Below are 288,358 nucleotides of genomic sequence, written 5' to 3' on the forward strand. Positions count from 1 at the left end.
CTTTCAGGTGTGCAATGCCATGCGCACTTTGGACTAACAAGCAAAGCAGACCTAACTTCACCTGCTTCATGGTCTGACTTAGATAACAATGTTAACAAATGAATATCTCAGAGACCTTTGAACAAAATCTGACATTTTCAGTGACTCTCCCACCATGAATCCATCACTCCCTTCAATGTAGATGTGTTAAAAATGTATAAAAGGCGTATTCAAAGACCAAAATCTTATAGTCTTTTGCCCAGGGTCCCTAATATGTGCATTACAGAGTCTATATACTTTTAGCTCCTTCCATCTTTTAGGAATACATGATCATATATATATGAACAGTTCCGGGTCTGATCTGAGCAGGTTGTCTCCGGTGTAAACCAGAGCTCCAGAGAAAGGAGGGTAGACATATTGGTTTGTTTGCTGGGGAACCAAATTGAGACAGACTCTACACAGATGTGATAGTGACAACACTTTTTGCCCGCCTAAGTGAGCCATAGAGTCGCCCCCAGAGCTGCCGGTGCCTTTAAGAAGACTCGGTCTTACGGGTCTTCTTTTTCCCCAGTGGGCTCCAGTGGTGCCCGCAGCAAAAGGCAAACTTGCCTGGCTCATGGGGTGGAAGGGAGGATTGAAGAATGCCGCGTTGGGTGGGTGCTGAGAGAGCGCCAGAGTGCGCTACGGGCTTCGCTCCCCTTCCCCTTTCCTTAACCCTTCCCAGAGCGGAGGAACCGGGTCGTGCTGCAGCGCCCAGGAGCCGGGGCGCTGACTGTCCTCGTCTCCCGAAACTTTGCGCTGAGAGTGGGCTTGACTGGGCAGGGCCGAGCCGAGTGATTGACCCGGGAAGGAACGGGGGAGGGCGGGTGAGGGAAGAAAGACCCTTAGCACCTCGGGTTTCTAGCTCAGGCGGCGGTGTGCAGCTGCAGGAGGGAGCTGTCCCTTCAGCATCACGGACCTTAAAGCCTAGGCGTTAGGACGGCGGAGGCGGGGCAACAGGCGGGGAGCTGTCCCTTCAGCACCACGGACCTTGGCGCCCCCAGGGAAACCAGCCGGCCCCCGCCCCAGGACTCTGTCTTTTCTCCAGTTTGAGCGGGGGTGTCGGGAGCAGGCGGAGAGCTTTCCTGCGAGGCTGTGGAAGCAGTGAACACTCTTCTCAGCGGCTCGCCTCCCAGCAGTGCTATTTTTTGCCATCCGCCCTCACCCCCAGCACACGCGCTCGCACACACACGCACGCACGCACACACACACACTCACACAGAGACCTCTCTGGGTTTCTTTGCCTTGAGTCTCCCGGGGCTGTGAGAAGCCAGGCGCATCTCAAACCGAGCTGGCAGCTCCAGGCTCCGGAGCCATGCCCTGCACGGACCCTCGTCTTTACCAAGCTCCTGAGGAATGAAAGGAACCCAGGGACCCTCAGAAGGCAGCAGTGATGCGGACCAACCCCCAGGAGCCTGCACCCTTCCGAGGGCCATAGGCGACCCAGGGAACTGGAGAGAGCTCCAGACAGGAAATCCCAGCTTTCCCAAAGTCCCTGTGGATACTGACAAAAGGAGACCTGAATTTTTGGAAGAGCCTGTGCTAGGTTACCCGGCTGCAGAGTGATTTTCCCCTCCGGCACTGACTCTCCCCCTCCAACCCCCAGCCGTCCAGAGTACCATGAAGAATTATGAGGATGTGTGACAGAGGTATCCAGATGTTGATCACCACTGTGGGAGCCTTTGCAGCTTTTAGTTTAATGACCATTGCAGTGGGCACGGACTACTGGTTATATTCCAGAGGTGTGTGCAGGACTAAATCTACAAGTGATAATGAAACCAGCAGGAAGAATGAAGAAGTAATGACCCATTCGGGGCTGTGGAGGACGTGCTGCCTAGAAGGTATTTACAATTTCGTCTCAATGGCTCTGAATAATCCAGTTCTGATATTTTGGTGGGTGTTTGGAGGAGATGGAAGTGGTAATGAGGAGAGAAGAGTAGTTCAAATTATTGCTGAGAATGTGCAGGTGCCCAGACTCTGTTAACAGCAAGACTGACGCCATGTGGGCTAAAGGGGTTGGGTCTTGTTGATTGTTTTTAGTATAAGCTTCATGAGATGAGATTTTGTCATACTCTAGGCAGCTTCTGCAGTTTAGAAAAGTCTTCAAATCCAAAATCCCTAGGCATATTGTCAATTGCTTGGATCTCTGGCTTGAGATGGGGTCTTTAACTCTGCTTAAATTGGATTTTGAAGGGAGGGGGAGGGAAGGGAGGAGAAGGGACAAGATGAAGGAAGTGAGGAGACAGAGAGAGGGAGAGGGAGAGACACACACAGAGAGAGATCCTGACCCGGTCTGGTACATTCTGAGCTATTTCCTTATTTCTCAACATAGACTTATCAGTTTCTCCTGAGTTTGCTGTAACTAGATATTGTCATGAACTTCCACTGCCAATCAGTAACAGGGTAACATATGTAAACCCCTACTCCCACCCACACCCTATGCACACATTTTAAGAAAAAGAAAATCCTTATTGATACATGTTTTATTAGTTTGCATCACAACAAAACTGAAGTCTTGGTATTTTGTATCCACCTGTCTTCATTCCTAAATCATTCCCAAACTCAAAACAAGGTATTTCCATGACATTTACAAAAGACTGATTCTCCAAGAATAGCAGTTCGTCACTTCTAGTTCTGAAAATTAGGGGAGTAGTTCTAAATTATAATGAGGAAGACAGAACAATTTTAAAATGTAAAGCCCTTTTGTAGCCTACCACACTATTAAACTTGCTTTTGCCACACCAGAAGTCACTCTCAGCACCAGTAGGCAATGCTTGGATATCATTGGGAGTAAATAGAAAGATAAGGAAGAAAATCAAGGCTCTTTGGAGCCTACATGCCTGAGGGAAGTCACTGGATTAGAGGGGCAGTAGGGGTTTTCTTAAGCTTCTGAGAAATCTGTGAAGCTTGTCACCGTCGTGGGCAAGGAAGTCTGGGTTTCCTGTATGGTCCCCTCCCCTGCTTGCCATTGGTTCTTCACACTGCATTTCCACTGGCTGGCATTTGTCAGGGCTTCTTGAGAACTTGCATTTATGTAAATCGCTTAGGAAATCATGCTATGACATCACTAGCCAGTGTAATATTGCATCATTATCTGGCCTTCTTCCCATGTCCTGACACTTTGAACAACTGCTCTCCTGACTGTAGCGCTACTACAATTGATTCTGTTTCTAAAACAAATTTGCAACTGGTGGGAAGCCCATGTAGGAAAGGGCTACCTTTAATGCAGCAAGGATCATGTGAAGTCAGAAGACCTGGGTAATGCTGCAAAGTATCGCTGTGACCTTGGCTAAGACATTTACCCTCTCCAACTCTCAGTTTATTCATCTGGGAAATGATACGTTTGGATTAGGTGGTCTTGAATTAACACTGTCTAAAGCTTATACTGTATTCAATGCATTGACAGAAATTCTAGATAATTATTTCCTAAACAATGACAAAAGTCAGATATTTGTGAGCATTTGTGATTGTGTATGGTGAAGTCATTTACCTCAGGGAAATTCCATATTTTCCCTTTCTTATATCGACTATAAGGAATTGAATTATCTTTTGTAAAACTGATTTGGTGGATGTTGCAATATCTACACGGTTCTAGAGATGGCATAAAAATTCTAAGGTTCCTCCAAGCCAAAAATGGCACATATGGGTACTGTGCTTTAGCAATTTCCAATTCTTCTGCCTCTGGGAATCAAACCTGAAAATGCACAATTAAAAATGAAGTTTGACTTGGCTCATTATGATCTATGAAAAAAAATATATCTATAATAGCAGAGGTAGGACCTAAAATTTCTGAACCCTTGCTAAGAATTTCTCAACTGATGGTTTCTCTTTTTTCCAACATCATGTCCTACACCCACAGTTTGTACAAGGAATTAAAACCCCACCCAGGCATTCTGTAGGCTTAGTGGGAGAAGTGAGAAACTGAATCAAGAAGAAATTGGATGAGTTGAAGACATATCCTTGGGCAGGTGAATTCTATTGAGAAACTGTGTTGCAGTCCCCATACAACTTGGCCTGACTTTTGTTGTTGTTGTTCACTTTTTTGAAGTATTAAATACAGTAAGATGCACAAATCACAGTGAATCACAATAAAATATTACCTATGGCTGCACCCATGTAATTAGCACCTAGATGGGTCCTGGCTGAAATTTGAAGACAAGATTTGTTGCAATGTACTAAACACATCAAGTGTTTGAGGAATTTGCAGAAGCCTCTGAATTCTGCATGGGAAGACACATGCAGTTGGTAGCATCCATTCCAGGCATTCCCGTCCTCTGGTAGAATGAAGATGGACAGTCCTTTCCCATTCAGTATTTCTTACCTACCCCTGAGCCTCAACATCCTCATTTTCTGGTCCTTTAAGTGTCAAGGGAAAACTGGGAGGTTTTTGTAGCTCCATTTTCTTAGAGGTCAAATTAGAAAAGTTCGTTCTTCTGTACTTTTTTAAAGAGCCATGAGACAATGTGATTATTTTATCCAAAAGAAGAGAACGCCAAGGAGAACATGACAGCTGTCTGCAAATATCTGAAGGGCTGTCATATGAAAGAGAGATTTGAAATGTTCTGTGTGGCCTCAAAGAGATAGAAGTAGGAGCTAGAGGAAAATAGGTTTTACCTCAATATAAATAACTATCCAATGTGGAATGGGAAGCTTTGGGAGGTGATGGGTCTTCCAACACCAAAGATATTCAAGTTTAAGCAAACTACATCAATTGTTTCCCAACTTGGCTGGTCATCAGATTCTCATGAGGAACTTTAAAAAATTAGATTATCAGGGGCTCCATAACTAGATTCCGTGCTTCCATAGGTCTGAGGTATACCACGAAAATCTGAGTTTTCTAAAGGTGCTCCAAGCAATTATGATGTTAAAGCCAACATGTATTGATATTTGCACTGGGCCTGAGGATGACTACGTGTTATAAGGATGATCACGTCACTCAAGGATGAGAAGGATGTTTCCAGTTTTCATTTCTGTAGGTAGGTTATATCCTTCTCCTTCTTGAGTGACATGATCAGCCAAACCAAGTTTACTTTGTAGCTGAATTTGGCCCATGGGCTGCCAGTTTTGAGCCTTGTAAATTACCTAAATGGCATTTTTAATCCAAATTTCTGATATTTTAATATTTGACTCCTGAATTACTCTTTAGTAGTCAATAATCACTTTTTCAACCCTCAAAAAATACCTAAGAAAAGATAAGCTAACCTACCAGAATATCCGTTACGTTTAGCACTTAATATGTGCTCACACTGTTCTAAGAATTTTGAAAAATTAACTCTTTCATCTTCAAAGAAGCTCAGTGGTGCAGATACTATTATTACCCTCATTTTACAGATGAGGAAACTGAGCCCTGGGGAATTTACATAACTTGCCCAAGGTCACACACCTAAACTCAGCAGGCAATACTTAACCTTAGTCATGCTGCCTTTCTGAGTATTTGCTAGAAAACATTAATTCATGCTTTGGTGGGTAGCCTGCTACTGGTACAAACATCAGCTTGTGAAAATGCCCAGGCACATGGGTTTTTCCATTCAGAAGTTTCAGATTTCAGAACACTCGGTGTGCCTGTGCAGCATCAGCAGGGACGCAGGAGCCACCAGACACACACAAACTCAGAGGCAGCAAAGGACATGCTTTGCATGGAGAGACAGTTGACCTGTGTAGAGACACTGGGAAACCAACACCAACACCTGACTCATTATCTGGAAAGCACGGGAGGCATTCACAAAGTAGAGCCCTAACCTGCTGCATGTTTTCAATAGTGGCCTGTGAATTTGAATGAGAACACGTTCAATATGTGACTGCCTCATTAGGAAAACCTCGTGAAGTCCTGGAGACAATCAAAGCGATGTATTCAGATAGCAGAAAGCCCACCAGACTAGTAGTGAGGAACCCTAAGTGTTCATCCCATTTCCATCACTAACAGTTATGTGAATTGTGAATGTTATTTTCCCTCTTTGGACCTTAGTTTACCCAATTCTAAAATGAGAACTTCAGATAAGATTAGGGAGTAACAAATCCAAATGTTTGTGTAGATGAGGCAGCTAATGTAAAGTATGAAACAAGAATTTCCCAATCCTTTTAGCTCAATTCTAAGCAGGTTGTAGGTGGGTAACAGTAGATTTGAGAAGATGTATGGTTACTGAAACTTGGTCTCAGTATGGGGCAATAGGGAGTGGTGAGGACTGTGGCAAACTGGAAAGCACAAGCCCCATCTGAAGGATGACTACTACTTGGCTTGAGTTGACATTTACCTTGGAGAAATGGACACCAAGTGTGGCCCAATATTCCAAGTAAAGAAAAGCCAGATGTAAAATCTCTTGATTTTTAAAATGCAGGCAACTCTTTGAACTTCTTAAGAATACGATACTAGCCAAACCAAATTTACCTTGTAGCTGAATTTGGCCCCTGGGTTGCCAGTTTTCAGCCTTGTGAATTACCTAAATGACACTTTTAATATAAATTTCTGATGTTTTTATATTTTATTCCTGAATTTTATTAGTCAATAATCACTTTTTCAATTCATTTAAAAAATACTAAGAAAAGAAAGACTACTTATTTAGGATTTTAAAACAGGGAACTTAAAGTTATGACGAAGAGGTACAATAACTGATATTTCTGCTACAGATGGACCAGGATGACATCAAACATCTGGCTGGAAAGCTGGGGGGAAAAATTAGCCAGTCATTAGAAGTTCTCCCATATTTCCAAATCTCCAGATGGTTGACTTTTTCAGCCAGATGGGGTTCCAGCTTTATTTATGTGTTTGGAAACCTTCAGGGAAGCTGCAAAGATGTGGTTGAGGATGGAGGTGAGGAAGAGACATAACATTTATTAAGTATTCTCTGTGTGCCAAGCCCTGTGCTAGGTGCTTTTGTACATGTTAGCTCATACTTTTCGTATCTCCTGTCTTCTCCCAAGTAGAATATAGAATCTGTAAGGACAGAGATTCTTGTCTGTTGGGGTACTGCTCTACCCCTAAAACTTAGAAACAGTACCCAGTCATCACTTCTGCACCTGCAGTCCTAGATTTAATGCTACATCCTCCCTTAGACATGGGTTCCGAATGTGCTGGAGTTCTCTTACTCTCTTCCCTACTCCTGACCTTCTCCCAGTTCCTTTTTCTGTATTCTTCCTCCTTGCCACTAAAGCCTGAGAGCCAGATGGAAGAGAGAAGTGGGCTGGCGTCTTAAGGCAGGATGGGTGTGAGTGACCCTGACTGTGTTTGAGGGTTGAGTCAGGATTGGGCAGGTGGTAGAGGTCGGAGTATGAACATGACTAATAGTCACGGCGCAATGTGTCCATAGCGCCATACTGGTTGTTAAAATGTTAAAATACTTTCCTATGTCTTGATAAACAACATCTGGCCCAAGTCTTCCACGAACTCCCCACCACCACTGCACCCACCCTAGGCCTTACTGGGGCCTCTCAGATCCATTAGGTAAAGGGTGAAGACCCAGCCCCACAGATGTCATTGTGACCTTGCTCTGGCCCTACAAAACCATTCATTCTGATTGTCTGGTCTTGTGTCCCATTGGTTGTTAAATATTTTAAATCTCATTCCTAGTCTTATCATCATTGTTGAAAAGAAACTCACTCCTCTTCTTTCTTCCTCAAACCCAGTCTTCTACCTGACTATGGGATTCCACCTATCTTAGGAAGTAGATGCCTTGAAAATACTTTCAGTTGTTTCATTCTCTGAAATTTTATCTTCTGGATTAGAATAAAGGCAAGTGACCTTCATTCCAAGGTTGGGTGACCAGTATAGGTTATTTGTATGGATAACTAGTGTGTGTCAAGAAAACAACAACAACAACAACAAGAAATTAGGCAAAAAGATGACTGTGTTCTTTTAATGTTCACATAGAGCACAGTGAAACAAGCTTACCCAAAGGGTCATCTGACCCTCTAGGGAAATGCAACTTTGATTGACTTAGCTTTTAGTACAGATTCAGGCCTGGTTGCTACATGGTTAGATATTTACTTGTAGAAAACTGAGAAAATGCGCATAATTTTTTGTTCAGTAGATGTGCATGTGATTTTCATTCATTAGAGGAGATAACCCCAAGTGTTGTGGATTTGTTCTCTCCTCTCTTGAATATTAATCAGTTTTATATTAATTTAGTGATCTTATTTCAAAATTTTTTTTCACTGAAAAAAATAGAACATCCCCTTTGAACTAGTTTTGTCATTCTGCTGGCTTCCTCATTGCTGAATTGAACAAAACTTGACATGAGCTCACTATGTATTTTAGGAGAATTATGTTTTTAATAATTTAAAATTTCTTTGACATATGGAGGCATCGCCCAATGAAAACAATGTTTCTGAGCTTAAACAGAAGTGTAGAAAACCACAGGTTGTTTTAATTTTCTCCCATCTCATAACCCTGCCACAGCACACTTTTTCAACGTAGGAACAAATAGGTGTTTACTAAGTTAATGAAAGACCACAGAGAATACGGGATATAGCAGGGGCTTTTGGAGCAGGTGGACCTGGGGGCTTATGTGGATCCTGTTGTTTACTGATTGTGAGACCATGAAAGTTGCCTACCCTCTGAGCATTAATTTACTTACCTGTGAAATGGGGAAATAAAAGTAGCAAGTGCCATCAACTGTTTCTGTTTTAGTTCTTGTGTTTCCTTCATTCCTTCTTACCTCTAAATAACATGTTGACCATTAGTTCTTGATTTATGCATTTCTACACAAGATCCATTTGCTAAGACAAACAATAAGTTAGCTTTCTTATACAAGTTCTCTCCTTCCTCCCAATACTTTTAGTTCCTGAGTGAGGTACCTGTGGCTCCAAGAAGAATCATTCATAATGATTGGGCGCTGGATTGGACACTTGCTTAAGCAGCATGGCTGCTCATGTGCCCACATAGCAAGGGACTTGGAGGGAACACAGAGCTAAGAGGGGGCATGGGAGTGGAGCAGCCTGCTTGGAATGGTGAAGCTCTGTGTGTGGACTGGATCTGGCAGTGGGTAGCTGAGCTGCCGCCATTGTGTTCATATCTCACCTGAGAGAGCAGCCCATTAACCAAGAAAACCCTAACCCGGCTGCACAATGTTTGTGAAGATGTTGCCCTATACGAGGCTGCCTGGCCAAGGGGTAGAGTAGGGGCTGAGTTAGCCCACACTCCGCTCACCAAACCATGCACCTTGGTTCAGAACTGAGTCTATCCAGAGCGGGGAGGGTCTATAATAAATGTTCACAGGGTACTGTATGGGTCAACTACAGTCTCAGCAACATGGGGCTGTACGTTTTCAGTGGAAGGAGCCAGGCAGGATGGAAAAGACTAGACCAGAGTCAGAGATTCCACACCAGGAAAGGAAGTTGCAGTGGGAAGGTACCATAGGATCCTCCAATAACCAATACATGTGACTCCGCAAGACAGTCAGCATGCAGATCCGTGCTACACAGAGTGCCTGGCCATTGATGTCAGCCAGAGAAGCAGTGGAGGCAAACAAGAAAGGTTTACAGTCTTGCCTGTCTAAGTGAAGTGGCATGTTGGCCTTTTCTTTTTTCCTGCTCTCTGCAGAAACATACATACAGAAGGTGCTAGTATCTAAAGGAGGAAGGAGCAGGGATAGTGATTTGAATTCAACATGCAATTTGAAATGTTAGACAAACTGGAAGTTTTAATAACCAAAAGTGACTGGGAAGTTATGAAATCTGCCTAAACTGTCATTAAAGAAATGAAGGATTTGATATAACACAGTTGAAAGCCAAACTAAAACTGGTGCATGTTTATATCCCACTAAATTGAGACCCATCAATAAACATAAATAATGTCATCATGCTTTATCTCAGAAATTTTAATAGTTGAAAACTCTGCAGGGCACAGTGGATCACATCTGTAATCCCCGAACTTTGAGAGGCCAAGGAGGGTGGATCACTTGAACCCCAAAGTTTGAGACCAGCGTGGGCAACATAGTGAGACCCCCATCTCTACAAAAAATACAAAAAAGTTATCCAGGTATGCTGGCATGCTCTTGTAATCCCAGCTACTCAGGAAGCTGAAGTGGGAGGATCACTAGAGCCCAGGAGATTGTAGTTGCAATGAGCTGAGATCATGCCACTACACTCCAGCCTGGTGATAGAGTGAGACTCTGTGAAAGAAAGAAAGAAAGAAAGAAAGAAAGAAAGAAAGAAAGAAAGAAAGAAAGAAAGAAAGAAAGAAAGAAAGAAAGAAAGAAAGAAAGAAGAGAGAGGGAGGGAGGAAGGAAGGAAGGAGAGAGAGAAAGAAAGAAAGGGAAGAGAAAAGAAAGAAGGAAGGAAGGGAGGGAGGGAGGGAAAGAAGGAAGGAAGGAAGGAAGGAAGGAAGGAAGGAAGGAAGGAAGGAAGGAAGGAAGGAAGGAAAGAAAAAGGGCCGGGCGCGGTGGCTCAAGCCTGTAATCCCAGCACTTTGGGAGGCCGAGACGGGCAGATCACGAGGTCAGGAGATCAAGACCATCCTGGCTAACATGGTGAAACCCCGTCTCTACTAAAAAATACAAAAAACTAGCCAAGTGAGGTGGCGGGCGCCTGTAGTCCCAGCTAATGTAGTCCCAGCTACTCGGGAGGCTGAGGCAGGAGAATGGCGTAAACCCGAGAGGTGGAGCTTGCAGTGAGCTGAGATCTGGCCACTGCACTCCAGCCTGGGCGACAGAGGGAGACTCCATCTAAAAAAAAAAAAAAGAAGAAAGAAAGAAAAAAGAAAGAAAAGAAAAAAAGAAAGAAAGAAAGAAAGAAAGAAAGAAAGAAAGAAAGAAAGAAAGAAAGAAAGAAAGAAAGAAAGAAAAGGAAAGAGAAAGAAAAGAAAGCAAACTAGCTCACTCAGTGATGTGTGTATATATATATATTATGATGTGTAGCTATATCTCAGGGCTTGACAAGCTACAACTAGGCCAACTTCAGCCCATTGCCTGCTTCTGGACTGCCCATAGCTAAAAATATTTTGTACATTTTAAAATGGTTGAAAAACTAAGTAATATGCAATATTTGTGACAAATAAAAAAGATATAAAATGCAAATTCCAGAATCCATAATCCTAAATGTTGTCAATAAAAAATTTATAGAAACTTGTTTTCCTTTTTGTCATTTATATTTCTATATAACATCCTCAGTTTTGCTGCTTGGCCTGCAAAGCCTGAAATATTTACTATCTTGCCTTTTCCAGAAAAAGTAAAGTTTGCCAAACCCTGCTATATCTCACTGCAGAGACATGTAGGAATCTATAATAACATTCTATTTCTAGAAGGATTATTTGTTTTTCCAAGAGTTTTGAATTGCTTTTCTTTTTTTTCACACCATCTGCCTTTATCACAGACCCTTCATGTGATTAGATATTCTTTCTTTCCCAGAGAACTCTCACATAGTTCTGATTTTTCCCTTCTCTCATGGTGTCTGGGAAAATGCAGCCCCTGTCCAGGTACACAGGGAACAGTATCTGCTAGGGCTGACAAAAGAAGAAAGCCTTGGGAGCCAGTGTTTCTACTGACAATGAAAAGAAAGGAACACTATAGATAAGTTTGATAGTAGACTCCGTAAGACACGGTTACTCGGTGGGTGACCCACAACAGGCAGCTGGTGTTGGGAGTCTAGGTACAAATACTGTGCCATTTAGCTCCATGGATGAGGTTCAGTATGCTTATGAAACTTCATGAAAGATACATGAATGGGCACCTCTATGAAAGAGTCTCATACTCCAAAATGTAACAAACTACAAAGAGAGAAGTTAGAACAGAAGTGAAACTGAGGGTGACACCTAGGGTCAAACATAGATGGTAATCAAAGGTATGACTGTACACAAGAAATGCCAGAGAAACACAAGGAAGACAAAGAAGGAAAATGATACCCTAAGTAGCACTAACATTTATGGACAAAGAACACATGAGCCAGTGAGATTCTGGAAAAGCAGAGATAAAGGAGGAGAAGGAGAATTCAGGATTTGACTATCGTTTTGTGGGTCTGCTGAAACTTTTTCCAAAATGGTACAGATGAATGACAATGTCTACTACTAAAAGCCCTCCAGCCTAAGAGAGCGCTCTGCAAGGCAGGAACCCCACCTGTGGCTTACCTCCTGGATTCGCATGAGGTGGCTCACTTCCAGGGCAAGTCTGCCCTTCTTCCTGGGATCAGTCAGCAGGTGAAATTGTGTTATGGATCCTGGGAGCTGTTTCTGAGGAAGCTGGAGAGGGAGAGGATGGGCCATGAGAACCCCAGAAACAGGTGCCAAGTAACTAGGGAAAATAATTATTTTTAATCTTTTAATTGTTACTTTTCAAAATCATTTTGAGACAGGGTCTTGCTTTATTGCCCAGGCTGAAGTTCGGTGGTGCAATCAGAGCTCACTGCAGCCTCGACCTCCTGGGCTCAAGGGATCCTCCCACCACAGTCCCATGAGTAGCTGAGACTACCAGCACATGCCACCATGCCCGGCTATTTTTAAAATTTTTTGTAGAGATGGGGTCTCACTATGTGGGCCAGGATGGTCATCAACTCCTTGGCTCAAGCAATTCCCCCACCTTGGCCTCCCAAAGTTCTGTGATTACAGGTTTGAACCACTGTGCCCCACCTAGAAAAAATAATTAATAGCTAATACTTCATGAATACTTTCTATGTGCCTAGCAATGATTATTGTGGCAGATTGGGCATTTATATGTTTGTTTTTGAGACAGAGTCTTGCTCTGTTGCCCAGGCTGGAGTGCAATGATGTGATCTCGGCTCACTGCAACCTCTGCCTCCCGAGATCAAGTGATTCTCCTGCTTCGGCTACCCAAGTAGCTGGGACTACAGACGTGCACCACCATGCTCAGCTAATTTTTTGTATTTTTAGTAGAGACAGGGTTTCTCCATGTTGACCAGGCTGGTCTCAAACTCCTGGCCTCAAGTAATCTGCCACCTCTGCCTCCCAAACTGCTGGGATTGCAGGCGTGAGCCACCATGCCAGGCCTCATATCTGGACCAGGCCCTAAGCATTTATTCATTTAACAGACACACGCTAGATGCCAGGCACTGTTCTAAGCATGCACTTTACAATTATTATTTAACCCTCTTGATTTCTTTGAGAGATAGATACTATTATTACCTCCATTTTACAAACTGCACATGATTAGTAAAGGCTGGGCTGGGATTTAAACTGTACCTTCTGTTTCTCATTAACTGTATTCTGGGCCCTTGGATAAACCCTTCACATAAACAGGCTCAATTGAGCCTCATCATAGCCCTGTCTACTACTTAGCTGTCCTGTTCTACCAGCAAGGAGATGGAGGCTCAGAGAGGTAAAGTAGCCTGCACAAGATCACTCTGCTAGGTGGTGGCAAGGTTGGGATATAAACCACAGTCCCACCCTAACCATCACACCACACTGCCTTAATTTAAGGACCCGGGTTGGTGGGTTGGGTCTCCTCCAACCTGCTCAATCCTGTGTCAAGGAGAGCTCAGTGTCAGTCAGAGGCTCTGAATCACTCAACCACTGGAGATATTGTGAAAAATAATTCACCCAACCTCTGCTAATTCTGATAGGTAATCCAGAAAGCAAGGTCAAGGAAAATAAAAGGTAAAGCCAATAAAATTGAAACGTCATAGCACTAGGCTGTGAAGAAATACCACCTCTGGAGATCAGATGTAAATTTTTCTTTAAAAAGGTAATACTAATGATTTGGAAGTGAGAAAAACAGGGAGCCTGATGGGATGCAGGTGAGCAAACGATTTGAGGTTCTCACATCTTCTACGTTGGAGTTGGGGTGTTTGCCAATGTGGGGATGGAATCAGGTCCGTGGCTATTCCACTTCCTGAGGAGTAAACTTGAGCACATTATTTATTTGACTTCTTTGGGCTTTAAACTCTGTGTTAGGCATGAGTAGACCCTACCCTTGCCCTCACCTCCAGGTTTTGGGCTTGAGTGACTCTGTAACATAGACAGTGAGAATCTGCAGCCAGGTTCTCATGCAGCACTCCGACATCAAAACTGTCTTTTGTACAAGTACAAAGTACAAGACTTGCAATAGACAAATGTACCACCAGGCCTGGTTCTTACTTGGTCTTGGGCTTGAGTGGGCCAGGAATGGGCAGTGAGGCTGAGATTTGGGCAGGCAAGGCCCAGCACCGTCTATCCACCTTTTAGCCTGCAGGCTGTAGGAAATGTTATTATGTATCTTATTGCCACCCAAAAAACTATCCGCCACATTTCCCTGAACCACCAGCCTAGAACCACAGTCTGGTGTCTAGTAGACCTTCAATAAATATACCTTGAATTTTTTTCCAGAAGGAAGATATTTCAATTACCTTAAGCTTCTCCTAGCGAACCTATACTAATCCCTAACAATGACTGTTTTACTCTCAAGTGCTTACAAATTACCCTATTAATAATATATCCTATAATTCCAGCCACAATTGTTTACAATTCAGCAGCCTGTAGTTTGAGAGAGTCTAGCTCTCCAGTCTTGAAAATCTCAGCTGAGTGCGGTGACTCACACCTGTGATCCCAGCTGTTTGGGAGGCCAAGACAGGTGGATCACTTCAGGAGTTTGAGACCAGCCTGGCCAACATGGTGAAACCCCACCTCTAGTAAAAATACAAAAATTAGCCAGGTGTGGTGGTGGGCACCTGTAATCCCAGCTATACGGGAGGCTGAGGTGGGAGAATAGCTTAAACCTGGGAGGCGGAGTTTTCAGGGAGCTAAGATAGCACCATTGCACTCCAGCCTAGGCAACAGAGAGAGACTCCATCTCAAAAAGAAAGAGAGAGAGAGAGGAAGGAAGGAAGGAAGGAAGGAAGGAAGGAAGGAAGGAAGGAAGGAAGGAAGGAAGGAAGGAAATCTCAATGTTATTTGTTCATTTGTTTTTTTTTTTTCCATTTTATCCACGAAGATCATCCAGAGTAGTTCAACAGTCGCATTTTAAAATTCCCTCAGTATCCTGGGTGCAAACTTGGGAAAAGAAAAAAGAAAATATATGTTGTATGGACATATTGTGCACAAATCCCACAGACACTGTTTCTATTCCTTGTGGCTAAGAGTCTATATGTACATTTGGTCACCTGCACATTTAGGAAGTGGAATTTCCACCACTCTGTATTGTGTACCATATGCTGTTTGACATCATGCATAGCTGCCCTGGAATACAATAACACCTACCTGTTAAATTAAAGTGATCCAAAAAACCATGTTGAGGTAACTGTTGAGGTGCCTTCCATCACCTCATTCATTACAAAAGTCTCCTGTCACCTGCAGAAACTGGTTTTGGCATAGAGCAGTTAATATAGATGTATATTTACAAATCATTTTGACCCTTTGCAAATTACAGGACAGCAGAACCAATTAGCTGTTTATTAGCTTAACGTGCCCTAAAATATGTATTACCAAGTAAGTCCTGATTTTTCAAAATGTTACTTCTCACCAAAGATGAATCTGGCAGGCAATCAAATTGCTCTAGGTGTTTGGAGAAAAATAGAAAGATCAAATCAAGAGGCAATGATGTTAATCTGAGCCAAAGGTCTGCTGTGCAGCATAATAATTGCTCTTTTCTGCTTTTTCACTCTTGGGTGAGTGATGGCTTAGCTCCTGAGCAGTTGGGAGATGACAGGGGTTGGGTTTCAGGAGATAATAAGGTCTGGACCAAGGAAATCAGTTCTGGACCACCCCAGGATGATTTTCCAGTTAGAGTCCCTGGGGCTCAGCTGCAGTGACTGCTCATTGGCTTCAGAAAGAGATAATCTTAGCATAGCACAATGGACTTCTTCCAAATTACTGTAAAGCAGAGAAGGTGTGTTGGGGTGGGTGGGGATGAAATTGTAAACGGTGTGGTCAAGGTAGGCTTCCCTGAGAAGGTGACATTTAACTGAAAATATGAAGGAGGTGAGAAGCAAATCCAAGTGGCTCACTGGGGGAAGGGCATTCCAGGCAGATGGATTAGCAAGCACAAAGACTTGGAGGAGGGAATGTGCCTGGAGTGTTCAAGGAAACCAATGTGACTGAAGTTGGGGAGCGAGGAGGAGAGAAGCAGATCAGTTTAGGATACTGCAGGCCGGGTCATGTAGAGCCCTGAAGGGAATTGTAAGGACTTTGACTCTTAATAAACTGGAAGCCTCTGAAGGATTTTGAGCCCAAGAACGGCTCTTGAGTTCGCCATGTCTGAGTCTTCTTCTCGACTGCACTATTTGCTGCTTGACAGGAAGAGTACTTTGTCCCACGACCTCCCTTGCTTCCCTCAGGCAAGTACTTTAGCTCTAGACTTTTAACACTTTTGCCTCGCCCTCTCTATGACTGGGTGCAGTGAAGTAGCACCTCATCAGCACTGTCTTCCTTCTTTCACTGAAGACACTGAAGTCCGTGGTCCCTTATTTTTAAGTATTTCATTTCTTGCTGTGGAAAAATTGTTTTTTTTTTTAAATGACGTTGATGTAGAAGTTTCTAGTCCTTACCAAATCTTGCAAAGCTCCTAGAATCATCATTCCGCCTGGGCAGCCCCTTCCCAACTCACAGATTCTCACCTTTCATTGGCTCAGGCTGGTGTTTCCTCCTGTGCAGCTTCCCCCTCTCAGCCTGGAGATCCAACAAGAGATGCAAAGTGAGTGATTTATATTTGGGGGGACCTCCAGCCTGGGTTCCCTGCACCAGATGTACTTATTGAGCAGCTACTATGTGCTAGGCCCTGTGTTGGGTCCTGAGGATTTAGCAGAAAATAAGGCAGACATGGTTCCTGTCTTTGGTAAGCTCACAACTGTGTAGGAAAGACGCTGATAGACTGCACTCAGGTGAGCAGGGCGTTGGGCTCCTGTAGCAGAGGGTATCGGTCCTAGATTAGTCATGGCAGGGGTGTCACAAAAGTGTTCTCTTAGGGCTTGTGAGTCCCCAAGGTGCCCGTGGCCCACAGTAGGTGTTCGAAACACATTTGCCAAACACACAAAAAGGCTTGTGCAGCATATACAGAGGAGAACTGACCTCTTCAAGTACTCGGGTCTGGAACAAAGCTCAGAGATCCTGATTTCTTATCCTTAAGCAGAAGAGAAAGAGAACATGAAAATAGCCTACTCCTAGAAATCCATGAAGACACACAGTGATAATACATTTTCTCTCTATCTCTCTTTTTTATCTTTAACTTTTTTTTTTTTTTTTTTTTGAGACGGAGTCTCGCTCTGTCGCCCAGGCTGGAGTGCAGTGGCGCGATCTCGGCTCACTGCAAGCTCCGCCTCCCGGGTTCACGCCATTCTCCTGCCTCAGCCTCCCGAGTAGCTGGGACTACAGGCGCCCACAACCGCGCCCGGCTAATTTTTTTGTATTTTTAGTAGAGACTGGGTTTCACCATGGTCTCGATCTCCTGACCTTGTGATCCGCCCGCCTCGGCCTCCCAAAGTGCTGGGATTACAGGCGTGAGCCACCGCGCCCGGCCTTTATCTTTAACTTAAAAAAAAAAAAATTCCTGGATATTTTATTGTTATATTCTTTCCAGTGTTATATTTTTCCTATTGTATTTTGTTAATTAAAACACTTTTCATAACATGAAAGTAGTGCAAAAACATGTTCTCAATATAAATGTTTAAAACAAATTAGCCAGGACAAAGCTTCCTTTGTACCCTCCCTATAAACTCATCTCCTTTCCCCAAAATGACAGCTACTTCTAGTTTGGTAAATAGCCAGTAAATCTCATTTTTTTTTTTTTTCCTTTACCAAATCAAAGAGATTAGGGACTATACATTTTTTTTCTCTTTCAGTTCAAATTCTTCATAAGTCACTCCACAACTTTTTAACAATTATCTTACAACTTATTAGACATTTAATCATGCACATTATTTTATATTATTTTGTTTTTATTTTTGTCATGTAAGTTGAATTTATTCAATTTTTTTCAACTTGCCATTTATTTTTCTGTTAATAAAGTGTCCTAGAGATCTTCCTACACTTATCTTACAATTTATTAAGACATTTAATCATGCACATGATTTTACATTATTTTGTTTATATTTTTTGTCATGTAAATTGAATTTATTAGATTTTTTCAACTTGCCATTTATTTTTCTTTTTTTCTCTTATTATTATTATTATTATTATTATACTTTAAACATCCTAGAGATCTTTCTACATCAGTAGAGAAGTCCACTTTATTCTTCTTGCTGCCTATTTAGTAATTTGAAATACTTCATCATGTAATTGCTTTTTTAAAATTTTATTTTAAGTTCAGGGGTACCTGTGCAGGTTTGTTATATAGGTAAATTTGTGTCATGGGGGATGTGTTATACAGATTATTTCATCACTCAGGTATTAAGCCTACTAGTCATTTAGTCATTTTTCCTGATCTTCTGCTTTCTCGCATCCTCCACTCTCCAGTAGGCCCCAGTGTGTGTTGTTCCCCTCTATGTGTCCATGTGTTCTCATCGTTTAGCTCCCACTTATCAGTGGTAACATGCGGTATTTGGTTTCCTGTTCCTCATGCACACTATTTTAAACATCAAATCATATGGAACGGCTTTTCATGAGAAGCATCCACGTCAGACATACTGCTATCTCCCCACTCTAAGTCCTATTGCCCAGAGCAAGCTTTTCTAAACCATTTTTTATTCAGTCCTTCTGGTGGTTACATCCTTATGCCTACAAAATATGTTCATCTCTCTATTTCTTGATTTATAATTTATTGACTTCCTGCCATGATAGGTGAGAATTTAGCTAACTCACTCCTCCCTTTGTATTGATTAGATATCTAATTTTTAAAAATAACATACATCTTCATTTCTTTTTTCATTCACCTTGCACACACTGTCTTAACTTCCCATTTTATAGAATGAGAAAGTTCACATTCCTCACTTCCACCTACCCATGCCTGTAGCTGTATTTTTACTTTTTCATCATCAGATTCACTCTGGTTGCACCCTATTCTATAACTAGACCAATGTCTTCCATGCTTGGGCTATGGATCGATTCTGAAGTTTGAAAACCAATGAACGTTATTCTGATTATGTAGATAATGTTCAATGTGAAGCTGAGTCATTTTCTGAGATTACATTTTTCTCTTTGTGGTTTCAATGTCACAATCTCTGAGTCACTCCAAGAAAAATGTCCAAATGGAGTTGCCTAATACTTAACCAGTCGATCAAAATCATGCCATGTATTTATTTGCATCACACTTGGGCTTTCTGCTACAGTTTTTCATTTTTCCTGGCATTTCTGATGGACTCAAGGATTTTTTTAACAGATCATTTAAGAGCAAAATTAGGCTTTTTTAAACACAAGCCCTGTACAGGAGGAAACACTTTTCTGGAAAAATAACTCCTTTCCCTTTTTTTCTGCCTCCTCAGTATAGTATAGCAGTTAAGAACTCAACCTCACCAGCTTGGCCAATATGGTACAAACTCTTCTCTACTAAAAATACAAAAATTAACCGGGCTTAGTGGTGCTTGCCTGTAGTCCCAGCTACTCTGAAGGCTGAGGCAAGAGAATCCCTTGAATCCTGGAGGCGGAGGTTGCAGTGAGCTGAGATCACATCATTGCACTCCAGCATGGGTGGCAGAGTGAAACTCCATTTCAAAAAAAAAAAAAAAAAACACCTCTACCACGAGATTGCTTGGGCTCAAATCTCAGATCAGCCACATATGGCTGTGCAACTTTGGCACATTACTTAACCTCTCTGTGTCTCTGTTTCCTCACCTATAAAATGGGGGGATTATCATTATACCTACTCAGAGGGTTGTTATGGGCACTTAATATTGGTTCAACCCAGAACAGTACCTGGCACATGTAAGTACTACTTTGGTGTTGGTTATTACCATTTTCCTGGGATAAATAGATTGAACAGAATCTACTCATCTGCATTGCTCCACCAACAGCAGGGAATCACTCGGGTCATGGTTACCACTGCTCTGTTAGACCCCCAGAATCTTCAGGAATCTTAGGAAGGACTGAGGCAAAGCCAGTGATGCAGTTAATGGAGCCTCTACCACGGAACAAGATTTGTGGCCTTTGATGACAAACCTTGGGCCTGACTTCCTACTGGTTGATGAAGGTAGTCAAAACCTTAAGGAATAGATGTTCTAGAATATCCCCAAGATGAGCCACATGGGGCAGCCATTAGCACTTAACAACAGCAAGCACCTACTGAGTGCTCACATACATAATCTCACTTTGTCCTCCCAAGAGCCTTGTGGGCTATTAGACTCATTTTACCAATGAGTAAATGGAACTCAGAGAAGTAATTGTCCCAAATTCTTGAACCAGTAAGTGGTAGAGGTAGAATTCAAACTTAGGTCTTTAAATCTGAAAACCAATGTCCTCAATCCTGATGTTATAGCTCAACATCCTCAAAGGGTGGTCTTTTAATTCCTAGGATAAGAAGGGGACTTCCTAAGATCCTTTAAGGGATTGGCAAGGTTGAAACTATTTCAGAACAATAATAAGATATGGCTGGGCATCGTGCTGCACATATGTAATCCCAGTTACTCAGGAAGCTGAAGTGGGAGGATTGCTTAAGCCCAGGAGTTTGAGACCAGCCTGGGCAATACAGCGAGACTCCATCTCAAAAAAAAAAAAAAAAAAAAAAAAGGATATGATTTGCTTTTTTCAATGTGTTGGAATTTGCACTTATGAGGCAAAAACAATGGTAGGTAAAACTGTTGGAGACTGACCACAAAGGAAGGCTGTAGCTCAGTACTCATTGTATTCATCACCACTCACTCACAGGGGAAGAAAATGCTAGCCTCGCTTAAAAATGTCCCTGATGAAGCCATAAAAAGCCATCAATTTTATTAAATCTCAAACCTTGAGTGCTAGGTTTATACAGTCTGTAACCAAGTGAGAACTATGCATTGAGTACCTCAACCAGAGTGTGCTGGTGGTCTCAAGCAAAGGCATTTGTGCGACTGAGTTGCGAGCTGAACTAGCTGCTTTTTTCCATGAAACACCATATTTACTTGAAAGAATGACAGGTAAATTACGGTTATTCAGGCTTGGGTATTTGGCAGACATTTTCTCAAAAATGAGCTAAGTGAGCCTGTCACTTCAAAGAAAGCAACTGACAGTATTTGTTGCCAAGGATAAAAATTCAAGGTTTCAAGTGATAATTATGATTTTGGAAAACTTGTGTCTGGCCCTGTGAGCCAATATGATTTGTTTTTATACTGTGTAATGAAATGTGCCAACTTTAGAAGACATGCGTAACTCAGTGAAACAATACTTTCCAAATGACCAATGAATGATGGTACAAAGTTATGCCTGGCTAAAAGACCCATTCAACATGTAGGATTAGAAAAATGGATTTTCATGTAGTAGAGCATGAAAAGTTAATACGGTTTCAGATTCCACATTGCAACTAGCCTTTAAGAAACTACCACGTGTCGAGTTTTGGTGTAGTATCAAAGAATATTCATGGTTATTTCAAAGGCTATTAAAATAGTACTCTATTTGTCAAACTTGTGTGAGGCTAGATTTTCATCATATACTTCAACTCTAACAACATTGGGCAACAGATTAAATGCAGAAGTAGATATAAAAATCTATCTCTCTTCTCTTGAGCCAGATATTGAAGAGACTTTCAAAAGTGTAAAAACAATTCTTCTCGCAATTTTTTCTTCTGGAAAATATAGTTACTTTTATATAAATTTTTATGTTAACATGAAATTAAGTTTATCATTACTTTCAAATGAATTTTAAAATAAATATTTTATGATTGGGGGGTTAATTTCTGATATACGAAATATTAAATAGATATAACTCACGTAAACAAAAGTTCAATAATTTGCAGAAGTGTAAAGGAGTCCTGAGACTAAAAAATTTGAGAGGCCTCTGCTACAGTTGTATTTTAATTCTGTTGACTAACTTCAGATGGTTGAGGAGAGAAACTAAGAGAGCTATTTCCATACTTTCATCAGAAGATTTCCTTCTAGTTCTGTCTTTTCTTCTCCAGTGAGAAATGAAACAGTCCCTTGGTGGCTTCTGGTATCGTTTCGACTTCTCTTTAGTTGCAGCTAAGATAAGTCATTGTTCCGTCATCACCGGGACGTAAGAGGCAACATGAGATTTCAGCAGGCACTGAAAGAGACGTCTCTGATTAAAATACAACCCTGCTGGCATAAAGTTGGACAGAGCCTGGAGGATTCATAGCATCTTGTGTCTTTGTTCATGAAAACTGACAAACCTTAGCTACCACTCCACAAAAAGTTGAGATCTGTGGTGATCTTCTTCATATGTGAGATGAAGCAAGTTGTCAAAAAACTGAGATTTTTGACCAAGTTTTTGGTGGATTGGAATTTAAATGTATAAATTATCCACCTTCTAACCTATAATTAAAGACACTGTGGGTAAGGATGGAGAATTTGGGGGAATGGAAGGGTCTAGTGGGCTATCACTGAACAAACATTTCTCTTGGCCATGCCAGGGCTTGGTTCTTGGATATGGAGACATGGGCACTTGAAGGGAGGTTGGGTTATGTGGCCATGAATGTTTTTTTGGGGGGGGGAAGTTGTCATGTCACCCTGTCCTAAGTCCATCTTGTTTGGGTGGAACTGACTTCAGCCTAGCAGGACCAGCAAGTGACCTAGGAATGACCTTGAAGATTATCATTAGGCATCTGGAGCTTAGACTAAGGCAGTGGTTCTTGACAGGAACATTTGGTGATGTCTGAGACATTTTTGGTCAGGAGATCAGGGAAGCACAACCAGATCTAACAGGTGATATCGGGAATGCTGCTAAATACCTTGCAATGCCCAGGACAGCCCCTACAACGCAGAATTACCCAGTCCCGAATGTCAAGAGTACCAAGGCTGAGAATTCCTGATCAAAAGGTAAAGGGGGCTGAGTGCGGTGGCTCACGCCTGTGACCCCAGCACTTTGGGAGGCCAAGGTGGGCAGATCACTTGAGGTCAGGAGTTTGAGACCAGCCTGGCCAAAATGGTGAAACCCCGTCTCTACCAAAAATACAAAAATTGGCCAGGCGTGGTGGCGCAAACCTGTAGTCCCAGCTACTCTACTCAGGAGGCTGAGGCAGGAGAATCGCTTGAACCCAGAAGGCAGAGGTTACAGTGAGCCGAGATTGCACCACTGCACTCCAGTCTGGGTGACAGAGCAAGACTCCAACTAAATAAATAAATAAAAGGGAAACTGCGGAAGAGTTTTAAGCAGAGGAGCAACAGGATCTAAACTGATGTACGTATGGTATTTTTGTTGTATGTATGGCTGTTGCTTACTTTTTATAAAATAGAGATGGGGATCTTACTATGTTGCCCAGGCTGGTCTTCAACTCCTTGGCTCAAGTGATCCTCCTGCCTTGGACTCCCAAAGTGCTGGGATTACAGACATGAGCCACAGCACCTAGCTAACTGATGACTTTAAAGTGTGGTCAGGTCCTAGGTAGAAACAGATTTTTAAGACATAAGAAGGGAGCAGGAGGTAAACCAGTGGGCTATTGCAATAACTTTAGAGAGAGAAGACTCTAGGAGTATGGAAGGAGGTATGGTCTGGGAAATGCACATTTGGAAATCATCAGTGGTAAGAGGCAGAATCTTGAATGTGAATAAGAGCTTCCAATAAGGCTGTAAAAAATAAGAAAATAGGACCAAAGACAGAGCCTTGGGGGAACATGCATGCATAATAAGTAAAATAATAATAATATCTAACACTGGGCCAGGCGCAGTGCCTCACACCTGTAATCCCAGCACTTTGGGAGGCTGAGGCGGACGGATCACAAGGTCAGGAGATTGAGACCAACCTGGCCAACATGGTGAAATCCCATCTCTATTGAAAACACAAAAATTAGCTGGGTGTGGTGGTGCACGCCTGTAGTCCCAGCTACTTGGGAGGCTGAGGCAGGAGAACCCCTTGAACCTGGGAGGTGAAGGTTGCAGCGAGCCGAGATTGCACCACTGCACTCCAGCCTGGCAACAGAGGGAGACTCTGTCTGAAAATAATAATAATAAATAAATAATATCTAACACTGTTTGAGAGTTGATGTGCCAGCTTCTATGCTAAATAACTTACATGATTACATCTGACCCTTTTTTAACAACCCTTAATATCTCCATTTTACCGATTAAAAACCTTAGGCACAGAGAGGTTAAGCAACTGGCCCAAGGTCACACATGGAGCTATTATCTGAGACAGAATTTGACCTCAAATGATATGACTCCATGGCTTTCCTTCTTATCTACCAAGCTGCCTTCTTGAATAGAGAAAAATCTTCCAAAAGGAAAATTACAACTCTTAAGAGTTGAAAGATGAACAAAAGTTAGAGAGATGAAGGGATGGGTTGGTGTTCCAGGAAAAGGGAACAGCAAGTACCAAGGTCTGGATACAGTAATGACTGGAGCAGGGGTGCGGTGAGTGGGGAGAATGTCAAGACTGGAGAAGTAGACAGGGCCCATGTCATGCAGATCTTTGGGAGGCACGGTAAGTAAGACTTTATTCTAGGGGAAACAGAAATTCTACAGAAAGATTAAAATAGAAAATTAAAGATCTGATGTAATCAGGTTTTCATTTTTGAGGCTCATTCTGGCGGAAGTGTGGGACATGGACTAGGGAACAGAAAAGGAATAGTTTTATTTTTATTTTTCTTGAGACAGGGTCTCACTCTGTTGACTGGCTGGAGTGCAGTGATGCAATCTTGGCTTACTGCAGCCTTGACTTCCTGGGCTTAGGCGATCCTCCCACCTCAGCCTCCTGAGTAGCTGGGACTACAGAGGTGCACCACCACACCTGGCTAATTTTATTATTATTATTATTATTACTTTGTAAAGACAGTATCTCACTATGCTGCCTAGGCTAGTCTTGAACTCCTGGGCTCAAGCAATCCTCCTGCCTCGGCCTCCCAGAGTGCTGGAATTACAAGGGTGACCCAGTTCTCCCAACTGAGGAATATTTGCAGACTGGTTAAGAGACATTAATGCAATAATCCCATAGCAATAATAGAATCCTATATGAGGGAGATGGCAGTAATAATGGACTCATTGGCCATCACTTTGGTAGATGCTTGAAAGCTGGAATCAACTAAATTTCCTGATTGTTGCATGTAAAGGTAAGAGAGAATGAGCTCAAGAGACATCTGGGTTTCTGCCTTTAACCTTTGGATGGACAGTGATCCCCTTTAGGATGAAAAGTTTAGTGATGAGGAGAGGGTGAGTCTGATTTTAAAAGTGTTGAGTTTGCAGCTTCCTTTGTAACACTCAACTGGGGGTGTTACAAGGGCCACTGAATGCACTGCCCTAGAACTCATGAGGGATATCTAGTCTAAATACTTCCATATATATGGATCTATACTTTTTTGATCAGGAAATAGTCAAACATGTACATTCCAACCACTGCTAACTCTAACAGAGGCAACCAGAGAAAGGCCATTAGCTAAGGTTCTGTGTGACAGATGAACTGATGTTAAAAGTCTGAATGCAACATCGGGAGGTCACTGCCAGTCTAATTAGGCACAGATAGAGTTTATTGGGTCGTGGAAAGCCAGTTGCGTGTAACCATCATTTCAACCCCCTCTCCTTCCGTTTCTGACTTGTCATCTGGTTTTGAGTGAACATTAAAGTATCCTTTCATAAATGGTGACCTTTAGAATTTGAAATGCTGGTTTCTGGCTAATTACCATTTCAGCCTTGGGGCTGCTGCTTGAAGCTCTTGACTAGTTTCTAGCCCTGTGCTCTGAACCATAATTTGGAAAAGGGCAATGTTGTTTTCGTCCTTAAAATGCCCATCATTCAGATGAAGGATCATCATTCGTAATTGTGCGACCACACACTGGGGATGAAAAATGTACTAGGTACTGAGCTTATTCTAATAACAAGACGAGACCCCGCCAGGCACAGTGGCTCATGCCTATAATCCCAGCACTTTGGGAGGCTGAGGTTGGTGGATCGCTTGAAGTCAGGAGTTTGAGACCAGCCTGGCCAATATGGTGAAACTCTGTCTCTATTAAAAATACAAAAATTAGCTGGGCATGGTGGTGCATGCCTATAATCCCAGCTACTTGGGAGGTTGAGGCATGAGAATCACTTTAACCTGGGAGGCGGAGGTTGTAGTGAACCGAGATCAAGACTGCACCACTGCACTCCGGCCCAGGTGACAGAGCAAGACTCTGTCAAAAAAACAAAACAAACAAACAAAAACAGATGCAGTTTGTTCTGGAGAATTTGGGAACATTTTGTCTGAGGTCACAACAGAACAGTAATATGGTTGTATAACCTAGAATTCATTCAGTTGGAAGTGACAGAAAACTAAATTCTAATTGACTTAAAAATGGGGAGACAGAAAGAGAGAAAAAGTCCTATAGGCTCATATACTGAAATAATAGAGGTATGGCTATATGCAGGAACCAAATTCACAAGGACACTATATCTCTCACCATTGTTTCCTCTGCTGCTTCTCTGTTGACTCCATTTCAGAGTAATGGATGGGATACTCGGGGATTCAAGATGGGGAACAGCAGCTCCCAGGGCTATATTCTGTTTTGTTGTTGTTTGTTTGTTTGTTTGTTTGTCTGAGACAGGGTCTCACTCTGTCACCCAGGCTGGAGTGCAGTAGTAGAGTCTCAGCTCTCTGTAATCTCCACCTCCTGAACTCAAGTGATCCTCCTGCCTCAGCCTCTAGAGTTGCCAGGGAACTACAGACAGGCACCACCATACCCAGCTAATTTTTTTTTACTTTCTTTTTTTTAGTAGAGACAGGGGTCTTGCTATGTTGCCCAGGCTGCTGTCCAACTCTTAAGCTCAAGTGATCTGCCCCCTACCTCAGCCTTCCAAAGTGCTAATATTACAGGCACGAGCCACTGTGAACAGGAGGGCTATATTCTTGAACCCAGCACAACAGCATGAGTTTCTTTCCCAGCAGGCAAAGGTCTCAGTGCATTTTATTGGCTGCAATTAGGTCACATGTCCGTTATTGAACCAATCACTGCAGACAAAGGCTGATTGGCTTAGGTCCCAGTCATGTGATTCAATCTTGGAGTGGGAGGGGCATAGATCCCCAAAGATAATTATGATGATAAATGGCAACCATTATTGATCAGTTGCTACATGTTCTAACCAGCGTGAATGCTTTTTTCATGTGCTTCTCACGACAACACGTTGAGATAGGTGCTATTGTCCTCACTCTTTTAATGATGAGGAAAACGAAACTATAACGAGATTAACTAACTTGCTCGGGACCCATAGCCAGTAAACAACAAAACCAAGGTGTAGACAGAGGTGACTGTCACCTTTCCAAAGACCCACAGATGGTAAACAATGGAGCCACTATGCAAATTCAGGCAGGCTTTCACCAGAGTGTAGGCTCTACACTACTACTCTAGGACACCATCCTAAGTTAGGGTAGGGTTACCAGGTGTCCACTGTAACTCAGCAGTTTTCAGTGACAGCAGGCTTTCGAACATGACTTTATTTTTCCTCACAACAACTTTAAAGGAGACCGGACCAGGAAGCATGATCTCCACTTTCCCGTGAGGAAATCGAGGTTCAGGTTGAGTGATTCGCTCTAGGTCAAACATGAATTAAACAGTGGAACAGGGACTAGACTCCTATGCCCGCCTTTTCTGGTCCTGCAGTAATATAGCCTGAGCGCTTAGTGAACGTTTAGGAGGCCACACAGCCTGAAGAGTCACCCTGGGCTTATTGCGGGCTAATCCTCCACCCACACTTATCCGCTTGTGCAGCTTCTTCATTGTTTCTTCTTCTTCTTCTTCTTCTTTTTTTTTTTTTTTTTTTTTTTGAGACGCAATCTTACACTCAGATAATTTTTGTATATTTAGTAGAAATGGGGTTTCACCATGTTGGCCAGGATAATCTCAATCTCTTGACCTCATGATCCGCCGGCCTCAGCCTCCCAAAGTGCTGGGATTACAGGCATGAGCCACCGCGCCCGGCCTCATTAACTTTCCTTCTGTGATTGTTACAGGTGGACATGACAGTCCCAAGAACGCGGACACCAAGTTGCTCTCAAAAATGTAAACTGTAAATTAAGTTGTTTATGAAACAATTTATCCACATTGAATTTACCTTTTATTAAACTCACACACACATGTATGTATGTGTGTTACATATTTATTTATGTACATATGAACAGATCTATTTCTGAACCTTCTATTCTTTCTTTTAATCTATATTTCTAATTTCTATTTCTGAGATACTACCACACTCATTTGAATTCATGTAGCTTCACAAGATTTTTTTTTTTTTTAAGACGGAGTCTCACTCTGTCGCCCACGCTGGGAGTGCAGTGGCCTGATCTCAGCTCACTGCAACCTCCACCTCCTGGGTTCAAGCAATTCTCCTGCCTCTGCCTTCCGAGTAGCTGGGACTACAGGCACGCACCGCCACTCCTGGCTAATTTTTTGTATTTTTAATAGAGACGAGGTTTCACCGTGTTAGCCGAGATGGTCTCGATCTCCTAACCTTGTGATCTGCTCCCTTTGGCCTCCCAAAGGACTCTTAATACTAGAAGAGCACCTTCTTCTCTGCTGTTCTTCTTTACCAAACATCTGAGTTCTTATCATTTGGTTTTGCTAGCAAATATTCTGACTATTCTGTCTCGTTGTAGGATATTGAGATATTAATTAAAAAATGTAATTAACAGGCTTATTTGGGGATGATCGACATCTTTAGGATATTAAGACTTCACATTTAACAACGTAATATATCTCCCATTTATTAAAATCTTCTTTTAGGTTGTTTAGAGAAATCTTAACATTTTCATCATTCAAGCCTATGCATCGATGTGTACATTATTTCTAGGTAGTGTTTAATGTTTTTTGTTTACTCACATTAATGGGTGGTGTTTTCCAGGATATTTTCTAAGAGCCTGGTATGACTGGTAGGTGAGAAAGCTATTATAGATCTATAGTTATTTATAAGCTGCTGAAACTTTCTTACATAGTTAATTTCATTTGCTTTTCCAGGTAAAACAATCATAACATCTGCAAATAATAGGCAGAATATTTTTGCCTCCACTTTTTTTTTCTTTGACTGAAGTTTAGAGAATACTGTTAAATAATGGTAGTGGTCAAAGACCACCTTGCTTTTAGCTGTAATGGATATCTCATGAACAGTGTTTCTCAAAGTGTGATCACAGATCTGGGTATACATCCCAGAATTTATACAAACCTGGTCATCTGCATTTTAGCAAACTCCTAGGGTGGTTCCTGTCTACACTTAAGTGAATAACTCCTCCAGGTTTTCGCCAAGAAGCATGGTATTCGTTATTGGTTTAGATAGGTTTATCTTTATCATACTATCAAGACTTCTGTCAATGTCTGCTTAACTAACAATTCCCATCAGGTATGGAGATTTACATTTTTTGATAATTATTGAGATTATAAGTTTTATCCTCTTTGGATTATTAACAGGATAAGTTATGTTAATGGCTTTCATATTAGCCTTTCTACCTTTCCCTCTTGTAATAATTCTTTTGGGGCAATTTTGTTTTTGATTGTATAATGCTGAAGTGGATTTGCTAACATACAATTTAGGATTTTTCTATATACTTGTCAATGAAATTTTCTTGTGGTTTGCCTTTTGTGTATTATCTTTGTTAAGGTTTGAAATTTGAGTTGTGGTAACTTGCTGAAATGATTTTCTATGCTCTGACGTAGACTAAATAGCCTGGGAATTTTCGTATAAAACCCTCTGGGCCTGGGGCCTTTTTGAAAGTAGTTCTTTGACAATTTCTCTCACATCTTATTTGCCTATTTCTTGCCTATTTCTCTCACATCTATTTGCCTTTTTCTAGAGTCATTTTTGTTCATAGAAATGTAAAAATGTTTTAGACTAGGGTTAAATAGTGTGATTGCTTATAATTCGTTGTATTCCAAATCTGTCTTTTTTCTTCTCTATTTTCTCAACTTGTCTCCAACTGCATTTATAATTGGTGTCATTTCCTCCAAGATGGTGCCATTAAGTTGTCTTTCAGTCTTTAACTTTTAGGCTTTGAATTTTCATCTTTTTCATGGGTTTCTTAACGCATTTTTTAAGAATCTTGGAAGAGCCGTTTGAAGGCAGCCAACGAAATGCCATTATGAGCAATACGTTTTTGCTCTTGGGATTTTTTTAACCTAGATTTAAAAATCTCATCTTGTTGAGGTTGGCATGCTTTAATGTGAAGAGGTCCTTCTGGAATCCTGACTACTATCTAGCAAAGTCACTAGACCTTGCAGATAAGTGTCATCTGCCAATGTGATTAACTAGCTTGCCATTTCAGTTCTCAGCAAGTCATTGATAAAATCATTGAAGGGGAAAGGTCGAAGGACATAGCAATGTGGTAAAGAATTAGCCAAACATCTAGTGGTCTTCCCTTACAAACACAGGAATTACAACTTGGTTTTGTGGGATTCCCATCAAAAAAAAAAAAAAAGGAAAAAAAAAAGAATTAGCTGAACATCATCACTATCAGAAGAGACATCAGAATGTGACCTCACCTCAGGTTCACTGAGCTCAATGGAAAACCACATTCCCTAACACAAGCTGAGTAAATGTTGTTCACTCCTGTGATTCACACTCATCAGGACTTACTCTGGGAAGGGCATTGTGCAGGTCTTGGACATGCAAAGCCAAAAAGATGTGGCCCCTCCCCTCAGGGACTTTGAGTATGAGGAAAATCCTTTCTTAGTTATGTGGTCACCAATATCACAAGATTACCAAAACCATTTTTTAAATAATTACAAACACAGATTGTTAAGGTCCCTCTTCAAAGACTATAAGAGTAACCTGTTTACTGCATCTAGTGAAACTATTCAAAAATAGAAAAATAAGTAATAATACCCCCTACTCTATTCTCACCCTGCCCCAACTCATGCCCTTCCAAAGTAACTATCATTAACTGCTAAATGTGCTTCCTCTTCTATCCTCAAAACATACACACATACATGCCCAGGAGAAGAGGCATCATTTGCTTTTGTTTAAATTGAATCAGAGCCAGACACAATGGCACACAGCTTTAGTCCCAGTTATTTAAGAAGCTGAGGCAGGAGGAGTTCAAGCCTAGCCTGGGTAACATGGTGAGACCCTGTTTCTAAAAATAATAGTAGTAATAAAAGTTTTTCGAAGTGTAAAATAATTATATATCAAATTGAAGATATGTGTATATATATGTGTATATACATGTGTATATATATATGCATATGTGTGTATATATATGTATATATACACATATTATCCTCAATTAGATATATAATTGTGTGTGTGTATATATATATACGTGTATATATATATAAAATTAAATTACACTGTCGATATTAGCCTGCCACTTGCTTTTCAATACACCATGGTTATCCTTCTGGTTCTATAGGTACTGAATTTTTTTTTTTTTTTTTTGAGACAGGGTCTCACTTTGTCCCCCAGGCTGGAGAGCAGTGGTGCGATCTCAGCTCAGTGCCACCTGCACCCACTAGGCTTAAGCAATCCTCTCACCTCACTTTCCCAGGTAGCTGGGACCACAGGCACATGCCACCATGCCCTGTATTTTTTTGTAGTTTTGGTAATGATGGGGTCTCCCCATGTTGCCCAGGCTGGTCTTGAACTCCTGAGCTCAAGCAATACCTAACTTGATTTTTTCAATAGCTACATAATGTTCCATAGAATAGAATTACTTCAGTTTATTCAACATGCCTTTGTTCATGGGCATTCATCTTGTTTCCAATTTTTATTGCTGTCATTGTCATTCTTGTCACATGTTCCATGACAACATATGTCCTTATACACTAATGCTTTTATTTTTCTGGCTAGACTACCAAAAGCAATATTGCTGGATCAATAAGGTTATGGGGTTATAATCTTAATAGATATTGACAGGTTATTATCCTAAAGGATTGTAGCAAGGGGAGTGATTATCAGACAAACGTCTTGATTATTAAATGAAGGAGATATATATATATATAATATATAAATTCAAAGATTTTGCTTTGAAAGGAGATCCCCTAGAGTGGATTGGAAGCACAAATAGCAGGCCCAAATTTCAGTCATTCCAAGTACGGTCCCCTGTTGCCATCGCCATGCTGGCCCCCAGAGGACACTGCTCTGAGAATGCTAAAAACAGCAGCAAAGCCATTTATCGAGTTCCACCCAGGTAATATACTAGTACCTTAGGTACATGTCTTCCATCTTACCCTCATGACTGTGTAAGACATAGATGCTATTATCATCCTCATTTTACAAAAGTGGAAACTGAGGCCTAGAACGTTTGTCACTTGCTCAACATGACACAACTAGCAGGTGGTATAGCTGGGATTTGATTCCAGTTCTGCCTGCCTCCAAGACCTACGCTCTTAACGACTGTGTGGGATTTCCCCCAAGGATACCGTCACTGAGACTTTCATTAGAGCCCCAGGTAGGGCCACACCGTGCCTCCTGCCATGAAGGAGGAAGGCTCCTGTGCAAGGTCCTTGCAGCCAGGCTGACCTCTAGGAAGTACCCTCCCTATTCAGAGATAACTGAGTGAGCACATGGGCACCCCAGAACACTATGCATGGCATGCGTGCTTGCTCCTGCTGACAACTCAGAAGCTAGCTTTCTTCTCTGTTTTCTCTCTCTCACTCTCTTTCTTTTGCTTTCTCAAAACAAACTGAAGCAATTAAGAGACACTGGGAACCCTTGGTTTGGCCTTTCCCCATTCTCTGGTGATAGGCAACAGATACGCATGATTAAAAGACTCTGGGCCATGCCTGGTGACTCACACTTGTAATCCGAGCACTTTGGGAGGCCGAGGTGGGTGGATCATTTGAGGCCAGGAATTCAAGACCAGCCTGGGCAGCATAGTGAAATCCCATATCTACTAAAAATACAAATATTAGACGGGCATGGTGGCGCTTACCTGTAGTCCCAGCTACTCAGGAGGCTGAGGCATGAGAATCACTTGAACCCAAGAGGCAGAGGTTGCACTGAGCCAAGATCAAGCCACTGCACTGCAGCCGGGGCAACAAAGCAAGACTCTCAAAAAAAAAAAAAAAAAAAAAAAAGAAAGAAAGAAAGAAAACGTGTAGATTCTGGAGTCAGAATGACCTGGGTAGGAAACCAACTTGTTAAACCCTGAGCAATTTTCCTGAGACTCTCCAAGCCTCATGGTCTCCCTGGCAACAGAACCATCCTACCCAGTGTCTTGTCTTACCTGTGAATGCATCATCATCTCCTTGGGGACAGGTCCATGTCTATGCCTCTTGCCTTACATGTCCTGAGGGAATCCCTGTAACACTAAGCAAAGGTTGATTCTCAATAATTAAATTCAATAGTGTTTTAAAGTAATTGAGGCCAGGTACAGTGGGGTTTTGCCTGTAATCCCAGTACTTTGAGAGGCCGAGGCGAGAGAATTACTTGAGACTAGGAGTTTGAGACCAGCCTGAGCAACATAGTGAACCTGAATCTTTTCAAAACATAATTAAATAAACAAAGTAAGTAAGTAAGGTTGAGACCTGAAAAGGGAAGAAAGAACATGAATTCACTTTTATTGAGGACCTACCGTGTTTTAGGCGGTATTCTGGAATTTAATAAACATTAACTCAACTCTTTGAAATAGGTATAATTATTCCCATTGTATAGAAGTGAAAAATGAAACTTGGCAGCATCAGGATAACTTTGCTAGGGTTGCAGAGCTAGAAATGATGGTGATGGCGATGGCGATGATGATGATGATGATGATGATGATGATGATGATGATGATGATGATAGCTTACTGTTTACTGAACATCTTCTATGAGTGGCACTATGCGAACAGCTTCACTCGCACTCTCTTATTTGATCCCAACCACAACCCAATAAGTAAGTCCCTTTTATAGATGAGAGACCTGAGGTCCCAAAAGGTTACAAGGGCAATCAGTTAGTAAGTATTAGACTTGGGAATTGAACCCAGATTTTTCTCCTTCCTTAGGAGTATCTCTCATCCTTGCTTTGGAAGTGAAGGCCTTGGTGGCAGTTATTCAAATTTAAACATTCAGCTTCCTGGCCCACTTCTAAATGTGGTGTCATGCAACTGTACAGAAGGCCAGGCCATTGGAAAAAGAAAACAGATTTTATATCTACTGTTTTTTCCCCTTCATCTTCTGGGCTCTGTGGGCAATAGTTTCATGGCAAGATTCTGCATCCTGTCTCATGGCCACACATACTGTCTGTGCTTGGCACAGCCTGCTGTCTCCATGGAACATCTGCGGCTCACTACTAGTGTGAGTGATTCTATTTTCCACACATCCCCAGCTCGTTAGAAAGCAAGGCTCCCATTTGTTGGTGGATGTTTGCAATCTGAAGCTGAAACACTGCAAAATGATGATTGAGCTGATTCACACTAGGAGAGAGTCTGTGACACATAAATACACACACACACACACACACACACACACACACACACACACACACACCAGACACTTAATTAGTGAGAATTGATCTCTTGCCTGACCCGAAGGGTATGGTGACTTTTTCCATCATGGGGCCATCAGGCTTCTGAGGACAGTTACCCAACCGGAAGCTTTGCATGCAGTGATGGTGGTCTTTCCTGACCAGGGATGCAGCTCAAATGTCCTCTGGGCCACCAATTGAAGTGTCAGCATCTTAAGGAAGCTGTGTTTCTACAAAGGTAGTGAGAAAGCAGAAGTAAACAGCATCCCTCCCAACCAACCCAGGGCTCTGCAGAAAGGAAAGAGCTTCCCCTCTCCTCCTTGATGAATTTGCCTTAGAACTTCCTCAACGTTCCTCTCAGATTTTCCACTTCTGGTCTTTGGCCAAATGCAATCTTTAAAAATACACATTTGGCAAGAATCTGCAAAAAAAAAAAAAGAAAAAAGAAAAAGAAAAAATCCCTTCAGATTGTTATGTGATGGTGGGGAAAAGACACATTTTTTTAAACTCTAAAAAAAGCACCTTAGCATTTTGTAGGCTTTTATAATTCTGAAACAGCTGAAATGCTAAAACTTTCAAGTTGGCAGGATTGAAACTGAAATCTGCAAAGCAGGTTCAATTTGACAGGAGTAGGAGCCTTGCATTTCAGAGGGTTTTGATGAGCTTGTGGGTCTGAGCCATCAACACAATGGGTGGCCACCCACTTGCAGAGAGCCCTTCATGCCTGGATTTCCATCCCCATTCTAGCTCCCTACGGAGTTCACTCTGAGATATGCTCCGGGGTAGTCCATGAAGGTATCCCATTTGCCCTCCTAGCTGTGGGTAGCACAGCACAGTCTGTGGCACCAGACTGCCTGGATTTGCAGATCCACTACCTATAGGACTTTATTCACTTAATTCCTGTGTGCCTCAGTTTCCTCATTTGTAAAATGGGGATAATCACTACCTGATACGATTGCTGTGAAGATCAAGTGAATTCATTCTTATAAAAGGCCCTGGAACAGTATTAAGAATATGAAAACATTCAGTAATGTTGGCTGTTACTTATTAGCAGAGAAAGCTCAGCTTGGAAGAAAGATTTGGGGCAGTGGCTAAGAACAGCGGGAAGCCCAGTCCTGGAGTATTATAGAGGCTTGGGCCCTAGCAGGGCAGGCATAAGGTTAAGACGAAGACCATCATAGACAGAGAAGACCTACTATATGTCAGAAACTCTACTGTAACACTCAAAGTCAACATTAGTAATTAACATTTTGAATCAACAAACATTTCATATATTTGTGGATTTATACCCATCTTTTATTTATTTGTTTGTTTATTTGTTTATATCCACCTAGTTCCAGAAAGAATTGGAGAGGGAGTCTAGTTATACAAAATAAGACAAAACAGGATAATTTCTAAATTGGACTAAGAAAGAAAACATGGGAACAGAGCAGAGCCAAGCATGATGCTGAACATGCATATCATAAAGAACTACATCCCTGATAAGGGTAGTTCATAAGGTTGACCGTAAACTGAGCTTCCTTGCAGCCCCTTCACGAAGAGAAGCTTGTTCAATTGCATATTTGCAGTGCTCAGAACACTGGAAAAGTTGGTGGCTAAGCGGACTTGCAGTCAGGCTGACCTGAGCTGGCAAGCAGGCTCCAAGATGTGTCCCTGGAGAAATAACTTAATGTCTCAGAGTTTGAGTGTCTTCACCTCTAATGGGGATAAAATTGTAGTCATGGGTTATATATTTATTTATTTATTTATTTATTTATTTATTTAGATAGATAGAGATGGGGTCTCGCTATGTTCCCCAGACTGGTCTTAAAGTCCTAGGCTCAAGTGTTGCACGTACCTTGGCCTCCCAAAGTGCCGGGATTACAAGTGTGAGCCACTACACCCAGCCTATGGGTTGCTTTTTAGAGTAAAGTGAAAGAATATACGTAAAGTGTTTATCACAGCCTACCTACTTAGCAAGAGTTTGATAAATACTAGATAAAATAAAATTTAGAACATGTAGATACAACTTTCCTTGATACCAAGATCAGATAGGGATGGCTTCCTTCCTAAGAGGATGATGTGTCACATAATAAAATATGGTGTCTCCAATGAAGACAGATGGCAAACTCCCCAAAGCAATAATGCACTGTTTTTGGGACCATGAAAGAAGGATGGGTTGCATCCTAGCTCTGCCACTTACTAGCCAGGTGACCTTGGGCATGCCACTTCACTCTCCTGGGATGCACATTCTTCTGCTGTAATGGGCAAAATAATAGTACCTCCCTTATAGGGTTCTTATGGAAATCAAATAAGGTTATGGCTGACAAAGCATTTAGCTTAGTTTTGGCATGTAGTTAGCCCTCAATGGCCATGTTGTTGTTGTTCGTTGTTGTTGATTACAACACAATTACATGAGTCATCACTGCTGGTCTAGCTTGATCCAGAGGGACACTCAGAATGCCTGGAAGAGCAGGGACCTGCACATCCCGCAACCCTCACTGGATATTGCTCTTCTCAACAATACTTCTGGCAACTACCATATGAAAATGCACTTAAAGACTGTGCGGTCCAACAAACTTTCAAGTGGAGCGATTTTATCCTGCCAATTGAATATGAACCACATAGGTTTAAAAACAAGACAGGGGTGGAAACAATATTATTGAGAGCAAGAAGACAGCAGGGCGGGGGGCATATAAGGACCTGGGGCTGAATGAAAGGCCACTTCAGGGTTCTTCTTAGAAAAATTTTGTTGGTGGAAGGCAGTTATTATGGGTTGAGTTATTATAGCCAAATGGTTAGAAGCATGATATAGTGAGTCAGGCAGTCCTGGGTTCAAGACCTGCTTCCCCCATTTACTGGCTGTGTGATGTAGGACAAGTTACTTAACTCCTCGTGCCTCAGTTTCCTCATCTGTTAAAGAAAGAGGAGAGAGAAAATAATGGCACCATCTGTGTATGGCTGGGATGAGGATTAAGTGAATTAGTACACGTGAGATGCATCCTACAGGGGCATACAGGAAAGCCAATCTAAGTGTTAGCTATTAATGTCAAGGTATGAATGGAAGATGAGAAACTGAAGAGAGTATGGGGGTGAAGGAAAGGGTTAAGGAGGATGGAAGTTTGAAGGAAGGCAGAGTGGAGCAAGTTTGTTTTAGGATGAGCCAGTGGGGAGAGACAGAGACTGAGGTAAGTGAGGGGTGGTTATTGACGAGGTAAGGACGTTAGGGTAACAGATGAGACTGGCTTCTGGGCACAGGTGGAGCGGATAACCGGGCAGGCGGAGGAGGAAGGCATTCAGGATGAGCAAGGTGGCAGCTAAGTTTAGCGCTGGAAGGGAGGGATTTGAATATGCATGTACTGTCCCACTGTGCCAAACAGCTCGATTTTTCAATCGTTCCTCAGGGGGAGTCATGAATGGAGAAACAGAGTCAGTAGGAATCCCTGTGTTGAGTGCAGTCTGCCTGTTCCTTCTGGGTTCAGGCCACTGGCTTCCCCAAAGGCCTCTTTAGGAACCCGGAGAAGGACCTTCCTTCCCTTTGTTAAGTGAAATTACATATTGAAGAACATTAGATCAGCAGGGTGCTGGACACTGATTCCTTTTTGACATAAAGACAGCCTAGTCTTCGATCATTGCTTGTAGATGGCCGGAATTGGAAAAAGGTCCATGCTAGTTTCCTTGTATCATCATCCCTGGAGCTCGAATTCCTTCCAGTCCTGCCTTCCTCGTCTCTTCTCTTCTCTTCTCTTTCTCCTCCTCTCTCTCCCATCCCCTCTACCCAGACTCTCTCCCTCTCCCCTTCTTCCTCTCTACTCCTCTTCTCCGGTTCCCTCTTTATCTCTCTCCCACAAATCTATATTCAGTTTCTGTCTTCCAAAAAGAAAAAGTGAGTAGGAGGGCAAATTGTTTAAAAGCAACGCAGCTATTTTAACAAAATGCTTTTTCCTTTGAGTCAGTCCTAAGAAATTTGGGTAAAATCAAAGCCGGAATGAACCAAAAAATTATTCTGAAAAATGACATGGATTAGGGAAAAGAGCCTAAACTCCCCCAGACAGAATGGGGAACAGGAAAGAACCAGAGAGGATGTGAACACCAGTGTGTTGGAAAGAAAACCAAAGGAAGGAATTTGATGAGATTGGAAAGGCAGCAGAGAGAAAATGAGAAGACATTTATCCAATCACTTGAGTCCATTCCGTCACAGACACCTGACTCTTGGGAATATCTGGATGAAAGTTTGTGTAGACATGGTCATTCAGATCTGAGCCACTGAGGACGTGAGCTCCCATCTAAGCCAATAAGTTATTGTCCCTTGAATTTCAAGGTCCTAAAGCTGTTAGGAAATTGTTTGAAATCTTATCTGTTGGAAGAGCCAGAAGCTTAGCTCTAGTCTCAGCTCTGCCCCTAACTTACTCCCCACCCTGAAATAAATCATTCCCTTTGCTGGGGAGTGGCACTGTTTTCTTCTTTCCAGAAGGAGAGGATGGGACTAGATGACCTCAACGGTCCTCCAACTCTGATGTTCATCCTCTAGTTCTCTTTAGCCTTGTCCCTCTACTTGGCAGCCAGTGAAGAGCATGGACTTGGGAGCCACACTGCCTACCTTTGAATCTTGCCTCTCCACACCTGGTGGCTGTAAATCTTTGAAGAAACTCCTTCGAGCTCTCAGGGCCCTCAGTTCTCTCATCTGAGAAATGGATAACAGTAAGGTTCTTCTCTTTTCCCCTTCTCATCTAAGAAAGTATGTCAGAATACAATTGAGTGACAATAGAACCTGCCCTCATTTATAAAACTCAAAAGCACATCACTTGCACACTTCAAAACCTACACTAGAAGATTCTTGGGATGCCTTCTACAATTAACAGTTAAATAGCCTGAAACTGAGATTTGATTGTTCTTCTGATCCAGTTCCATTTCAGTTTCAGCTTTCTCAAGCTGAGGACCAGAGAGGCAAATCTATCTGCCGAGCATCAGTCAGCAGATGTTCTCGAAAGAGCCAAGGGACACCCGGCAAGGGGAAATCCTCTCTTCCTCCAAGACCCTGCATCTGGTTTCGGGATTCATATTGGAAATATTATGGGTGAAAAAAAATAAACCTTGAGGCCGGGCGCGGTGGCTCAAGCCTGTAATCCCAGCACTTTGGGAGGCCGAGACGGGCGGATCACGAGGTCAGGAGATCGAGACCATCCTGGGTAACACAGTGAAACCCCGTCTCTACTAAAAATACAAAAACTTAGCCAGGCGAGGTGGCAGGCGCCTGTAGTCCCAGCTACTCGGGAGGCTGAGGCAGGAGAATGGCGTGAACCTGGGAGGCGGAGCTTGCAGTGAGCTGAGATCCGGCCACTGCACTCCAGCCTGGGTGACAGAGCGAGACTCCGTCTCAAAAAAAAAAAAAAAAAAAAAAAAACCTTGAATCTTCTAGACCCACGTATGAACTGTTTATCATTCCAATCCCCTTGCTTTTCGTCTCCATTCATCCTCTTCCTCCAGCCACTTCCTTGGCTGCAAGAAAGTGTTTTCGTAGGGAATTGCTCTCACCTTATCTCCCTTCTGAGAAAATCTGCTGCTTCTGAAATGACGTATTCTTCCCACAAACCTGGCGTTGTGCACCTGATCATAGGTGCAGGCGCAGGAAGGAAAATCTACACAGCAGCAAAATTGCTTCCCTTTGCTTATCTGCAAACTCTTAGCTTAGAGAGGATGCCGGAAGGAGGCACCAGAACGTCTCCCTCCAGGCAGCGAGGACAGTTTCCCCTTGGCTTGGGAATGAGAAATCCCCAAATCAGTCAGCACAAAAGGACACAACACCATTCCTGCTGGCAGCGGAGTCGCCTGTGCCAAGGCCTCAGGGTCCCCAGCCGCTGTTCATTAATGCTGCCCACGGGCTGAGGGAGAAATCTGTTGTTCTGATGGGCAGAAAGTCCAGGTTCCAGTGCAGTGGAGGAGATAATTGTCTTTATAGCCAGGGGATGCTTGGCAAGGAGGTCAAGCGACTTACACACTCCACAGAGTCTAGGTGGATGATGATGATGAAACCATATTGCCCTTAACTCCCGACAGGAACAAACAAAAGATAATTCAGGGTCTCACTATGTTGCTTAGGCTGGTCTCGAACTCCTGGCCTCAAGCAATCCTCCCACCTATGTCTTCCAAAGTGCTGGGATTACAGGCAAGAGCCACTGTACCCAGTACAAATAGGATATTTTAGAAGAAACATGTTATAGAAAGAACAGGGTTATAGGGGAATGAAATCTGGAACCTTGCCTGCCATGAGAATCTTGTGACAGTTTGTCTAGCAAAATTAGAAAAAGGATTTTTGGTCTGCCTATTTCATAGAGCTACTATGAGAATTAGATGTGATAGTAGGTGTAAAAGGACTTTGAGAATGATATTGCACTTCATTCATTCATTCCTCCTAATGATAGATAGTGAGTACCCACTAGATGTCAAGTACTGCGGATACAGTGGTGTTAGGTAGGCATGGTAACTGCCCTCACATGCATGTTGGGGAGGACTGCCTACAACTGCAGTCTGTGCTTTTAAAGGAATTTTCAGGAGTGTCCCTCAGAGACCAAGTCCCAGACCTCCACCTGCCAGTTGAGCAAGAAGTCCAATCTCTCTCACCTTGGGTCTCTTCCTAAGTCTCCAGGTCACTCTGGGCTCTAAGTGGTCAGTCCAGCTTTCTCCAGACTTGTAGCCTGAACTGGAACCCAGATGTGCTTCCTGGAGCTATGGTATGTCAAAACTAATACCGAGATGCTAGCTTCAGAATGGGATTTCATTCTACCAAGTACGTCCCACGTGTACCTACTGGGACAGGGAAACCCCAAATACATTCTCAACTTGCTACTCCTGGTGCTGATGGCAGCTAGATCTCAGTCTCTAGAGACGGTGCAATTTCTACCTAGGTTGTTGTTACTCTTCAATGTGTTAATAATAAAAGCAACTGACATTCAATTGTTATTGAGCGATTTTGCAATTTATGGACTAAGTATTATTCTGAGTATGTTTTATACATTAACTCATGTAATCCTTGAAACAACTTTAAGGCCAGGCATGGTGGCTCATGTCTGTAATCCAAGCACTTTGGGAGGCTGAGGAAGGAGGATAACTTGAGCCCAGGAGTTTGAGACCAGCCTGGGCAACATAGTGAGACCTCATCGCCACTAAAACTTTAAAAAATTAGCTGAGTGTGGTGGTGCGCACCTATAGTCCCAACTACTCTGGAGGCTGAGGTGGCAGGATTGCTTAGGCCTGGGAGATGGAGGCTGCAGTGAGCTATGTTGTGCCACTGCACTCCAGCCTTGGCTACAGAGGAAGACCCTGTCAAAACAAAACAAAACAAAACAAAACAAACAAACAAATCTCAAAGAGGTATTAGGGTTAGGATTGTCTCCATTTTACAGATGAAAAAACTGAGGTTTAGAGAGGTTAAGAAACCCTCCTGGGTCACAGCTAACAGGCAATAGACCAGGATTTGAACCAGAGCCCTCCCCTTTAGCTACCCTGCTCTACTGCCCATAAGGAGGAGGGCAATTTTGCACAAGGCACATCACACCAGAATAAGACATACAGATCTTTAGATTGAGGTCCAAGTCTGCCCCCAGGATGACAAGGTCAGAAGCCCCCCCAGTGTCCACAAGCTCACAGTTGTCATTCTCTTTCCGTGACCCGACTCCTGGTCCTTCCTCCTGCCTCCTTCCACCCTCAGGGTGCCCCCACCTAGGGATTTGCATTGCCTGCCCACACCATGAACTAAGTCAGTTTGCTCTGATAGTCTACAACTTTCCATCTTGTTCTCCTTCTGTAAACTTGTCCTCTGAACTTGCAGCTCTTCCAGACCTGCATAGCAACTGTCTTTCTTACAGAAAACAAAATTAAACTTCTTCCTTACCAGACACCCAGCTGTGCACAAAAAATTAATCAATTACAGTTGAGATTAGAGCTGCAAAGAAGCTGCTCACGGGGCTGTGGCAATACTACTGTTATCTCTGAAGACACTCCCGAACGATTCTCTGGAGAGGAAGGTCTGGGCTTGCTGGGATGTGTGCTCATCCTGCAGATATTTCAGGACTACAGACTCCCTCGTAATACTTTCTTCTCCCTCTTCTCTTAAGTAAAAGTATTAAAGAATTAACCCTCCTCATTCTTTGGCATACGTGACAACTACTACTATGTTTGAATAAGTGAATTAACTTTATATTATAAAACTAGGGTTCTCAAAATACCAGCAAAGGGAGGAGAGAGGGGCTGCTTGATGCCTATGTGAGTTACTGAAGTCACAAGAAGCTGATGCCCTGGGCCAGAAAGGGCTTCATTATCTATGTTGAACCTGCCAGTCATTTTGGGTCTGCAAGTGGAACTGACTTGTAATTGCCCCTCCAACAGGGACAGGAGCTGAGAGTGCAGCCACAAGCAATGAACCTCAGTCCTTGCTGCCCAGGAGGTTCCCTTGTGGGGGTGCTTAAAAATACTGACGTTAGTTGGGCACAGTGGCCTGCACCTGTAATCCCAGCACTTTGGGAGGCCAAGACAGGAGGATTGCTTGAGCCCAGGAGTTTGATACCAGCCTGGGCAACAAAGTGAGATCCTGTTTCCACAAAAAATAGAAACAAAAATTATCCGGGCATGGTGTCTCGAGACTCTGCTAGTTGGGAGGCTGAGGCAGGAGGATGGCTTGTGGCCAGGAGTCTGAGGCTGCAGTGAGCTATGATTGTACCACTGCACTCTAGCCTGGGCAGCAGAGCAAAATCCCGTCTCTTAAAAAAAAAAAAAAAAAAAAAAAAAAAGAACTGATGTCTGTCCACCTCCTCCAGACCAATTTAAACAAGAATTTTGAGCAGCAGCTTGTTTTGAAGCTGCTCTGGGGATCCTATTGGGCAACTGGGGTGGGAACTGGTGTGCTGCAAGAAGCAGAGCTTCCAAAAACTATAGCCAAACCCCTCTCACCTTAGAACTGCAAACAAGAGAGGACTTAGAACAAGCTGAACAGAGGATGCATCTACCCACCCACCCACCCACTTACTCACTCACCAAGTGTTTGTTGAGAACCTACTACCTGCCAGGCAGGTTGAAGTGTCCTCCAGACTCAACAGCCTGAGCAAACAGAGTTCTTCTGAGCTATAATTTAGGCAGCTTAGCTCTGACATGTTGCAGCCTCTGAAACTCAGACCTCTGAGAGTCATCTAAGAACAGAAGCAGGCTGGGCACGGTGGCTCAAGCCTGTAATCCCAGCACTTTGGGAGGCCGAGGCAGGTGGATCACAAGGTCAGGAGATCAAGACTATCCTGGCTAACACAGTGAAACAATGTCTCTACTAAAACTACAAAAAAAAAAAAAAAAAGCCGGGCATGGTGGCGGGCGCCTGTAGTCCCAGCTACTCGGGAGGCTGAGGCAGGAGAATGGTGTGAACCCTGGAGGCGGAGCTTGCACTGAGCCCAGATCGCGCCACTGCGCTCCAGCCTGGGCGACAGAACGAGACTTCGTATCAAAAAAAATAAAAAAAAAAAACAGCAGAAGCATAAGTGATGGATGGGGAGGAGTGCTGTGGGTAGAAGATCTCAGCAGTGTTTCAGAATCTCTCCACCCCATGTGAGCCATTTGTTCTGTTTCCTAGACGTGGTCAGCAAGAAAACCCGCACACTATAAAGGATTTTTCTGCATTTTTTTGGTAACCTTGAGACAGAGGGGAAGACTGGATCATTCCCCAAAATTGCTGTCACAGTGGCCTAAATGAGGGTCCGCAGCCTGGGCCTGGAGGCCTGTGTCTTCTTTTCTTTTTCAAAAGATCTCCGTGTGTGTGTGTGTGTGTGTGCGCGCGCGCACATGTGTGTGGGTGTGTGCATGTGTGTGTGTGTGTGTAATTGCTTTTTTTTTTTTTTTCTTTTTTGAGATGGAGTCTAGCTCTGTCGTCCAGGCTGGAGTGCAGTGGCACGATCTCGGCTCACTGCAAGCTCTGCCTCCCGGGTTCACGCCATTCTCCTGCCTCAGCCTCCCGAGCAGCTGGGACTGCAGACACCCGCTACCACACTTGGCTAATTTGGTTTTTTTTTGGTTTGTTTTTTTGTATTTTTAGTAGAGACGGGGTTTCACCGTGTTAGCCAGGATGGTCTCGATCTCCTGACCTTGTGATCCACTGGCCTCAGCCTCCCAAAGTGCTGGGATTACAGGCATGAGCCACCATGCCCAGCCATTTTTCTTTTTTATTACAGAAGCAATGCATTATTCACTATAGAAATTTTAGAAAATTTAAATTAGTTTGAAAGGTACAAGTAATAATTATCTTTATATTCTCTTATCCCAAAGACAAACCCCATCAAATATGTATATTTACATCTTCTATTCTAAGTGATTAGCCCTTGTTTTTAACCAAAATGGGGTGATATTCTACATTTTTGGTAATGTACTTTTTTCTTTACTAAAATACCATGATCATGCTTTCTATATGAGATATTTTACTTCATCACTTAATGATTGGATAATATTTCATGGTATAATTACCACAATTTATGTAGTTAATCCTCAGTTATTGGGTATTTAGTTTGCTCCCAATTAAAAACCACACACACACACACACACACACACACACACACACACATCATTGTAATTAAATCCTTGCCCACACTCATCATAGTTTTCTAAAACTGAAATTATTTAGTCAGAAGATTATAGTATATTTTAAAATAAACTTTTTATTCTAGAATAGTTTTAGATTTACAGAAAATCTGCAAAGATAATATAGAGTTCCTGCCCACATCCAGTTTCCCCTGTGATTAAGATCTTACATGAAAATGATACATTTGTTCCAACTAATGGACCAGTATTGACACGTTATTATTAACTATATGTCATAGTCTATTCTGATTTCCTGAGTTTCTCCCTAATATCCTTTTTCTGATCCAGGAACCTATATTATGTTTAGTCATCATGTCTCCTTGGGTTCCTCTAGACTGTGATGGTTTTTCAAATTTTCCTTGTTTGTGATGGCTTTGACAGTTTTGAGAAGTGCTAGCTAGATATTCTGTGGAACATCCCTCAATTTGCCTTGGGCTGTTTTGCTCATGATTACATGAGGGTCGATGGGTTTGGGGGAGGAAGTCCACCAAGGTAAAATGTCCTTCTCAACACATCAAATCAAGGACATGCTATCAACATGAGTCACCACTGATGACGTTAGCCTTGATCGCCTGTCTAAAGTTGTGTTTGCCAGGTCTCGCCACTGTAGAGTTACTTTCTTTTTCCCCCCCTTTCCCTATTGTACTCTTTGGAAGGTAGTCATTATGCACAGCCCATACTTAAGGAGTAGGAAATTAGGCTTCACTTCCTTGAGGGGGCTGGGTCTACATAAATTATTTGGGATTCTTCTGTACCAGAAATGTTCCAATTCTCCCCCATATGCTTATTTATGTATTCATTTATTTACATCAGTATGGACTCAGACATTTATTTTATACTTTCAGTTATAATCTAATAGTGCATTGTTTATTTTATTGCTCAAATTGTTCCACCTTTGGCACTGGGAATGCTTTCAGCTGCCTCCTGTGTCCCTTTGAAATAACCCCCATCAATTAGTATTTTGAATATATCCTTGCTTTCCAGCACCTCAAGATGCTCCAGGCACATCTTGTACATTCCCTGCCCCAGCCCTAAAAGAAGTCATTTCTGCAAGGATCCTTGGTTCCTTTGACTGGAGAATGATATTAGAAACCAAGATCTGAGTGCTAGGTGTGCTCATTGCTACTGGAATAATGTTGTTCCTGTCAATCAATGGAAAGAGCTTGGAAATCTGTGTACCTATACCAGCCCACACCTATAGACACATTCATAACTATTTCCATATTTATCTACCTGTATCTGTCTTAAGCTAAACATGATTTCATAGCGATGTGTCCAGTGTGAAGACATGTATGAGACTATTCATTCAGTCAAATCCCGTATGACATGGTTCATTCTAGCTTTCTCCCTCCTTGAAGATAGCCATATTTGAACGGTTTTTGAGTTATAGTAACATACTGCCTTCCATGAAATTTGGGAGAGGGGGTAGGGGAAGACAAGTGTGCCCTGAACCTATTTGCTGCCAATCAAGTTTTAATCAAGTTATCTGTGCATGCATGCACACACACATGCACGCACGCACACACACACACGATAGAATGATGTGTCCTAAGATAACATTTCTCATGTTATATGAGGGTCTTATCATCCCTTTTGCTTGAAGGGATCAAAACCTGAAAGTACTGTCTGTATACCTCACCCACTTTGATAACCGGAGACCACGAACATCAAAGAATTCCAGCTGGAAAGCTGTGGTTATTTCTATGTTTGTTTTTTACTTTGTAGCATCTTCTTTTGAACGATGACTAAGGCCTTTTGATCTGAACTGCTTCCAAACAGCTTTCACATCCCAGATAAAGAGTTAGTCTTTTGTTCCCGATTTATGGGACACAGACCTCATGGGGGAGACAGTGGGCTCTCGAATCTGTACACAGGGGCCCCGATAAGGTGGCTACAGAGGCCAGGCATGTTACACGTGTGAGAAGGGGCTGGGTGAGGACTCTGGCAAATGGGAAATCACATGGTCTGTTACAGAAATGCAGGCCCATTGTTGCCAGGTCTTCTGATTTTGGGGGGGAAACCAGAAATCTACATTTTTGTGTAAACACCTACAGTTTTGAAATGTTGGCTGATTGTCAGTCTTTCCAGAATACTGCAAGAGCCAACCAATATATGTACTCTGGCAGGATCACCAGTTTGGGGATCTTGGTATCTGAACTCTCTTGTTGTAAAAAAAAAAAAAAAAAAAAAAAAAGCATAGGCTGAGTGTGGTGGCTCATGCCCATAATCACAGCACTTTGAGAGGCCAAGGTAGGCAGGTCACTTGAGGTCAGGGTTTCAAGACCAGCCTGGCCAACATGGCAAAACCCCGTCTCTACTAAAAATACAAAAATTAGCTGGGTGGGCTGGGCGTGGTGGACCACACCTGTAATCCCAGCACTTTGGGAGGCCAAGGGGGGCAGATCACAAGGTCAGGAGTTTCAGACTAGCCTGGCCAACATGAAACCCCATCTCTACGAAAAATACAAAAATTAGCCAGATGTAGTGGCACACGCCTGTAGTCCCAGCTACTCGGGAGGCTGAGGTAGGAGAGTCGCTTGAACCTGAGAGGCCGAGATCATGCCATTGCACTCTAGCCTGGGTGACAAGAGCAAGGCTCCATCTCAAAACAAACAAACAAACAAACAAACAAACAAACAAATTAGCCGGGCATGGTGGCACACAACTGTAATCCCAGCTACTCGAGAGGCTGGGGCACGAGAATCACTTGAACCCAGGAGGTAGAGGTTGCTGTGAACCGAGATCGTGCCACTGCACTCTGACCTGGGCAACAGAGTGAGACTCTGTGAAAAAGAAAAAAAAAAAAAAAGAAAAAGCATAAGAGCTCAATTATATGGGGATCCATGAATATCTTTTTATATTAAAAAGGGGTCCCACATATTAGAAAATATGGGTAATATTGAGTCATTTTGTCTTGCAACAACATTCACTTTTATTTCTTTCCTGAGCTGGTAAGCTTCCAGACAACTTGGAATCTAGATTCTCTGGAGGTTGAAGAATTAACACTGGAACTGAACAAACCACTAAAGGCAAAAATGACCCAACTCAGTCAACTTGTCTGTGAGGCATATGTGGTGCAGGGAGAAGTGTGGTGTCCTGCAGCTCGCGACGGTCACAGAGAGTGTGTAGGCAGGAAAGGACTTCAGTCTGCCCAGTGATTATACATTTCTCATTCCCTAAGGTCATCATTGTTTCTTTCGCTTTTCTGACTCATGATTCTCCCTCTTGGGGCTATGGGGATTGCACAAGGCACAAGGGAATGGAGCTGGGGGAATTATTCTCCATCCAGCAGGGTCAGGCCTCTGAAAAACCATACTTCCTTCCTTCATCTTTGCATGCAGCATTCGTCTCTCACCCAAGAGAGCACTATTCTATTCATCAGCAACAAAAGAGTGGAGACATTAATGATCATTTTCTTACAGTTTAAAGCAACTGCCTATTCTGCTCCTCTGGACCTTTCCATAGCTGTATTTCCTTTCTGCTTTCTGAGATCTCTGTGGTTGGGGATAGATCTGGAATTGAAAATCATGATTTGACTGAGTGATTCATCCTGGGATAGTTCTGAGTATTTAATGAGATGACATAGGTGAAGGTTCTAGATCCAGGCCTTAGACACTGTTTCCAATCTCTCTCCTGCTATCCCCATGCCCAGAATCCCTAGGGCCTTCGGCAGCCTGGAAAGCAGCAAAAGTCACTCAGCCTCCTTCTAATTCCTCATCACTTGTCATCCGACTTCCACTCTTGTCTGCCTCCAATCCGTTTTCCACAATGTAGCCTGAGTAATCTTTTGAAAACATCTGTAAGGTAGTGCTATCCTTCTGCTTAATATTCTCCAACAGCTTCCCATGGGTCTGCAAAAATAAGCCTCCTTATCACAGCCAAAGCCTTGCTACTCAAAGAGTGGCCCTTGGACCAGGAGTATACAGCGTCACCTGGGAGTTTGTAAGAAATGCAGCTACAAAATACAAAATACAACCAACAGAGTCAGCATCTGCCATCAGGATGGGTTCCAGGTATTGATTTTTTGTTTTTAATTTTTTTATTTTTTAAGGTGGAGCCTTGCTCTGCTGCCCGTGCTGGAGTACAGTGGCATGATCATAGCTCACTGCAGCCTTGAACTCCTGGGCTCAAGCCATCCTCCCACCTCAGCCCCTAGAATAATGGAGACTAGAGGCATGCACCACTATGCCCAGCTAATTTTTTTGTTTTTGTTTTTGTTTTTGTTTCTGTTCTTTTTGAGACAGAGTCATGCTCTGCTGCCCAGGCTGGAGGACAATAGTGCAATCTCGGCTCACTGCGACCTCTGCCTCCCAGATTCAAACAATTCTCATGCCTCAGCTGCCCAAGTAGCTGGGATTACAGACACACACCACCACACCAGGTTAATTTTTGTATTTTTAGTAGATACGGAGTTTCACCATGTTGGCCGGGCTGGTTTTGAACTCCTGACCTCAAGTGATTCACCAGCCTCGACCATCCAAAGTGCTGGGATTATAGGCATGAGCCTCTGAACCTGACCTAATTTTTTTTTAAATAGAGATAAGGTCTTGCCGTGTTGCCAGGCTGGTTTTGAGCTCCTGGGCTCAAGCAATCCTCCTGCCTCAGCTTCCCAAACTGTTGGGATTACAAGCATGAACCACCGCACTTGGCCTAGTATTTTTTAACGCTCTCCTGGTGATTGTTAAGGTGCAACAGGGACTAAAAACAACTGCTTTGCTCCATTTTCCCTTTCCCTCTCCAGCCTCATTTCAGCCACATTCCTCGCTCTCTCCTCTACTCCAGCCTCACCTACCTTTCTGTCATACTCTAGGAAAGTCTTGGGTCCACAGTTACTGCATTCCCACTACCTAGAAAGGAATTCTCATGGTCGGCTTCACTCATCATTTAGAACTCTATGTATTTATTTATTTATTATTTAGTAGAGGTGGGGTCTCACTGTGTTGCCTAGGCTGGTCTTGAACTCCTGGCTTCACGTGATGCTCCTGCCTCAGACTCCTAAAGCGCTGGGACTGCAGGTATGAGCTACCGCGCCTGGCCTAGGACTCTATTTAAATGTCAACTTCTCAGGGAATCTTCCTTTGCTACTCCCACCCACCACCACCTCTCTATCTCTTTGCCTTGTTTTACTCCCTTCAGGATTCATTGCTCTCTGCAGTTACCTTGTTTCTGTATTTGCTTGCGAAGTGGCTGTATTCCTTCACTAGAACTTCCTTGTTTAGAATTAGGTTGGGAGGCGGAGACAGGTGGATCCTCTGAGCTCAGGAGTTTGAGACCAGCCTGGGCAACGTGGCAAAACCTCATCTCTACCAAAAATACAAAAAATTAGCTGGGCTTGGTGGTATGTGCCTGTGGTCCCAGCTACTCAGGAGGCTGAGGTGGGAGTGTAGCTTGAGTCTGGGAGGCAGAAGTTGCAGTGAGCTGACTGCACTCCAGCCTGGGTGACAGAGCAAGACCCCCTCTCAAAAATAAATGAACAAAAGAATTAGGTGGTGCACACCTGTGGTCCCAGCTACCCCATAGGCTGTGGTGGGATAAGCCCAGAAGTTCAAGTCCAGCCTTGACACAACACAGAGAGACCCCCATTTTTAAAAAGTAAATAAAATAAAAACAGTTTCAGTTCCAGGAAGATAGTGACCTTGTGGTTTTATCTATCAACAGGACTGGATTAATAGCAAACGAAAGCAGGTGTTTTGGACAAGAATATGTGGCGGCCGGGAGCGGGGAGTGGAAAAAGAAAAAGTCTTTTAAAATGAGATTTGCTATCTCAAAAACTTATTAAAGCAGTCATCATGGAAAAAAAATAGATTTTTTTGGACTTCCTTATACATTTTAAGGATAGGGTTTCCTTTTTAATTATGCATAGGAAAGAGTATTACCTTCTTAATGCCTAGAACATTCAAGTTCTTTTAGCTTTTTAAAAATGAAAGGGCACATACAGAGAAATGCACACAGTGTAGGTATACAACTCAATGAAATTTCATAAACTGAACACCCAGTTTCAGCACCCAGATCAAGGAATAGCACCTGATAAGCCCATAGAAGCTTCTCTCATGTTCCTTCTGGTCACTACCAGCCCTGGGAGTGCACTAACCTGACCTCCCACAGCATAGACTGGGGTATTTGGTTTTGTTTTGTTTTTATAGACAGTCTCACTCTGTTGCCCAAGCTGGAGTGCAGTAGCACAGTCTCAGCTCACTGCAACCTTAACCTCCTAGGCTCAAGTTAGCCTCTCCAGGACCTGGGCCTACAGGTACACGCCACCATGCCCAGATAATTTTTGTATTCATTTGTAGAGACAGGGTCTCACCATGTTGCCCAGGCTGGTCTCAAACTCCTGAGCTCAAGTAATCCACTCGCCTCATCCTCCCAAAGTGCTGGGATTACAGGCATGAGCCACCGCGCCCAGCATGATTCCTTTTTTTAAGTTTTAATCCAACGTTATTACCTCTGTGACCCAGTAACTGGAACAGTGCCTGGCAAAAACAAGATGTCAGTCAGTGTTTGTTGAATAAACTAATTGGTAATCAATTAATTACTTTCCTCCATTAGTCTCCACGCACATCCTTTGTGGAGAATCCAGAGAGTGTGGCTCTCAGGGGCTGAACTGTCAAATTTGAGTAACAAAAAAGTGATGGAACCCTAATATAATTGATGGATCCTGGGTGGTGATGAAGTATCAATATAGGTTCATCAGCTGTGTGTGACAAATGTGCCATTCTGGTGGGGGATGTTGATAATAGGGGATGCTATGCATGAATGGGGACGGGCGATATGGGAAATCTCTGTACCTTCTGCTCAGTTTTTCTGTGAGCCTAAAACTGCTCTAAAAACTAAAATGTGTATGTATAATATATATACTTATATACATAAATATATGTGTGTGTGTGTCTGTGTGTATGTATGTGTGTCTGTGTGTGTGCGTAGACAGGTTTAGAGACAGGTTTGCTCTGTCACCCAGGCTGGAGTGGAATAGGGTGATCATAGCTCACTGCAGCCTCCAACTCCTGGGCTCAAGTGATCCTCCACCTCAGCCTCCTGAGTAGCTGTTGCACCCAGCTAATATTTTTTTAAAATTATTTTACCATCACTATCGGAAAACTAACAGAGGAACAGAAAACCAAACACTCATTCATAAGTAGGAGCTGAACAATGAGAACACATGGGCACAGGGAGGAGAACATCACACACCGGGGCTTGTTGGGGGTAGGGGGCAAGGGGAGGGAGAGTGCTGGGACAAACACCTAATGCATGCGGGACCTATAACCTAGATAACAGGTTGATGGGTGCAGCAAACCACCATGGCGCATGTATACCTATGTAACAAACCTGCACATTCTGCACATGTATCCCAGAGCTTACAGTAAAATTTTAAAAAGAATTTTAAAAAGAAGGAAAAAAATTATTTTATAGAGATGAGGTCTTGCTTTGTTACCCATGCTGGGGTCTGGAACTCCTGGCCTTAAGCAATTCTCTGCCCTCTGCCTCCCAAAGTGCTGGGATTGCAGGTGTGAGCCACTGTGCCTGGCCTGTGTATATAATATAGACACATTTAAGTGATGGCCTCAGAGCTGACCTCAGCCTCCTTTAGATCCAAGGCAACTGACAGGTACATTTACCAGCTGTGGTTGGTCTGAGCGCCCTGATGGAAGCCACTTTGGAAGCACCTGGCAAGGCATCCAAGGTGTGAGCCACTGTGCCTAGCCTGTGTATATAATATAGACACATTTAAGTGATGGCCTCAGAGCTGACCTTAGCCTCCTTTAGATCCAAGGCAACTGACAGGTACATTTACCAGCTGTGGTTGGTCTGAGCGCCTGATGGAAGCACCTGATGGAGGTGAGCTTTCCTCCTGCGGTACCATTCACCCAGCTACACCACAACTCTCCACACATTAGTGAGACGTGTTACACCAGTGGGTTTTTCTTGAAGCCACCGTGTGGTTACTGCCCTTTGGATTTATTTGCATTTGACTGCAGCTTATATTTAGCCCATTGGAAGTTCAGGGTTTCTATTCTTCCTTCCGGGTTTTTCGTCTTTTCCTTCCTGGCTGTTGAAGTGACCATACTGAACGAGGTGAAAAGGCTGAACAGCGGCTTCAGGAGTAGAAAGCTGCTAAGCTATAGTTTCCTGTGCAAGAGTATGGGGTCACAAAGCAGGGAGCTCTGGCACTGACCCCAAAAGACGGGGAACCTGGCAGTTAGGGGCTCTTTCCCACCTCTGGACTAATAAAGATTCCTTCCATTCATTTGGTATCTTCCTCACCCACTTCTTTGCCTCTAACACCAGGTACCACAATTTCTTTAATGTACAGCTGTCCCCAGTTGAGAGAAGCCTTCTTGGACACTCTCTGCCCCACGCCAAATTCCTGCCCACCCTTATCCGAACACATACACACAACCCACAGTTTGCATCAGGCAGGATACTCTGCACTATCCCGGGCACAATAATAATAACCTCTGCCTGCACTGCCGTGCTAGAGATTCACTTACAGCCCCTCATTCAGCCCTCTCACTCCAGCCCATGAAGCCCCTCCTGACCTCACCCCCATTTTACAGATGGGGAAAGTGAGGATCCAGGAAGTTGACTGACCCCCGGTCTCTCAGCTTGTAAGAGACCAAGACTGGCCCCTTAGTCTGTTTGACACGGAGGGCAGATGTGGGGGCAACACCGCTCTTATCCGACACAACTGGTTCGCAGCTGAGCGCCGCTCCGGTAACTGTCTCGGCACAAAGGAGCTGCCTCAGCCAAGGTCGCACCTGCTTCCCAGAGGCCTCCCACATCCAATAGCTGGGCAATGTGGGGTATAGCGGTTCATCTAGCTTGCCTTCGTTCTGGACATCTCCAAATGCCATCTTTGTTGTTGTTCTTGTGTTGTTGTTTTGTTTTGAGACAGGCTGGAGTGCAGTGGTGCGATCTCAGCTCACTGCAACCTTTGCCTCCCAGGTTCAAGCGATTCTCCTGCCCCAGCCTCCCAAGTAGCTGGGATTACAGGCACGCACCACCATACCCAGCTAATTTTTGTACTTTTAGTAGAGATGGGGTTTCACCATGTTGGCCAGGTTGGTCTTGAACTCCTGACCTCAAGTGCTCCGCCCACCTCAGCCTCCCAAAATGCTGAGATTACAGACGTGAACCACTTCGCCCAGCTTCCAAATGCCTTCTTGACTCGAGTCCCCACAGGACTGGCTGAGTCCACTGTGACAACTGACAGCCGCATCACAGATCTTCCTCTCCCTCTGTCTGGTCCTGCTTCCCCCTGCCCACAACATGGGGGTTCTTCCCAAGAGTCCATCCCAAAAAACCTCTGGTACACAAATCTCTGTCCTAGAGTGTGTATTCTGGGGACACAATCTAAGACAACAGTCACCCACACACTAAAGTATGCTCCACTGTAAACTCTACCACGGCTCTCTCCATCATGCACCCAACAAACGGAGGACGAACAGAGCCACTCAAGCCCCTCCATTTCTCTGTGCACCCATGGAAGAACTGGAGGTCCCCACACATGACAGAATGGTGGCCTGAAACATGGGGCCAGGGAAGAAATCCTGCCTGGTGGGTAATTTCATTGCATTGTTGCATCCTTTGCATTTCTGATTCATAACTCTACTTCTTGGGGTTGGTGGTATCTCCCAAGATGAGGTGGGCGGGGGTGGCCATTGTCCCTCCGGCAGCCCAGGGCTTGCAATAGAAGAATCTCTCTTTTTTGGTCCATTGGTGCAAGATCTGTGCTCTCTCATCTGTATCCGAGTGAGCAATGGGTTTGCCCATATGGCTGACTCTCCCACGGCACTCTGAACTGTTGATGTGTGGAGCCAACACTTACTTGCATCCAAAACTCCTGGGCAAAAAACAGGATCTTTGACTGTGGATACTCAGAAAACATTGCTTGAATGAAGAGATGAGCGGGGACCTGGGAAAAAGTCTACTAACGGTGGAATGACCACGCTTGGTGGGTCACTCCTAGGTCACTCACCGTATCATTGAGGAGAGTTGTCTGTGCTCCTGGCGGAAGCACCCTGTCCAGTCCTCATTGCTTCCTGTTTCAGAAGCTGCCTGCTCTTCTAGTTCCTGCAGCAATCCGAGGTGTGGAGGGCACTCCCATTTCCCTCCCCTGTGCTTGAGAATCTGTAGAAATTGTGCAACTTTGTGCTGCTGGGTTCCATCCATCGCCTCTGCAAGCTGTCCTTGCAGCTGGACAGTATTTACCTGCTTCTATATTCCTACGTCTTCTTGTGCAGGCCTGAACCCATTGTAAGTACTTAATTAATATTATCAGGCCAGGTGCCGGGGCTCACACCTGTAATCCCAGCACTTCGGGAGGCCAAGGTGGGAGGATCGCTTGGCTCAGGAATTCAAAACCAGCCTGGGCAACCCCATCTCTACAAAAGATTTAAAAATTAGCCAGGCTTGTTGGCATGTGCCTCCCAGCTACTTAGGAGACTGAGGTGGGAGGACTGCTTGAGCCCAGGAGTTCAGAGCTGCAGTGAGTGCTGATCTCGTCACTGTGTCCAGCCTGGGTGATGATGGAGTGAGACCCTGTCTCAAAAAAAAAAAAAAAAAGAGATAATTAATTAATATTATCATTAGTAAAAGTGAACAATTTAACAATATTTACTATGTGCCACTGGCCTGGCTACATTTCTTAAATTGGCTCACTTAACCTTCACAGCAGCCCTACCGATAGTTATTCTCATTTTGCAGTTGTAGGAACTAAGACACAGATGTGTCAAACAACCTGCCTGAGGTTACACAGCTAAGAAAGCAGTGGCAGCTGGCTCTGAGTGCAGGCACTTAACTACTGCTCGATTATCTCTTCAATGCGCACAAAGTTAAGGCATTTGAACAGAGGTAAGGACTAATGATTATGCAGAGTAGAAAAAGAAGGCAGCAAATAAACGACATCTACTGCCTAATATGCACCAGGTGCATCCCATACTTTATGTCTTTTACTTCCAACAGCTGTGCTATGAGATAAGGGCGGCTCAGAGAGGTTAAGTAACTTGCCCAAGGTCATCACAGTAAGCACCAGAGCCAGGATTCTAATGCAGGCTTCCTGGCACCTGTCAGAGTCACTTCACTCTTTACAAAAAGCTATGAGCCACAGAATGTTTCCAGCATAACAGAACCACCACATAAGCTTCTAGCTCAGGTTGTGACCTCCTGGCAGGCTGCCTCATGACTCATTTGTCTTGGTTTTGCACGCAGTTCCAAGCACAATGCCTATTGAGTGAGCAGATGAATTACAATTCACGTACTTTCATGCAGGGGTGCCCAGTGCCTGGTGGGACTCGGTAGCAACAGTGCAAGGACATGCTGTGTAAGTGATGATTTCTCCACAAAGCAGTAAGAATAACCTTTTTACAGAGTAAATCAGATCATGTCCTGCCATGGGATGGCAGAGAGGGCCTCTCTGAAGAGGTGACATTTTGAACTGAGACCTGAGTGGGAATACAGAGGAGGAGATGGATTCCAGGCAGAGGGCATGGCACGTGCTAAGACCCTGGGATAGTAAGGAGCCTGAGTGTGACCAAGGGGATCCAGAGGAGGGCTGGACAGTGGACAGGAGCTGGATCACGGAGGGTGTCATGCTACATCGCGGGGACTTCAGACGTAATTTTAAATAGGACAAAAAGCCACTAGAGAGCTTTAAAGCCATGGAGTCATGTGAAGTGGCTTTGTGTGTGCAGGTATGAAATGTCACTATGAGAAAGAAATGAGCGAGACCAGAAGCGGAGTGATCACAAGGGAGATTGCTGGGGCCATCCAGGTAAGGGATGGTGATGGCTTGGACCAGCGTGAGGAAGGGAAGGATTCCAAAGAGAGACTATGTTTTGTAGATTGAGCTGACAGACTCTGTGGACAAATTCAGTGTTTGAAAGTCAGAGAAAAGATACCAAGAAAGCTCTTCGGAGTGAGTCAGCAATGAAAATAGCTCTTATTTAAACAGTGTTAGGCTGGGCACCGTGGCTCACGCCTGTAATCCCAGCACTTTGGGAGGCCAAGGTGGGCGTATCACTTGAGGTCAGGAGTTCAAGACCAGCCTGGCCAGCATGACAAAACCCTCTCTACTAAAAATACAAAAATTTTAGGTGTGGTGGTGGGCGCCTGTAATCCCAGCTACTTGGGAGGCTGAGGCAGGAGAATCTCTTGAGCCCAAGAGGTGGAGGTTGCAGTGAGTCGAGATTGCACCACTGCACTCCAGCCTGGGTGACAGAGTGAGACTCCATCTCAAAAACAAACAAACCAACACAAAATATTGTTTATGACATGCCTGACACTGTTCTAATCACTTAACCTATATTACTTCATTTAGTCCTCACAAAGCCCCTGGGAAATAGGTATTGTTGTTAACCCCATTTTACAGATTAGGGAAATTGAGGCACAGAGTGGTTAAGTGGCTCACCCAAGGTCGCATACCTGGTAGGGGGTGCTGCTGGGATTTGAATCTGGATAGTTTGCCTCTAGAGTCTATACACCAGAATTTCACCCTGTATTCTCCCCAAAGAGCAATGTTCATGAAACAGGAAGTTTTCCAGGCTCCCTGCATCCTTCCCTGAGCCTTTCAGTCAATATACACAAATTGGCTCTGGGGAGCTACTTGCTGAAGATGTTTGAGGTCCAATGGAGGCAAACATTCCTCCAGGACACAGTCTAGACAATGACCCTGCACCCGTTTCCATGTTGGGAAGCAGGAAACCAGCCCAGGGGCACTTGGGTTGCCTTCATTAGCCACAGCGTGAGGCAGAAGTTAAGAGCAAAAGCTCTGCAGATAGATCCAAGGCAATTTACAAGATCTGTGTGTGTCCCAATTTTCTCATCGGTGAAACGGGGACAGTGTTAATATCCCATGGGGTTATTATGAGTTAGTGTGTGTAAGGCGCCATTAAAAAGTACCAAGTGTGGTGGCTCGCACCTGTAATCCCAGCACTTTGGGAGGCCGAGGAGGGTGGATCACCTGAGGTGAGGAGTTCGAGACCAGCCTGGCCAACATGGTGAAACCCCATTTCTACTAAAAATACAAAAATTAGCCGGGCATGGCGGCGCTGCCTGTAGTCCTGGCTATTCGGGAGGCTGAGGCAGGAGAATCACTTGAACCTGGGAGGCAGAAGTTGTAGTGAACCGAGATTGTGCCACTGCACTGCAGCCTGGGTGACAGAACAAGACTCCATTTAAAAAAAAAAAAAAAAAACCAAGTACATTCTAAAAGCTTTTACAGTACGTGATAAAGAAATTAAATGGGCCTGGCATGTGGCTCACACTTGTAATCCCAACACTTTGGGAGGCCGAGGCAGGCAGATCACCTGAGGTCAGGAGTTCAAGACCAGCCTGGCCAACATGGTAAAACCCCATCTCTACTAGAAATACAAAAATTAGCTGGGCGTGGTGGCAGATGCCTGTAATCCCAGCTATTTGGGAAGCTGAGGCAGGAGAATCACTTGAACCCAGGAGGCAGAGGTGAGCCAATATTGTGCCACTGCACTCCAGCCTGGGCAACAGAGCAAGACTCCGTCTCAAAAACTAACTAACTAAATAAACAAAATTAAGTGATGGAGGGTAAGGGCACAAGGGAAAGAGATGGTGCTTCTCCAAGCCAGGACTATTGTCCATAGACCAGGGTATTTCTGGTCATGATCAGTCATCATGTCTGTCCCTATTTGATTTGAGAAAATGTTAAAGTCAGCCTGCACCAATCTGCTCTCAATATGGAGTCAGAGTCAATGAGCAGGAGTGGTGGAGCCAAACATTTGTGGCTGAGGCTGAACAGCACTAAGCAGTGAAGAAATGTGGTTTGTGCTTGGTTCGCAGTATGCTGGTGGGGAAGCTGCAGGTCTAATATGGATCTGAGTGAGAACCCAGACCACTGGATGTCTCCGCTCTGCTATTCCACAAGTCCCTCCAACTCTTCCTGTCATAACTGAGCCGAGCATCTCCTCCTGTCCCATCTATCCTCCCCATCTGTGCTCCTTTTCCTAATTTGGTGAATTGCATAATGAAAAGAAATACAAAGAGTATGAAGTCCAAAGTCAGATTACCTGGGTTCTAAACCCAGCTCTGTCACTTGTTAGCTATGCTTCCTAGCATAAGTTCCTTACCCTCTCTGTGCTTGTTTTCTCAACAGTAAAAAAAAAAAAAAAAAAAAAAAAATTGGGTGATAATAATAGTTATCTTCTGGAGCTGTTGTGAGGACTAAATGAAAGTATGCTTCTGACCGGGCATGGTGGCTCACACCTATAATCCCAGCACCCTGGGAGGTTAAAGCAGGAGGATAGCTTGAGGCCAGGAATTTGAGACCAGCCTGGTAAACATACCAAGACTCTGTCTCTTAAAAAAATTTTTTTTAATTAGCCAGACACTGTGGCACACACCTGCAGTTCCAGCTACTTGGGAGACTGAGGCAGAAGAATCACTTGAGCCCTGGAGTTCAAGGCTGCAGTGAGCTATGATCACACCACTGCACTCCAGCCCTGGACAACAGAGTGAGATCTTTTCTGAAAAAAGGCAGGGCAGGGTGAAAGAGAGAAAGAGGGAAAGAAAGAGAGAAAGACAGAAAGAAAGAAGAAACAGAGAGAAAGAAAGAAAGAAAGAAGAGAAAGAAGAGAAAGAAAAGAAAGAAAGAGAGAGAAAGAAAGAAAGAAAGAAAGAAAGAAAGAAAGAAAGAAAGAAAGAAAGAAAGAAAGAAAGAAAGAAAGAAAGAAAGGAAAGAAAAGGAAAGGAAAGGAAAGGAAAGGAAAGGAAAGGAAAGGAAAGGAAAAAGAAAGGAAGAAAGGAAAGAGAGAAAGGGACGGAGGGAGGAAGGAAGGAAGGAAGGAAGGAAGGAAGGAAGGAAGGAAGGAGAAAAGAAAAAGAAAGAAAAGAAAGAAGGAAGGAAGGAGAAAAGAAAAAGAAAGAAAAGAAAGAAGGAAGGAGAAAAGAAAAAAGTAAGAAAGAAAGAAAATAAAGAAAGCTTCTGTCATCCAGTAAGCACTGAATAAACAGCAATTAATGTGTATAGCCATTAGTCTTTTTAAAAAATAACAGTAGCTAGAACATATTCATTAAAACATTCACTATTCCAAGACCTTTTTATAGTGAACTCCTTTATTTCTCAAAACAACCCTCTGAGATAAATCCTATTATTAGCTCCAATTTACAGAAGAGCAAAATGAAACTCAGAAAGGCCAAACAACGTGCCGCAGGTCACACAGCTTGAAGTAATACAGTTGGGATTTAAACTTGGGCCCTCTGGCTCCAGAGTCAAAGCTCATAAATCCTACGCTAAGTTGTCTCAAGAGTTCCTTTTGGCACTTTTACATTTTTGATTTTTTGATTTTTTACTTACTTATTATTTGTTTTTAGAGACAGTATCTCACTCTGTGGCCCAGGCTGAACTGCAGTGGCACGATCATAGCTCAGTACATCCTCAACCTCCTCAAGTGATTCTCCTGCCTCAGCCTCCTGAGTAACTTCAGCCTCCTGAGTAACAAGAACTACAGGCACATGCCACCACACCCAGCTAACTTATGTACAGACAAGGTCTTATTATTTTGTCCAGGCTGGTCTCAAACTCCTGACTTCAAATGGTGCTCCTGCCTCAGCCTCCCAAAGTGACTTTTATGTTTGTTTGTTTGTTTGTTTGTTTATTGAGATGCAATCTGGTTCTGTTGCCCAGGCTGGAGTGCAGTGGTATGATTGCGGCTCACTGCAACCCCCATCTCCCAGGTTCAAGTGATTCTCCTGCCTCAGCCTCCCGAGTAGCTGGGATTACAGATGTGCGCCACCACGCCCAGCTAATTTTTGTATTTTTAGTAGAGATGGGGTTTCACCATGTTGGCCAGGGTGGTCTTGAACTCCTGGCCTCAAGTCATCCACCCGCCTCGGCTTCCCAAAGTGCTGGGATTCCCAAAGTGCTCACCACACCTGGCCTTATGTTTTTAAAAACATTTACTTTTCTACACCCTTCAGGATAAATGAACAAATGAAACTGGCCAAAAAGACAGATCTAGCAAGTTTTTCATGTGCCGAAACAGTTTTCCTCAAGGTATGCTTGTCATGGGTTACTGTTGTGCCGAGCAGGACCAGTACATAATTTATGGGCAAAATGAAAATGGGGAGCCCTTGGTTCAAACAAATATTAAGAATTTCAAGACAGTGACAGACAGTAGAGCACTAAATGAAGCAGAGACCCTTCTCAGTGTGGGACTTCGCGTGACTAGTCAGGCAGAAGTCACAGCTTCTTATGCAGAAGTAAGAATCCCCTTGGCCCTCAGGGCAGTCCAGCAGCCACAGGTGATCGAACTCCAGGTCAGGTGTCTAAGGGCTGTGAGCAGCCTTGACCTTTCGCCCAATGCACCTTGATATGAAAAAGGAAGGAAGACTTGTCCTCGTGGATGAATCTGGACAGCAGGCCCTTCCCTAGTCTCCAGCACAACTGAACCAAAGCCCAGTTCTTTTCCCTAAGATTTATTAACCATCAAAATGTTCTGCATGTGTGGGCTGCCACAGCCCTCACGGTATAGATATATATGTCCCTGTGTTTCCACCGACTCCCAGCAGACATTGTTTCCACCGACTCCCAGCAGACATGTGGCAGCTTCATTTTGAAGCCTGGCAAATTCTCCTAGGACTCTCGCCACCGCCGCCGCCTCCTCCTCCTCCTCCTCCTCCAACCTCCACCTACTCTCCTTCATTTTCATGCCTTCCAGGAGTCCCACACAATCAGGAAACCCAAGTGGGTGATGGGAGGATGGAAAATAGGGGCTGCAAGCTCTGAGCATTGTGATGATTGAAAAACCAGAGTCCCTGAGCTTGCAAGGCTGTGAGTCCCTTGGGCCATTGCATAAAGAAGCTGTGAGCTTGTGCAAGATAGTTTTATTCTCCACCTGGGTTCTTCAGGTGGCTCCTGGAACATGGAGGCGTCTTGCCCACCTGACAGTCAAAAGGACTTGGTTCTAGCAGGGAACAATGACCAGCCAGTGGCTGGTGCTGCCACTTCCCTGACATTGGCATCCCTGATGCCTTCGCAATGCCTCTCAGAATTGTTTTTGGAAATCTATTAAATCAACAGGTATTCATTGAGTGATGTATCTGGGAGGCGGACCAGATTGTTCTACTGCCGACTGGCTTTGCACCTTTCACCAAAGTTTACCCATCTCTGCATCTCACCCAGACATTCGGCAGGGGGAAAGGTCTTCTCCAAATCCCAGGAAGGGATGTTTGGACTCCTGGGGTTTACTTCCCAAGCTGCCAAAACACACCTATCACATCACTTCTTCCTACTCTAATTACCACCCTTACACTCACCATCATCGCCTGCCTGCCTGCCTGCCTGCCTTCCTCCCTCCCTCCCTCCCTTCCTCTTTCTTTCTTTCTTTCCTTCTTTCTTTCTTTCTTTCTTTTCTTTTCTTTCTCTTTCTTTCTCTTTCTTTCTTTCCTTTCTTTCTCTTTTTCTCTCTCTTCCTTTTTTCTCTCTTTCTCTCTCTCATTATCTCTTTCTTTCTCTTTTTCTTTTTTTTTTTTTTAACAGTCTCACCCTGTTGCTGAGGCTGGAATGCAGTGGCATGATCTCGGCTCACTGCAACCTTCACCTCTTCCCAGGTTCAAGCAATTCTCCTTCCTCAGTCTCCCAAGTAGCTGGGATTACAGGCATCCGCTACCATGCCCAGCTAATTTTGGTGGTTTTGGTAGAGATGGGGTTGCGCCAGGTTGATCTGGCTGGTCTTGAATTTCTGACCTCAGGTGATCCACCTGCCTTGGTCTCCCAAAGTGCTGGGATTACAAGTGTGAGCCACTGTGCCTGGCCCATCATCTTAATTAATAACATTTACTGAGCATGTACTGTGTGCCAGGTAGCATGCCAGGCACTTCCCAGACATTGTTTCGTTTAATGTTACAGCAAAAGTAGAGAGCTCATACTATTATTATCCCTGTTTCACAGAGGAGGAAGCTGAGGTTCAGAGAGTGTAAGCAAGCTGTCCAAGATCACACAGCCTGGGAGCCAGGCTATCGCCATCACTTTAACATCTCTGCTTTGGGAGGCTCTCAGGAACCGTCTGGACTTCATCCATCATGCAGGGCACCAAGAGCAGGCACAGCTATCCTTTTTCACCTCCTCTTCCAACCCGTGGCAGGAGCCCTCCCCATTGTCGGAGCTATGCCATCTCCTGAAACATGCCCCCATGCCTTCCCAGGGCAGCACCCTCACTGAGGACCAGCCTTGGCCTGTCCTTCAAGCCCCACCCAAATGCTTGGCACCCTGAGAGCATTCTCTGCCTGCTCTAACGTGGACTCTGTCTTTGTGAGTCCGTGTTCTCTCTCCCCAGCGAGACAAAGCTCCTGCGGGAAGGACACGGCCTGCTTTTCTGTGTCCCCCACAGAGCCAGCATGGCGTAGGCACCATGTTGCTTACTGGGGCATCAACTGATTGATTCATCTGTGGCTTCCCGGTGCTCTGGGCACCTTCCCAGTCCTCCTCACAGCAGCCCCAGCTAAGACGCCCCCAGACTCCACTGCACTCCCCAAAGACCTTAGGGCCTCTGACCAGACCCAGACTGACCCAGGCTGTTCCTTCCCAGCCCTGGGTTCCTGGGAGTGATTGACACAGCTCGGCCCAGTTAATCTGGCTTCCCCCCCGTTCCTGACATAGTGGCCCCATGTGGTGTGGAAACAAACAGACCTGGTGGAAATTCCAAACTAACAGCATATTTCAAAAAGACCTTTGTTCAAATTCCGGCCTCGCTGCTTGGCTGGGTCATCCTTAAATAATTTATCTTCCCTGAGTATTAGTGTCCTTGCCAGTGAAATATGGATTAGAATGCACAGGGACTCACATAGCATGGAGAAAGTCTAGTATAGTACCTGGGACAGAGGCATCATGACACCAGTTTCCTACATAGGGAACTCCTGTGAATGAAAGAGTCCCACGAGTGACCCGTCAGGCTACATAATAACCATCATCATCATTATTGCTCACACGTCGCATGTCTCAGGGACATGCTAGGTGCTTTATATTATCTCATATAATTGGCCATTCCAGTTTTGCAGTTGAGGAAACTGAAGCTTAGAGATGTTGAGAAATTCAAACAAGGTTACATGGGTAAGAAGGTGTAGAAGAAGGCCAGACTCAGTGGCTCCCACCTGTAATCCCAGCACTTTGAGAGGCCGACATGGGTGGATCACTTGAGGTCAGGAGTTCGAGACCAGCCTGGTTAACACGGTGAAACTCCATCTGTACTAAAAAATACAAAATTATCCAGGCGTGGTGGTGCATAACTGTAATCCCAGCTACTCGGGAGACTGAGGCACAAGAATTGCTTGAGCCCAGAAGGCAGAGGTTGCAGTGAGCTGAGGTCAAGCCACTGCCTCCAGCTTGGGTGACAGAGGGAGATTCTGTCTCCAGTACTCCAGTAAGAGAGAAAGAAGGAAGGAAGGAAGGAAGGAAGGAAGGAAGGAAGGAAGGAAGGAAGGAAGGAAGGAAGGGAGGGAGGGAGGGAGGGAGGGAGGGAGGGAGGGAGGGAGGGAGGGAGGGAGGGAGGGAGGGAGGGAGGAAAAAAGAAAAAAGAAAAGCTGAACCTCAGGCCCCACCCCAGACCTGTTGAATCAGAGCCTGTCCAGCTATAGCCCAGGAATCTTAAGCCAACCCCCCTCTGACCCCCACTCCCAGGGATTCTGGACCCCCTGAAGCTTGAGAAGTGCTTCCTTGAAGATGCTCTGGGCCTGTGGGCTTGCTGTTCACCCAGCCCGGATACTCTCCCGCTCATCTTAGTGTGGCTGCTCATGCTTGGCATTTGCTCTCAACCCAGATGCCCCTTCTCTGAGAGGCTTCCCTAACCTCTGGCTGTGACAGGCTATTCTGCCTCCTGGTTTATTTCCTTTGTGTGATCCTTCTCCATCTCTCGCATATCCACAAAGGCAGGAGCTTTGTCCCTCAGCATCCCTAGAGTCAGGTATGGTGCTTAGCACATAGGAGGCACTCAAAATATCCTTTTGCAAATTTTTTTTACTTTTCATTTTTCTTGAGATGGAGTCGCACTCTGTCACCCAGGCTGGAGTGCAGTGGCACAGTCTCAGCTCACTGCAACCTCTGCCTCCCAGGTTCAAGCCATTCTCCTACCTCAGCCTCCCAGGTAGCTGGGACTAAAGGCATACGCCGCCACACCTGGCTAATTTTTGTATTTTTAGTAGAAATGGGATTTCACCATGCTGGCCAGGCTGGTCTCAAACTCCTGACCTCAGGTGATCCTCCCACTTCAGCCTCCAAAAATGCTGAGATTACAGATATGAACTACCGCACCCAGCCAGTATATCCTTTTTCAAGTGAATGAATGAAAAAACAGCAGCTTCTTGCCTAGTGCCCAGACCCTGGGGTCTCACTTCCAGCCAAAACAAGCTACTAGCCTCATCACTCTCTGGTCATACTATGGCACCTTCTAGCAGTATTGGCTCAATGATAATAAATGTCATTGTGATCAGAGTTCATAAGGACATTTTCTGTTGCAGGTGGGTGCACATGTTACCGAGTGGCTTTGGGCATATTCCGGGTGCTCTAACCAGAGGAAGGGCAACTGTTAATGCTGTTCCTCGAGGCATGGAATATCCATGCTACCCACCTCAGGTTGAAGGGATCGGGGGCTAACTAGCCCCTTCCTTCTACCAGGAAGGCAACCCCACCAGTAGGAGGCTCCCTGGCTGCAGGTAGCATCTACCAAGGCTGCTATGTGGTATCTGGACAAGGCATTAAATAAGATCTCACCACATGGTGAGAAAGCTATTTCCTTTTCAATTCACGCTATCTAGCTGGAATTTAATAACATCATTTTGTTTTCATTGTGTTTATTTTTACAGTGGCCTTCTATTTACAGCCAGAAATACTCACTTTCCATTTACAGTTGGGTTATAAAGTTTCCTTTGAAAATAAATTTAAGTTAAAAAAAAAGCCAGGTTGATTTAAAGAGTGTCAACTTAAATGACAAATGGAGAGGAAAATGCTTCAAAAGAAAATGACGTTTATTAGGGAATAGGCATTGCAATGGGAATACAGGTGCCATAGTGAACTATGCGCATATTTAGGCAGGGAGGTAAAGGAAGACGAAGGTTTTTGAAGGAAAAATCAGGAGGATTCTGTAATTGTTTTGAGATAATTATCCTTGGCTACAAGGATGAATAACAAGGGTGGTACCAGTTCAAGGTTGGACAGGCAGTTGCTGGGAAGATGTCCTTGTAGAAGTATTTTTTTGTGTAAGGTTGCAATGGTCTTTGCGCAAAGTTATGGTTTTTGCAAAAGAAGAGGTCTTGCTTTGTCTCCCAGGCTGGAGTGCAGTGGTGTGATCATGGCTTACTGCACACTTGACCTCCTGGCCTCAATCAATAGCAGAGACTACAGGCATGCGTCATGCCTGGCTTTTTTTTTTTTTTTTTTTTTTTTTTTTTTTTCAGGTAGAGATAGAGTCTTGCTGTGTTGCCCAGGCTGATCTTGAACTCTCGGCCTCAAGCAATCCTTCTGCCTCAATCTCCCAAAATTCTGGGATTACAGGCATGAGTCATCATGCCCAGACTTGTCAGGGTTTTTTGTTTGTTTTGTTTTGCTTTTAAGCAGAGTCTCACTCTGTTGCCCCAGGCTGGAGTGCAGTGGCGCAATCTCTGCTTATTGCAACCTCCGCCTCCTGGGTTCAAGGAATTCTCCTGCCTCAGCCTCCCAAGGAGCTGGGACTACAGGTGCCCGCCACCACGCCCCGCTAATTTTTGTATTTTTAATAGAGATGGGGTTTCACCATGTTGGCCAGGCTGGTCTTGAACTCCTAACCTCAAGTGATCTGCCTGCCTTGGCCTCTGAAAGTGCTGGGATTGTCAGGGTTTGTAACACAAGTGACTCCATTTTTATTCTGACAACTTTCACAAGAGAAATGTGACATAAATATTAAAGCATGTGACATAAATATATGGAGAAAGCATAAACACTGGGGAAGGTGTGGTCTGCTGTACCCATTATGGAATAGGCCCACAGTCTCGTACTCAGATGCGTTTCAGAAATTCAAATGTTTAGGATTTTACAAAGGTATGAGGGTTCATTTACCACTGATAACTTAACACCCCCGAGGCAGCACCCTGCTGTCAGATGCATTCATTGCTCTGCAGCAAAACTTAGAAATAATCATAGCAAGTGAAATAAATGAAGACCATGAATACTTTTCCAAGTCAGTTCAGGTCAGATTTTGCTCCCAAGTAAGTCCATGTGACGACCTCACAGTTTGCTGCTGTATAAACTCCAAAGAACTTTAATTTTTTCAGAGATTTTTGGATTTCAGGAGCTTGGATAAGGGATTGTGGGTCTTAGAAATAATGCTAATAGTAATATACTAATACTATATTATTATTATAGTATTAGGACGAATACTAATCCTAGCTGAAAGTGAATGAGTATTTTACTGTGTTCTGTGCTTCACTTTCCTTGTTTTAGGTTCGAAAATATTAAATGGAAAATTCCAGAAAGAAACAATTCATATGTTTTTCTTATTTTATTTTTTAGGGATGCAGTCTTGCTCTGTAACCCAGGCTGGAATGCAGTGGCATGATCACACCTCACTGAAGGCTCAACCTCTTAGGCATGAGCAATCCTCCTGCCTCAGTCTCCCGAGTAGCTGGGACCACAGGCAGGCACCACTATGCCCAACTAATTTCTTTTTCATTTTGGGTAGAAAAAGGGTCTCACTATGTTGCCCAGGTTGGTCTCAAACTCCTGGCCTTGAGTGATCCTCCCACCTGAGCCTCCCAAAGTGCTGAGATTACAGGTGCGAGCCAATGCACCTGGCCCAATTCATGAGTTTTAAACTGCACACTGTTCTGAGTAGCGTGATGAAATATTGCTCTGTCCCACCCGGGGTGTGAATCCTCCCTTGTCCCAGGTATCCACACTGTAGATGCTAACTGCCTGTTAGTCCCTTAGCTATTGGCTTGGTTATCAGGCCCGGCGCAGTGGCTCACGCCTGTAATCCCAGCACTTTGGGCACAGTGGCTCACGCCTGTAATCCCAGCACTTTGGGAGGCTGAGTGGGGAGGATCACTTGAGGCCAAAATGGTGAAATCCCGTTTCTACTAAAAATACAAAAATTAGCTGGATGTGGTGGCATGTGCCTGTAATCCCAGCTCCTCAGGAGGCTGAGGCAGGAGAATTGCTTGAACCTGGGAGGCAGAGGTTGCAGTGAGCTGAGATCTCACCACTGCACTCCAGTCTGAGCAACAGAGTGAGACTCTGTCTGAAAAATAAATAAATAAATAAATAAATAAATAAATACGAAATAAAAATAAAAAGAATTGTCTCGGTGATCAGCACTGTCTCGGTTACTAATTGTGTTAGTATTACAGTGCTTGTGTTTAAGTAACCCTAGTTTTACTTAATAGTATCCCCAGCACACAAAAGTAGTGATGCTTGCCATTCGAATATGCCAAAGAGAAGCTGTCAAGTGCTTCCTTTAAGTGTAAAGGTAAAAGTCCTCGACTTAGGAACGAAAAGAAAATCATCTATTGAGGTTGCTAAGATCTAGGGAAGGAATCTCCTATCCATGAAACCGTGAAAAGTAAATCCAGGCAAGTTTTGCTGTCACATCTCAAACTGCAAGAGTTATGGCCACAGTGAGTGATAACTTGTATGATGATATACTGTTATAATTGTGCTGTTTTATTAGTTACTGTTGGTACTTTCTTACTGTGCCAAATTGATAAATTAATATTATCATAGGTAGGTATGTAGAGGAAAAATCAGTAAAAATAGGATTTGGTACTATTTGCAGTTTCAGACATCCACTGGGGGTCTTGGAATGTATCCCGTGTGGATGAGAAGGGACTACTGTATACCCATTTACCAGACGAGGAAACTGAGGCCTCAAGCAGTTAAGTCACTTGCCAAAGTTATACAGCTAATTCAATGGAGGAACCTGAATTGGAAACCAGACAGGCGAGAGGAGAGCAGTGAAGAGCTCGGAACTCAGACATAGCCACCCTCACCCCCACCCTGTGCCCCGCTGATGACTCTCACTCTCCTATTTGGACTGACATGCTCACATCAGCACCATTCCTTCTGTTAGGTGAGGAAGGAGCACCGTCTCCAGATGCCCCAGAGAACACCGCCCAGCCAGTGCCTGTGAATGACTCTTTTCAGGTCATTAGCACCTCAAAGGAACCCCGGCCACCCTTGGGTACCTGCCACGAGCTGCCAAGAGAAGCTGGATGCTTCACAGCCAGTTTCTCTTAGTCTTCTCCTCTGCCCCCTCCCCGCTAAACACACTCTTTTTTCTCTTTAGTTGCCATTTTTATTGAACAAACAAATCTCGTGCCAGGCAGTGCTTAGCTAAACATTTTCCTATGCATTAGCTCTGTTTTTAGAAGACTTTTACATTTGAAAAATACAGGAAAATGGAGCCAAAAAGAAAAAAAAAGGTAAAACTCCCTCCTAAAGCCCTTTTAAGAAGAGAGTGTAAGAAGCAAGTCTTTCCCCTTCAGCTTCTCAAATTCTACCCCCTCCCCAACCCACAGAGGTTCCTTAAAGTAACTTTCTCAATCATTCCGTGTGCATATTGAGACATAGCTATATGCATGTCTTTATCTATGATTATGTCTATAATCTAAATCAGTATCTACCTATTTTGCCATCAAGCCACAAAATAGCTCCATACAGTTGCTCAGGTGGTGCACTGCTCAACTCCCAGGGCCACCATGCACATAATCAGCCTTGCAATCCACTCACATATATATTTTTTGCCTTCCAAAATGAGATGAAGGCCAGGTGTGGTGACTCACACCTGTAATCCTAGTACATTGGGAGGTTGAGGTGGAAGGATTACTTGCACTCAGGAATTTGAGACCAGCCTGGCTAACATGGCAAGAGCCTGTTTCTACAAAAAAAAAAAAAAAAACTTTAACTAGCTGTGCATGCTGGCAAATGCCTGTAGTCCCAGCTACTCAGGAAGCTGAGCTGGGAGGATCACTTGAGCCTGGGAGGTTGAGGCTACAGTGAGCCATAATTGAGCCACTGCATTCGGCCTGGGCCACAGAGCAGGACTCAAAAAAAAAAAAAAAAAAGAAAAAAGAAAAAGAAAAGAAAAGAAAAGAAAGAAAGAAAAAGAGAGAGAGAGAGAGAGAGAGATGAGGCCTTCCATATGGACATCTTTCCAGGTCATCATATGGTCAGAGCTTCCTCATTCTTCATGATTGCTGCCTATACTAGACCCTGGTATGGATGGACCTTAGTGAATCTGATCCTTCCCCTAATAAAGATTATCTAAGATGTTCCCAAGCTTTTTGATTTTTACAGTGGCCTTTTAATACTCATAGCAGTCTTTGGAGGATAGCAGCATTACACCTATTTTAAACAAAGAAAACTGAAGCTCAGAGAGGTAGAATAACTAGCTCAGGGGTGCAGTTACTACGAGGTAGTACCAGGATGCAATCCCAGGTCGGTTTGACTTCATGTTTATATAAAGCCGTTGATACTGAGGTTGGATCACAGCCACTCTCAGTAAGTCAAGATCATCATTCCCACAGGTTGATACTAATAAATATCAATACACAAATGGAGTCATTACCCTTGCCTGGAAGGGCAGTGGGAAGAAGAATAAAACTAACTTTTACTTAGCACTCAGAATGTGTATAGCACCTTACCAAATGTCTTCTTCTTCTTTTTTTTTTTTTTTTTTTTTTTTTTTGAGACAGTCTCACTCTGTGGCCCAGGCTGGAGTGCAGTGGTGAGATCTCTGCTCACTGCAACCTCTGCCTCCCAGGTTCAAGCAATTCTCCTGCCTCAGTCTCCCAAGGAGCTAGGATTACAGGTGCACGCCACCATACCCAGCTAATTTGTGTATTTTTAGTAGAGACAGGGTTTCAACATGTTGACCAGGCTGGTCTCAAACTCCTGACCCCAGGTAATCTGCCCGCCTCGGTCTCCCAAAGTGTTGGGATTACAGGTGTGAGACAATGCACTCGGCCACTAAATTTCTTATATACATTATTTTATTGAATTCTCAAGGAGCCAGACAACAGTAAAGCCTGTTCGAAAGACACTGCCATCCCTGTGTATAAAAAGCTGAAGTTCGACAAGTCCCAATGTCACACAGGAAGTGGTGGAGCTGGGATTTGAACCGTCATCTGCCTTGCTTGTATTTCTAATGGATCCAGAGTTCAGCCCAGGTGTGTGTGAATATAACTTTATTTTTCTGCAAGTGAACTTCGTTTCTTAATTTCCTTGCTAAACCTGCCTCTTGCCTCGTTTTTCCACCTCATTTCCTAGTACCATTACTTACCCCAGCCATACACAGGTCAAAAGCATAGACATCATTGGTGCCTGTTTCCCCCACTCCCCATACCCAACACACCAAGTCTCATTGGCTCTGCTTTCAAAAAATCATCGTAGCCAAAGGCAACAGCTTCTCCCACTTCCCCAGCTGCCAGTTTAGCTCAAATCACCATTGCCCCCACCCCAGATCATTCTCCATCTGGCAGCCTGAGGGACCATTTACAAAATGCATATCCTATCGTATTACTCTCCTGCTTAACCCCCCTCCCTGAAACCCCCATTGCCCTTGGAATAAATGCTCCTCAGTGGCCCATGTGCTCTCTCTCCCGTGGCCTCAGCTTCTCTCAGCCTTTCCCTCGTTCTCCCTCTACTCTGCTGTTCCCTACTGGGTATCTTCTGTCCCTCCATGTACCAGCTCGTGCTGCTACAGGGCCAGCCCTTCCTCTTCCCTCAGCCTGCATTACTTGGTCCGATTTGCAAGGAGGCTTTTTCTTTCCCCTTTCAGCTCTCAGGCCACACAGTCTCCTCAGAGAACCCCTCCCTGCCTCATCACCCTTGGTCACTCCGAGCCCCTTATCTTGAGGGTCTTCTTAGCTCTGATTGCTGTTGGAGGTCATTTGTTCCATTGTCCTCCCCATCCCCTTGGAGGATCCAAGAGTGCTCTATGTCATGACCCCAGAGCCACAGTGCCTGCAGGGATGCCAGGCATGTGGCAGCTATTTATTGAGTGAAATGAGTGAATGAATTTGTGTTATGAGTTCTGTGTCTGCTGGGGGAAGAGGGCAGAAATTTAATATCAACCAATTCTTTAATCTCAGCCAATTCCTTCCCTTGAGGGATGTCTAAATTCTGGGGGACAGCAGAGGTGGGCACATCTGGTCTGGATCATTGATCCATGACAGCATCTGCTGAGATGTTCTCATTCCCTGGGACAAAAGAAACATCATCAGGTACATGGGAACAAGGGTTGGGGGGACATCAGTTAGCATTCAGCAGAGTCACCCACCACCAATCTTTAGCCCGCTCTATTCTCCCACACTCCTGAGACCAGGAACACTCAGGACCCTGGGAGCTCCCTTTCCCAAGTCCTAGGAGCCAGACCCCAGGGATAGCGTACAACAGCTAGAATGCATTGCTGAGCGCAAGCCCCGCCAACCCCAACGAGCTCTGCTGCTGGGAGAAGGTGCTCAGTATTGTTCTGCAGCACCGGCTGGTGATTCACAGTTTCTGAGCCGCCTCATACCCATCACTTTGATGCTCACAACAAGCCCGACAGGTAGGAAAAGTAGAGTTTATGAGCTTCTTTTCACAGCTGTGGAAACCAAGATCAGAAATGGTAATGTGAGTTACTCAGGTTTGCAGAGCAGGCATGGAGGCAAAGCTGGGACTGGGAGACTATTACATGGTTAGAGCTTAATAAATGGTAGGTGCTGCTGTTCCAAACAGGTGACGACTCTCAGTTTGTGAGGACTCTCAGTTGCAAAGTACAGAAACCCATTTCAAATGAGCTTAAGCAGCCACATAAGCTATTGGCTGATGGAACTGAAAAACCCAAGGTTTACCTGTTTCAAGCACGGCTGGAGCCAGCGGCTCAAATGATGTTAGCAAGATTCAGACCATCAACACCTCTCAGCTATGTGTTTTCTGCCTTGATTTCACCCTCAAGCTTGCTGTCTCCAAGGTTGGGGGGTGGAGGGACTGGCAACTGTAGCCCCAGCCCACTAGCTTAGCCACTCAATGGAAAATAACATTTTTCTTTCTCAATATATCTAATCAAGTTTCCAAGACTATCTTCACTGGATAAACTTGGTCACTTGCCCTCGCCTGAACCAATCACTCCAATCAGGGTGGTGAGGCATGTTGATTGGTCAGATCTAGGTTGTGTCTCACCCTCTTAGCCAACCACTGTAGCCAGGAGAATTTAGAATTCTGATTGGCCAGGACTGAATCACATGCCCACCTCTGAAACTGACAATGGAGTCGCCCTATGCTCACCTCACTCTCTGTACAGGCTGAAGTGGGAGAGAAGGCATTCCCTACAGTGGAATGAGGGTAGCCTTACCAGTGGAAGGGAGAATGGAAGCTCCTCTGGCAGTTTAAACAGGTGTTCCCTCCAGATGCCTGGTACAGACCAGTAACCTCAGCCCCTTGACCATCACAGAGAAGCACACCATGATCTCTCTCCCCTGCCACCTGATCCTGAACCGGTCTAGCTAATGACACCTACCTGGAGGCTCCAGCCTCAAGGCTCAGGTCAGAAACAGAGACTGCCCTCTCTCTGCTAATGGCAGCAGGTGACGGGGATGAAGGAGGTGGCAGCAAATGTGATAATAGCCTGGCTTCCTCCTCATGCAGAGAGGTGAAGTCCTAAGTCTCTAAGGAGTGGCCCAGGCAGGGGCCTCAAATTAAAAACAAACAAACAAACAAACAAAAACCCCATAGCAATAAAAGAAGGAAGAGGAAAAGAAGACTCGGGCTCAGAGAGGCTCTGGAATGAAAGCAGAGTCTCAGGCAGTGACGAGATGCTAATAAACAAAGCTTAACGGACAGTTCATCCAGGCTGGGTGCTGTGACTGATGCCTGTAATCCCAGCACTTTGGGAGGCCAAAGTGAGAGAATCACTTGAGCCCTCACTTCGAACTACCCACCAGGAGTTCGAGACCAGCCTGAGCAAAAGAAGAAGACCCTGTTTCTACAAATATGTGTGTGTGTGTGTGTGTGTGTGTGTGTGTGTGTGTATAAAGAAAATAAGAAGACCCTGTTTCTAAGAATATATATATATATATTTTTTTTTTTTTAATTAACTGGGTGTGGTGGCATGTGCTTGTATTCCCAGTCAGTGTGGGGGCTGAGGTTGGGGGTATCGTCTGAGCTCAGGAGTTCAAGGCTGCAGTGAGCTATGATTGTACCACTGCACTCCAGCCTCAGTGACAGAGTGAGAACCTGTTTCAAAAAAAAAAAAAAAAGAACAGGCCGGGTGCAGTGGCTCATGTCTGTAATCCCAATGCTTTGAGGGACTGAGACAGGAGGATCGCATGAGTCCAAGAGTTCAAGGCCAGCCTGGGCAACATAGTGAGACCCCATCGCTACAAAAGATGAAAGCAGTAATGGGACATAGTGGTGAGCACCTGTAGTCCCAGCTACATGGGAGGCTGAGGCAGGAAAATCACTTGAGCCCAGGAATTTGAGGCTGCACTAAGCTATGATCACGCCACTGCACTCCCGAGTGTCACAGCAAGACCTTGTCTCAGAAAACAAACAAAATAAAAACAATTCAGACATGGAGTACTCATGAGATGAGTACTCAATACTCATCTCATACATTCATTTGTCCACTTGTTTATTTAACAACCTACTATGTGCCAGGTCCTGGGAAGACAGCAGTGAGCAAGACAGAGATGCTCTCTTGGGATTTACAGTGGAGAGGAATAAGCAGACACATCTTTAAGCTCATGGATAATCATTTGTAATATGTGCCTGAAAGAGAAGCACAGGGTGCTGTGAGGGCAGGTTATTGGATGGCATCAGCCTGGGGACATATTTATGGTAAGATCTGAAGCCCCGATAGAAATTTCTCAAATGCAGGATGGAAAGGGAAGAATATTTGGGGGCTGAGGGTGCTCGTGCAAAGGCCCTGAGGCAGGAAAGATAAAACAAAGCCTGTGTGGCAGGACTTGGGTGAGAAGGATCTGGAGATGGGCTGGGGCCACATCACACAGGATCTCGTAGGCCAGGTTAAGGCTTTTTGTCACCATCCAACAAGAAGTTGCCCAAGATCCCTGCAGACGTATACAAAAGACAGACTGATGTTCAGGGCACAGTTATAAAGCACCTACTGTGTACCAGCTTGGGTGCAAGACATTTGGGATTCAGTGGTGCTTATATTCAAGGGAATAAGAAGTCAGAAAATAAACTAGGCAATAAATATAAACAAGATGTTTAGCACACTCACAGATCATCGTAAGCTTGACAAAGAAAGGGACTGGAGATGTTCAAGTGAGGTGGGGAACTGACGGCCCCATGAAGGGCTGGGGGAAAGTGGTCCAGGCAGAAAGAGCATCAGCTGCAAAGGCCTGGCAGCTGTAAGACATGTACTCACCAGTGCACCCACACAGAGTCACATCCACACGGGGATCGTGTGCCCATTTACATTCCTTGCTCTTCCAAAATGTGTCTGCGTCCACCTCTGATAACCTGGGATGCCCTCCACTCTCACCCCGACTTCATCACACACACACACACACACACACACCCTTCTGTAGGCTCACCCCACTCAGAGACAGCCCCCGCCACACCCCCATCATATGGCAACTAGCAAAAATCCTGAGAGCTGAGTGGGCAGGGAGAATGGGGATCTGGGGGAAGAGACACCACCCTCCTTCCCTTCTCCAGCCAAGAGGCCTGCGGACAGCTCAGATTCGAGCAGGGGTGTGGGAACCACCAGGACGTCCATGCAAGTTGGAGGGAGGCGTCCAGGTCTTTACCTTGCAGAACTAAATCTCAGTGTGGTGTTTGCTCAAAACGCCAGAACTATTCCTGGATGTCAGGTGCAGTTAATGGTTGCCGTGGCAACCGCCCATGCTTAATGAATAGAAGAGTAAAAGACGCCCAGGATAAATGTCAGGGACCGGGATAGATTTGCTTGGGAGCAAATCTGTTAGCGCTGGGCAGAGCTGACCAGTGAAGGTTGAAATGAGCAGTCCAGGGTAGCTGGAGACAGATCCAGGAGGCTCTCTTCTCTTTCTCAGCTTAGCATAGTCAGAATGCTAACATTTCACAAAATGTCAAAAAGCGTGGCTCTTTATACAGACAGTTAAACATAGGTTCCAGTTCTGCGGGTTTCATTCTGCACATGTTTATGGAGTTTGCAGGGAACAGAAATCTAAGCTCAGGTCTCTGAGGAGTTGAGACGTCACTTTTTTTTTTTTGTTTTTGTGTTTAACTCTTCCTGCATTACCTTTTTAAATGAAGAAAGTGCCAAATTAGGCTCAAAAATAATCTTTTAAACTCTGAACCTCAACACATTATACTGTCATTGTGCTATTTACATGCTGCTTACAGGATTAGAAAACAACTGGCAGTGGCTGGGCCACGGTGGCTCACGCCTGTGATCCCAGCACTTTGGGAGGCCGAGGCAGGTGGATTACTTGAGGTCAGGAGTTTGAGACCAGCCTAGCCAACATGGTGAAACCTGTCTTTACTAAAAAAATACAAAAACGAGTTGGGCATGGTGGCATGCACCTGTAATTCCAGCTACTTGGGAGGCTGAGGCACGAGAATCTCTTGAACCACAGGAGATGGAGGTTGCAGTGAGCTGAGACTGAGTTACTGCACTCCAGCCTGAGCAACAGAGTGCGACTCTGTCTTAAAAAAAGAAAGAAAGAAAGAAAGAAAATTAAAAAAAAGAAAGAAAGAAAGAAAAAGAAAAGAAAACAACCAGTAGTATCTGGTAATGAGGCATAAATTAAATGGCGCACAATGAGCATCCCTCAAGTCCGTTGGAGCATCCCAGTGGCCGTGTGCATTAGGGAACGATGTCAAACTCTGTTGGCCCATGAAAGTGAAACCCAAGTCCAAGGTATGGACCAGCTCTGCACTCACAGCTGCAGTCAGGAACTCAGGACTCACCATGGCTGTAATGCTTGTTTGTAGGGAGACCTCAGTTCAGTCTCAGAAGGCCTTAATCCCAAATCTTGTAAGAGGAAATAACCCTCCCCACAGATCTTCCACACCCCCAAACCTATCTTGCCTATCCTCCAGGCCGGGTCTCAAATACTCCCTGAGGGCAAGTTTGTTGTGATGTGATGACAATATGGTGTGTCCATCTGACGACAGAGGCTGGAGCACCTCCTGAGGTCACAGCACCGCTCTCAGACTCTGCTATGCCTCAGAATCTTGGAGAAACCTGTTCAAAACCACAGGTTGTCAAAGTCTCTAATTCAGGGCATTGCGGAGGTGCCCAGGAATGCACTTGTTTTGTTTGTTTGTTTGTTTTAAGGAGAGCCCAGGTGATTCTCATGCAGGTGGACCCAATTTTTCCAGGCACCTCTGAAAGAGAGATGTCACCAGTTAAAAAGCATCTAAGACCCAGGAGCCGCATCTATGACCCTTGCTCTCTTCAACCTTTCTCCCCAGAACCGCTGCTACAGCCCCAGAAGCCTCTGTGGTTTGGAAACAGGATGAGATCTGCATGCTCTTTAATGCCTGCCAAGGCAGGGTTAAGAAGACTTTCAGACACTCTAAGCATTGAAATGGTCAGGGTGGCCACCCTACCCTCATACATCTCCAGTGTTAGTAACACTAAGCTATTAAATAAGGAAGATCAACACACATCTGGTTCTCTTCCGTAGCATTTCAATGCTTTTTGTAAATGTCAAATATCAAATAATTTATAGTTGTCATTCTCTCTTTCTCTCTCCCTCTCTGTACCCCTGCTTTGCTGGTACCCCAAACACATGACTATTCTACCTAACTGGTGACTCCTACAGCAGCGTCTACAAAGTTTCAAGGTACTGTGTTGGTGAACATGCCCTGTGGTCTAGGCTAGGAAGGGCTGGCCTCTTGGCTGTGAGCTCCAGGACTGACCTGAATCAAAACCCTCAATAACCCGATAATGAAGGACCAAGGAAAACAGTTCACTCTAAACCTCCTAAACCCATTCAATGGGCTGATCAAGCAAAGAGCTCAAAACCAAGCTCTTTAGAAATGAAGCAAGCCTATTCACTGCCTGCAAAAAAATGACAGGTAGCACGGACAGTCGTTCCTCATTAAATTCCCCATACTTGGTTTTAAGGCAGGACTCTCTCTCAACGAGGCATACCTCTGTGGACTCTGGCTTGATTACTGTCCCACCCCCATCACCAGTGGCTTCTCCAAAAAGCCCAAGGTCTCTTTCAATGATTCCTCTAGGATGCACTTTCATTTCTGCTCCTCCACAAGTTCCTAGCAGGCAAAGAGATCTTTTACACTGTAAATCAGATTGTGTTTCTCATGGGCTGAAAACCCTCCAAAGCCTGGACTATGTATGCTCCTTTTCACTTCTGGACCCTGGACTGTAAGAAGCTCCGTGATCTGTGCCTGCTCCTTCATGGGCCTGATCTCATCCCACTTTCCCCCTCACTCACCCTGCTCCAGTTGTCCTGAGCTTGTCTTGGTTCTAGAAACACACTAAGTGTCATCCTTCCTCAGGGCTTTGGCACTTGCAGTTTACTCTGCCTGGAAGGCTCTTCCCTCAAATCTTCCCATGGGTGACTTCCTCTTCTCACTCAGGTTGCCTGCTCAGATAGGCCCTTTCTGTCCACCCAATCTCACGACTATCCTTCCCCATCCCAATCACATTCTCTCCAGGGTTTATTCTTTTCATGGAGCTTAGCACTGAAATTATCTTTTCCTTTTTAGTGATGCATTTGTTTCATTTATTTCTTTGTTTACTCTAGATCTCTCTCCACTGGAATATAACAGCCTGGTCTGTTTTGTTCACTGATAAGTCTCAAGTGCTAGAAACAGTGCTTAACGCAAGTAACGTAGGTGCCTCTCCGGATATCTGTTGAACAAAAGAATGAATCAGGGATCGGGTGCGATGGCTCATGTCTGTAATCGCAGCACTTTGGGGGGCTGAGGTGGCAGATCGATTGAGGCCAGAAGTTTGAGACCAGCCTGGACAACATAGTGAGACCCCATCTCTACAAAAATAAAATAAAAAGATTAGCCAGGGGTGGTGGCATGCACCTGCAGTCCCAACTACTTGGTAGGCTGAGGTGGGAGGATCACCTGAGCCTGGGAGATGGTAGCTGCAGTGAGCCAGGATTGTGCCACTGCACTTCAGCCTAGGCAACAGAGCAAGACTCTGTCTCAAAAAAAAAAAAAAAGAAAAAAAGAATGAGAAAAGAGTAAATCAGGATGTGCACCAACCACAGTTCTGTATACCAAAAGAAAATATTTATTTCTCAGAAACTGACTCATGGTTCTCTTATTAGAAGTGGTAATTTGTAATTGTTATATCCTAAGTTCTTCATCTTGATCAGGGGCCAAGTTTAGCTCAGGGTCCTTGTTACTATGAATTCAAAATCCACATCCCTGTGTGTGCAAGGTTGCACGGACAGGCAAGTAAACTCTGTCTTAATATGAATATGTGCATTCGCGATCGGACCAGTTATAAAATCATTCCCTACACAGGCATCCCCTCCCCACTCCACTCCACACCCCTGCCCCATTTAACACTCTGCAATTCCCGGTTTTTGTCCAGCAGCCTCTTTCCGATTGCCAGCTCTTGTCAACACGTGACAATACAACGAAAATAGGAGGCAAAACGTGATGTGTTAACCATGGGTAGACAAGAGCCTGCTGGAGGGACACAAGCTAACAATGGAAGAAAAGAAAATTGACAAGAATGATGATGTGATAGACACATCCAATGATTTGAATATCAAAGGATTAACAGGAGCCCTTAGGAAAACTGATGACATGCTCAAATATTTCTTGCAAAAATGACCTATTTTATGATCCTGCTGTGAAAGTCAAACTTCGTGATCTTGTCAGGGAAGGGAAAGATTTCATACTGGACCATCACGTGATTTTATCAGAAAAATTATGCATGCCCCATCCCTGCTGCTCTGAAATCAACAAAGCTTACTTTTTTTTGTTCACCCTAGTGCATGAAGATCAGAAAAATCGGCATGTTTTCCTGAATTATAATTTCATTTTCAGATCAAGTTGGAAGCACGTTTTTGGACTCGATTGTTTACTATGGAATGGGAGTCCCCGGGTTTTTTTTTATTTTATTTTATTTTCTTTAAAAAATTTTCAAAATGTTACAGGTCTCATTGTCCCCACTGCAATATATACACTGTTATGGAAGCATAACCTGTGTTTCAATTTAGCCGCTGATGATTTTCAGACACCACGGTCGATAGTGCCCATTTTCATCTAGAAAGAGGCTTTAGTTCCTATTTCTCAGTGGACTCACCTGAAGGTGTGGTCCTTGACTTTAGTTGCACAGTTAGAATCACCCAGGGAGCTTTGAAAAATCCACAGCCTGGGCAACATAGCAAGACCCTATCTCTACCAAAAGAAACCAAAAACTTAAAAATTAGACAGGTATGGTGGCGTGCACCTGCAGTCCTAGCTACTCAGGAGACTAAGGCAGGAGGATTGCTGGAGTCCAGTAGTTCAAGGCTGCGGTGAGCTATGATTGCACCACTGCACTCCAGCCTGGTGACAGAGCAAGACCCTATCTTTCAAAAAGAAAAGAAGGGGAGAGGAGAGGAGAGGAGAGGAGAGGAGAAGAGAGGAGAGGAGAGGAGAGGAATTCAGATGCCCAGATAAAGTAAGAATCCCTGGGAGTAGAACCCCAGCCTTAGCATTTTTCCAGCCTCCCTTCCCAAGGTAATTCCAATGTGAACCGATGTTGACAATCACCGCTGTAAGGCATCCTTATTCTCAGATAATAAAGATCTGCTGTAGCACCAGGAGCCCAAACATTCTTAATCAAGAGCTTAACCCAAGTACTCAGGAAGCATAAACACACATGGTATTTGCTCTTCCTTCCTGAGATCACGAAGCAAAAATCTTCACAAAGGAGTTCTAGCAAAAGACCTACAACGCTGGACCCTGGGTTCCTGTTGGCCTCTGCTTTGAGCTCTACGCTGGGCTTTTGGGGGCCCCTGGAATGTGGTTGCACTGGCTGGACTCAAGCTCTGGCTACAGAATTGGCCCTGTTTATGGGTTTGAGCAGGTTCCGGGCACTGTCGCTGGGCTAGGTGGGCTGGTGAGGAGTGCCAGCCCTCACTCTGAGCACATCATGACTGTCCAGAGCCTGCTCAGAAGTGATGTCTCTCTCTTAGATTCGTGGATTCACAGCCACCAAAATCTGCCCCAGGACCCTCCGCGTGGGCCGTGCAGAGGAGATGGATGTGAGAAGTCCATTGAGAGGCTCTACTGATATCCTCTTCTTCCACTGGAGGGGGACATCCTGGGGAAACCTGTCTCCACTTCCCATTAAGATCTCCCTTCAGGAATGCAAACTTGGAAAGATTGGGCCTTGGATGACAGTCTCACTTCCCCAGGCCTCTCTGCTGTGGATCCAGTATTTCTTGACTTGAAGTCAAACCCACTAAATTCAGAGCTGTCTTTCAATGACCCAGAAAGCTGTCTGGCCTTTGGCCAAAATTGGCATAGCAGGTTGGTCTAGGTCTATTCCCTCCCGAGAGTGATGGTTCCTGGGGCTCCCTGCCTGAGTTAGCACTCTGTGGGAATACACACACATGCATACACCCACATGCACAGGTTGGCACATGTGTACCCATGTCTGGGTGAGGGCAGGATGAAGAAGACCATACCCTCCAGTTTTCCGTTGGTTTCCTCTCACCCCCATGCCCAAAATAGAGATAATGATATTAATAGCTGCCCCCTGTTAACCCTCTTCCCAGTGCTCGGCACTATGTTAGTGCTATTTAGAGGATTTTGCAAGAGCTCAGGGTCTAGGGTTAGGCAGACCTTGGTTTTATGATTCAGCTTCCCCTTCTGTAAAAGTATTTATTGGACCAGGCACGGTGGCTCACACCTGTAATCTCAGCACTTTAGGAGGCCGAGGCAGGCGGATTATCTGAGGTCAAGAGTTCAAGACCAGCCTGATGAAACCCCTTCTCTACTAAAAATACAAAAATTAGCCGGGCGTAGTGGTGGGCACCTGTAATCTCAGCTACTCAGGAGGCTGAGGCACGAGAATCGCTTGAACCTGGGAGGCAGAAGTTGCAGTGAGCCAAGATCGCACCACTGCACTGCATCCTGGGTGATAGAGCGAGACTCCATCTCAAATACATACATACATACATACATACATACATACATACATACATACATATATACATAAAATAAAAGAAACATATTTATTGAATTGACATCCACATACATAACACTTCCCATGTGCTAAGCATTGCTCCAATGCACTTGACGAACGCTGACTCTTCTATTCCTATTGTTATTCTCAGCTTTCAAAGGAGGAAACTGAGGCACTTATAAGTTAAGCAACTTGCCGAGCTGGGATTCAAACCCGCTCATTCTGACTCCAAAATCCATGCTCCTCAGCCCATCCTATGACCAACAACAGTGCCTGCTTCATGGGATTGTGGGGAACACCCAAAGAGCCCTTACCCAAGGCCTGGCAGAGCACATCTCAACAAACATGGATACTATGATGATTTCTTTTGAAACCCCCAACAGGCTGGGTGCAGTGGTTCATGCCTATAACCTCAGACTTTCAGAGATCAAGGCAGGCAGATTACTTGAGGCCAGGAGTTGGAGACCAGCCTAGCCAGCATGGTGAAACCTTGTCTCTACTAAAAATACAAAAAATATTTTTTAAAAAAAAATCTGCCTGCCTTGGCCTCCCAAACTGCTGGGACAACAGGCGTGAGCCACTGTGCCCGGCCCAATACATAATTTTATAGAAGGGGAAACTGAGTCATAAAACCAAGGTCTGTCTAACCCTAGGCTCTGAACTCTTGCAATTTTAGTGGCATGCACCTGTAGTCCCAGCTACTTGGGAGGCAGAGGCAGGAGAATCGCTTGACCCTGGGAGGCAGAGGTTGCAGTGAGCCGAGATTGCACCACTGCACTCCAGCCTAGGCAACAGAGTGACACTCTGTCTCCAAAAAAAAAAAAACCAACAAACAGAGAAAGAAACCGCAGCAATCTGGAGATCATTGGCTTTTTTTTTTTTTTTTTTTTTTTTTGAGATGGATTCTCGCTCTGTCTCCCAGGCTGAGTGCAGTGGCCTGATCTTGGCTCACTGCAAGCTCTGCTTCCCAGGTTCATACCATTCTCCCACCTCAGCCTCCTGAGTAGCAGGGACTACAGGCACCCACCTCCACACTCAGCTAATTTTGTTTTTGTATTTTTGTAGAGACGGGGTTTCACAGTGTTAGCCAAGATGGTCTTGATCTCCTGACCTCGTGATCCACCTGCCTCAGCCTCCCAAAGTGCTGGGATTACAGGCGTGAGCCACCGTGCCTGGCCAATCATTAACATTTTCTAACTGAGGAGATCAAGTCCAGGCACTGTGACTCATACCTATAATCCTAGTACTTTGGGATGCCAAGGTGGCAGGATAGTGTAAGGCCAGGAATTCGAGACCAGCGTGGGCAATATAGCAAGACCCCATCTCTACCTTGAAAAAATAAAATTAAAATTAAAAAAAGAAAAACTAAAATGAAGAGATCAAGGCCGAGGGGAAGAAAGTGTCTTAGTCCATTTGGGCTGCTATAACAAAGCACCATAGGATGGGTGGCTTGCAAATAACAGAAATTTGTTTCTCATGGTTCTAGAGGATGGAAGTCTGAGATCAGGGTGCCTGCATGGTGGGGTACTGGTGAGGGCCCTCTTCCGGGTTGCAGATGGCTGTCTTTTCACTGTGTCTCCACATGGCAGAAAGAGAACAAGAGAGCTCTCTGGAGTTTCTTTTATAAGGACACTAATCCCATTCATGAGGGCCCCACCCTCATGACCTAATCATGTCCCAGTGGACCCCACTCCTAATACCATCATCGTAGGCATTAGGATTTCCTTTGTCTTCCTCTGTCACCTAAGCTGGAGTGTAGTGGTGCAATCATAGCTCACTGCAGCCTCAATCTCCCAGACGCAAGCGATCCTCCCACCTTGGCCTTCTGAGCATCTGGGACTCTAGGTGTGTGCCACCATGTCCAGTTAATTTCTAAACATTTTGTAGAGAGGAGCCTTGCCATGTTGCTTAGGCTACTCTTGAACTCCTGGTCTCAACAGATCCTCCTGCCTTGGCCTCCAAAAGTGCTGGGATTACAGGTGTGAGCTACCATGCCCTGCAGGCATTAGGATTTCAAGATAGGAATTTTGAGAGGAAGTGAGCATTCAGTCCATTGTACAAAACCATACAATTAGTAACTCAGTGGCTGGGCAAGGATTCAAACTGAAAGCTTGTGTTCCTACCAGTACACCACACTACCTCTCTAGAGGTCAGACAGGCACCTGCCGAAGAAGAGGCAGCCGATTTCTCCCCCAGATTGCAACCATATGACTTATTTGTAAAAATCCACAGACAAGCAACCTTATACCCCTTTGTGATTGCTGATGACCACTTCCCAGAATCAGGCTGGAGCCCACACTGCTGAGATCTGAAAGGAAATACTCAAAATGGGGACTCTGAGTCCCTATCAGCTCAAATACCTGGGAAGCACCACTTTCCCCAGCGATAGACAAAAAGGGCTTCAAGAGTTAAACATACAGATTGGGTGTGGTGGCTCACGTCTATAACCCCAGCTCTTAGGGAGGCAGAGACAGGAGGATAGCTTGAGCCCAAGAGTTTGAGACCTGCCTGGGCAATGTAGTGAGACCCCATGTTTAATAATAATAATAATAATTTGTAAATTAAAAAAGAGTTAAAAATACAAACATCCCATTTCTAGATTCCCTCCCCATTCCTGCATGTTTAGAAGCCACCCAGAACCAGGTCAGTTCTTTCAGTTACCCCAAATCTGGTGGCCTCAAGGTTACTCCCTACCCTAAGAAAGAGCTGGGGCTGACCTTGGTCCATGTCCATGTGCAACTCAACCTCCAAGATTTTCCAGAGATCCCAGTGCTGAAGGGACAGCTAGAAGGGCAGCTGATGGACACAGACATCCCAGTGCTGAAAAGACAGCTGGAAGGGCAGCTGATGGACCCAGTGAAACCACTGCAATATGCCCTCTTTTTTCCTACTAGCCTCTCTTCCATTCCTCAAACTCATCAAGTGCACTCCCACCCCAGGGTCTTTGCATTTCCATTTCCTTCTGCCTGGAAAGTTCTTTCCTGGACTCTTCATATAACTGGCTCCTTTTTTTCAGGTCTGAGCTCATGTCCCTTCTGCAACAACCCTATCCAGTGTTGCCCTCCACTTGCCCCCACCCAATGAAGAATTGCTATCACATCATTCTGTTTTGTATCTTTCTTGGTTTTTTGTTTTTTATTCTTTGTTTTTTGAGACAGAGTCTCGCTCTGTCACCCAGGCTGGAGTGCAGTGGCAAGATCTCGGCTCACTGCAACCTCCACCTCCTGGGTTCAAGTTATTCTCCTGCCTCAGCCTCCCAAGTAGCTGGGATTACAGGCACGCACCATCATGCCCAGCTAATTTTTTTTTTTTTTTTTTTTTTTTTTTTTTTAGTAGAGACAGGGTTTTGCCAAGTTGGTCAGGCTGGTCTCGAACTCTTGATCTGAAGTGATCTGCCTGCCTCAGCCTCCCAAAGTGCTAGGATCACAGGCATGAGCCACCGTGCCCAGCCCCAGTGTTTTGTATCTTTCAAAGCTCGGATATATTGTCTATAGTCTCTCTCCTCAATGAGAATGCAAGTTCCGAGGATCAAGATCGTCTCTGTCTTGGGCATTAGGGAATCCCTAGGACCTAAAATCAATCTTCATAACCCAGTTCTCACACTTACCTTCCCCGGTTCCCATCACCCCTCTCCTCTCACCTGTACCCACTGGATCTGTCCTCCAGACCATCCATCCTCTAAACAGCTTGAGCTACTTTGAGTTCCCAAATGAGTTTTTCTCTTGTTCATTCTCTCATCATCACACATGCTATTCCCTCTGCTTCGAGAAACACACCTCCCTTCCTCTGATTAACTTCTAATTAACCTTCAGCTCTCAGCTTAGACATAATTTCACTCCACGTGCAGTTAACAAAAAATTATTCTGCTGAGTTATCAGGTGAGAGAATTTTTGGTGGTGGAGAAAGCACGTTTAATCCCTTCCATACTGTTTTAATTCTCTACGTACATCTATTCTTTTTAATTTAAAAGGGATTAACTGAATAAAGGGTAATGGACTGTTTCTTGTTTTCTTTGTATGATTTCTCGGTATTGAAAAAATATCCTAGTAAATGTGATTTTAAAATGCCAGTACCACAATGACTTAATTATTACAGCTTTATTGTATGGCTTAGTATCGTGTAAGAAACCACCTCACTGAGCTCTTTCATTCATTCTACTGTGTTTTTTCAGCTAATTGCCTTCAGCTGCTTCTTCCTTTTTTTTTTTTTTTTTTTTTTTTGAGATGGAGTCTCGCTGTCTCACTCAGGCTGGAGTGCTGTGGTGCCATCTCAGCTCACTGCAGTCTACGCCTCCCAGGTTAGAGAGATTCTCCTGTTTCAGCACCCCGAGTAGCGGGGACTATAGGTGCCCGCCACCACGCCTAGCTAATTTTTGTATTTTCAGTAGAGACAGGGTTTCACCATGCTGGCCAGGCTGGCCTCGAACTCCAGACCTCAGGTGATCCACCCGCCTCAGCCTCCCAAAGTGCTAGAATTACAGGCGTGAGCCCCTGCGCCCGGCCTACTTTCAGTTTCTTAAGTAGGTTAATTCTATGACCTGGGAAAATTGTAATTTTATTCCTTTTTTTAATTTTTTCTGTTGCTTGTAACTCTTAATTCTGTTTTATTCCTTCTTGTGCTAGAATGTATAGAACCATAACAAATAATTGAGGCAATGGTGAGCATTCTTATCTCAGTGCTGATTTCAGTAGGAAAATTTCTAGGGTTTAACCTTTAAGAAAAAGTGTCAGAAGTTACAGCTAGAGGGGAGGAATGTGTTCTAATGTCCTATAGCACTGTAGGATGAATATGGTTAACAATAACTTAGTGGGGCCAGGCGTGGTGGTTCACACCTGTAATCCCAGCTCTTTGGGAGGCCTAGGTGGGAGGATTGCTTGAGTCCAGGAGTTCAAGATCTGCCTGAGCAACATAGCAAGACCCCCATCTCTACAAAAAATATAAAAGTTAGCTGGGTATGGTGGTACACACCTGTAGTCCCAGCTACATGGGAGGCTGAGGTGGGAGGATCACTTGAACCCAGGAATTCAAGATCAGCCTGGTCAACATGATGAGACCCCATCTCTACAAAAAATATAAAAATTAGCCTAGGTGTGGTGGTGCATACCTGTAGATCCAGCTACAGGAGGCTGAGGTAGGAGGGTCATTAGAGCCCAAACTGTCGAGACTGCAGTGAGCCATAAGCATGACACTGCTCTCCAGATTGGGCAACAGAGTGAGACCCCATCTCAAAATAAATAAATAAATAAAATAATTTAGTGTATCTTTTCCAAAAGCTAAAAGAGATAGATTTGCCAATTATCTTGATTTGATCATTATTCATTATGTACACGTATCAAAGTATCACTCTGTATCCCATAAATATGTACGATTGTTACATGTCAACTAAAAAGGAGCAGAAAAACAAAAAAAGTATCCGCTTAAGGACAGCACCCCTCCTCATGTGAAGGAAGTACTTTTCCATTGTCTGAACCAGAGACAAACCATTGGTACGATCTTCTTTCCCCAGGATGAAGCTGTGGCCACCAAAAAGCTGGTCTCTGCAACTGTACTTCATTCAGCACCTCCGGAAATCTCTTTTGGCTCTGTCTTTCACTCCAAACCTCTTCCCGGGTCCTGGGGTCTATGAATTCTCAGGGCCCAGCTCTCACACATGCCCTTCGCTGGGCTCCTGTCCTCCCTCACCTGTAACCACCAGATCCTGCCCCCAAACCAAACGCCATTGATCCTCTTCCTGCTTTAGCTTCTACTTCTCTCTACTCCAATGCCTGAGCTTAAAGCTGTGCCAGGACAGTGCTCCTCTCTGCATCCTGACTTCATCCTTACAGTCTACATGTCTTCACCATTTTTCTTGGTTCCATCTTCTGCAGTGGGTGGGCAAGTCCAATCTCATTCTACTTTTCTCAGATTTACTGATATGGGAAGATACTCCTAAGAAAATATGTGAGAAGAACAGCACGATCCCAGTTTTGTAAAGCCATTTGTATGCGAAAGCACAGGGGAAAAAGAGCCTGGAAGGAAATATACAAAAATGCTAAATAGTGGTTATTTCTGGGAGCCAGCAATATGCTACTTACATGAATGTCCAAGCTCACTTTGTGATGCATGTATGACATGGGGTGCCAGCAGATTCATTTTCAGTGTGGAGTCTTCCTTGGGGAAAATTCTTGATTCCTTTTCCTTCTGTATTGCTTCTTAAAATCTCACCATGGCACCAATGTGTCTCTTGTGATCCTAAAATACCTACCAAAACCAACGGTAATAATAGCTGTAATATATCGAGTTCCTACCATACTCCAGGAACTGAACTAAGTGCTTTATGTCATTGCCTAATTAAAAGATTTATGTGTAAAGTGCTGAGAACAGCAACTGGCGTAATAACTGCCTCAACTGATTCTCATGGCAACTCCATGAAGTTACTATTATTATCTTCATTCTGTAGAAGAAGCAACTGAGGTTTGAAGAGGTAATTTGCCATAGGTACCACAACTAGTAAGTGGCTGAGTCAGGATTCATGCCCACGTGGGACACCAAAGACTGGGCTCCTACTAAATACATTTGGTTCAGGGATTGCAAACTCGAATATCTACAGGGCCAGGCAAGAATATAGAGCTAGGTGGGGACTTTGGCCAACTGGAGAGTTTACACTCAGTCTAAAGAGGGCTGCTGATGTCAGCTACGTCATCCAGGGATTCATTACTCCCGCATGGAAATGTGAGACAGAGGTCCCCGTTTTTGAAGAGAAACTGCAAATCAGTTTTTAATGTGAAATATTCAGAATTTTAAATTGCAGCAGCATAGGCCAGGGGCGGTGGCTCACGCCTGTCCTCCCAGCACTTTGGGAGACCGAGGCAGGCAGATTACCTGAGGTCAAGAGTTCAAGACCAGCCTGGCCAACATGGTGAAACCCTGTCTCTACTAAAAATACAAAAATTAGCCGGGCGTGGTGGCGGGCGCCTGTAATCCCAGCTACTCAGGAGGTTGAGGCAGGAGAATCACTTGAACCCAGGAGGTGGAGATTGCAGTAAGCTGAGATCGCACCACTGCACTCCAGCCTGGGTGACAGAGCAAGACTCCATCTCAAAATAAAATAAAAAAATAAAATAAAATAAAAAAATGCAGAAGCTTAATTTTTAAAAATAAAATATGCAAAAGAGTATTGCAGGTAAAACAAACACACACAGATAAAACCACAAAATGAAACAGTCTGCAACCCAGATTTGCCCCAGAAGCCAGTATTATCTACTTTAGAAACACCAGTCTAGATTATGTCTTCCATCCCAGGAAGGCCCAAACTCCCCTTTGCTTTCCATTTTTTCCTTCTTGGGACAGAAATCTTTAAACCAGGGACCAGCAAAATTGTTCTTTTTTTTTTTTTTTTTTTGAGACGGAGTCTGGCTCTGTCACCCAGGCTGGAGTGCAGTGGCGCGATCTCGGCTCACTGCAAGCTCCGCCTCCCGGGTTTACGCCATTCTCCTGCCTCAGGCTCCCGAGTAGCTGGGACTACAGGCGCCCGCCACCTCGCCCGGCTAGTTTTGTGTATTTTTTAGTAGAGACGGGGTTTCACCGTGTTAGCCAGGCTGGTCTCGATCTCCTGACCTCGTGATCCGCCCGTCTCGGCCCCCCAAAGTGCTGGGATTACAGGCTTGAGCCACCGCGCCCAGCCAGCAAAATTGTTCTTAAAGAGCCAGAGAGTAAATATTTTCAGCTTTGCTGTCTCTGTGGCAAATACTGAACTCTGTGATAGTGGCATCAACATGTTTTATTCTCTTTAGTTCTCAAAATGGCTTCATGAGGAGCCTAATGTTATAATCAGGAAATTGAAGCAATATAAACAAATGGGCATGATTGTGTTTCAATAAAACTTTATTTTCTGAGGCTGAAATCTGAATTTCACATTTTTTTACAGGTCACAAATAATATTCTTCTTTCAATTTTTTTTTCAACCATCTAAATATGCAAAAACCATTCTTAGCTCACGGGCCATACAAACATGGGTAGTAGTAAGTTGCTTTAGAACATTAAAAACTGGTGACTGCAGGCCAGGCGCAGTGGCTCACACCTGTAATCCCAGCACTTTAGGAGGCTGAGGCAGGTGGATCAGCTGAGGCCAGGAGTTCAAGACCAGCCTGGACAACATGGCAAAACGCTGTCTCTACTAAAAATGCAAAATTAGCTGGGCATAGTGGCGCATGCCTGTAGTCCCAGCTACTCGGGAGGCTGAGGCAGGAGAGTCACTTGAACTGGGGAGGTGGAGGTTGCAGTGAGCTGAAATTACACGACTGCACTCCAGCCTCGGTGACAAGAGCGAAACTCTGCCTAAAAGACAAACAAACAACAACAACAACAAAACTAGTGACTGTGTCTCCAGGAGTTTCGGGTATTTGCTGGTTCTAAGTCTTAGTCTCAAGCTGCCTGAAGCCACCATGAATAGGCCCATTTTGCAAGCAGATGCCCACACGTATGTGGTTCCTAATTCCCTCAATAATTTTGACTGGTCTGTATTTAGTAGTGTTCCCATTCCATCTTCACCTGAACACTTTCTTCCTTTGAAATCTTTCGTGGAATTCAAGTATGGAAAACAGCAAATAACGAGGAGTATGGATATCAACTAACAATGGACGGTGTCACTGCCAACACCCCTCCCCTGCCCAGGTGCCCCTGGCACGTGCCATGGGGAAGCATAGTTAACGGAGAAGCCACTGGTCCAGTTCATTGCCAACATCAATAGTAGGGGGTGGGCTATAAAATGATCATGAAGCCGCCAGGCAAAGAACTTAGCTCACAACACTGAGACTTGTTGAAGAGAGTGCAATTCATAATAATAGTTAGGCACTTTATCTCTGGGGTCAGCTAGTAAATGTCTAACTGTGTCCTTGAGTTAATCAGTGACTTGGCTAAGCTTCAATTTCTTCCTTGTATTAATAACCTTGCCTCATTATAACATTAGGCACCTCAGGCCGGGCACGGTGGCTCACGCCTATAATCCCAGAACTTTGGGAGGCCAAGATGGGCAGATCACAAGGTCAGGAGATTGAGACCATCCTGGCTAACACGGTGAAACCCCCGTCTCTACTAAAAATACAAAAACAAAATTAGCCGGACGTGGTAGTGGGCGCCTGTAGTCCCAGCTACTTGGGAGGCTAAGGCAGGAGAATGGTGTGAACCCGGGAGGCAGAGCTTGCAGTGAGCAGAGATCATGCCACTGTACTCCAGCCTGGGCGACAGAGCGAGACTCTGTCTCAAAAAAAAAACAAAAAATAAAAAAATAAAAAATAACATTAGGCACCTCGTAAAGTCATTTAGATAGCTAAAGAGGATAAAACAGGTGAATGTGGCTGGGCGCAGTGACTCCCACCTGTAATCCCAGCACTTTGGGAGGCTGAGGTGGGTGGTTCACCTGAGATCAGGGGTTCAAGACCAGCCTGGCCAACATGGTGAAACCACGTTTCTACCAAAAATACAAAAATTAGCCAGGCGTGGTGGCGGGCGCCTGTAACCCCAACTACTTGGGAGGCTGAGGCACAAGAATTGCTTGAACCTGGGAGGAGGAGGTTGCATCAAGTTGAGATCGTGCCACTGCACTCCAGCCTGGGCAATAGAGCGAGACTCAGTCTCAGAAAAAAAAAAAACATAAATGCTTAGAATGGCACCTGGTGTATAGTAGGTGCACACGTGTGTTACTTATTATGATTTCTTATCCAGTCAACTGGAAGGGGATGGGGCGTAAAACCAAACAGGAATATATAAATGAAACTGTAAACTATGAACAAGCATAAATAAGGCCTTTTTTTTTTTTTCAATATCAGGGAAGAAGTTATGGGTCTGTCTTTTTTCTAGGAATTTCCTTGAGTCTTCTTTCCTGAACCTCCTTCCTGGTTCTGAGTCTATTCTTTGCCTGGTAAGCAGAGAATCAGAACCAAGGAGATGTTCTACATATTCGAAGGCATTTATTGTGAAATGGCTCTGGCCTGGAGCCTACTTATAGAAGAAATTAAATATATGACACTCTTATTTTTATGAGATCATAATAGACATCATGATAGTAGCCATAATAATAATGACTACTATTCATAGTGTAATGGTGAAACCACAGCCTTTGAAACCTGGCTCCAAAAATCAATTCCGTCACTCACCAGCTGTGACACCATCTCCTCTGTGATTTTCCATTGTCTCATTACCAAATGTTAATATTAATAGCCTCTACCTCCTGGGGTGGTAAACAGGGTAAATGAGATAAGGGATATAAGGTTTCAGCTATGTGCCTGGCCAATCGGAAGCACTTAATAAGTGTCAGCCATTATTAAGACATGCCTAGAGCTTTGCAAAAATTATCTCATGTTCATGTATAGCCTTATTTCATTCTTATAATAATGGCTCTGAAATACCAAGGCAGCTCTGTCTGATTCTGAACGTTGTCCATTTTCCACGACATCACGATGCCCGCCTGCCCCCCACCACCCACCCCGCCACATTCCACTCCAGCTACACAGACAGGGAAAGGGACAAGAATGCATAATTTCTGGAAAATTCATTTTCCTTTAAAAGAACTAGCAGAGCTATTAACTGCCCCCAGAGACTGGTTAACTGTCTAGTTAACCAATACCCAAAATGATGATTAAACATCCACACCTCGGCTGGGCAAGGTGGCTTATGCCTGTAATCCCAGCACTTTGGGAGGCCGAGGCGGGTGGATCACCTGAGGTCAGGAGTTCGCGACCAGTCTGGTCAACATGGTGAAACCCCATCTCTACTAAAAATACAAAAATTAGCCAGGCGTGGTGCCAGGTGCCTGTAATCCCAGCTACTCTGGAGGCTGAGGCAGGAGAATCTCTTGAACCTGGGAAGCAGAGGTTGCAGTAAGCTGAGATCGTGCCATTGCACTCCAACCTGGGCGACAAGAACAAAACTCTGTCTCAAATAAAACAAAACAAAACAAAACAAAAGTCAGCCAATGTGGACAAATGTTCAAGATGCACGTTCAGCAAATCTGAGGCTCCTGAAGGGGTGAACCTCATAGCGAGGGACAGTGAGCTGTGATCCTTTGGGAGGGCAGAGAAGGAAAGGGAGGGTCCTGTGGTCAGATATGAACATCGCTGGGGGGAGAGGACTATTCTGGAATGCCTGGATTCAGCTCTTGGTTGGAATGCCGGTTCTATTTAGGTTGGTGCAAAAGTAATTACACAATTGCACAAGGAGATCAAGATCATCCTGGCTAACACGGTGAAACCCCATCTCTAATTGCACAGTTACTTTTGCACCAACCTGAATAACTAAAGTAATTGCACAATTACTTCTGCATCAACCTAAATAACTACTTAGCAGAGTGATGTGAAGAAAAATTCTTAAGCCCTGTTTCCTCATTGGTAAAATGAGCAGAAAAAAACTGATATACTTGAATTCTACCTGCTTTTACCTTCACTGACTGGAGGAGAGGGGAAAGATAAGATCGTCCTCATAATTAGTGTTTATGTTTCATGGTGTTTTTGCCCTTGTAAAGTGGATCCCAACATCCTGCAAAATCTAAAAAGCAGCACATTTCCATCTCCCACTTGGTACTGTTTATCTTTGGCCTCCACTCATCTCTTTTTTGTGCCCTAAAGAAGCCCGCTGTTGGTGACTGATCCCACTGGCTCATGACTGTAATCCTAGCACTTTGGGAGGCTGAGGCAGGAGGATCGCTTGTGGCCAGGAGTTTGAGGCCAGCCTGGGCAAGATAGTGAAACCTTTTGTTCTCACTGTCAAAAAATGTTTAATTAGCCAGGCATAGTGGCACACGCCTATAGTCCCAGCTACTTGGGAGGCTGGGGTGAGAGGATCACTTGAGCCCAAGAGTTCAAGACTGCAGTGAGCCATGATTGTACCACTGCACTCCAATCTGGGCCACAGAATGAGACCCTGTCTCTAATAAAAAATAAAGGTGCTCTTGGGCCTACCAGCCGAACAACCCTACCGCCCCCAACAGCCAGAGGTGAGGACCCAGGTTGGGCCCCCGGAGCTCTGTCTCCTCCCCCAGGCTCAGAACCCTTATCTGTTTCCACAGGGGCTTTCCGAGGTGTGTGCAAGAAAATCGATCACTTCCCTGAAGATGCTGACTACGAACAGGACACAGCTGAGTATCTCCTGCGTAAGTTCCCCGGCTTTTGGAGTTTCTCTGGGAGGAAGGGATGGGCCCCTGCCATCACCCAGCTGCCTCTGAGTTGGAGGTTCCTCAGCATCCATCCCTAGAGATGGACAAGTGCAAAGAAGCCCCACACAGAGACATTCATGTGGTTCTGAGAGCTAAGCCCCTTTAGTGTCAGTGAATTAGAAACAGAAAGAAGAAGCAGGGAGTGGGGTGGGGAATTGTTCATGCCTGTATTCCCAGCACTCTGGGAGGCAGAGGCCAGAAAGGATCGCTTGAGCTCAGGAGGTCGAGATCAGCCTGGGCAATATAGCAGGACCCCATCTCTACAAAAAATTAAAAAATTAGCTGCTTGTGGTGGCACACACCTGGCCTCCTAGCTACTCAGGAGGCTGAAGTGGGAGGATCATTGGAGCCCAGAGGATTGAGGCTGCAGTGAGCTATGATCATACCACTGCTATCCAGCCTGTGTGACTGAGTGAGACCCTGTCTCTGAAAAGAAAGAGGAGGAGAAAGAAAAGGAGAAAGAGAAAGAGAAAGAAAAAGAGAAAAAGAGAGGAAAAGAAAGAGAAGGGAGGAAGGCAGGAAGGGAAGGAGGGAGGGAGGGAGGGAGGGAGGAAGGAAAAGAGACGGAAAAGTAGGTGAGTCAAAACTGAAAAGTTCTTTTTAGTCAGTTTAGGAGAAAAATCTAAGGAACTTTCGCCAACTTGAATGCAGGTTTTCACCTTCCCGGGAGGGGATTGGACGTGCTAATGGCAGAGTGCTAATGGGTGAGGTGAGATGCTAATGTGTGAGGTCCCAAGGGGCAACGCCTAGGAGAATAAATACAAACCCAAGTTCACCTCTCCTTTGACTTCCCTCCAATTTCAATCCTACTGGGATAGGACCAATGTCTCTGTAGGATTTTTCCAAACTCGGTAACCTGGATATGACATGAACTGTCACAACTACAGCGTGTAGGAGCCAAGAGAGTGTGGTGGCTTGGAGCCAAGGCCTCTGGAATCTGGGCTTTGACCCTTGTTTGACTTTACTAGCTGGGCTGGACCTGGGACAAGTGGCTTTACCTCTCTAGTTCCTAACTTCCTTCATTTTTTTCTGAAATGGAGGTTATAATGCCATCCACCTGACAGGGTCATGAAAATTAAGTAAACTAACGCATATTACACTTAGCTTAGGGCCCAACACACAGTCAGGAGACAATATGCATTAGCTCCCATTTCTTGCATGGGATTAGCAATAGCAAAATTCACTGCAGAGATGAGCCTTCTATTGGTCGAGGCACAGAGAGAACCTGATTTGGGATTTCCGTGTAATTTCTTCAGCAAGTATGTGTGTTGAGTTCACTCAAAAGGATAATGAGGCCAAGTGCAATGGCTCACACCTGTAATCCCAGCACTTTAGGAGGCCAAGATGGGGGGATCACTTGAAGCCAGGAGTTCAAGACCAGTCTGGGCAACATAGCAAGTCACCAACTCTACATAATTTTTTTTTTTTTTAATTATCCAGGCATGGTAGTGCACACCTTTAGTCCCAGCTACTCGGGAGGCTGAGGTGGGAGGATTGCTTCAGCCCAGGAAGCTGAGGCTGCAGTGAGCCATGATTGTGCCTTTGCACTAATCAATAATATTGATTAGTGATTGGCTATAGGGTGTGGAGGATAGTGTCAGATGCAGCATTATTAGGTTAATTTATGCTACTTGTGGCAAAAGCAAGCATTGTCAAGAGATGAGCACGCAGCTCAAAGAGGAGGGAAGGACGTGATACTGCCTCATTTTAATGTCTCTCTGGGCCTGATCATTAAAAGGACTTGCATTACTCAGATAAACGCTGTTTTCTTTTCTCACTCCTCACATCAGCAGCTCAAAAAGATTCAGTGTGGAGAGCAAAATTAGCCACACTTAGAGATGTAGCTTGACCAAATTTTGAGAGATGACACAGATTACTTGCATCTTCTCAATAGAGAATGGTGTTAGTCACCAGTGGGGTTTTACCAGAATGCCCATATATTTTCTTTTCTTTTTTTTTTTTTGTTGTTGTTGTTGTTTTTTGAGATGGAGTCTCGCTCTGTCGCCCAGGCTGGAGTGCAGTGGCCGGATCTCAGTTCACTGCAAGCTCCGCCTTCCGGGTTTACGCCATTCTCCTGCCTCAGGCTCCCGAGTAGCTGGGACTACAGGCGCCCGCCACCTCGCCCGGCTAGTATTTTGTATTTTTTAGTAGAGACGGGGTTTCACCGTGTTAGTCAGGATGGTCTCGATCTCCTGACCTCGTGATCTGCCCGTCTCGGCCTCCCAAAGTGCTGGGATTACAGGCTTGAGCCTCCGCGACCGACTTATTTTCTTTGTTTTTCTTTCCTATGTTGATAAAACATTTTGACGTTTGCCCTGTCAGAGACTAAACAGAACTGTGACTTCTACTTCACAACTTGTATAGCTGATTTTAAGTTCTTCGGAGAGGCCCATAACTTTTCTGACAAAGTATTTTTCTCTGGTCTGGGAAGATGGCTCTTCCTCTCTTCTCACCCCTAGCCCATGGTCCACCTAAGCTTCACCAGTAGCAGCAGAATTTGGCTAAGGTTAAGGAGAGGACTTAACGAGCACACAGATTTCCTGCTGAGAGTTTTGGAATTCCTGATCCAGCCTGATCCAGCCACGTAGGGCTGGGAGCGCATTTCCGCAGGGTTCTCCCTGCCCTGGTATTCACTCTGCCATTCCCTGTCCTGACCCACAACCCTGGTGGGACTGGGATTGTTTTCTACTATTTCCTCTTTCTCCTGTGCTCTTTGGGGTAGGCTACAGCATAAACCCATAGCAGCGTAACTGGAAAGGGGTCCAGATCCAGACCCTAAGACAGGGTTCTTGGATCTCACACAAGAAAGATTCAGGGTGAGTCCACAAAGTAGAGTGAAAGCAAGTTTATTCGAGAAGTAAAGAAACAAAAGAATGGCTACTCCATCAACAGAGCAGTGGCATGGACCACTTGACCTAGCATATTATAGTTATTTCTTGATTAATGGTAAATAGGAGGCGAATTATTCATGAGTTTTCCAGGAAAGGGGCAGGCGATTCCAGGAACTGAGGGTTCCTCCCCATTTTAGACCATAGGGTAACTTCTGACATTGCCATGGCATCTGTAAAGTGTCATGGTGCTGGTGGGAGTGTCTCTTCACATGCTAATGTATTATAATTAGCATATAATGAGCAGTGAGGACAACCAGAGGTCACTTTCATCATCATCTTGGTTTTGGCGGGTTTGGGCTGGCTTCTTTATTGCCTCCTGTTGTACAGCAGAGCCTTTGTGACCTATATCTTGTGTTGACCCCTATCTCATCCTGTGCTTGGGAACGCAGCCCAGCAGGTCTCAGCCTCATTTTACCCAGCCCTTATTCAAGATGGAGTCGCTCTGTTTCCAACGCCTCTGACAGCAGAAAGTTCAAAGCCCACAGATTCTGTTGACTAGAGACTCCCACAACACAGCACTGGACTCAGAAAGTCCTACTCAGACTCCAGTGGTGGGGCTACACTAGAACAAGCTTGTGTCCCCACCCTTAAGACCTTAACTTAGCTCCATATAGTTTGGGGAGGAGAAACAGGGAAGGAAGACAGTAAAAACCTCTTTGATCTGAAGTCACCATGTGTCCACTGGGCTAAAACAAATGCAAGATGGACTTCCACTGACTTAGGAGAAAATGGCAGCAGCAGATTTCCTGTTTGAGGCAGACACTTATAGCCAGAGTTGACAGAATCTGCTTGCGTCTCATTTGTGGGGCAAAGAGTGGGATCTCCCCACCAATGGGTTCCCAAATGATGATTGCACCACTTGGGAAACAGTCACATTTACATATCTCCTATCCACATGTTTCAAACATAAACCTTTTTTTTTTTAATGGGGTCTTGCTCTGTCATTCATGCTGCAGTGCAGTGGCACGATCATATCTCACTGCACCCTCAAATTCCTAGGCTCAAGCCTCCTGAGTAGCTGGGACTACAGGCACCCACAACCACCATGTCTGGCTAATTTCTTTTTACATTTTTTGTAGAGTTGGGGTCCCCCTATGCCTTGCCCAGGCTGGTCTCAAATTCCTATCCTCAAACGATCCACCTGCCTTTGCCTCCCAAAGTGCTGAGATTACAGGCATGAGCACTGTGGCAGGCCCAAATATCCACTTTTGTGGAACCAACACAGTTCCATAGCTTCAAACATTCAGATCATTTTCTTAGGGCACACATCAAAGGTTAATCATCCTTTGATTTTTTAAAAGGTATTCACTTTTTATTAATTACACTCATTACATTGAATATTCAAGCGATTCTTGTCAATATGCAATGCAAATGATCCCTTTAAAGGTTAGTCCACAAGTCCCAAACAGGTGCTTGAAACCACTGGAGGAGACCCGCCCCTAATATTTGCAAGGGCCCAAGGCAAGAATCCAACTGGAAACCCATGGGTCATCTGTGTACATTTTTACAAATTATAACTAAGTTGTGCCCACAGCTGGGCCCATTAAAAATAAGCTACACTCACATACAGAACCCCAGAGCTCACTCCCTGGGATGGCCCCCTCGATCTAGGAGCTAAAGGAACCAGGAGCCAGCTCTGCCTCCTGCAAGCCTGCATAATAGAACTGCAGGACTTTGCAGCAGGCCAGAACTCAGCAAGGACACTAATCATGCCTAATTAAAGTTAAGGGTTGATATAGCCAGGAAGGAAAACAGGAGGGGCAAGGAATAGGAGTTGGGTGACAGGCAGCAGGTGCATTTCATTTCATTGAAACTTACACATGTAAGTTTCTCAAGCTTCAGTTCATGGGCATCCAGCCTATTAGAAAATTGGGCCAGTTTCAGCCAGGCATGGTTACATGCCTGCTCACACCTGTAACCCCAGCACTTTGGGAGGCCAAAGCGGGTGGATCACATGAGGTCAGGAGTTCGAGACTAACCTGACCAATATGGTGAAACCCAGTCTCAACTAAAAATACAAAAATTAGAGTGGCATGGTGGCATGTGCCTGTAGTCCCAGCTACTCGGGAGGTTGAGACAGGAGAATTGCTTGAACCCATGCAGTAGAGGTTGCAGTGAGCCGAGATCACACTATTGCACTCTAGCCTGGGTGACAGAGGGAAATTCCATGAAGAAAAGAAGAGAAGAGAAGAGAAGAGAAAAGAAGAGAAGAGAAGAGAAGAGAAGGGAAGAGAAGAGAAGAGAGAGAGAAGGAGAAAGAAAGAAAGAAAGAAAGAAAGAAAGAAAGAAAGAAAGAAAGAAAGAAAGAAAGAAAGAAAGAAAGAAAGAAAGAAAGAAAGAGAGAGAAAGAAAAGAAAGAAAGAAAGAAAGAAAGAAAGAAAGAAAGAAAGAAAGAAAGAAAGAAAGAAAGAAAGAAAGAAAGAAAGAAAAGAAAAGAAAGAGAAAAAGGAAGGAAGGAAGGAAGGAAGGAAGGAAGGAAGGAAGGAAGGAAGGAAGGAAGGAAGGAAGGAAGGAAGGATTGGGCAGTTTCAAAACCAGAGCAAAATCCCTTCCATCTTCTCTTTTTTTTTTTTTTTTTTTTTTTTTTTTGAGATGGAGTCTCACTCTGTCGCCCAGGCTGGAGTGCAGTGGCGCAATCTCGGCTCACTGCAAGCTCCACCCCCCGGGTTCACGCCATTCTCCTGCCTCAGTCTCCCGAGTAGCTAGGACTACAGGTGCCTGCTACCTCCCCTGGCTAATTTTTTGTATTTTTAGTAGAGATGGGGTTTCACTGTGTTAGCCAGGATGGTCTCCATCTCCTGACCTCCTCACACCTGTGTGCCTTCAGCCCCCCCACTTCAGGCCTCCCCCTTCATCCCTCCTAGGCCCACAGGTTAAATAAGTTACCAAATTTTCAGAAAACTGAAAACACAAACAAGCAAACAATGAAAGTGCAGTAGCAAATGAAAATGACCGGAGCTAAACAGGCAGAAAAACACCTAGTGAATATAGAGGTTAAAGGCTTGAACACTGACTAACGTGAACTAATCTTTGAACCCCTGAACCAAAATAAACTCGTGTCCCTCCCTGGCCCACATACCTCGTATGTGTCGTTGGTCAGGAGAAGCTCCTCCATTCGCTCAGCACCTAAGACCAAACACAACCAGCAGCCCACGGCCAATCCATCAGTGGATTCTGTTGGCTTTACTTTCAAAATATAAAGTACTCCCTGAATCTGGCTACATCTTACCACCTCAGGTCTACCCTCACCCAGTCCAAGCTATGAAGGGCTCTTGCCTGGGTTATGGGGTTTTTGTTGTTGTTGTTGTTGTTTGTTTGTTTGTTTGTTTGAGACAAGGTCTCACTCTGTTGCCCAGGCTGGAGTGCGGTGGTACGATCTTGGCTCACTGCAGCCTCCACCTCCTGGGCTCAAGTCATCCTCCCACCTCAGCCCCCCAAGCAGCTGAGAATACAAGCACACACCACCATGCCTGGCTGATTTTTTATTTTTTAGTAGAGATGGGGTTTTGCCATGTTGCCCAGGCTGATCTCAAATTCCTGACCTCAGGTGATCCTCCCGCCTCAGCCTCCCAAAGTGCTGGGATTACAGGCGTAGGATTCTTGTGGTCCTACCTGTTACACAGGGCTTGGCCCTCCGAAGGGCCCCACCCTTGGTTCCATGCTCTGCTGTCACTATCTTGAAATTCTTAACAATTCTGAAACAAGAGGCCTCACTGTTTTTTGTTTGTTTGTTTGTTTGTTTGTTTTGAGACAGAGACTTGCTCTGTCACCCAGGCTGGAGTGTAATGGCACAATCTCGGCTCGCTGCAATCTCCACTTCCTGGGTTCAAGCAGTTCTCCTCCCTCAGCCTCCCAAGTAGCTGGGATTACAGGTGCCCTCCACGACGCCCAACTGATTTTTGTATTTTTAGTAGAGACAGGTTTCACCATGTTGGCCAGGCTGGTCTTGAACTCCTGACCTCAGGCGATCCACCCACCTCTGCCTCCCAAAGTGTTAGGATTACAGGTGTGAGCCACCATGCCCACCTAGGCCTCACATTTTTGTGTTGCACAAGGCCCTGTAAATTATGTAGCTGGTCCTGCCTGTCATTGCTACTAGAGCATAAGCCCCATGAGGACAGGACCCCTGGCTCCTTAGTAAACCAATGAGCATGGAATTTATTCAGCTGATGTATTCTGGCCTGTATCCACCAGAAAATACTCTTATACTGGATGGGTAAATACTGGGACCTCAACCACATGGGGCCCCTCTCCCATGACCTTAGGGCCTTCCATGATCCAGAAAGTATTTAGTAAGAAGCTGACACAGGGACCTCCAGGACTCTGCTTCGACTCCTCAGCCGGTGTCCCTTCTGAAGGGCAGTGCCTGTGCCCTTGCGGTGCTTAAACATGTCAGCTCTGACTGCAGCACCCGCCACAGCACCTAGCATCTATTAGGTGCTCAGGAACTGTTTGTCAAATGAATAAGCAAATTCATTTGTTCATTCCTGACTAAATGGGTATTCAATGGGTGTTGTCACACTCTCTACTATGCAAATGTAGATGCGTGCAGGGAAAGATTTTGCATTTTAATGAGCAGCATGTGGTCTGATGGGAGTCCCTGTATACAGGGCTGGCTGCATCATTTGCAGAGTCTAGTGTGAAATGAAAATCCTGGGCGCTTAGGCCGGGCCCAGTGGCTCATGCCTGTAATCCCAACAGTTTGGGAAGTTGAGGCGGGAAGATTGCTTGAGGCCAGGAGTTCTAGACCAGCCTGGGTAACTTAGCGAGACCCCATCTCTACAAAAACTACAAAAATCAGCCACGCATGGTGGCACATGCCTGTAGTCCCAGCTACTTGAGAGGCTGAGGCAGGAGGATTGCCTGAGCCTGGAAGGTGAGGCTACGGTGAGCCATGATTTCACCACTGCACTCCAGCCAGAGTGACAGAATAAGCACCATCTCAAAAAACCCCAGACAAAAACCAAAACAGAACAAAAAACTTTTAATTTTTTCTGCCATCTCTCTTGATCTATCATGGTGTTTTCTATTTGCCATTTAATATCACACTCTTTGGGTTCAGGGACACTCCCTGGTGAGTGCAAACCCTCCCAGGGACCTGGGGCTTGCACCCAACTCTGACTCTCCCTGTGTCCATGCCTGGGCTCCCACCAAGGGGAAAGCAGGGGCAATAGTCGCTGGGCTGAGGAGGGAGAATGGGTGTTTGAGAGCCTTTTCCAGGGAGGCAGGGAGGTGGGAAGGTGTTGGTGATAGGTGGGGAAGTAGGGAGTGGGGTTCCACATAAGTCAAGTCTCCAAGCCCCAGCGCGTGTGTCATTGTCCCATCCGACTTCACTTACAAAACACACATTCCATTATAAAATTGTTAAGACTCTCAGGATGGTGACTGCAGAGCATCAACCCCAAGGGCTAAGACTCCTTCTAAGCACAGGCCCTGAGCGCCTGGTCTCATGCTCATGTTAGACATAGGCTCTGTTCTCCTCCTGTGCTGCCCTCCTCTCAGGTACCCCTGTGCTTGCAGTGGGAGGACCCCAGGGGCTGGCTGGGCACAGGCAGAAGCCTCTCTCCTTCTCTCCGCAGGAGCTGTGAGGGCCTCCAGTGTCTTCCCCATCCTCAGTGTCACGCTGCTGTTCTTCGGCGGGCTCTGCGTGGCAGCCAGCGAGTTCCACCGCAGCAGACACAATGTCATTCTCAGCGCGGGCATCTTTTTTGTCTCTGCAGGTGAGTGTCTGGCCCCAGCCCTGAGATCTTCACAGATACCAAACCGAAGCCAGGGCCACGTGGAGGAGGCAATGCTATTCAGGGCTCCCTCCAGGGAAGGAGCAAGAAAATGCTCCAGTTGTGCTAAGGATGAGAACTCAAAGAATTTCATTAGAACCGAAGATGCCAAAACTCTAGCTGAAGCCGGCATGAAGGAAAAATGGGTAGGAAACAGCATGGCAGGATCAGCTGAGATTGAAACAGAGAGAGGGAAGAAGAAAGGGGCAGGAGAGAGAAAGAGAGAAGGAGAGAGAGATGTATAAGAGTGTACATACACGCTTGCTGCTTGCATACGTGGTACGTGTGAACTGATTGGGGAGACTAAAGCAGGAGGATTGTTTGAGTCCAGATGTTCGAGACCAGCCTGGGCAGCGTAGTGAGACCCTCATCTCTACAAAAAACAATTTTAATTAAAAAATTAGCTGGGTGTGGTGCTGCACACCTGTGGTCCCAGCTACTCAGGAAGCTGAGGTGGGAGGATCGCTTGAGCCCAGGACGTCAAGGCTACAGTGAGCCAAGACCTTGCCACTCCACTCCAGTCTGGGTGACAAAGTGAGGTCTCATCTCTAAAAAATAAATAAGTAAATGTAAAAATATAGAAGTGCATTTGTGTGTTCACTTGGGCATGTTCATGTACTATCTCTGGCCCTTCGAGATATGTGTTTGCCAGCTAATTATTGTTCAACCCTCTCTTACTCACCATTGTATACTCTCCTCCACTGTTCCTATGCCAATCAATACTCTGCCGTCACCCTGCAAAGTTTGAAAGTCATCACGAGAGTCCAGCCCCATCCAGCTTTTGAAGTGCTCAAATCCTCTTATCATTCCACGCATCTCTGGGAACAAGGTAAAGACCAGCAGCCCGAGATGCTCTGGGGCAAGACCTTATAGTCAATAGCAGCCCTGACCAGAAGAAGGCACAGGGTGGCAAGGACGCTGAGAGACAACCTTCAGAAAAGGGTCCTGTTCTCTGCCTTCTCTCACCTTCCTCCACCTCCATCCCTTCACTGGTGTCCTGTCTTCCTTGCGTCCCTCTGGGTTTTCATCCTTCATCCTTGCTTTCATCCCTTTACCATCTCTTCCTAGCCCACTCCTCTTGGGGTGGATCAGTGCCATCTGGATGAAATGCTTTAAAGAAGCAAAGAACAGGGCAGGGATGGAGGAAGACGGGGCTGGACTCTGGTGATGACTTTCAAACTTTGCAAGGTGATGGCAGAGTACTGATTGGGAAGGGGACAGTGGTGGACAGTATAAAATGGTGAGGAACAGTGGCTTGCAACCCCCCTGGATTTCAATCCTGGATCCACCAATCAGGCCCTTAGGAAATGTGATCATCTCTCTGTAATTTGGTTTCCTTGACTAGAACATGGCAAATAATAATAGTACCAACTGCAGCTGGGCTTGGTGGCTCGTGCCTACAATCTCAGCACTTTAGAAGGCCGAGGCAGAAGAATCACTTGAGCACAGGTCTTCAAGACTAGCCTGGGCAACATTGCGAGACCCGATCTGCACAAAAGTTTAAAACTTAGCTAGGCGTGGTGGTGGGTGCCTATAGTTCCAGCTAATCAGGAGTCTGAGGTGGGAGGATTGCTAGAGCCTGGGAGGCCAAGGCTGTAGTGAGCCATGATCACACCACTGCACTCCAGCCTGGGTGACAGAGCAAGACTCTGTCTCAAAATAGGTCATAATCATAATGATAATAGTACCAGCTGCATGGGGTTTGCTGGAAGGAGACTGTATTCGTTTGTTCTCACACTGCTAATAAAAACATACCCGAGACTGGGTAATTTATAAAGGAAAGAACTTTAATTGACTCACAGTTCCACATGGTTGGGGAGGCCTCACATGATGGTGGAAGGCGAAGGAGGAGCAAAGGCACGTCTTAACATGGCAGCAGGCAAGACAGCTTGTGCAGGAGAACTCCCCTTTATAAAATCATCAGATCACCCCTGTAATCCCAGCACTTTGGAAGCCTGAGGTGGGTGGATCCTGAGGTCAGGAGCTCAAGGCCATCCTGGCCAACATGGTGAAACCCGTCTCTACTAAAAATACAAAAATTAGCTGGGCGTGGTGTGTGCACACCTGTAGTCCCAGTTACTTGGGAGGCTGAGGCAGGAGAATCGCTTGAACCCAGGAGGCAGAGGTTGCAGTGAGTCAAGATCATGCCACTGCACTCCAGCCTGGTGACAGAGTGAGACTCTATCTAAACAAAAACAAAAACAAACAACAAAAACAAAGCCATCAGCTCTCATGAGACTTATTCATTACCACAAGAACAGTATGGGGAAAACTCTTCCCTTGATTCAATTATCTCCACCTGGCCCCACCCTTCACACATGGGGATTATTAAAATTCAAGGTGAGATTTGGGTGGGGACAGAGAGCCAAACCACATCAGAGACTGTACAGAGAAAGCACAATGTGATTTTCCAGTATTAGAAAAGTAGCAACAACACAGTTCCAAAATCTGGAGCCCCACAAGATCTTGCTTGAATTCCTTCTGCACTGCTTCCCCCTCCGTAAGATGAGAAAGGGAGACTGTCTAAAGCTGAGTCTCTGAGAACTGATTCAAGAAACAGACCAGAAAGAAAACTGCCATCTTGCCCCAGGGGAATGAGATCAGCCCACAGGTGGCAGTGGCCCCTACCTTGCTCTGTGTGGACAGATGTTAGCATCTGGCAAACCCAGGGACTTGTTTTGTCTTGAGGCACGCTCCTGTCACTGGTGGCCCCGTCCAGACCTCCCAGGTGCTTGGTCTTGGCCGCTCCAGAGGATCAGTTCCAGAGTCATGCTGATGTGAGAGTTTCCTGAGAATGAGAGAAGATCATTATTTTGTCCCCCAAGGGGATTGTTAGGGAAGAGTGTGTCACCAGCAACTTTCTTCTCACAAGAGGTATTGTGAGGGATGGCAGGTAGATTAGATATGTAGGAACTAGAAAGCGTGTGAGTCTGTGGAGGAAGCCTGATGGGAAGGCAGAGGCTTGGGGTCTAATCCCAGACCCTTCCACTGATCTCCCCAAAGAACCTGAAGATCTTGTTTTTCCACCTCTAAAGTGAAAGGATTGGAGGATTCACTACTCTCGAAGGCTCTTCTTTGCTCATCTACACTAAGGTTGATCATTTGAGGCAAGCAATTAACAACCCTTGAAATCCGTAAATAAGAGTGCCGGGGGAAAAAAAGAGAAAACAATCCTTTCTTGAGCACCTACTATGTGTCAGATACTATGCAGAATGCCCAAGAGCGTAAAGCTGTGAAGTCAGGCTGCCTGGTGCAAATCTAGCTCTACTAATTTCCTGTTGTGTGACCTTGGGCAAGTCACTTAACCTTTCTGTGCTTCCATTTATTTCCCCATCTGAAAAATGAGAATCATAACAGCCTCACCTCTTGAAGCTGTTAAGAGGATTAAATGAGTTGGTAGCAATAAAGTGTGCAGAGTGGTGCCTATCATCCAGTATGTGTTCAACACATAGTAGCTATTATCACATACAAGGTACCATTTAATTCTCATATCAACTCCACTCACTCACTCATTCAATATGCATTGCCCTCTTGCTATGAATCAGACTCTGGGCTGGGAGTTAAGGCCATAGCAATGAAGGAGATAAGCCTAGTCCCTGCCCTCAGGGAGTTTACAGTCTGAAAGTAGGACAAAGCAATTGCCTACGCACATCTTGTTTTCCCTAAGCCTTGTTACTGAAATCTAAATCCACCATGGCTAAGAGCTCTGGATTCAAATCTCACTTCAACCATTTTCTATTAGGTTGATGCAAAAATAATTGTGGTTTTTGCAATTACTTTTAATTTAATGGCTGTGCTCGACACGGGAAGTAAGTTACCTTCTCTGTGTCTGTTTCCCCATCTGTAAAAGGGAAATCATTTTTTAAGTGGGCCTGCTGCAATGATTAATAGGTAGGATGCATATAAAGATTTTGCACAGTGCCTGACACATGGTAAGCACCCTGTAAATCATTTGGCAACTCGCTTGGCTTCCTATCAGCCCAGTCTAACATCTGAGCCTCTCTTTGAACTTCTTTCTTTCCTTCCCCCACTCCCCGCTACCCACCGCACTGCCGCCAAAAAGACCTTCTTTGGGGACTTTCCAAACTTTGCCACCAAAATATTCCTCACGGCAGAGGAGAGAAAAAACATGGCCCGGGGGAGTCAGGGGACATCAATAGAAGCCACCTTCATTGAGCTGAGACGTCTTTGAAGTCTGACTCCCATTTAACTTAAAAATTCATGTGAATTCTGCCTTCTCCTTATTATATCCATGTTCATTTTAATATAAAAGAATATGTCTTCCCTACTCATCTTCAAGCCAAATTGACACTCCAGGAAGAGGAGCTGTTTGTCACCCTGTGGTTTCTTACAGCCTGACACAGAGCTGGATGTGTCAGCCCCCATCATAAGAAATAGCTCAGTGATGAGAACTTGCTGCCTACCTGCTGAATGTCTGTGCTGGGTAGAACCAAGAGGAGGCAGGAGAGAAGCAGCAGATTTTAGCCCTGTACTCTGGAGACAAGTTTTAGATGAAATATAATCAGAAGTCCTATTCAACATAGTGAGGCTGGGCATGATGGCTCATGTCTGTAATCCCAACACTTTGAGAGGCCAAGGTGGGAGGATCACTTGAGGTCAGGAGTTCAATTCCAGACTGGGCAACATAGCAAGACCCCATCTCTACAAAAATAAAATTAAATTAGCTGTGCTTGGTAACACATACCTGTAGTCCCAGCTATTCCGGAGGGTGAGGAGGGAGGATGCCTTTAGCCCAGGAGGTTGAGGTTACAGTGAGCTATAATTGTTCCACTGCACTCCAGCCTGGGTAACAACAGAGCAAGACCCCATCTCTAAAAAACAACAACAAAAAACAAATAACCCTACTGGATGTGCACCAGCTAATCAGAAGGGTGGAACTGGAGCCCAGTCCTGTGTCTCCTGCTCTACCAAGCTTTAACCCTTTAGTTGCTGGACTGTAGGGAGATCTTGGGGATGCCCACAAAGAGTATGGAACATTCAAGGAACAGAGAGAGAATTCAGGAGGCTCCTGGAAATGGTTACTCACCAACTGTTGTTGGAAACTATAATGAGGGACAACCTCCATTTAGCACCACCCTACAGGTAGCCTAAATTTGGAGGCAAAGAGATGCCAGCTGGTGTACCAACAACCTCCATGAGTCATTGTTGGCACCAAGCCCTGGATGAGGCCCTTGAAACAAAGGGACAAAAAGAGACATATCCCCTTCGGAGTAAGAACATGAGAAAGGTAGGCAGGGATGTGCACAGCCCCTCAAACCTCCTGCTCCTACTGACCACTACCTAGGAAACTGATTCCTCTCCTGTGGGCTAAGCAGCTATTTCCAACAATATTGGCACTCTGGGAAGCTAAGTCTGCAAGCCTTGCCTGTTGGAGGTAACAGCTTCCTGTTCCCCAAGTCCTGGTGCCCTGGTGCTCAAACAACAGCTGATCTGAAGCATTATCATATCCTGTGCAGATAAAAAGACTTGGTAAGCTCCCACCTCTTCCCCATGGGTTTATTTATTGTCCCAAATTTCAGCTCCAGACCCATACATTTCCACTGAGCAGCTCCATTTGGACTTTCCATAAGCACTTCCAACTTAATGTGTTCAAACCTCCTCTTTTATCTAAACCTGGATTCTCTGCTGCCTCTTATTTGAGCTCAAAATGCCACCAGCCTCCCAAGCACCCAAGTTAGAACCCTAGTAAGTCATTCTCAATGCCTTCTCTCACATGCCATCATCAACAGTCTTTCATCTCTTGGCTTACCCTTGTTTAATTTTCAGATCTGGCTCAAATGTCACCTCATCTTCAGTGCCAGGTTCTTAGTCTTTCTCTCTCCTTCTCTTCCTGAATCATTTTTATGTGTCTCTGGTAGAACCCTTACTGTATTTTCCTGTAATTGCATTTACATGTCAGTCTTTGCCACTTATGGTAAAGAATTCAAGGGCAGGGGCGTGTATCTTGTTCATTTTACAATCTTCATGACTTAGTGCCAAAGATTAAGTGTTGATGAGATGAATTGCTTCTAACGGAAAATAAGTGCATTCTGAGTTCTTCTGTACTTGCTGTAGGAGTAGGGTGTATTCTTTAGCTGAATACACATTGCCTGGAACTGAGCAGCAGAATTCTTCATTTCCCAAGTGACAGAACATGCAAGAAGATCTCAGTGGTTGGATTTCCCAGCTATAGTCCATTATCCTCTCTCCCCATTATCTCCACATTTTCTATAAATATTTTAAGATGGAAAGTGACAGTTCTCGCTGAGGTTTATAAAGGATGTATTTTTCTTTTCCCCTTCTCTTAGGGTTAAGCAACATCATTGGCATCATAGTTTATATATCAGCCAACGCTGGAGACCCCGGGCAGCGTGACTCCAAAAAAAGTTACTCCTATGGTTGGTCCTTTTATTTCGGAGCCTTCTCTTTCATCATCGCAGAAATTGTAGGAGTGGTTGCCGTGCACATCTATATTGAAAAACATCAGCAGTTACGAGCCAAATCTCACTCGGAGTTCCTGAAGAAATCTACTTTTGCCCGCCTCCCACCCTACAGGTATCGATTCCGGAGGCGGTCAAGTTCTCGCTCCACCGAGCCCAGATCCCGAGACCTGTCCCCCATCAGCAAAGGCTTCCACACCATCCCTTCCACTGACATCTCGATGTTCACCCTCTCCCGGGACCCCTCAAAGATCACCATGGGGACCCTCCTCAACTCCGACCGGGACCACGCTTTTCTACAGTTCCACAATTCCACACCCAAAGAGTTCAAAGAGTCACTGCATAATAATCCGGCCAACAGGCGCACCACGCCCGTCTGAACTGACCTCTGACCTCTGCCCCACGCCCAGCACAGCCTTGGGGGAAGTGTACAGAGATGTTGCTGAGGTTGCATGGCATGGTCCTCGTGATGGTATTACTTTTTACAAAGAATGAAACCAAATGGACTCAGCCCTCTCCCACATTTGCCCCTCACCCTCCAAGTCCTAACCCCTCCATCCTCCCTAACTTTTCAAGCCAATCCCTTCATGTCATTCCTCTCTCTGTGTATCTGTGCCAGATGTTTTCCTTTCTTCCTTCTTTACTGGAAGGACCTCCACATTCTTCCCTCCTTGGAAGAGGACTTTACTAAAAGTCACGGGTGGTGGCCAGGGGGGATTTTTGAATCTCCATCAGGCGCGTTCATAGTTGTCCCCATTGTCTACCCACACGAATCCTCAGGAAACCAACCACCGCCCAGGTGGCCTGAGGGAGGCATTCACCTTTATGTGTTAGAAAAACATGACCAGAAATCAAAGATGTCAGAGCCCCGAAGCAGCTAATGTAATAAGCACTCATGTTATTAAAGGTTTTGCCTTGTCGTAACCAACCGAGCCGGAGGGTGTTTTGTTTCTTTTGGGTGTTTCCTACACAAACTCACTCCCCTGCCTCCAAAGTGGCTCACATCCGTCTTGGAAGCTGAACTTTGCTCATCCACACCTGAGCCACTAAGAAGGCTTACCTTGTACCTTTGTAAGCTAGTAAGGTATTCCCACAAATGTCCGAATCAGTACGCCCTTCTGCTTGAATTCCTGGAGGCTACCTGGGGGTGGGTGAGTGAATGCTGGTTTTCAAGATCTAAATCTGGCACGCAATAGCTCTATGACCTTGGGCAAGTCATCTAAGCCTCAAGCCTCAGTCTCCTCATGTGTAAAATGGAACATGATAATAGCACTCTCCTCCAGAGTTGTGAGGTTTAAATAAAACAATGTGTGTAAAATGATTAGCACATTGTAAACAATAAATACATATTTTTCAATGTTTTGGGTGGATTTTAGGCAGAGTAAGCATCGTGTTGATCTGCTTGTGCTGTGACAACAAAATATCAAAATGGGCTGGAAGAGGTGGCATGAGCTTGTAGTCCCAGCTTATGGGACTACAGCCTTGGAAGCTGAAGCCAGAGGATCACTTGAGCCCAGGAGTTAAAGAGTTCAAGTCTAGCTGAGACCCCAGCTCTTAAAAATAAAAAAGTCAAAGACTGGTAACTTAAACCACAGACATTTACTTCTCAAAGTTCTGGAAGCTAAGTAACTCAGTTTCTGCTCAGGGCTCCTCTTCCTGACTTGTAGACAGCAGCCTTCTTGCTATGTCCTCACACGATAGAAAGAAAGTAATCTCTTTCTCTCTCTCTCTCAGTTTCTCTTTTCATAAAACCACAGATCCCATGGGTCCCACCCCCGTGTCCCACCCCCACGGGTCCCACCCCCATGGGTCCCACCCCCGTGATCTCCTCTCACTCTAATTATCTCCCAAAGATCCCATCTCCAAATACCATCACACTGGGGGTTAGGGATTCAACATATGCATTTTAGGGGAATGGGAAGGTGGATGGAGAAACAATTCAGTCCACAGCAAGTGTTACTGTAGCAAGATAAAAGCCAAATGGAAGTTACTTTATATAAGAGAGAGAGAGCGTATACTCACAGGCTCTGAGGGCTCTGGGAAGACAGAATGGAAGGATTTGAATATTTTAAATATTTGATGTTAGAAAGCACAAGAAATATGTTGACCGGGCATGGTGGCTCACTTCTGTAATCCCAACACTTTGGGAGGCCAATGTGGGCAGATCACTTGGCCAAGCCCAGGAGTTCAAGACCAGCCTGGGCAACACAATGAAACCCTGTCTCTACAAAAAAATACAAAAATTAGGTGAGCATGGTGGCACATGCCTGTAGTCCCAGCTACTTGAGAGGCTGACATGGAAGGATCACCTGAACTCAGGGAGGTAGAGGCTGCAGTGAGCCATGATCATGCCACTGCACTCCAGCCTGGGTGACAGAGTGAGATGCTATCTGAAAAAAGAAAACAAAAAAGTACGAGAAATATGTCACCTATGCCCACAGTGATTCCCTTGAGAATTTTTGGTACACACCCAGGTCTTCACATTTCTGAGGAGCCTTCCCACTTAGGACTCCAGCATGCTAGGAGGCAGGGTTGCAGGCTTGAGAGCTCACACCTACCAGATACTGTGGGTACTAGGCTGTGTTCTGCTGCCATACACACACAAAATCATTTCATCCTTCCAGTAATCCCATGAAGAAAATACCTCCTAAAATCTCCACTTTACCAGTGAGGAAACTGAGGAAAGAGAAGTGCTGTGACTTGCCCAAATTTTATTCCCACTATGGGACAGAAGTACTGGGAAACTAGTACCTTGCCCACACTCACACAGTGAATTTCATTGTAAAGTGCACCTAGGGACAATTCATTTTGTTCAACACTTGAGTCATTGCATGCAAATGGCACGCACATACATTAAATTACCTCATTTAGTCCTCCAAAGAACCACGTGTAGTAGGAATTATCATCTCCATTTTGGCAGGTAAGGAAATAGAGGCTCAAAGAAAGTAAGTGTCTTGGGTGCTAATGAGCAGAGCGACATTTGTATCTAAGCCTCTGCTTCCTACGTTGCGTGGCTTCCCCAGTATTCCAGCATTTTCCAAGCTCAGTCATTTGAGTGCCACTCCTAGGAAGTTTTTTATATCCACATCCCACATCAACAACTGTTTACCTAATGTCTTTCTTCAAGCCTACTCGCTTTCAATCTTTTAATAAATATATTTCGAAAAGGAACTTTATATCACTACTATAAAGCGAAAACTGAAATTCCTTGCCATAATCAAATGGTAACTGGGAAAATAAATACAATGCAAACAAAAACAATCATGCTGTATTTTAGCTGTTGCTAGCTTAGCTCACTGCAACCTCCACCTCCCTGAGTTTGGCTGAAGGCCGGCTGCCGGCTACCTGTTCTTCGTGAAAAGGATATAACCAAAGTGTTAGAGAGGTGTTAAAGGATATTCTGGCACCAAAAGAAGATGCTTCCCTTGGTTTACTCAGAAGGAGCAAAGGAGAAGTCAAAAGGGAGTACCCTTCTCACTGTGTGATTTGATGCTCTGTGATACTGCAGCCACGCAACATATCAAATCATCTCCTACTCTTGTTTTCATGGCAGGTTACGGAGCACTTTATTTTAAAAAAATTTTTTTAAAGATGAAGGACGAGGTAGATTTTATTTTGAAGCATGTGAAAAATATTTGGGAATGTTAACTGAAGTAATTTTTTATTATTATTATTTTACTTTAAGTTCGGGATACAAGTGCAGAACGTGTAGATTTGTTACCTAGGTAGACGTGTCCCACAGTGGTTTGTTGCGCCTAGCAACCCATCATCTAGGTCTTAAGCCCCGAATGCATTAGCTATTTAAAACTGTGGAATGCTAGATGAATTTGCATGTCATCTTTGCTCAGGGGCCATGCATTTCCTCCTCCTCTTGGGGACAAGTGACTCCAGCCACCCCTTGGAGAGGGAAGGATCTGAGAACTGGAGCAAACAGGTGAAGAACACTGTGAAGCGGAAGCAGCAGCATCCAGGCACCCTGGGAATTGGGAGTGTGCAAAAGCAGGGCATCTGGGAAGTGGATCTGGGATGGAGAGAAAGGCCCCAGGGCCTTAACTAGCAGGGTATCTTCCCTGGTAGTCACGAATAAAGTCCTTCTGCAAAGGCCAGAGTGCTAGAGGAAACAGCCATGTGACCCCGGAAGGACTCCCCTTCTACCCCACATCCCTCCCCACCACACCATCTAGGTTTGCTCCCTGAAAAACTTTGGCACAGGAGCCTCGGGATACCTTTGCTTGAAGGCTGCTCAGTTGAACCCCGCTGGCTGGCATCAGATAAATATTAATATTACCACTTCTGGGTTGCAGCCAGGATTCAGGCCAATCCTTGCCATCCAAATCCATTGGAAGAGTATTTCCATTCACTAAGCCACCACCCTGGGTGTCAGACACTGTGCCATGAACTTCACTCATCTTGTCCCATTGAATCCTCGTATTTGTGGCAGGTATGATTGTTAAAGCCATTGTGTAGATAGTGAAACTTACAAGTAGATAGCAAAGCCGATATACAAACCCACGTCTGCCTGACTTGAAAGCCCATACGGCAGACCCTCACTAAGCATTCCTGGCCATGCTGCTCGAATCTCTTGCTCCATTGCTGATTTCTCCATCTCCCTCTCCCTCAAATGCAGCTCCCTTTCCCAGCTGACTCATTTCTGGACCAGCAGATCCCTCTACCAAGCTCAAGACCAGAACCCTTGAGTTTCTCTTTGCTGCTGCTTTATTGTGCGGTCCCTGGAACTGACTTTTTGCCACGTTATGCCTCTGCCTTTTGAGAACAGAGGCAGCTTGCACAACATTCAAGCACACAAACTCTGCAACTGGATCTGGACAGTTGCAGAGTTTGATTCCTTTGACTTTGAATCCAATGACTTTGGATCCCAACTCTGTATTTATCAACCCACAGACCTTTGACAAGATCGTCGCCCTCTGCCTCAGCTTCGCCGTCCATAACATGGGCACAAATATAGTACTTACTCCGGAAGTTCATGGTGAGGATTAAATGAGCTTACCTTCATAATGCACTTAGAAAAGAACTTGAAACACCATAAGTACCATATAGATGTCAGCTATTGTGATTTAATATAGTTCACATATTTACATTTTTCCCATTTGGGTGCTTTTCTGCCTAGACAATCTTCTTTTCCAGATCTTGTCAGCTCAGGCCTCTGAGCTAATTAGGCTGGTGTCCACACTACACCCTGGGCTAGCTCAGGCTTTCTCCCAATTCTCTGCCTTTCCTGATAAATGTTATCCCTACCTGAAAGGTTTCCACTTGCCCTCTCTAAATCCTATCCATCCTTCAAGGCCAAGGTCAAGTCTCATGCTTTCCATGAAGTCTTTTTTGCTTTTTTTTTTGAGATAGAGTCTCACTCTGTTGCCTAGGCTGGAGTGTGGCGGCACAATCTCAGCTCACTGCAACCTCCACCTCCCAGATTCAAGCAATTCCCATGCCTTACTCTCCCAAGTAGCTGGGATTACAGGCATACACTAAAACTCCCGGCTAATTTTTGTATTTTATTAAGGATGGAGTTTTGCCATGTTGGCTGGCCTCAAACTCCTGACCTCAAGTGATCTGCCCACCTCGGCCTTCCAAAGTGTTGGGATTACAGGCATGACCCACTGCACCCAGCATCATGCAGTCTTTTGTGACTCCTCGGGTCACACAATCTCTAACTTCTGGGCATTCATCCATTTATTCATTCATTTATTTATTCAGCACTTACTGTGTGCTGGGGCTATCGTTTGGATGTTTGACCCCCTTCAAACCTCACGTTGAAATTTGATCCCTGGTGCTGAAGGTGGAGCCTGATGAGAAGCAGACGGGTCATAGAGGTGGATCCCTCATGAATAGATTAATGCCCTCCCTTGGGAATGAGTGGATTCTTACTGGATTCGTTCGCATGAGCTGGTTGTTTAAAACAGCCTGACACCTCCCCTCTGTCTCTCTCTTGCTTCCTTTCTTGCCATGTAATCTCTGCATACGCCGGCTCCCCTTGCCTTCTGCTGTGAGTAAAAGCTTCCTGAGCCCTCACCAGAACAGATGCTGGCACCATGTTTCTTGTACAGCCTGCAGAACCGTGAGCCAAATAAACCTCTGTTATATATAAATTACCCAGCCTCAGAGATTCCTTCACGGCAACACAAAACAGACTAAGACAGCCAGAAGGAGTAATAATCCCAAAAGATATGACCACTCTCCTCATGGAACTCTCAGTCTAGTAGAGGAGACAAGCACTGAACAATGAACATACACATCAACAGCGTTCAAAATTGTGATCTATACCATGAAGGGAAAACGTAATGCAAGAAATACAAATATAAATGGGGATCTCTGGCCAGGTGTGGTGGCTCACACCTATAATCCCAGCACTTTGGGAGGCCAAGGTGGGCGGATCACTTGAGGTCAGGAGTACAAGACCAGCCTGGCCAACGTGGTGAAACCCCACCTCTACTAAAAATACAAAAATTAGCCAGATGTGGTGGCACACACCTGTAATCCCAGCTACTCAGGAGGCTGAGGCAGGAGAATCACTTGAACCCGGAAGGCAGAGGTTGCAGTCAGCCAAGATCATGCCACTGCCCTCCAGCCTGGGTGACACAGTCAGACTCTATCTCAAAAAAAAAAAACAAAATAAAATAAAATAATAAATAAATAAACAGGGACCTCTAATTTAGCTGGTGGAGGAGAGGTCAAAGAAGAGGAAAAGACATTTAGGATCAGAGCAAAAGCAAGATCGGGAGTTATTCGAGTAAAGAGAATAAATAAAGTGTCTAGGGGAAGAAAACCATCATGCGCAATGTCCTGAGACTGGAGAGATCAAAAGCAAACAAACAAACAAAAAACAACCAACCAAACAACAACAACAACAACAGTAACAAAACAGGCCAGTAAGGTGTAGGAAGAGTAGCACTGGTGAGAACAAAAAAGAAAGCTAGGTCCAGAGGAAGCAGCATTAAGGGCATGCTAAGGATGTTGAGTTTTGACCCTAAGTGCATTTAGAAGCCATTTGACAGTTTTAATCAGGAATACATTAGACACCACCTAATATGTATTTTCAGAAGTTTAATAAGTTAGGCACCCAGTGAAATGCTGGTTTCCTAGATCTTATCTCTGGAGTATCATTGCCTGCTTTATCTACAGTCCCTGGTAGGAAGGCATAACCCTGTCCTTGGTCACAGCTGATTGGATCAAAGATTGCACCTGATATAAGGCCAGCCAATCCAGTCATAGGATGACTAGTGGTCTAGGATTTGTAACTAGACTCCAAAAGGCCAGCTGGTCCAATCAGATGATCTCTATGAGACTTTTAACTAAGTCACAGAAGCCAATTGCTAATTGGCTATAAGGAGCAAAACAGAGAGGATATGAGAGATCCATGAGGATAGGGCTGCAACAGTCAGCCAAACGCAGGTTAAAGTTATACCAAAAAAACTGCTTGGTAAAGAGAAGACAACTCTCTAAAGGCTTCTCATTGTACTTAAATAAAATTCAAATTTTTGGCCGGGCATGGTGGCTCACACCTGTAATCTCAGCCCTTTGGGAGGCTGAGGCAGGTGGATCACCTGAGGTCAGGAGTTCAAGACCAGCCTGATCAATATGGTGAAACCTCGTCTCTACCTAAAATACAAAAAAATTAGCCAGTCTTGGTGGCGGGCACCTGTAGTCCCAGCTACCCAAGAGGCTGAAACAGGGGAATTGCTTGAACCTGGGAGGTGGAGGTTGCAGTGAGCTGAGATCACACCACTGCACTCCAGCCTGGGTGACCAAGCAAGACTCCATCTCAAAAAAAAAAAAATTGCTAGGACCTCCAAGTTCCTGCATTATCAGGAGCATGCTGATCTATTCAACTTTATTCTGTGCCATCAAGTTGGTGCAAAAGTAACTTTATTTTGTGCCATTACTTTCGATGGCAAAAACCGCAATTATTTTTGCACCAATCTAATACTTCCATCTTGCTACCTGCACTCCAGTCAGGCTGTCCTTCTTTTATCAGTTCCTTGGTCAAGCCTCAGGGCCTTTGCACCTGCTATTTCTACTGATTGAAATGTCTTCAATCTCTTAACATGACTGGCCCCTTCTCATCCTTCAGATCTGAGCTGGACAAGTCACTCCTGAGAGAGTACTTTCCTCACCAACTCTCTAAAGTAGATCACCTCTTATTCTTTACTCGAGTTCATCCTTATTCCCTTGAGAGCTCAAAATTTTGTAATGTTTTATTTTGTGTTTATTTATTTGTATAGATTTCCCTACGAGAACACACATTTTATGAGAGCAAGGTCCTTGACCATATCCTCCGTGCTTAACATGGAGCTATTCACGTGGTAGGTGCTCAGATGCCTGAGTGAAGGAAGGAAGGAAGGAGAATGCATTAAGAACTGTTTAGAGGAAAGCAGACACATCTCAAGGGAGAGGAAGAGAGTGGCTTCCTTGTCACTCAGGCTGGAGTGCAGTGACGTGATCACGGCTCACTGTAGCCTCAACCTCCTGGGCTCAAGTGATCCTCTCACCTCAGCCTCCCGAGTAACTAGGACTACAGGTGTGCCACCACACCCAGCTATTTTTTTAAATTTTTTATAGAGATGGGGTCTCACTATATTACCCAGGCTAGTCTCAAACTCCTGGGCTCAAGTGATCTTCCCGCATCAGGCTCCATAAGTGTTGGGATTACAGGCATGAGCCACTATTCCTGGCCTCTTCTTTATTTCTTTTTTCTTTTTTTTTTTTTTTTTTTTGAGACAGAGTCTCGCTTTGTCGCCCAGACTGGAGTGCAGTGGCCGGATCTCAGCTCACTGCAAGCTCCGCCTCCCAGGTTTACGCCATTCTCCTGCCTCAGCCTCCCAAGTAGCTGGGACTAAAGGCGCCCGCCACCTTGCCCGGCTAGTTTTTTTGTATTTTTTAGTAGAAACGGGGTTTCACCGGGTTAGCCAGGATGGTCTCAATCTCCTGACCTCGTGATCCGCCCATCTCGGCCTCCCAAAGTGCTGGGATTACAGGCTTGAGCCACCGCGCCCGGCCCCTCTTCTTTATTTCTAATAGCTTCCCTGTCCCGTCTCCTCAAGGCCCATCTCAATTTGAGTTGCCATCCTCAGATCCCTGGGTCACTTTTTCTACATTCCTTCAACAATCCTCCCTTTTCTTGAGCCAGCCTGAGTGGGTTACCAAATGAACACTAGTCAGAAGCTATGTCTCTAGAACTGAGGAACACTCAGTTATAGGGGGACAGCTGAGAGTCCCTTTAGAGACAGAAGAGCCATGCCAGAATGGTATTTAGTCAGGATGTTTGTTGAAGAGAGATCAGAACCTCAAAGCAAGTTCAGCTCAGAAAGAGTCAAGACTGAGAGAGAACCAGTAACCAGAAAACAAGTGGTCAGGCCTGAGGGTTTAGTAAAGCATCAGTCTAAAAAGACCTCCTAAAGGCAATGGCAAGGCCAAGTCACCAAGTTGAAAACAAGAATTCCTGGATATTATATAAAATTCATGGTATGTTAATAGCTTTATTTTTGTAAATAATAAACAAGTCAAACAAACAAAAAACCAGTTTTGAGATGGTAATCTGGAATTATGGGTCCTTCTCTAATGCTTTAGGTAAGATGCTTTTGCCTGCAAGTAACACCTAACTCCAACTTAACTAGCCCGTATTAATCAGGTAGACTAGGCCATCTGTCATAACAAAATAAATCCTAAAATCTCAATTGTTTAACAGAAGAAACCTTTATTTCTTACTAAAGACCAATGCAGGCACTCCTGGCTGAGTAACACTCCTAGATGGCTCTACTCCACATAGTGACTCAGGGACCCAAGCTGCTTCTGTCTTGTAGTTCTACCATACTGTGGCTTCAGGGCTATCCTGGTGTCATCCTCCTGATAAATGGAGGGAAGAGAAAAGAAGTGGTGGTGAGAATGTGAAGGATCATGCACCTAAACATAACAACCTTGGCCCAGAAGTAACCCACTTTATGTCACATTCCACTGGTGAGAATGAATCACATAGTTCCATCTAAATTCCAGGAGAAGGAATGCTGAAAATGTCATCCATGTCTGGAAAATTGCTTCCAAATAATAATTTTATATTATATAAAGTGTGCACAAATCTTTGGCAGGTGTCTGCCATATAACCTAAATAAGACAAATGTCTGCTCCATAAAAAGAAATCTCAAGGTAAAGGGGTCCCAGGGTTAGCTACTTCAGCAGCTCAAAGAAACTCAAGGACCCAAAGTCTTTTTATTTTCCACACTTCCATGCTTAGGCCAGTATACTATCATATCTAAATACAATATCCCATTGTATCAAGATACAGCATCCAGCAGAAAGGTGTCTTTAAGAGAGGGAAAAGCTTTCACAGAAGCACACCATTAGACTCTCTCCTTATTCTCACTGGACAGTATTGGGTCATGTGCTCATTCCTAAAGCAGTCACCAATAAGGGGAATAAAATTACCATCGGGGACCAGCACCAGTGGTTCTCAGCCCTTGCTGTACGTTAGCATCACCAAGAGGGAATTCTTTAAAAATACAAATGTCCAGTCTCCACCCTAGAGATTCTTAGTTAATTAGTCTGATGTAAGACTGGGCTTCAGAAGTCACCAATTGATAGTGTGAGGAATGAATTTCATTCACAACCACGCATGGCTGTGGGCACCTGTAGTCCCAGCAACTCGGGAGGCTGGGGTGGGAGGATTGCTTGAACCCAAGAGTTTGAGACCAGCCTGAGTAACATAGCGAGACCTCATCTCTTTAAAAAAAAAAAAAAAATCTTTTGGTCAGGTGCAGTGGCCCAGTGGCCCATGCTCGTATTCTCAGCACTTTGGGAGCCTGAGATAGGCGGATCACTTGAGTCCAGGAGTTCAAGACCAGCCTAGGCAAAATGGTAAAACTCCATCTCCACAAAACATTAGCCCAGCATTGTGGCATGCACCCATAGGCCCAGTTACTTGGGAGGCTAAGGTGAGAGGATTGCTTGAGCCCAGGGAAGTCAAGGCTGCAGTGAGCTATGATTGCACCACTGCACTTCAGCCTGGATGACAGAGTGAGACCCTGTCTCAAGAAAAAAAAAAAAAAAAATCCTTCTTTTTCATTTTTAGCTTGATCCGTAGTGTGATTTTAAAATTTAGAAACTTACAATGATGCAGAAAATGGGGCAAAATGTCAGCAACTGGTGAATCTGGGTAAATGGTATATGGAAGCTGTTTATAACCATTCTTGCAGTTTTTTCTATAGATTCAAATTAAATCAAAATTAAAAGTGACCAAAAGTGAGAGAAAATGGGAACACACACATAAAAGCCAGGATTTGTGGCTTCTCTTCAAAAATCAGGAAATCTGTAAAAGCTGGCTCTGTATTCCCACAGGAAATTAAAAGCAGGCCTGAGAAGTAATGCACAGGCTTCTCTGACTAAGTATCTCCAGGACAAGAGCTTGTGCACCTGGGCCATTAGCTAGAGCTCAGGTGAGTCTTATAATCAGGTAGTGTTGGGGATCACTCTGGAGTTCTTTTAATTCTTATTCATTTTCTTGTATCCTGTTCCATCCTCTTCGAACCTCTATGTATAGCTTGGATTATTTTTGCCAAGCGCGGCACCTTACACTTACCCACACTGAAGCTCATCCTTGGCAACTCCTCTGCCCACTCACACAGCCTGGTGAGATCTTCCTGCGGCTTATCACCAGCGGCTTGGCATTTCACTACCTGGCACAGCAAAGTGTCATCAGCAAATGTGGAGCTCTTACCACTTACACCTCCAGATCAGTTAGGCAAATGTCAAATAAGACCAGGCCCAGCACCGACACCCCACCGCTCTCAATTAATCAATTAACTAACTCATAATAACCCAACTGACTGTCTGGTGGCAAGCAAAAGAAATCAGCTGTTGCTAACTTAAGCAACAGAGGAATTTAGCTTAAGTCGGACCTCTCAACAGTAGCACTAATGGCATTTGAAGCTGGATAATTCTTCGTTTTGGTGGAGGGTGGTCTGTCCCATGCATGGTGGGATGTTTAGCAGCATCTCTGGCTTCTATCCATGAGATAGCAGCAGAACGACTCCCCTCCCCCTCCAAGTTATGACAACCACAAATGTCTCCCAGACATTGCCAAATGTCTCCTGGAAGTGGGAGAGGCTAAAGTCACTTCCAGCTGAGAACCACTGGTACGGGGGTGGGGAAGTTGAAGCCCCAGGCCTTAGAAAAGTTGGAAACCTGAGTTGTTTTAAGGTTCTAGAGAGCATGGATTAATAAATGAATGAGTTTAAATCCCGGCTTCACCATCTACTAGTTGTGCGACTTGACAAGTGACTTAACCTCCCTGTGCCTAAGTTTCCTCATCCATAAAATGGGATTATCAGGATAGGTTGGGCTACACAGTGGGAACAAACGACCCTCCAAAATCAGTAGCTTGAAACACATGCAGCCAGGCGCGGTGGCTCACACCTGTAATCCCAGCATTTTGGGCGCCCCAGGTGGGTGGATCACATAAGGTCGGAGTTCAAGACCAGCTTGGTCAGCATGGCGAAACCCCGTCTCTACTAAAAATACAAAAATTAGCCGGACATGGTGGCATGTGCCTGTAATCCCAGCTACTCGGGAGGCTGAGGCAGGAGAATCACTTGAACCTGGGAGGCAGAGGTTGCAGTGAGGTGAGATCACACCACTGCACTCCAGCTTGGGGAACAGAGCAAGACTCCAGCCTGGGGGACACAGCAAGACTCCAGCCTGGGGGACAAAGCGAGACGCCATCTTTAAAAAAAAAAAAAAAAAAAAGGAGAAACACATGCTATGTATCCAATGTGATCAGCTGGGGTTCTGCACATGTTGCCTACTCCAGGAGACAAAAGCTGAGAAGAAACTCTATCATCTGAACATTGCTGGTCAAAATGAAAAGGAGAAAAGAAAAATAAACTAGCTCTTAAATGTTTCTACCTATAAGTGATACACATCGCTCACAGCATTCATTGATCAAAACAAGTGCCATGGCTACACCAAATGTGAAGAATGCTGCAAAGTGAAAACGTACCACATGCTGCAAAAAGGGAGAAGAGGAAATATTGATTGATAAACACCACTAATGTCTAACAGAAGTAATAATGCTGGCTTCATATATTTGTTGGGAAGGGCAAACAAATTAATATATACAAAGTTCTTAGAACAGTGTGTGGCGTATATTAACTCCTGAATAAACATTAGTATATTAACTCTTGAATAAACATTAGCAGGGCCGGGCGCAGTAACTCAGGCCTATAATCCCAGCACTTTGGGAGGCCGAGGCAGGCGGATCACTTGAGGCCAGGAGTTTGAGACCAGCCTGGGCAAAACGGTGAAACCCCGTTTCCACTAAAAATACAAAAATTAGCCAGGCGTAGTGGTGCATGCCTGTAATCTGCTACTCTGGAGGCTGAGGCAGGAGAATCACTTAAACCCGGAAGACAGAGGTTGCAGTGAGTTGAGAATGTACCACTGCACTTTAGCCTGGGCAACAGAGTGAGTGAGGCTCCGTCTCAAAACAAAACACACTAGCTTATGATTATGATTATGATTATGATTTTTACTGAGACAGGCCTTCACTCTGTCTCCAAGGCTGGAGTGTAATGGTGTATTCACAGCTCACTACAATCTCAACTTTCTGGACTCAAGCAATCCTCTTACTTGAACCTCCTGAGTAGCTAGGCATCATTCCTGGGTATTTATTTTTATTTTTATTTTTTTGTAAAGACGGAGTCTCACTATGTTGCCCAGGCTGGTCTTGAACTCCTGGGTTCAAGCAATCCTCCCACCTTGTGTCTCCCAAAGTGCTGGGATTACAAGCATGAACCACCATGCCTGGCCTAGTTTACTATTTATTAATTCAGCAACTGTTTATTGAGCACTGTGATTATCACTTTTATTTGTCAATTTGGCTAACCTATAGTGTGCAATTATTCAATCAAACCTAATCCTAGTCCAGATGTTGCTATGAAGAAATTTTGTAGACATGGTTAACATGCACAATCAGTTATCTCCATAATCTGGGTGGGCCCGATACAGTCAGTTAAAGGGCCTTAAGAGTAAAACTGAGGCTTCCCTACAGAAAAAGAAATCCCACCTATGGACAGCAGCACCAGCAGCACCTGCTCCTGCCCAAGACTTTTCAGCCTGCCCTTCCTAACAGCCTGTTCTATGGATTCTGGATTTACCCAGCCAGCCTCCACAATCACATAAGCCCATTCCTTGCAATAAATCCTTTCACAGCCTTAACTCTCAATATCCTCTTCCTTCCCTGCCTTCTTCCCTCTCCCCACCATGACTTTTTTTTTTTTTTTTAAGATGTAGTCTTGCTCTTTCATCCAGGCTGGCGTGCAGTGGCACTATCTAGGCTCACGGCAACCTCTACCTCCTGGGTTCAAGCTATTCTCCTGCCTCAGCCTCCTGAGTAGCTGGGATTATGGGCATGCACCACCACGCCCAGCTAGTTTTTGTTTTGTTTTGTTTTGTTTTGTTTTGTTTGAGACAGAGTCTTGCTCTGTTGCCTAGGCTGGAGTGCAATGGCACGAGCTCGGCTCACTGCAACCTCTGCCTCCCAAGTTCAAGCGATTCTCCTGCCTCAGCCTCCCGAATAGCTAAGATTACAGACTCGCACAACCATGCCCAGCTAATTTTTGTATTTTTAGTAGAGACAAGTTGGCCAGGCTGGTCTTGAACTCCTGACCTCATGATCTGCCCGCCTCGGCCTCCCAAAGTGCTGGGATTATAGGTGTCAGCCACCATGCCTAGCCCCCACCACCATTTTTAAAGGCATGAAACCTGAATTTTATTCCCCATTTCTAGTCTTGACTCCTCTCTGACTTCTAACTCTCTGGTCCTGGCTCCCATAACAGAAGTCTAGTATGGCTGATTCTGTCTTGCTACTAGCTTCACAGACTGGCTGTCCTCACTCATTCTTAGGCATAGGCCATAGGAGGAATTTCATTTATAGTTTAACTTTGAAGCAAGGATAATAATAGCCACTCCCTAAAACTGATCCCTTCCTTGTTTGGGGACTGAAACCGATCTTGTAAGAATAATGAAAGTTCACAAGGTTAGGATTATGGGAGGGGCCTAAATTCTGCCAAGATGTAGGCATAGATAAAGGATAATCAGCCATTGTCCCATAGCTTACTTTTCTATAATCCGTTTACTTGAGAGTTATGTGTCCAGAGGTCACAAGATTTGTGACTTCTCCAATTGCTTCTGTTGATAATGTCACTATTGTAGAACCCAAAATTGGTCTTTTGAGATGTTTTTCAGACTTTTGCATTCTGGCAGCCAACTGACTCCACCTGGACCCGTGACTCATGACTCATGACTCAGCCCCCTACCCAGAGGCTGACTGAGCATACCGGGACTGTTTCCCACATCCCTATGATTTCATCCCCAACCAATCAGTAGCACCCATTTCTTAGCCTCCTGCCCACCAAATTACTTATAAAAACCCTAGCCTTGGCCGGATGCAGTGGCTCACACCTGTAATCCCAGCGCTTTGGCTGGGTGGATTACCTGAGGTCAGGAGTTCAAGACCAGCCTTGCCAACATGGTGAAACCTCATCTCTGCTAAAAATACAAAAATTAGCCAGGTGAGGTGGTGGGTGTCTGTAATCCCAACTACTTGGGAGGCGGAGGCAGAATTACCTGAATCCAGGAGGTGGAGGTTGCAGTGAGCCGAGATTGCACCATTGCACTCCAGCCTGGGAGACAAGAGTGAAACTCCATCACAAAAAAATAAAAAACAAAACTCTAGCCTCTGAGTTATTGGAGAGGCTGATTTGAGTAATCACTCCCATCCTTCCACTCAGCTAGCCCTGTGATTATTAAACTCTTTCTCCTTTTTTTTTTTTTCTTTTTGTTTGAGATGGAGTCTCTGTCACCAGGCTGGACTGCAGCAGCATGATCTCAGCTTACTGCAACCTCCACCTCCAGGTTCAAGTGATTCTCCTGCCTCAGTCTCCTGAGTAGCTAGGACTATAGGCATGAGCTACCACACCCAGCTAATTTTTGTATTTTTAGTAGAGACAGGGTTTCATCATATTGTCCAGGATGGTCTCAATCTCTTGACCTTGTGATCTGCCCTCCTCAGCCTCCCAAAGTGCTGGGATTACAGGTGCGAGCCACCGTGTCTGGCTAATGTCTTTCTCTACAGCAATATGGCTGTCTCTGTTAATTGGTTTTATCTGTGCAGCAGGCAAGATGAACTTGTTACACTCACTCCTGCTAGTGCTCACCTGCTTAGAGATCAAGCAGCTTCTTTTCCTGTGCCAGGTGTCCCAAGGACTAAAGGACCTGAGAGAGCAGAAACTTTGAGCTACGTGACCATGACTGACTTGCTACACAAAGCTCCCCTGCTACCCCAGGTCTATCCTCCCTGTCTTTAAAATAGGCCCAGTTCTTGTCCCTGCTCTGTGGCTTTAGGTAAGGTGCTTTCTGTGCTTCAGTTTACTCAGCTGCTGAAGGGCATCAGAGCATGCCACCCCAAAATATGACACTTTGGCATAAGAATTATTTTGAGCTGAAGGCAATTGAGAAAAAAACAGCAGATGCAGGAAAAGTTCTCTACCCTCCACTTTCTATATAAAGGCAGAGCATAAAAAGGTGTCCGGGTTCCCTTCTGTCATACCAGGAAAAGGAGATGACTCTTATCACTGGAGATTGCACCAACTTGAATCTGTATAAACAAACCTTACTGAAATAACCATTATCTTCTGTTTGTCCCCGCTTTTCTAGGTATTTATCTTCCCACAATTTACCACCCCCAGAAGCACAAACCCTTTTCCTTTGTCTCGTCACTTATCCACACATTTATTGCTCTTTGTTAAAATGGTATATAACCTCTCAGGCCTAACCACTTCTTTGAGTTTTCATTTCCTTTTCTGTGAGATCCATGTGTACATGTACAATATTTAAAAAATTAGCAACAAATACAATCTGTATGCCTTTATCCTTTTGTCAGTTCAATTTATAGCATCCTAGTTACTAAATCTAAGAGGGTAGAGGAAAAAAAATTTCTCTCTACCCTGCAAAATGGGGATAACAATAGAATCCTACTCACTGGGTGCAGTGAAAATTTAACAAGATGATGCCTGCATTGCACTTAATATATGACTGGCTTATAGTCAATACTTAATAAATGATAACTTGTTCAATAGTTACAAATACAAGCCCTATCCACCCCCAGCCTCAGCATCTTTACCCTTTAAGTTTCCAGGACAATTTAGAGAAGACAGAACAATTCAGTCACAGAAACTTATCTGGTTTTAATAACCTCAAAGAAGCAGGCAATCCCCACTCCAAGCCTACCTTAGGAAGGGGAACTTCTATAAAAATTTTAAGAACCCAACTCTTACAATCTTTTCTCCAAACCCAGCCCTTCTCATTCCATAATGAAACACTTTGGTTAAGAAGGAAGCCAAGGGGAGCTGGCTTCTCTCTCCTCTACCCTGATCCACTCTCTGGCACCCAGGATCACTATTGCCATTCTGGATGTGGGGGAGTTACACAAAGTCTTGTGCCTTTGAAGTGCTTGAATTTTCATTTCACATTTTACATATCAAGAGGGAAGAGGACCATAAATCATTATTGGCAAGAAAGACAGGAGAAACAGCAGAGGTCAGTATTCTAAAGCAATTAGTTGGGACAACAGAAGGAACAAAAAGAAAGACATTATGCAAATGGAAGGCCATTCCACCTTGAGAAGATAATGTCTGCTTTGAACATAAAGGAAGCAGTTTAAAGCAGCCCAGTTCATTCCAATTCTGTTTAAATATTAAGCTTCCTCATGAGTAATATTAGGCCTGGGTAGCGTCAGGCCTCTGAAACATTAACACTTTCCTATTCCTCCATAATTATGTTGGTAATATTCACTGTATTAGATTTTAAATAATTCACAACACTGAACAGGAGTGAGTACAGCAATAAATCTTACATTTCTCCAAAATAACTTAAACCTGATTGGAGCCTATATCTATATCTTTGCTTGCAGGTTTTTCCAGTGTTGCTTTTTAAATGTCCCCTTAATGGGGAGATGGTCTTTGATAAGAAGTTAATCTCAGGAAGTGAGTAGAGCCTGACTTCAGTTACGTTAGGAGACAGTAAGCCACAATTGAATGGGAAAGATCCCCCTGAAACCATTCGCACAGAGTTGACAGAAATTGCATGCCAGGTTTGGACAGAAATATAGCTATAATTAAGCCCTAATCAGGCTGCACTCTGCCCCACTTCCTTGTTGCTAAAGTCACATAGTATTGGACACTGACCATTGCATCTTCGTGATTCCTATAGATAAGATTTTGGACAGTAGGATCCTAAGATTGTTTAAGAATTGACTTTCAGCCAGGCATGGTGGCTGACGCCTGTAATCCCAGCACTTTGGGAGGCCAAGGCTGGCAGATCACGAAGTCAGGAGTTTGAGACCCTGGCCAATATGGTGAAACCCCATCTCCACTAAAAAATACAAAAATTAGCCAGATGTGGTGGTGCATGCCTGTAGTCCCAGCTACTCAGGAGGCTGAGGCAGGAGAATCGCTTGAACCTGGGAGGCAGAGGTTACAGTGAGCCGAGATCAAGCCACTGCACTCCAGCCTGGGTGACAGAGTGAGACTCTGTCTCAAAAAAAAAAAAAGAATTGACTTTCGACTGAGTGCAGTGGCTCACACTTGTAATCCCAGCACTTTGGGAGGCCAAGGCAGGTGGATCACGAGGTCAAGAGATCGAGACCATCCTGGGCAACATGGTGAAATGCCATCTCTACTAAAAATACAAAAATTAGCTGGGTGTGGTGTCACATGCCTGTAATCCCAGCTACCCAAGAGGCTGAGAGGCACGATAATCGCTTGAACCCAGGAGGCAGAAGGTGCAGTGAGCTGAGATCCCACCACTGCACTTCAGCCTGGCAACAGAATAAGACTCCATCTCAAAAAAAAAAAAAAAAAAAAGAATTGACTTTCATCCCCATTGTTCCTGACATTAGAATCATAAAGCTTTTGTTTAAGAATACTTAAGATGGGCCAGGCACAGTGGCTCACGCCTGTAATCCTAGCACTTTGGGAGACTGAGGTGGGTGGATCACCTGAGGTCAGGAGTTCGAGACTAGCCTGACCACCATGCAGAAACCCTGTCTCTACTAAAAATACAAAAAAACCAGCCAGGTGTGGTGGTGCATGCCTATAATCCCAGCTATTCAGGAGGCTGAGGCAGGAGAATTGCTTGAACCTGGGAGGCAGAAGTTGTAGTGAGCCGAGATCATGCCATTGCACGCTAGCCTGGGCAACAAGAGTGAAACTCCTTCTCAAAAAAAAAAAAAAAAAAAGAGAAACTTACTTAAGATGTTTTTCAGATCCCAAATTCCAGTGAAACAGCTGATGCCAACTAGTTTGAAGATCCCCAGAGGAACAGGATCAGCATGAGAACAAAGCTTCTTCATCTCCCTGTCCCATGACTTTACCCTGCACTCTTCAACCAATCAACAATCTCCACACTCGAGCTCACTCCAAAACCCTTAAAAACCCTATCCCCAAATTCCTTGTTGTGAATAAGAGCTCAGAGTTACAAAGAAAACAAATGCTTAGACAGAGAACATCTCAGCAAGGCAAATTTACTTCTGCAGAAGGGTGGTCTTGCATATGGAACAATGGCAAGAGCACACAGAACAAAGGAAAGCAGGGGTTTTTATTATCTCTAATGCAGCTTCTGCTTCTGTGTCTTTCTCCAATTGGCTAGGGTTGGACCGCACAGTCTAAACTAGTCTCAACTGGCTAAACGTTTTAACTTTCTTAGATAAGATAGGCACTTAAGGGAGGTGAGAAGAGAGAGAAGGGAGGACTAGGAAGGTAACCTATTCCCTGATAAGGAAAGGAATGTGGACTGGGGTTGTAGCAAGTTCAGGCATATTCAGACAAGTTGGGGTGCAGCAAAGGCAAGGGGGTATTTGGAATTATAGGATAGAGAATGAGGAAACTGAATAAGCTATTTGAAGAGGGAACCTAACTGTATCTAACATTCCTCAAGAAGATGGATTTGAGGATCCCTCCCATCTCCTCATTTGGTGGCCCTCTGCTGCAACCTGACGTCTTGGCATATCAACTTGCTGTGTGTATTAGGCAACAAATCTATTATGGTTGCACCCTCTCGTTGTACCCCCCGTCCATGGGACCAGGACTCTCTCTTCCCTCCACCTCCTCCTTCTCCACCAGGAGAAACAGAGATCAGAGCATATCCCTCTCCATCAGCAGAAGAGGCAGAGGACAGTAGACACCTGAGATGGTCAATTTTTGGCAACAGACCTAGGTCAGTGACTTACGCCTGTAATCCCAGCACTTTGGGAGGCTAAGGTGGGCAGATCAGTTGAAGTCAGGAGCTCAAGATCAGCCTGGCCAACATAGTGAAATCCTGTCTCTATTGAAAATACAAAAATTAGCCAGGTGTGGTGGTGGGCACCTGTAGTCCCAGATACTTGGGAGGTTGAGGCAAGAGAATCATGTGAAGCCAGGAGGTGGAGATTGCAGTGAGCCAAGATAGTCCCAGCCTGGGTGACAGAGCAAGACTCTGACTAAAAAAAAAAAAAAAAGGCAGCTTAGATGGTTGGAGCTTTATTGGCTGTTGAAGAGGGATAGCAGATTTTGAGGAAGGGACATTTGGGGACACTTGCAGGCTTCAGAGTGTGGAGGAAAATAAGAAAAATATTACAGGCCAGCTTCCATGCCTTGATGGTCCGCTCACCCATTGTCAACACCCTCCTTAATGTCACACACGGCTTCTGTTTCATGTATCAGTGCTCACACTACCCTTCAACTGACCGCAGCTGTTGCAACGCATGGCAGTTCCGAGGGAGAATCTCAGTCCACAGAGTGGAGCATTTGCTTAGTGTTTCCACTTAGAGCTGTCACCATTACCCCCAAGGAATTAGCCACCCAGGAAGTTCTGCCTTTTTATCCTTCCCAGAGACACATGCAAGAGCTGTTCATCTCCTTTAAGCTCTTAAAAAGTTCTATTTCATTCTTCCGAGACAACGGGGCTACTCACCCTTTAAAGGTAGTTCATGGGTTGTTCCCAGGAGGTGCCACAGTTACCTCAGAGCTTCTCTTATTTGTTCCTTAAAGACTGATTATTATTACTTCCCCTTTCCCAGAGAATAGAGCCTGATTTCCTCCAGAGGGGCCCAGAGCACCACAATACAAACGCCTTTTGTGGTTCTGGGGAAATTCATCTTCCCAAGAATGATAACGTGACCTTCCATTACCTCTCCCGCTAGGACAGAGGAAATAACTCTAATTCTGACATGGCATCTGCTACGTAAACCAAAGCTGGGTTATCTTTAGAGACAGCCTTTGGTGTGTTAGGATTTCAGCTGCCTGGCAGGGACTTTGCTCCACAGATTCCACCTCTGCTGTCCTCTAATCATAGGATAGAAACTAAATCTTTCACTTGCCAGTGGGAAATAAACAGCTAATATTGAAACTGGACTGGGGCAGGGAAACAGATGTATGTTTCCTTCAGTCCAAGAATAAGCACTTAAGTCCTTTCATTTTTTAGAGACAGGGTCTTGCTGGAGTGCAGTGGTGCAATCATAACTCACTGCAGCCTTGAACTCCTGGGCTCAAGTGATCCTCTCATCTCTCAGCTTCCCAAGTTGCTGGAACTATGGGCACACACCACCATGCCCTGCTATTTTTTCAAAATTTTTTATAGAGATGGGGTCTCACTTTATCGCCCAGATTGGTCTCAAACTACTGGCCTCAAGCAGTTCTCCTGTCTCTGCCCCCAAAAGTGCTGGGATTATAGAACACTTAAGTCTTAAGAAAGTGTTTCTTTCCTTAGTCCACTTATTTTATTATGTATTATTATATATTAATTACATTTATATTCATTATATAGTGATATTATTAATTGCAGTATTGTATATTATTATTTTCCTCTCCCTCTAAAGTCTGTTCAGTCCTCCACATGTCCTCATGCTGAACTCTATCTGCCACCCCCATAAAAGTAAGACCCCAATTCCCCAGGCTGGCCTCATGTGTTGCAAAATCTGCCATCTCACGTGTCTCCTGCATATGAAGAGACTTCTCCTCTGCTCTTTTTGCTGGTGGAGAGGGTAAGCTTTCATACATTCTTCTGGTTTCTCCAGATGGTGAGGAGGAATCCTTGTCCCATGAATGAGGGAGCAGGGTAAGATAGGGCAGTGGATATATTCACTCTAGGCAATGGCTTGTTTTCTCCCAAAGCAATTGAAATCAAACACGATGCTAACGTCCCTTTAAAAACCACCACCAATAAATGTTTTTGTCTCTCATGACTTGACTTTGACCTATTCATTGAGAAGTAATAAATCTGGCTTTATCATGCTAAAGACACAGCTACCCCCTTTTTTGACTTGGGTTTTGTTGTTTGTTTGTTTGTTTGTTTGGGGGACAAGTTCTGACTCTGTTGCCCAGGCTGGAGTGCAGTGGTACAGTCTTGGTTCACTGCAACCTCAGCCTCCCGTGTTCAAGCAATTCTCCTGCCTCAGCCTCCCGAGTAGCTGAGACTACAGGCGCATGCCACTATGCTCAGCTAATTTTTGTATTTTTAGAAGAGACAGGGTTTTGTGATGTTGGCCAGGCTGGTCTTGAACTCCAGGTCTCAAGTGATCCGCACACCTTGGTCTCCCAAAACGCTGGGATTACAGGCATGAACCACCCCACCTAGCCTTGACTTGGGTTTTATTACAATGCAGCCCCACATTACTGCCTCTATTTATCTTCCAGGTGAGTTTTTTTTGTTTGTTTGTTTGTTTTTTCTTTTGAGACAGAGTCTTGTTCTGTCACCCAGGCTGGAGTACAGTGTTGCAATCTCAGCTCTTCAGTTCATTGCAACCTCTGCCTCCCGGGTTCAAGCAATTCTCCTGCTTCAGCCTCCCAAGTAGCTGAAATTACCGGCATGTGCTATCATGTCTGGCTAATTTTTTGTGTTTTTAGTAGAGACAGAGTTTCGCCATGTTGGCCAGTCTTGTCTTGAGCTCTCGACCTCAGGTGATCCGCTGCCTCAGCCTCCCAAAGTGCTGGGAGGCTCGCCACTGTGGGCCACCCACCCGTGCCCAGTCACCACGCCCAGCCATGTCAGATATTTTCAACTATGGCTAAATGTTAGAACCACCTTGGGAACTTAGAAACAGACAAACAAAACCCTATGCCCTATCCACTGTGATCTGAGAGACCAAAATAGACTCCCCTGTATCAACTAACATGGGCCCTGTGGTTAGCGAAACAAATGTTACCCACGGGTTGAGGGTTCAGAGTGATTGGCACGGAAACTCCCTAAATTGCTACAAGAAAAACCACACCCTTTCTAAACTGCCTAACGCAATAGGAGGTAGAGGCAAAGTAGCAGGCCTCTACTAACTCTGCTTTACAACTCAGATTGCTACAACTCTGTTGGACAGAGGACCGGTCTGTTTTTTCTGATAAGCAACTGCAGATCTTAAGCCAGTCTCGGCAGCTTACAGAGGCTGTGCACAAACTGTTTCTGTGTCCTGTAGTTCACTTTTTTATGTACAGAGCCAAGCTCCACCTCATTTTAATGCTAGAACTCCACCCCAAAGTGAGCATGAGATGTATGTTGCATATAGGTTTACCCACTGCACATGCACTTAGCGCCCCTCATAAATATGTACAGCTGTTCCCCCAGACTTGCTGAATATGTATAATACAAGTCCTGTGAGGCATAAAACCCAACCTGCTCTTTCCCTCTTTGAAAAGAGAGCACCTTTGGTCCAGGCTGGAGACTGTCTCTTCCCAGTTTACAAACTGATATCACCCATAAAGCTCTCCTTTCTACTCTTTGGCCATATCGGTGGCCTTTTGGACAATGCTATAAACAGTAAACATACTCCTGCCCTATGTCCCAGCAATCCCATCCTCAAGTATATGCCTAACAAAAACAAGTTCATGAAAAAATAAAAGTGAGGCCAGGTGCACTGGCTCACGCCTATAATCCCAACACTTTGAGGGACTGAGGCGGGCAGATCACTTGAGGTCAGGAGTTAGAGACCAGCCTAGCCAACATATTGAAACCCCGTCTCTACTAAAAATACAAAAATTAACCAGGCATGGTGGCACACGCCTGTAATCCCAGCTACTTGGGAGGCTGAGGCAGGAGAATTGCTTGACCCTAGGAGGTGGAGGTTGCAGTGAGCCGAGATTGCGCCATTACACTCCAGCCTGGGCGACAGAGTGAGACTCCGTTTCAAAAACAAAAAAAGATAAAAGTGTACAGGCAGGGCACAGTGGCTCACACCTGTAATCCCAGCACTTTGGGAGGCCAAGGCAGGCAGATCACGTGAGGTCAGGAGTTCTAGACCAGCCTGGCCAACATGGAGAAACCTTGTCTCTACTAAAAATACAAAAATTAGCTGGGTATTTTGGCGCAAGCCTGTAATCCCAGCTACTCAGGGGGCTGAGGCAGGAGAATCACTTGAGGCGAAGGTTGCAGTAAGCTGCGATCTTGCCACTACACTCCAGCCTGAGCAACAGAGTGAGACTCTGTGTCAAAAACAAAAAGTGTACGACATGTTCATAGGAGCTTTTGTTACAATAGCCAAATAATTGAAAACAACCACATTTTCATCATCAATAGGATGGATCAATAATTTGTGACATACTCATCAGTGGAATGAATGACTGCTGCCCCCACAATGTGGATGAGCCTCACATACTACACAGCTTCATTTATATGATGTCAGGAACAGGCAAAACTAATCTAGAGGTACAGAGGTCAGAATAGTGGTGCCCTATTCTGGTGGGGTGGCAGGAGTTACTGTCTGCGAGTGAGACAGGATAATTCCCTTGACCTCCTTCGCGGGAGGGAACTGAAGTGGCTAATCTATCTCAGCCCGCTGCTGGCCACTCCTCACGAGAGGGAGCATGCAAGCAAGTGAGTGCGGAAACTGGAGCGAATGAATACTGGAACTGGCCGGTCATGCCTCTCTAGCAGGAGCAGGCTCTGTGCGGGCCCCACAGCAGCATCCGAGTATGTTACAACCAATGTTCTTTCAGCTCTGCCACCCAGGGACAGCAAAGTGCCAACCAGCTCACTGGAGGGTCAGAGTGGTAGCCCCTGCCCTCTTGGCACCCAGGATCTTGTTCAGAGTCCAGCGACAATCAGGTCACAGGAATGGATTGAAAGGTAATGAATGTGGAGGATTTTACTGGGCAATGGAAGTGACTCTCAGTGGAATGGGGAGCTGGAAAGCGGATGGTGTGAGAAGAAGGTGATCTTTCCCCGAAACCGGGCCATCTCCGGCTGGGCCCCTTTCTAAAGCTGCACAGTCTGAAGTTAGCTGTGTCTATCCATAGTCTCTGACGCTCAGTTGCTTCTCTGCTCAGCCACTTGTATCCCCGACACTCAGCCACTTGTGTTGCTCTGCCAGCTGAAGTCTTTTTATGGACACAGCATAAGGGCATGGCAGGCCAAAAAGGCAACATTTGGGAGGAAAAATGGGGTCAGCTGTTTTCGCTTAGGGCCACGGTTCCAGGCTTAAGGGTGGAGTTTAGCCAGTAGCCCAGCCATTCTGAATCAGGAGGGCCTTAAGGAACTTCCTAGAGGGTGCTAGAAAAGTTCTAAAGCTTCATCTGGGTGGTGGTACATAGGCATATACTTATGTAAAAATTCATTGAGCTGGCTGGGCATGGTGACTCACACCCACAATCCCAGCACTTTTGGAGGCCGATATGGCAGGATTGCTTGAGGCCAGGAATCCCAACCTGAACAACATAGCAAGACCCCATCTCTATAAAAAATTTAAAAATTAGCCAGGTGTGGTGGCTTGCACCTGTAGTCTTAGCTACTCCAGAGTCTGAGGTGGGTGTATCACCTGAGCCTGGGATGGTGAGGCTGCAATGAGCTGTGATCATGCCACTGCACTTCAGCCTGGGTGACAGAGCAACGCTTTCTTTCCAAAAAATTAACTAAAAAAAAATCTTGTTGAGCTGTACACTCAAGATTCAAGATTTACGTGCCCTAGTGTAATATGTAACTCCATAAAAATTGTTGTAAAATAAGCAAAATTACATAAAATACAAAACACCCCTCCCTGAGAGTCTGATTTAATTGGTCCTTGGTGGGGCTCACACAAGAGGATTTTTTAAGAATCCCAGGCTGGGAGCGGTGGCTCATGTTCCAGCACTTTGGGAGACTGAGGCAGGTGGATCACAAGATCAGCCTGGCCAACATGGTAAAACCTCATCTCTACTACAAATACAAACATTAGCCAGGCGTGGTGGTGCACACCTGTAATCCCAGCTACTCACAGCTTGAGGACATGACCCTATTAGCCACATTTAGTGAGGCACTAGAATTACTTGAATCCAGAACTTTGCAGTGAGCTGCACTCCAGCCTGGGTGACTGAGCAAGACTGTCAAAAAAACACTTTTTTTTTTAAAGAATCCCAGAGGATTTTGAGATAGCCTCTCTCTGACCCCATGGATCACCCCTCATAGTTGTATGGAGAAGAGGAGCGAGTGTCAGTACATGCAGGAATCTCTGGTCAACTGGACTTCTGGTCAATTAGCCTTCAGGCCTAATGGGAACCTCTTGTTCCCCGTTGGTCCACATCTTATCATCAGTGAGTCATTGAGACAAAAGTAAAGAGTGTTGAGGAAAGAAAAAGTGATCATGAGACAAAGCGGGGACTCCTCTTGGTGTCTTCTGGGCAACCCTCAACCACGAAAGCAAGGAAATAAAGGAAAACCTTGAGTTCCTTCTGAAACCACCATTGCAAAATTGTAACTGAGACCATGAAAGAGATCTAACCTAACCAACTCTATCTCGTTTCTAACCTCCAAGCTGCCCTGGGCCTAGGCTGAACTAACATTGGGAGAAACTTAGTTTATAGTGCAAAGCAAAGACGATAACAGCCTTTTCCCAAAACCCACCTCATTGCCTGGGGACTAGACTGCTTTTGTAAGACTAACAAATTAGCCACAAAATTAAAAATGATGGTTTAGGAGTCATGCAGCTGAGGCTACAGGATTCTGACCCTCCCTAAACTGCTCCTAAGATCAGTGCTTGAGATATTTTGCAGATCTTGCACTTGATGAATCATCACCCAGATCCACTAACTGGTTCATCTGATCTTGCGATCCCCACCCAGGAACTGACGTCGGGCAAGAGTACAGCTTCAATTCCCTATGATTTCATCTCCTACTTAACCAATCAGCAGTCCTGGCTCGCTGGCTTCCCCCCAACCCACCAAGTAGTCTTTAAAACCTGTGATCCCCAGATGCTTGGGGAGACTGATTTGAGTAATAATGAGACTCCAATCTCCCGCACAGCCGGCTCTCCATGAATTACTCCTTCTCTATTGCAACTCCCCTGTCTTGAGAAATTGGCTCTGTCTAGGCAGCAAGCAAGGTGAACTCACTGGGCAGTTACATTTCCAGGGAAATTCCAGGCACCTAGCTAGGACTGAGAAGTAAATGAGCAATTTGATAAGCAAGATGGTAATGGTGCTTAAAACAAAAGCCAAGGATGTTAGAGTCATGAGAATGTTTGGTTCTCCATAAAAACTAAAGACAAAATCTTAACAAATGTGCCTGACTTATTTTTTGGAAATCTGGACCCCCACCAAATGGATCCACTGGCAGGTAGCCCTCAGAAAAGGGGGATCTGAGGACAGCACTCTGGCTGCCCTTTTTTTTTTTTTTTTTTTTTTTTGAGATGGAGTCTCCCTCTGTTGCCCAGGATGGAGTGCAGTGACACAGTCTTAGCTCACTGCAACCTCCACCTCCTAGGGTCAAGCGATTCTCCTGCCTCCGCCTCCCAAGTAGCTGGGATTACAAGCAAGTGCCACCACGCTGGGCTAATTTTTTGTAACTTTAGTAGAGACAGGTTTCACCATGCTGGCCAGACTGGTCTCAAACTCCTGACCTCAAGTGATCCACCCATCCCGGCCTCCCAGAGTGCTGGGATTACAGGCATGGGCCATCGCACCTAGCCCCATTTTTCATTCTAAATTTATTCCTGAGGACCTGGAAGGGGTCATGTTCACAAGCCAGAGCTAACAGTCTTTTCAGCTGATCCCAAATTTTTAGACAAAACTTCATCTCCTTAACCAATCACAAATCAGAAAATATTTGAACCCACCTGTGACCTGTGGGCCGCTACCAAGGTGTCGCACCTTTTTTGGTCAAGCCAAAGTACAGCCTCCACATACTGATTTATGACTTTGTCTGTAACCTCTGCCCCCATGCCTTTAAAATCCCTTACTTGTGCTGGGCACAGTGGCTCACACCTGTAATCCCAGCACTTTGGGAGGGTGAGGTGAGTGGATCACGAGGTCAGAAGATCGAGACCATCCTGGTCAACATGGTGAAACCCTATCTCTACTAAAAATACAAAAATTAGCTGGGCATGGTGGCGCGTGTCTGTAGGTCCCAGCTACTTGGGAGGCTGAGGCAGGAGAATTGCTTGAACCCAGGAGGCAGAGGTTGCAGCGAGCCGAGATTGCAGAGAGGTTGCAGAGAGCCACTGCACTCCAGCCTGGTGACAGAGCAAGACTCCATCTTAAAAAAAAAAAAAAAAAAAAAAAAAAAAAAAATCCCTTTCTTGTAAGCCATCAGGGAGTTCAGGTCTGAAGCATTAGCTGCCCGATTCTCCTTGGTACCCTGTAATAAAGGGCCACACTTTCTCTTATTGCAATCCCAATATCAGGGTTTGGCTTTGCTTCACCAGTGAGTAGACACCCATTCTGTTTTGTAACACTCAGGCCTACTCCAAGAAGGCCAGCTAGCTTCAGTTCCATTTAACCTTTTAACTGCATGGGAAAGAAGAGGAGAAGGAGCCTACCAAGCTGCAGGTCTTCACCCTCCAGTTGTCCCCAAATTTGGCTGCCCATTAGAATCACCTGGGGTAGGCTGGACATGGTGGCTACCCATTCTCCTCAGTCCTAGGCTGGGTAATCTCAGCACTTTGGGAGGCTGAGGTGGGAGGATTGCTTGAGCCTTCGAGTTTGAGACCAGTGTAGGCAACATAGGGAGACCCCATCTCTACATATAAAAAGAAAAAAGATACATAAATTAGCCAGGCATGGTGGTGTGCACCTGTAGACCCAGTTTCTCAGGAGACTAAGGTGGGAAGATGACTTGAGTGCAGGAGTTTGAGGCAGCAGTGAGCTGTATTGTGCTATTGCACTGCAGCCTGGGGGACAGAGCAAGACCACGTGAAAAAGAAAGAAAGAAAGAAAGAAAGAAAGAAAGAAAGAAAGAAAGAAAGAAAGAAAGAAAGAAAGAAAGAAAGAAAGAAAGAAAGAAAGAAAGAAAGAAGAGAGAGAGAGAGGAAGGAAGGAGGGAAGGAAGGAAGGAAGGAAGGAAGGAAGGAAGGAAGGAAGGAAGGAAGGAAGGAAGGAAGAAAGAAAGAAAGAGAAAGAAAGAAAGAAAGAAAGAAAGAAAGAAAGAAAGAAAGAAAGAAAGAAAGAAAGAAAGAAAGAAAGAGAAAGAGAGAAAGACGGAAAGGAAGGAAGGAAGGAAGGAAGGAAGGAAGGAAGGAAGGAAGGAAGGAAGGAAAGAAAGAAAGGAAAAGAAAGGAAAGGGGAAAAAATCATTTGAGGAGATTTTTAAAAATCTCAGTGCCAGACTGTTACTCCAGATCAATTGTATCAGAATCTCCTGGGGGAGAGGGGCAAGCCATGAGTATCGTGTAAAGCTCCCCCCGATGACTCCATTGTGGAGCCAAGGTTGAGAACCACTGCTCTTACCTCTGCATCCAAAGATGGCCACAAATATCATGTCAATGCACGGTGACCTTGGCCACTGGTAAATGTGGCCCCTTGTTCTAGAGTCTGACCCAATTCTGTTAGTATTACTTTCTCTTAAAGGGACATGGAGACAGGAATGAGGAGTGGTGGCCACCTCCTCCCCTTGCCAGCTCTGGGAAAGGTACTGTACTTGTGTAATGTGTTGAAATATAAAGCCTGTCTCTCGAGGGCCCTACAATCTCACAGCTTGAGGACATGACCCTGTTAGCCACATTTAGTGAACACAAACAGTGTTGCATAGGCACCGCATTATTCTACAGTCAGTTGGGTTCCACTGGGAGTCATGCTTCTCAGAATCCCCTTCCCTATCAGGCTCCAGGTAGGAGCTGCGGAAAGTGAAGACGTGTGAGATGTGGGAGGCAGGAGGGAAGCAGCACCAAGCCACTCTTCAAGGTGGTGAGGACAATCCAGAGGTGCTGGTGGGTTCCAGCTTGTCTTCACTCTCCCTACACTGTGTCCAGCTCTTCTTCCAGAACCCAGGACCAGCTCACCAGCAGTGACCCCCATCCATCACCAGATGTGACTGAACAAAACTAGGGTTTGCTTGCCCCAGTGCAGTAAAGCCAGATGCTGATGCCAAGATTTGCAGTGGGAGATAAGGGAATTAATTGCATGGCACCAAGCAAGGACAATGGGTAGCTAACACTTGAGACCTGAACCCCCCCCCCATGGCTTACAAGCAAGGGTTTTTAAAGGCAAGGGTAGACCGGGCACGGTGGCTCACACCTGTAATCCCAGCATTTTGGGAGGCTGAGGCAGGTGGATCACGAGCTCAGGAGATCGAGACCATCCTGGCTAACACGGTGAAACCCTGTCTCTACTAAAGAAATAGAAAAAAAAAATAGCCAGGTGTGGTGGTGGGTGCCTGTAGTCCCAGCTACTCGGGAGGCTGAGGCAGGAGAATGGCGTGAACCCGGGAGGCGGAGCTTGCAGTGAGCCGAGATGGCGCCACTGCACTCCAGCCTGGGCGACAGACAGAGCGAGACTCCATCTAAAAAAAAAAAAAAAAAGGCAAGGGTCCATTTCAGAAAAGCAGCAGTTGCAGGCAAAATCATAAACCAATACATGAAAGTCTGGTGCATGTGTGTGACTTGCTCCACAACCCCAGGAAAAAATTTAGGACAAAGAATGGCGGTCAGAGTTCAGTCCTCAGTTTACCCCCCAATGTCTATGTGATAGTGGTGGCATTTTCTATCTGGTGGGCGTTTCTGAAAAGCAACTCGAGAACTTTTGTTAAGATGTTATCTTTACCGGGTGCGGTGGCTCACGCCTGTAATCCCAGCACTTTGGGAGGCCGAGGCGGACGGATCACAAGGTCAGGAGTTCGAGACCAGCCTGACCAACATTGTGAAACCTCCTCTCTACTAAATACAAAAACTAGCCAGGAGTGGTGGTGGGTGCCTGTAATTCCAGCTTCTCGGGAGGCTGAGGCAAGAGAACTGCTTGAACCCGGAGGCGGAGGTTGCAGTGAGCCAAGATCACGCCACTGCACTCCAGCCTGGGAGACAAAGTAAGGCTCCGTCACACACACACACACAAAAGTTATCTTTTAGGTTCTGTAGGGAACCAAAGCACCTTATGACTCCCGCTTGCTTGGGAGACTACTTGGTTACTATCTCCTTGTGTATCAGCCTGCTCATTTACTAATTTTTTCTTTCTTTTCTTTTCTTTCTTTTTTTTTTTCTTTTGAGACAGTGTCTTGCTCAGTTGCTCAGGCTGGGGTGCAGCGGCGTGATCTCGGCTCACTACAACCTCCGCCTCCTGGGTTCAAGCGATTCTCCTGCCTCAGCCTCCTGAGTAGCTGGGACTACAGGTGCGCGCCACCACACCCGGCTAATTTTTATATTTGTAGTAGAGACGGGGTTTCACCATGTTGGCCAGGTTGGCCTTGAACTCCTGACCTCAGGTGATCCACCCGCCTTGACTTTCCAAAGTGCTGGGATTACAGGCATAAACCACTGTGCCCAGCCTCATTTACTATTTTTAAATTTAATTTTACTTTATTTTAGGTTCCAGGATACATGTGCAGGTTTGTTACATAGGTAAACATGTGCTATGATGTTTTGCTGCACCTATCAACCCATCATGCTCACTTACTTTTTGAGGCTAGCTAGGCGCCTGGAATTTTCCTGGAAGGGACTCAAGACTTTTCCTTTATTTCCATCCTTGGGTGGCCTGGAAGTCCCTTAAGAGGGGTCCCTGCTCTGTCTTAACGTGACTTCACAGAGGCAGCAGCTATGAAGACCCAAGAGCCTTCCGTGGGCTTCTCCCTCAGCCCCTTTGGGGTCTTACTCCTGCCACTGAATGTGACCAGCTTCTGAGCTGCCCTGCAAACTCTGATTCATTCATCTGCATATCAGTGTTGCAGGACAGCTGGCAAGCTCCTTTTCTTGGATACCCTGACTCCCTTTCTTTGGACTTTTATTTCCACAGTTCCTCCCACAGTTGTGTAAGGTCAAATTCTTATCATCCCTGATTCCCTAACACTCATTGTCATTCTGTTTTCTTATTCAACCTTGACAGATACACCATAGAAGGGAATGGGAGCCTTTGCTAATGCTGGAATTGTTCTACATCTCCATCTCTCTAATGGTTACATGAGGTCTGTACATATTTAAAAATTCATCACATTTTACACTTGAGATTAGTGCACGTTACCATTCATGCACTACATTTCCAATAATCTTTTTTTTTTTTTTTTTTGAGATGGAATCTTGCTCTTGTTGCCCAGGCTGGAGTGCAATGGCACGATCTCAGCTCACTGCAAACTCCGCCTCCCGGGTTCAAGGGATTATCCTGCCTCAGCCTCCTGAGTAGCTCAGATTACAGGTGCCCACCAGCAGGCCTGGCTAATTTTGGTATTTTTAGTAGAGACAGGGTTTTGCCATGTTGGCCAGGGTGGTCTCGAACTCCTGACCTCAGGTGATCAACCTGACTCAGCCTCCCAAAGTGCTGGGATTACAGGCGTAAGCTGCCGCATCCAACCGGTAACTTTTTTAATAGAATAACTCGAGACTTTATCAGACAAATACATTAAAGTATAATAACAACAATAGGTTGAATGCAAGCTCCCTTTGTTGCTCGCCTGTGCCACAGACTCCCGGCCGCAGAGCATCTTTCCCTGCTACTGCTGAATATGCAGCAGTCCTTCAAAGGACTCCTCTGCCTGCTGTCTTCGACAATAAGCGATCATGATTACAAACGGCTTTAGACTGGAGAAAGATCTTTGGTCTTCATTAAGGTTTATTTGTGACTGTTCCGATGGTGGTTTCTGGGAGAAGAGAAAGAATGCCGATGGTAATTAGGCCCTCCTAATTGCAGTAGTCACTGATTGCCTGTATTAAAAACATTGGAGGAAGTGTAGCAATTAGAGCTTCGGGAAATATTTAAAAAACAAAGTGAAAAGAGGCCTCTGAGTGCAAGGACACGGAGAGACAGCCAGGAGCCCCTGCCCAGCTGCAGTGGACCCTTAGCAACCCTACACATCTGGGCGACGCACCCCTGGGACAGTGGCCATGACAGTCTCGGGAGGAAGAAGTGAGTTTCCTCCCAGTCATTTTCCAGACATGACTGTGAATCCGCCCATGGAGAGGCAACATAGGAGGAAGACATTCTGCAAACAATCCATAAGAATAACAATAATCCCAGATACGTAATAATTATATTAACATGTTCAATCCATACAATAAGCCATAGCATTGCTCCCATTTTAAAGAAGAAGAAACAAAGGTCTTCATTTGCAGAGAAAGTTGAAGACTTTCTCAAGGTCACACGCACAGCAGGTGGCACACCCCAACTCAAACCCAGATCTGTTTGATTTCAAAGCACATGCCTGGAACCATTCTGTTATTCTGGGTCAACCTCAGCTCCAGAGTCCTGGATCTGTCTAGCCACCAGCACACCAGAAAAGTGAGCTTGCCAGCTTACCCCACTCCCTCATACCAATCCTTCAGCATTCCTCCCTCAAGAACCTGCTTCCAGTCAACAAACCAGCTAGTGATTCCTTTCCCCATCCTCATCCTTCCCCAGCTCCTGCTAGGGAGAGCCTCTCAGCCCCTCCAACCAAGCTCTATGAGGATGAGGTGAAGGAATTTCTTCACTCCCTTTCCCAGATGAGATCTGAGATCCGAGGTCCATCATCTGCTTGTGTAATTCTACTTTGAAGAATTCTAATCATCTTCATTGCTCATCTCCAAACTTCTTCAACTATCAACCAAACTCACTTGGCTTCTTGGTCCCCACCTACCCTCAATCCAGAATGTAAGCTCGGTGAGAGAAGACATTGAGGTCTGTTTTATTTCCTGCTGTAACCCTGGCACATAGAAGAGTGACCAGCACATAGTAAGTGCTCAGTACATAACTGCCAAATAAATAAGAGCTTTCTGTTATCCAAACAGAAATACATTGTCTCCATTTCTGGGCATCTCTTCATACATGATGCTTTCTCAATTGCCAGAAATGCATCCTCTATATTTCTTTTTATCAATCACTTTCTATAGAAACATACTCCACAACTTCGTAGGCTAGATAGGTCAATTTATCCCTTCTTAGAGCATAAGACGCATTTACATTTCTAAAGCCTTGCCAGGGCCACTAGCTCATGCCTGTAATCCCAATGTTCTGGGGGGCCAAGGCAGGAGAGCTGCTTGAGGCCAGGAGTTCAAAACCAGCCCAGGCAACATAGTGAGACTCTGTCTCTCTCTCTTTTTTTTTTTTTTTTTTTTTTTGAGACAGGGTCTCACTGTGTCACCCAGGCTAGAGTGCAATGGCATGATCTTGGCTCACTGCAACCTCCACCTCCCAGGTTCAAGCAATTCTCCTGCCTCAGCCTCTTGAGTAGCTGGGTTTATAGGCATATGCCGCCTCACCTGGCTAATTTTTATATCTTTGATAGAGACGGGTTTTACCATGTTGGCCAGGCTGGTCTTGAACTCCTGGCCTCGAACTCCTGGCCTCCCATTTTGGCCTCCCAAAGTGCTGGGAGCCACCGCACCTAGCCTTTTTTTTTTTTTTTTAACAAATAGAAAACAGTTTCTAAAGCCTGACTTAGGATTGCCTCTATGTCACTGTGCAGTGCCCCTCTAGAAAAAGGTGTTTTCAAATTCACCTGTGTGGTGCCCTGGAAAGAGAGTATTCAACCACACAGGCACTATGTTCGTGAAGAAACAAGATTAAAATTTTATTTCCATCTCTTAATTGGTACTGACGTCCTAAGAGAAATACTGGTCCATTAAGTAAGGAATGCTAATTGCTTACTCACCTCCTACTGACAGTGATGACAGGCTTGGTTAAGGGTTTTTATTAAGGCCCATTAAAGGGAAGACTGTGTGGCAAGTCGCTGGGTTGCTTGGGAGGCAGAGACTTGAACAGAGATGCGGAGGGGATGCTGGTGGGAGTGCAAAGTGTAGGAAGGTGCAGGTGAATGAGGAAACAGATTCTGGGGGAGGGAGGACAGCTGGGAAGAGTGCAAGTCACATAGATCACATGCCTTGAAAATGGTTTTGGATCTGAAATAGTTTGTTGTAATTTAAAACAAATTTAATCCTTACTGATTGTGTTAGTTCATTTTGTGCTGCTAGATGGGAATACTTGAGGCCGGGTAATTTATTTTTTTTTTAAAGGTCTGTTTGGCACACAGTTCTGATGTCTGGGAAAAGGTTCATGATTGGGCATCTGCATCTGATGAGGTCTTCAGGCTGTTTCCACTCCTAGTGGAAGGTGAAGGGGAGCAGTGTATGCTGATCACATGGTGAGAAAGGAAGCAAGAGAGAGAGGGGAGGCGCCAGGCTATTTTTAACAACTGTGCTTGGCCGGGTGCAGGGCTCACGCCTGTAATCTCAGCACTTTGGAAGGCCAAGATGGCAGGATCGCTTGAGCCCAGGAGTTTGAGGCCTTCTTGGGCAACTTAGTGAGACCCTATTCTACAAAAAAACAATAAACACCTGAGGCCAGGAGGTCGAGGCTGCAGTGAGCCAAGATTGTGCCACTGCACTCCAACCTGGGCGACAGAGCCAGAACTTGTCTAAAACAAACCAAAACTAAACAAAAACAGAAACAAAAACAAAACAAGCTCTCATGGGAGCTAACAGAGTGAGAACTCACTCGCTCCCAAGGGAGGGCATGAATCTCTTCGTAAAGGATCCGCTCTCATGATCCAAACACCTCCCATTGGACCCCCTACCTCCCAACGCTGCCACGCTGAGGATCCAATGTCAACATGAGCTTTGGTGGAACAAATATTCAAGCCAGGGCCCTGATATACACACCAGGTGCATATCTACTATATGGCTCAGCAATTTCATGCCTAGGTATTTTATCTACATCCAATGAAAATATACATCTGCAAAAAGACCTCTGCACAAATGTTCATAGCAACCTTATTCACAATAGTCCCAAACTGGAAACAATCCAAGTGTCCATCAAGAGGAAGATGGATAAACAGATAGTAGTAGTTTCACACAATGGAATACAAGTTCAATATTCCTTATCCAAAATGCTTCAGGCCAGAAGCGTTTTGGATTTTGGATTTTTTCAGACTCAAATTGTACTTACTGGCTCAGCATTCCTAATTCAAAAACCCCCAATCCAAAATGTTTCAGTGAGTAATTTCTTTGATCATCATGTTAGCACTCAAACAGTTTTGTATCTGAGACTATTTCAGATTTTGGATTTTTGGATTAGGGATGCTCAACCTGTTTTACTCAGCAATACAAAGTAATAAACCACTGACACCCAAAACAGGATGAATGAACCTCAAAAACATTGTTTGACAAAAGAAGTTGGTCACAAAAGGGAACATATTGTATGACAGCACTTACACAGTCTAGGCTTAGCCTAGGCTAATTGAATCTATGGTGATAGAAGAATTAGATTGAACAGAAAGGGGCATGGGATGATGGAGATGCTTCATATCTTATTTTGGAATGGTTATTACACAGATGTATACAATAGTCAAAACTCATCAAACTGAACATTTAAGGTCTGTACATTTTATTCTGTGTAAATTATACATTGATTTTTTAAATGTTTTTAAAAATTCTACGAGTTGTGTTTTTCATTTTTACAGGTGAATATCAAAGTTCAAAGTGAGTGAAGCGGTGGAGCCAGAATTTATGACCAGCTTTGACTGATTCCAAAGCCCATGCTATATCTCATGACCACTATATTAAAACATTCAAAAGTTCCTCTGCTAGGAAAATTAGGCAAGAAAAAAATAAATAAATAAAAGGCATTCAGATTGGAAAGGAAGAAGTAAAATGATCTTTATTTTCAGATGACATAATCTCATATATAGAAAATTCTTTTTTTTTTTTTTTTTTTGAGATGGAGTTTATTCTGTTGTCCAGGCTGGAGTGCAGTGGTGCAATCTCGGCTCACTGCAACCTCCATCTCCTGGGTTCAAGTGATTCTCCTGCCTCACCCTCCCAAGTAGCTGGGATTACAGGGATGCGCCACCACACCTGGCTAATTTTTTTTGTGATTAGTAGAGATGAGATTTCACCATGTTGGTCAGGCTGGTCTCGAACTCCTGACCTCAAATTGTCCACCCACCTCAGCCTCCCAAACTGCTGGGATTACAGGCATGAGCCACCATACCCAGTGGTATATAGAAAATTCTAAGGAATACACACACAAAAAAACTAGTAGAACTAATAAATTCAGCAAGCTTGCAGAATATAAGAGCAATATACAAAAATATTTTATACAGTAGCAATGATCAATCCAAAAATGAAATTAAGAAAACAATTACACTTACAATAAGATAAAAAATAATCAAATATTTAGGAATAAAATCAATAAGAGAAGTGCAAGACTTGTTCACTGACTACTGCAAAACATTGTTGAAAGACTTAAAGAAGACTTAAATAAATGGAAAGGTATCCTGTATTCATAGATCAGGAAGCTTAATATTGTTAAGATGGCAGTATTCCTTAAATTGGTCTATAGATTCAGCACAATCCCTATCAAAATCCCCATAGCATTTTTTGCAGAATTGATAAGCTGGCTCTGAAATTCATATAGAAATCCAATAAATCTAGAATAGCCAAAACAATATCAAAAAAGAACAGAGCTGAATAATGCATCATTCCCCATTTCTAACCTAGAGTTTCAAACACAGAGTAACAGTGTGAAGATAGCATGGTATTGGCATAAGGATAAACACATAGATCAATGGAATAGTATTGAGAGGTCAGATAATTACAGTGAATTGATTTTCAACAAGAATGCCAAGACAATTCAATTAGGAAAAAATAGTCTTTCAACAAATGGTGCTGGGACAACTGGATATCCCTATGCAAAAGAATAAAGTCAGATCCCTACCTCACATCATAAATAAAAATAACCTCAAAATGAATCATATCTAAATGTAAGAGCTAAAACCATAAAACTGCTAAAAGGAAATTCAGGAGTAAATCTTTATGACCTTGAGTTAAGCAGCGGTTTCTTAGGTATGACGCCAAAAGCACAAATGAAAAGAAAAAATACATAGATAAATGGGACATTATCAAAACAAAAAAATATATATGCTTCAAATAACACCATCAAGAGAGTGAAAAGACAACTCACAGAATGGGAGAAAATATTTGAAAATCAAATATCTGATAAGGGCCTTGTATCTAGACTGTATAAAGAACTAATGCAATTTTTTTTTCCATTTTCTTTGCTGGGGAGGGGTTCCGGGTAAAAATCAGAAAACCTGCTAGACAAATTCTAAAAGAGCTGTAACACTACTGCAACTCAGTAATAAAATGACAACCTAATTTTAAAATGAGCAAGAGATTTGAAAAGAATTTCTCCAAAGACATATAAATGGCTTATAAGCATATGAAAAGATATTCAACACCATTAGTCATTAGGGAAATGCAAATCAAAACGACAATGAGATACCACTTCACACTCATGAGAATGGCAAAAATATGAAAGACAGACAATTACAAGTATTAGCAAAAATGTGAAGAAATTGGAAACCCTATACATTGCCAGAAGGAGCATAAAATGGTGTTTCTCAAAAAGTTACCATATGACCTAGCAATTTAATGGTAACTCAGTTATCATTTTGAGTTACTACATGACCTAGGAGTTGCACTCTTATAGATATACCCAACAGGACTGGAAAGTATGCCCACACCAAAACTTGTACAAAATGTGCATAGCAGCATTATTCATAATAGCCCAGAATTGGAAACAACCCGATTGTCCATCAGTTGATGAATGGAAAAATCAAAGACATAGCCATACAATGGAATATTATTCTGCCATAAAAAGAAATAAAGTACCGGTTTCTGCTACAACATGAATGAGCCTTGAAAATATCATGCTAAGTGAGAGAAGCCACACCCAAAGACCACATATCGTATGATTCTATTTATAGGAAATGTCCAGGATAGGCAAATCCTATTTCGAGACAGTAAGTAGAAAAAGTAGATTCATGCTTGCCAGGAGTTGTGGAGAGGGGGAAATGAGGAGTAATTGCTAACTAGTATGGAGCTTCTTTGGGGAGTGATAAAAATGTTCTAAAATTAGATCATGGTGATGGTTGTACAGCTTTGCCAATGTAGTAAAAATCATCTAATCATTTAATGGTACACGTTAAAGGGGGTAGGTTTATGGTATATGAATTATATCTCAATAAAGCTGTTATTTAAAAAAAAAATCATCTCCTGGAGAGGAGAGAGAGTGGGGTACTAAACTGAGTACTAAAGGGCTTGAAATGAGTAATGAGGTTTGAAATCGATGGCAGTGGGTGTGTAATAGGATTGCTAAGCGGTGATGAGTCCGTCTGAGATATAATACCACAAAATTATAATGGCACCCATCTGCATGGTTGGGAGCATTTCACGCCTGTGCCTTCCAGTTTATAGGTCACAAGCTCAGAGGCTCTAGGCATTAGAGAAGGACCCTCCCACGATGGGTACCATACCTGGCAGTCTTTAGCAGAAAGAGCTGAGGAATACCTGCTTCTCCTTCCTGCCCACATCCAAAGCACCCTGGTCTTCACACCCAACCAGGAGAAAACTGAAGACTTGGCTCACTATTTCTCAAGTAGAATTTCTGGAACAAAAATATCTACTAAACCTGCTGCCTAAGCGTCAGGCCGGGTAAAGAATAAAAAGAAAAAAGAAAAGGAAGGCATTTTTCCTAGTAATTAAATCTGAATTATTCACAACCTGTTAGACACTTTTTTTTCCCTCTGCTACAGAAGCATGCATTTTCATTTCTCCCCTAAGTCCTAAATGCCTTTGCAATCGACGTTGAATTTTTGGTTGACAGTCTTCACTTTATATGGAGAGCCAGGGTCCCAGGCCCCACCTTCACCTGAATCAACAGACCCATTCTCCAGCTCAACCCCTGAGCTGTTCAAAGGGGCTGGCTTTACCTAATGCTTTCATCATTACCCCTCGATTAATTCCCCCAAGGCTTGTGTATTATGAAAGTTCTTTCAAGTGTTGCAGGTGGCCTAGTTTCAGCTAACAGAGGCAAAGTGCGGAATTTACTGACCAAGGTAACTAAACTTTGGGAAGCCAGGATGCAGCTGCTTTTAGGGACAATAAAACCAGGAACCCAGGTGCTCCTACGTAGTAAAAGACACCTCCATCCCTCCTGCTTCTCCTCAACACATGCCACTCCCTGCTGGGTGATACTTTTCTTTTTCTCAGACCTGCTTTCTCCATGAAACTGCAAGCATGGCAACAAATGGTGGCCAAGCTCACATCTCCTCCCATAGTTCTAATCCAGAAAGTCCCCAGGAAAGCTCTGATTTTCTTAGCTCAGGTCATATGCCCTGTAGCCAAAGAAACAGGGCATGTTGTGGTTGGCAATCCCCATTAAAACAGTGTTATTGGAATGGGAGCAGGGGTGCCCCTAATGAAGGGAGGCGACGTTTCCAGTCAGAAGGGAGGCCAGGGCAAGCAAGGGTACAAATGGGCATATCCATGGAAGCCAGATTTCAGCAGCCTGGTAGGAAGAGCTTAGGATCTAGAGCCAGAACTCCCGGGTTTGAACACATCAATATCAGCAAGCAGCGTGACCTTGGGCTCAGTTTCTTTGTCTATAAAATGGGCATAATCATTCAAGAGAGCAGAGAGAAACCTCCATCTCTTGATAGGAAGAACTACAAAGCATCATAGCTGATTTTGAAATCTACCACAGTAGGAAACAGTCAGAAGAGTGTGCATCAGGTTATTGGTGGAGAAACTGCGTAGGAGGGCAAAGAGTATTCCATGGGAGTTAGGGCTGAGACTGGGAGTGGGAAGAGGTGACCAGGGAGATCTGGAGTAACTGACCTTAAGGTGTGTGGGAGAATGAATAGGAATTGACCAGAGGAAAGAAGAGAAGAGAATGTTCTAGGCAGAGGTAACAGCATACAGAGAAATGTGAAATTGAGGGAAGCAGAGGGGACTCGGGAGCTGAAAGTACTTTAACGTGACCATTGCATGGAATGCAAAAGGGGCACAGGATGGCAACACCTGGGCTTGAGAGACAAGCGGTAGTTCACCCAGCAAGTGGCTCTTCCAAGTCATGCTAAACAATTAGGGCTCAACCCTAAAAGCAACAAGGAATTGCAGACAGTTGAATGCAGGGAAGGAGCGTGACCAAATGTGTAATTTATGCAAATGGGATACTACTGTACACCCATTGGAATACCTAGAATTATAAACACAGACGATAGTGAGTTTTGGCAAGGATGTGGAGCAACTGGAACTCTCATACGCTGCTGGTAGAGATGCAAAATAGAAGCGCCATTTTGCAAAACAATTTGGCAGTTCTTTATAAAGTTAAACAGACACTTATCACATAACCCAGCAATCCCACTGCTATATATTTACCAAAGGGGAATGAAAATGTGTGTTCACACAAAAACCTGTACACAAATATTTGTAGTAGATCTGTTTATAGTAACCAAAAACTAGAAATGACCCAAATGTCCTTCAACTGGCAAAAATAGCTAAATAAGCTGTGGATTATCCACACAATGAAATACTAATCAGCAGCAAGAAGGACCAAATGACTGATACGCAAAATAACTTGAATGAATACCAAATTCAATATGCTAAGTGCAAGAAGCCAGAGAGTCTACATACTGTATATGATTCCATTTATAGGACAATCTGGAAAAGGCAAACCAATAGGGACAGAAAATACATCAGTGGTTGCCAGGAATTATGAGTAGGCATAGGAGCTGATGAAAACCTGATGGTGTGATTGAATTTGGTTGGGGTGAGGGGTTGATGAATGGCTCTGTATCCTGATTTTGGTCATGGTTTCATGACTAGATGCATTTGTCAAAATTCATAGACTTGTACAACCAGAAGAGTGAATATTGTTGCATGTCACTTTCGAAAAGTGAAATTTTAATAATTATATATTGAGTGGGTCACTCTAGTTGCAGCAAACAGACTAGAGAGGGGCATGGCCAGACTGAGATAAGCCATTTGGGAGACTGCAGTAGGCATCTAAGTTCATGGTGGTGTCCTGAAATAGAAAAGTGGTGGTGGGGATGGAGAGAAACGGACACATCCAAGCAATATTTAGAAGGTGGGGGGATCCATAGGATTGGGTAACTGAATAAGGATAACAAGGAGGATAATAAGGGGAGTGTGGGTTAGAGGGACAGAAAGCCAAGGAGACAAAAGATTTGGGAGACTAGTGAGGGTGTCATGGGAGCGATTGGCTGTGGAATTCAGTTAGGAAGGAAGTCACTTGGGAAAGACTGATGGACAGGAAGGGCAAACAGGTCAAACAGCAGTATTGGGATGAGTTTGGTAGAAGAGTCAGCAGGACAGAGGATGTCATCAAAATAGGCCACAAGAGTTTGAGCTTTCAGAGCCAGGACAAGGCACAAGAGAGAAGATGGCCAAGTTAACTTTTTTAAGGTGGCTTCCATGATGTAGTGAGATTCTTGAGTAGTGAGGATGATTTCTAGTACATCTTTGTCATCTACTCCTAGATGTTCAGCACCTAGCTTGGAGGTTCTCTACCTTGGTTACATCCATCCCTGGACCCAGCTCCACCCAGAACAAATATGTCCAGATCTCTGTGGATGGGAACTAGGTGGCAATACTTCTTAAAGTTCCCTGGGTGATTCCAACAGGATTGGAAACCCAATTGGCAACCCAAGATTGCAACCAAGGTTGAGAATCGCCAATATAAACCACTGCTGATCACAGTGGCTCTCCACCCGACCTCCTTATTAGAATCGTGGGGAGATTTTAAAACACATTAATGCCTGGGCCTCACCCCTGGAGATTTGCATCAATTGGTCTGCAGTGGGCCCCTTAAATTGGTATTTTTAAAAGTTATCCAGGCAGTATTAATATGCAGCCAGGGTTGAGAATCACCAGCCCAGCCAACAGAAAGCATTTCAACAAATGCTAATGGTGATTTCAATCAGTCTTTCCATCCCGCTCTCCCTATCAACTTAATGACCTGCTGTATACATCCTTCTATGTGTTAGGAGACCTCCCAAGAGGTCTCAAACTCAACATATCTAAGGTTAAACTCAATCTCCATAAGGCCCTGGCAGGCCAAGGTGGGATTTGGGCCTCCCACTGGGACAGAGGTTCCAGGAGCTGGATCCCTGTTTTGGAACTAAAGTATGCAGTCTAAAGTAACTCCACCTTGGATGTTAATCTGCCACGTTGACTTGTGATTAGCCCCACTTCTGGGAATGCCCCTGTATTAGTCTGCTTTGCATTGCTATAAAGGAATACCTGAGGCTGGGTAATTTATAAAGAAAAGAGATTTATTTTGGCTCACATTTCTGCAGGCTGTATAGGAAGCACGGTATTAGCATCTGCTTCTGGCGAGGGTCTCAAGAAGCTTACAATTATGGTGGAAAGTAAAGGGGAAGCAGGCTTGTAATGTGGTGAGAGAGGAATTAAGAGAGAGAGGAGAGCCTTTTTAAAGAGCCTTCTTTAAACAAACAGCTCTTACACGAACTAATAGAGCAAAAACTCACTCATTACCAAGGCCAACACCAAACCATTTATGAGGATTCCAACTCCATAATCTCAACACCTCCCACCAGGACCATCTCCAACATTGGAGGTCACATTTCAACATGAGATTTGGAGGGGACACATATCCAAACCATATCAGCCCCTAAGATCTCTACTTTATCTACTGTTAGCATGTACTTACAGTAAACCCTGCCCTTAGGTCAAAACAACCCTGATGTTATGATAAACACATGCTTGCCATAAATTCTGCCTTTCAGCAAATTCCCAATGGTATATAAGCGCTGGGTCTGGGTGTAATGGTACGGGATCCACCAACTCATCTCACAGCCTTCCAAGACATGGCTCCTGTTCGTAAAAAGTCCCTATTAAATGTTTATTTCTCAGAAACTAGATTTGTCTCCTCTTTCTTTGGCCTTTCATCTTCCTCAGCTTTTATGGGTAGGTTTGTACAGACCTACGCACCATGAAACATTAAGCTATCCTGTGGCCATAAGCAGAGAATAAGGGTAGCTGAAGTAAGTTTTGGAGGTGGTGGTGGACTCATAACTCAACATTCAAAGAACCGAAGAATGAAACCCAGTAGGAGTCAGAGAATCTTAGACTGACAGGCAAAGAAGTAGGAACATGGTCGCAAGTCAAAAACTTTCAGCCTCATCACATTGACACAGAACGGCTCCTGGCTAAACCCCACCCTTGAGCCTGGAACCTTGGCCCTAAGTGAAAACAGCTCACTCCGTTTTTTTTGCTCAAATGATTGCCTTTTTGGCCTGCCATGCCCCTATCCTGTGCCCATAAAAAGGCTTCAGTTGGCACAGCAACAGAAGGCAACCAATGCAAGTGGTCAGGGATGCAAGCTGCTGAATGTCGGGGATACATGTGGCTGAGTGTTGGAGGCTACAGATAGACTCAGCTAACTTCAGCCAGTGCAGTTCCAGGGAACGATTTTCTTCTCACACCATCCCCTTTCTACTGAGAGCCATTTTAATTGCCCAATAAATCCTCTGCGTACACTACCCTTCAAATAGTTCATGTGACCTGATTCTTCCCGGACACTGAACAACTTGGGTGCCAAGCAGAGCAGGTGCAGGAGGCTGTCACCCTGACTCTTCACTGAGCTGTTAACACTTGGCCATCCATGGACTACAGGCTGAGTGAAGTGAGCCCCTCCAGTTCCTGCCCACAAAGGGGGTCGGGGTCAAGGTCAAGGGAACAATCCCGTCTCAATATCATAGACACTTCATAAGAGCTCAATAAACACTTACTGAAAGACATGGATGAACCTGGTTCCAGGATCCAGAAGGGCCTGGAAGCATCAGTGTGCAGAGGATAACAGATTTTACATGAAAAAGTTAGTGGCATTTGCTCACCTGGAGGTCTCAAAATTTTTTTTTTTTTTTTTTTTTTTTTGAGTCAGAACCTTGCTCTGTGGCCCAGGCTAGAGTGCAATGGTGCGATCTTCAGCTCACTGCAACCTCCCCCTCCCGGGTTCAGGCAATTCTCCCGCCTCGTCCTCCCTAGTAGCTGAGATTACACGTGCCCACCACCACGCCCAGCTAATTTTTGTATTTTTAGTAGAGACAGGATTTCACCATATTGGCCAGGCTGGTCTCTTGGCCAGGCTGGTCTCGAACTCCTGACCTCATGATCTGCCCAGTCTTGGCCTCCCAAACTGATGGGATTACAGGGATTACCTGGCCTGGGTTCTCGATTTTTGTGTGCAAAAGAATCTTCTGAGGATTCTTCAGCCATACTGGCTTCCTTCCCTTCCCAGATCAGGGCTGCTGTGTTTGCTGTTCCCTCTGCCAGGAGCACTTTTCCCCGCAGTGTTCAGCACGGCTGACTCTAAGTCACTCTCTCTAAAGACTTCCTTCAGGTCTTTACATAAATGCTCAAATGTCATCTTCATACCTCTTTTCCCCATTTCCAGCTTTATTTTTCTGCCTAGTGCTTATTATTAGTTAATATACTCTATGTTTTGCTTAAATATTTTGTCTATTAGGCGTTTCCTCATTGGCTATAATCTTGGCTCCCTGCAACCTCAGCCTCCCAGGTTTAAGCGATTCTTGTGCCTCAGCCTCCTGAGTAGCTGGGATTTTTTTTGAGATGGAGTCTTACTCTGTCGCCCAGGCTGGAGTGCAGTGGCACCATCTTGGCTCACTACAAGCTCCACCTCTCGGGTTCACGCCATTCTCCTGCCTCAGCCTCCCAAGTAGCTGGGACTACAGGCACCCACCACCACACCCAGCTAATTTTTTTTTTTTTTTTTTTTTGGAGAGACAGGGTTTCACCATGTTAGCCAGATGGTCTCCATCTCCTGACCTCATGATCTGCCCACCTTGGCCTCCCAAAGTGCTGGAATTACAGGCGTGAACCACCACGCCCGGCCCAGGCATGGCTATTTTTAGTAGAGACGGAGTTTCACCATGTTGGCCAGGCTGGTCTCAAACTCCTGACCTCAGATGATCTTCCCACCTCGGCCTCCCAAAGTGCTAGGATCACAAGCATGAGCCATTGCGCCTGGCCGTCATTAACTATAATCGCCATGCAAACAGAGATTGTATTAGACCATTCTCACACTGCTGTGAAGAACTACCTGAGAGTGGGTAATTTAGGAAAGAGATTTCAGTGGCTCGCAGTTCTGCAGCCTGTACAGGAAGCATAGCGGCTTCTGGGGAAGCCTCAGGAAACTTCCTTTTATTTTTTTTGTTTTGAGACAGAGTCTCGCTCTTTCACCCAGACTGGAGTGCAGTGGCGCAATCTCGGCTCACTGCAAGCTCTGCCTCCTGGGTTCACGCCATTCTCCTGCCTCAGCCTCCCGAGTAGCTGCGACTACAGGCGCCCACCAGCACGCCTGGCTAATTTTTTGTATTTTTAGTAGAGACGGGGTTTCTCCATGTTAGCCAGGATGGTCTCGATCTCCTGACCTCGTGATCTGCCTGCCTTGGCCTCCCAAAGTGCTGGGATTACAGGCATGAGCCTCCACGCCCGGCAGGAAACTTTCAATCATGGCAGAAGGCAAAGGGGAAGCAGGCATGTCTCGTATGACTGGAGCAGGAGAAAGAGGAGAGAGGAGGGAGGTGCTACACACTTTTAAACAACCAGATCTCATGATAACTTAACCACTCACTATTTGCCACAACAATGCCAAAGCGGGGTGGTAATAATGATCCATCAGTTTCCACCAGGCCCCAATTCCAACACTGGGGATTATAATTTGACACGAGATTTGGACAGGTACACAAATCCAAGCCATATCAGGGATCATTGTCTGTTTTGTTCCCTGGCACATCCAGAACCTAGAACAGTGCCTGACAAACAGCAGGCACTCAATGAGTGAATGAATGGGGCAGTTAAAATTACAGACTCTTCCTGGGTAAGGTCCACTAATGTACATGTTGACTGGATGGTTCTAAAGGAGATCATTGGAGGCCCCACGTAATGAAACATTTCTTAGAGAATGCTTTACTTGGAGCGAACATCCCTCTGATGCAATTCTCTTGGCATCCAACAGAGAGCAGGAGGCTGAGGACTCAGGGGTGCAGGATGCCAGCCATCATTACTGGTTTCTTTCCTGCACCAAGACGCATCTCACATTGGGTGATTTGGCACAGAGAAATGAGTGTGCACGGGAGGCAGGAATGTGGGTGGCCAGCTCCTGGGAGGATGTTTCTCTATAACAAACTATTAATAACTGCACTTCCGGGCAAAGTCCCAGGTGGAAGAAGCATAGTTCCTGCCACAGGAGAGGACCTTCGCAAAGTGGGAATCTCAGCGTGACAGGAAGTTGAGGTGGCACTACTCAGCAGCACTCCTCTGGCCAAAGCCTGTTTGGGCAGCCAGAGTCAGTGGTGCTAGAGAATGTTTAACAAGTGTCTCTGAGGGGAAAAAAAGCATGCATGCAGTTACATATGTATGTTTATTACAAACTGTGCTGATGTCAAGAATGTGTAGCAAGGCAGGCACAGTGGCTCATGCCTGTAATCACAGAACTGTGGGAGGCTGAAACAGGAAGATTACTTGAGGCCAGGAGTTTGAGATAAGCCTGGGAAACATAGGGGGACCCCATCTCTACCAAAAATTTAAAATTGGCCAGGTGTCGTGATGCATGCCTGTAGTCCCAGCTACTTGAGAGGCTGAGGTGGAAGGATCCATTGAGCCAGGAGTTGGAGTCTTCAGTGAGCCGTGATGGTGCCACTGCATGCCAGCCTGGGCAACAGAGCAAGACCCTATCTCAAAAAAAAAGAAAAGAAAGAAAAGAGAAGAATGTGCATCACACACTTAAAAAAAAATATGAAGCATAAAAATGCTCTTCATCTTAAATTACACGTAGCCAGTGAATTCTTACAGAATGCTTTTGTTGAATTTTGCTGAACTTTTGTATCGATAGCTAATGCGGTTACAATTCAATCATGATGTGACAATGCTTTGTGCCATTCACAATGTAACCACTACAGACGCAACACACGTTGACATTTCTTCTGCATTGTTAAAGTTTTCTCTATCTCTTTCTAAAGTCTAGACATTGAATAAAAAAGAGAGAAACATTAAAACAGTCCTTGCTTTGATTGAGACTGAAAGTGTTGACTGATTACCATGGTGTAAATACTCAACTGTGGCTGATTTTAAGCTACACCAATATGTTGTCACTGAACGGTGACTTGCAAGTTGGGAACAGATGCTCGGTAGCACCCCATTATATAGTAATGCCACAAAATGTATGTAGATATATACTAAATATAGCATATATGTTATAGAGAGAGATACATAGACACCTTTTTATGTATGCATTTATGGACTTCAAGAGTATATAGGCCGGGCGCAGTGACTCACGCCTGTAATCTCAACATTTTGGGAGGCTGAGTGGGTAGATCACCTGAGGTTGAGAGTTCAAGACCAGCCTGACCAACATGGAGAAACCCTGTCTCTACTAAAAATACAAAATTAGCTGGGCGTGATGGCGTATGTCTGTAATCCCAGCTACTCGGGAGGCTGAGGCAAGAGAATCACTGGAACCCAGGAGGTGGAGGTTGAGGTGAGCTGAGATCGTGCCACTGCACTCCAGTCTGGGCAACAAGAGCAAAATTCCATCTTATAAAAAAAAAAAGGTAGAGATAATAGTAAAACAAAATTATTAGGAAGTAATTCAAGTATTTATTATCTTTCAAGATATAATTTAATTATAAGTTTATATAATTTAATTTTTAATAATGGCTGTGTTTAATAGCCAGCTTTCAAAAACCCTGGGAATTTAGCAATCATCTCTATAAGCCAGCCCGGCACACCACTGGACAGATCCCAGCATGGGGAAGGAACTCAGTCACACACTGGGAGGCTTCAGGTTTCACTCACATATAGGACTGAGGCAGGCTCACCTCGAAGCAGGCGAGGAGCCAGGGTGCGGGTCTGGGGGTTGGCAAATGGTATTAGTCTTCAATATCCGTGCTCTTTTCATCCCACTTCTCACCCAGATTGGGATGTTTCTAAAGCCTAGGTGATGGCTGTGAAGTTAGGGGCCCCGAGAGTGGGTTTAACACCAATAATCATCCCCTGTAGAGTAAAATCTGCAGGTGACGTGGAAGGAACACTCAATAAAATTATTCCATACCCAAGAGACCCCAGGCCAATGAAACCTGAATCTTTAGGGATAGAGCCTGGTGACTGTTTTTTTGGTTTTTTTTTTTTCCTAGCTCCCAGGTGGCTTTTTTGTTTTTTGGGTGTTTTTTGTTTGTTTGTTTGTTTTTCTAAAAGGAGTTTCACTCTTGTTGCCCAGGCTGGAGTGCAATGGTGCGATCTCGGCTCACCGCAACCTCTGCCTCCCGGGTTCAAGTGATTCTCCTGCCTCAGCTTCTCGAGTAGCTGAGATCACAGGCATGCGCCACCACGCCCAGCTAATTTTGTGTTTTTAGTAGAGATGGGGCTTCTCCATGTTGGTCAGGCTGGTCTCCAACTCCCGAGCTCAGGTGATCCACCCTCCTTGGCCTCCCAAAGAGCTGGGATTAAAGGCATGAACCACTGCGCCCAGCCTCCTAGATGGTTTTAACGTGCAGTCTGGGTTGAGAATCCTTGCTCTGAAGATGGAAGAAAGAACCCAAGTTCCAGCCAGTGAATACGCGTGGAGGGTTGCCCCCACCTCACCCCCACCCCACACTGTATTTAAAATACAAAAGTAAAAAGGGAGCTTTAATTGCTCTGGAGGAACAAAGGATGAAACTGGTTAAGGAAATTCATAGTGTAAAAGAGAGTGGTGCCATGTTTAGGGAATTTTATGTCACAAGTGTTGTGTGGTTTGAACCTTGGTTATTGTATGACACCCTCTCTGTAGGGCCTAAGTGAACACCGTAACTGAGCACCATTGAGATGGTTATGAATTCAGGGAGGACTCTAGGTCCAGGAAGACTGTGGCCTTGGAGTTAATTTATACACATCCTTTTGACCATTTCAGCAGTTTTGGGGCTAGTGCCAAGAAAACATTCTTTTTTTTTCTTTTTAAAGACAGAGTCGGCCGGGCGCGGTGGCTCAAGCCTGTAATCCCAGCACTTTGGGAGGCCGAGACGGGCGGATCACGAGGTCAGGAGATCAAGACCATCCTGGCTAACACGGTGAAACCCCGTCTCTACTAAAAAATACAAAAAAACTAGCCGGGCGAGGTGGCAGGCGCCTGTAGTCCCAGCTACTCGGGAGGCTGAGGCAGGAGAATGGTGTAAACTCGGGCGGCGGAGCTTGCAGTGAGCTGAGATCCGGCCACTGCACTCCAGCTTGGGCGACAGAGCGAGACTCCATCTCAAAAAAAAAAAAAAAAAAAAAGACAGAGTCTCGGCCGGGCTGGGTGGCTCACACCTGTAATCCCAGCACTTTGGGAGGTCGAGGTGGGAGGATCACCTGAGGTCGGGAGTTTGAGACCAGCCTGACCAACATGGAGAAACCCCATCTCTACTAAAAATACAAAATTAGCCAGGCGTGGTAGTGCATGCCTGTAATCCCAGCTACTGGGGAGGCTCAGGCAGGAGAATTGCTTGAACCCAGGAGACAGAGGTTGCAGTGAGCCAAGATCACACCATTGCACTCCAGCCTGGGCAACAAGAGCGAAACTCCGTCTCAAAAAAAAAAAGACAGAGTCTCACTGTGTCACCCAGGCTGGGGTGCAGTGGTACAGTCATAGCTCACTGCAGCCTTGAACTCCTGGGTTCCAGTGATCTTTCCACCTCAGCCTCCCCAGCAGCTGGGACCACAGGCGCTTGCCATCATGCCCAGCTAATTTTTAAATTTTTTGTAGAGATGGGATCTCACCATGTTGCCCAGGTTGATCTTGAACTCCTAGGCTCAAGCAAACCTCCAACTATGGCCTCCCAAAGTGCTGGGATTACAGGCGTGAGCCACCGCATCCAGCCAAGACATTCTTAAAGCCTCCATGTTCAGGATGATGGCCATGGCCATAGAAGTTGAAGTCTGCTAAGGAGTGTGTCAGAGTTCATCTGCTGAATCAACAAATATTTTTTAATTTAGAAAATAAAAATTGGGCCGGGCGCGGTGGCTCAAGCCTGTAATCCCAGCACTTTCAGAGGCCGAGACGGGTGGATCGCGAGGTCAGGAGATCGAGACCATCCTGGCTAACACGGTGAAACCCCGTCTCTACTAAAAAATACAAAAAACTAGCCGGGTGAGTTGGCGGGCACCTGTAATCCCAGCTACTCGGGAGGCTGAGGCAGGAGAATGGCGTAAACCCGGGAGGCGAAGCTTGCAGTGAGCTGAGGTCCGGCCACTGCACTCCAGCCCGGGCGACAGAGCGAGACTCCGTCTCAAAAAAAAAAAGAAAGAAAGAAAGAAAGACAGAAAATAAAAAGTGAAGGCTCCACGTTAAAACCAGTGATCACTTTTCATTGTCCACAGACAATGAAAATAGTGGGATTAAATTGTAATGACTAAAGCCACAGGCAGGATTTTCTTTCCTGATGATGACTACAACACCACTGTCGCTAGCTGGCCACAGCCTCATTGTGAAACCAAATTCAGTCTAAAGGAGAACAAAGTATGGAGGGGATGTTTGTATTGTAAGTGCCACCAACCAGCACCCTCACCCAGTCCCATCTCCAGGGCACAGACACACACAGGCGCACAGACACACACAGGCGCACAGACACACACAGGCGCACAGACACACACAGCTTAAGAGGAACAGTTCTGTGCACCAAGGTAGTACACCAGGGGCCTCAGGGTAGTACAGCTCCTGCGTGTTGTGGGCTGGTGTTTTTGCATGAAGAAGAAAAAGGCAAGAAGTTCCTGCAGCATTCTCTTGGTGTTTGTCTTTTCTCTTAGGATTCTTACTTATGGGACCCAATCTTGGTGTAGTTCTCTCTGATCCCAGGCCACTGGCAGGGTAGGAATGGGTCCAAGCCTTCTCCTAAGTAGAGGACCAAGGAGGATCCAGAGTAGGATATACAAGAAGGAGGCCTGAAGTGGGTTATGTAGGTTTCACCAACTTGAGGCAAGTGATGTGCTCTGCTTTCACACGAGCCTCAGCTAACTCGACAAGGGGTGACGTTGGAGTCTACGGTCAGCAATAAAGAGGATTCCCCTGGCAGCCGGGCACAGTGGCTCACGCCTGTGATCCCAACACTTTGGGAGGCCAAGGCAGGCGGATCACCTGAGCTCAGGAGTTTGAGACCAGCCTGAGCAACATGGTGAAACCCCATCTCTACTAAAAATACAAAATAATTAGCTGGGCATGCACCTGCAATCCCAGCTACTCGGGAGGCTGAGGCAGGAGAATCACTTGAACTTGGGAGGCAGAGGTGGCAGTCAGCTGAGATCGTGCCACTGCACTCCAGCCTGGGCGACAGAGTGAGACTCTGTCTAAAAAAAAAAAGAAAAGAATTCCTCTGGCATTTTCTTCTGAACCTAGAGGGAGTGAGTGAGGCTAATCAAGCAGGATATTCAAGAATTAGGTGGAGGTTCATTGCTCAGCTTTTTCTTAATCTCCTCCCCATATATAAGACCAACAGTGTTATGGAATTGAACTGGGGTCCGCTCACCTGGTGCCGTAACATCCACACCGAGGTCTGCAGCAGGAGAAAGGAGGATGTTTATTTGCAGGGTACCAAGCAAGAAGAATCAAGCAGCTCTCAAAGTCCTGACCTCCCTACTGGCTTGCAACTAAGGGTTTTGTTTTTGGTTTTGTTTTTGAGACAGAGTCTTGCTCTGTCACTCAGGCTGGAGTGCAGTGGCATGCTCTCAGCTCACTGCAACTTCTGCCTCCTGAGTTCAAATGATTCTCCTGCCTCAGCCTCTTGAGTAGCTGGGATTACAGACATGCACCACCATGCGTGGCTAATTTTGTATTTTTAATAGAGATGAGGTTTTACCATGTTGGCCAGGCTGATCTCAAACTCCTGACCTTAGGTGATCCGCCTGCCTTGGCCTCCCAAAGTGCTGGGATTATAGGCGTGAGCCACTGTGCCCAGCCAAGTAAGGGTTTTTAAAGGCAAGGGTACATTTCAGGAAAGCAGAAAGTATAGGCAAAATCATAAATCAATACAGGGAGGTTATGCATCGGTTTGGCCTAAAAGGGTGAGTTATCTTGGCTTACAGGTCATAGGCAGATTCAAAGATTTTCTGATTAGTAATTGGTTAAGGAAGAGAAGCTTGGTTTAAATTTTGAAGTCAGCAAAAGAGAATGTTGGCTCTGGCTCATAGGCATGACCTCCTCCAGGCCCCTTAGGAAGAACTTTAGAATAAAGAATGATGATCAGAGTTCAGTCCTTGCTTCTCCCTTCTCTGAGGTCTATGTGCCAGCAGATCCATTCAATGAGGATCTGGGTTTTTGAAAAACAATTCAGGAATTCAGGAGTTGATGTTATATTTAGTGAAACCAAACATCCTGTGATTCTAAATTCCTTGGCTATTGTTTTAAGCTACTATTGCAATCGCCTGATGAATTATTCCTGCCTGCTGCACAGACAAAACCAATTCACTGAGACCACGACTTTCCAGAAAAAAATAAAAATAAAAAAGGAGTTTAATTGACACACAACTGGCCCACGTAGGAGAGCTGGAGTTATCATTCAAATCAGTCTCACCAAAAATTCAGAGGCTAGGGTTTTTTTAAGATAGTTTGGCAGGCGTGGGCTAGGGAATGGGTGCTACTGATTGGTTGGGGATGCAATCATAGGGCTGTGGAAAACAGTTCTCTTATGCTGAGTCTGCTTCTGGGCTGGGGTCACAGGACCAGTGGAATCGTGAGTAGCAGGTCTGAATGGAGTCAGCCACTAGCCAGAAATGCAAAACTCTGAAAAGACATCTCAAAAGGCCAATCTTAGATTCTAAGGTTCACTAAAAGTCATGGCAAAAAACCGCAATTACTTTTGCACCAACCTAATACAATAGTAATGTCATTTACAAGAGTAACTGGGAAGTTACAAATCTTGTGACTTCCAGAACGGCTGGTTACTATTTAACTTTGCCTACATCTTAGCAGAATTTGGGCCCCTCTCATAATCCTAACCTTGTGGACTTTCATTAGTTTGGTGGTTTCATTTGGGGAAGGGCCATTACCTTCCTTGCTTGGAGGTTAAACTATGAACTAAATTTCCTCAAAAGTTAACTTAACCCGTGTCCAGGAATGACCAAGGGCAGTTTGGAGGTGAAAGGCAAGATAGAATTGATAGGTCATATCTCTTTCACTGTCATAATTTTCTCACTGTTATAATGTTGGCAAAGGCAGCTACACTATTAGCTTCTTGCTTCTCAAGTTGGTTGGTTTTTTGTTTTTGTTTTTGTTTTGAGATGGAGTTTTGCTCTTGCTGCCCAGGCCAGAGTGCAATGGCATGATCTCAGCGCACTGCAACCTCTGCCTCCTGGTTCAAGCAATTCTCCTGCCTCAGCCTCCCAAGTAGCTGGGATTATAGGCATATGCCACCACACCCAGCTAATTTTGTATTTTTAGTAGGGACGGGGTTTCTCCAGGTTGGTCAGGTTGGCCTTGAACTCCCGATCTCAGGTGATTTGCCCACCTTGGCCTCCCAAAGTGCTGTAATTACAGGCGTGAGCCACCGCACCCAGCCTATCAAGTTGTTTATTTTGTTCTCAGGGCAAGTTGGGCACTTGGAATTTCCCCTGATGGAACTCAAGATTTTCCTTTATTTCCATGCTTGGCAGGGGGCAGGGCGGGGGGCGATTGCAGGCATCTAAGAGGGACCCCTGCTTCATCTCAACAGGTATCAGCGGCTTTGTTTGCCTTTAGCATGGAGATGTAACCACAGAACCATCCCAAACTGGCCCTACTCTGTTGATAACAGAACTTTCACTGTCAGATTACCTTTTAGGTGTAACAGAGCCAAAATTCAAGTCATGTAGCCCAGGCATGCAATAGAAAAATGCATTGACCTCTAACAATACCCAAAACCAACTTTTCCTCCCTGCAGAACCAAGAAGACAGACGTGTCCAGAGCCTGGGACCAGAACCTCAATGCTGGAACTCTTTCAGAAGAAAAGGTTCCTCTGAGCCCTTCTCAGAAGGGGTCTGTTGGCCAGGAAAATCCGTGCTGAAGTTTGCTTGAACATACCTTACTGTAAATGGTCAAACTTGAAGACCTGCAATCAGACTCTGCCAAGCCAACATTCCTGACACTCTAACAGTACTGACTCCATGTTAGAGAAAAGCTTGTTTCAGTGAATATAATTATTATTTTGCCTGAGTTTGTAGATTGTTCATTGAAAAGAGCCTCAGGAAAACAGGATCTGAGATAAAAAAGAAACAGAGATAAAAGATAATATGCTGACCAACAACTCTGGGAACTGGCTGACCAGCCTGATAAGAACAACTTCAGGACACCGGCAGAAGGCCACAAGACATTGACCAAGAAAGCGATGATCAACTGCACACCTGAGACTGTACACATTTCATAAGAATGTTTTAATCACCATTTGCACTCTCCTAATTTCCCTTAAAAAACCCTGATCCAGGCCAGCGTGGTAGCTCACGCCTGTAATCCCCGTACTTTAGGAGGACGAGGCAGGCTGATCACTTGAGGTCAGGAGTTTGAGACCAGCCTGGTCAACATGGCAAAATCCCATCTATACTAAAAATACAAAAATTAGCTGGGCATGGTGGTGGGTGCCTGTAATCCCAACTGCTTGGGAGGCTGAGGCAGGAGAATCACTTGAACCCAGGAGGCGGAGGTTGCAGTGAGCTGAGATGGCACCACTGGACTCCAGCCTGGGTAACACAGTGAGACTCCATCTGATTTAAAAAATCCCTGATCCAGAGGCACAACTCAGGGAGAGGTGGTCTTTGAACATGAGTTCATTAGCCTCCTCCCAATCTCAACTTCATTGCTGGCTTCTCAAATAAAGCTAATTTTCTTTTTCACCAAAAGCTTGTCTCTTAAATTTTAGCTTTCGAGCAATGAGTGGCACAGAACTAAGTTCAGTTACAATCCTTTCCCTTGCTCTCCCACCGCTTTCAGACTTTCCCAGACTCCAAACTGGGGAGACAGATTTGAGTCACACCTCCTGCCTCCTTCCTGACTTTTCTCAAAAGTCAGTGCCGTCTTAGTGGCTTCTATGTGCATCTGGCAGCAAGCCCATTACTCAGTAACAGAGGGAGTTGTTAAGAGCTAAGAGTTTGGGCTGGGCGTGGTGGCTCACGCCTGTAATCCCTGTGCTTTGGGAGGCTGAGGCGGGTGAATCACCTTAAGTCAGGAGTTCGAGACCAGCCTGGCCAACACGGTGAAACCCCATCTCTACCAAAAATACAAAAATTAGCTGGTCGTGGTGGAGGGTGCCTGTAATCCCAGCTACTCAGGAGGCTGAGGCAGGAGAATCGCTTGAACCCGGGAGGCGGAGCTTGCAGTGAGCCAAGATCCCGCCACTGCCCTCCAGCCTGGGAGACAGAGTGAAACTCTGTCTCAAAAAAAATTAAAAAAAAAAAAAGAGCTAAGAGTTTGGACATTTACCCTTCTCCCTCTTAGCTCCTCCAAAATTTGTTTCTCCTTCTGTGTTCTCTAATGTTGGGGTCCAGAAACCAATACCCCAAAATACAGCACTTTGACATGCTGAACTGAAGAAGTCTCAAGGTTTCTCTGACCTTCCCCCACCCCCAACCCCATCGTCTCTTCCAAAACACAGGAGGAAGCTGAAATTCCCTTATCTGGCTAAAATCTGGGTCTACCGAGGAGAAAAATTATTTTTTTCTTCCCCTCCCTGTAAAATCAAAAATGTAAACGTACCTGAACAGATCTTTCACAAAATAATATCTGTCCAAGAGAACTATTTACAAGTTAATCTCTGTTCCTGGATCCGTTCATTCTCCCTCGTAATCCTTTATTGGTCCCCAACAGAATTCCTCTTCTTTCTCTCATAACCTGATTTTCCAGGATCAAAACCCCCATTCTTTCTGTAACCTTAAGATGGAATCGAAGCTTTGAACTCCTTTGGGAAGAGGTAATCACTCTGTGGCTCTCCCCGGTGTACGTTTTATATGTCGTTTCTCCAATTAATCTGCCTTTCATGAGCTGATTTTTCAGTGAAACTTCAGAGGGTGAAAGTGTTAGAGTTTGTAGACAAACATGAGCAAGGCAGGATAGAGCCCCAAGGAATGTCAGGTGAAGTCAGATGACTGTCATGTACCTCTTCAGGAGGCACCAGGGAGGGGAAAATTTCTTAATAAACAGGAAACATCTTGAGCTTGTAGGTAACAACTTCCCAATAAGATCTTAGGAAATGAGCAGACACATCCAGGTATGCACAGTACAGAACAAAATGGTAGAGTTTGACCAGTATCTGACCTTCCTCTGGGAGAGCTAGACTGGTAAGGGAGAATTGACCTAAGAGAGCACGCATATAACTTCAACCACCAAATGGCATGTGCAGTCCTCCCAGATACTGACAAGACACTGTGCATGCAGTGATTAGCCAACAGCCTGCCTAAGGGGAAGCTACCAGAAAAAATAAACAAACGAACAAACAATCAACAACAACAACAACAACAGGAAATAGTAAGTCTATAAGAGCCCTGAGCCAAAGATCAGGTGGGGCACTCAATCTTTCAAGTTGCCCGCTTGCTCCCTTCCAAGTGTACTTTTCTTTGCTCCAATAACTCTCATTTCTATCTTAAATTGTTTTCTGTCTCTCGGCAAATTCCTTCCTCCAAGAAGACAAGAACCAAGGACCATAGACCCCACCCAGACTTGCCACGGCAATAAGAGGGAAGCTTTCTCTTGGCCCCGACACTAATGGAATGAGAATTCCACCCAGTCACCTAAGCTCAAAGCCCTAAAGTCCTCCTAGACTTCTCCAAGTCTATCAGACACTTGAAAAATCTCTTGGTTTTTACCTCCTAAATACCTCGCTCTTCTATCTCATTTTTCTCCATCTCCTTTGCTGACACCTCATTTATGGCTATCATCATCTCTCTGACACAGTCACAATAGTCTGTTTTATTTATTCTTTGAAAATTATTTTTAATTGCAGAAAATATGCATATATTATCATTTTTTAAACATTCAAACAATATAGATAATCAAAAATTCAAGAGTTAACCATGGTAATCAGCTGGGAGTGTTCCAGATATTTTCTATGCATATCTATACAGAAATTGTTTTTGAATGAATTTTTTTTTTAACATAAATGGTCCCGTAAATGATTTTGTCTCTTTTTTTTCTTTACAATATGTCTTGAAGATTTTCCATGTCAGTATATAGAGAACCACCTAATTTGGGCTGCTACATAGTATTCTCTGATGTGACAGGCACCCTCCAAGATGAGTCCTGCTTCCTGTTTTCTGGTATTTACAGCCTTGTGTAATCCCCTTTGGGTGTGTCTGTGAGGGTATTTCCGGAGGAAATTAACATTTGAATCAGTAGACTAAAAAAGATCCACCCTCTTCCATGTGGATGGGCATCATCCAATCTGTTGAAGGCCCAAATAGAACAAAAAGGCAGAAGAAGGGTGAATTTTCTCTCACTCTGCTCAGGCTGATATGTCCATGGCTTTTAAATTTCAAATGAAAACAAAAGTAAGTAGCTGAAAACAGTCAAGAAAATAAAGCATACAAAAATTAGCTGGGTGTGGTGGTGGACACCTGTGGTCCCAGCTACTTGGGAAGCTGAGGTGGGAGGATCGCTGGAATCATGGCAGTCAAGGCTGCCGTGAGGCATGATCATGACACTGCGCTCCAGCCTGGATGACAGAGCGAATCTCTGTCTCAAAAAGAGAAGACCAAAAAAAGGAAAATAAAAGAAAAAAAAAGAAAAACTATAGAGTGGTGAGACTTCCCTTACCAGATATTAAAATTTACAACAGCAGGCTGGGCAAGGTGGCTCACACCTGTAATCCCAGCACTTTGGGAGGCCGAGATGGGTGGATCACTTGAGGTCAGGAGTTCAAGATCAGTCTGGCCAACATGGTGAAACCCCATCTCTACTAAAAATACAAAAATTAGCCAGGTAGAGTGGAGCACACATGTAATCCCAGCTACTTGGGAGGCTGAGGCTGGAGAATCACTTTAGCCCAGGAGACAGAGGTTGTAGTGAGCCAAGATTGCACCACTGCACTCCAGCCTGGGTGACAGAGGGAGATTCCATCTCAAAAAAAAAAAAAAAATTAGAATAACATATTGCAATCAAAACGATACCATAAACTACATCAAAAGAAAAATGAATGTGAAGTGCAGTGGTACATGCCTGTAGTCCCAGCTACATGGGAGGCTGAGGCAGGAAAATCTGCTTGAACCCAGGAGTTCAAAAGTTTGAGGCTGTAGTGCACCATGATTGCACATGTGAATCGCCATTGCTCTCTATCCTGGAGAACATAGCAAGACTCTGTCTCAAAAAAATAAATAAAAATAAAAAGACAAACGAGTTTCTAATATTGACCTAGAGCTATGTAATGTGTTACATGGTATAGTTTGGATATGTGTCCTTACCCAAATCTCATACTGAAATGTAATCCCCAGTGTTGGAGGTGGGGCCTGGGGAGGTGATTGGCTCATGGGGCAGGTGTCTCATGAATGGTTTAGCACCATCTGCCTTGGTTCTGTCCTTGTGATAGTGAGTGAGTTCTCATGAGACTGGTCATTTAAAAGTGTGTGGCACCCCCTGCCTCGCTCTCTTGCTTCTGCCCTGGCCATGTGATGTGCCTGCGTCCCCTTTGCATTTCACCATGACTGTAAGTTTCCGGAGGCCACCCCAGAAGTTGAGTAAATGCCAGCACAATGCTTCCTGTATAGCCTGCAGAGCTACCAGCTAATTAAACCTCTTTTCTTTTTCTTTTTCTTTCTTTCTTTTTTTTTTTTTTTTTTGAGACAGAGCCTCAATCTGTCACCCAGGCTGGAGTGCAGTGGCATGATCTCAGCTCACTACAACCTCCACCTCCCAGGTTCAAGCAATTCTCCTGCCTCAGCCTCCTGAGTAGCTGGGATTACAGGCACACACCACCACGCCTGGCTAATTTTTGTATTTTTAATAGAGACAGGATTTCACCATGTTGGTCAGGCTTGTCTCAAACTCCTGACCTCGTGATCCGCCCACCTTGGCCTCCCAAAGTGATGGGATTACAGGCGTGAGTCACTACACCCGGCCCTTTTTTCTTTATAAATTACCCAGGCTCAGGTATTTCTTTATAGCAAAGCAAGAATATACTAATACATTACCCTTAAGGGAAGCTAGGTTAAGGGCACCTGGGTCTCTCTGTACCAGTTTCACAATCTCCTATTCTATTAGCCTCTAATTATTTCTAAATAAAAAGGGTTTTTTTAAAAGACATGATAATCTGGTGAGAGGAGAGAACTTCTGCAAAATGTATGCATAAATATTAACAATTACTAATATTCAAAGAGCTTTTACCAGTTGAAAAGAAAAAGACAGCTGAATAGCAGGCAATTCACATAAGGGTATCTGCGAATTGTCACTAGACGGAATAAGATACTCAACATCTGTAGTAGTCAAGGAAAGGCAAATTAAATCAGCCTTTTTTTCACCCATTTTATTTGCCAGATTTTAGAAACAAAAGAAGAATAATGTCCAGTTCTGGCCGACAGTGTTGAGAAATAGGAATTGCTACAATCTGTTAGAAAAGTAATCTGAAAACACCTATTAAAACTAGAACTGCAAACATCCATTGACCCAGAGTCTCTACCTTTCTAAATCTGTTTTAGTGAAAGTCTCAATATGCCCAGGAATATTCTCAAAGAGTCACACTATAGTAACTGAATCATTGTTAAAAACAGAAAGCAATCTTAATGTCCACCAATGAGAGAATGGTTGAATAAACAAAAGAGTTAACCTAATTCATTTAGAGGGAAAAGGGCAAGTTGCAGAGTAATAAGTATATAATGCCATTTTTGTAATCCACGCCAGATCAAATAAGCAAACCAATCAACCCTGCATAAAAGAAAGGTGTTACTCCTCATTACTAGTTCTGGTTACCTCCAGGATAGGAGAAGACAGAAATTACTACCTTTCTGTTCTTTTTAAATCATTTTTTAATTCTTTAAAATAAACATGGGCCGTGCACAGTGGCTCACACCTGTAATCCCAGCACTTTGGGAGGCTGAAGCGGGTGGATCACCTGAGGTCGGGAGTTCGAGACCAGCCTGGCCAACATGGTGAAATCCCATCTCTACTAAAAATACAGAAAAGTAGCCAGGTGTGGTGGCAGGTGCCTATAATCCCAGCTACCCAGGAGGCTGAGGCAGGAGAATCACTTGAACCCAGGAGGTGGAGGTTGTGGTGAACTGAGATCATGCCCCTGCACTCCAGCCTGGGCAACAGAGAGAGACCCTGTCTCAATAATGATAATAATAAAATAGAACAAGTATAATAATATATTATAATAAAAGTTATATAAATATGTAATATCTCTCTACATATCGTTTTGTTTGTTTGTTTATTTTTTGAGACAGGATCTCACTCTGTTGCCCCGGCTGGAGCACAGTGATTCAATCACAGCCATAGCTCACTGTAGCCTCGAACTCCCTGGCTCAAGAGATCCTCCCACCTTAGCCTCCCAAGTAGCTGAGACTACAGGCATGTGTCACTATACCTAGCTAAATTATTTTATTATTTTTAGTTAAGACAAGTAGAGACACTATGTTGCCCAGGCTGGTTTTGAACTCCTGAGCTCAAATGATCCTCCCACCTCAGCCTCCCAAGTTCTGGGATTACAGGCATAAGCCATCATTCCCAGCCTCAAAATATCTTATTGTACTGTACTTACCCTTCTTGTAATAATGTGAGATAATACAATGCCTACTTGATGAGAATAAGTGATGTGAATGACATTAAGTATTGTGACGCAGCTTTAGGCGCCTATTGGATTTCTGAAGATATGTCAGAAGAAGAGTCACCTGCTTCAGGAGATCCTGAATCATTGAGCCATGATGATGTCTATGGTTGAATGTCTGGAGCAGACCATGTAGATGACTAGTGGGTGGATAGCATATAGAGTGTGGATACACTGGACAAACAGATGGCTCATGTTCCAAGTAAGATGGAACAGGACAACAAGAGATTTCATCACGCTACCCAGAACAGCATGCAATTTTAAACTTATAAATTGTTTCCTTCTATAATTTTCCATTTAATATTTTCAGACCACAGTTGACTGACCATAGGTAACTGAGATCACAGAAAGTGAAATCTCAGGTAAGGGAGACTACTTGATGGAGACAAATAATGTGATGAGTATTGATCTCAGACAGAGTAACTCCATCTGAGTTCTTTCCATCTGTGCTACGAAACAAAAAATAAGCCCCATGAAAGTTAAAGCTGTTAAATAAAATTCATGGCAGGCCATTGTTTTGGTCTGAGTTCAAACAGACCAGACCAAACCGGAATGGAGTCAGTCATGCTAGGCACCACATAATCAAAATGAATTTACAAAGGGGCCGATTTTCTGCAAAAACAGGACATTCACTGCAACCAATCCAAAGGGGCCCGGTAAACCTGAGGGTACACTCTAAGGAAGTCCCCACTGCTTTAACCCTCCAAGGGAAGGAACTTTAAGTATACCTGATGTTAATCAATCCACTTTTTGCACTATACTGATTACTTGTTCCTGCTCAAGCTACCTTACAAAAGCCAACCCCCCTGTCATGCCTGGCAAAACGTCTTTCTATTTCATTGATGGGATGCTGCCCAATTCATGAGTCACTAATGAAAGCCAATTTGATTTAAAACTCGATTTGTTGAAATTCTGCTCTTTGACAAAGCCTTATATGTAGTCTCACCACTGTATCTCCATTGCCTGACGAAAGACCAGAACACAGTAACTGAAGACTACATATTTATTGAATACGAATAAAAGATGTGTACATGATGCTGAGATGCAGATGAGAAGGAATTCTGAAAACCGGGAGAAGCTTTACAAAAACAGGTGATTTCTAAAATTTAGACTGAGAAAGAGTTGTGAAATTTTGGCAGGCAGAGAAGGGGACTGAAAGGAAAACCAAAGGTCCAGCATGAGCAACATAGGAGAGTGTCGAAGTGTGGGTTAACTTCCCTGAGATGATGAAGCTGCTCTTCTGGAGTCATCCTGGTGTAATCATCACCCATATGTTTCTCTGAGCCCGTCTCACTGAATATTCAGAAAGTGATTTGAGGACTGAGCAGCTCATAGTTGGCAAAGAACAACTGCATTAACCTTCGGCTGCTTCTAAAGTGGCCCCCAGTAAAGCTGGGTGCAATGTGAGTTTGGACAATTTTTCCTTGGGGTTTGGGTGTTTTTGAATGCATGTCCAGAGGCTGCTACAGTAAATCCCTTTTTAGAATCCAAACAAACACACAGGAAGTCGAGGGGAGTCAGAGGCAATGGCAATGGCTCTCAGGGGATTTTGGTTGATGGGAAAGACATCTGGATCAGCGAGGAGAGGGACACTGGTGAGAGTTAGAGAACTTAGCTCAAAGTCCTTTACTGAGCCACACTGCCTGCTTCTCCAGGAGACAATTAAGCAAAACCTCCCTTTCTTCTGTCTGGGACCCCATAGAAGACCCAAAAAAAGCTCCACATGGGACAGCATAATTCAACTGGGAGAACCTGCAGCCCCCTCCTCCTGCAGGAGTAAACCAGATAGGACAAGAGATCATTTAGAAGAGAAACTGTACTTGTTCTTGATATTATATGGTGCTCCAAGTTCAAGGTGATTCAGAGTCTTAAATTCTCAACCCTGATCTTAAATCTTAGAGCAATGCTCAACTCTTCTTCTCCCCACACTGCCAAACCCTACTGACTCTTGTTTCAATTTTTTTTTTTTTTTTTTTTTTTTCTTTTTGAGACAGAGTCTTGCTCTGTCTTCCAGACTGGAGTGCAGTGGCACAATCTGGGTTCACTGCAAACTCCACCTCATGGGTTCAAGCTATTCTCCTGCCTCAGCCTCCTGAGTAGCTGGGATTACAGGCGCCCGCCACCATGCTCAGCTATTTTTTGTATTTTTAGTAGAGACGGGGTTTTGCCGTGTTAGCCGGGCTGGTCTCCAACTCCCAACCTCAGGTAACCCGCCTGCCTCGGCCTCTGAAAGTGCTGGAATTACAGGCTTGAACCACCACACCTTGCCTCTTTTTTTTCAATTATTTTATTGTAGTAAAATATACATAACATAAAGCTTACCATCCTAATAGTTTTTAAGTGTACAGTTGAGTTGTATTAAATACATTCATAATGTGCAACCATCACCACCATCCATCTCCGTAACTCTTTTCATCTTGCAAAACTGAAACTCTATACCCATTAAATAATAACTCCCATTTCTGCCATGCCCCTACCCCTGCCCCAGTCCCTGGCAACCACCATTCTACTTTTTAAAATTTTTTTAATTTTTAATTTTTGTGGCTACATAATAGGTGTATATATTTATGGGGTATGTGAGATGTTTGGTACAGGCATTCAATGCATAATAATCTCGTCATGGAAAATGGTGTATCCACCCTTCAAGCATTTATCCTTTGCATTACAAACAATCCAATTATATTCTTTTAATTATTTTTAAATTTACAATTAAGTTATTATTTACTATAGTCACCCAGTTGTGCTATAAAATACTAGGTGTTATTTATTCTTTGTAAGTATAACTTTTTTGCCCATTAACTACCCCCACCCCCACTACCTTTCCCAGCCTCTGGTAACCATACTTCTACTCTCTATCTCCCTGAGTTCACTGGTTTTGATTTTTGGATACCACAGGTAAGTGGAAACACGCAATGTTTGTCTTTCTGTGCTGGCTTATTCCACTTAGCATAATGACCTCCAGTTCTATCCATGTTGTTGTAAGTGACAGGATCTCATTCTTTTTCACAGCTGAATAGTACTCCATTGTGTACAGGTACATTTTCTTTATCCATTCGTCTGTTGATGGACAATTAGGTTGCTTCCAAATCTTAGCTATTGTGAACAGTGTTGCAAAAACACATGGGACTGCAGATATCTCTTTCACACAGTGATTTCCTTTCTTTTGATTATATACCCAGCAGTGGGATTGCTAGATCATATGGTAGCTCTACTTTTAGATTTTTGAGGAACCTTCAAACTGTTCTTCATAGTGGTTGTATCATTTAACATTCCCATCAACTGTGTATGAGGATTTCCTTTTCTCCACAACCTCCTGTCTTTTGGATATAAACCATTTTAACTGGGATGAGATGATATCTCATTGTAGTTTTGATTTGCATTTGTTTGATGACCAATGATGTTGAGCATCCTTTCATATGCCTGTTTGTTATTTATATGTCTTCTTTTGAGAAATGTCTGTTTAAATCTTTTCCCATTTTTTAATTGGATACTTGGAATTTTTCATATAGATTGTTTGTGCTCTTTATATATTGTGGTTATTAATCCCTTGTCAGATGGGTAGTTTGTAAACATTTCCTCTCATTCCATGGGTTGTCTCTTCACTTTGATCGCATCCTTTGCTGTGTAGAGGCTTTCTAACTTGACGATCCCATTTGTCCATTTTTGCTTTGGTTGCCTGTGCTTGTGGAGTATTACTCAGGAATTTTTTGCCCAGACCAGTTTCCTGGAGAGTTTCTCCAATGTTTCCTTGCAGTAATTTCATAGTTTACATTTTAGTCTTTTAAGGTCTTACATTTAAGTCTTTAATCTATTTTGATTTGATTTTTGTATGTGGTGAGAGATGGGAGTCTAGTTTCACTCTTTCACATACAAATATCCTGTTTTCCCAGCACCATTTATTAAAAAGACTATCTTTTCCCCATTGTATCTTCTTTGGACCTTTGTTGAAAATCTTAGTTCACTGTAGGTGTGTGGATTTGTTTCTGGATTCTCTATTCTGTTCCATTGGTCTATGTGTTTGTTTTTAGACCAGTACCATGCTGTTTTTGTTACTATTGCTCTGTAGTACAATGTAAAGTCTGGTAATATGATTCCTTCAGTTTTGATCTTTTTGCTTAGGATAGCTTTGGCTATTCTGTGTCTTTTGTGGTTCTATATAAATTTTAGGATTTTTTTCTATTTTTGTAAAGAATGACATTGGTATTTTGATAGGGATTGCATTGAACATTGAATCTGTAGATTGCTTTGGGTAGTATGGACACTTACACAATATTGATTCTTTCAATCCATTAACACAGAATGTCTGTCCATTTTTGGTGTCCTCTTCAAATTCTTTCATCAATGTTTTTTAGTTTCCATTATAGAGATTTTTCACTTCTTTGGTTAATTCCTAGATAATTATTTTTTGTGGCTATTGTAAGTGGTATTGGTATTACTCTATAAATTTCTTTTTCAGATTATTCACTGTTGGCATATAAAATGCTACTAATTCTTGTTGTTGGTTCTAATAGTTTTCCTGGTGGAGTCTTTAGGTTTTTCCAAATACAATATCAAATCATCTGCAAACAAGGATAATTTGACTTCTTCCTTTCCAATTTGGATATCCTTTATTTCTTCCTCTTGTCTGATTGCCCTAACCAGGACTTCTATACTACGTTGAATAACAGTATTGAAAGTGGGCATCCTTGTCGTGTTCTAGGTCTTAGAAGAAATGCTTTCAATTTTCGTCCATTCAGTGTGATACTAGCTGTGGGTCTGTCATATATGACTTTTATTATGTCATTCTACTTTCTGTCTCTATGATTTTGACTACTTTAAGTACTTCAAAAAGTAGATTCATATAATATTTATCTTTTTGTGACTGGCTTATTTCACTTAGCAAAATGTCCTCAAGGTCCGTCAACATTGTGGCATATTGCAGAATTTCCTTTCTTTTTAAGGCTAAGTAATATTCTGTTGTAGGCTATACCACATTTGGCTTATCCTTTCATTCATCAATGGACACTTGGGTTTCTTCCATGTTTTAACTATTGCAAATAATGCTGCTATGAACATGAGTGTACAAATACCTCCTTAAGACCCTGCTTTCAATTCTCGCGAGTGTATACCCAGAATTCAAACCCTTTTGATTCTTACTAGTGTTCCTAATCCCTGCCCTTCAGAGAGGGCAGGTTTTCCACATCTTAGAGGAAATTCACAATTTGGGCAGGGGTGGGGTAGTGTTCTGGTCTTAGACAAGGAGACTGAAAATCAAGGACTGGAAAAAGTAAGAGGGCCAGTGAAAAGTACAGAAAACACAGTGAAGTAAAAATGGCACTGGCCAACTTTTCCTTGTCCTGAATATTGGGTAGGGTTTCCTTTGGGCATGCAGGTAGCTAGTTTATTTTTGTTTGTTTTTGTATACAAGATGGTTTCTCTTCTCTCAGAAGGCATGGCTACACAATCTTTTCGTATTTTATTTTATTTTTATTGTGAAGATGGGTATGGCGAGTCTCCCTATGTCATCGAGGTTGATCTTAAACTCCTGGCCTCAAGTGATCCTCCTGCCTTGGCTTCGCAAAGCTCTGGGATTACAGGAGTGAACTACTGTGCCAGCACAGTCTTTGTTTATTTCATATGGTACTAAGCTGAGGCTCACTTCCTTATTGCTCAAGGCATTGCAAAAGCAAAAGGGTGCAGCCATAGAAAAGGAACTCCATGAATAGGAAAATGACCTTAAAGAGAGAAAACCTTAATCCAAATTTTTAATGCAAGTAGAATCAGGAAAAAGCAGATTGGTTATCATAGAAAAATTAATAAGTAGGCCAGATGTGGTGACTCACGCCTGTAATCCCAGCATATTGGGAGGCCGAGGCAGGTCGATTACTGGAGCTCAGGAGTTCAAGACCAGCCTGAGCAACGTAGTGAAATGTCACCTTTACAGGAAATAAAAGTTAAAAAAATTAGCCAGGCATGGTGGCACATTGCCTGTTGTCCCAGCTACTTGGGAGGCTGAGATAGGAAGAGGATGGCTTGAGGCCAGGAGGCAGAGGTTACAGTGAGCCGTTTTTGTGCCACTGCACTCCAGCCTGGGTGACAGAGCCAGACTATGTCTCAAAAAAAAAAAAAAAAGAAAGAAAGAAAGAAAAAAGAAAAATAAATGACTCAAAAACCAAGCTCAAAAAAATATCCTGGAATATCTTTATATTTTTACAATAAAGATATAAAAGTTATGAGAAAAAAGATAAAACATGAAAAATAGATATATGACATCCAAAAATATATGTATATTTAGCCACTTCAGAAACAGAGAACAGAAAGGCCAAAATACAGTATTCAGCAATTTAGCATAGATTTCATGGAAAAAAAAAAAAAAAAAGACTTCAAAATCAGAAATGCTTGTGCTTGAATCTGAGCTCTGGTACCTCTTTTTTTTTTTCTTTCTTTTTTTTTTTTTTTTTTTTTGAACTGGAGTTTCGCTCTTGCTGCCCAGGCTGGAATGCAATGGCATGATCTCGGCTCATTGCAACCTCTGCCTCCCGGGTTCAAGTGATTCTCCTGCCTCAGTCTCCTGAGTAGCTGGGATTACGGGCATGCACCTTCAAGCCCGGCTAATTTTGTATTTTTAGTAGAGACGGGGTTTCTCCATGTTGCTCAGGCTGGTCTTGAACTCCTGACCTCAGGTGATCCGCCTGCCTGGGCCTCCCAAATTGCTGGGATTATAGGTGTGAGCCACCGTGTCCAGCCCCTGTGGCACTTTTAACTGTGTAAACTTAGGCAACTTCTTACCCTTTCTACTTCAGTTACTTGGTTTTATGAAATGGGTTATAATAACTGCATTGATCTCTTAGGATACTTGGGAAGTTATGTGAGGTGATGTTTCTAAAATATTTGCATGAGGCTAACACATAATAAACAATAAATGACACCTGGTATGGGATGAATTGTGTCCCCTTAAATTTCCTATGTTGAAGCCGTAACACCCAGCCCCTCAGAATGTGACTGTATTTGAAGACAGGACCTTCAAAGATGTAATTAAGTTCAAATGAGGCCAACAGAGTGAGTCATAATTCAATCTGACTGGAGGTTTCTTAAGAAGAGAAGGTTTGGACACACAAAGAGACACCAGGAGTCCAGGCACGGTGGCTCACACCTGTAATCCCAGCACTTTGGGAGGCCAAGGTGAGTGGATCACCTGAGGTCAGGAGTTCAAGACCAGCGTGGCCAACATGGTGAAACCCCATCTCTACTAATATACAAATAATTAGCCGGGCATGGTGGCGGGCACCTATAGTCCCCCAGCAACTTGGGAGGCTGAGACAGGAGAATCACTTGAGCCTGGAAGGCAGAGGTTGCAGTGAGCCGAGATCATGCCACTACACTCCAGCCTGGGTGACAGAGAGACACCCTGTCTCATAAAAGAGAGAGAGAAAGTAAGAGAGACACCAGAGGTGTCCATGCACGGAGGAGAGACACACATGAAGACACAGCAGCAGGAAGAGAGCCGTTTGCAAGCCAAGGAGAGAGGCCTCAGAAGAAATCAACCCTGCTGACACCTTGATCTTGAACTTCCAGACTTCAGAACTGTGAGAAAATAAATATGTGTTGTTTAAAGCACCCAGTCTGTAGTATTTTGTTATGGCCTCCCTCGTGAACTAATATGTCACTTATTGTTATTATTTTTAAATCCAGATGCAAAGCCGAAAACCAAGGTGCTCTTTGTTTTCTATACTAATGGTTCTCAGACCTATTGTGCAGACAAAGCCAAAATCCACACTCCTTTCCAGTCCTGCACATTGGCTGGCTCCCTGCAGAGACATCCTATACTGAATCCGTAAATGGGATGAGTCATTGTGACTCATCCCATTTACGGATTCAGTATAGGATGCAGAGCTTGGTAGAGACCATCTGACAATTACTATGAGTCAACAGCAGGGAAGTCCCTGCAATTCTACGACCTGTTCCATTCCCCAGCCCCCAGCTCCTCTGGGCATGCCAAGACCATGTCACCCCAAAATAACACCGTTCTCCCTTGGTTTCCAAATCATCAGAATTGCCCTCCCATCACCCTCCTGCAGGTCAGAAGGTCAGATTCCATCAAAGACAACCACAGATGTGGTTTTAAAATAGTCCCTTCAGAAGCCCACAATTAAAACCTAATTACACATTCTTGCCAATTAGGGAAGGAGTTGCCCTCGCTAGTGATGGCAGAGTCCCCAAAAATCCATAATCGGAAAAAAAGATGTCCGCTCTCCCCTAAAAAACCACCCTTCTTTCAATGGCAGAAATGGCAGATAACTTACAAACCTCTGCCATTATTTGTAACCTTGAAGAGCTATTTAACCTCTGACCCTGAGGAATTGTCTTTAAAGTGGTGCTAACAACGCCCACTGTTTGAAGGATCAAATGAGATCATTCAGGGTACTCACTGCTCACTTCCTGGGTGATGGGTTGTATCCCAAACCTCAGCCCCACGCAATACATCCATTTAACAAACCTGCACATGTACCCCCTGAATCTAAACTAAAAGTTGAAATCAGAAAATAAAAAATAAAAGATGACAGCAACATTTTTCCAAGTAAGATCATTCATTCATTTACTCAGCCAGTATTATTTGAGCTCCTCTCCTGAACTCCTATGCCACTCATTCTTTTTTTCATTTAACAAATATTTACTGAGCATCTGCTATATACCGCCCCCCACTTAAGAATGCAGCAGTGAATCCTATCTAGAGGGTCTCAGCTCTTACAGAGTTTTCCTTCTAGGTGGAACACAAAGAACAAATAGATAGACAAACCAGATAACATCAGACAACGATACGCTATACCTGAAACAAGACACAGTAATGGGATAGAAAGTAATAAGGGAGTACATTAGAGGTTGTGTGGTTGTGGAAGGCTTCTTAGAGCCCTGAATGTCAAGCTGGCCCTGGGAAGATAGGAAAGAACACGTTGCCAGAAGGCAAAGGGAACGACCGGTGCGCAGATTCTAGAAGGAGAGATGATTTAAGGAGTAGAAAGAAGGGCAGTCGGGGAGAGGGTGAGGAGATCAGGGTGAGATTGGAGATGTGGTAGAGACCAGAACACCAGAGCTATGTCTCTCTCTGGGTCAGAGGTCTCAGAAGACGTGAGAAGTACTCAACACAGAGCAAATAACTAAAATTTCAGATACTTAACTTCAGTGAAGACGGAGGATACAGATGGGCGCAGTGGCTCAAGCCCGTAGTCCCAGCACTTTGGGAGGCCAAGGCAGGTGGATCACCTGAAGTCAGGAGTTCAAGACCAGCCTGGCCAACATGATGAAACCCCATTTCTATTAAAAATACAAAAAAATTAGCCAGGCGTGGTGGGGCACGCCTGTAGTCCCAGCTACTCAGGAGCCTGAGGCAAGAGAATCGCTTGAACCTGGGCGGTGGAGGTTACAGTGAGCCAAAGCTGTGCCACTGTTCTCAATTAAAAAAAAAAAAAAAAGGATAAATGTTCGGAGATGAGATCTGAGAGATTGGGCCAAATCAGGGCATCCCTGGCTGTGGTCAGACTTTTTGATTTATACAGAATGTAATGCAGTGAGGAGTTTGTTCTTCTTCCTCCTCTTCTCCTTCTCCTTCTCCTTCTTCTTCCTCTTTTTCTTCTTCTTCTCCTCTCCTCCTCCTCCTCCTCCTTCTTCTTCTTCTTTTTTTTTTTTAGAGGTGGGGTCTGTGTCTCTCTCCCCTCGGTTGGAGTGCAGTAAAGTGATCCTAATTCACTGCAGCCTCAAACTCCTGGCCTGTAATGCGGTGGTTCTTAACATTGACTGCACTGGGAATCATTCAGGAAACTAACAAATACTGATGTTTCTACTGCAGCCTCGCCGTTTCTGATATAGTTGGTCTCGGGGGCAGCCTAGGCATTTGGAGGTATTTTAAGCTCTCCCACGATTCCAATGGGCAGCCAAAGTTAAGAAGCCATGAGAGAAAAGTGGGCAACAGGAGAGTGACATGATCTGAATTCTCTTTAAGAGAGATCTCTGTGGACAGACGTGATGGCTCATGCCTGTAATCCCAGCACTTTGGGAGGCTGAGGCAAGAGGATCAGTTGAGGCCAGGAATTTGAGACCATCCTGGGCAACACAGCAAGACCTCGTCCCTACAAAAAAAAAGAGAGAGAAAGAGAAAGAAAGAAATCACTCTGGCTGCCACATAGGTACAAGACGTTCCCACACAATCTCCAACGTTTTCTTCCTTCTCTCCCTGCTTCCTGACGACCGTCAGAAATTTGAAATTGCTGAACATTGCAAAGAGAAAGCCCAACCAGGTATTGAGAAGTGAGTATCCCACTGGTTCTGTCTCCAGCTAGTGACTTTTTCACTCTCTCTGTTTCTGGAATTGCTCACCCATCCCCTCCCAGGACTTGCAGCCTCCTCTCCTACATTTTTCAAATCCAAACTTTGCACCTTCTTTGACAGCCCTGAGGACCCCAGCCCCCAGGAGAGCAGCTCCAAGGAACATTCAGAAGCAACTTGGTGAGTTTATTTTGATGAAATACAATAATTAGTGTGCTTAGCAGCTGTTGCTATTTAAAATAAGAAAAACCTGGGCTTGAATTTAAACTGTTTGGTAAAAGCATGTGCCCCACCAATCTGGTTCAACAAAATCAGACATTATGAAATCCGCAAAAGAAGTGGAGCTTGTTACAGGAAGTTAAGATGCAAATCATATTTTGTTTCAAATGAGCCCAATGAATGCATAATTTTCCACAAAGAAATACTTTTGTGTCAGGATCCTCTTACCAAGAACCGAAGTTCTTGGGCTGCAGCTGTTAGCAGCGTCTGATTGTCCATTTCATTCTGCAGGGAGTTCTACTTTTCTAAAGAAGATTTGGAACAAGGATAGGAAGAGGACAGAGCTGCTCTCTCTCATCAATTGCCTTCCAGAATATTCTCTGTGAGATTTGCCTGTGCTTCCAGATGAAGGAGCGCCAGAAACTTCTTCCCAAAAGGTAGCTCCTCGTTATGATGAATATTTTGAATTAAAGACCCTTAGAGATCAAAAGATGCTGTTAGAGACTCTTCCCTTAGCTACATAAAAACTAGACAGACCTTGGCCAGGTGCAGTGGCTCCTGCCTGTAATCCCAGCACTTTGGGAGGCCAAGGCAGGCGGATTACCTGAGCTCAGGAGTTCAAGACCATCCTGGGCAACATGGTGAAACACTGTCTCTGCTAAAATACAAAAAATTAGCCGGGCATGGTGGCACAAACCTGTAGTCCCAGCTACTCAGGAGGCTGAGGCAGGAGAATCACTTGAACCTGGGAGGCGGAGGTTGCAGTGAGCCGAGATCACGACACTGCACTCCAGATTGGGCTACAGAATAAGACTCTGTCTCAAAAAAAAAAAAAAAAAAAAAAAAGTACTAGACAGACCCTGCAGGAAGAATAATTTTTCTTTCTTTGCTTCCCTATCTTATTGTCTATTGCACAAAAGAAGGCCAAGAATGTAACCACACCTAAACAGACCCTTTCACAAGATAACGTCTGTCTGCCTCTCAGGCTCATTCAATTGCCAAAGAGAACCATTCACAAATTAATCTTTGTTCCATTCATTCTTCCTAGTAATCATTTATTGCCCTTCAACAGAATTGCCTATGTTCCCCATCTCTCCTCTCCCCTCTGAAATAGGCTATGGTAAATATCTGAGCCTCATTGAGATATTGGGTAATCACTCCATAATTTTACCGCATGCATAATAAATTTGTTTGCCTTTTCCCTTATTAATCTGACTTTTGTCAATGAATCTTCCAAGGACAACGGAGAATTTTGCCCTTCACGCCTACACAGCCTACCATGCTTGTCCTCAGAATTTGCAGAGACCAGGTGTGGTGGCTAATGCCTGTAATCCTAGCACTTTGGGAAGCTGAAGTGGGAGGATCATTTGAGCCCAGGAGTTTGAGACCAGCCTGAGCAACATAGCGAGACATCATCTCTACAAAAGTAATTTAAAAATTCAGCAAGGCATGGTGGCATGACCCTGTAGTCCTAGCTCTCAGAGGACTGAGGTGGGAGGATCCCTAGTGCCTAGGAGTTAAAGGCTACAGTGAGCTATGATCATGTTACTGTACTCCAGCTTGGGCAACAGAATGAGACTCTATCTCAAAAACAGAAAGAAAAATAAAAGAATTTGCAGAAACTGGATGTCAAATTGAATCAACAACTACTCCCAAATTATTATTTATTCAGAAGGGGCTTTTTCCCTTCTTCCCTAGCGCCTTCTCTAAGCTTGGGGTCATTAATTCCATCTGTCAAGGGTCTTTTGATTTCAAGTGGAAGAAGCCCAATTCAAACTAAATAAACAAACAGAAAAGGCAGGAGAGGAATTATTTGTTCTTGTAGCTGGAAAGTCCAAGCATAATTTGGCTCCAGGCGTACTGGGTCCAGGTTGAGGGGGCAGGAGAAGGAACTTGTCATGGACAAGTAAAAGGATTAACAAGCAGCCCTGTGGGCCCAGGATTCGTTGCCATGGATTTGCAACGCACCAGTTTTCAAGTTGTGCAATTTTCTTCAGGTATTGATGCAGAAATGGCTGATTGAGGAATTTGAATTCAGTTTAGCTTGACACGTATGGTTTAAAAAAAAAAAGTATAAGTCAAGAAATATAAGAGAAATGACCATTCAGATGACCTCCCCCAAGATGGGTCTAAGTTGAGAAGGGGATGAAACCACTTTTACAAAAGTTATGACAGTGATGGCCGGGTGCGGTGGCTCACACCTGTAATCTCAGCATTTTGGGAGGCCAAAGCAGGCGGATCATTTGAGGTCAGGAGTTCAAGACCAGCCTGGCCAACACAGTGAAACCTCATCTCCACTAAAAATACAAAAATTAGCCAGGTGTGGTGGCTCACACCTGTGGTCCCAGCTACTCAGGAGGCTGAGGCACAAGAATCGCTTGAGCCCAGGGGCAGAGGTTGTAGTAAGCCAAGATCACACCACTGCACTGCAGGCTGGGTGACACAGTGAGACTCTGTCTCAAAAAAAAAAAAAAATTATGGCACAGAGAAATCTGACACAGGGCTGGACAAATGACTCATACCTGTAATCCCAGCACTTTTAAGAGGCCAAGGAAGGAGGATCACTGGAACCCAGGAGTTTGAGACCAGCCTGGGCAACATGGTGAAACCCCATCGCTACAAAAATTAGCCAGGTGTGGTGGCATGCACCTGTAGTCCCAGCTACTGATACAGAACAACTGGGCTCCTGGCTAAACCCCACCCTTAAGCCTGGAACCATGCCCCTAAGTGAAAACAGCTGACCTTGTTTTTACTGCTCAAAGGTTGCCTTTTTGGCCTGCCATGCCCCTGTCCTGTGACCATAAAAAGACCAGCTGGCAGAGCAGCACAAACAGCTAATGCAAGCATTCAGGGATGCAAGGCTGAGCATCGGGGATACAAGCAGCTGAGCACCAGAGACTACAGATAGACACAGCTAACTTCAGAGGGTGCAGCTTCAGGGAAAGATCACCTTCCCACACCATCTCTTTTCCAACTCCCCATTCTGCTGAGAGCCACATCCGTTGCCCAACAAAAACCTCTGCATACACTACCCTTCAATCAGTCCAAGTGACTTGATTCTTCCTGGACACCAAACAAGAACTCAGGTGTCAAAAAGGGCAGGTGCAGAAGGTTGTCACCCTGACCCTTAATGGACTGTTAACACTTAGCCATCCACAGACTGCAGGCTGAGTGGAAATAAGCCACTGCAGTTCCCGTCCACAAAGGGGATCAAGGGAACAATCCTGTCTCACTGCTTGAGAGGCTGAGGTTGGAGGATCACTTGAGCCCAGGAGGCAGAGGTTGCAGCAAGGCAAGATTTCACCACGGCACTCTAGCTTGGGCAGCAGAGCGAGACTCTGTCTCAAAAAAAAAAAAAAAAAAAAGTTGGCTGTGGTGGTGTGTGCCTGTAGTCCCAGCTAGTTAGGAGGCTAAGGTGAGAGGATCACTTGAGCCCAGGAGGTTGAGGCTGCAGTGAGCCATGATCATGCCACTGCACTCCAGCCTGGGTGACAGAATGAGACCCTGTCTCAAAAAAAATTAGCAAAGAAATTTGACATGGCCGACTTTATTTTTCTTCCAACAGCACAAGCTAACAGTCTTGCTCTTCCTGGGCATAAGCCAACCTAACTATGGAAGGAATTTAGTTAATAGTTTAACCTTAAACAAGGATGATAATAGCCCCTTCTTGTTCAGGGACTGAAACCACCTTTGTAAAAACTAATGAAAAGCTACAAGATTAAGATTATAGGAGGGGCTTAAATTCTGCTACGACCTAAGCATAGTTACATATGGGTGATCATGCAATTTGTAACTTCCCTAATTGCCCCTATAGATAATGGGGCTATTGTAAAACCTAAGACCAGTGTTTTGGATATTTTTCAGACTTTGCATTCTGGTGAAAAGACTGATGCCACCCAGACCAGTAACCCCCACCCAGGAATTGACCCAGTGCGTAAAGATAGTTTTGATATCCCTGTGATTATATCCCCAACCCAGACAGTCAGTATTCCTTGTTCCCTAGCCCCCTGCCGGCCAAACTATCCTTAAAATACCCTAATCTCCAAATTCTCAGGAAGATGGATTTCAGAATTATCTCCTGTTCTTCTACTTGGCTGGCCCTGCAATTATTAAATTCCTTCTTTGCTGCAAAAACCTGCTGTTCTCGATGCATTCACTTTTCTTTTTTTTTTTTTTTTTCTTCAGATGGAGTTTTGCTCTTGTCGCCCAGGCTGGCTGGAGTGCAATGATATGATCTTGGCTCACAGCCACCTCCAGCTCCCGGGTTCAAGTGATTCTCGTGCCTCAGCCTCCTTAGTAGCTGGGACTACAGGCACATGACACCGTGCCTGGCTACTTTTTGTATTTTTAGTAGAGACAGGGTTTCACCATGTTGGCCAGGCTGGTCTCAAACTCCTGACCTCAGGTGATCCACCCACTTCAGCCTCCCAAAGTGCTGGGATTACAGGTGTGAGCCACTGCGCCTGGCTGCATTCACTTTTCTGAGCAGTGGGCAAGATGAGCCCATCAAGTGATTACAGGGAGGGAGAAGATGCATCAGACAGGGGCAGGTGGACTGGTGGAGAATGGGAGCCCTGGAGGTCCCTACATGGTGGAACATAGGTGTTGTGAGAGTGATAGGAACAAAAAATCTGGAAGGGTAGGATATGGTTTTGACACCTAGAAGTGTAAGAAGGACAAATCATATAATAAATGTTTACAGTCTCCTCCCTTCTTGCATTTTCCAAGGAGGGGAGGATTCTTTGACTGTTTCATCTGCTGATGAGGTCGTGAATAAAGATGCAGACCCCACAAAGAGTCCTGCACAAGGGTATCTTTAAAAACATAGCTCCGGGGCTGGGCATGGTGGCTCACAACTGTAATCCCAGCACTTTGAGAGGCCAAGGCAGGTGGATCACTTGAAGTCAGGAGTTTGAGACCAGCCTGGCCAACATGATGAAACCCCATCTCTACTAAAAATACAAAAATTTGCCGGGTGTGGTGGCATGCACCTGTAAGCCCAGCTACTCGGGAGGCTGAAGCAAGGGAATTACTTGAACTTGGGAGGTGGAGGTTGCAGTGAGCTGAGATGGAGCCACTGCACTCTGGCCTGGGTGACAGAGCAAGACTCAGTCTCAAAAATAAATAAATAAAACGAAAACATAGATCCTACTTGAGAGAGAGAAGAAAAAGAAGCTGGGAAGAGGAGGCAATGGATGGGAAGGATGAGTGAGACAAGAGAATTAAGTGGACCAGAAGTTTTGAGTGGGGTAGAGGAAAAGAGATAAGGAACTTCCATTAGGTACAGAATCTTGGGAAGAGAGAGGAGAAAAGGTCATTGCTGTGATTTGAATGTTGTCCCCTCCAAATTTCATGTTGAAATGTGACCCGCAATGTTGGAAGTGGAGCCCACTGGGAGCTGTTTGGATCATAGTGGGCAGATCCCTCATAAATGGCTTGGTGCCATCCTATTGGTAATGAGTGAGTTCTAGTTCTGTTAGTTCCTGGGAAAGCTGATTTGTTTAAAAGAGCCTGGCTGGGATGTGGTAAGAGGGAGAAAAGAAAGAAAAAAAAAAAGCCTGGGACCTCTCCCCACTCTCTCTCTCTCTATTGCTTTCTCTCTTGTCATGTAACATCTTCAAGCACCATTCCTCTTCTCCTTCCACCATGAGTGGAAGTAGCCTGAATCCCTCCCCAGAAGCTAATGCTGGCGTCATGCTTCTTATACAGTCTGCAGAACCACAAGCCAAATAAACCTCTTTTCTTTGTACATCACTCAACCTCGGATATTCCTTTATAGCAACACAAACGGATTAAGACAGATGTTTAGGAAGTCTTCCTGCATACTGCGTGGTGTACAGCAGCCCCCTGTTGTCAGCAGGACACATGTTCCAGGACCCCTGTAGATGCCTGAAATTGTAAATAGTACTGCACTCTGTCTATACCATGTTTTTCTTCTATACATACCTCCATATAGTAAATGAATGGGGATGTTTATGTGCCTGTGGAAAGAGCACCAGGAATAGGGGCTCCAAAACGCCCTCTTCTGGCTGGGAATAAGGTGGAATGCAGGGAATGAAAAACCCAGATTTGCAAGAGCTGCAAGGGGAAGCAATATCATCAAGGAGAGTTGGGTTTCCCTTAAGACAGGTTCATGGAGGGGTTGTAGATGCTTACCTTGGAAATGAGCACAGAGAGAAGACTCAGGAGGCAGGGGAAAGTGGGGAGTTTGGGTCAGTAAAGCAGATGAGAGAGTTGGCTCTTCAGATGGCTGGCTCCTTCCCAGTGGCTTGTTACCTCCTTGATCTTATTCATCTCAAGTAGCCCTGCCTGCCCAGGTCCTATACAGCATTTATTCCTGTTTATTTCCATCAGAGTACTCAATCCAAAATGGCACCATGTTTTTAATTTGTTTATTGTCTGCTCCCCCATTTGGCAACCACCACCACCACTAGAATGTAAACGCCATGAAAGCAGGGACCTTGTCTGAATAAATATATGTTGAATGAGTTCATTAATGAACAGATGGATGGATGGATGGATGGATGGATGGATGGATGGATGGATGAATAAGTAGTGCTATGAGGGTGGGAGGATAGAAAAGCAGAGATAGGGCTGGGTGTGGTGGCTTATACCTGTGATTCCAGCACTTTGGGGGAACTGAGGCCAGAGGATCACTTGAGCCCAGGAATTCAAGACCAGCCTGGGCAACATGGTGAGACCCTGTCTCAACTAAAAATTTTAAAATTAGCTGGGCCTGTAGTCCCAGCTACTTGGAAGGTTGAGGTGGGAGGATCACTTGAGCCTGGGAGGTCGAGGGTGCAGTAAGCTGTGATCATGCCACTGCACTCCAGCCTGGGTGACAGAGTGAGACCCTGTCTCAAACGAAAAATAAAAATAAAAAGGCACTGATATTCACAAAGCTTCCACATTTGACAAGGTGCCCTGAGTTAAAGGGATGTTTGCCCTGGTGTGATTAACTTCCGTGGTGTTATGATACGTATTGGTTTTCATCCACAGTTCCCAGCTCCTAACTCCCACAGCCTTTGCTACAGTGATTTGTGGTCGTGTTGGGCGTGTTAGGCCTCAGTGGCAGGCCTTTGGCCTTCTCTCTGCCCTCCTTTCACCTGCTCCAAGGCAGGACTCTAATGTTACCCGCCTTTCTGATTGTGGGTCTTAAGACCCTCCCATTGGAGGGTCCCACCCTACACTCTGCTGACGTCATGAAGCTTCCATAAAAAACGCAAGAGGACTGGGTTCAGAAAGCTTCTAGATAGCTGACCACGTGGAGGTTCCTGGAAGATGCTGCACTTGGGGAGGGCACGGAAGCTTCACACCCCTTCCCCCATAGCTCGCCCTATGTATCTCTTCATCTGTATCCTTTGAAATATCTTTTATCATAAATGGCAAATGTAAGTAAGTGTTTCCCTGAGTTCAGTGAATCATGGGAACCCCAACTTGAAGTTCCAGATACCAGACTTGCAACTAGTGTGGTAGAGGTGCAGTACTGGGGACTGAGTCCTCAACCCCTGGGATCTGACACTGTCTCCAGGTAGATAGTGAAGGAACTGAATTAGAGGACACCCAGCCGGGGTCCACTACTTGGTGTGTGGGGAAAAAAAACCACACATTTGTTCACAGAAGTCTTCCTCTGTATTGATGATTGTTGTAGTGTGAGAGTAGAGGAAAAGTGCAGTGTGTGGAGAGTTTTCCTGACAAAGCTTTCCGCAAGGATGGAGACGTGGTGCCTGGAGTCTCCCAATTTATTCCTATGGACAGATCTCTCCTGGCCTTGTTGCTGTGCCCTGGGAAGTTCTCCTTGAGAGATGCTTGCCTGAATCCGCACTCCTGCAATGGGATTTTTGAGCTCCAAGTTCTAGCCTAAAAATAATCCCCTCTGATATCAAGGACAAAATTTATAAACATGAAAGTGGTTATTACGGCTTAATCACAGGCTTGGTGGTAGTGACTCTTGGCAATCTCTCTGGGGTATTAACAAGAGCAGAGTAAATATGTCATGTAGGTGGTATTTTTAGTCTCACCCACCCTTCCGACCCAAACGAGAACATCTCTACAGAAGGTCCTTGTGACTCTCTGGGCCCCACCCCAGCCTTTGCTGCTCTGAAACCATAGTCATCCATGCTATGATGGCAGCCATGAAGTGCAGTAGCAAGACGGGGCAGGTGGGTGCTGCCTGGGACCCATCTCTTTCCTTGTCAGATGGGTACTAAAGTGTGGTCCCAATAGGCTAATCTATGCTTCCTGATTTCAGTGACTGAGTCACATCCTTTTGTAACCATGGGACCAGCCCAAACTGGGCCTACTCTGTTTATAAACAAATGTGATGTTGTCTTTTAGGTATAACAGAGCCAAAAGCTACAAGTCAGGCAGCCTGGTCATATGCAATAGAAAAAGCTTTGACAACACCAAGAACCAACAATTCCTCCCCTTGGAACCAAGAAGACCAGGACATGGCCGAAACCTGAACGCCAGAACTCTTCAAAAGCAAGGGCTCCACTGGCTGGAAAGATCTGGGCCAAAATCAGCCTCAACTAATCTATTTTTTTTTTTTTTTTTTTTTTTTTAGACAGAGTCTCGCTCTGTCACCCAGGCTGGAGTGCAATGGCACGATCTCAGCTCACCGTAACCTCAGCCTCCTGGGTTCAAGCAATTCTCCTGTCTCAGACTCCTGAGTAGCTGGGATTACAGGTGTGCACCCCTTGCCCAGCTAATTTGTGTATTTTTCATAGGGACAGGGTTTCACCATGTTGGTGGGGCTGGTCTCGAATTCCTGACCTCAGGTAATCCACCCAGCTCAGCTTCCCAAAGTGCTGCGATTATAGGCGTGAGCCACCGTGCCCAGCCCAGCCTTAATATGTCTTACTGTAAATAGTCAAATTTGAAGCCCTCCAATCAGACCCTGCCAAGCTAACATTCCTAAATCTTTTCCCTTGTCCTCTGATTCTTTACAACTTGTCCCAGACCCCAAATCAGGGAGACAGATTTTATTTTTCAAGACAGGGTCTTGCTGTGTCACCCAGGCTGGAGTGCAGTGGCATAATCATGGCTCACTGCAGCCTCGACATCCCAGGCTCAAGCAATCTTCCCTTCTCAGCCTCCCAAGTAACTGGGACTACAGGTGCACAATAGCACGCCTAGCCATTTTTTTTTATTTTATATTTGTTGCCCTGGCTGGTCTTGAACTCCTAGCCTCCAGAGATCCTCCCGTCTCGGCCTCCCAAAGTTCTGGAATTACAGACGTGAGCCACTGTGCCTAGCCCTAGGGTGACAGATGTGAGCCTGACTCCTGTCTCCTTGCTGGCCGGTTTCACCATAAAGCCTTTCTTTTCTCAAATTCTGATGCCACAGTTATTGGCTTCCACGCACATCAGGCTGCAAGCCCATTTGCTCAATAACACCTTCACGGGGGAGGCGCAGCTGAGAGTTATGTGTATCTCATGGGAATAAAAAAAGCCCATCCTCTGAAAACCCTCTTTCTGCCAACCCTCATCCCCAGCATGGGCAGCACTGAAACAATGAAAAAAGCAATCTCCAGCTGAGCCCTAGAGCCGTGAGCCTAACTAAACGAGTTTTCCAAACTTCGTCTTTTCTATTCAGTGCCAGAAGGCTTTCAACAGGAAGTTTACACTCCATTCCGAAGGGTGGACTTGAGGGTAGGTATTAAGCTGGTCAGGGCTGGGGTCAGGGACTAGATTGTCTCTCCCCACACTCCCTGAATGTGGAGGGCATGTTTTTTCAACACTTGCAATGAACCAGGCACCCGCTAAATGCTTTATGTGTATCATTTTGTTCAGTCCTCACAACGGCCCTATGAAGCAGTTACTGATATTCTCCTTTTTTTTTTTTTTTTTTTTTTTTTTTTTTGAGACAGAGTCCTACTCTGTCACCCCAGCTGGAGTGCAGTAGTGCGATCTTGGCTCACTGCAACCTCCACCTCCCAGGTTCAGGAGATTCTTGTGCCTCAGCCTCCGGAGTAGCTGGGATTACAGGTGCGTGCCACCATGTCTGGCTACCTTTTTGTATTTTTAGTAGAGAAGGGATTTCACCATGTTGCACAGGCTGGCCTGGAACTCGTGGTCTCAAGTGATCCACCCGCTTCAGCCTCCCAAGGTGCTGGGATTACAGGGGTGAGCCACCATGCCCAGCCTCTCCTCTTTTTGTAACTGTCGTTATATGACTTTCCCAGGGTCATGTAACAAGAGGCATTTTGAACCTAGACAAACTCCCTCTCAGCCTCTGCTCTTACCTGGGAAGTAGATTTATCTGAGTCTCCCCATAGGTTTTTCCCTGTAGTTTACAGTCTATGGCAGCCATCCCCAGCCTCTTTGGCAACCAGGACCAGTTTCGTGGAAGATCATTTTTCCATGGACAGCGGGGAGGGAGATGGATGGTTTGAGGATAATTCAAGTGCATTACATTGAATGTGCACTTTATTTCTATTATTATCACATTGTAATATATAAAGAAATAATTATACAACTCACCATAATGTAGAATCAGTGGGAGCCTGAGCTTCTTTTCCTGCAACTAGACGGTCCCATTTGGGGGTGATAGGAGACAATGACAGATCATCAGGCATTAGATTCTCATAAGGAGCTTGCAACCTAGATCCCTCACATGCGCAGTTCACAATAAGGTTCTCACTCCTATGAGAATCTAATGCCTCCGCTGATCTGATAGGAGGTGGAGCTTAGACAGTAACGCTGGTTTGCCGCGCTCACTTCCTGCCATGCAGCCCAGTTCCTAACAGGCCATGATCTGCGGCCCCAGGGGCTGGGGACCCCTGGTCTATAGAATTTGTTGTTTCCAGCCCTACATCAACAATTAACCTCACTTTTGCTTGTTTTCATTTGGGAAACCGTAATATTGTGATGTAATAAGAAATATATATTTAGTCTTTCTCCCCAGTTCCTGGTACAAGAGCTTCCTGTAATTTCCTGAGTGACAGCATGTTAGGGGCATCTGTTGTTATTCATAAGGTCCTTTCAGCCACATCTGAGTATATGCTAATGGGGTGTCTCAAGGGGGGTCCCCTAGATAGCTTCAGGCTTGGGGCTGGTTGCCAGAGGAATCACATCCATGTGATTAGAAGTTTGGAACTTCAGGCGCAATGGAACAGGCCAGGCGCAATGGCTCATGCCTGTAATTCCAGCACTTTGGGAGGCCAAGGCAGGTGGATCACCTGAGGTCAGGCAATCGGGATCAGCCTGGCCAACATGGTGAAACCCTGTCTCTACTAAAAATACAAAAACTAGCAGGGCACGGTGGCAGGCACCTGTAATCCCAGCTATTCGGAAGGCTGAGGCAGGACAATTGCTTGAACCCGGGAGGCAGAGGTTGCAGTGAGCCAAGACCATGACATTGCACTCCAGCCTGGGCAACAAGAGTGAAACTCCATCTCAAAAACAAAAGTTTAGAACTTTCAGCCCCACTTTCACAACCTTCAGGGAGGAAAAAGAGGCTGGAGAGGGAGCCAGTCACCAATGGCCAGTGATTTAATCAAGTATGCCTGCCTGACTAAGCCTCCACCCAAAAAACCCCTAAACAGTGGGGTCTGTAGAACTCCCAGGTTGGTGAACACACTGATGTGCTGGGAGGGTGATGTGCCCAGAGAGAGCATGGAAGCTCCATGTCCCTCTCCTAGGCCTTACTCTGTGGACCTCTTCCATCTGGCTGTTCCTGAGGGTTTTTTAAAATAATAAATTGGTCATCCTGTAAGCAAACTGTTTTCCTGATTTCTGCGAGCCATTCTAGCAAATTATTGCACCCATGGAGGGGATCTTGGGAATCTTAAAGCTGGTTGGTTAGAAGCACTGAGGAGCCAGGCGTGGTGGCTCATGCCTGTAATCCCAGCACTTTGGGAGGCCCAGGTGGAAGGATCACTTGAGGCCGGGAGTTCAAGATCAGCCTTGGCAACATAGCAAGAAACCACCTCTATAAAAAATTTAAAAGTTTGCCAGGTATGGTAGTACGCATCTGTGGTCCCAGATACTTGGGAGGCTGAGGGGGAAGGATTGCTTCAGCCTGAGAGTTCAAGGCTGCAGGGAGCCGTGATCATACCATTGCACTCCAACCTGGGCAACAGAGTGAGATCCTGTCTCAAAGAAAAAAAAAAAGTACTGGAGCCCCAAGATTGGCATCTGAAGTGAGGGTGGTCTTGTGAGACTGAGCTCTTAACCTGTGGGGTCTGATGCGTAAACTAAAAATAAAATCCTAAGCCTCCCACTGATTGAACAGACCTCCTCTTGGCCAAAGGGACCCCAAAGAAACCTTAAAAACTCAGTTTCTGTCTGGGTGCAGTGGCTCACACCTGTAATCCCAGCACTTTGGGAGGCCAAGGTGAATGGATCACCTGAGATCAAGAGTTGGAGACCAGCCTGGACAACATGGTGAAATCCCGTCTCTACTCAAAGTACAAAAAAAAAAAAAAAAAAATTAGTCGGGCATGGTGGTGGGCACCTGTAATCCCAGCTACTCAGGAGGCTGAGGCAGGAGAATCGCTTGAACCCGGGAGGTGGAGGTTGCAGTGAGCCGAGATTGTGCCACTGCACTCCAGCCTGGGCAACAATTGTGAAACTCCATCTCAAAAAGCAAACAAACAAATTTAGTTCTGGCTGTGACACAAAAGAGTTGGAAACACCTCGTTATGCCCGCTCCCATTCAGGGTTTAGATACAACACCTGACAAGCATTAATGTTAAACTATAGACCATTCAGACTGACGGAACAGACTCTTTGTGGCAAAAAGATAACAAAGTATAATCAGGGCAAAAGGCCACGCAGGGCAAGGGTTTAATCATGCCTGCAGGCCATCAATCTTGCTACATAGCATCCTTAACTGAAAATCCTTGTTTCTGCTGACTTGAAGTTTTTGCCAGAGCCTTACGTCTTTAACCAATTGCTAATTAAAGAATCTCCGCATCTGCCTATAAGATGTAAGCCCTTGCGTTAAGATGTCCTAACTTTTTAAGCCGAACCAATGTAAAACCTCTGTGTATTGATTTATGTCTTTGCCTGTAACTCCTGCCTCCTTAAAATTATAAAGCCAAACTGTAATTTGACCACCTCAGGATCCCTTACTCCAAGCTTCTTGGGTTTGCGTTTTCCCTGCGCCACTCATATTGGCTCAGAATAAACCTCTTTAAAATAGTTTACAAATTTTTATTTTTGTATTAACAGAGGTTAACTCCTGGTACATAGTGTCAGAATTGGATTACATTGTAGGACACCCAGCGGGTGTAAAAGAATTGGTTGACAGGAGACAAAGCCCCCAGACATTTGGTGTCAGAAGAGTTCTCAGGGTTAGTAATACATTAATTCTCTTACATTAAGAATATGTGGTTCTGGCCAGGTGCGGTGGCTCACGCCTGCAATCCCAGTACTTGGGGAGGCCAAGGCTGGCAGATCACCTGAGGTCAGGAGTTCCAGACCAGCCTGGCCAACATGGTGAAACCCCATCTCTACTAAAAATACATAAATGAGCCAAATGTGGTGGCGTGTGCCTGTAGTCCCTGCTACTCAGGAGGCTGGGACAGGAGAATCGCTTGAACCTGGGAGGCAGAGGTTGCAGTGAGCCAAGATTTTGCCACTGCACCCCAGCCTCAGCAACAGAGCGAGATCTGTCTCAAAAAAAAAAAAAAAGTGGTTCTGGTGGGGTTGACTCTACCCTCATCTACAGAGGTGGCCCTTGACTCAGGCCTGGCCAATCAGAGCCTTGCATTCTTCCAACTCCAGTAGGATTAGCGGGATTTGTCCAGGGATGGGTGTGGGGTCATATAGAAGCCAAAACAAATCCCTGAGGCCATCTCCTTCACTGGCTTGCAGGATGACCTTGGGTGAGTCATTTACCTCTCTTGGTGTCTATTTTAGGAATGTGGCACTGGATCAGTGCTACATCCACTGTGGACTAAGGCAGCATCAGCATCACCTGGTGTGTAATAGAGATACAAATTCTTAGTCCAGCACGGTGGCTCACGCCTGTAATCCCAGCACTTTGAGAGGCCAAGGTGGGTGGATCACCTGAGGTCAGGAGTTCGAGACCAGCCTGGCCAACATGGTGAAACCCTGTCTCTACTAAAACTACAAAAATTTGCTGGGTGTGGCGGCACATGCCTGTAATCCCAGCTACCCGGGAGGCTGAGGCAGGAGAATCTCTTGAACTTGGGAGGTGGAAGTTGCAGTGAGCGGAGATCACACCATTGTACTCCAGCCTGGGCAACAGAGCAAGACTCCTCCTGAAAGAAAAAAAGAGATGCAAATTCTTGGACCCCTCCCAGACTCTTTGTATCTGGTCTGGGAGAAGGAGAATTTGTCCCCCTTGGGCCTCCCGCCATGAGTTTCTTGGGAAGAAGCCCAGTAATTTTACGCTTTAACAAACCTTCAAGGAGATTTCGATGCACGCTGAAGTTTGAGAAGCACTGGATTAGCTGGTCCCTGAGTATCTGAGTCTATTATTCATTGTGTAAAATAAGAAACCAGAAAAATCAGACAAGGGCCGATCCAGCACTGACAACCATTCTTTTCTCTTTCGTTTTCATTCACAATTGCCTCTCGTTTTCTTTTTTTTTTTTTTTTTTTTTTTTTTTTTTGAGACAGGGTCTTGCTGTGTCGCCCAGGCTGGAATGCAGTGCCATGATCTCAGCTCACTGCAACCTCCACCTCCCAAGTTCAAGCGATTCTTCTGCCTCAGCCTCCTGAGTAGCTGGGACTACAGGCAGGTGCCACCATGCCTGGCTGATTTTTTTGTATTTTTAGACAGAGTTTCACCATGTTGGCCAGGCTGGTCTGGAACTCTTGACCTCAAGTGATTCACTCGCCTCAGCCTCCCAAAGTGCTGGGATTGCAGGTGTCGGCCATTGCGACTGGCCTTTTTTTTTTTTTTTTTTTTTTTAACTTAATTTTTAAAAATAGAGATAGGATATCACTATGTTGCCCAGGCTAGTCTCGAACTCCTGGTCTCAAGTGATCCTCCCACCTCAGTGCTGGGATTACAGGCACACACCACCACACTCAGCAATTTTTTTTTAAAGTTTTTTTGTTTTGGTTTGTTGTTTGTTTGCTTGTTTGTTTGTTTGTTTTTGAGACAGAGTTTCACTCTTGTTGCCCAGGCTGGAGTGCAATGGCGCAATTTTGGCTCACCACAACCTCCGCCTCCCAGGTTCAAGCAATTCTCCTGCCTCAGCCTCCCAAGTAGCTGGGATTACAGGCATATGCAACCACACCTGGCTAATTTTTGTATTTTTAGTAGAGACAGGGTTTCTCCATGTTGTTCAGGTTGGTCTCAAACTCCTGACCTCAGGTGATCCACCCACCTCAGCCTCCCAAAGTGCTGGGATTACAGGTGTGAGCCACCACACCCAATCTTTAAAGTTTTATCATAGAGAGGGGGTCTCACTAAGCTGATCTTGTACTCCTAGATTCAAGCAGTCCTCTTGCCTCAGCCTCCTAAAGTGCTTGGATGACAGGCATGAGCCACGGCACCAGACTGAGAACGGCATCTGTTGGTTCATGGCCATATCCAGTGCCTGGCATATGCATGGTCCTCACTGAGTGTTTGTTGAATGGCCTGGGCACTGTGGCACACGCCTATAATCCCAGCACTTTGAGAGGCCAAGGGGGGTGGATCATTTGAGGTCAGGAGTTAGAGACCAGCCTGGCCAACATGGTGAAACCCCGTCTCTTCTAAAACTACAAATATTAGCTGGGTGTGGTGGCACATGTGTGTGGTCCCAGCTACTCAGGAGGCTGAGGCAGGAGAATCGCTTGAACCCGGGAGATGGAGGTTGTAGTGAGCCAAGATCACGCCACTGCACTCTAGCCTTGGTGACAGAGCAAGACTGTGTCTCAAAAAAAAAAGTATTTGAAGTATTTGTTGAATGAACAAGTGAGGCCTGCCTTTTGCCTGAAGGCCCCTAGAGAGACAAGGAAATGCCTACACACCTGTCCTGGAGTCTGTATTAATTTGCTCAGGCTGCCATAACAAAATACCAGACTGCACAGTTTCAACAACAGAAATTTATTTTCTCGCAATTCTGGAGGCGGGAAAGTCCAAGATCAAGGTCTGGCAGGGATGGGTTTCTCATGAGAGCTCTCTTCCTGCCTTACAGAGATGACTGCTTCTCACTGTGTCCTCACAGGGCCTTTCCTCAGTAAGTGCATTTAGAGAGAGAGGGAGGTGTCTGGTGTCTCTTCTTTTTTTATTATTTTTTATTTTTTTAATTTTAAGTTTTATTATTATTATTTTTTGAGATGGAGTCTCACTCTGCTGCCCAGGCTGGAGAGCAGTGGTGCAATCTCGGCTCACTGCAACCTCTGCCTCCTGGGTTCAAGCAATTCTCCTGTCTCAGCTTCCCAAGTAGCTGGGACTACCGGTGCATACCACCATGTCTGGCTATCTTTTTTTTTTTTTTCATATTTTCAGTAGAGACAAGGTTTCACCATGTTGGCCAGGCTGGTCTCGAACTCCTAACCTCAAGTGACCCGCCTGCCTCAGCCTCCCAAAGCGCTGAGATTACAGGCTTGAGCCAGCATGCCCAGCCTTTTTATTTTATTTTAAATAACTTTTATTTGTTTTATTGGATTCATTTAGGCTAGATTAAGAGGACAAAATCAATATAAATATTACATTCATATCATTCAAGAGTCATTATTAAAGGAAAGATTAAAATGAATTCAGACAATTATATCTGAGGAAAATAATATTCAATGCCTAAAAATAAGAAATATGTAAGATGGTGAATTAGTCCGTTCTTACTCGGCTAGTAAAGACATACCTGAGATTGAGTAAACTATAAAGGAAAGAGGTTTATTTGACTCACAGTTCAGAATGGCTGGGGAGGTCTCAGGAAACTTACAATCATGGTGGAAGAAAAAGAAAACACATTCTTCTTCACATGGCAGCAGCAAGGAGAAGTGCCAAGTAAAGGTGGGGAAAGCCCCTTATAAAACCATCAGATCTCTCGAGAACTCACTCACTATCACAAGAACAGCATGGAGGTAACTTTCCCATGATTCAATTACCTCCTACCAGGTCCCTCCCATGACACATGGGCATTATGGGAACTATAATTCAAGATGAGATTTAGGTGGGGACACAGTCAAACCGTATCAGATGGTCATAATTTTCTCTACTGTGCTTCTTATAAGGATACTAATCCTATTAGATTAGGTTCCTACCCTTATTGCAAAGCAGTTTCACTGTTCATTGGTTACCACTTCAGCCCACTGCATCTTGGCCTGCAGTTTCTATCACTTATACAAGTCTGATGAGACAGAGCACTCACGAGAGTTCAGCAAAGCAACTCTATTACTCACAGGTAGGCAGTAAGGGACAATAGAAGCCTAGGATTTGAGCCAAGCCAGTCCCCCAAGGCTCAGGGAAGCTGCCTAGGGGAGATGGAGTCTTGTCTGTGCATGATCCAAGTGCACCACAGCTAAGAGACTCTGAAAACAACCCACCCTGGGTTTTATACCCCAGGAGCACGTGATCACTAGGCTAAAGCGTTGAAGGATATCCTCCTGTTTCTAGGAGCTTTGAAACAGAGCCCAGACTGTTCTTGCCAGGATGCATTCCCAGCACAGCACATTCTACAGTACAGTTTTTGTTGTTGTTGTTGTTTGTTTTTTTTTGAGACGAAGTCTAGCTCTGTCACCCAGGCTGGAGTGCAGTGGCATCATGATCTCAGCTCACTGCAACCTCCACCTCCCAGGTTCAAGCGGTTCTCCTGCCTCAGCCTCCCAAGTAACTGGGATTACAGGCATGCACCATTGCACCCTGCTAATTTTTGTATTTTTTTTTTTTTTTTTTTTTTAGTAGAGACAGGATTTCGCCATGTTAGCCAGGCTGGACTCAAACTCCTGACCTCAATTGATCCTCCCATCTTGGCCTCCCAAAGTGCTGGGATTACAGGTGTGAGCCACTTTGCCCAGCACACAGTTATTCTTGAGAAGTACAGGTGACAAAGCTGGGTGGGAGGTATTCCCTGGAGGTACTGGGCTGATCCAAGGCAACTGGGAGAACTGTCCTGCACTTATGGCCTCAATTAAACTTCATCACTTCTGCTCTCCAAAAACAGCTACACTAGGGGTTAGCACTTCAGCTATGAATTTGTGGGGCTGGAAGAGGGTGAAGACGCATACATGCAGTCCATAACACAGTCCTACTAATTTCCCTTCCCCGTCTCAAAGACCCACACCTCCATCTCATTCTCATGCTCTTGCTTCTACTCTTCACCTCTGCTCATGTTCAGGGAGTTTTTATCTCCTCTGTAGCATGAAAACTCAGCTAAGGAAATAGCCTTAGCTTTAGAAGCTCAAAATCCCTTCTGCTGTGCCACTCTCCCTCAAGACAACAGATGCCTCATTTCCGACAGCCCAAATGGAAGCGGGTCATTGGGCATGGGAAGAAAAAAGTAGAAACTACAAGAGAAAACAAAAAATTCACATGGCTTGCATAGCAGGGTATTACCCCTCCATAGGAATGATCAAAGTTTAAAACATGAGTAAATAATGAATGATAATTTTTATTTCCTCTAAGTTATAGAGGAGAAAAGGAAACAAGCTTTAAAATGTAAACAATCATAATATGTAAGAAAAAGCAAACTGCAGAGCAGTGAAGATAGTGTGATCTCTGTCTCTCTCTCTCTATCTCTCTCTCTTTTTTTTTTTTTTATGACAGGGGCTCACTCTGTCACCCATGCTGGAGTGAAGAGGCGCAATCATAGTTCACTGCAGCTTCAACCTCCTGGGCTCAAATGATCCTCCCACCTCAGCCTCCCAAGTCGCTGGGATTCCAGGCGTGCACCACCACACCCAGCTAATTTTTTAACTTTTTGTAGAGACAGTGTTTCACTATGAAAACAAATACATTTAGATACTTTATCAGTTTATAGGGGGAAAAAAACTGAATGGGCACACAGCTTTTTCACATAGAATAAATTAAAATAAATTAGAGAATAAAATTAGATTTTATTTGAACTCTTTATTTTATACACATCTACATTTAAATAAATCTATGAAACATTTAATGTGAATAATAAAATGTTAAAACGTGATGAGGAGAGATAATTAAAAGACTAGATACTTAAGATAAACATTTACTTTGTTAAAATTCCAACAAAACAAGGCTGAGATAAAAACACAAAAACAGATGCAGTTTGAAATAAAAGAATGAAAATGAGAAGTTATAACAATCATACATTCAAAGTTAAAAATTTAAAAACACCCTGAGATGAAATGTCAAAAAATATAACAATGAGAAAGGCGGGATAAGGCACATTTTTTAAAAAATGTGTTAGAGAAAATAAGAAAACAAAGACCAAAGTTTGGAGACACAAAAGAAAGCCAGTGAAGCCATTAGAAGCAGCTAAGACTGAAGCTTTGTTAACACGATTTTTGTCTGGCTTTCCTAGTAAAAAGTCTCCTGTGTCAGAATTAATTTTTTTTGTCCCCGAAGCACCATCAGCCCCTCTATCTTCACTCATAGCCCCTGTGGCTCCAACTTCCACCTCTAGTTGACTTTTTGGGACATCCACTTGTGAGCACAAGGTGCAGCTCCTTAGAGCCACAAAAACACACTCAGGCCAGGTGCGGTGGCTCACACCTGTTATCCCAGAACTTTGGGAGGCCTGGGTGGGAGGATTGCTTGAGCCCAGGTGTTCAAGATCAGCCTGGGCAACATAGCAAGACCCCACCTCTACCAAAAAAAAAAAAAAAGTAACAATTAGCCTGGCGTGGTAGCATGCACCTGTAGTCTCAGCTACTTGGGAAGCTGAGGTTGGAGCTCGAGAGGTCAAGGTTGCCGTGAGCCATGATTGCACCATTGCACTCCAGCCTGAGTGACACAGCAAGACTGTCTCTAAAAAGAAAAAACAAAACACACTCACCTTGGCTAAGCACAATTGACTTCAGGGGTCCTGAGCCAGAGAGATGCAATACTGTCCTTTGCAACGGAATCAGCTTTGTAGAACTTTCTGGAATCTTACTCGCAGAAGGAATGTACCTGCACCCTCCCAGGAGCAAAGCAGAACTCTGTTGAAATTCCAGGTTACTTCTCTAAACCTCCATTTCCTCTTTCGTCAAGTGGAGGAAGTAAGAACCCACCTCATAGAACTGTTATGGAGACCAAATACCCATAAGGAGAATTGGAAAATATTCAGATGAGAACACTTGTCTGCTTTTGCAGAGGAATAGAATGAAGTTTGAAGATTTGTCCAACATCACACAGCAAATATATTTAACTCAATAATCCTCTCTCTCCAGGGCATGTTCCTTTTTGCTAGTTTTGGTTTGGGGATTACATTTTTTTGTTTGTTCATTTTTTTCAAGGGCCATTTTTGGTTGCATGTCTTCAAAGTTGTTGAGGAGCAGAGATTTCCAGAGACAGGCTGACACCTGCCCCAAAGAACAATCTTTAGGATCAGTTGAGTTCCCTGAAGTTGGAATAGAAGTTCAGCTTCCACTCAAGTGGACTTCTGTAGCATTAAATGAAAGAAAGATTTGGCTGGGCCCGGTGGCTCATGCCTGTAATCTCAGCACTTTAGGAGGCCAAGGAGGGTGGATCACCTGAGGTCAGGAGTTCGAGACCAGCCTGGCCAACATGGCGAAAACCCATCTCTACTAAAAATTAAAAAATTAGCTGAGTGTGGTGGCAGGCACCTGTAATCCCAGATTCTTGGGAGGCTGAGGCAGGAGAATCACTTGAACCCAGGAGGCGGAGGTTGCAGTGAGCCAAGATCACGCCATTGCACTCCAGCCTGGGCGACAGGAGTGAAACTCCACCTCAAAAAAAAAAAAAAAAAAAATTAGAAAGAAAGAAAGAAAAGAAAGAAAGAAAGAAAGAAAGAAAGAAAGAAAGAAAGAAAGAAAGAAAGAAAGAAAGAAAGAAAGAAAGAAAGAGAGAGAAAGAGAAAGAAAGGAAGGTTCATGTATCTTCACCTTTTATTTTGCTGTCTTTCATGTTTCCTTATTTAAAGACATAAACTGAAAGATTATAAGGGCAATGTAAAAAAATCACCTTTTTGTAAAATGAATTAAAATGATATAGAATACTAAAAGTTGACCAAATAGCCAGTATGTAATTAGGGACTGCAACTGCCACACCCACACCAACCCAAGGCTGCTTAAAATCCTCTAATGCCTGGCTTTAAAAGCTGAGAATGGAATTAACAAGCAAGAAAGGGGAGCCAAGAGGTGGAAAGTGTGGGCTTGAAACCTACTGATGTCCTATCTGAGTTGCCTGAGCCAGTTACCCGTGAAATGGTCCATTGTGTGTGCCAATATTTCATTTTTAAGCCAGTTTGCTTGTTTTTCTGTCTGTTGCAATGGAAAAAAATATACATTAAAAATGTAAATACAAATACACCCATGCTCCCCACCTCTTCCTGCAAATGTTTCCAGGTTTAACTTGCCTGCCTTAAAGACTGCATTCTCCCCACACCCATTGCCTTACCTTGGAGAAGAGTGAAGATAAAATCCCCGTAGTTTCAAAAGTATTCTCTTTCTTTGGGGTATCCCAAAGCCAACAAGGTCATTGAAGTGTCATTGGGTCTCCATGACACTTCATGGTGATTTACCAACCATAATGAGGAGGGAATTCCAGGCTCTATTCTAGGGGTAATGGTTAGTTGTTGCATAAGAATTCAAATAACACAAGGTGAAGTCTCTAAAATTTAATTACCCAGACTTCATATAATTAGTTCACCTTCATGGTTTATTCTTTACCCAGTGGACAGCTAGCTCCATCTATCAAATGGCAAGGCACTTCCCACTTGTGTGTCCCTAGGAATTCTCAACATGGGATGGTTGTCTCACATGTAAGATGGGCTTCCACATGCAGCCTGGGTCAGTGCACCAACCCTGGTCCTCAGCATTCCCTGTCCGCTTTGCTGCTACAGATTGGCCAGGGCCAGCCCCAGTGCATCATGTTATTGATAGACAGCTCAGCCACCCCTCCAGAGGCCCCTCCACTCTTCACCACCAATGCCTTTCTTCACTCTGGCTTTGTTGCTGCTGACTGTATCAGCTCCTTGACACTTCTGCTTGCCTCTGTGTCTCTCACTAGCTGGTAGGGAAATGCCTGCCTCTTATCATCCAGGCTTTTAAGAGGTGGATTGCCTTCACTCAGAGGTTCAGGGCCAGGTGCAGTGGCTCATGCCCATAATCCTAACACTTTGGAAGGCCGAGGTAGGAGGACTGCTTGAGCTCAGGAGTTCAAGACCAGCCTGGCTAACATAATGACCCTGTCTCTTAAAAAAAAAAAAGTGGTTCAAGCCCTTCATGCTGTTGGCTTAAAGTCAAGAGACCTATACATTTTTAAATGAGGACTTCATTTCTTGAGAAGGATTGCAACCTGCAGGTTGGGAAGCAAAGCCTCCAGTGGAGACCAAAAGCAGGCACTTCAGTGGAGGAAGGGTAGGACAGGAGTTTTATGCTAAATGGGTTGGCTGAACATCTGTATTTAAGATGTTGTGGGAGAGTTATGAATATTCATGAAGGGGGTTGTGGGTATGCATGCTAAGCAAACATACATGTTACATGCATCCCATGTTCACTCTGGGGTGAAGAATTAACATTAAAATGCAGTAAAATTTGGCTCTATATGTCAAAAGGTGAAACACAGGACACAAAGTCATTTTGTGTGCAGCCTCTGTAACTGACCAGAACCAGTCTATGGTCGGTGGTCATTTATCAGGAAGGAATGCTTTGTGAAACTGGTCGGCTGCCACGTCAACAACACACAAATGGAGGGAAAAGGGAGGGGACTCTGGCCATGATGCCAGGCAGCTTGTTTGAGTCAATGGAGAAATCTTCCTTTTTTTTGTTTTTTTTTTTCCCCAAGGCTGGTTTTTATTTAATTCTTAGGAAAAAACATCTAAAACATCTGGTATCAGCTAATGAAGAAGAGAGTAGACCAACTTCCTGTCATCATAGCTGGGAAAATTACTTTTTAATATTTTTTCTGGGTTTTCTTTGGCCAAGTGGGGTTCATTCAGTCAGATGGGGGCATAAGATTTTATTTTTATTTCACATTGGCATAGTTGTTTTATTTTACCACTTGACCCTTCTGGGAGGTCCCTCAACATAGAAGCAAACACAGTTCGTCTAATGCCACCACTCAGCCTCTTCCTTCCCAGGAAGCATGAGCACTCCAGCCTGCCTAGATCCAGAATCTCCTTCTTCTCAAACTCTGAACCTTGCACGGAGCCCAGACCCCAGTACCAGACTGTTCCCCCTGGAATAGGGTGATGGTTGTCTGGGGGGTTTCTGTCAGGCCTCTGAGCCCAAGCTAAGCCATCATATCCCCTGTGACCTGCACGTACACATCCAGATCACCTGAAGCAACTGAAGATCCACAGAAAAAGTGAAAACAGCCTTAACTGATGACATTCCACCATTGTAATTTGTTTCTGTCCCACCCTACCTGATCAATGTACTTTGTAATCTCCCCCACCCTTAAGAAGGTTCTTTGTAATTCTCCCCACTCTTGAGAATGTACTTTGTGAGATCCACCCCCTGCCCGCAAAACATTGCTCCTAACTCCACCACCTATCCCAAAACCTATAAGAACTAATGATAATCCACCACCCTTTACTGGTTTTTATTTAATTCTTTTCTTTTCAGACTCAGGCTGCCTGCACCCAGGTGAAATAAACAGCCTGGTTGCTCACACAAAGCCTGTTTGGTGGTCTCTTCACATGAACACGTGAGACAGTTTCTGTAGGCCTTCCTGATATGGTTTGGCTCTGTGTCCCCACTCAACTCTCATCTCCAATTATAATCCCCATGTATTAATGGAGGGACCTGGTGGGAGGTGACTGCATCTTGGGGGCAGTTTCCCCATGATGTTCTCATGACAGTGAGTGAATTCTCACAAGATCTGATGGTTTAAAAGTGGCAGTTTCCCCTGTGCACTCTCTCTCTCTCTTTCTCTCTCTCTCCTGCCACCATGTAAGACGTGCCTTGCTTCCCCTATGATTGTAAGTTTCCTGAGGCCTCCCCAGCCATGTGGAACTGTGAGTCAATTAAATCTCTCTCTCTTTTTTTTTAAATAAATTACCCAATCTCAGGTAGCACCTTTATAGCAGTGTGAAAATGGACTAATACACCTCCCTATAGGCAAATTTCCATCGGGGCCATCCCAAGTACATTAGACGGGTCTGAACATGTTTAAACCCAAATTGCAAACTTACCTTGCCTTCTCGGACCCAGGTAGATGATGCTGAGGGAATGAATCAGAGGTCCACAAGTATTACATGCACTTAGGGCAGCTCTATTTCCCAACATTTACAGAAAGACCTCCAAGATAATATTATCTAACTGCACAAAACAGAATATTGAGTCCTAGTGAAGATGCGCTGTTACATGCACATACACATACTTACACACACACACACACACACACACACACACACACACACCACTATTTACATGACATTTGGGACTGAATGAAAATACAAATAGTTTTGTGTCTTATTTTCTTAATAATTTGCTGTGATTTATTGGGGCTGGGCGCAGTGGCTCACGCCTGTAATTCCAGCATTTTGGGAGGCTGAAGCAGGTGGATCACTTGAGGCCAGGAGTTCAGACAAGCCTGGGCAACATGGCGAAACCCCGTCTCTACTAAAAATACAAAAATTAGCTGAGAGTGGTGGTGCATGCCTGTAGTCCCAGCTACTCATGAAGTTGAGACACGAGAATCACATGAACCCAGGAGGCAGAGGTTGCAGTGAGCCAAGATCACTCCACTGCACTCCAGCCTGGGTGACAGAGCAAGACTCTGTCTCAAAAACAAACAAACAAAAAAGAAAAAAAGAAGCTATGATTTGTTATTAAACATTTCTCCCTTGTTATTAGACATTTATTCAAAAATTCATTTTATTACGTTGGATGGGTGTACCATAATGTATTTTTTCACTTTTTTTTTTTTTTTTTTAAGACATGGTCTCACTTGCTCATCCAGGCTGGAGTAAAGTGACGTGATCACAGCTTACTGCTGCAGCCTTGTCTTCCTGAACTCAAACAATCCACTCCTGCCTTGGCCTCCCAGAGTGCTAGGATTACAGGCAGGAGCCACTGTGCCCGGCCAATTTTATTTTTATTTATTTATTTTTTTACTTCTTATTGGGAATATTTCTTATTCTTTGCTCTTATAAGAGTATGACTGATGAACAGTTATATACAATCTCTTATTATGTCCCTGTTTGTTTCCTCAGGATAGATTCCTAGAAGTAGAATTACTGGGCCAAAGGGTATAGGCTTTTTCCAGACTCTTGGTATATATTGCCAAATTGCTTTCCAGAAGGTTTTCCAAGTTTACACCTCCAATCAGGAAAGGGTGGATCTTACTTCGAATTCTTCAAAATGTGATTATTTTGAAAACTATGTTATTAGTTTTCCTTTATTCTTTTTATTTTCTTTTGATTCATTTTTCTTTAATCTTTGCCTATTTAATAAGAATAAAATGTTTCTTGTCATTTGAATATGTGTTTGTTTCAATACAAGCAAGGTTAAACGATTTTATTATAATTACCATCTATTAGTGAGCACACCAAGAATTTATGTCCTTTGCTAATTTTTCATATTTAGATATTTCTGGAGATTTTCTTATTGAATTGCCAGATAACTTTTGATATTAAAGTGTTTGTTTGTTTGTTTGTTTGTTTATTTTTTGAGACGGGATCTCACTCTGTCACCCAGGCTAGAGTACAGTGATGCAAACACAGCCCACTGAAACCTCTACCTCTTAGGCTCAAGCAATCCTCCCACCTCAGCCTCCTGTGTATCTGGGACCACAGACGTGCACCACCACACCCAGTAAATTTTTTTATTTTTTGTAGAGGTGGGATCTCACTTTGTTGCCCAAGCTGATCTTGTGGGCTCAAGCTATCCTCCCACCTCGGCCTCCCAAAGTGCTGGGATTACAGGCGTTGAGTGTGTGAGCCACTGCGCCCAGCCCCAACAAATCATAGCAGATTATTAAGAAAATAAGACACAAAACTATTTGTATTTTCATTCAGTCCCAAATGTCATTAAGGCCTTAAAGGTTTTTTTCCACAATGCTTTTTGTATTTTCATTTTTCTTAATGCATTTGATTCACAGACACTTGAAGAATAATGTAGCAAAATCAATCATTTCCTCTAAAATTTCTTCTATTATTTTACATTTAACAGGCTTCTCCTTGTTTCCTTGTAATTTTACTAAACACTGTTTTGAATTTTATGGAGTAAAACCCAAGGGCATTCTCCTTCATGGGGTTTTTTTCTTCCTGCTATGCTGAAAAAGGCTTTCCTTCTCCCCAGGATCTGATAAAATAATCACCACATGCATTTTCTCACAGCTCTTTCATGTTTTCATTTTTTATGATTAGCTTTTCTTGGATAAATTAAAATTTATAACGTTTAGTTATAAAAATAGCATTTGTGACAAAAACATAGACATTAAATGATATTTAGGAAAATTTTAATAAAAAAGAAAGTAAATGGCATGTAAAATCTCAATAATGAGTGTTGTTTTTGTTTTTGTTTTTGTTTTTTTAGATTCAAAGTCTCACTCTGTTGCCCAGGCCAGTAGAACACAGTGATACATTCACAGCTCACTGCAGCCTCAAACTCCTGGGCTCAAATGATTCTTCCACCTAGGACTACAGGGGCATGCCACCACGGCCTGCTAACTTTTTAAAATTTTTCTGTAAAGACAGGGTCTCACTATGTTGCCCAACCTGGTCTCAAACTCCTGGCCTCAAGCAATCCTCATGCCTCAGCCTCCCAAAGTGCTGGGATTATAGGCATGAGCCACTGCACCTAGCCAGAGCACATATCACTTTAATGTTTTTTTTAACATGGTAAACCTTTTGGAGCTCCCTAATTCCTTCAGGCATTCTTATCTTGGTGCAATATACGAAGCCCTTCTCTCTCTCTCTCTCTCTTTTTTTTTTTTTTTTTTTTTTTTTTGAGATGGGGCCTCACTACATTGCCCAGGGTAGTCTTGAACTTCTGGCCTAAAGGAATACTCTTATCTCAGCCTCCCAAGTAGCTGGGATTACAAGTGTGTGCCACTGCTCCCAGTTTACAAATCCCCTCTTAAACTTGTCTTCTTTCTTCTTTAACTGCACTACAAGGCACTTCTGCATCAGTTGTCTGAACTATTGCTGAAACAGACGTATAGGGACCTGATGCTCCTTGATACTTCAATTTTTTTAAAGGCTCTTTTTCTTTCTCCTAGTGCAAAGTTTCTCAACCTTGGTACTATTGACATATTGGCCCAGAGAGTTGTAGGGAGCTGTCCTGAGCACTGTAGGATGATGAGCAGTATCCCTGGACTCTACTCACTAGATTCCAGTAGCACCCTACCCCAAGTTGTAACAACCAAAAATATCTCCAAACATTACCTACTGCCTGTAGAGGAGGGGAAGGGAAGAGGAGGAAGGGGTTAACCCCCCACTGAGAATCATCATCACACAGTGACAAACCCTCCACCCCATCCCCCAGGGTCTCAGCTGCCTGCATCACTCCTACTTATTCTCTGAGACTCAAGTCAAGCCTTCCCTCTGCCTGAAATTGTTCCCTGACCTTCCCAGGTGAGCAAGCTGTATCACATCCCACAAAAGTGGGTGCAACCCTCTCTTTTTTCTTGTCTTATTAAACTGTTTTGTAATCTTGAGGTTTGTCTGTTTCCCCCACTTGACCTTATGAACTCCCCCAAATGTCTGCATCCCCCAAATACAGTACATAATAAGTGTTTGTAGAGTATATACAAAAGTCCTACAGCCTGTGTAGCCTGTGGCAATCCCATATGAAATGTCATTTCTGCACATGGGAGATGGGACACAGAGAGTGAAACAATGGAACTTTCTAGGTCCAATAGGATGGGTACATTGACCAGCCTCAGGGACACAAAATTACAACTTCATATCTGCATTTTATCTCTATGATGGCAACATCCTATGGGGATCTATAAATTGGATTCAGCCACCACCATCACCTCTTTCTAAAGCCAGGCCACCCCATATTCACCCATGTATTAGTCAGGGTTCTCTAGAGGGACAGAACTAATAGGACAGATGTATATAGGAAGGGGAGTCTATTAAGGAGTATTGACTCACACGATCACAATGTGAAGTCCCACAACAGGCCGTCCACAAGCTGAGGAGCCAGGAAGCCAATCTGAGTCCCAAAGCTGAAGAGCTTGGTGAACTTGATGTTCCAGGCCAGGAAGCATCCAGCATGGGAGAAAGACGTAGGCTGGGAGGCTAAGCCAATCTAGTCTTTTCACGTTCTTCTGCCTGCTTTTATTCTGGCCCAGCTGGCAACTGATTAGATAGCGCTCACCCAGCTTGAGGGTGGGTCTGCCCTTCCCAGCCCACTGACTCAAATGTAAATCCCCTTTGGCAACACCCTCACAGACACACGCAGGAACAATACTTTGCATCCTTCAATCCAATCAAGTTGACCCTCAATATTAACTAGCACAACCCAGCTGTAGGCCTAAGAGCTGGACCATAAGGTCACAAGACTTTCCCTCCACCTTGTGTGATAAGAAAGAAGTTGCCTGAAAATCAACAAGTGGAAAAAACCCCAGGCAATAACTCCTTACAGACATTGCTTGCAAGACCACACCTTGGTTTAACAGGGCAATGAAACTGCCTCGCTACAAGCCTGATACAGTGGCATTCCATGAAATCAGATGTTATCAAAGATCCATGGAACCCATGAACATACTTTCCTGGATCTGGTGCAAACAATGGCCCTGGGCATCACACCAGATTTGGGCTTCTGGGAAGATCACATGATGTTTTGGAGGAGGCAAGTGAGGCCTACCCATCTTCTTGTTTGAAGATTCCATCCTGGTACCACCCACGTCAAATGAGTAACTACCATACCCCAAAACAACCAGACAGCCTGCTACATCCTGGACACCATGTTTAAGTTCCAGTACAACAAGAAACATTTCCTTGTCAAGCTAATAAAAATACCTTTTTCTCCCTTTGCTATTATCAGAAATCTGAACTTAATACTATTTTTTTTTCCAAGAGGGTAAAAGCAATCTTAGTATAATGACAGGGCATGGAAAAAGAGGAGACAAAAATAGATATTGACAAATTATATTTTCTTTCCATTTTCATTTGTGTGGGGATTTTTCATGCAAAACAGGTACATAAAGCATTCGTGCAAGTCAAAATGTTTACCGAAAGATTCTATAATAATCACAAATAAAACAGTTAGGTATTTTCTAGACCATGCCAGCATTTGGATCTTTTTTAAACAGGTACCTTTTTTTAATCAGTGACAACTAAATGATGTTTAGAGCATGTTAAATGTATAGTAGAATCCATTCATTCCTTTTTTTTTTTTTTCTTTTTTGAGATGGAGTCAGCTCTTGCCTGGACTGGAGTATAGTGTCGTGATCTTGCCTCACAGCAGCCTCCACCTCCCAGGTTAGAGCAATTCTCCTGCCTCAGACTCCTGAGTAGCTGGGATGACAGGTGTGTGCCGCCAAGCCTGGCTAATTTTTGTATTTTTAGTAGAGATGGGGTTTCACCATGTTGGCCAGGCTGGTCTCGAACTCCTGACCTCAAGTGATCAGCCCACCTAGGCCTCCAAAAGTGCTGAGATTACAGGCATGAGGCACCACATCTGGCCCACTTTTTTTTTTTTAAAGTAAGTTATCGCACATGTAAGTACATGTTTTTTTAACGAACTTCCCTGTTTTTCCTGGGGATTTATTATTAAAATGCATTGAACTACTTATTTTCAATGCTACGAAGGGACTGGACATTTTTAGCTTACTAATTAACTGAAGTCCTATGAGGTTTTTTGGGATTTGTTTTTGGTTTTTGGTTTTGAGACCAAGTTTTGCTCTGTCGCCCAGGCTGGAGTGCAGTGGCGTGACCTCGACTCACTGCAACCTCTGCCTCCCAGCTTCAAGGGATTCTTGAGCCTCAGCCTCCTGAGTAGCTGGGATGACAGGCACGCACCACCACGTCCTGCTAATTTTTGCATTTTCAGTAGAGACAGGGTTGCACCGTGTTGCCCAAGCTAGTCTTAAACTCCTGCCCTCAAGAGATCCCTCACCTTGGCCTCCCAAAGTGTTAGGATTACAGGGGGCGCAACTGTGCCCGGCCCTCTTGAGGTTTAAGACAGTAGTTTGAGTCCAGATGCAGTGGCTCCCACCTGTAATCCCAGCACATTGGGAGGCCAAGGTGGAAGGATCACTTGAACTCAGGAGTTTGGAGACCAGCCTGGACAACATAGGGAGACCCTGACTCTACCAAAAAACAACAACAACAAAGAATTTTTTTAAAAAAAGACAATAGTGTGCAAACTGTAATGCACAGGTAAATCACCTGGGAGTCTTGTTAAAATGCAGATTCTGGCTCTGCAGGTCAGAGGTAAGGCCTGAGAATCTGCATTTTGAACAAGCTCCCTGGTGAAGCTGACCTGCTGGTCTGGAGACCACACTTTGAGAGTGAGAGTTTGCCATTGTCTAACCCACAGAGCCCGCTTATATCCTGGCAGGGATTAGAATCCAAGTCTCTAGGTAATCTAGTTACTGTTCAACTATCCCACATCAACCTTAAGAAGGTAACCATAAAATTCATCATCCCGGCTGGGTGCAGTGGCTCATGCCTGTAATCCCAGCACTTTGGGAGGCTGAGGCAAATGGATTACCTGAGGTCAGGAGTTCAAGACCAGCCTGGCCAACACAGTGAAACCCTGTCTCTAGTAAAAATGCAAAAAATTAGCCAGGCATGGTGGGGGCGCCTGTAATCCTAGCTACTTGGGATGCTGAGGCCATAGAATAACTTGAACCCGGGAGGCAGAGGTTGCAATGAGCCAAGATCACACCATTGCACTCCAGCCTGGTGACAGAGAAAGACTCCACCTAAAAAAAAAAAGAAAAAATCATCATCTCAAATGTGACTTCTTGTAATAAGGAAAAAGGAGGTGCCGTTAATGATTCCTGGGCCCCGAGCAGGACTGTCTAAGGCAAATAGAGACTTATGATTACATTACCAGTAAAAGAAGTAGAGATTAACTTCAAATGAACAAATTATTAAGCATTTTAAAAAATCTATTGGGAGGAAATGCAGTGCTTACTCTAGGAGGAAGTCAATCAGGAATATGTTGCAATTGCTAGAGACGTTCGGAAGCAGTAAATAAGGAGGGAGGACAAGAGGGATAGATTTAATTTCTGTAGTTGTTCAAAAGGCTATTGATAAGGTTCTCCAGGAAAGGCTGATAAAGATGAGTCACCAGAGGATGGAAGGAATGTTTCCTCATGATAGGAAAGTGACTTAGAATCTGGAAACAAAGGCAAGGGACAAACAAGCACTTATCTACTCTAGGGTGGGTGGCAAGCCTGCCACAGCACTGGGAAGAAAGGAGGGGAGATGGATGGGCTATAAAGCTGAGAATGTGCACTTGCTTTCATTTAAGGCAATGAGTGCATTTACAAGGCAGTTTCAAGGTGTTGCAGTTTAGAAGCGAGTGAACGGGAGGCTAGAATAAATGCCAGATGAGATAATACCTCGAATAGAACCGACTCTTCTACTCAAAGAACAACTAACTTTGAGGCAAATGCAATTAAAAATAAAATGCTTAGATTGTCAGTTTGGGTGAATACTGGAATGAAGTGGATGACTAAGGGAAATACACTATGCAGAAATTGCAACAGAAGAGCATAGTTTAAACCAGGGGGTCTCTGGTTTAAGCTGAGGCTGCAGATCACCGTTGCTTGGGGAAAGTCTGCAAATTGCCAAGGTCTGGGCTCCGTGCTGGACCTGCTGAATCAGAATCTTACAAGGGGGATGGACTCAGGCATCTGTGTTGTGGAGTGAGAAACACTCCACTGGAGATTCTGATGCACTGCTAGGACTGAATCCCAATGAGCTGGCTTATTAGAATGATGCAGAAAGACTAATATCTGTCAACCAAAGAAAAATGTTTCTCAGTTAATTAATGGAACACAATAGCATCGTACATGGTTCTTAATATTCATTTTTCTTGAACAATTTATTGAAAAATAGGATGCAAATACAGAAAAGAACACAAAACACAAATATACAACTTACCAGATTGTATAAACACCTGTGAAACCTCCAACAGATTAATAAATAAGATTATTGCCAGCACCCCATGAGCCCCGTAGGTACCCCTTCTCAGTTACGCCCCCCTACCTACCCTCCAAAGTAACAACAATCCTGGCATTTTAAAGACTCAATTCTTTGTTTTGCCTTCTAGTTTCACCATCTCAAGATGCTCCCTCAATAATATAGTCTCATTTTTCATGCTTTTGAACTTTTTATAAATAGGAGTACATATTCTTTTACGTCTGATTTTTTTCATTCAATACTTTTCAAAGACTTATCCATGTTCTTGTTTGCAGGTGGGCTCTTTCATTCTCTCCTTTTTTTTTTTTTTTTTTTACTGTTTTACTTACTTTTTTTGAGACAGGGCCTTGCTCTGTCACCCAACCTGAGTGATATGGTTTGGCTGTGTCCCCACCCAAATCTCATCCTGAATTGTAGCTCTCATAATTTCCGTGTGTCATGGGAGGGACCCTGTGGGAGTCAATTGAATCATGGAGGCAGGTCTTTCTTGTGCTGTTCTCATGACAGTGAGTAAGTCTCATGAGATCTGATGGTGTTTAAAGGGGAGTTTCCCTGCACATGCTCTCTTGCCTGCTGCCCTGTAAGACATGACTTTGCTCCTCCTTCGCCTTCTACCATGATTGTGAGGCATCCCCAGCCATGTGGAACTGTGAGTCCATCAAACCTCTTTCCTTTATAAGTTACCCAGTCTCAGGTATGTCTTTATTAGCAGCATGAGAACAGACTAATACACTGAGCATGGCTCACTGCAGCCTCCACATCCTGGGCTAAAAAGATCCTCCCATCTCAGCCTCCCAAGTAGCTGGGACCACAGGCACACATCACCACACCTGGCTAATTTTTAAAAATTTTTGTAGAGGTGGGGTATATTAGTCCATTCTCACACTGGTATGAAGAAATACCTGAGACTGGGTAATTTATAAAGAAAAGAGGTTTATTAGCTCATGGTTCTGTAGGCTCTACAGGAAGCACAGTGGGGGAAGCCTCAGGAAACTTACAATCATGGCAGAAGGTGAAGGGGAAGTAGGCTTGTCTTATGTGGCCAGAGCAGGAGGAAAAGAGAGAAGGGAGAGGTGCCACCCACTTTTAAACAACCAGATCTCATGAGAACTTACTATCACAAGAACAGCAAGGGGAAAGTCTGTCCCCATGATGCAATCACCTCCCACCAGGCCCCTCCTCCAACACTGGGGATTACAATTTGACATGAGATTTCAGCAGGGACATACATCCAAACCATATCATGGGGTCTCACTCACCATGTTTCCCAGGCTGGTCTTGATCTACTGGTCTCAAGCAATCCTCCTGCCTCAGCCTCCCAAAGTGCTGGGATCACAGATGTGAGCCACTGCACCTGGCCCCTTTTACTCTCAATATTATAGAGTAATGGTCAGAAAACTGTGGCCCCTGGGCCAAATCCAGTTCCCTATCTATTTTGTAAATAAAGTATAATTGAAACATAGTCATGCCTATTCATTTCCCTATCGTCTATGGCTGCTTACACACTACAACAGCAGAGTTGACTAGTTATGACAGAGAATGTACGGCCCTTAAAGCCTAAAATATTGGCTCTCTGGCCCTTAACAGAACAAGTTTTCCAACCCTTGTTGTATAATATTTTATTGTACAAATACAATTGACTCTTGAATAATGCATGAGGCTAGGGATACCAACACCCCACACAGTCAAATATTGCATGTAGTTTTGACTTCCCCAAAACTTAACTACTTATAGCCTACCATTAACCAGAAGTCTTAACCAATCACTAAACAGTTGATTAACACATATTTTGCGTGTTATCTTTATTACATACCGTATACTTACAATCAAGTAAGCTCAGGGAAAATAAAATGATATTAAGAAAATCATAAGAGAAAATATGTTTACTATGAACGTGGATCAAGGAAGATGGTCTTACCATCTCAGGGGTGGCAGAGGTAGAAGAAAATCTGCCTATCAGTGGACCCAGAAAATGTGCATATTAGGTGGACCCACACAGTTTAAACTCATGTTGTTCAAGGCTCAACTGCTACCACAACTTATTTATCCATTCCATTACTGATGGATATGTGGATGGTTTCCAATTTGAGGTTACTACAAACATTCCTGCTATGAAAATTCATGTACATATCTCCTGTGCACAAGATCATGCACTATATACCTAAGAGTGGAACTGTGAGATCATATAATAGGCATAGCTTTAAAACTGTAGATATTGGCACCTGATTATGCATTGCAAAATGGTTTTTCCAATTTCCTTTTCCACTAGCACAATGTGAGCATTCCTGTGGCTCCATGATCTTATCTACATCAAGTATAGTGTTTAGTGCTCTCTCTCATTGCATTTAGTGTTATCTCATTGTATTTCTTTACTATTGCTTCAAAACAAATGATCCCAGAACTTAGTGCTTAAAACACCAGACACATCATCTCACATGGTTGCTTTGGGTCAGGAACTAGGAATGGCTTAGCTGGGTGCTTTGGGCTCGGGCTCTCTCATGAGCTTGAAATCAAGATGTTGGCAGAATTGCAGCAAACACTCATGTAGTCTTCTGAAGGCTCAACTGGACTAGAGGACCTATTTCCAAACTCACTGATGTGGCTACTGGCTGGAGGCCTGTTACATGGCCCATAATCCTCTCTGGAGGGCTGTTTGTCACATGACAGCTGGCTTCCCCCAGAGCAACTGATATGTGAGAGACAGAAAGAGAGAATGAGAAACCAAGGTGGTTTCTTTTATGACCTAAACTCAGGAGTGACATACCACCACATCTGCCATATTCTATTGATCACACAAACCAACCGTGGTGCAGTACGGGAGGGTGTGAACACCAGGTGGCAGGGATCACTGGGAGCCATCCTGAAGTCTGGCTACCACATTCATTGTGGTGTTAATTTGCTTTTCGCTGATTACTAATATGTGGAGCACCTTTTCATTTGTTTTGGCCATCAGAATTTCTTCTTTTGTAAGTATTTTGTCATTTTTTCTGTGGAGTTCTATGAATGCTTGAGTGTTTGGGTTTTTTTGTTTGTTTGTTTGGTTTTTGTTTTGGTTTTTTTGTTTTTTTGGTGTTTTTTTTTTTTTTTTTTTTTTTTGAGACAGGGCCTTGCTCTGTCATCCAGGCTGGAGTGCAGTGATGCAAGTATAGCTCACTGCAGCCTCCACCTTCCACTCAAGCATTTGTCCTGCCTCAGCCTCCCAAGTAGCTGGGACAACAGGCAGGCACCATTCCTGGCCAATGTTTTATCTTTTGTAGAGATGGGGTCTTCCTGTGTTGCCTAGGCTGGTCTTGAACTCCTGGACTCAAGTGATCCTCCTGCCTTGGCCTCCCAAAGTTCTGGGATTACAGGCACGAACCACCACTCCTGTCCTGAAAGAATCCTTTTTTTTTTTTTTTCTAGAGATGAAGTTCTGCTATGTTGCCCAAGCTCAACCTGAAGTACAGTGGCCAATCACAGGTACTTGATCATGGTACACTACAGTTCAAACTCCTGGGCTCAGATGATCCTCCTGCCTCACCCTCCGGATAAGCTGGGACCACAAGCACATAGCACCATGCCCAGCCTAGGAGTACTTTTTATATTCTGCATATAAAGCCTTTGTTGGTGTGTTTTACAAACACTTTCCACCATGTGGCTTACCTTTTCACTTTTTTTTTTTTTAATTAATGTCTCATTATGTTGCCTTGGCTGGTCTTGAACCCCTGGCCTCAAGTTATCCTCCTGCCTTGGCTTCCCCAAGTGCTGGGACCATTTCACTTTCTTAATCATGGTTTTTTTTAAATGTATTATTACTATTATTATTATTTCTTTGAGACGGAGTTTTGCTCTTGTCACCCAGGCTGGAGTGCTGTGGTGTGATCTCAGCTCATTGCAACCTCCACCTCCCAGGTTCAAGTGATTCTCCTGCCTCAGCCTCCCAAGAATCCCAAGTAGCTGGGATTAAAGGATGCGTCACTACACCCAGCTAAGTTTGTATTTTTAGTAGAGACGGGGTTTCACCATGTTGGTCAGGCTGGTCTGGAACTCCTGACCTCAGGTCATCTGCCCACCTCGACCTCCCAAAATGCTGGGATTACAGGTGTGAGCCACCATGCCCGGCCCTTAATCATGGCTTTTAATAAGCAGAAGTTCTTAACTTGAACATAGCCAAATTTATTGACCTCTTCATTTATAATTGGTGATTTGTATCTTATTTAAGAAATCTTTCTGTATCGTGATGTCAGGAAGGCATTCTCTCACGTTATCATCTAAACACTGTATTATTTTGCCTTCCAAAAAATAGGTCTATAATCTTCCTGGAATAGATTTTTTTATAAGTATGATGTAGGTGTCTAATTTTATTTCTTCTCCATATTGATATCCAATTTTCTCTATACCATTTACAAAAAAAGACTGTCCTTTCTTAAAGTTCTGCTGAGTCCTTCCTGTGATAAATCAATTGTCCATATATTGTGTCTGTTTCTGGCATTCCTTTTCTGCTATATTGCTCTATTCGTTTTTATTTTTATGGGTTTTTGGGTTTTTTGTTTTGTTTTGTTTTTTGAGACAGGGTCTCCCTCTGTCACCCATACTGGAGTGCACAGCTCACTGCAGCCTCGAACTCCTGGACTCAAGCAATCCTCCCACCTCAGTCTCCCAATTACCTGGGATTACAGGCGCATGCCATCACACCCAGATGATTTTTGTATTTTTAGTAGTGACAGAGTTTTACTATGTTGGTCAGGCTTGCTGGCTGATTTTTTTTTTCTTTTTTCTTTTTTTTTTTTTTTTTTTTGGAGACAAAGTCTCACTCTGTCACCCAGGCTGGAGCACAATGGCATGATCTCGGCTCACTGCAACCTCCACTTCCTGGGTTCAAGTGATTCTCCTGCCTCAGCCTCCCAAGTAGCTGGGACCACAAAAATGCAGCACCACGCTTGGCTAATTTTTTTTTTTATTTTTAGTAGAGATGGGATTTCACCATGTTGACCAGGCTGGTCTAGAACTCCTGACCTCAGGTGATCTGCCTGCCTCAGCCTCCCAAAGTGCTGGGATTACAGGCATGAGCCACCACACCTTACCTAATTTTTGATATTTTTCACAGACAAGATTTTGCCATGTTGCCCCAAGCTCATTCTAACACTACACCTTGTTATTACCATAGCTTTATAATAATGTCTTAATATTTTTTACAGCAAATCCTCCAGTCATGTTTCCAAGCAACAGATAAAAGAGTAATGCAACTCTTGGCCTTAGAATGGCTGATCTGGTTGGCTGGGCACAGTGGCTCACACATGTAATCCCAGCACTTTGGGAGGCTGAGGCAGGGGGATCGTTTGAGGTCAGGAGTTTGAGACCAACCTGGCCATCATAGTGAAATCCTATCTCTACTAAACATACAAAAAAATTAGCTGGGTGTGGTGGTCGGTGCCTATAGTCCCAGCTACTCGGGAGGCTGAGGCAGGAGAATCGCTTGAACCCGGGAGGTGGAGGTTGCAGTGAGCCAAGATCATGCCATTGCACTCTAGCCTGGGTGACAAGAGCAAAACCCTGTCTCAAAAAAAAGAAAAAAAGAAAAGAAAAGAAAAGAATGGCTGATCTGATGCGATATATACAGTCTCTGTCTTTAGGAGTCCTTAAATCCTGGTATTCCTTTACAACCTAAATTAAATCCTACCTTGTCCATGACACCTTCTCCAGGCAGAGAATCCCTGATCTGACCTCCCTGCTAATGTGGATTCAGTCTGCGTCAAGTGGGTAACTGCATGTACTACCTTACACCTTCATTCCTGTAGCTACTACCTTTTCCATTCAAAGACAGGAATGGCATTTAAGTAAAGGATTTTATAGAATTCATTTTTGTGCATCTAACACAGAACCTACATGCAGTAGATGCTTAATAAATAAATATAAAATTTTTCATTATTTGAATTGTCATTTATTGTCTATGCTAGGCAGCAGAATAAATGAATGAATGAATGTTCATTTCCAAGACAAACAAGAATAATCTCCAATGACATACAAACTTAAGATCCTAATCAGGGTTCATCCACAGGAATGGAGCTAAATATCACTTGCTAAACTATAATGTGGTATTCAACTAGCTCCACGTATCCTTTCAATGGCTCCAGCAGCTCTTCAAGTCCAAGAATTAAAGCTCTATTTGTGATCACAAGCAAAGAAGCAAAAGCCCCTTGAACGCCCTGCACACACATCTCCCCTCTTGTTTGTCACACATACAGATACCCAGTTTATTATGAGGTCTGAACTCAGTGGAGGTATAAACATGAAAGCAGTTTCATTTTTCTCCAACTACTCACTACCTTTAACTACACAGTTGTCCCTTGAACAGCATGGATTTGAACTGCTTGGGTCCACTTCTACATGGATTTTCTTCTGCCTCTGCCACCCTTGAGACAGTAAGACCAACCCCTCCTCTTCCTCTTCCTCCTCACCCTATTCAATGTGAAGAGGATGAGGGTGAAGTCATCTGTGATGATCTACTTCCACTTAATAAATAGTAAATATGGCCAGGCGCAGTGGCTCACACCTGTAATCCCAGCAGCTTGCACTGCACTCCAGCCTGGGTGACAGAGCAAGACTCCATCTCAAAAAAAAAAAAAAAAAGAATCCTAAATATATTTTCCTTATGATTTTCTTAATATTTTATTTTCTCTAGCTTACTTTATTGTATGAATATAGCATATAACACATATAACACAAAACATGGGTTAATTGACTATTTATGTTATCAGTAAGACTTCTAGTCAACAGTAAGCTACTAATAGTTCGGTTTTTGGCCAGATGAAGTGGCTCATGCCTATAATCCCAGCACTTTGGGAGGCCAAGGTGGGCGGATCACATGAGGTCAGGAGTCCAAGACCAGCCTGGCCAGCATAGTGAAACCCCATCTCTACTAAAAATACAAAAATTAGCCAGGCATGGTGGTGCACACCTGTAATCCCAGCTACTCAGGAGGCTGAGGCTCGAGAATTGCTTGAACCTGGGAGGTGAAGGCTGCAGTGAGCCAAGATCACCCCACCGCACTCCTGCCTGGGCGACAGAGCAAGACTCCGTCTCAAAAAAAAAGAAAAGAAAAGAAAAGAAAAATAGTTAAATGTTTGTGTAGTCAAAAGTTACATGTGGATTTTTGACAATGCAGGATGTCAATGCCTCTAACCCTTGCGTTGTTCAAGGGTCAACTGTACTCCCAAATGGTCCTCTTTCATAGTTTTTTAGTCCCATTAGGGTATTTAAAAGCCTAACACATGCAACTCAGTAAGTTTAAAGCTTCAATGTCACATGCAATCTCAAGATCTCCTTCTCATAGCTCAGTTTGTACAAAAGGACCTTTGTCTATTTCTCCGATGGTTGCAGAATCTAGCTGATGCATGCATATATGTGCACATATGTATGCACATACACATACCCACAAACTAGCTCATACTTATACTAAGAAATAATCTGCTGTTTATCTGAAATTCAAATGTAACTGAGAGTCCTATATTTTATGTGGCAACCCTACTTCCCACTCCCTCTGCTGGGTTTCCCATTCTCCTCCGAGGTGTTGGGCTCCAGGAAGAGAGATGGAGAGCGAGGAAGTGTGAATATCTTCTACTTAACTGCTGCTGCTGTAATTCTCCTTCAGCTGTCATCCACCGTGGCTGCAGCCTGCCAAATCTGGCTTTCCTCAGGCACTTGTACAAGCTTTCAGGCGGCCCTGCAGGGTGGCACATTTCCTCTGAGACAGCTAGTCACGTGCCCAATGCCCATGAGTTCAAGAATCTCCTTTCCTCCCACCCAAAGCCCTTATCTCCAAGGAGGTGAGATTTATTTCTGATCAGGCGGGCCTCGTGCCAGCTATTATTTAGTTGTTATCTCTCAGCTCCAAACCCAACCTTGTGTATTCCGCTTTGTGATACAGGAGTTGAAATTGGGAAAAGCATATTTCTGCTGTTCCAGCTGCTTCCTGTGAGGTTCCACTCGTGGGGGCGTTAGAGGGCAACTGCAAGACTGGAGGAAGAAGGAACTTGCTCTTTCTGTTCCTGTGAACATTCTTCCAGCAGGGCTTCCTTTCTCCCGCAATGGCAGTTCCTTCCCATAGCAAGATCTCAATCCAGTTTGCAGTTTTCCTAACACTGGCAGAACCAGCCCAGTTGCACCCCTCAAAGACTCCAACCCCCGTCCCTCCTTAGAGATCTGAGTTTCAGTTTGCAGGGCACTTTTATCCTATGATTCTAGTGATCTTTTGGTTTGTTTGTTTGTTTGTTTGAGACAGGGTCTCACTCTGTCTCCCAGGCTGGAGTATAGTGGCGCAGTCATACTCACTGTAACCGGGCTCTAGGGATCCTCCTACCTCAGCCTCCGGAGTAGCTGGGACCGCAGGTGAATGTCACTCCACCTGGCCAATTTTATTATTTTTTTTAGAGACAGGGTCTCACTATGTTGCCCAGTCTAGTCTCAAACTCCTGGCTTCAAGCAATCCTCCTACCTTGGTCTCCTGAGTCTCTAGGATTACAAGTGTGAGCCGCTGCACCTGGCTGATTCTAAGTGTTAATGCCAACCTTTTCTCATTGTTCCCCCAGACCTCCGAGTATAGCTGTTTCCTTCAGTTGCTTCTTATGTGATATATTAATACTGTTATTGAGTTGGTTTTATTTTGTTTTGTTTTTTTTCGTCTTTAGTTGCCTGGTTATCAACTTGATTCCTAGTCAACAATTCTTCGCCAGGCACGGCGGCTCATGCCTGCAATCCTGGCACTTTGGGAGCCCAAGGGCGGAGGATCACTTGAGGTCAGGAGTTTGAGACCAGCCTGGTCAACACGGTGAAACCCCGTCTCTACTAAAAATACAAAAAATTAGCCAGGTATGGTAGCAAGCACCTGCAATTCGAGCTGTTCGGGAGGCTGAGGCGGGAGAAGTGCTTGATTTCAGGAGGCGGATGTTGCGGTGAGCTGGGATCATGCCACTGCACTCCAGCCTGGGCGACAAAGTGAGACTCCATCTCAAAAAAAAAAAAAAAAAAAAGAAAGGAAAGAAAAAAGAAATGAAAAAAATTCTTCATATTAAATTATTTCCCTTAAGTGGAGTCTCAGTATATTACCCAGGCTGGTCTCAAACTCCTGGGTCCAAGTGATCTTCCCCACTCAGCCTCACAAAGTGCTGGGATTACAGACATGAACCACTGTGCCTAGGCCATACTAAATTATCTCTGTTAAAATAACTGGTACAGGACCAGGTACAGTGGCTCACACCTATAATCCCAGCAGTTTGGGAGATCGAGACAGGTGGATTGCTTGAGCCCAGGAGTTCAAGACCAGCCTGAGCAACACAGCAAGACCACATCTCTAAAAAAATAGTTAATCAATAAATGAAATGAAATAACTGGTATAGTTTCTGCCTCTTGATTGGACCCTGACTGATATAGTGGCCCTGATTCTCCTCTGAGCAAAGGACTTTTCTGTTCTTATCCATTCAAATGAATAGTGCCTATAACAAAGAGCCCAGACATAGTACTCAGAAAATCTGCACTTTCCCGCCATTCAGTGCCAAATCTAAAACAAGTTGCCTAAAGTCTCTTGGTCTCTGTTTGACCAACTGAAATCGGAACAGTAATATCCACCTTTGGAGGAGGGTCTGGACCTCCATAAAGATAGCCAATGAAACACGCTAACTCAAGAAATACCAATTATAATTCCTCCTATTTATACCACTTTTGCATCCATTACCTTAATTCATGTATTCATACAACAAACATGTATGAAAACCAAATACATCCCAGCTTCTGGGTAGGCACCAGATTATCAAAAGAGCACTGTGTTATGATTATTATTCATCGGCATTTGCTTCATGCTGTTATGTTGACCATTCTGCATACGTTACTTTTTTCATTTTATCATGGCAGAGAGCATCACCTCTCCACCAAAAGTTCCCGCTTCCTTCCATTGTATGGAGGTATTCCCAGCTACCCTCCCAACAAGAGATGATATTTCCTAGCTACCTTCCAAGTTAGATGTGTTATGTGACCAAATTCTAACTGTAGAATATGAGTAGAAGAAATGTTCACCATTTCTTACTCTTGTCCATTAAAAAACAAAACAAAAACAAAACAAACAACAACAACAAAAAAAAAAAAACGGGGCTTCTTCATGTTCTTTCCCTTTTGTCTATCTTGAAGCAGAAAATGCCAAGACCCAAGGAATTGTACCCATAGATCCTAGTATTGCAGGCAACTTCCAGGATGGTTCCCAATGATTTACACCTGCAAGTATTTATCCCCATGTGTTGTCACTCTTACATTGAATAGGGCAGTCTTGTGTAACCAGTAGGACTTTATGGGAATGATAAAATATTACTTAAAAGGCCAGTTCATAAAAGATATTGTAGTTTCTGTCTTCTTCATTCTGGATTACTCACTCTGGGGGGAAGCTAGCGCCATGCCATGTGGATGCTCAAGCAGCACTGTGGAGAAGACCACATGATAAGTTACTGAGGCTTCCTGCCAACAGCCAAGTAAGTGCGCCATATTGGAAGTGGATACAGTTCCAGTCAAGCTTTCAGATGATGGCAACCCCAGCCAACATTTTGACTACAACCCCAAGAGAGACTCTGGCCAGAACACCCCAGCCAAGCCACTCCCAAATTCCTGGCCCTCTGAAAGTGTGCAATAATAAATGGTTTTTACGGGGTACACAGAAATAGATACTAATACTCCTGGATTCCTGAATGACTACAAGGAAAACTACTGCTGACAAGGAAAACATGCATTGAGCAAGTGATAAATAAATGTCCATAGTGTTAAACCACTGAATATTTGAGGTTTGTTACATTGCATAACTACTCTATTCCAGTATTATTAATTCAAATTTTATTCTCATCTACTATTCCGTATAAGAGACCCTCAGGACACTGATTTGGGACAAAATAATATTTGAATTTTATGCATTTGTTTGTTCCTGTAGAAGGTAGTTGCCTTTAAACTTCATTTGCTAATGGAAACATTTTTTTCCATAAATCCTTTCCAGACTTCCCAGTACAAAACAGAGAATATCTGAGCTTGTTCATACTGAATGAAGCAAGGTTAGAGTAGTGACAATCTCACATCCTCCATCTCATCCTCTAGCCCACCCACCTTGGGACATAATAACAGCATTTTCAACAGGGAAGATGTCGCCTGAGGGACACAGATTCACCAATATAGAATTCTGGGATACACTGTAACTGAAACAGCACTTGGAAGAGTTAATTATTATATTAGTTTGCTAGGGCTGCCATAACAAAATGACACAGGACAATGGAAATGGCTTCAACAACAGGAATACATTTTCTCACAGTTCTGGAGGCTGGAACTCCAAGATCAAGGTGCCGGCAGGGTTGGTTTCCTCTGAGGCCTCTCTCCTTGGCTTGCATGGCTAACCTATTGTTGCCTCTTCACATAGCTGTCTGTCTGGGCACGTGCATGCCTGGTATCTCTGTGTCCTAATCTCTTCTTCTTATGAGGACAACAGTTGGATTGGAGTAGGGCCCACCCCAATGGTCTCATTTAAACATAATCACCTTTTCAAAAGCCCTATCTCCAGATACAGTCATAGTCTGAGGTACTGGGATGTTAAGACTTCGACATACTAATTTTGGGAAAACACAATTCATTCTCTCTCTCTCTCTCTTTCTCTTTCTCTCCCTCTCCCTTTCTTCCTCTCCGCATCTCTCTCCCTCTATCTCTGCTTCCTCCCTACTTCCCTCCTTCTTTCTCTCCAGCTAGTAAATTAGCCTGAAATAATTTGTTCAAAGTAAGTAGACAGGGCTGGGCATGGTGGCTCACCCCTGTAATCCCAGCACTTTGGAAGGCCAAGGCGGGTGGGTCACTTGAGGTCAGGAGTTCGAGACCAGCCTGACCAACATGGCAAAACCCCATCTCTACTAAAAATACAAAAATTAGCTGGGTGTGGTGGCATGCACTTGTAATCCCAGCTACTTGGGGGGCTAAAGCAGGAGAATCACCTGAACCCTGGAGGTGGAGGCTGCAATGAGCTGAGATTGCACCACTGCACTCCAGCCTGGGCGACAGAGCGAGACTCCATCTAAAAAAAAAAAAAAAAGTAAGTAGGCATGTTGCATCAGGTGAACTCCAAGAAATGTAATTTGGTTGAGGAAAAAAATAAGCTCATCAAAGTAGATGCAATTTTGGAGAGTCAGAGAGAGTTCTGAATGTTAAAAAGACAGCCAAATTATACTGTTCCAGTCAGTGTGAGCCTTACATCTCTGGTCATCTCAGTGGTTAACATCCAGTTCTTCTTGAAATTCTTTTAAGTTTTAAGACTTCCTTTCTTTCATAGGGAAAGGCAAAGGTGATTCTGGTTAAAGCCAAAAAGCAGCAGTGGGTTTGATGTTTAACTGCTCTTAGCTTACTTTCCAGGCAACTCTAGAAGACATATATATATGTGTGTGTGTGTGTGTGTGTGTGTATATATATATATATATTTGCATTTAAAATATATATATATTTGCATTTAAAATATATATATTTGCATTTTAATCATACATTTTTAAAAGGAAAAAGGATCCTTTTGTTCACATTACAAGTGTGTCTTCATCTCTTCCCTTAGGAAATGTCTTAAATGGCAAATAGAAGGAGATGCTACCATGTGAAGTAGATCCCGCTGTCAAACCCAGAGGGTTCAACAGTTTAGGAAGAAATCTTGCTTGAAGGAAGAAATTCCAAGTGCCTTTCAAAGTTAATGACTATTAGCACGATTTTCTTTTTTGCGATCACATGGATACAATGATAAAGCAATGGCCTGGCATAGTGGCTCCTACCTGTAATCTTAGTACTTTAGGAGGCTGAGGCAGGAGGATCCCTTGAGGCCAGGGATTCGAAACAGCCTGAGCAACACAACCAGATCCTGTCTCTACTTTAAAAATAAATAAATAAACAAAACTAAAAGATAAAAATAAATTCAAAAATTATGAAGCAAGACTAGCAAGGCTGATAATTTACCCACACTGTGTCCTATTAAGGATGCTTTTGACTACAAGTATCAGATATTCATCTCAAGTAGATTTGAATTAGAGAGTTTATTATCTCATATAACAAAAAGGGTGAAGGGATGATGGTCCATTTAGTAGTCTGCCTCCTCAAGGACCCAGGTTTCTTCTAGTTTCCCTGATAGCCCTCAGTTAACTCCTCTCATGGTTCCAAGCTGTCTGCCACAGTTCCAGTCATGAATCGCATCAGAATAGAGACTGTTTCTTCCACATGTGTCTCTTCTTTTCTTTTCTTTCATTTTTTTAAATTTTTTTATAGCGATAGGATCTCACTCTGTTGCTCAGGCTGAAGTGCAGTGGTGCAATCATAGCTCACTGCAGCCTCAAACTCCTGGGGTCAAGCAATCCTCCCACTTCAGCCTCCTGAGTAGCTGGAACTACAGGTGTGCACTACCATGCCCAGCTAATATTTATTTATTTATTTATTTATTGCAGCCTTGGTATGTTACTCGAACTGGTCTTGAGCTCTTGGACTCAGGTGATCCTCCCTCCTGGGCCTCCCAAAGGGCTCAGATTACAGGCATGTCTCCACACCCTGTGTCTCTTCTTGTCAATGAGAAAAATCCTCCCAGATGCCCCATAGTGGAAGTCCAGTGTCCCATAGCCAGAATTATTACACAATCCTTTGCCTAACTCCATCACTGACAAGGGAATGGGGCATGATGACGTTTAGAATAATCAGTATGTGCTTCTGAGTCATGCAAGAGAGGGCCATTTTCCCTGAACAAATGACTGTACAGAAAGAACAAGAACACCTGAAACCAGGGGAACCAACAGTATCTGCAACATACTACAAAGCAGGTGTACAAAACACGAACTTTCTTCTTTGTCTGTAAATATCTTGCTCATATGCCCTTGTCCCACTGATGTCAGGGGTGGAAAAATCCTAACTTAGAGTTAAGGTAACTTGGTTACTTCTAGTTCAAAACCGTCTCTCTTGTGCTGGTTCAATTTCTTTTGGATAAATATTCAATCCAATTCAAGGTTCAAATTCTCTACCAGGGCCATCTCTCTCTTGTCGAGGGTTGGTTCCTCATTCTCCATCTCGAGATGGTATGGCATCTAGGTCCTCAGAAAAGCCGACACTTCCTCCTGATGATGGTGCAGGACCCACATATGCCCCCCTGTGCTGTCTCCTGGACCTTCAATACTCTCTGCAGAAATGTCCTTTGTCCTGCCCGATCACTGAGACTTCTGCTGGCCTCTGATGCTGGTGATATAGGAGTTAAGAAGAAATTATTTAGGCAGACAGCAAGGGTAAGGAAGTCCTCAGAAAGGTTTCCTTTTAATGAAAAGCAGCCCCCAAATCATTTCTTTTCTAACAAACAGCAGCCTGTAAAATCGAGCTACAGACGTAGAAGCTTGCACGGGTGAATGCAGCAGCTGTGTCAACAGGAAAAGGCTACCTGGGACTAGGCATGTTCAAAATGGCAGCTCCTTCTTCCCTTTCCCTTTCCAACCACGTGTGCAGTAGGGGACAGACAACATGGTGCCAGCCAAGTGGAAAGTCCATTTGCATAATAAGATTAGGGTGGCGTGGCCAGCTTCCCCGCACGCTATGTAAACCTCACACCTGGTCCAACCAATCTGTGGGCCCCTTGTGAACCAGACACTGCCTCCTTAAGCCTGTCTATAAAATCCGGTGCACTCCATAGTGGATCAGAAGTCCCATTGGGGCACCCCTCTCTCTCCTGCTCTTACCCTTTCTCTTTCTTTTGCCTATTAAACTTCTGCTCCTAAACCCACTCGCATCCGCAAACTCGATTTCCTTGACATGAGACAACAAACCTGCAGTATTTACCCCTGACAATGACACCATTTCACTGGTGGCCACAACTGGTAGATGCTCAGATCTCCTAGTTGGGTTGTGCCATTGGGTGGCTGGGCCAGGACCCTCTGCTGGGTAAGTCCCACCTTAGCTTTCACTGGCTCCATGGATCCCTCTGAATTTGGCTGTGACTTCCTTTCAATCTCCCTGGCCTCGGCAGTCCATCCTGTAGCTCTTGACTACACACTTATGTTGCCCTTATAATAAAAAGACAGGTTGGGTGCAGTGGCTCACACCTGTAATCCTGACATGTTGGGATGCCAAGGTGGGAGGAGTGCTTGAAGTCAGGCATTCAAGACCAGCCTGGGCAACATAGTAAGATCCTCGTCTTTACAAAACAATATATATACATATATATGTATTTTGAGACGGAGTTTCACTCTTGTTGCCCAGGCTGGAGTGCAATGGCACGATCTCAGCTCACTGCAACCTCCGCCTCCCAGGTTCAAGGGATTCTCTGCCTCAGCTTCCCGAGTACCTGGGATTACAGGCATGCACCACCACGCTTGGCTAATTTTGTATTTTTAGTAGAGACGGGGTTTCTCCATGTTGGTCAGGCTGGTCTCTAATTCCCGATCTCAGGCCTCGGCCTCTCAAAATGCTGGGATTACAGGCGTAAGCCACCGCTCCCCGCTACAAAAAATATTTTTTAAACTAGCTGGGCACGGTGGCACATGCCTGTAGTCCCAGCTACTCAGGAGGCTGTGGCAGGAGGATCACTTGAGCTCTGGAGGTCGAGGCTGCAGTGAGCTGTGATCACACCACGGTACTTCAGCCTGGGTGACAGAGCAAGATCCTGTCTCAAAAAAAAAGGCTGGGCGTGGTGGCTCACGCCTGTAATCCCAGCACTTTGGGAGGCCAAGGCAGGCAGATCATGAGGGCAGGAGATTGAGACCATCCTGGCTAACACGGTGAAACCCTGTCTCTACTAAAAATACAAAAAATCAGCTGGGCGTGGTGGTGGACGCCTGTAGTCTCAGCTACTCGGGAGGCTGAGGCAGGAGAATGGCATGAACCCGGGAGGCAGAGCTTGCAGTGAGCCGAGATCGCGCCACTGCACTCCAGCCTGGGCGACAGAGCGAGACTCCGTCTCAAAAAAAAAAAAAAAAAGAAAAACAAAGACAGCTAGTACATTCAATTACTTTCTTTGTCTCTCTTGGTGATGGTGGAGGGGAGTGCTGGAGGTATTCTCAGACACTCAGGAATTGACAGAGACCCAAGACAACAGCGGAAGCCCTCTCTACATAAACACACACCACCACCGACATTCCTCTAATGCAGTCACTCCATGCTGGTGCACGGCTTCCGATGACTCATTTGCATCCCAGAGTCTCAAATGGGGATTGGGGCCCATACCCCACTGCTTGAGGATTTCCCCATATGCCTCTAGTTTTTGCCACTACACATTCATTCTCACCCCATCCAGCAGGAGTTTTGATCCAGAGGGAGGGAGACAGGACACACTTACCTGACCCTTGTCCTTCCTCTCTCTCTCTCTCCCCCGCAATCTCTCTCTCTTACACACACAGACACACACACACACAGACACACACACACTTATATCAAAAACTTTAGAATCAAAAAGCTCACTGCTGTTTCAAAGACAAATACTACAAGTTCAAAAATATATAGGCCAGGTGTAATGGCTCATGCCTGCAATCCCAGCACTTTGGAAGGCCAAGGCTGGCAGATCACTTGAGATCAGGAGTTCAGCACCAGCCTGGCCAACACGGTGAAACCCCGTCTCTGCTAAAAATACAAAAATTAGTATTTTTAGTGGTGTGGTGGCACAAGCCTGTAATTCCAGCTACTCAGGAGGCTGAGGAATGAGAATTGCTTTAACTCGGGAGGTGAGGGTTGCAGTGAGCCAAGATCACACCACTGCACTCCAGCCTGGATGACAGAGTGAGACTCTGTCTCAAAATACATACATAGACTCCAACTAGATTCCCCTTCAATGCATTTGTTTGGGGGTGTCTGATCACCACACACAGGTTCTGTCTGCACCTGTAACATAAACTTACGGGTCAGAAAGACGCTGACTCTTTGGAGTGTCTTCAGGCTTTGGAGACAAAAAAACACTCTGAGTGAGAATCACAGCTCCTGTATTCTGCTTTGACTTGAAACTATGAGCTCAGTTTTGGGTGAGATACTGAAGATGTCATGGGAGAGAAAGCATTCATTGGTATGGGCAAAGCAATAAAAGAAAGCTCTAGGAGTCAACTAAGTGGGATACGAAAGAAAACTACCAGAAATGGTGATTAGCTCATCTATCATCAGAAGGAATCAGCTCATCATTTCAAAAAAATAAAACAAATAAAAATTGGGCCATAATTAGGTCCAATTAACTCATCCTTCAAACACATTCTCTGTAGTGGACATCTGTTGTTTTGGCTGCCTTTCGGGTAATTACAAGCCAGTTTCCCTTTGGAGGAACATCCCTCCCCCAAATGTCTGCCATATAATTGATTGGGAATGACCCCATCCCTAACTCCAGGAATGGGTATCAACTCCCTTAAGTCAATCAGCTAATCAGTCTAATCCCCCAAGCCGCAGTTTAAAGATACACACATAACCAGTTAGAGCCAATGAGATTCAAGGGGGGTGCATGGAAGAAAAGACATCACTCTTCTTCTGAATATGTAGCCACCATCTTGTTTCCATTGTAGAGGCAGCCTAAGGATGAAGCCAACCTACGGGAGAAGGCAGTGAGAAAGGAGGGTCACACTGCTTGAGGCTGAATGTCGATTAACTTCTCAGTACTGTGAGCCAATACTGACCTAAGTGCTTGGGACACATATCATTTGCACAACCCAGTGAGAGGTAGGGTATTACCCCATTCTGCAGGAAACCTGGCACACATATAAATTAAGAGGACTATCTAGTGTCACAAAAGCCAGGATTTGCAACCAATCATCTTGGATGCCAAAGCCCTGGCTCTTAATCATTCTGCATGCTTATATAATCCTCACAATAAACTAAAACTCAGAGAGTTTAGGTAACATGTCCAAAGTCACACAGAAGGAGGTACATGATGGAGCTGTGATTGTCATTCAGAATTTTTTGTCTCCAAAGTCTGCATATTCTACTTTAACATCAAACTATGAGCTCATTTTGGGGTCAGGTAGAGCCAATAAGAAGGTTGACTCGTGTGTTTTTTTGTTTGGTTTGGTTTGGATTTTTGAGACGGAGTCTCGCTCTGTTGCCAGACTGGAGTGCAGTGGTGCCATCTCGGCTCACGGCGCCATCTCAGCTCACTGTAACCTCCGCCTCCCGGATTCAAGAAATTCTCCTGCCTCCACCTGCCGAGTAGCTGGAACTACAGGCACATGCCACCATGCCCGGCTAATTTTTGTATTTTTAGTACAGATGCGGTTTCACCATGTTGGCCAGGATGGTCTGGATCTCTTGACCTCATGATCCGCCCTGACACATGTTTTTAAGAGTAAGGTTCCAGAGCCCATGAGGCTGGTGTACTAACATTCCATAAATTTCAGATGCCTCTATATCTTATTCTTTTTTTTTTTATTTTATTTTTTATTTTTTGATGTTGCCTTGCTTCCAGGCTGGAGTGCAGTGGTGGGATCTCAGCTCACTGCAACCTCCGCCTCCCAAGTTCAAGTGATTTTCCTGCCTCAGCCTCCCAAGTAGCCTGGGATTACAAATTTGAGCCACCATGCCTGGCCTCTATATATCTTACTCTTGAATTCACCTACTTATATGGTATAGGAAGAGGGGCAATAAAGATAATGATAACCTAGCTATGCATAAACAGAAACCCAGCTAGATTTATTCCCTACTTGGAGGATCTTTCGGATACCACTAGCCTTCCCCTTAAATCCATTCCCCGGCCAGGCGCAGTGGCTCAAGCCTATAATCCCAGCACTTTGGGAGGCCGAGACGGGAGGATCACGAGGTCAGGAGATCGAGACCATCCTGGCTAACACGGTGAAACCCCGTCTCTACTAAAAAATACAAAAAAACTAGCCGGGCGAGGTGGCAGGCACCTGTAGTCCCAGCTACTCGGGAGGCTGAGGCAGAAGAATGGCGTAAACCCGGGAGGCGGAGCTTGCAGTGAGCCGAGATCCCACTCCAGCCTGGGCAACAGAGTGAGACGCCATCTCAAAAAAAAAAAAAAAAAAAAATCCATTCCTTTCTTTCTGAGTATGGAGGTGAACTACAATTCCCAGCATCCCTTGCAGTTAGGTGTTTAGTGATTTAGTTCTTGCCAAAGAGATTCAAGTGGAAGTGGTGCGTGTCTAGGCCTATGAAGTGGGCATGGCTCCTCAATGTTCTTTCTCTTTCCCACTGGTTGGAAGCCTCACCATGCAGATGACGTTAACACACTGGTATGTAGCAAAGCAACACGATGAAAGGACCTGGGTCCCTGAAAGACTATGTGAATTAGGGCCACTTCAGTGATCTCAACTGCTAACCTCAGCACAGTTACATGAGAGGGAAAAAAACACTTTGTTCTTTAAGCCATGTGTTGCTGGATACTTTTGTTATGGCCGCTTAGCATTTTTACACTAAGACAAGGCTCTAGAGGTCTTGGAGAAGAATTAGTCATGTTTTGGGTGAGCTCAAGGGAAGTAACTACACACAGCTCCCTATCTCAGGTTAAAAGTCACAGAATCTCGTGCCTCTTTGTTATTCTCTCAGCATAAAAGCTTACTACAGTGAATGAATAAAGCCCGCAATGGGTCAGGGGCTAAGGCAAGCTGCAGAGACCGTAAGGCATGGAGCCAGCATCTGTAGCAGACAGTAGAGAAAGTATGCCACATGGCTTAGGAGAGTTTCCTAAAATCCTGGTGCTGTGAGCAGAACCTTTGAGAGAACCAGTGAACCCCCAAAACATCTGTTACATGAAGACCAAAAATGAGGGACTCTTCTGCCAGGAGGAAGCATTACTTCTGCCAGGAGGAAGCAAAGTAATATAAAGAAAATATTACTTTGATGGTGCCTTGGTCATTTTGAGCTGTTATAACAAGATACCCTAGACTGGGTGGCTTAAACAACAAGCATTTATTTCTCATAGTTCTGGAGGCTGGGAAGTTCAAGATCAAGGCATGGGCTCATTCTGTGTCTAGCGAGGGCTCTCCTTCTGTTTTGCAGAAGGCTACTTCCCATTATACCTGCATATGAGCAGAGAGACAGAGAGAGAGAGAGAGAGAAAGCTCTCCTGTCTCTTAACATCATTAATCTTATCACAAGGACTCCAACTTCATATCTAATCATCTCCCAAAGGCCTTATCTCCACATACCATCACATTAAGGATAAGGGTTTCAACATATGAATTCTGGGAAGACACAAGCATGCAATTCATAACAATAGGGTTTCTTGGAGGAAAAAAATCAACTTCAAATAGTAACTCACTGTAAGTCATAGATTAGAACTTCTTCTGTATCTCTCACAGTGCTGGCGCTCAGAAACCACCATTTGATGAACTGATTTCCTGGGTATAATAATGTAGTCACAATCCCTTTGAGCAGATACATATTACTCATGGGCAAGGGTATAGGGAAATAAATCACCTTGTACTCTGATGCTGAGGATGTTAGGGAAGTACCACACTCCAGTGTTTAGGAATCAGGACCCAGAAGCCAGCATTACCAACTACTAGTTCTGCAACCTGAGTCTCTGAGGCGAACACAGCTTCCTCATCCGTAAAACAGGGATGATGGTAATGATAGCAGTATCTATTGCATACCATTATTATGAGGATACAAAATTCTTACAATAGTGCCTGTCCTATAGTAAGCCCTATGGAAATGTTTGTTACATAAATGTTGATACCACCTTCCAGGATGGGATTTGATAATATGCATTAAAAGCCTTGACCCAGCAATTATGCATCAAAGGATTTTTCCTAAAGACATCATCATGGGACATGTGCAAAGATTTATCTTCAAAGAGGCTCATTGCCGTATTAAGTGACCATCAACAGGGGCCTGGCTAAATAAATGATGGGACAGGGCAGCCATATTTTATGCAAAGGATGGAATTGCTGAACACCTCTCATAATACAATATCTCACATTATGCAAGATTAAACGTCCTACAGAAAATCAATGCAAGGCAGGATTCACATTTTATCAAATTTTGCCCATAAAGTCAGATTTAATTAATATTTTATATCCTACTATTTCAAACTGTGTAATTCAAATTTGCATTAAATGTAACCTGACTGTATATTTATTGTGGAACTATGCAAAAATTTATGTTGCAGAAGAATAAACAACAGCTGAGGATGACATCGTGATATATTCATTTTTAAAAGTGTGACCCCATTTTTACCAGATAGACATTTTTAAAATACTGGGAAAATATACAGCAAAATTTCACATGTGCTAGAAGGTTACTTGTAATTGTTGTTTCCTTCTCTTTCTTTGCCTCCAGTTTCTAATGCCCTAAAGGAACATGTATTATTTTTATAATAAGAATAAAGGGGCTGGGCACAGTGGCTTACGCCTGTAATCCCAGCACTCTGAGAGGCTGAGGCAAGCAGATCTCCTGAGGTCAGGAGTTCGAGACCAACCTGGCCAACATGGTGAAACCCCTTCTCTGCTAAAAAAAAATGTAAAACTTAGCTGAGTGTTGTGGCGGGCACCTATAATACCTGTAGTCCCAGCCACTCGGGAGGCTGAGGCAGGAGAATCGCTTGAATCCCAAAGGTGGAGGTTACAGTGAGCCGAGATTGCCCCACTGCACCCCAGCCTGGGAGCCAGAGTGAGACTGTCTCAAAAAATAATAATACCAAGATAAAAATAATAAGAAAAATTAAATTAAATAAAAAGAAGATAATTCCGCCTTATCATAGAATGTCTACAACTTTAAGAAACTACTTGTTTTTCTCTAATACTTGAGCCCAGAGATAGATCTGGACAGAAAATGCCCACATGGCAGTGTTGACCACAGCTCAGCCTCAGGCCCCATGAGCCCAACTCAGAGCCAATTAAATCCCTCAAAATGCAACAAAGGACACGTTAGAAACACCAGATTACACTGAATGTAATCTGGTTTATACTTAACATGCCTATATGTGCTTTTTTTTTTTTTTTTTTTTTTTTTTTTTGGAGACCGAGTTTTGCTCTTGTTGCCCAGGCTGGAGTGCAATGGCTCAATCTTGGCTCACTGCAGCCTCCACCTCCTGGGTTCAAGTGATTCTTCTGTCTCAGCCTCCCGAGTAGCTGGGACTACAGGCACCCACCACCATGCCCAGCTAATTTTTGTATTTTTAGTAGAGACGGGGTTTCACCATGTTGGTCAGGCTCATCTTGTACTCCTGACCTCTGGTGATCTACTCGCCTTGGCCTCCCAAAGTGCTGGGATTACAGGCGTAATATGTGTTTCTTTTAAATTTTTTTGTAGAATTGAGGTATTGCCATGTTGTCCAGGCTGGTCTCAAACTCCTGGGCGCAAGTGATCCTTCCACCTCAGCCTCTCAAAGAGCTGGGATTACAGATGTGAGCCTTGTCACCAGCCCATATGTGATCTTTTGACATTTGAAAATATCTTTAAACAAAACAAGAAGGATGCCACTTTGGTGACTCAAAAAAAGAGCAAATAACACTAACAAACCCATCTTCTAGCTCATTTTCCCCAACCATAACTGGCACAGTCTATGTAAGGTAGAAACGAGGAGAAAAGCTTACTGTTTGTTCACTTCCTCCTTTCCCAGGGAAAGGGCAGGTGGAGATGTGGGAAGTAGTGGAGACCCAAGGGAATCCAGGAGCCTAAAGGACTGCCCTCTGCCCCGTGGCTGGTAAATAGTGGTGTTAATTCTCATTCATGGCCTTAAAGGCCTCACCCCTCCCCACACCAGCCATTCCGAACCCACTTGAAGTTTTTGGGTTTTGTTTTGAACAAACACTCTGCTAAGTAAACACATTCATATGGATTACCAGGTTTAACTATCACAAAAAGCCTATGAATTCAACACTATTATTTTCCTAATCTTAGAATTTAGAAGCTGTACAGAGGCTAGGAACTGGGGCTCTGATTTGAATCCTGGATCCACCACTATGTAATCTTTAGCAAATTACTTAACCTTCCCATGCTACTTCCTTCAGTTATCTTATCTGAAAAATGATGATGATAGTAACAGCACCCACATGGTTTTGTTGTAAAGCTTTTAGAACAGTGACTGGTGGACAGGTGCAATGGCCCACACCTGGAATCCTAGCACTTCGGGAGGCCAAGGCAGGAGACTTGCTTGAGGCCAGGAGTTCGAAACCAGCCTGGGCAAGACAGCAATACCTGTCTCTGCAAAAAACAAAAAAAAACAAAAAAAAAAAAAAAAAAAAAAAAAAACTAAATTAGCCAGGCACTGTGGTGAGCAACTGTGGTCTCAGGAGGCTAAGGTAGGAGAAACACTCGAGCCCAGGAGTTTCAGGCTGCAGTGAGCTATGATCATGCCACTGCATTCCAGCCTGGGCAACAGAGCAAGACCTGGTCTCCAAAAGAAAACAAAAAAGAACAGTTCCTGGAGTGGAACTAGTGCTTACTATAAATTTGTAGTGAGTGGCACAAGGTCAAACATAACCAAATCCATGCACATTTGTGTCTTTCCACAAGGTCAGACAGGGTTACCTTGATTAGGTGAACACAAGGTTACCTTGATTAGGTGAACTTAATCAAGGTAACCACTTGGTTACCTTGTAGATTAAGATAGTCACTTAAGGAAATCACAAGATTTCCTTGATTAGGTCAACTTTTACTGATGTTATTTCAATCATGGGATTCCCAAGCAGGCAATTCTCCTTAGTACTTCCCATTCACTCAGTACTCAGAACTGTGGCTCAAGCCAATCCACAAGTCAGTCAATATTGCAAATCATACATAGGAGTATGCTTAATCAGTCTATAAATGTTGTAGATTAAAATTTCACACAAAACAGACAAGCATTTAACATAAGAGAAAAGGGGGTAGGAAAAGGAGTTAATGAACCAGGCCAAGGAGAGTGATGTGGACAATTAGAGTATCCTGGGATGACCTGGATGGTTGTCAATGTCTTGCAAGGAGAGCAAGATATTGTCTCCTTGATTTGGGCAGGATCTTCGGGGGCAAATGCCAGGTGCTGCTCATGAGTGAAAGCAAGACAGGGTCTGCCAAGATGGCCATGTCCAGTTCATAAAGTTCTGCTCATTTTATGACCTTAGAGTCCTCTGGTGAGAACTGATAGTAAAGGGTGATGCCCTTATCTGGTTGGTGTTGTCTCTGTTGATTAGGAGAACATCTGGACCCTGTTGCCTTGTCTCTGTTGATTAGGAGAACATCTGGACCCTGTTGCCTTAATGTGTTTTGAAATGTAACTTGGACTTTTTTTCTAAGGTGGAATCACTTATGTCAAGGGTGCTCCATACAACATTCCTTATTACAACAGATGAGGAAATGTGACCTCAGACAGCATAGTATCTTGCCCACAGTTACAAAACCAAGTATTGGATGCAAGATCCGTTTGGGGGTTCCTTGAGATTCTCATAACTGTGGGTTTATAGCTTTTTATATAATTTGAAAAGTGTTCAGTTGTTATTTTTTCAAATACATTTTCTATTCCCCTTACTTCTCACCTCTCCTTCAGGGACTCCAATTATACACATATTAGATCACTTGCTGTTGACCACACTTTATCATGGCTGGGTTTTTTTGTTTTGTTTTGTTTTGTTTTGGCTAGTTTTTATTTTTTAGTTAGGGGGAGGGTTGAGACAGAGTCTTGCTCTGCTGCTCAGGCTAGAGTGCAGTGGCACGATCTCAGCTCACTGCAACTGCCACCTCCCAGGTTCAAGTAATTGTCTGCCTCAGCCTCCTGAGTACCTGGGACTACAGGCACACACCACCACGCCTAGCTAAACTTTTGTGTTTTTTTAGTAGAGAAGGGTTTTTGCCACGTTGGCCAGCCTGATCTTGAACTCCTGGCTTCAAGTAATCTGCCTGCCTCAGCCTCCCAAAGTGCTGGGATGACAGGCGTGAGCCAATGCAAAGAACAGAGGCTCTGTTCTGTGTGTGTGTGTGTGTGTGTGTGTGTGTGTGTGTGTGTGTGTGTGTGTGTGTGTGTGCCTTTTTTTCTTTAGTCTTTTTTCTCTGTGTCTGATATTTCCCATAGCCTATGCATTCATAGTGTCTGATCTGCTATTTGCTCCACTGTCGCACTGTCATCTCTTGAAGTTTAATTTGGGTTTTTTTTCTCTGTCTCCTATATCTCTCATTAACTTGCTCAGGTCTCCATCTTCTTGAGCATATTTCTTTTTTTTTTCCTCCAAACTGAAAGTGGCTTCATTCAGCATTTGCTGATCATAAGAACAGAGATCTCTCCAACTGTCTCAAGAAAATAGGGACTAATTGTAAGAGTCCATGTGGTTGGTGCTGGAAACAAGACAGCTCTGAGGCCTGGGGAGTCCTCTCCATCTCTCTCCTGGAAAGCCCAGCCCCTCCCTCAGGAGTCTCTGCTCTTTCTGTGCATCTATTCCCTGTGTAGAGCATATTTCTAATAGATGTTTTAGTGTCCTTGTCTACTAATTCTAACATCTGTAACATCTCTGGGTCTGTTTCTATTAAATGATTTTTTTTTTCATGATTGTGGGTCCTATTTTTCTGCTTCTCTGCATGCCTGGTAATTTTTTACTGGATATCAAACATTATGAATTCTACATTGCTGAGTGCTGACATTTTTTATAGTCCTATAAATATTTGGCAGTTTTGTTTTAGCATGCATTTAAGTTATGGGAAACAGTATGAAACTTTCGAGGCTTGCTTTTCAGGCTATTAGCCAGGTCCAAAACAGCCTCTAGTCTAAAGTTAGTTTGGCCACCAGTGGGACAATATCCTTTTCAGGACTCTGCTCAATGTCTCATATATTAGGAGACTGATATGGTTTGGATATGTGTTTCCTCCAAATCTAATGTTGAAATGCAATCCCCAGTGTTAGAGGTGTTTGAGTCATGGGGGCAGATCCCTCACAAACGGCTTGGTGCCCTCCCCATGGTAATGAATAAGGTCTCACTCTGTTAGTTCATGCAGAAGCTGGTTGTTTAAAGGTGCCTGGCATCTCCTCCTCTCTCTCTTGCTCCCTCTCTCACCATGTGACACGCCTACTCCCCTTTCACCTTCTGCCTTGACTGAAAGCTTCCTATCACCAGAAGCCGAGCAGAGGCTGGTGCCATGCTTATACAGCCTGAAGAATCCTGAGCCAAATAAACCTCTTTTCTTCATAAATTACCCAGCCTCAGGTATTCCTTTGGAGCAATGCAAAATGGACTAATGGAGGGGTCTTTCCTTTCTAGTCAGTAAGAACACAATTCCCGATACTGTGTGAGCTCCACCTGGTCCTTCTTGGTGGTCTTTCCTTAGCCTCTGGGAGTTTCTTCACAGGCATGTACTGCTCAGTACTTAGCTAAAGAATGGAGAGGAGCCCTCTAGACAGCTCCAAAATCCTCTCTGTGTGGTTCACTCCCTCTGCCTTGGCCTCCCCAGACTCTCAACTCAGGGACACTGTCATATTCTGTTGCGTTTCTCCTCTCTGCATCGAGGCCTGTGGCCACCACAAGACTTAGCTATTTCCCTTCTTTCAGGATCTCTGTATTGTGCTATCTGTGGTTCAATGTCCAGAAATTGTTGTTTCACATATGTCATCGGGTTTTTGAGTTATTTAAAGCAAGACAGTAAATCTGGTCCCTCCCAGTCTGCCATGGTTGGAAACTGAAGTCTCTGAAGCCAGGATCTGAACCCAGGGAGACTGACTCCTCAGCTTCCTCCCCATCCCTTATCAATCCTTCAGTTCCTTCTTGTGTTCATTCAAATGTCACCTCACTACTGCAGCCCCAGCTGCACTCCCTGTCCTCCCTGTTTCCCTCCAAGGAATGAAAGCTCCACAAGGGCAGGGACTTTTGCTTTTGATCCTAAAGACTGAGGCCAGGTGCGGTGGCTCACACCTGTAATCTCAGCATTTTGAGATGCCAAGGCAGGTGAATCACCTGAGGCCAGGAGTTTGAGACCAGCCTGGCCAAAATGGAGAAACCCAAAATACAAAAAAAATTGCCAGATGTGGTGACACATGCCTGTAATCCCAGCCACTCTGGAGGCTGAGGCACAAGAACTGCTTGAACCAGGGAGGCAGAGGTTGCAATGGGCCAAGATCATGCCGGTGCACTCCAGTCTGGGTGATAGAGTGAGACTCTGTCTCAAAAAAAAAAAAAAAAAAAAAAGACTGAGGCTTTGGTCCCATTCCCCTAGGACCCTGAACTGCATGCTAGTACAGAATCTTGAGCTTATGACATATTCAATATATGATTTTTAAATGAATACATAACATCCTCTGCTCTCCATGTTAACACACAGGTCAGGTTTACCTAGTGTAAGCAGACAGGGAGGGTCTCCAGAGATTACAGGAATTTAATGAACTTGAGCAATCAGCCTGTTTTATAGCCTCCTGCCCTGGAGTCTTTTTCTTCCCACACCTTGTATGGAATGAAGTCACCTAACTGGTTAAAACCAGCTCCTGGCAGACTCCCACAACTTAAAGATGAATGCAAGTGAGCATTCCTCATTACCATGCTAAAGTCTCCACCCCCAGAGGTGCTATAGCTTCATTACCTTAACATGCAAGCTATGTGCTGGCGTGATGGCTCACCACATCTGCGCAACTGAGACCCAACTCCACACAATGATGCATCCTCTCCCTTCTCTATCCACCCCATAAGACCCGCCTATCACTTTCTCTTGGGAAGACACTGCTTTAGAGAATACTCCCAGTGTTTTCCTTTACTTGTATCAAGTAATAAAACTCCTATTGATCCAAACCTACATCCCTATAAAGAGTCTTTGTTCTCTACTGGCAGGATTTGATGGCGTGATGTCTCACAGAACGTTCTCCGCTCCCAGACATGGGTGCCTCGGAAGCACAGCAGCAGGCATCGCGGGAAGGTCAAGAGCTTCCCTAAGGATGACCCATCTAAGCCGGTCCACCTCACAGCCTTCCTGGGATACAAGGCTGACATGACCCACATCGTGCAGGAAGTCCACAGGCCAGGATCCAAGGTGCACAAGAAGGAGGTGGTGGAGGCTGTGACCATTGTGGAGACGCCACCCATGGTGGTTGTGGGCATTGAGGGCTACGTGGAAACCCCTCGAGGCCTCCGGACCTTCAAGACTGTCTTCACTGAGCACATCAGTGATGAATGCAAGAGGCGTTTCTATGAGAACTGGTATAAATCTAAGAAGAAGGCCTTTACCAAGTACTGCAAGAAATGGCAGGATGAGGTTGGCAAGAAGCAGCTGGAGAAGGACTTCAGCAGCATGAAGAAGTGCTGCCAAGTCATCCGTGTCATTGCCCACACCCAGATGCGCCTGCTTCCTCTGTGCCAGTAGAAGGCCCACCTGATGGAGATCCAGGTACACAAAGGCACCGTGGCCAAGAAGCTGGACTGGGCCCGTGAGAGGCTCGAGCAGCAGGTACCTGTGAACCAAGTGTTTGGGCAGGATGAGATGATCGACGTCATCAGGGTGACCAAGGGCAAAGGCTACAAAGGGGTCACCAGTCGTTGGCACACCAAGAAGCTGCCCCATAAGACCCACTGAGGCCTGCATAAGGTGGCCTGTATTGGGGCATGGCATCCTGCTCGTGTGGCCTTCTCTGTGGCACGTGCTGGGCAGAAAGGCTACCATCACCGCACTGAGATCAACAAGAAGATCTCTAAGATTGGCCAGGGCTACCTTATCAAGGACAGCAAGCTGATCAAGAACAATGCTTCTACCGATTATGACCTGTCTGACAAGAGCGTCAACCCTCTGGGTGGCTTTGTCCACTATGGTGAAGTGACCAATGACTTTGTCAGGCTGAAAGACTGTGTGGTGGGAACCAAGAAGTGGGTACTCACCCTCCGCAAGTCCTTGCTGGTGCAGACGAAGCCACGGGCTCTGGAGAAGATTGACCTTAAGTTCACTGACACCACCTCCAAGTTTGGCCATGGCCTCTTCCAGACCATGGAGGAGAAGAAAGCATTCATGGGGCCACTCAAGAAAGACCGAATTGCAAAGGAAGAAGGAGCTTAATGCCAGGAGCAGATTTTACAGCTGGTGGGGTCTCAATAAAAGTTATTTTCCACTGGAAAAAAAAAAAAAAAAGAGTCTTTGTTACTTGCCTGGTGAAGAACCCCAGTTTTGTTTTGCTTTGTTTTGTTTTGTTTTGTTTCGTTTTTTCGGGGGAATGGAATCTTGCTCTGTCACCCAGGCTAGAGTGCAGTGACGCAATCGTGGCTCACTGCAAGCTCCGCCTTCCATGTTCACACCATTCTCTTGCCTCAGTCTCCCGAGTAGCTGGGACTACAGGCACCCGCAACCACACCCAGTTAATTTTTTGTATTTTTAGTAGAGATGGGGTTTCACCGTGTTAGCCAGGATGGTCTCAATCTCCTGACCTCGTGATCCGCCCACCTCGGCCTTCCAAAGTGCTGGGATTACAGGCGTGACCCACCTCGCCTGGCCAAGAACCCCAGTTTTTTAGAACAACATTAGCATCTGTGCTCTGGAAAACATCCCACAATGGGCAAAGCGAGGACAGATTCTCCACTAAAAGAGAACAAAGCTCATTTCCCCAGAAGAGATTAAGTCGGAGCTGGACACAAATAGCCCTGGGCCTTACAGCCATCCTCCGACATTAGTCATGGAAGTAAGGTCACCCCGGAACACAGATGTTCAGAGCTCTAGAGCTCCACTGTCCATTGCAGTATCCACTGGGCACATGTGGCCGTCATGCACTTGAAATGTGGTGAGTCTGCATTAAGTTGGGATCATTAGTATAAATTACACCCCAGTATTTTAAAAAAACTTTAGTATGGAAAAAGAAAGTAATGATGTTTTATATTGATAGCACATTGAAGAAACAATAGTTTAGTCATATTGGGTTAAATAAAATATGAAAATTGTCAGCCGGGTTCAGTGGCTCACGCCTGTAATTCCAACACTTTGGGATGCCAAGGCAGGCAGATCACTTGAGGTCAGGAGTTGGAGACCAGCCTGGCCAACATGGCAAAATCTCCTCTTTACTAAAAATACAAAAATTAGCTGGGCCTGGTGGTGGACACCTGTAATCCCAGCTACTCCGGAGGCTGAGACACAAGAATCGCTTGAACCCGTGGTAGGGGGGTGGAGGTTGCAGTGAACCGAGATTGTGCCACTGCACTCCAGCAGCCTGGGCAATAGAGCAAGACTCCGTCTCAAAAAAAAAGAAAAAGAAAAAGAAAAAAGAAAATTGTCATGGGTGTCTCTTTACTTTTATTTTTTGGAGACAGAGCCTTGCTCTGTCTCCCAGGCTGCAGTGCAGTGGTGTGATCATAGTTCACCGCAGCCTCAGATTCCTGGGCTGAATCCATCCTCCCACCTCAGCCAGCTAATTTTTTTTTTTTTTTTTGAGACAGAGTCTCACTCTGTTGTCCAAGCTGGAGTGCAGTGGCACGATCTTGGCTCACTGCAACCTCTGCCTCCCGGGTTCAAGCAATTCTACTGCCTCAGCCTTCCAAGTGGCTGGGGCTACAGGCACGCACCACCATGCCTGGCTAATTTTTTTGTATTTTTAGTAGAGACAGGGTATCACTATGTTGGCCAGGCTGGTCTCGAACTCCTGACCTTGTGATCTGACCACCTCGGCCTCCCAAAGTGCTAGGCTTACAGGCATCAGCCACCGTGCCTAGCCTCATTTTTATTTATTTATTTATTTATTTATTGAGACAGAGTCTCACTCTGTCGCCCAGGCTGGAGTGCAGTGGCACGATCTTGGCTCACTGCAGCCTCTGCCTCCTAGGTTCAAGCGATTCTCCTGCTTCAGCCTCCCAAATAGCTGGGACTACAGATGTACGCCACCACCGCTGGCTAATTTTTATATATTTTTAGTAGAGATGGGGTTTCACCACATTGTCCAAGCTGGTCTCGAACTCCTGAGCTCAGGGAATCCACCCACCTCTGCCTCCAAAAGTGCTACGATTATAGGCATAAGCCACCACACTGGCCATTTATTTATTTCTGTGGACACAGGGTCTCACCATTTTGCCTAGGCTCATCTTAAACTGGGCTCAAGCAATCTTCCACCTTGGCATCCCAAAGTGCTGAGATTACAGGCATGTCCCACCATGGCCAGTCTCTCTTTACCTTTCTAATGTGGCTAGCAGAAAGTGTAAAATTACATGTGTGGTTCCCATGACATTCCTTTTGGGCAGCACTTCCCTGGAGGGGCAGTGTGTCCCAGAAGGGCAGACCTGGGCTAGCCACAGAATCTTCAACCCCATCTCCAAGACTTGAGGCTGACAAGAAGTAGAACAAAGTGAAGGTGGAGGAGATGAAAAATGAGATACAGAGAAACAGATGTGATACACTCCATCTTTCTCTCTCTTTTTTAAAATACAGACTGGGTCTCACTGTGTTGCCCAGGCTGGTCTCAAACTCCTGACCTCAAGCAACACCCCCTCACCTCAGCCTCCCAAAGCACTGGGATTACAGGCACAAGCCACCATACCTGGCCATCTCTTTTTATTTTTTAATCGTGATAAGAACACAGGGGCCATGTGCAGTGGCTCACACCTGTAATTTCAGCACTTTGGAAGGCCAAGGCAGAAGATTGCGTGAGGCCAGGAGTTCAAGACTAGACTGGGCAGCATAGCAAGACCCTCATCTCTTAAAAAAAGAAAGAAAGAAAGAAAGAAATTCAAAAGAAAAAAGAACACAACATGACATCTCCTCTCTTAACAGATTTTTTAAGGGTCCGATACATTCCTGTTGACTATAGGTAAATGTCATACAGCAGATTTCTAGAGCTTATTCATCTTGCTTGACTGCAGCTTTCTGCCCATTGATTAGTAACTCCCCATTTCTCCCTCCCCCAGTCCCTAGCAACCACCATTCCACTCTTTGATTCCGTGCACTTGACTGTTTTAGATTCCTCCTATAAGTGGAATCATGCTCAGTACTCTGACGCCCCTTCCCGCTCACTCCTTCCCCACCCCGTCCTCCAGGCAACGCAACATGAGTCACCTACTCATTGCCTTAGGGAGAAAGTTGTCACCAGAAAACCAGAGAACAATGGAAGCAAACGCTTAGTTTTTAAAATCAAAAGTCAAAGACAAAGTCATAATCTAGCCTGGGTAAAACCCCCTTGATACATCAGTGTCGTGTGGGGAAAAAAAACTTAATAAAAACCCACAGGCTTTATCCATTTCCAATACCAAGAAGGAACCCTGGGGCAGAAATAGAGTTGGACTGGGAACCAAGTTGAGTGCTTGGTGAAAATCAAGTCTTCATGTACCATGCCCCCCTCACTTGTGACTCCATCAGAAGGTCACATAGGCTGGGAGATAAAAGCCTAGCCTTGGCCAGGCATGGTGGCTCACTCCTGAAATCCTAGCATTTGGGGAGGCTGGGGTGAAAGGATTGCTTGAGTCCAGGAGACCAGCCTGGGCTACATAATGAGACCCTGTCTTTACTAAAAATACAAAAATTAGCTTGGCAAGGTCGTGGGCACCTGTAATCCCAGCTACTCAGGAGCTGAGCCACCAGAATCCCTTGAACCTGGGAGGCAGAGGTTGCAATGAGCCAAGATCGCACCACGTCACTCCAGCCTGAGTAACAGAGTAAGAATCTGTCTCAAAAAAAAAAAATTATCTGGTCATAGTGGTGCATGCCTATAGTCTCAGCTGCTTGGCAGGCTGAGGTGCGAGGATTGCTTGAGCTGGGGAGGTAGAGGTTGTAGTGACCCGAGATTGCATTACTGCACTTCAGCCTGGGTAACAGAGAGAGGAGAGCAGACGAGAGGAGAGGAGAGGAGAGGAAAGGGAGAGAGAGGAGGGGAGGGGAGGGGAGGGCAGAAAGGAAGAGAGAGAGAGAAAGAGAGAGGAAAGAAAGAGAGAGAGAAAGAAAGAAAGAGAAAGAAAGAAAGAAAGAAAGAAAGAAAGAAAGAAAGAAAGAAAGAAAGAAAGAAAGAAAGAAAGAAAGAAAGAAAGAAAGAAGAAGAGGAAGGAAGGAAGGAAAGAGAAAAGGAGAGAAAGAGACAGAGAGAGAGAGAAAAGGAGAGAAAGAGAGAGAGGGAAAGAGAGAGAGAAAGAGAGAGAGAGAGAGAGAGCACCCAGCCTTGGAGCCTTGGAGCCAGACTGCCTCTGTTCAAATCCCCGCTCTGCCACTTACCGCTGCATGACCTTATGAAGCACCTTTGTTGTCTGGGGTAAATGCCTGAGGTTCGTCGTCTCACATCAAGGAAATCGAGGACACAGACACACAAGAAGTGAGTTTAAGAGAAGAAGTTTAATAGAGAGAAAGAGAAAAGCTCTGTCTCCTGCAGAGAGAGGGGGCACCCAAGTGGGTCTTTTGGTTTTGCGGTGAAGTGCATGTGGGGGGAGGGGAGGGTTTATAGATTGCCGTGAGGATGTGTTGTCTAATTTACATAGGGCCCAAAGATTGGTGGACCAGCTGTGATGTTTACATAGTGCGCAAAGAAGCTGGCCACCCCATCCTAATCTTCCATTATGAAAATGGCTTCTCTACCTGGCCGGTGTGATGTTGACTGTTCCTTACTGTACATGTGGTTGACAACGAAAAGGGAAGATGGAGCCTCCATGTTGAGCATGCCTGGCCACCAGGTAGCCTTTTCCTATTGGCACAGCTGCCAGCATTCACCCGTGCAAGCTTCCAGCTTGCTTATCTATGTCTGCAGCTTGATTTTATAGGCTGCTGTTTGTTAGAAAATAAATGATTTGGGGGCTGCTTTTTGTTAAAAGGGAAACCTGGTTGAGGACTTCCTTACCCTCACTATCTGCCTTAATCATTTCTTTTTATAGTGCCTGTATCACTTAGACCAACAGGGAGTAACTTTCTCCAAGCTCCTCAAAAGAAACTTAGAAGGTGGTGCTTAAAGTTGAGTCTTCGCTTCACTCTTACCTGGGGTCTATGTCCCATCATCTGAAAGACAATTCAGGGACCTTTGTTAAGGTGTTATCTTCAGTTTCTGTAGGGAAAGCAAGTATCTCCTGACTCTAACTTCCTTGGCTATTGTTTCAGGATGATTGCCTTTCTTGTTTAAGAAGTTACTTATTTAGGGCCGGGTTTGGCTCATGCCTGTAATCCCAGCACTTTGGGAGGCCAAAGTGGGCAGATCAAGAGGTCAAGAGATGGAGACCATCCTGGCCAACATAGTGAAACCCTATCTCTACTAAAAATACAAAAATTAGCTGGACGTCATGGCACACCCCTGTAGTCCCAGCTACTCAGGAGGCTGAGGCAGGAGAATCGCTTGAACCCAGGAGGCAGAGGTTGCAGTGAGCCAAGAACACACCACTGCACTCCAGCCTGGCAACAGAGTGAGACAGTCTCAAAAAAAAAAAAAAGAAGAAGTTACTTATTTAGTTCTCAGGGCTAGCTAGGTGCCTGGAATTTCCCTTGAAGGAACTCAGAATTTTTCTTTATTTCCATTCTTAGGATCCACAGGCCCCTACAAAAGGGGGTCCTCACCCTGTCTCAGTTTCACATCATGCAGTGCATCAGATGGAGCTCAAGCATTGATCGGGGCATATGCATGAGCATGGCTTCTCTGGGTTTTTTGTTTTCACTTTTTTATTTTTTGAGACAGAGTCTCACTCTGTCATCCAGGCTGGAGTGCAGTGATGGGACCTAAGCTCACTGCAGCCAGGAAGCCCTGCACTCAAGTGATCCTCCTGCCTCAGCCTCCCCAGTGGTCCCCCTGCCTCAGCCTCCCAAGTGATCCCCCTGCCTCAGCCTCCCAAGTGATCCCCCTGCCTCAGCCTCCCAAGTGATCCCCCTGCCTCAGCCTCCCAAGTGATCCTCCTGCCTCAGCCTCCCAAGTGATCCTCCTGCCTCAGCCTCAGCCATGCACCACCATGCCTGGATAATTTTTTCATCTTTTGTAGAGATGGGGGAGAGTCTCATGATGTTGCCCAGGCTGCTCTTTAACTCAAGCAGTCTCCCACCTCGGCCTCCCAAAGCACTGGGATTACAGGGGTGAGCCACCACACCTGCCCCTGATTCGACTATTTCTAGCCCTGCTAGAAAGCACCACACTTCCCTTAATAGAATAGCCTAGGCCTGACTCCATGGTGGCAGCTGCACCACTCCAGGGATGCACCATGCAACTGTACTCAATTGCATGCTTCAGACTGTGCTCTGTGAGCACCATTGACCTGCATTGCAACCTGAATGGTGCTCCCTAGAGTTACGCAGTGTGGCAGTCCTGCGTTCCCTGGGGACCCTCAAGCCTCCTGGATCAATGCTCACTGCCTTTCTCTGCCATCAGCATTTGTTGTTCAGTGACCGAGTGGTATATGGCAGTGGTTCTCAAACGCTGGTACGCATCAGAATCACGACAGACTGTGAGGCACCATTCCCACAGTTTCTGATTCAGTAAGGTCTGGAGGAAGGCCCAAGACTTTGCATTTCGTAGCACATTCCCAGGGGAGGCTGATGCTGCTGGCCCAGGGGTTACACTTTGAGAACCACTGGTGTAGTGCGTGCTGTTGGTGCCTCACAGGGACCCTCTTCCCAGCTAGTGCATCCATCCCCAGATGCCCAGAGCACTGGCTGCTAATGGCTCACAGCTGTTTCCTCTCTAGAACACTGCCTGGTATAGGTTGAGTTAATTGTATGCCCCTAAAATTCCAGCGTTAAAGTCCTAACCCTCAATATCTTAGAATGTGACCTTATTTGGAAAGAGGGCCTCTAAAGAGGTAATTAACTTAAATGATATGATTAGGTCTTTAGGACCCTGGTCCAATATAACCACTGATAGAGTTTGGATATTTGTCTCCTCCAAATCTCATGTTGAAATGTGATCCCCAGTGTTGGAGGTGGGGCCTAGTGGGAGGTATTTGAGTCATGGGGGCAGATCCTTCACGAATGACTTGGTGCTGTCCTCCCAGTAATAAATTGAGAAGTGATTGTTACAAAGAGCCCAGCACCTCCCTCCCTCTTTTGCTTCCTCTCTCACCATGTAGTCTCTGCACACACCAGCTCCCCCTTGGCCTTCTGCCATGAATGGAAGCATCCTGAGCTCTCAGCAGAAGCAGATGCTAACGCCATGTTCCCTGTACAGCCTGCAGAACTGTGAGCCAAACGAATCTCTTTTCTTTATAAATTACCCAACCTAGGGTATTCCTTTATAGTAATGCAAACAGACTAGGACCACCGCTGTCCTTATAAAAAGGGGATATTTGGACACAGACAGATAGACAGACAGACAGACACACACACACACACACACACACAATGCTAGGTAAAAATGAAGGCATAGGGCCAGGCGCCTGTAATCCCAGCACTTTGGGATGCCAAGGTGGGGGGATCACTTGAGCTCAGGAGTTTGAGACCAGCCTGGGCAACACAGTGAAACCCCATCTCTACCAAAAATACCAAAAAACTAGCTGGGCATGCTGGCACGTGCCTGTAGTCCCAGCAACTCGGGAGGCTGAGGCAGGAGGATCACTTGAGCCTGGGAGGTGGAGGTTGCAGTGAGCCATGATTGCACCACTGCACTCCAACCTGGGTGACAGAACAAGACCCTGCTTCAAAAAAGGAGACAGAGATTCAAGTGATGCTTCTACAAGCCAAGCAAAACCAAAGATTGCCAGCAGACCACTAGAGGCTGAGGGAAAGGCATGGAACAGATTCTCCCTTGTGGCCTTCAGAAAGGACCAACCCTGCTGGCACCTTGAACTTGGACTTCCAGCTTCCAGAACTATGAGAGAATAAATGTCTGGGGTTTAAGCCACCCAGGTGGTGGTACTTTGTTTCGGCAGCCTTCCAAACTAATACACAGCCCTTGGCCAGAAAGGAAACACTAGGAGACGATGGCCCCCCCCACCTCCTGGGATCAGATGTCAGACGACAACTCGGGGAATGGGGCCAGCCCCTTGGCCTTAAGTGGGGACCAGCTCTGTGCTGTCATTTTGCTTCCTGCAGCATTAGTGAGCTTTCTGTAGTGTTTTATCCTGCTTCCTCACTCATCTCCTCCTGAGAATTCTTGGTTTCCATCTTAGGATCTGCTGCTAGGGAACCCATCTCAAGTCAAGGGGTGAAAATTTGCATTCCCTATTACCCCATAGGCAATAAATGATTCCCTTCTCTCCTCCCAATCTCTACCTCACCATCAAACAAAGATAGGTGGCAGCCTAAACCTTGTGGGTATTTTTTGTTTTGTTTTTGTTTTCTGTTTGCTTGATTTTAGGGTGGTTTTGTTTGGTTTGGTTTGGTTTGGTTTGGTTTGGTTTGGTTTGAGATAGCCTGGCTTTTTTACCCAGGCCGGAGTGCAGTGGCATGATCTTGGCTCACTGCAACCTCTGCCTCCTGGGTTCAAATGATTCTTTTGCCTCAGCCCCCCCAGCAGCTGAGACTACAAGCGTACACCATCGTGCCCAGCTAATTTTTGTATTTTTAGTAGAGACAGGGTTTTACCATGTTGCCAGGCTGGTGTTTTTTGTTTTTTAAGAGATGGGGTCTCCCTGTGTTGCCCAGACTGGACTCGACCTCCTGGGCTCAAACAATCCTCCCGCCTAAGCCTCCTGATGGCTGAGACTACGGGTGCCCACCACCATGCCTGGTCTGCGTTGGCTATGGGCTGTGTTGAAAGCTCCCTCACTTTGAGTGAAAAGGAACCGGCTCTTAGGTCTACCTTTGGGATAAGAAATTGTGCTTGGCTCACCAAGGCCAGGGTGGTGGAATTACGGAACAGAAGCGCCCTCAGCTGGCAAGCTGGAATTAGACACGCCCAGCTCCATTTCTCCTGTGGAGAAGGAACAGCGGGGGAACACCAGCCCTCTACACCCTTCCTTCCTCCACACACGCACTGCTACCCATGCTTTCAAAAATACTAAGAATCAGCCGAGCATGATGGTGCACGCCTGTCGTCCCAGCTACTCCAGAGGCTGAGGCGGGAGGATCTCTGCGTCTGAGAGTTTGAGGCTGCAATGAGCTATGATCATGCCACTGCACTCCAGCCTGGGCCACAAAGCAGGACCTGGTGATACGGTTTGGGTCTGTGTTCCCGCCCATATCTCATGTCGAATTGTAAACCCCAGTGTCGGAGGTGGGGCCTGGTGGGAGGTGATTGGATCATGGGAGGGGATTTCCCCTTGGATTCTGTTCTCGTGATAGTGAGTTACCACCAGATCTGCTCATTTAAAATTGTGTAGCACCTCTTCCCCCACTTCCTCCTGCTCCAACCATGTAAGAGGAAACTGCTTCCCCTTCGCCTTCCACCATGATTGTAAGTTTCCTGAAGCTTCCCCCGCCATGCATCCTGTAGAGCCTGCAGAACCATGAGCCAATTAAACTGTTTTTCTTTATGAATTACTCAGTCTCAGTTATTTCTTTACAGCAGTGTGAGAACGGACTGATACACCTGATCTCTAAATCAAAAAAAAAAAAAAAAAAAAGTTAAATACTAAGAAGTGATTTGCAGAGCTTGTAGGGGTAAAGCTGGGTCTAGAGAGGGCTCAGAAGTACTGCTTCCCCATATTCACCAGTTCAAAGAGTGCCTGGCCTCGATCATAGACTAGGGCAGAGCTGGCCTCCAGCATCTGTCCAAGAATGTGACCCAGACCTCCTGCACCAGAACCTCCTAAGGGCAAGAACAGGCCTTTGGGACTCTGCCTCCCTCACCCTCACCACCATGACCCTCTGTTTCTTGTTTTATTCCTTACTAGTCCAGATAGCCCAGGGTAGGAAGGCTTGCAGGGACAGAGTGTGGAATAGATGTGCACACACTGCAGCTCCGTGTCTGTGTGTGCGGGCAGGGCCACGTATGTGAGAAAGATGCAAGAAATGTATCCCTAGGAGGGGAACACCTGCACACTGGTTGAGAACATGTTATTGTGAAAAGGTACCTTGGAAAGCACAGTATCCATCAGCCTCATTGAGCAGATAAGGAAAAGGAGGTCCAGAGAGAACAGACCTGCCCGAGGTTGGTCATGCTGGGACTTAACCCCAAGAAAAGAGAAGCACGCATGATGTGTATATTAGGTTGTGCACATGTGTGCTTGCCAAAAGAAAAAAAGATTTAAACACACACACACACACCTCCTCCCCCACTTCTTCCTGCTCCAACCATATAAGAGGAAACTGGAGTCTTTGTTTTGTTTTGTTTTGTTTCGTGTTGTTGTTTTCAGTCAGGGTCTCCTCTGCCAACCAGGTTGGAGTTCAGTGGTACCACCTTAGCTCACTACAGCCTCAACCTCTTGGGCTCAAGCCATCCTCCCACCTCAGCCTCTCAAGTACCTAGGACTACAGGTGCACGCCACCATGCCTGGATAATTTTTTATTTTTTTACATAGTGTCCCACTATGTTGTCCAGGCTGGCCTTGAACTCCTGGACTCAAGCGATCCTTCCCCCTCAGCCTTCCAAAGTGATGGGATTACAGGCACGACCCACCATACTCAGCCCCAGGAGTCTTGATTTATGCTCCCGACATGGTTTGGGTCCATGTCCCCACCCAAATCTCATGTCAGATCATAATCCCCAATGTTGGAGGCAGGGCCTGGTGGGAGGTGATTGGATCATGGGGCTGGATGTCCCCCTTGGTGCTGCTCATGAGTGCTCATGAGATCTGGTTGTTTATTTTTGTTTGTTTTGTTTTGTTTTGTTTTGTTGAGATGGAGTCTTGCTCTATCACCCAGGCTAGAGTGCAGTGGCATGATCTCAGCTCACTCCCACCTCTGCCTCCTGGGTTCAAGTGATTCTCTTGCCTCAGCCTCCTGAGTAGCAGGGATTATAGGCATCCACCACCACATCCAGCTAATCTTTTGTGTGTGTGTCTGTATTTTTATAGAGACAGCATTTCACTATGTTGGCCAGGCTGGTCTTGAACTCCTGACTTCAGGTGATCCGCCTGCCTTGGCCTCCCAAAGTGCTGGGATTATAGGTGTGAGCCACCACGCTCAGCATGAGATCTGGTTGTTTAAAGTGAATCACCTCCCACCTCTCTCTCCTCCTCCTACTCCAGCCATGTAAGATGTGCTTGCTTCCCTTTCTTCCATGATTGTAAGTTTCCTGAGGCCTCCCCAGACATGATTCATGTAGAGCCTGCAGAACCGTGAAACAATTAAAACTCTTTTCTTTATAAATTACTCAATTTCAGGTAATTTTTTATGGCAGTGCGATAATGGACTAATACTAATGGATCCTCAGTCTGGAGAATCAGAGAAGAGCATAGCTTGGCCACAGCGAGTTCCACTTCTTTCTTTTTTTTTTTTTTTTTTTTTGAGATGGAGTCTCACTCTGTCACCCAGGTTAGAGTACAGTGGCACAATCTCAGTTCACTGCAAGCTCCGCCTCCCAGGTTCGTGCCATTCTCCTGCCTCAGCCTCCCAAGTAGCTGGGACTACAGGCGCCCACCACCACTCTTGGCTAATTTTTTGTATTTTTAGTAGAGAGAGGGTTTCACCATGTTAGCCAGGATGGTCTCGATCTCCCGACCTCGTGTTCCGCCCGCCTCGGCCTCCCAAAGTGCTGGGATTACAGGCGTGAGCCACCGCACCTGGCCCAGTGAGTTCCACTTCTAAGTAGGCAAGGATCAAATACACAGAAAACGCACATGGACGGTGGGGTCAGCCAAGGGTGGGACTGTTCAGGCTGGAACTCCATAATGGCCAGCTTGTCTCATGTTGGACTTGAAGCTCTTGAGAGCAGGCCCCTAACCTTTTTTTTTTTTTTTTTTTTTTTTTAGACGGAGTTTAGCTCTGTCACCCAGGCTGGAGTACAGTGGTACAATCTTGGCTCACTGCAACCTCCACCTCCCAGGTTCAAGCTATTCTCCTGCCTCAGCCTCCCAAATAGCTAGAATTACAGGTGTGCACCACCACGCCCAGCTAATTTTTGTATTTTTAGTAGAGACAGGGTTTTGCCACGTTGGCCAGGCTTATCTGGAACTCCTGACCTCAAGTGATCCACCTGCATCAGCCTCCCAACGTGCTGGGATTACAGGTGTGAGCCACCACGCCCAGCCCCTAATGCACAAGTGTTCAGGAATGAATGCATGCCTCCATGAATGAATGGCTGCTTGACAGTCATTAGCAAATGATTGAAGTCCTGTACTTTCAATGAGAATATAGAAGGGGAACACTTACACTTTAACGGACGTTCAGTGGGAAGCAGCATCAGGCAGCCATCAGCGTTTATTTCTTTAGCATCTAATATATGCCAGGCTGTTCTGGACACTAGAAATTACTTTCCTTACCCAAAGGATTATAAATCATGCTGCTATAAAGACACATGCACACGTATGTTTATTGCGGCACTATTCACAATAGCAAAGACTTGAAACCAACCCAAATGTCCATCAGTGACAGACTGGATTAAGAAAATGTGGCACATATACACCATGGAATACTATGCAGCCATAAAAAAGGATGAATTCGTGTCCTTTGTAGGGACATGGATGCAGCTGGAAACCATCATTCTCAGCCAACTATCGCAAGAACAGAAAACCAAACACCGCATGTTCTCACTCATAGGTGGGAATTGAACAATGAGAACACTTGGACACAGGAAGGGGAACATCACACACTGGGGCCTATTGTGGGGTGCGGGGAGCGGGGAGGGACAGCATTAGGAGATATACCTAATGTAAATGACGAGTTAATGGGTGCAGCAAACCAACATGGCACATGTATACATATGTAACAAACCTGCACATTGTGCACATGTACCTTAGAACATAAAGTATAATAAAAAAAAAGAAAAAGAAAAAGAAATTACTTTCCTTCCTTCTTCCCTTCCTTCCTCCCTCCCTTCTTTCCTTCCTTCCTTCTCTCTTTCCTTTCCTCCTTTCTTTCTTTCTTTCTAGACAGAGTCTCCCAGGCTGGAGTTCAGTGGCGCAATCATAACTTACTGTAGCCTCAAACTCCTGGGCTCAGTCAGCCTCCTGCCTCAGCCTCCCGAGTAGCTGGGACTACATGTGCATGCCACCACATATGGCTAATTTTTTAATTTTTGCAGATACAGGGCCTCACTATGTTGCCCAGGCTGGTCTCAAACTCCCGGGCTCAAGTGATCCTCCCACCTCAGCCTTCCAAAGTGCTAGGATGACAGGCGTGAGCCACTGTGCCTGGCCAAGATGGAAACTTTCCTCCAGGAACTCACATTCCAGAGGAGACAGAAGAGGAGTCAGAGAGATTGGAGAGTGGCCTGTGAGAAAAATTCTACATTTTACAGTAGAGGAAACTGCTGCTCAGTAAAGTACATACTTACCCAGGCCACATGGCTGGCAAACAGCAGTGCCAAGATTTGAACCCATGTTTGTGTGACCTCCAAAGAGCCACAGACAGAGATAAACGAAGGAGGGAGGAGGACAGTTTTCTCCCTGGTTCAACGAACCCAAAAGATGTGTCTCAAAGACCAAAAACATCCGCACCTGGAGGCTGGGCATGATGGCTAACGTCTGTAATCCCAGCACTTTGGGAGGCCGAGGCGGGCAGATCGCCTGAGGGTAGGACTTCAAGACCAGCCTGTCCAATGTGGCGAAATCTTGTCCCTACTAAAAACACAAAAATTAGCCGGGCATGGTTGCACGTACCTGTGATCCTAGCTACTCAGGAGGCTGAGGCAGGAGAATCACCTGAACCCAGGAAGCGGCGGTTACAGCGAGTCAAGAGCACTCCAGTGCACTCCAGCCTGGGCAACGGAGTGAGATTCCATCTCAAAACAACAAACAACAACAACAAAAATATCTGCACCTGGGAAATGCTCAAAGCCTTTTGTATTTCATAGATCCTAGACCTGAAATAAATCGGCCAGTTCCTGATGGCAGTCAGGCTCTTGCTAATCTCAGCGTCACACCGTGATTAAGAGCCCAGAGCTACATCCCCGTGCCGGCTTTTCACCCGTAACGTGAAACTAATTATACCTACCCCATAGAGTGTTACAATCATGAAATCAGTTAATAAGTGTAAAATTAAGTTCCGAATACATCGTCAATACTCAGAAATTGTTATTATTACCTCCAGCTTTCCCTTTCTTTTGTGTCCTTTGTTCCCTGGTGATTTCTCAGAAGTAACTCAATAAATCTGCCCTCAATAGAAATCTCCATTCTCTTAGTCTAGTGATAAAATCCGAGGGTTGGCTGAGAAGGGCAGAGAGCAGCCTTGGAAAATGTATACGTATGACCAGCGCGGTTTCACGGGTTACGTCATTTTCCCCTCCCGACACTGTTTTCAGGCTGGGTCTCGCTCTGTTTCCCAGGCTGGAGTGAAGCAGCACAATCACAGCTCACTGGAGCCAGCCTCAACCTCCAGGGCTCAAGCAGTTCTCCCAGCTCAGCCTCCCAGCTCAGCCTCCCAAGTAGCTGGGACAATAGGCCCTCGCCACAACTGCTAGCTAATCTTTTCGTATTTTGGGGGTCTCACTTTGTTGCTCAGGCTGGTCTGGAACTCCTGGGCTCCAGTGATCTTCCCGCTTCAGCCTCCCTAAGTGATGAGATTAGAGGCGTGAGCCCCCGCGCCCTGCTTGGACACTTTAGAAATGGTGTTTCGGACTGGGTTTAGGAGCTTTGAACTTCGGGGTTAGCCTGACCTCTAGTGGGCAAACAGAAAACAGTACAAAGCTGGCGGGAGATGCTCAAGTGTGGCAAAGTGAAGTTCCCGCCCTGGCAGAACGCTTTATTGGGTAGCTTTTATTGAGAGCTTACTAGATGCTGAATTTAAGCACCTCATTGAAGTCCACACAGACTGTAAGTGGCAGGGTTGGGGTCTCAACCCAACCCTGTCTGGCCTCAGAGTCTTCTTGTTTATCCATAAGGCACAGCGCCTGGCTGGAGAAAACCACCACGTTGCATCCAGACAGGTAACCCAGTGGATAAAGCCCTTCCCTTACATCATTGAAATAACACACACATCATGCAACAAAAGTTATTACACCCACTTCTCACACCTAGAAGCTGCAGTGCTAAACAGCCTAACCCAAAATCATACTCCGTCCTTCATTCAGTGCTAACGTATCACTCAGTCTTCAGCACCGTGCTGGACACTGGAAATAAATGGAAAGCAAAACACACAAGATTCCTACCCTGCCCCCAAAAAGCTTGGCGATTAATCAGTTGCTGCCAGAACTGAGGTCCCTGTTGCCCAGGCAAATGCTCTTTTTACTGTGACACTAGGAACGCCAACTCATTTTCTGGATGGCTGGTTTTTGGTTTTTTGCTTGTTTGTTGTTGTTGTTGTTGTTGTTGTTGAGACAGACTCTTGCTGTGCCACCCAGGCTTGAGTGCTGTGGCGTGATCTCAGCTCATTGCAACCTCTGCCTCCTGGGTTCAAGCGATTCTCATGCCTCCACCACCCAAGTAGCTGGGACTACAGGCACCCACCACCATGCCCGGCTACTTTTTATATTTTTAGTACAGATAGGATTTCACCATGTTGGAGGCTGGTCTCAATCTCCTGACCTCAAGTGATCCACCTGCGTCAGGTCTCCCAAAGTGCTGGGATTACAGTTGTGAATCTGGTCTTCTAACCTGGACTAGAAATTCAGCAAAGATGAGGATACTAGGGCTTAATTTTCTTTTACTCCATCCACAGATCCAGAGCCTAAGTCCAGTTCTGCCTGACTCCTTTCACCCTTTTTTTTTTTTCTTTTCTCATTTCTTTTCTTTCTTTTCTGTCTTTTTTTGTTTGTTTGTTTTAAATGAGACAAGGTCTTGCTCTGTCACCCAAGCTGGAGTGCAATGGTACGATTATGACTCACAGCAGCCTCAATCTCCCAGGCTCAAGCGATCCACCCACCTCAGCCTTCCAAGAAGTTAAGACTATAGGCGCACACCACAATGCCTGGCTAGTTTTTTTATTTTTCATTTTTTTTAATGTTTTGTAAAGATGGGGTTTCACTGTGTTGCCCAGGCTGGTCTTAAGCTCCTGGGCTCAAACAACCCTCCCATCTTGGCCTTTCAAAGTGCTGGGATCACAGGCATGAGTCACTGAGCCCTGTTTTTTTTTTTTTTTTTCTAATTTTTTTTTTAGACAAAATCATTCTGTCACCCAGGCTGTAGTGCAGTGGCATGATCTCAGTTCACTGCAACCTCTGCCTCCCAGGTTCAAGGGATTCTCCTGCCTCAGCCTCCTGAGTAGCTGGGGCTACAGGCATGTGCCACCACACCAAGCTACATTTTGTAATTTTAGTAGAGACGGGGTTTCACCATCTTGGTCGGGCTGCTCTTGAACTCCTGACCTCAGGTGATCTGCCCACCTTGGCCACCCAAAGTGCTGGGATTACAGGTGTGAGCCCCCTCACGCCTGGCCCCTGAGATAAGGATTTAAGTGCAAATCATTCATCTGATAATTGAACCCAGGAAGCACTGTGGGGGAATGGGGAAGTATATTAGCCTGCTAAAGCTGCCAAAATAAAATGCCATAAACTGGGTGGCTTAAACAACAGGAATATACTTTCTCACAGTTCTGTAGGCTGGAAGTTCAAGATCAAAGTGCCAGCAGGGTTGGTTTCCTCAGAGGCCTGTCTCCTGGACTGCAGGTGGCTGACCTCCTGCTGCCTTTTCACATGGTTGTCCATCTGTGCACGCACATGCTTGGTGTCTCTCTATGTCCTAATCTCCTCTGTTAAGTACCACAGCTGGGTTGGATTAGGGCCCACCCTTACAGCCTCATTTTAGCTTAATCACCTCTTGAAAAGCCCTATTTCCAAATGCAGTCACATTCTGAAGTACTGGGGGTTGGGACTTCAACGTGTGAATTGGGAGGGGAGCACACAGTTCAGTTCCTAACAGGAAGTAAGACAGGGGAGGGAAAGACAGAAATAAAGGGCACTTGGCTAAGTAGGTTACTGCTGTGGGGAACTGGGGCTGATCCCACTGGGTACATCTGAGACCGTTTAAAACACTCTCTCATGCCTGTAATCCCAGCACTTCAGGAGGCCGAGGCGGGCGGATCACAAGGTCAGGAGTTTGAGACCAGCCTGGTCAACATAGTGAAACCCCGTCTCTACTAAAAATACAAAAATTTAGCCAGGTGTGGTGGCGAGCGCCTGTAGTCCCAGCTACTCAGGAGACTGAGGCAGGAGAATCACTTGAACCTGGGAGACGGAGGTTGCAGTGAGCAGAGATTGCACCACTGCACTCCAGCCCAGGCAACAGTGCGAGACTCTGTCTCAAAAACAAACAAACGAACAAAAACAAAAAAAAAATTCTCAAGCTAAGCATGATGGCTCACGCCTATAATCCCAGCACTTGGGGAGGCCTAAACGGGTGGATCCCTTGAGTCCAGGAGTTCAAGTCCAGCTTGAGCAACATAGAGAGCCCTCATCTCTACCAAAAAAAAAAAAAAAAAAAAAAAAAGAAGAAGAAGAAATAAGGCTGGTGTATCGGCACACACCTGTAGTCCCATCTACTCTAGAGGCTAAGGTGGGAGGATCACTTGAGCCCAGGAGGTCAAGATTGCAGTGAGCTGTGATTGCACCACTGTACTCCAGCCTGAGCCACAGAATAAGACCTTGTCTAAAAAATAAATAAAAATAAAATAAACCCTCTCAGGGTGATCCTTCCCTGCTGAGGAACAAGGAGTGGGGGTGTTTATCTTTCCATTTCCCTCCATGTGGTCAATGGCTGCTTCCAGGACATTAGCTCCCCAGCACTCAGAGTCTAAGAGAAAGCATTCAGACAGATGCAGCTGCTCACAGCAGGATGCAGTCAGCGTGAAAGGGGACAGTGAGTGCATGAGGATTTGGGTGGGGCACTGACTACCTTGCTATGCCACCCCATATGCCCCCTATATACCCCCTAAGTCCATCAGATTCTTTTCTTTTTTTTTTTTTTTTCTTTTTTTGGAAACAGAATCTTGCCCTATCACCCAGGCTGGAGTGCAGTGGCACAATTATAGCTCACTGCAACCTTGACCTCCTGGGCTCAAGTGATTCTCCCACCTCAGCCTCCCAAGTAGCTAAGACTACATTTGTGCACCACCATGCCTCACTAACTTATTTAAATTATTTTTTGTAGAGATAGGACCTCATGATGTTGCCCAGGCTGGTCTCAAACTCCTGGCCTCAAGTGATCCTCCTGCCTTGGCCTCTCAAAGTGCTGGGATTACAGGCATATGCCATCATGCTCAGCCTACCTGATTCTTATGTTATGGTACCTGGCTCTGAGCCAACTCTAGTTTGTTTCAACAGCAGATCTTTAAGTGATTTTTCTACCAATTATGTGTGCCAACAAATTGCCAAGTCAAGTCAGACCATTTCCATTAGAGCCTGCTTGGTTTCCTGTTTTTGCTACTCTTTCCATCCCAGAGCGGGAGCAATTTCACTGTCTTACATTCCACCTCAAGCTTATAAGAGTCAGGACTCTTTGGACCCAGTGCAGTGGCTCATGCCTGTAATCCCAGCACTTTAGCAGGCTGAGGTGGGCAGGTCACCTGAGGTCAGGAGTTTGAGACCAGCCTGGCCAACATGGTGAAACTCCATCTCTACTAAAAATACAAAAATCAGCCAGGCATGGTAGTGCGTTTCTGTGGTCCCAGTTACTCAGGAGGCTGAGGCAGGAGAATCGCTTGAACCTGGGAGGTGGAGGTTGAAGCAAGCTGAGATTGTGCCATTGCACTCCAACCTGGGTGACAGAGCAAAACTCTGTCTCAGAAAAGAAGAGAGAAAGAGAGAGAGAATGAGAGAAAGGAAGAACGGAAGGAAGGAAGGAAGGAAGGAAGGAAGGAAGGAAGGAAGGAAGGGAGGGAGGGAGGGAGGGAGGGAGGGAGGGAGGGAGGGAGGGAGGGAGGGAGAGAGAGAGAGACAGAAAGAAAGAAAGAAAGAAAGAAAGAAAGAAAGAAAGAAAGAAAGAAAGAAAGAAAGAAAGAAAGAAAGAAAGAAAGAAAGAAAGAAAGAAAGAAAGAAAGAAAGAAAGAAGGGAGGGAGGGAGGGAGGGAGGGAGGGAGGGAGGGAGGGAGGGAGGGAGGGAGGGAAAGAAGGAAGGAAGGAAGGAAGGAAGGAAGGAAGGAAGGAAGGAAGGAAGGGAGGAAGGAAGGAAGGAAGGAAGGAAGGAAGGGAGGGAGACAGAAAAGGAAAGAAAAGAAATCAGGACTCCTTGATTCCAAGTTGCAGAACCTCAGTACAAATTAGCTTTAAAATAGAGAGGGTGGGTTTACAGGCTTAAGTGACTGAATATGCCAGGCACTATTGGATCAGGTGTCCAAAAAAGTAGCTTTGGGGATGTGTCCTTGTAAATCCCTTAGTTTGGTTTTTCTGTGCCGGCTTCTATGGAAGGTAGGCGGTCCCTATGAAGTGGCACAGATGACCCCAAACAGCCGCAGATCTACATCCTATGGGTACCTCTACCAGTTAAGATGCTTTTTGGAGACTCATAACCAAAAAGTTGACTCAACAAGACAGACAGCACCCAGAGACAGAGCCCAGAGGTGGGCTGGGCTTTCAGCTCAGTTGATTCATCTGCACCAAGGTGAATCTTCATTCTGTCTCTTTCCTCTGCCCATTCAGAGCACCAGCTTCATCCTCGGTCTGGCTTAAATGTATTAAAGCATTGTTTTCAGAAGCTCCTAGCAAGACTTTCTTTGTACCTCTTGGCCCAAATTGATTTTAACTTGTCCACCCTTGAACTAGTCATTGCCAAGAAACTGGATTATTATGATTAATTTAAGATAATTATCTGGGAGTAATGAATTTTTGAGAGTCAACTACTATGTCCACCAAAAGATGTGTCTTGTGTCTTTCAAATCATTTCCATTGCAACTCAACCTATGATGTCATTTACATCATGACGCAGAATACATTAATATAAATATAAATTTCCCAAAACAATATTTATCCTTACTATATATGATGCACCCTGTTAGTTCTACTCTATACTGCATTTTTGTTAAATGTTGATTTTTAAATTTTATTTATTTATTTATTTATTTATTTATTTGGAGACAGGGTCTCACTCTGTCACCCAGGCTGGAGTGCATGGGCACAATCTTGGCTCACTGCAACCTCTGCCTGCCAGGTTCAAGCGATTCTCCCACCTCTGCCTCCCAAGTAGCTGGGATTTCAGGTGCTCACCACCACGCCCAGCTAAATTTTGTAGTTTTTAGTAGAGAGGGAGTTTCACCATGTTGGCCAGGCTGGTCGCGAATTCCTGACCTTAAGTGATCCATCCGCTTCAGCCTCCTAAAGTGCTGGGATTACAGGCATGAGCCGCCGCGCTTGGCCAAATGTTGATTATAATTACTAAATTGTATAACAACCCATTAATGGGTCACAACTCACAATTTGAAATATGCTATACAGCCTACTCTGGGCACAGTGCCTATGGGGTAGCCCTCCTCTGCAAGGAGCAGTACAAAAAAAAATGAAATATGCTGTACATACTTCCCGCTGACAGGTCTAAAAAAAAGAAAAAGAAAAATGCAGTACTGAAATAACTGGATAGAAAGGGGACTTTTGTCCAATGATTCTAGCAAAAATTCCGCATCTGACTCTTCTTCTTCTGATTCACATTGTCTCAGGACAATGGGTTCCAGCGGAGTCAGGGGTCCATCCGTGAACCATGGCAGTGACTCTGACTGGCCAGGATTGGGTCCCACTCCTAACCCTGGCACCAGGGGACTATGCTCAGCACCGCTAAAGCTGCATGGACTGAGAGTCAGTGAGGAGTAGCTCTTCAAAGAAAAATAAAAGTTCTTAAAGCAGAAAAAAAAAAAATGAAAACAGGTGCTGCTCAAGGAAAAATAACAAGTTTCCACTATTATCCCACTCCATTGGAGGGAATAATAAAGACTTTAGATAGCTTTAGATAGGTGAAGATCAGGAGGTCCGAACCCAGCAGTGTGAGGCTCTGCATCCAGTAATCCAGGCTTCTAGTCAACTCCTAGTCTTGGACTTCAGGTTTATTAGGTTGCTGCAAAAGTAGTTAAGGTTTTTGCCATTACTTTTAAAGTTGGACTTTCGCCTCCTCTCTCTGCCTAAGTTCAAGGCTGGGCCACCTGCATACACCTAGAATCTTGCCTAGTTTAATATTCCCTCTCTGTATCTCAGGGATTAGAATCTCACCCTTGGACCCCAGCCTGGACACCTGGGGCCATATCACCTCTGACAACCTATTTACCCATCTACCTACCTGCCGGGGTCTCCAAATATCACCTCCTGAATTCCCCAATGACCTGCTCCACCTGCCTGAGTGACCTGGCAGAGAGGGCCGTCTTTTGATGGGAAACAAGACATTAGTATGGTCTTGGTGGTAAAGACAAGATGTTGGTAAACAAGACATTTATAATAACGCAGACAATTCCTCCTTCCATTGAAAGATAGCCTGGCTCCGTGGGGTTACTGGGACATGACAAGGTAGGTTTAGCACTACTGTGTTTTGTTTCCTGGTTCTCAGGTTGTGGCAGAGATTCTTCAGGTTCTTACCCAACCCATTTCTTCTTCTTCCTGAGCACACAACTGGACTATATTTCCCAGCCTCCTTTGCAGTTAGGAGTAGTCACGTGACTTAGTCTGGCCAATAAACTGAGCATAAGTGGGGCACCACTTCCAGGACTGACCCAGTGAAACCTCCTACATGCTGTCTTCCATTCTTTTTCCCCATCTCCCAGTTGATTAGAAAAATTCAAGGTCCTAAATGGGATCTGTACTAGTCAACTCAGGTTGCCACAACAAAACACCATCAACTAGGTGGCTTCAACCACAGAGATTTATTTTCTCACAGTCCTGGAAGTTGAAAGTATGAGATCAGAACATGGTGGCTCACGCCTATAATTTCAGCACTTTGGGACGTCAAAGCGGATGGATCACCTGAGGTCAGGATTTCGAGACCTGCCTGGCCAACATTGTGAGATCCCATCTCCAGTTTAAAATACAAAAATTAGCCGGCATGGTGATGGGTGCCTGTAATCCCAGTTACTCAGGAGGCTGAAGCAGGAGAATTGCTTGAATCCAGGAGACAGAGGTCGCAGTGAGCCGAGATGGCACCACTGCACTCCAGCCTGGGCGACAGAGTGAGACTCTGTCTCAATAAAAAAAAATAAAAAAAAAAAAAGAAAGAAAGTATGAGATCAGGGGGTCAGCGTGTCAGGTTCTGGGGAGGGCCCTCTTCCTGGCTGGCTGACAGCCACCTTCTCACTGTGTTCTCGCATTGGCAGAGAGAGAGAGAGAGAGAGAGAGAGAGAGAGAGCGCACTGGTGCCTGCTCTAGCGTCTTTTCTTATAAGAACACTACTCCCATCATGAAGACGCCACCATGGTGACTTCCTCTAAATCTAATTAGCTCCCAAAGGCCCCATCTCTAAATTCCATCACATTGTCAGGGCTTCAACATATGAATTGGGGCGAGAAGAGCACAATTCGGTTCATAGCAGTGGTCCCTGAATGACCTGCATTCTATTACGTTGTAAGAAATACATTTTTATTGTGTCGAACACTGAGCTTTGGGGAAACCACTCGTTACAACAGCTCATGTTATTCACCTTAACGGATGCATCAGATCAATCCTAGCTCCTATACCCTCACCTTAGTGAACAGAGCTAAGCCCACCAGGCCAACGACTCCAAATGCACACGTGTGTGTGTGTGTGTGTGGGTGTGTCTGTGTGTGTGTGTTTTCAGAGCCTCATGCTCTGCCAGCCAAGCTAGTTGGGTGCAAATATGAGAAGAACATAAAATATGAGGTCTTACTGCATCTATTCTTGCCCTCTTCTCCAATCTCTTCCCCACACAGAATCCCAAGTGGCCCTTTACAATGCAAATGTAATTATATCACTCCCCTAATCAAAATCTTCAGCATCTGCCTCTTGCTCTTTGGAAATCTTCACCAGGGCAAATCAACACAGTCCCTGAACTGAGCAAGCAGCTGTTGATCTGGTGGACGAGTTCTACTCTTTTTTTACAAATTCTTTTTTGAGACAAGGTCTGGTTTCGTCAGCAAGGCTGGAGTACAGTGGCATGATCACGACTCACTGCAGCCTCAACCTCCCAGGTTCAAGTGATCCTCCCACCGTAGCATCCTGAGTAGCTGGACTACAGGCACACACCACCACGTGTGGCTAATCTTTTTATTTCATTTTTATTTTGTAGAGATGGGGTCTTGCCATGTTGCCCAGGCTGGTCTCACACTCTTGCCCTCAAGAAATATTGCCACCTCAGCCTCCAAAAGTTCTAGGATTACAGGCATGAGCCAGTATGCCCAGCCAGATGAGTTCTTTTCAATCCCCATCAGATAGGCAAATCTCGAGCAGTTCAATTCACTTGGGACTGACAGTTGTACACATTTGAGGTCTAGCCCAGAGCTATAGTAACTCTCCTCCTGTCTGGCACAACGTAGTCTCAAGGGGCCTTGATCTTCTGGGCCTCCCACAGAACATCCCTCAGGTCCACTATATTGATGACACCATGTCAATCAGACCTGGTGAGCAGGAAGTGGAAGACATCTGAACATTCTGGTGTGCCACAGGATGGTAGATAAATCCTACAAAGATCCAGGAACCTGTCACGTTGGTGAAGTTTTCCTTGCAGCCTAGCAATCTGGGATATAGAAAGACATGCCCTCCAAGACAGAGGAAAGAATATTGGACCATGCACTTACTTTTTTTTTTTTTTTTTTTTTTTTTTTTGACAGAGTCTCAGCTCACCACAACCTCTGCCTCCCTGGTTCGAGTGATTCTCCTGCCTCAGCAACCTGAGTAGCTGGAATCACAGGTGCACACCACTGTGCCCAGCTAATTTTGTATTTTTAGTAGAGACAGGGTTTCACCATGTTGGCCAGGCTGGTCTCACCTAACCTCAGGTGATCTGCCCACCTCGGCCTCCCGAAGTGCTGGGATTACAGGCGTGAGCCACCGCGCCTAGACTGCACCACGAACTTACTATCACTAAGAAAAACCTCGCATGTGTTGGGCGCGGTGGCTCACACCTATAATCCCAGCACTTCGGGAGGCCAAGGCAGGCGGATCACAAGGTCAAGAGATCGAGACTAGCCTGGCTAATATGGAGAAACCCTGTCTCTACTAAAAATACAAAAATTAGCTGGGCATGGTGGCACGCGCCTGTAGTCTCAGCTTCGGGAGGCTGAGGCAGGAGAATTGCTTGAGCCCGGGAGGCGGAAGTTGCAGTGAGCCAAGATCCCGCCACGGCACTCCAACCTGATGACAGAACAAGACTGTCTCGGAAGAAAAAAAAGAAAAACCTAGCATTAGCAAGGTCTTTGGTGTTTTAGAGACAGCTCGTACCATCCTTTGGGCTCCTGCTTCTTGCTAACTCAGAAAAAAAAATGTATTCGTTTTTAAGTAGATATAGAGCAAAATAGAGCTTTGTAGTAGGTTTCAGCTGCAATACAAATGGTTCTGCAACTTGGGCCATGCAGCATGGCAAGTCCCATGGCATAGAGGTATCTGTGGTGGAAAATGACACCACGTGGAATCTCTGGCAAGCCCCACTAGAGAGTTACAACACATAACCATAGGGTTCTGGAGCAAGGCCATGCCATCTGCAACAGAGAACTCTTCAACATTGGAAAAAGCAGCTCCTGGCATGCTACTGGGCCCTAGTAGGGATGGAGTACTTAACCATGGGGCACCTATTGTGAGCCAGTAATTGTCAGACCCACCAAGTCTTTAGCTTGAAAAGTACAGCAGAAATCCGTAGTACCGTGGAAACAGCACCTTCAGGGTCAGTCCTGTGCAGGTCCAAAGTTCAATGAAGTTATAGAAAGATGTGACCCAGACTACATGTTCCCTGCCTCATTGCTCTGACGCCCTTCCTCAGCTCATATTTACATCCTGATGAAGGGTTTATTATGTACGGTGGATGGAGGAGAGACCCCAAGCCAAGTTTATGCATGGGATGCCTCCTCTATTGGTGAGAGCTGAAAATGTCCTGTGCTACACTAGATTCCCAGGCAGGGGCAGCTCAGGAAGGCTGGACAAGCTTTGGATGGTATACCCGGCCATCGACTTTGTGAGAAGAGAGAAGATGCCTGACATGACCATATATGCAGACTTCTTGGCAGTGGTGAATAGCCTAAGTGGTTGGCAGGGAGCCTTGAAGGACTGAGATTGGAAGACAGGAGAACTTGAGGCAGAAGTATGAGGACTGATTTGTGCGAGAGGTGCCAAGCATGTGGATCTTCAGGTCTCATGTCAACGCCCACCAGAAGTTATCTGCCAAAAGAGAGCATTAAACAAGTGGGTGGACGGGCTGACTTGTCCAGTGGAGACCAGCCAGATTGTGTACCCAGCTGTAACTGTGTTGGCACAGTGGGTACTTGAATAGACTAACCATGGTGGCACAGACGGAGGCTTGCTACGAGCTCAACAACATGGGTCCGTTTCACCAAGACTAATCTGCTGGCTGGGCACAGTGGCTCATGCCTGTCATCCCAGCCCTTTGGGAGGCTGAGGAGGGCAGATTGCTTGAGCTCAGAAGCTCGAGACCAGCCCAGGCAACACAGCAAGATCCTGTCTCTAGTAACAATAAAAATCAACTGGGCATGGTGACACATGACTGTAGTCCCAGTTACTCAGCAGGCTGAAGTGGGAGGATCGCTTGAGCCCAGGAAATCAAGGCTATAGTAAGCTGTGATTGCACCACTGCACTCCAGCCTGGATGACAGAGAGATACCCTGTCTCAGAAAAAAAAAAAAAAAAGGCCATGCATGGTGGCTCCTGCCTGTAATCCCAACACTTTGGAAGGCCAAGGCGGGCAGATTTCCTGAGGTCAGGAGTTTGAGACCAGCCTGGCCAACATGGTGAAACCCAGTCTCTACTAAAAATACAAAAATTAGCTGGGTATGGTGGCGCATGCCTGTAAACCCAGCTACTCAGGAGGCTGAGGCAGGAGAATCAGTTGAACCTGGGAGGTGGAGGTTGCAGTGAGCCAAGATTGCACCACTGCACTCCAACCTGGACTGGAGAAAGATGGAGCTAGGCTCCATTAAAAAAAAAAAAAAAAAAAGAGAGAGAGATACTGATCTAGCTACTGCTGCTGCTGCACACTTGGCTGGTCAGCATTAAGTATTGACACTAACTCCTTAATATGATGTCATTCCTGTAGCAAACAAACCAGCCCACTGGTGGCAAGTTGATTGCATTGAACCTGGAACGGGCAGTAATTTGTCCCTATAAGGACTGGTGTGGATTCCAAGTGTGGGCTAGTTTCCCTTTCCTGTCCACAGTCCCCTGGCCAGGATCACCCTCTGAAGACTCACAAAGTACCTGATTTCCATCATACAATCTTGCGTTACAGTCTTCAGCCAAGGGACTCACTTTATGGTGGAAGGGAAGGGAGGTAGCCATGGACATGGTATTCCACATCACTCAGAAGCCACTTGTCTGATAGAAGAAAACTGAAATGCTGTCTTAAAGGCATGGTTAAGACACCAGCTTGGTGATGACATCTTATATGTCTTTCTAGATGTATAGACTTTGAACTAACAGGCATTATATGGTAGTGTGTCACTGATAGATTTGGGGGGATTTTTTTGTGTTCTGTTTTGTTTGAGACTGAGTCTCACTCTGTCACTCAGGCTGGAGTACAGTGGCGTAATCTCGGCTCATTGCACCCTCCACCTCCAGGGTTCAAGCAATTCTCCTGCCTCAGCCTCCCGAGTAGCTGGGATTATAGGCACGCGCCACCATGCCCAGCTATTTTTTGTGTTTTTAGTAGAGACAGGGGTCTCACCATGTTGGCCAGGCTGTTCTCAAACTCCTGACCTCAAGTGACCTGCCTGCCTTGGCCTCCCAAAGTGATGGGATTACTGGCATGAGCCACTGCACCTGGCCTGTTTTGTGTTAGAGATGGAGCTTGCTCTGTCACCCAGGCTGGAATGCAGTGGCATGATCATAGCTCACTGGAGCCTCAAACTCCTGAGCAAAAGTAATCCTCCCACCTCAGCCTCCTGAGTATTTGGGACTACAGGCATGTGCCATCACACCCTGCTTGCGTCCCTAATAGTTAGAATACATGGATCTGAGAACCAAGGGATAGCAGTGGCCTTTCCCCCATCACTCCCAGTGTCCCACTTTAGGAATCTGATTCCTCTCCCTGAAACATTAAGCTCTGATGAACTTAAGGCCTTGGTTCCTAGAGGAGAGATGCTCCTACCAGGACCATCCCTGGTTACCCTGCAGTAATCACTCCACTAACCTAAAGCTAGGCTACCCCCTGGTCATTTTGAACTCCTTGTGCCAGTAGCACAGCAGGCAAAAAAAAAAAAAGAAAAAAAAAAAAAAAAGGAGTTGCATTACTGTTAGCAGAGTTAATTGACTCTAATTATCGTAAAGACATAGGACTGCCATTCCCTAATAAAGACATCCAGAGGATGTCTGAAATGCAAGAGGGTTTACTGGGGATGCCTCTTGGTGCTTCCATGTCCAGTTTTAACTGTGAAGAGGCAATGACATCCACCCCAGTCAGCCTCAGGCATGAAAACCAGGGACTCAGAGGCCTCAGGGATGAAGATCTAGGTTAAAACACCAGACAAGCAAAATTACTCACCAAAATAAGCACATGCAAAGATGCTAAACATCGTCAGTCATTAGAGAAATGCAAATCAAAATCACAATGAGGCCAGGCACAGTGGCTCACGCCTGTAATCCCAGCACTTTGGGAGACCGAGGCAGGTGGACCACCTGACGTCAGGAGTTCAAGACCAGCCTGACCAACATGGTGAAATCTCATCTCTATTAAAAATATAAAAATTAGCCAGGTGTGGCCATGTGTGCCTGTAGTCCCAGCTACTGGGGAGGCTGAGGCAGGAGAATTGCTTGAACCTGGGAGGCAGAGGTTGCAGTGAGCCGAGATCACACTGCTGCACTCCAGCTTGGGTGACAGAAAGAGACTGTCTCAAAAAAAAAAAAAAAATCACAATGAGATACCACTTCACTTGTACTAGCATGGTCATTACAAAAAGGACACGTGCCAGTTAGGATGTGAAGAATTGGAATAGGGTGAGAGGAGGGTGAGAGATTAAAAAAAAACTCATATTGCGTACAATGTACACTATTCAGGTAGCAGGTACATCAAATTCACAGATTTCGCTATGCAATTCATCCACATAACAAAAAACCACTTGCACCCCTAAAGCCTACTGAAATAAAAATTTAAAATGAAACTGGGATAGAACCCCCATACATTGTTGGCGGGAATGTAAAATGGTGTACCTTTTTTTGGAAAACAGTTTGGCAGTTTCTCAAAAAGTTAAACATAGGCAGGGCCTGGTGGCTCACGCCTGTAATCCCAGCACTTTGGGAGGCCAAAGCAGGAGGATTGCTTGAGTCCAGGAGTTTGAGACCAGCCTGGGCAACATAGGGAAACTCCATCTCTACAAAAAAATTTAGAAAGTTAGCCGGGCATGGTGGCGCACAGCTGTAGTCCCAGCTACCTGGGAAGCTGAATTGGGAGAACTGCTTGAGGTCCAAAAGTAGAGGCTGCAGTGAGCTCACACTGCACTCCAGCCTGGGCGACACAGCAAGACCGTGCCTCAAAAAAAAGGGTTAAACATATGACCAGCAATTCCATTCCTAAGTATGTACCCAAGAGAAATGAAAATGTATGTCCCCACAAAAACTTGTACATGAATATTCATAGCAGTCAAGTGACTATTGTTGGCTGGGTGCAGCGGCTCACACCTGTAATTCCAGCACTTTGGGAGGCCGAGACAGGCGGATCACTTGAGGCTAAGAGTTTGAGACCAGCCTGTCAACATGGTGAAACCCTGTCTCTACCAAAAATACAAAAGCTAGCTGGGCGTGGTGGCATATGCCTGTAGTCCCAGCTACTTGGGAGGCTGAGGCAGGAGAATCACTTGAACCCGGGGGGGGTGGAGGTTGCACACTCCAGCCTGGGCAACAAGAGTGAAATTCAGTCTCAAAAAATAAATTAAATTAAATTACATTAATATAAATAAAACAAATAAAACAAAACCAAAAATGCAGCTTTTTTTTTTTTTTTAACAGGGTCTACTCTGTCACTGAGGCTGGAGTGCAGTGGTCTAATTATGACTCACTGCAGACTCAAATTCCTGGGCTCAATGGATCCTCCCACCTCAGACTCATGAGTAATTCAGACTACAGGCACGCCCCACCATTCCTGGCCAATTTCTTTTGTTTTCAGTAGAGATGAGGTCTCGCTATGTTGTCCAAGCTGGTCTCTAACTCCTGGGCTCAAACCATCCTCCCACCACAGCCTCCCAAAGTGCTGGGATTACAAGCATGAGCCACAGCACCCAGCCAACATGAAGTTATTTAAATTTCAATATAAGTTAATTAAAATTAAATGAAATTTAGGCTGGGCGTGGTGGCTCATGCCTGTAATCCCAGCACTTTGGGAGACCAAGGCGGGTGGATTGCTTGAGGTCAGGAGTTCAGGACCTGCCTGACCAACATGGTGAAACTCCGTCTCTATGAAAATACAAAAATTATCCAGGCATGGTGGTGGCACCTGTAATCCCAGCTGATAGGGAGGATAAGGCAGGAGAATCACTTGAATCCAGGAAATGTAGGTTGCAGTGAGCTGAGATGTTGCCACTGCACTTCAGCCTAGGCGACAGAGTAAGACTCCATTTCAAAAAAAAAAAAAGAAAATTAAATGAAATTTAAAATGTTATACCTCAACCACATTAGCTATATTTCAAATACTCAATAGCCACATGTGTCTAGTGGCTGCTATATTGGAGAGTGTAGACATAGACTGTCTCTATAATTACAGAAAGTTCTATTGGGCAATCCTGTTCTAGCTGCTAACATAGGCAAGGGAGTGCTCCTGGAATAGAGATAAAAGGAATGGTCTATGCAGACATCTCCCCTTGGGTGAGCTGCCAAATGACAGCACTCCTTGTATTAGTCCTTAGCTTACCCTCAGGGTCCTACTTGGCCTTCCTGAGCAATCTCGTATTTATTTTCCTATCTGCTGGTGGATTGATGCTATTGACAGTTTGGAAAAGTAGTCATGATTAAAACAGAAGTTAATACGCTTTTGCTCTGTACACTATGTATATCCAGTAGAACAGTGCCTCGCGCCTAATAACCCCTCAATAATCATGTGTCGAATAAATGATTAATAATAATAGTGTCAATATATCAAAAAGATACCTACACTCATATGTTTATCGCAGCACTATTCGCAAAAGCAAAGATACGGACCAAAGTGTTCATCAATGGATGAATGGATAAAGAAAATGTGATACTTATACTCAATGGAATACTATTCATTGTTTAAAGAATGAAATCATAAAATTATGAAATCTTGTCCTTTGGCAGCAACATGGACGGAACAGGGGGATCATTATTTTCAGTGAAACAAGCCAGACACAGAAAGTCAAATATCATGTGTTCTCACTCATAAGTGGGCTCTAAAAACATGTGTTCGCGGCTGGGCACAGTGTCTCACGCCTATAATCCCAGCACTTTGGGAGGCCAAGGTCAGAAGTTTGAGACCAACCTGGACAACATGGTGAAACCCTGTCTCTGCTAAAAATACAAAAAATTAGCCAGGTGTGGTGGTGCATGCCTGTAATCCCAGCTACTCGGAAGTCTGAGGCAGGAGAATCACTTGAACCTGGGAGGCAGAGGTTTCAGTGAGCCGAGATCATGCCATTGCACTCTAGCCTGGGCAACAAAAGCGAAACTCCATCTCAAAAAAAAAAAAAAAAAGTGTCCACATGGGCATAGAGAATGGAATGAAAGACAATGGAGACTCGGAAGGGAGATGCAGTGGAAGGGGGTGGATGATAAGAAACTACTTAATGGACAATGTATATCATACAGGTGACTTGACCCTGACTTGACCTTTTGACCACTATGCAATCTATGCATGTAATAAAACTGCACTTATACCCTATACAATTTATTTTATTTTATTATATCTTATTTTATTTTATTTTGAGACAGAGTCTTGCTCTGTCGCCCAGGCTGGAGTGCAGCGGTGCGATCTCGGCTCACTGCAAGCCTCGCCTCCCGGGTTCACACCATTCTCCTGCCTTAGCCTCCCGAGTAGCTAGGACTACAAGCGCCCACCGCCACACCCAGCAAATTTTCTGTACTTTTAGTAGAGACAGGGTTTCACCGTGTTAACCAGGATGGTCTCGATCTCCTGACCTCGTGATCTGCCCACCTTCGCCTCCCAAAGTGTTGATTACAAGCGTGAGCCACCACACCCAACCTTGTACCCTATACATTTATACAAATAATAATAACAGAGAACTTTTATCAAGCACATACTGTGTGCCAGGTACTGTGCCAACGCCATGCAGCAACACTGTAAGGTGAAAATCACTCCAGGTTTCAGATGAAGAAACTGAGACAGAGAGGTTAAGAAACACTACAGTTGGCTGGGTGTGGTGGCTCATGCCCGTAATCTCAGCAGCACTTTGGGAGGCCAGGGAGGGAGAATTGCTTGAATCCAGGAATTCAAGACCAGCCTGGGCAATATAGGAAGACCTCATCTCTACAAAAAAAAAAAAAAATTAGGCCGGGCGCGGTGGCTCAAGCCTGTAATCCCAGCACTTTGGGAGGCCGAGGCGGGTGGATCACGAGGTCAGGAGATCGAGACTATCCTGGCTAACACGGTGAAACCCCGTCTCTACTAAAAATACAAAAAACTAGCCGGGCGTGGTGGCGGGCGCCTGTAGTCTCAGCTACTTGGGAGGCTGAGGCGGGAGAGTGGCGTGAACCCGGGAGGCGGAGCTTGCAGTGAGCCGAGATCACGCCACTGCACTCCAGCCTGGGAGACACAGCGAGACTCCGTCTCAAAAAAAAAAAAAAAAAAAAAAAAAAAAATTAAAAATTAGCCAGGCCGTAGTGGCATGAGCCTGTAGTTCCAGCTACTCAGGCAATTAAGGTGGGAGGATTCCTTGATCTCAGGAGTTTGAGGCTGCAGTGAGGTATTTTCATGCCACTGCACTCCAGCCTGGGCAGCAAACCAAAGACTCTATCTCTCTGTTTTTCTTTACCTTTTCTTTTTCTTTTTTCTTTTTTTTTTTTTTTTTTGAGACGGAGTTTCACTCTTGTTGCCCAGGCTAGATGGCAGTGGCGCAATCTCTGCTCACTGCAACCTCCCCCTCCCAGAGACCCTATCTGTATATATATAAACAGAAAAGAAAAAGTACTACGGTTTTTTTATTCGTTTGTTTGTTTGTTTTGAGACGGAGTCTTGCTCTGTCGCCCAGGCTGGAGTGCAATGGTGCAATCTTGGCTCACTGCAGCCTCCACCTACCAGGTTCAAGCCATCCTCCTGCCTCAGCTTCCTCCCAGGTAGCTGGGAATACAGGCATGTGCCACCATGCCCGGCTAATTTTTGTATTTTTAGAAGAGATATGGTTTCACCATGTTGGTCAGGCTGGTCTCGAACTCCTGACCTCAAGTGATCCTCCTGCCTCAGCCTCCCAAAGTGCTGGGATTACAGACGTGAGCCACCGTGCCCGGCCAAGCACTACAGTTTTTAAGTAGAGGAGGCAGAATTGAAATTCAGAGTCTTATTCCAGATCCGTAGTCCTTAACTAGGACAATATGCACAATGTAAAGGGAAGTGTTTTAAGTGGACAAACAAAATCAATCATTGCAAGCTCCCCCAGAAGTTTAGGTGTATGATGCCATCAACAGCATCCACTTGCTAAAGTAGCTTCAAACCATCTGGGATGTAGGGGTCGGGGGAGCAGGAAGCTGTCTCAGATAGAGGCTGCTTTGAGGCTATGCAGGTCTCAGTAGACACAGGGTCCCACAGTTTTTTCTTTCTTGAGAGGCTGGGGAATGGGGGCATGAACAACATCTCTGTAGGGAAGGGAGTACTTGATAAGCCAACCCTAATTTGTTGGGCAGGGTTTTGTGGCCCTGTAAGTCAAGGGTTAATTAGATTCAGGCCTGGGCTGTTGCAAGCCTACATGGGAATTACCCCAAGTCTCCGAATTCTCACAGTGCAGTTTTATTGGAAAACAAAGAGTTAGGATGCATGCAGAATGTGTGACAGCTTCTTCCTCTGTGTGGGAATGCACCTGTACTGGAAGTTCCCTGAATCCGCACGTGGGCTTCAGGACCCCATAACTAATATGGCAGAAATGATTGACAATAAATCAAGGCCGACTCTTCTCTGCATAACGGTGATTTACACATACCTTGACTCTTCTCAGGGTAGCTGTACCTGCCCTGCGTGGGTGACGGGCAGGAGAAAGTGTATACCTGGGCACCGCTGGTCCTCCTGATGACATGAAGAAGCTGTACAAACCATATCTCTTGCTCGTATTCCTCTGTAACAACTGTGAGTACAGTGGCTCACACCTATAATTCCAGCACTTTCGGAGGCCGAGGCAGGCGGATCACTTGAGGTCAGGAGTTTAAGACCAGCCTGACCAACATGGTGAAACCCCTTCTCTACTAAAAATACAAAATTAGCCGGGTATAGTAGCACATGCCTGTAATCCCAGTTACTTGGGAGGCTGAGGCAGGAGAATCGCTTGAAGCCGGGAGGTGGAGGTTGCAGTGAGCCAAGATCTTGCCACTGCACTCCAGCCTAGGTGATGTAGTGAGACTCTGTCTCCAAAAAAAAAAAAAAAAGGTGGGGGGCAACTTGGCCCCCCAAGGGACCATAGGCAATGTGTGGAGATATTTTTGGTTGTCAAAATGGGGGAAGGGATGCTACTGGCACCCAGTGTGTAAAGACCCAAGCATGTAGTTAAACATCCTACAGTGCAAAGGACAGCCTCCCACAACAAAAGATTGTCGAGCCTCAGGGTTGAAGAACTATTAGACTAAAGCCTGTTGTGCCTTTTCTCTTTTTTGACGGAGTTTTGCTTTTGTCGCCCAGGCTGGAGTGCAATGGTGCGATCTCAGCTACTGCAACTTCCGCCTCCTGGGTTCCAGCTATTCTCCTGCCTCAGCCTCCCGAGTAGCTGGGATTACAGGCATCCACCATCACACCGGGCTAATTTTTTTGTATTTTTACTAGAGACAGGATTTCACCATGTTGGTCAGGCTGATCTTGAACTCCTGACCTCAGGTGATCCACCAGCCTCAGCCTCCCAAAATGCTGGGATTACAGGCGTGAGCCACCGCACCCGGTTTTTGTTTTTGTTTTTGTTTTTAAGACAGGGACTTGCTCTGTCACCCAGGCTGGAGTGCAGTGGTGTGATCATAGCTCACTACAACCTTGACCTCCTGGACTCAAGCAATCTTCCCGCCTTAGCCTCCTGAGTAGCTGGGACTACAGGCACACGCCACTATCCCTGGCTAATTTTTTGTGTTTTGTAGAGATGAGTCTCGCTGTGTTGCTCAGGATAGTCTCGAACCCCTAGGCACAAGTGATCCTGCTGCTTCGGACTCCCAGTGTGCTGGGATTACAGGTGTGAACCACCCCATCTGGTCCTGTCGTGCTTCTCTGATGGCCCGTCCAGCCTTATAGTCATAGCTGTGATACTGAAGGCAGATCTTCATCTTGTTCCCCGAGTGTGTGTCCATGCTGCAGGGATGAGAATGCCATTTCTCTACACTCTTGCCACCCCGGAGAATAGTTTACCCTCTGCTGGAGGCCAGGTGCTGGTATCCAGCAAAGGTCCTCTCGCAAAAAAGAGCAGACCATGAAAACACAATCTCATGGGAGTCCACTAGGGGGCAGCCATCAACAGTATCCACTTGCTAAAGTCGCTTCAAATCGAATGAAAATAAAGCTGGAAATCCACGGGCAGAAGGAAAACAGACCGTTATCTCACCCCTTATGCAAGAATGAACTCAAACTGGACTAAAGATTTAAACATAATATCTGAAACTGTAAAACCAGTATGAGAAAACATAAGGGATAGAAAGGAACAAAATAGGCTTGGTGCTGTAATCCCAGCACTTTGGGAGGCCAAGGAGGGCGGATCACTGAAGGTCAGCAGTTCGAGGCCAGCCTGGCCAACATGGTAAAACCCCTCTCTACTAAAAATGCAAAAGTTAACTGGACATGACAAGGCGCATGCCTATAGTCACAGCTACTCGGGAGGCTGAGGATCACTTGAACCCAAGAGACCAAGGCTGCAGTAAGCCGAGATCAGCCCTCTGTACTCCAGCCTGGGTAACGAGCCAGACCCTGTCTCAAAAAAATAAACAAAACATAATTTATATACACTTGACCCTTGAACAACATGAAGGTTTGGGGCACCAACCCTCCATTCAGTTGAAAATGCAAATATTAACTTTTGACTTCCCAAAAACTTAACTGTTAATACTAATAGCCCACTGTTGACTGGAAATCTTATCAATAACATAGACAGTTGAATACATATTTTATATGGTAAATGTATCATATATTCTATTTTTACAATATAGTAAGCGAGGACAAATATTATTAAGAAAATCAAAAGAAAGAGAAAAATTATTTACTATTCATTAAGTGTAAGTAGATTATCATAAAGATCTCCATCCTTCCAAAAGTCTTAAAAAAAAAAAAAGAAAAAAAATTGCCTCAGGTCTAGGAGTATTGAAAAAGAATAATTTATTTTAAAAAAAGATCTTCATGCTGAGTAGACTGAAGAGGAGGAGGAAAAGGAGCAGTTGGTCTTACTGTTTCAAGGGTATTTTATGGTACCAAATGACAAAATAGCCTACCATCTACATATATTTTATGCATTCATGACATACCTATTTTTTAAATTTTTTTGATATTTCTAGGCTATGCAGTTTGTCTGCAAATTTCTTTTTTTGTTTTTCTTTATCTTTTACTTTTTTTGTTTTTCTTTATCTTTTACTTTTTTTTCTTTCTTTCTTTTCTTTTTTTTTTTTTTTTTTTTTTTTTTTGGAGGCAGGATCTCACTCTGTCACCCAGCCTGGAGTGCAGTAGTGTGATCTCGGCTCACTACAACCTTCACCTCCTGGGCTCACTTGATCCTCCCACCTCAGCCTCCCAGGTAGCTGGGACTACAGGCACACGCCACCACGCCCAGCTAATTTTTTAATTTTTTGTAGAGACAGGGTCTCAATTTGTTGCCCAGGCTGGTCTTGAACTCCCAGCCTCAAGCAATTCTCCCGTCTTGGCCTCCCAACGTGTTGGGATTACAGACATGAGCCACTACACCTAGCCTAAGTTTTTTCAAATTATTGCAAATCTCCTAAACATGTTCCAATATATTTATTGAAAAAAATCCATGTAGAAAAAAATCCATGGACTCAAGCAGTTGAAACCCATGTTGTTCAAGAGCCAACTGCAGATAGATAGATAGATAGATAGATAGATAGATAGATAGATAGATAGATAGATAGATAGAATTTTGGTAGCATATTACACATTGGTCTTTCCTGTGCTTTTCACTTATCTATATATATATCTTGGACACCTTTCCACAACAGTGAATAGTATGCCATCTAATTCCCTTTTTTTTTTTTTTTTTTTTGAGACAGAGTTTCCCTCTTGTTGCCCAGGCTGGAGTGCAGTGGCGCGATCTCACCTCACTGCAACCTTCAATTTCCGAGTTCCTGCCATTCTCCCACTTCAGCCTCTCGAGTAGCTGGGATTACAGGCGTGTGCCATCACGCTTGGCTGATTTTTGTATTTTTAATGGAGACAAGGTTTCACCATGTTGGCCAAGCTGGTCTTAAACTCCTGATCTCAAGTGATCCACCTCCCTCAGCCTTCCCAAAGTGCTGGGATTACAGGCATGAGGCACCGTACCTGGCCCATGTATAGAATTGGGGTCTCCCCCGGATCTCTCTTTTCCAGGATTCCCCCGCCTTGATCTTCAGAGACTGTGTTTGTGCATACCCTGCCCTCTGGTTTTTCCACATAAAACCAGGTTTTCTAGCAGGGTTTAAGCTACTCCCAGACCTTGGCACAGATTTACCCTGCCCTCAAAAACAAGGCACTCACCCAGGCTTGTCCCAAGTGGCAGCATCACTCTAGCACCTGCCTGCTTGTGCTCACTCCTCGGTGCCTTCAGGCTTTCACATTTTTGCAGAGTTTACAGTTGTTATCTGCACAGGGTTGATCCAGGATGAGAGTGAATTTTTGCCTCACCCTTTTTTTTTTTTTTAGGAATGGGGTCTTGCTATGTTGCCCAAGCTGGTCTCTAACTCCTGGGTTCAAACAATCCTCCCACCTTGGCCTCCCAAAGCACTGGGATTACACATGTGAGCCACTGCACCCAGCTTGCCTCACTCTTTAACTGCCACATTTTACCTTCAGAAATATCACAACCCAGCTGGGCATGGTGGCTCACACCTGTAATCCCCTACTTGGGAGGCTGAAGCAGGAGAATCCTTTGAACCCAGAAGGTGGAGGTTGCAATGAGTTGAGACTGTGCCACTGCACTTCAGCCTAGGCGACAAGAGCAAAACTCCATCAAAAAAAAAAAAAAAACAAGGAAGGAAGAAAGGAAGGAAGGGAAAGAAAGAGAGAAAGAGAGGAAGGAAGAAAAGAAGGAAGGAAGGAAGGAAGGAAGGAAGGAAGGAAGGAAGGAAGGAAGGAAGGAAGGAAGGAAAGAAGGAAGGGAGGGAGGGGGGAGGGAGGGAAGGGGGAGGGAGAGAGGGAGAAGAGAAAGAGAGAAAGAGAAAAGGAGGGAGGGAGGGAAGGAAGGAAGGAAGGAAGGAAGGAAGGAAAAGAGAAAGAAAGAGAGAAAGGAAGAAAGGAAGGAAGGAAGGAAGAAAGAAAGAAAGAAAAAAGAAAAAGAGAAAAAAGAAAGAAAGAAAGAAAGAAAGAAAGAAAGAAAGAAAGAAAGAAAGAAAGAAAGAAAGAAAGAAAGAAAGAAAGAGAAAGAAAGAAAGAAAGGAAGGAAGGAAAAGAAAGAGGGAGGGAGGGAAGGAGGGAGGGAAGTAGGGAAAGATCACAGCTCTGTGACCCTCCTGTCTTCAGAGCAACGGGTAGTATGGGCCATCAGATCCCAGATCATTTGAGCAATTTGGGATGGAGTGTGGTTTTGGTTTTTGTGTGTGTTGACAAAACACTGTCAGCAAATCACTGACCTTGGAAGGGTTGCTTCACCTCAGTTCTCATTTATAAAGCTGAATGGCAATACGTCTTTCCTTGCAGGCTTGTGCAGAAGTTCAATGAGATAGCACAGTGATGGTCGATGTTTTTGTGGCACTTACAGTGTACAGGTACTGCTGCTCAGGTACTTTATTCCCTGCCACAGCCCATCAATGAGGTCCTGTGATTATCGGCTCCATTTGATGGTAAGGACATGAAGGCACAGTGAGTTGGCGTGATTTGCTCAGTACCCTTCATGGAGTACGTGGTGGAGCTGAGATTTGAACCAAGGGCATGTGGTGCCTGCATCTGTGCACCTAATCATGTGGAAGCTATAATGTGGGGTTTGTTTTTGTTTTGTTTTGTTTTTAAGAGTCAGTGTCAGGCCAGATGCAGTGGTTCATGCCTGTAATCCCAACACTTTAGAAGGCCAAGGAGGGCCAATAGCTCGAGCTCAGGAGCTCGAGACCAGCCTGGGCAACATTAGTGGGACCACCTCTCTACTAAAAATACAAAAACACAGCTGGGCATGGTGGTGCACACCTGTGGTCTCAGCTACTTGGGAGGCTGAGGCAGGAGGATCACCTGAACCCAAGAGGTGGAGGTTGTGGTGAGCTGAGATCACACTTTTGCACTCCAGTCTGGGTGACAGAGCGAGACCCTGTCTCAAAAAAAAAAAAAATTGCAACGAGCCAGTGTCTCGCTCGGTTGACCAGACTAGAGTGCTGTGGTGCAATCATAGCTCACCGCAGCCTCAAACTCCTGGGCTGAAGCGATCCTCCTGCCTCAGCCTCCCAAGTAACTGGGACTACAGTCATGTGTGCTACCACGCCCAGCCGAGTGTGGTGCTTTTTCATCCTGGGTCTGCATCAGAATCACCTGGGCTTCCTTCAAAGACCTGCTGAATCAGAATCTCCAACCTCTGTATTTGGAAAAATCTCCACGCCTTGGCATTGAGTCAGTGCTGAAATATGAACGTCCGTACCTCTTGGTCTCCCTTTTCCTGATTCACAGGGGAGGACTGCCGCTGTCAGCCTCTTCTTGGCTCTCAACCAAGCTGCAGGCCTGGATTATTAGGGTAGCCTCTGACCCATTCCTGATAGATCTATGTCACCAGCCTGAGCAACAGGTGGAACAGGCTCCAGGAGCTTTGGCAAGAAACGGCTGCCCATTGGATCATCCTTACCCGCCTGGCTGAAGCTGTAACTCTGGTCATATGGCCTCTGGCAAAGATGCTATGAGCCATGGTGTATGTCACCCAATCTCTATCTTCTAAATAAACCACACCTGGCAACCCCACGCTCTCCTGAGCCCCTGCAAGTTCCTGGAACCTCCCAGGATGCTCTTGATGATAATTACAGTTCAGTTGTAACTTGAAGGACTTAGGAACCCATGGTAACAACCATACTGAGAATCCTGAACATTAAAATGGGAATGTCTTCAGTTCTCATACCCTTCTAGAACATTCCCTTCTCAAATCTAAATTCATTCACACGGCTTTTATGATCCTACACTCTCTGACCCCTGCTCACCTGTCAGGCCTAAGCCCTACCACTCCCCACAACCCCAACCCCAGTAACCACACTTCATTCAGCCACATTGGCCTTTTGACTCTCCCCTCCCCGTCCCCTTTTTTTAGAAGCAGAGTCTTACTCTGTCACCCAGGCTGGAATGCAGAGGCATGATCAAAGCTCATCGGAGCCTCGACCTCCGGGGCTCAAGCGATCCTCCCACCTCAGCCTCCCAAGTAGCTGGGACTACAGGCAAGCACTAACACGCTCAGTTAATTTTTTAGTTTAGTTTAGTTTTGTTTTGTTTTGTTTTTTGAGATGGAGTCTCACTCTGTCGCCCAAGCTGGAGTGCAGTGGCAAATCTCAGCTCACTGCAAGCTCCACCTCCCAGGTTCATGCCATTCTCCTGCCTCAGCCTCCCAAGTAGCTGAGACTATAGGCGCCTGCCACCACGCCCAGCTAATTTTTTTTGTATTTTTAGTAGAGACAGCTTTCACTGTGTTAGCCAGGATGGTCTCAATTTCCTGACCTCATGATCTGCCCGCCTCGGCCTCCCAAAGTGCTGGGATTACAAGCATGAGCCACCGTGCCCAGGCAGTTTTTATTTTATAGAGATGGGGTCTCACTATGTTGCCCAGGCTGGCCTCAAACTCCGGAGCTCAAGTGATTCTTCCACCTCAGCCTCCCAAAGTGCTGGGATTACAGGTGTGAGCCACTGTGCCTGCCTAAGTTTCTTTTGATCAAACCTCAGGGCCTCAGCACTTGCTGTTCACCCTACCAAGAAAATTTTTTCCCTAGAACTTCCCACAGCTTTCTTGTCAATCAAATGTCAAGTCAAATGTCACCTCTTCACGGAGGCCTTTTCTGACCACCCAATGTTAAGTCACCCTCGCTCTCTGCCTCCCCATCACTCTCCATCTCACTACCCTGCTTTATTGTCTTCCCAGCACTTACTGCATCCTAAAGCTGTTGTTGACGAGGCACAGTGGCTCACGCCTATAATCCCAGCACTTTGGGAGACCGAGGTGGGCAGATCGCCTGAGGTCAGGAGCTCCAGACCAGCCTGGCCAACATGGTGAAACCCAGTCTCTACTAAAAATACAAAAATTAGCCGGGCGTGGTGGTGTGCGCCTGTAATCCCAGCTATTCGGGAGGCTAAGGCAGGAGAATCGCTTGAACCTGGGAAGCGGAGGCTGCAGTGAGCTCAGATCACGCCACTGCACTCCAGCCTGGGCGACAGAGGGAGACTCCATCTCAAAAAAGTAAAAAAAAAAAAAAGAGGGCCCTTGAATGATACATTGTTTCATTCAACATGGGTGGTTTCACCATAACTCAATTGCTAGCTGGGGCCACTAGCTGGAATTCGCACATTCTGCCCGCATCTGCATGGGTTACCTCACTAGGTTTCCTCTGACATTGCAAAGCTGTGCCTGTTCGGGGAATGGGGGCGTCTACATCCCAGTGTGAGTGAGTGTGTCTGTGAGTGTGCCTCGTGATGGAATGTGTCTTGCCGGGATGGGGTCACATCACGCACCCTGGGCTGCCAGTACAGGCTCAGGCCACCCGAGACCCTGAACTGGAATAAACAGGAAAATAACAATCTTACATGTTTTTCTTAATCTTTCTTAAAAGTACGTATAGCGGCCGGGCGCGGTGGCTCAAGCCTGTAATCCCAGCACTTTGGGAGGCCGAGACGGGCGAATCACAAGGTCAGGAGATCGAGACCATCCTGGCTAACCCGGTGAAACCCCGTCTCTACTAAAAAATACAAAAAACTAGCTGGGCGTGGTGGCGGGCGCCTGTAGTCCCAGCTACTCGGGAGGCTGAGGCAGGAGAATGGCGTGAACCCGGGAGGCGGAGCTTGCAGTGAGCCGAGATCGCGCCACTGCAGGAGAATGGCGTGAACCCTGGAGGCGGAGCTTGCAGTGAGCCGAGATCGCGCCACTGCACTCCAGCCCGGACCACAGAGCGAGACTCCGTCTCAAAAAAAAAAAAAAAAAAGTACGTATAGCTCACATTCATTTCAATGTTTAATATGAGAAGTGTGTTGGTCTTTATTTAGAAGTTTGGTGATGTTTTTGTGACCAGAAATATGCCATAGGAATTTAACTCTTGTTAATATCAGTAAACCTATGGTAAAATTGGTTTTGTAATGTGTTGTTTCACTTAAAGTCACAATTTCCAATAACCTGTTAATGACATTCAGCGAGGACTTACTGTGCCTGAGATGGGCGCTGGTGTGACAGACACCACTGGGAGCACCTAACAGGGAGGGCGAGCTCACTCCCTGAGTTTGAACCCTGACTCCATCACGATTAGTGGGGGCCCTGGACCCACCTCTGGGGTATATAACCTGAGGCTTTCCTCTGTGAGCCCCGGGTTTCTTCCTCTGTAAAACAGGGAGAAGAATGAGGCCTCCTCCACTGGCTCATCATGAGGATAAGTGAGATAGTACCTGTTAAGCCTATAGTACAGCACCAGGCCTATAGGACCAGCAACCCCGGTTGCAGAGTCGGGAAGAGGAGGGCGGGGCAGATGTTTGCCGGCAGCATCACTCACAAAGTCTGACCTAGGTAAGCAAAGGCTTCCCCATGTGGCTTCTTCCAGGGAGGCTCAGCAGTGCGAGGGGAGATTCCAGGCCAGCGCTCTGCTTTAATCTATCAAGCTCGTCGCTGCTGCAGAAGCCAGACAGAACCACTTATCAAGAGTCATTCTGGGGCCTCACAAATAATTCCCCAACCCCTACCACGAGCTTAGGGAAGACACAGGTGAGGCAGGCAAGGTCTGCGCCCTCTGGGAAGTTTATTTCAAAGCAGAGACAAGATAAAAACAAAGATAATAGGAGACTCGCTGTTGCAAGGGCATATGTTGGTCTGTTTACAGAGGGCCAACTCTGCTCCTGGTAGCTGGGGACAAGGGGTCCCTTCTCCATGGGAAATGTTAGCCACATGGAGTAAAATGGAGTCAGTGGAGGGGGGAGGCACTGCTCTCCCCAGCAAGACACATCCCATTTGCTTGGAGGTTTTGATGTTGTTTTGTTTGTTTGTTTGTTTGGTGTTTGTTTTAGAGTCTCACTCTGTCACCCAGGCTAGAGTGCAGTGGCGAGATAGCTTATTGCAACCTCCACCTCCTGGGCTCAAGCGATCCTCCCACCTCAGCCTCCCAAGTAGCTGGGACTACAGACATGCACCAACCCATCCAGCTAATTTTTGTGTTTTTTTTGTAGGAACGGGGTCTCACTGTTGCCCAGGCTGGTCTCAAACTCCTGGGCTTAAGCACTTTGGCTTCCCAAAGTGCTAGGATTACGGTGTGAGCCACTGTGCCTGGCCTCTGGTTTCGTTTTTTACTTTTTTTTTTTTTTTTTCCGTAGAGACAGCATCCCACCTTATTGCCCAGACTGGTCTTGAACTGGTGTCAAAGAATCTCCCGACCTCAGCATCCCAAAACAGTGGTATTACAGGCATGAGCCACCGCGTCCAGCTCACATCCCTTTTAAATGATGGCTCCTGTGTGACCTCAAACGTGTGACCTCAACTCTCTGAACTTCATTGTCTCATCTAGCACATGGGGATACTATTGGGATGGATTCACAGTGTTGTTGGGAGGATTTAAAAATTCAATGCAGTCAAAAGTGTTTGGTGCAGGGTATGGTGAATAGAAAATGCATGGTAAATGCAAGCAGTTGTTGTTTTGTTGGTGTCGAGTTTACCAAGTTGGAAGCACTTCAGAGAAACATACCACGTGAATTTATTTCCCAAACAGCACCTAAGTGGTGCTTGTATACCAGGCACGGTCATTCAATTGCCTTAACAGCTCTATGAGGGACTGAGCATGGTGGCTCATGTCTGTAATCCCAGCACAGGTGGGAGGATAGCTTGAACTCAGGAGTTTGAAACCAGCGTGGGCAACATAGTGAGATCCCATCTCTACTAAAAAAAAAAAAAAAAAATTAGCTGGGTATGGTGGCATGAGCCTGTAGTCCCAGCTACTAGGGAGGCTGAGGTGGGAAGATCACTTGAGCCCAGGAGGTCAAGACTGCAGTGAGCTGTGGTTGCGCCACAGTACTCTAGCCTGGGTGACAGAATGAGATCTTGTCTCAAAAACAAAACAAAACCAAACAAAAACAGCTGTATGAGGAAGGTATTTTTGTTATCTTTCATACCATTTTTTTACACATAACATAAAACTTATTCTCGCACCCATTTTTAAGTGCACAGTTCAGTAGTATTAAGTATATTCACATTGTTGTGCAGCAGATCTCTAGGACTTCCTTGTCTTGCAAAACCGAAACTCTGTATTTTTTGAACACCATTTCCCCATTTCGTTCTTCCCCACCCCTCACTGCCAGTCTCTGGCAATCAACATTCTACTTTGTTTCTAGGAAGGGACTATTTCTAGAAACTAGGGACTATTCTACTTTATTTCTAGGAAGGAACTAATTTAGGCCTGTTTCACAAATCAAGAAACCAAGACCAACTACATAATTTGAGGGACTCAGAGTAAAATAAAAACGTGTTTAATTAATTTATTTATTTTTTTTCTGAGACGGAGTCTCTCTCTGTCACCCAGACTGGAATGCAGTGGTGCAATCTTAGCTCACTGCAACCTCTACCTCCCAGGTTCACGCGATTCTCCTGTCTCAGCCCCCTGAGTAGCTGGGATTACAGGCACACGCCACGACGCCCGGCTAATTTTTATATTTTTAGTAGAGATGGGGGTTTCACCATGTTGGTCAGGCTGATCTTGAACTCCAGACCTCAGGTGATCCGCCCGCTTTGGCCTCCCAAAGTGCTGGGATTACAGGCATGAGCCACTGTACCCGGCCTCCAGGGTTTAAACTGCTCTAAAGAAGGTCAAGACAGTGACAGCAGAGCTTTAACCGAAGCACGGAGCCCTTCTGAATAGTCACACAGGGCCAGCGAAACCAACCCTGGAGAAAACCACGGGCCAGAGAAGGTATATAACTTTCCCAAGGTCACACAGCAAGTGTTGGAGCCAGGATTCAAGCCCAGTGTCTAAAATGACACGACTCCCTTTACTTATTGAAAACTCCCTACAGGCAGGGGCTTTGATTTGATCACCACAAATTGCCTGGTTCCCTCTCAGGGCTTGTCACACAATGGCACTCATGACATATTTCATATTTGGAAGAATGAATGAGTAGATCACATTCACCCAAGAGCCAAGCAGCTTCTCGGAGGTTCTTTTGCTTTGCCTTGGCTCTGGCACAAGTAACACTCCCAGTTCTGCCCCTCCTTCATGTTTACTTAAAGCCTTGAATTCCTAGAAAAAGCAAGCCTGGCGTGCCTGTCTACATGTAATGGCCACAAGCCGGACGCTTTTATGAGGCTCCACCTCTCCAGAGCATTCCTGGTCTCTGAGTCCCACTTTGATGGGGTGGAGTGAAGCTAGGAGACATGAGATAATGGAAGGTCACCGATGGCATACCTCACTCCAGGCCCCCACGTCACGTGAAGTCTGATGACCAAGTCCCTGGTCTGATCCCAACGCAAGGAAACTAGAACCAACTTATTAAAGTAGAAGCAAAAAATTAGTTTTATTTATGGTTATGGCATTAAGTGAAAAAAAACAGCTAATACTGCCAGGCGTAGTGGCTCAGGCCTGGAATCCCAGCACTTTGGAAGGGAGAGGCAGGAGGATCGCTTGAGCCCAGGAGTTTGAGACCAGCCTGGGCAATATAGTGAGACCCCATCCCTACAAAAAATTTAAAAATTAGCCAGGAGTGGTAGCATGTGCCTGTGGTCCCAGCTACACAGGAAGCTGAGGCAGGAGGATTGCTCGAGCTGAGGAGGTTGAGGCTACAGAAGGCTGTGGTTGTGCCACTGTACTCCATCCTGGGCAACACAGCAAGACCCTGTCTCAAAACACACACACACACACACACACACACACCCCCCACACACACACAAACACCACCAGCTAATGCCATAACCGTACATAACTAGATTAGTCAAGATTAATTAATCTAGATTAATCTAATTAGACTAATCTAATCTTAACTAGATTTAGGGAGCTAGCCTAATTCTTGCCTCTTTGAAAGGAACTACATTTCTCTGTCTGAATGCTTACAAGATGCTTTGCTGGCAGTCAGGGCAGTGGGGAGAGAGAAGGAAACTCAGGAAAACATAAATAAATGAATCATAATCCCAATGTCATAACACCTCATCATCATTGCCCTAGGCATGACTCTCTG

At 44.9% G+C, this 288,358-nt stretch overlaps 1 protein-coding gene, 2 non-coding genes and 1 pseudogene across 4 annotated transcripts; 2 read left to right on the forward strand and 2 right to left on the reverse strand.

The window, feature by feature from the left end:
• The first annotated feature begins 965 nt into the window (after positions 1-965).
• Positions 966-110,188, forward strand: LOC105485030 (calcium voltage-gated channel auxiliary subunit gamma 3). Of its 2 annotated transcripts, none has more exons than XM_071084246.1 (4): positions 966-1,859; positions 94,006-94,089; positions 102,623-102,763; positions 109,376-110,188. In XM_071084246.1, the coding sequence occupies exons 1-4, from the start codon at positions 1,649-1,651 to the stop codon at positions 109,753-109,755; spliced, it is 816 nt and encodes a 271-aa protein (XP_070940347.1). In that variant the 5' UTR covers positions 966-1,648; the 3' UTR covers positions 109,756-110,188. The 2 variants fall into 2 exon arrangements, with proteins under 2 accessions (XP_070940347.1, XP_011745494.1); XM_011747192.2 differs by having other exon boundaries at positions 1,014-1,859; positions 109,129-110,188.
• LOC112427298 (small nucleolar RNA SNORA1) lies at positions 79,934-80,066 on the reverse strand. The gene has a single exon (XR_003018801.2). It is a non-coding gene; the product is annotated as a small nucleolar RNA SNORA1 (small nucleolar RNA).
• Positions 110,189-147,710: 37,522 nt separating the features above from the next.
• Positions 147,711-147,772, reverse strand: LOC112427302 (U7 small nuclear RNA). The gene has a single exon (XR_003018805.1). It is a non-coding gene; the product is annotated as a U7 small nuclear RNA (small nuclear RNA).
• A 93,833-nt stretch (positions 147,773-241,605) lies between these two features.
• LOC105485031 (large ribosomal subunit protein uL3 pseudogene) lies at positions 241,606-242,876 on the forward strand (annotated as a pseudogene).
• The last annotated feature ends 45,482 nt before the right edge of the window (positions 242,877-288,358 follow it).

The sequence above is a fragment of the Macaca nemestrina genome, chromosome 18, assembly GCF_043159975.1.
Source record: "Macaca nemestrina isolate mMacNem1 chromosome 18, mMacNem.hap1, whole genome shotgun sequence".
In the NCBI taxonomy this organism is placed as follows: Eukaryota; Metazoa; Chordata; class Mammalia; order Primates; family Cercopithecidae; genus Macaca; species Macaca nemestrina.

Coding starts and splice junctions, on each gene's coding strand:
- LOC105485030 (XM_011747192.2), top strand. CDS start 1,649: ATGAGGATGTGTGACAGAGGTATCCAGATGTTGATCACCACTGTGGGA. Junction 94,090..102,622: donor CACAGCTGAGTATCTCCTGC/GTAAGTTCCCCG, acceptor TTCTCTCCGCAG/GAGCTGTGAGGGCCTCCAGT. Junction 102,764..109,128: donor CATCTTTTTTGTCTCTGCAG/GTGAGTGTCTGG, acceptor CCCTTCTCTTAG/GGTTAAGCAACATCATTGGC.